The 214,028-nt window shown below is 34.6% G+C and overlaps 22 protein-coding genes, 2 long non-coding RNA genes and 2 pseudogenes across 36 annotated transcripts; 15 read left to right on the top strand and 11 right to left on the bottom strand.

The window, feature by feature from the left end:
* Positions 1–8,655: 8,655 nt before the first annotated feature.
* LOC110663482 (pentatricopeptide repeat-containing protein At2g26790, mitochondrial-like) lies at positions 8,656–13,942 on the top strand (annotated as a pseudogene).
* A 1,038-nt stretch (positions 13,943–14,980) lies between these two features.
* Positions 14,981–15,938, bottom strand: LOC131174682 (uncharacterized). The gene is made up of 3 exons (XM_058138448.1): positions 15,935–15,938; positions 15,353–15,499; positions 14,981–15,243 (listed from the first exon to the last, which is right to left on the bottom strand). The coding sequence occupies exons 1-3, from the start codon at positions 15,936–15,938 to the stop codon at positions 14,981–14,983; spliced, it is 414 nt and encodes a 137-aa protein (XP_057994431.1).
* A 6,790-nt stretch (positions 15,939–22,728) lies between these two features.
* Positions 22,729–28,134, top strand: LOC110663481 (uncharacterized). Its single transcript, XM_021822796.2, has 4 exons — positions 22,729–23,052; positions 24,302–26,177; positions 26,613–27,149; positions 27,259–28,134. Exons 2-4 carry the CDS (start codon positions 25,974–25,976, stop codon positions 27,358–27,360), a joined length of 843 nt encoding a protein of 280 aa, XP_021678488.2. The 5' UTR covers positions 22,729–23,052; positions 24,302–25,973; the 3' UTR covers positions 27,361–28,134.
* Positions 28,135–28,274: 140 nt separating this feature from the next.
* LOC110663480 (AT-hook motif nuclear-localized protein 16) lies at positions 28,275–29,078 on the top strand. The gene has a single exon (XM_021822795.2). The coding sequence runs from the start codon at positions 28,275–28,277 to the stop codon at positions 29,076–29,078; it is 804 nt and encodes a 267-aa protein (XP_021678487.2).
* A 78-nt stretch (positions 29,079–29,156) lies between these two features.
* Positions 29,157–30,952, bottom strand: LOC110663479 (pentatricopeptide repeat-containing protein At2g42920, chloroplastic). Its single transcript, XM_021822794.2, has one exon. It carries the CDS (start codon positions 30,901–30,903, stop codon positions 29,299–29,301), a length of 1,605 nt encoding a protein of 534 aa, XP_021678486.2. The 5' UTR covers positions 30,904–30,952; the 3' UTR covers positions 29,157–29,298.
* Positions 30,953–31,100: 148 nt separating this feature from the next.
* On the top strand, positions 31,101–35,391 carry LOC110663478 (conserved oligomeric Golgi complex subunit 5). Its single transcript, XM_021822793.2, has 3 exons — positions 31,101–32,297; positions 33,188–33,661; positions 34,172–35,391. The coding sequence occupies exons 1-3, from the start codon at positions 31,185–31,187 to the stop codon at positions 35,111–35,113; spliced, it is 2,529 nt and encodes an 842-aa protein (XP_021678485.2). The 5' UTR covers positions 31,101–31,184; the 3' UTR covers positions 35,114–35,391.
* Positions 35,392–36,210: 819 nt separating this feature from the next.
* Positions 36,211–39,081, top strand: LOC110663477 (GDSL esterase/lipase At4g10955-like). Its single transcript, XM_021822791.2, has 2 exons — positions 36,211–36,469; positions 37,886–39,081. The coding sequence occupies exons 1-2, from the start codon at positions 36,297–36,299 to the stop codon at positions 38,901–38,903; spliced, it is 1,191 nt and encodes a 396-aa protein (XP_021678483.2). The 5' UTR covers positions 36,211–36,296; the 3' UTR covers positions 38,904–39,081.
* A 1,076-nt stretch (positions 39,082–40,157) lies between these two features.
* LOC110663476 (protein VACUOLELESS1) lies at positions 40,158–52,944 on the bottom strand. Its single transcript, XM_021822790.2, has 15 exons — positions 52,051–52,944; positions 51,308–51,598; positions 50,906–51,041; positions 49,838–49,956; positions 49,653–49,745; positions 47,876–47,965; positions 47,230–47,343; positions 46,994–47,101; positions 46,250–46,323; positions 45,441–45,495; positions 44,521–44,702; positions 41,592–41,721; positions 41,365–41,467; positions 40,691–40,788; positions 40,158–40,603 (listed from the first exon to the last, which is right to left on the bottom strand). The coding sequence occupies exons 1-15, from the start codon at positions 52,837–52,839 to the stop codon at positions 40,439–40,441; spliced, it is 2,547 nt and encodes an 848-aa protein (XP_021678482.2). The 5' UTR covers positions 52,840–52,944; the 3' UTR covers positions 40,158–40,438.
* Positions 52,945–63,783: 10,839 nt separating this feature from the next.
* LOC110663475 (cytochrome b561 domain-containing protein At4g18260) lies at positions 63,784–66,356 on the top strand. The gene is made up of 4 exons (XM_021822789.2): positions 63,784–64,380; positions 64,602–64,763; positions 65,259–65,407; positions 65,787–66,356. Exons 1-4 carry the CDS (start codon positions 64,261–64,263, stop codon positions 66,094–66,096), a joined length of 741 nt encoding a protein of 246 aa, XP_021678481.1. The 5' UTR covers positions 63,784–64,260; the 3' UTR covers positions 66,097–66,356.
* Positions 66,357–67,364: 1,008 nt separating this feature from the next.
* LOC110663472 (shaggy-related protein kinase zeta) lies at positions 67,365–76,085 on the bottom strand. 4 transcript variants are annotated; one of them, XM_058138717.1, is made up of 12 exons: positions 75,789–76,085; positions 74,287–74,379; positions 74,036–74,095; positions 71,715–71,987; positions 71,560–71,634; positions 71,432–71,488; positions 70,270–70,404; positions 70,114–70,164; positions 69,932–70,027; positions 69,044–69,127; positions 68,678–68,779; positions 67,365–67,872 (listed from the first exon to the last, which is right to left on the bottom strand). In XM_058138717.1, exons 1-12 carry the CDS (start codon positions 75,801–75,803, stop codon positions 67,777–67,779), a joined length of 1,137 nt encoding a protein of 378 aa, XP_057994700.1. In that variant the 5' UTR covers positions 75,804–76,085; the 3' UTR covers positions 67,365–67,776. The 4 variants fall into 4 exon arrangements, with proteins under 4 accessions (XP_057994700.1, XP_021678477.2, XP_021678479.2 ...); XM_021822785.2 differs by having other exon boundaries at positions 70,270–70,410; positions 75,789–76,073; XM_021822787.2 differs by having other exon boundaries at positions 70,270–70,410; positions 71,736–71,987; positions 75,789–76,035.
* Positions 76,086–77,703: 1,618 nt separating this feature from the next.
* Positions 77,704–86,599, top strand: LOC110663473 (chaperone protein dnaJ C76, chloroplastic). The gene is made up of 9 exons (XM_021822788.2): positions 77,704–78,033; positions 78,130–78,258; positions 78,368–78,497; positions 83,937–84,057; positions 84,729–84,810; positions 85,073–85,126; positions 85,358–85,396; positions 85,899–85,998; positions 86,290–86,599. The coding sequence occupies exons 1-9, from the start codon at positions 77,821–77,823 to the stop codon at positions 86,418–86,420; spliced, it is 999 nt and encodes a 332-aa protein (XP_021678480.2). The 5' UTR covers positions 77,704–77,820; the 3' UTR covers positions 86,421–86,599.
* A 343-nt stretch (positions 86,600–86,942) lies between these two features.
* LOC110663470 (uncharacterized) lies at positions 86,943–90,074 on the bottom strand. Its single transcript, XM_058137806.1, has 5 exons — positions 89,703–90,074; positions 88,823–88,978; positions 88,578–88,710; positions 88,462–88,501; positions 86,943–87,195 (listed from the first exon to the last, which is right to left on the bottom strand). Exons 1-5 carry the CDS (start codon positions 90,009–90,011, stop codon positions 87,108–87,110), a joined length of 726 nt encoding a protein of 241 aa, XP_057993789.1. The 5' UTR covers positions 90,012–90,074; the 3' UTR covers positions 86,943–87,107.
* A 1,493-nt stretch (positions 90,075–91,567) lies between these two features.
* Positions 91,568–100,534, top strand: LOC110663469 (uncharacterized). 2 transcript variants are annotated; one of them, XM_058138710.1, is made up of 10 exons: positions 91,568–91,858; positions 92,481–92,622; positions 93,883–94,130; positions 94,255–94,343; positions 94,446–94,581; positions 96,788–96,862; positions 97,349–97,470; positions 97,552–97,627; positions 98,069–98,128; positions 100,159–100,534. In XM_058138710.1, the coding sequence occupies exons 3-10, from the start codon at positions 94,017–94,019 to the stop codon at positions 100,285–100,287; spliced, it is 801 nt and encodes a 266-aa protein (XP_057994693.1). In that variant the 5' UTR covers positions 91,568–91,858; positions 92,481–92,622; positions 93,883–94,016; the 3' UTR covers positions 100,288–100,534. The 2 variants fall into 2 exon arrangements, with proteins under 2 accessions (XP_057994693.1, XP_057994694.1); XM_058138711.1 differs by lacking the exon at positions 92,481–92,622 and having other exon boundaries at positions 91,582–91,858.
* A 1,298-nt stretch (positions 100,535–101,832) lies between these two features.
* LOC110663468 (4-hydroxyphenylpyruvate dioxygenase) lies at positions 101,833–104,330 on the bottom strand. Its single transcript, XM_021822776.2, has 2 exons — positions 103,096–104,330; positions 101,833–102,250 (listed from the first exon to the last, which is right to left on the bottom strand). The coding sequence occupies exons 1-2, from the start codon at positions 104,250–104,252 to the stop codon at positions 102,064–102,066; spliced, it is 1,344 nt and encodes a 447-aa protein (XP_021678468.2). The 5' UTR covers positions 104,253–104,330; the 3' UTR covers positions 101,833–102,063.
* A 9,364-nt stretch (positions 104,331–113,694) lies between these two features.
* On the top strand, positions 113,695–114,539 carry LOC131174551 (uncharacterized). The gene is made up of 2 exons (XR_009144922.1): positions 113,695–113,739; positions 114,318–114,539. It is a non-coding gene; the product is annotated as an uncharacterized LOC131174551 (long non-coding RNA).
* A 994-nt stretch (positions 114,540–115,533) lies between these two features.
* On the top strand, positions 115,534–124,157 carry LOC110663467 (uncharacterized; annotated as a pseudogene).
* Positions 124,158–125,831: 1,674 nt separating this feature from the next.
* Positions 125,832–142,067, bottom strand: LOC110663466 (transcription factor JUNGBRUNNEN 1). The gene is made up of 4 exons (XM_021822775.2): positions 141,780–142,067; positions 126,985–127,241; positions 126,516–126,814; positions 125,832–126,431 (listed from the first exon to the last, which is right to left on the bottom strand). The coding sequence occupies exons 2-4, from the start codon at positions 127,178–127,180 to the stop codon at positions 126,051–126,053; spliced, it is 876 nt and encodes a 291-aa protein (XP_021678467.2). The 5' UTR covers positions 127,181–127,241; positions 141,780–142,067; the 3' UTR covers positions 125,832–126,050.
* LOC131174547 (uncharacterized) lies at positions 130,971–132,498 on the top strand. The gene is made up of 3 exons (XR_009144921.1): positions 130,971–131,681; positions 131,784–131,941; positions 132,391–132,498. It is a non-coding gene; the product is annotated as an uncharacterized LOC131174547 (long non-coding RNA).
* A 1,025-nt stretch (positions 142,068–143,092) lies between the features above and the next one.
* LOC110663465 (protein JASON) lies at positions 143,093–146,477 on the bottom strand. The gene is made up of 7 exons (XM_021822774.2): positions 146,189–146,477; positions 145,866–145,914; positions 145,660–145,739; positions 145,242–145,489; positions 144,084–144,825; positions 143,921–144,003; positions 143,093–143,458 (listed from the first exon to the last, which is right to left on the bottom strand). Exons 1-7 carry the CDS (start codon positions 146,357–146,359, stop codon positions 143,350–143,352), a joined length of 1,482 nt encoding a protein of 493 aa, XP_021678466.2. The 5' UTR covers positions 146,360–146,477; the 3' UTR covers positions 143,093–143,349.
* A 1,379-nt stretch (positions 146,478–147,856) lies between these two features.
* Positions 147,857–153,250, top strand: LOC110663464 (persulfide dioxygenase ETHE1 homolog, mitochondrial). Of its 2 annotated transcripts, none has more exons than XM_021822771.2 (10): positions 147,857–148,260; positions 148,481–148,609; positions 148,729–148,836; positions 149,490–149,624; positions 149,739–149,780; positions 149,884–149,943; positions 150,020–150,073; positions 150,400–150,424; positions 150,516–150,632; positions 152,910–153,250. In XM_021822771.2, the coding sequence occupies exons 1-9, from the start codon at positions 148,033–148,035 to the stop codon at positions 150,620–150,622; spliced, it is 888 nt and encodes a 295-aa protein (XP_021678463.2). In that variant the 5' UTR covers positions 147,857–148,032; the 3' UTR covers positions 150,623–150,632; positions 152,910–153,250. The 2 variants fall into 2 exon arrangements, with proteins under 2 accessions (XP_021678463.2, XP_021678464.2); XM_021822772.2 differs by having other exon boundaries at positions 152,865–153,250.
* Positions 153,251–154,943: 1,693 nt separating this feature from the next.
* LOC110663463 (aspartyl protease family protein 2-like) lies at positions 154,944–157,509 on the top strand. The gene is made up of 2 exons (XM_021822770.2): positions 154,944–155,095; positions 155,526–157,509. Exons 1-2 carry the CDS (start codon positions 155,031–155,033, stop codon positions 157,264–157,266), a joined length of 1,806 nt encoding a protein of 601 aa, XP_021678462.2. The 5' UTR covers positions 154,944–155,030; the 3' UTR covers positions 157,267–157,509.
* Positions 157,510–161,572: 4,063 nt separating this feature from the next.
* LOC110663462 (ATP-dependent zinc metalloprotease FTSH 2, chloroplastic) lies at positions 161,573–167,281 on the bottom strand. Its single transcript, XM_021822769.2, has 5 exons — positions 166,255–167,281; positions 164,182–165,399; positions 163,792–164,105; positions 163,090–163,330; positions 161,573–162,090 (listed from the first exon to the last, which is right to left on the bottom strand). Exons 2-5 carry the CDS (start codon positions 165,397–165,399, stop codon positions 161,749–161,751), a joined length of 2,115 nt encoding a protein of 704 aa, XP_021678461.2. The 5' UTR covers positions 166,255–167,281; the 3' UTR covers positions 161,573–161,748.
* A 12,337-nt stretch (positions 167,282–179,618) lies between these two features.
* On the top strand, positions 179,619–187,611 carry LOC110663461 (WD repeat-containing protein 26 homolog). 3 transcript variants are annotated; one of them, XM_058137403.1, is made up of 6 exons: positions 179,619–179,811; positions 180,760–180,984; positions 181,588–182,483; positions 183,313–183,414; positions 184,720–185,346; positions 187,236–187,611. In XM_058137403.1, exons 3-6 carry the CDS (start codon positions 181,686–181,688, stop codon positions 187,455–187,457), a joined length of 1,749 nt encoding a protein of 582 aa, XP_057993386.1. In that variant the 5' UTR covers positions 179,619–179,811; positions 180,760–180,984; positions 181,588–181,685; the 3' UTR covers positions 187,458–187,611. The 3 variants fall into 3 exon arrangements, with proteins under 3 accessions (XP_057993386.1, XP_021678459.2, XP_021678458.2); XM_021822767.2 differs by lacking the exon at positions 180,760–180,984 and adding an exon at positions 179,952–180,071; XM_021822766.2 differs by lacking the exon at positions 180,760–180,984.
* Positions 187,612–189,681: 2,070 nt separating this feature from the next.
* Positions 189,682–191,629, bottom strand: LOC110663460 (oxygen-evolving enhancer protein 2, chloroplastic). The gene is made up of 4 exons (XM_021822765.2): positions 191,253–191,629; positions 190,939–191,171; positions 190,712–190,762; positions 189,682–190,118 (listed from the first exon to the last, which is right to left on the bottom strand). Exons 1-4 carry the CDS (start codon positions 191,506–191,508, stop codon positions 189,858–189,860), a joined length of 801 nt encoding a protein of 266 aa, XP_021678457.1. The 5' UTR covers positions 191,509–191,629; the 3' UTR covers positions 189,682–189,857.
* A 718-nt stretch (positions 191,630–192,347) lies between these two features.
* Positions 192,348–193,328, bottom strand: LOC131174428 (oxygen-evolving enhancer protein 2, chloroplastic-like). The gene is made up of 2 exons (XM_058137678.1): positions 192,725–193,328; positions 192,348–192,643 (listed from the first exon to the last, which is right to left on the bottom strand). Exons 1-2 carry the CDS (start codon positions 192,978–192,980, stop codon positions 192,363–192,365), a joined length of 537 nt encoding a protein of 178 aa, XP_057993661.1. The 5' UTR covers positions 192,981–193,328; the 3' UTR covers positions 192,348–192,362.
* Positions 193,329–195,220: 1,892 nt separating this feature from the next.
* LOC110663458 (reticulon-like protein B8) lies at positions 195,221–199,173 on the top strand. Of its 6 annotated transcripts, none has more exons than XM_058137859.1 (7): positions 195,221–195,421; positions 196,180–196,298; positions 196,487–196,705; positions 196,801–196,981; positions 197,078–197,219; positions 198,360–198,429; positions 198,845–199,173. In XM_058137859.1, exons 3-7 carry the CDS (start codon positions 196,531–196,533, stop codon positions 199,012–199,014), a joined length of 738 nt encoding a protein of 245 aa, XP_057993842.1. In that variant the 5' UTR covers positions 195,221–195,421; positions 196,180–196,298; positions 196,487–196,530; the 3' UTR covers positions 199,015–199,173. The 6 variants fall into 6 exon arrangements, with proteins under 6 accessions (XP_057993842.1, XP_057993837.1, XP_057993839.1 ...); XM_058137854.1 differs by having other exon boundaries at positions 196,180–196,327; XM_058137856.1 differs by lacking the exon at positions 196,180–196,298.
* The last annotated feature ends 14,855 nt before the right edge of the window (positions 199,174–214,028 follow it).

Below are 214,028 nucleotides of genomic sequence, written 5' to 3'. Positions count from 1 at the left end.
TCACATCCGGCTACAGTACATGAGAAGGATCGGGAATGTATTTCCTGAGCATGGAGATGTGAAACACGGGATGAACGTGAGAAAGGTTGGGTGGTAGCTCCAGCCGGTGAGCAAGCTGCTCCAACTCTATCAGTAACCTCAAAGGTCCAATATCCGAGGTGCCAACTTGCCCTTCTTTCAGAATCTCATGACTCCCTTCATTGGAGATACCTTGAGGAATACATAGTCGCCTTTGCAAACTCCACATCCCTCCGTGCAGGGTCTGCATAACTCTTACATCTCTTGAAAATTGTCCTCGATCGTTCCACGATTAAAGGAACTACCTGCGAAGTGTCTTGCACTAGGTCTACATCATGCACCCTTGCTTCCCCATTTCTGTCCAACACGGAGGAGACCTACACTTTCTTCCATATAATGCCTCATAGGGTGCCATCCTATCTTTGGAGTGATAAGCTGTTGTTATAGGCAAACTCCACCAAAGCTATTTGCTCATCCCATTGACCTCAAAATCCAAGACACTCATGCGAAGCATGTCTTCGATGTTTGGATTGTCCTTTCAATTTGTCAAATGCATGCGAGGGTGGAAAGGCATCTTGAAGTTCAATTGTGTGCCAAGTGCCTCCTGCAACTTTCTCCAAAGCCGAGAAGTGAGCGGGGCCCTCATCGGATATTATGGGCGGAACTCCATGCAATCGACTATTTCTCGAATGTAGAGCGGGCATCTTGTGCCACGAGTATGTAGTCTTCTGAGTAAGAAGTGGTGATTTGGTCAAGCGGTCTACAATTACCCATATCGAATCATATCCTCGCGTGAGTGCGAGGCAACTTGATCCACAAAATCCATAGTGATCATTTCCCACTTCCATTACGGGATAGGGAGCTCTTGCGGCTTCACGGCGGTCTCACAGTGTTCAAACTTCACCTTCGACAAGTCAAGCACTTGGACACAAAGTCTGCAATGTCTCTCTTCATGCCATTCCACCAATAGCTATCTTTCACATCATGGTACATCTTGGTGGAACACAGGTGGACAACATGCAGTGTATAGTGTGCCTCTCGCATGATTTCATTCACGAGGTTGTCCACATCGGGCACACATATCCTAGAACCTTGCACTAGAGCGCCATCATTGGCAAATCCAAACTCACCACCTTCACCTTCTTTGTACTCTTTCTATGATCTTCATCAATTGTTGGTCTCTGTCTTTGGGAAACTCTAACTCTGTCCCTCAGTGCGGCCTCCTTTGAAAAGTGAGCCAACAATACCCCTCATCTGAAAGATCTAGGATTAAACCTTGATCCATCAACTCATGTACCTCTGAATCAATGGTCTCTTCTCTCTTTGAAATGTGCGCCAAAGCGCGGAAGATTTTACGCTCAAGGCATCTGCTACAACATTGGCCTTCCCGGTGAGTGCTTGGATGGTGCAATCATAGTCTTTCAGAAGCTCCATCCATCTCCTCTGTCTCAAGTTTAAATCCCTCTGTTGAAAGATGTACTTTAAACTCTTGTGGTCGGAGTATATCTCGCACACTTCACCATACAGGTAGTGTCTCCAGATTTTCAGTGCAAAGATTACAGCCGCCATTTCCAAATCATGGGTGGGGTAGTTCTGCTCATGCCTCTTCAGCTGCCTTGAAGCATAAGCCACTACTTTTCCATTCCGCATCAAAACACACCCTAGGCCAACTCTGAAGGCGTCACAGTACACGGTGTATCCTTCACCGCTCACGGGTAGTGTCAACACAGGGCGGTGGTTAGACACTCCTTAAGCTTACGGAAACTCACCTCACGATCATCTGTCCAAATGAATGGAACATTCTTCTGGTCAACTTAGTTAAGGAGCGCTATCTGGAGAAATCTTGTACAAAGCGCCTATAGTAGCTTGCTAAACCCGAAAACTTCGCACCTCGGTGTTGTTGTAGGCCTAAGCCAATCGATTCTGACTTCAATTTTCTTGGGATCCACTTGAATCCGTCACTAGAAACCACGGGTCCCAAGAATGAGATACTTTCTAGCAAAAATTCACATTTTGAAAATTTGGCATATAGTTGGTGCTCCCTCAGCGTCTGCAACACCATCCTCAAGTGCTACACGTGTTCTTCCTCGGTCCGAGAGTATAATAGAATGTCATCTATGAATACGATGACAAAACGGTCCAAAAATGGCTTGAACACCTGTTCATCAAGTCCATGAAAATTTCTTTGGTGCATTAGTGAGTCCAAAAGACATCACCAAGAACTCATAATGACCATATCTTGTCTGAAAGCCGTTTTGGACACGTCCTCATTCACGATTCTCAATTGATGGTAGCTTTGATCGCGAGTCTATCTTGGAAAAGAATCTAGCTCCTTGGGTGATCAAACAAATCATCGATCAGGAAGTGGATACTTGTTCTTCACGGTGACCTTGTTCGGTATGCGTAGTCGATACACAACCTCAATGACCCATCCTTCTTTCTCACAAATAGAGCAGAGCACCCGGGGTGAAGTGCTCGGACGTATAAAACCCTTGTCCAAAAGCTCCTGTAGTTGCTCCTTGACTCTTTCAATTCTGGTGCCATCTGTAAGGTGGCATCGATATGGGGTTTGTACCGGAATAACATCAATGCGAACTCTATTCCCTTTACGGTGGCAACCTGGAAGCTCTTGAGGAAGACATCCATGAATTCTCGACAACAGGAACATTTTCCATCTTGACATCTTCTACGGATGTATCTCTCACCAATGCCAAATACCCTTGGCATCCACGCCTCAACATTTTTACGGCACTAATTGCGACACCAAATTATATGGAGCCACGCTCTGTCACCATCAAAGCTAAACTCTTCCACACGGTATGTGGAAGTATACCTTTGTTCCTGCGGTCTAAGGTGGCATAATGAGTTGCCAACCATCCATCCCGAGATTACATGAAATCCATTCTTGGTAGAGGAACCAAGTCTGTGGGAGGATCTTTCCATCCACTACCAGCTGGGCTACCGGAAATACCATGTCTACATCTATGTTGTCACTAAGTGGGGTAGCTCTTGACAAAGGGCACTCTAAAGTTGTAGGGTTTCTACCCAACCTCATGGCAAACACGGGGAGACAAATGAGTGCGTAGCACCGGATCTATCAAAACACGAGCCTCATAAGCAGACCAGGAAGAATACACGCCACAAGCGCATTTGAAGCTTGAGCATCTGGTGGGTCGGGGTGAAAACCGAGCTTGACCCCTACAGAGTGGCGGAACCACGATCTTGACTTCTACCTCTGATGCTGCCTCCAAATCCACGTCCCCCTTGTCCTCGGCCTGTTGGCCCATTGCACTGCCATGTTGGGCGCCGGATACAAGCTGTCGAGGAACATTGCCATGAGAACCACTGTGACCCCATACGTGGCTCATTGAACATGGGGCATTCTCTAGCAAAGTGACCGGTTGGCCACACAGAAGCATACTCTGATCCCATCAAACAAGGTCTGAATGTCCTCTTCCACACTTGTGCACAAGGTGCCAAGGAGGATCTGAGCAGGACCAGGCTGCTGTACCCGAGCTGTGACCCTTTCTTTGGATCAGTACCACAGTGCAGATCCTCGTGGTTTGTGTCTAAAACCACTTTTCTTGTTCCTACTCTTTCCTCTGTAATTACTCGGCCACCACTATCAGGAGTACCCATGGAAGGACACACGAGGAACCCTCTGCTCTGTTTTCTTTGCTCTTCATTTGTCATCTCTGACATAAGCGATCTCAATCTGTCTGGCTCGGTCAACCACCACATCAAAGGCGATCGGACATCATGGCGAGGTTGCATATCTCTGTCAAGCCCCTTTAGGAATCTTTTCACCTTCATAGTCTCTGTAGATCTGCTTTGGCAGGGCATATCTGCTCAATTCGAAGTGCAGTAGCATATTCATCTACGGACACGCCATTCTGTCTTAAGGCCTCAAAGGCCCACTTACGATCTCTGAAACTTTACGCACAAACCGGTTGATAAAAGTTCCTGGCCCAGGCCCATGTCAAACCCTCCATCAGGGGTAACACGTAGTCATTCATCCATTGCCTAGGCATGGGCCCCATGACGTGCTGCATACACTCTATCAATCTTCTATCGATCAAGCTGTAATTACATTCACATTTGCGAGAATCCAAAAACCGATATGCATCGTCTGACACATCATAGGTAACAGGCACCAATTTCTTGAAATTTATGATCTGTTTGTAAGATTCCTCTCTTGGTGCGGTGGGCTGCTCTTTGCTGTGGAGGGTGGACCATATCTTTGCGCCATCATGTCGATGGTTCTCTGCAGACCCGGCTAGAGTAGGCGCCATGGGGTCCATAGGACCTGTGCCATGAAAGCCTGTTCTGAGCGTGGGTAGCTGCTCTTCTACTTGGCGGCTCTAGGCCTCCTACCCGCCTCCTCGGGCGGCGCCTCATCTGTCTTGACACCTCGTCGGGCACATCGCTCTCAGTGCGATGGCGGCTCTCACCTTCTACGCATTTTCACGAAATTCATGACATTAGCCCACAAAATTCAAAACTGCACATTGCACAGCTCTATAGACTCATATTTATACATAACATATGGAGCAGAAACTAGAAGCAAAGATGACAATGCAAGACAAATGTGGACCATATATTTCCGCATGTGACTCCTAGTAGGCTCTTCCCAACACTTTAGACAACATTCCCTAAGAATGCGGAGCCTAAGCTCGATACCACATTTGTCACGACCCAACCTATGGGCGGACCGACACTAGGACACAGGCGACCTAAAGCCCCAAGGCCCGTAGTAAGCCTAACTGTTCATTTACCCAATCTCTGAGGCCCATTTGGGCCCAATTTCAAGAAAACAAGCGGACAGTCAGGCCATAAAATGGACTTACCAGCGGGAGTTTTGACTCACCCGAGCACTGTAAACACAATAAACAATCCATTGGGAGCTCGGCTCACCCTCCACATACTCATCAACATAATAATAAATGGGAGCTCGGCTCCTCATCCAATCCATCAAAGCAGACTTAAAATATTAAGTTTCTGGGTCCAACATGATAATAATATTACGGACCAAATTCAAATAATTCTTGCTAACACATGCGGAAATTCTAGGAGTAAATAAAATTACACAAATATCGATAAACAACTGCGAAGTATAAGCGAGTTAACCCGAATAAAATATCCTCCTGCGGCTGTAAAATTTTTTGAGCAGAGTGGCGTTCGACTCGAGAGTAAAATATCAATTTTAACCATAATCTCTATAACTATCTAAAACTAATGCACCTGTAGAGTGAAATGCAACATCAACATCATATTCACATCATAGCATCAAAAGGTAATTTGGAGCACTCACACACCTGTAGCATCAATCATAATATATTGGGAGTGATCCCTATCTGACTCTCTTAAATCCAACTTTGGTGCAGTGAAGAACTCAAGCGGACTTTCGCTTAATAAACCAAATCGAGGTCGTGAAGAACTCAAGCCGTGACTACCCCTCGAAGGAGCGGGTCCATGAAGAACTCAAGCGTGACTACCCGTCCTATCCATAGTCCACACCACATCACACGCACGCCAACGCACGCACGCTGCTGCTCCAAATTACCACAACAACACTCATGGCACATTATGATTATGAATGCAACATAATTCGTGCCTAGAGTTTAACTACATAAATATATGCATATAAGTGATGCATGGGCATCTTTGAACATATAATAATATCGAAATTACAATTAAAATTAATATTTTACTCACAAACTTGGCGACAAATTCTTGTGGCGGTGGCGGAGGAAGAAAGGCATCGGCTCACACGACAATTACATTACATCTATTTAATAAATTTGACTCAATACAAACAAAGAAAAATATCAAGTCGTCCTAAGTCGTGTAGAAAATCGTGAGTCTCCTATACCTAGGACCTACCCAACTGCAAAAGGGCTAAAATCGCACTTCTATATTAACAATCCATATATCAACAGTTCAATCATATCACACAGCCCCTCATGGGCCCATCAAATCAATCATCCCTCACAATACGCAAAATTTAAATTTAGTCATTATGATTGATCATTTTTGCAAAAAGCGCCCAAACAAGCTCTAAAAATTATAAAACTTTGCCCGCGGTCCTTAGCAATATTACTAAGCTATTGCAAAAAGAATCGTAATTTTCTAAGCTACCACGAATATTTTATGGATTTTTAATCCTATTTAAGCACTAGAAAATTACGTAAAAACAAGGTTGGGTTTACCTTTGCGATTCCGACTTGAGGGCGCTCGGGACGTCGACAATGGGGGCTAGCCAAAACCTCGGCCCAATTCGGAGACTTTTCGTGCAGTGCATTTGGCGGAATTTTGCGAACCGATCAAGCTGTCGAATTTCCGCGAATCGAGGATACCTACGAAGCCCATAACACGGGGTTAGTACATAAATTTTCAGAATTTTCTAAGCTCATTTAATGCTCGAAAATACAACTGCGAAGTTAGTGGGACCCAGAAAAAGCGGTGTCGGAAAAAATTGAAATTTATGTCGTTGCGAAGCTCTCGGCGAATGGAGCGTCTTTGGTGGCCTCGGTTTTCGTGGGATTCACGGTTTGAGAAATCTAGCCCAAAAGTCGAAATGGGCTAAAATCTTCCGAGCAAAAATCGGACAATCGCTCGATGGATTTGGCGTTCTTGGTGTCTATGGAAAGCTCTCGCCGAGTAGATGATTTTGGACACAAGACCGGTCCAATTGGTGGCGGATCGGCGGATTTGGCCGAGAAAGTCGCCAGCGGCCTTGTGAGGGCGTTCAGCGGCGTTCCGGCCGTTTAGGCGTGGCCGGGCATTTGGTAGCGGCGCTGGCATTTCTTGGCAGGTGAGGCTGGTGGCGGCTAGGGCGGAGAGAGAAAGCGAGAGAAGAGAGGAGAGGCGTTGCGCGGGAGGAAGAAAAGAGAAGAGACGGTCCAGGTCGGCCGTCCGATCGATCCGGATTCGATTCGGTTCGATTCGAAATACAAAATTTTGAATTTTTACTCTGCCTCGGGACCGAAAACGAGGTCCAAAAATTCCGAAAAAATTCCGTAAAACTCAAAAAAATACGTAGACTCCAAATATATTTTTAGTTTTGCCACGTGGTCTTTAAATTAATTTTTAAAAATCATCAAAGTTTATATTTTCGAAAAATCGAACCCGATTTTTAAAATCCGAAAAATCTCAAAAAAATTCCTAAAATTCAAATAAAATTAAAATACCAAAAATACTCATAAATAATAAAATTTTGGGGTGTTACATGGAATGTAAAGGTAGGGTGCAAACTAAGGGAGATGGCTACTAGGTATGAGGAAGTTGTGACCATGTATTTGAGGATGACTGTTGAAGGGAATTCCAATAAGATGAACAAAAGAGTTCCAACAGTGGTGTTGGCGAAGGAGCTTACTATTTATGGAAAGGAAAATAATGAGTATTCCATATTTGAATTGTTGATGGGTAATAAAGGAAATAACTTGAGTTTTTGTGCTTTTAATAGGCATGGATGGAGTAGGGAAGAAATTTCAACCCCAAATTGTGTGCAATGATGATATAGGGAAATTTGATAATAAAGCATGAATTTATGTTTTTATTGAATTTAACATTCTTGTTTGGGAAGAAGTTTTCAGTCAGTCTAGATGATGTTTGGACCGAGAATTAGGAGTATTATAGTATTGATATCCTTCAAGTTTTGAGATTGAGCTATTATCATCTTCCTTCACAGGTAACGGTGTTATGCTTATTGTGCAATTTTTCCTAAGGATATCGAATTAGACAAGAATGAGTTGGTTTTGTTATGGATGGCATAAGAAGTTTTAGAATATACATAGGCTCATGCTTTATAACTATTAACATTATATCATCATGAAGATAAAATGTGTGATATATGATCTGGTAAGTGATCTAGCTCAATTTGTTGGTGGAGAAATGTGTTTTAACTTGAATTATATCATCATGGAGATAATATGTGATTTGTGATCTGGTAAGCGATTAGCTATTTTTTAGTTCTTAGTTATATAAGTATATTTTAATTAAAGATTATATAATTAAGAAATATATAAAAGATGATATAATATTATTTTTAGAGAGTATATTTTTTATATTAATATTATTATTTTAATATTAGTATTATTATTTTTTTTATATTAAAAATTTAAGATTGTATTTTATATTTTAAAATGAATATAAAAACATTATAATTTTAAGTGTAATAGCTGAGATTTAAAATGAAATTAAAATTAAAATAGAACTAAAACTAGAAAATGTGTGTAAATTAAAGCACAATTTTTTTAAGAGAGAAAATTTGTGATTTTAATATAAATATATAAAGTGTTTGTTTGGTATTACTTTTGGAGGCTGAAATTATTTTGTTATTTTAATTTTTTTTTATAATTAATATTTATTAAATTTAATTTTAAATTATTTTTTAATATTTTTTAATTAATATATTTAAAAAAATAATTTTTAATATTAATTTTAATAACAATACCAAATAAATATTAAGCTTTACATCGTTAAATTAAGTCAAATTGAATAATTAAAACATAATTTAATATAAATGGGGAGAATTAATTTTGCGCCAATCGTAAATTTTGCTTAGATTTTAAAGTAATGGTTAAAAGAGCGGGGAAAAAAAAGTTGGATTTTAAATTCATAGTGTCCAAAACACATTGGTTAAACCCTAGAATGATTGAAAATTTGGCTGTGCCGTTAAAATCTCAAACGTCAAAACCCTAGCGGATCAAAATCTAAATAATATAATTTTTTTAATATTAAAAAAATAAAAAACTCAAAACCCTTGAAAAACCCTAGCTCGGCTATTTCTCTAACACGTTCTGTATTGAATTCGCAGTCCTTTGCTTGTCATCTTCATCTACTTCTATGAGAAGCTCTCAACTTCCATGTGGCTTTCGTCTTCCAGGTCAGTCTTTAATTTTAACGGAAAACTTCTGACCCCTAAACCTATCTCCATTCTACTTCTTCTTTTCAATTCCAAATCCTTCTCAACATCACTTGCCCCCTTGATCAACAATTCCTCCACCACCGCCGCTGGCGACAGCGACGTTGACCAGCGACAATATCTAGATTCATTCGAGGTTGTTGATATCTCATACAGCCTTAAGAAACAACCCAATCAGGCTTCTCCTTCTTTTGCAAATTGAAGGACTTGGGTTTCCAACATGATGTCTCCACCTGTGCTGCTATTATTAGAATCCTCTGTTATTGGGGTCTCCACGGGAACCTCCGTTCCATTTTCTTTGATCTTTTTATGGCTTCTCGCAATGATAATGGTGCTTCTTTTGATATTTCATGCTTGCTTGATACTCTCAGTGAAGGGGTTGTTGATGACACTAAACAACATTCTTCATTTCTGTTTAAAGAATATGATGCCTTGGTTAAGTCCTATCTTAGTGCTGGTATGTTTGATGAGACTATTGATGCTTTGTTTCAAATGGGGAGGCGTGGATTCGTGCCCCATATATTCACCTGTAACTTTCTCATGAATAGATTGATTCAGAATGGTAAAGTGGATATGGCGCTGGCCATTTACAAGCAGTTGAAGAGGATGGGTTTGAGCCTTAATGATTTTGCCTATGCCACTGTTATAAAGGCATTTTGCTTAAAGGGTAGTTTAGAAGAGGCTGCAGATGTCTTTAAAGACATAGAGGAAGATGGTGTTACCGGCATTTATTTTACTTACATAGCTTATATAGGACTTCGTGTGAATCAGAAGTCGGACTTGGGCTATCAGGTGCTTCAAGCATGGAAATCAGCTAACATCCCCTTCGACACATAAGTTTATGCAGTTGCAATTCGTGGCTTTTGCAATGAGATGAAATTGGACAAAGCAGAAGGAGTCTTGCTTGACTTGGAAAAAGAAGGGTGAGTTCCAGATATGCATTGCTACAACGCATAGATTTGTGGGTTAAGCAAGGGTGGGAAATTGCTAAAAGCATATGCTCTCCTCAATGATGCCAAGGGGTGTCAAAATTAGTTGTGTGGTTGTTGGTTCAATTCTTCAATGCTTTTGTGAAATGGGCATGCATTCTGAAATGGTGGATCAATTTAATGAATTTAAGAACTTAGGTATATTTCTAGATGAGGTTTGCTACAACATTGTAGTTGATGCTTTGTGCAAACTGAGGAAACTAGAAGAGGCTCTAGCATTGCTAGATGAGATGAAGGTCAAGCAAATGGATATGGATATTGTGCATTATGCGACTCTAATTAATGGATATTGTTGCCAAGGAAATCTGGTTGGTGCATACTAGGTATTTGAGGAAATGAGAGAAAAGGGTTTAAAGCCGGATATTATCACTTACGATGTACTTGCTAGTTGAATTTGTGGACAAGGCCTTGCAGCTGAGGCATTTAACCTTTTGGATCATATGAAGACACAGAATCTGAAACCTAATGATATTACACGTAATGTGATAATTCAAAGTTTATGTGAAGGAGGGAAAGTGACAGAAGCTGAAGCATTTTTTAATAGTATAAGGGATTATGCTGCCATGATTAATGGATACTGTAAAGCCAGCCATACTAGAGAGGCGTATAAGCTTTTCATTAAACTTTCAGGACAGGGGCACATGGTGAAGAAAAGTTGCTGCTACAATCTTCTCAAAAACCTGTGTGAGGAAGGTGATAATGATGGAATTCTCGTGCTGCTAAAGAAAATGTTGGCTTTGAATGTGGAACCTAGCAAGGTTATGTACGGTAGAATCATCGCTGCTTTGTGTCGGGCTGGAGATGTGAGAAATGCACAATCAGTTTTTGACATTATGTCTGTGAAAGGGGTGACTCCTGATATCTTTACCTACACAATAATGATAAGTAGTTACTGCAGGATGAATTGCTTGTAGGAAGCCCATGATCTTTTTTATGATATGAAACAAAGAGGAATTAAACATGATCTGGTTACTTATACCGTTTTGCTTGATGGTCATCAAAAAGCACATATAAGGAAGGTACGTTCCTTAGCCAGTTCTAAGGGAAGCAATAAAAACGTGTTTGATGCTTCATCTGTTTGGGGGAAATGAAGAATAAGGGAATCAGACCAGATGTCATTTGTTATACTGTTTTGATTGATGGACATTGTAAGGCAGATAACCTTCTGGATGCTGTATGCCTCTTTGATGAAATGATTGAGAGAGGACTAAAACCTGATACAGTAACTTACACAGTTCTTCTATCCGGCTTTTGTAACAGGGGAGATGTGGATAGAGCTGTAGACCTTCTTGATCAAATGTCACTACAGGGAATAATGCCTGATGATCGCACCATGTCTGTTTTACAGTGTTGTATTTTAAAAGACAGGAAGGTGCAGTTTAAGGAGTAACAACTTCTGTAGGTGTCGGTGGCTGGATGAATCTAAAATATGTGAACTAGTCCAAAAATTATTCACAGGTACAACATAATGAATTAATCCTGTTATTATTTTGCATTTCTCTCTTTGTGTGTGTTTTTTGTGGTGTCTGTGTCACTCTGTAAAATACTTTGATTGAGATTAAATTGTCAATTTCTCATCTTCTACAGATACTTGTAGGGTGGCTACTATATTGATTAATTCTAAGTGAGCAGGAAAAATCAATCTGAACTCCAAAATCTGTATTTTTTCTACCTCTTGCAAATCCTTCATCATTTATGTTTGCAAAGGTTTCATCTTTCAACTGAAAGCATCTGATAAGACATTTCAATTTGGGATGTTGTCTGAAACCCAAACTCTTAACCTATGTAGAAATTTATTAGGAGACTAGTCAATTTTCATCCTAATCCTTGTGTTTGTTGTTTGAAGTTTAAAGTTCAAGCAACTCCGTAATGTGTTGAGATATGTATCTATATTTTTTGTAATTCACTAGATCATATGAACAAACACTAGAAATACTAGCCAGGAACATGCTTTGGTGGACTTGCATTCGGTAAAGGCCTTTGTGGCGTATTGCTTCACATTACTAATTCTTGGAGTACATTTCTTGCATAACAACTGGGTGGTGTTGTGATTTGTGGAGTTGGTAACTTGAGCTAAGTAGAGTTAGTTGTTAGAGTCAAAGACTTGTTATACAGTTGTAACTAAATAAGCTGAGTTGGACTATGTAATTGGATAGCTGATTGTATTGCAACTGTATAAATACAAATACAGAACAATTGTTTAGTTGCCAAATTAATAAAATAAAGAATCTCATTTTCTCCCTCTAATTTCTGTTCTCTCTCTTTCTCTGCTTCTATCTTCCTCCTCCTTCTTCTTCTATTCTCTTCCTTTTCATCTATTCTCTCTTCTGTATTCAATTGTTGATAAGGAATGGTAGCTGAGTTGGGTTCATGCGCCAAGAATCTGACAATTTGGTATCAAAGCAGTTCGAGTTTGGGGACCAGACGATTACAGAGGATAAGGCAATGGTTAACCCTAAGAGGATCGCATGCAAGCCTGGGAGCTAAGGTTCCAAGAGATGAATCGAGAAATGCATGTTACTATGGATGGGAATTCAGCGAGATTGGAGGAACTGATACAAGTGAATCAAAGAAAGAATCAAGAGGATAAGGTGGAGTTGTGACAAGAGCCGAGTCTGCTGAATCAGAAGATTGACTAACTGCTGGAGTTGTTTAAGGTTTCTCAACCCTCCAAAGGTGCAGAAGCCGTTTTTCCTGCTCCTGCTCCTCAATTTGTTGTTGGGTCTAATTCTCAAGCGAATGAGAAAAGAGATATTCTGCCTTTCCCTAGTCTTGGGTTAGAGAGGTTGGTGAATCCAGTGATGGAACTACTGGAAGTAAGGGTAATAATACAATTGTTGCTCTTCAATCTACTGAAATTCTTGAGAATGATGGTGTAGAGTTTTGTCAAGTTAAAGAATCAATTAATATTGATTCTGGGATTAAGGATGTTGATGAACAAAATTTTGAAGAAAAAAATTGAGAGTCTCTTGAGCATTTCAATGTTGTGAAGAAGACCAAAGTCTCACAAACAATATCATTCCGCAAATTGTATCTACGGATAAAAATAAAAAATTGATGAAGGATTTTCTGAGTGAATATAGTAATTTCCAGTTTCTTGACCTTGAATTCTTTAAATTTCCTGATATTCATCATAAGATTAGTTTTGTTCAAAGGGTTTCTAAGCTTGAAATTGTGCAAGTTATTATCTTTCATGGTGAAGAAGATATGGGGAGTTACAAAAACTGTGGATCTTGTAAGAAAGTTCCAATATTATGAGTGGTATGATTGTTTAATGAAATCAAAAGGTAATGCTATTCTTAAGGAAAATGGATCGAGATGCGGAGAAGACAGAGAATGAAAAGGTTTGTTGCACAGAATATGTTTGTGAAAATGCCCTTGAAAGGAACTTTCTCATTTGAATGTTGGCTTTATTCCTGTAAGTTTACATTGTCCAGCATCAGTGGTTCATTTGAAGAAAATTGTCCAAGGTTCAAGCAAGGAGCTTTGCCAGAATTCCAACTCTTGTTTTGTTTAGTACTATTTTGTGCCAACTCATGTTTTGGGCCTTTCTTGGTGTTGAAAAAAGTTAGTGCAGCACTCTCTACCAGATTTCAGGAAGCATGATTCCTATGTGGTTTCTCCAATAGCAACACTGGATCATAGGACAATTCAAAGAGATGGTCACTCAAGTGGAGCAAATTCTTGTACAATGAGAATCATTTTCCTTCTCAAGATGCTACTTGGGAAGCTAAAGATTTTATGCAGCAGCAATTTCATAAGTTTGTTCTTGAGGACAAGAACACTCTTGAAGGGCAGGGTAATGTTGTGACTTGAGGAGCTGGTAACCTGAGCTAAGCAGAGTTAGTTGTGAGAGTCAAAAACTAGTTATACAGTTGTAACTAAATAAGCTGAGTTGGCCTAGTGTAATTGGATAGCTGATTGTATTGCAACTATATAAATACAAAAACAGAACAATTGTATAGTTACCAAATTAATGAAAATAAAGAATCTCATTTTCTCCCTCTAATTTCTATTCTCTCTCATTCTCTGCTTCTATCTTCCTTCTCCTTCTTCTTCAATTCTCTCTTCCGTATTCAATTGTTGGTATGGAATGGTAGCTGAGTTGGGTTCATGAGCCAAGAATCTAACAGGTGGCTGCACTTCTGCTATTGGACTAGAACCCTGTTAAGAATCCATTTTATTCTACTGAGTGGATTGTATATTCATATCCCTTATGGCATCATTATCAAATGCTAGGCCTTCACATAAGTTATTCAAATTGCTTGTGCTTGGGCTTTGACTCAAGTTTGTGATGGTGTGGGGTTGCGTTGTATCATGTTTCAAGCCCTACCATTCTCTTGGTGCAAGTTAGAAAAAATAAACTCCAAGTCCATGGTAAGCACAAAATTAATTGAATGTATTTGTGTCAATAGTTATGGGCAATGATGTGTGAAAATTGATGGTACTTTCTAGATTTGTGGGAAAAAAAAAAAACTGACTACAACTAAATAATTCTTTTTTGTTTTTGTCAAAAATGAAAAACGAGGTTTGAGGAATATTGAGTAATACTGAATTATCATTTTTAAATGCTATATTTTAAGTAGGTTACTAGGACTTCCCCTGCTGATTCTTCTTCTCCTCCAACCGTGGTTTTAAATCGCGGTTGCGGTCGCGAGTAATGGAAACAGGCCCGTAAAAGCCGTAACATAACGGTAACGGTCTGGCACTATGCAAATTTTTTTGAAAATTTTGTAAAGCTCATGAAGTTAGTAGATATTAATAGAAACAAGTAAAATTAAGATATACAATCACATAATAAGCATAAATACATTAAATAAAGACATTAAAACAATCATTCTTATACATCATTAGAATTAATAAATTGATAGCTAAAATAATTATGTAAAAAGGAATGTCTAGGAGGATCTTGACCTTGATTTTGAGAGCTTTGATCATCAGCTTGATGTTGATATTGATAATATTCTGATGGATTAAAACTGAATAAGGAATGAATTGGATCATTGAAGTTGGGCTGTGGAGGAGGAGGGTATAAGTGCTCTGCCTCTTATGATGAGAAATTTCCATACATGGGAGGGTAATGGTATGGATATGGATTTGGGTGCGCTTGTCCATGTCCATATCCATATCCATATCCATAATCACTAGTAGATGTAGATGATGAGTGTCCACCATGCATGATATTTTCACCATATCCGCATCCATATCCATATCCATATCCATAGTTAGCTTCAGAATCATAAGAACACTCCCCCTCATGTGTAGGACCTTTGCCTTTTGATGATGATGCATCCACTGGAACCACATGATCTGTGATATATTTGTTGCACTGTTGGAGATTGAGATGGAGATGGAGCCATGCCACTAGATTGCTCTCTACTACTGCTTTGTACATCTTCATGTGATTGTGAACTAGTACCTGCACTACCTCCACCTATCGATCCTCCCCCAACTTCACCACCATCACCATCATCATCATCATCATCACTTGATAATACAAAAGAAGCTGAAGCACCAGCACCAGCACCAGCACCAGCACCAGCACCATCACTTCTTTGTCCTTGAGCTTCAGGAATGGATTGTGAATGTGATGGAGTATTTTATGTGTACTTAATAAAGATTAAGAAGATAGCTAAAATTAGAAGGAAAAAACTCAACCTTGTATGAGTATGCTCTAGAGAATTGAAGGATTCAAGCCTTGGGTTGTGATATAATGCAGAAAATTTAAGGGAAAATTGATATTTTGAGAGCAAGGAGATGAGCTTGGGACGTTTAGAGACTTAGAGCAGAAACTATGAAAGACTAAAGAAAATAGGACTTGGGGGGAGAGGCTAAAATTGAAGAAAATGTTAAAAGGCTTAAAGTAAAAGTGAAATTATTTGAATTTAGTCAATAATTGTGGCCTACCATTCCATTTTCACGTGATTTTGCTGCAAGATGTGAAAAAAGGCTGAAAAGTATATATAAAAAAAAAATGCTCCTTGCGTGTAATGGCCGTTACCCATTACGTAATGGTCACCCGCAATTTTTTTTTGCCGTTAACGGTAGTTGAAAATTCCTGTAAATAACGGCCGTTACGTAACGTAATGGCCGTTATTTCATTCCATGCCTCCAACCTATTGTAACCTATTGTGGGGAGGGAGGAGGAGAAAGTATGATATAATCTATGGATAAAAATGTCACCTAGCATAGAGTAGATTGTCTTTTCGTGTGATCTAGATTGTCATAAGAAATAGTTCTGCCATTTATCAGGTGGCTCAATTTCATTGCTGGTTGCTGTCACACTCAAATTCAATTTGTGTCATAAATTTCAACAGTAGTAACAATAGAATTTAAGCAACCACACAAATTTTATGATAAGTCCAATAAACATTTTTGAAATTAAGTCCATTTAAGGTGGAAGTCTCGCTCAATAGCAGAGATCATACTGAAGATCTTGTCTTTGCTTCTTTTTCTTTTGCTGTCTGTCTCCGCTTCTTTGAAGTTCTCTAGTTTGTTTTGAGTCGTTGATTCTCTACACTCTTACGGTTTATATTTATGCTATTTATTTGTTTTTCTGTTTTTGGTGTTTCACAACTAATCCTTGATATTTGGACCATGTCACTGTGGTTATTATTATTATTATTATTATTATTATTATTATTATTATTATTATTATTATGTACTAAATTTGGTTGATTTATTGTATGCAGATGAAACACATTATCTGTTGTCTGTTCGAGGCTAGAAGCTTATCTCAAGCAACACTTAATTATCTACACATCTGGGATTTGACTATGCTACTTTGTGAGTACCATTATTCCCTTAAAGTTAAATTGGCTTTCTATAATAAGCAATTCTTTTCATTAGATTTGGCATTTGACTTCTTTGCATTAGATCTATCATTCAATACTATGATCTTGTTGAACACTTTTGAAGCTATTTGTCAAAAACAATTTTCTAGCCAGATGAAATACTTATCAATTTCATGGAAGCTTGTAAATATAACCTGCCCTGTTCTGTTGTGTTCGAGCAGGACTCTACCTCAGTGCTGTTACAGCATCCTAAATTCTGGTATGTGTGTGTATATATATATATATATAGAATAAAGATGTTATATTACTACAATAATTATTTGAAATTTTCAATAAATAATTTTAAATTTATATCCATAAAAATATTAAACCCTGGGCCGGGGCTCGAATTGGATAAGTCGAACCATCCACACCGTCAACTAAAAGTCTACAAGAATTTATCGTGGGAAGTACGCACACTAGGTATAGAAAGGAGTGGGCAGTAGGAAACTGAAAGTGACAGTGCCGTAACAATAGCAGGACTCGATGACTTGGCAAATACTGATCCTGAAGCTAATATATGTATACATTCATATATGTAAGTAGCGGGGAAAAGAGAAGGAAAGAGAGAAATGAAGAGAATAAGAAATGAAGAGAATAGGTTTTGGGTTTTGGTTGTATTGTAATCTGGTAATCGTAATCCAAAAGGAAGGAGAAGGAGAAGGAGAAAGCACAAAATCTTTACTCGTTTTGAGGCTACAAACGATGGGCAGCCAAAGAAAGAGTAATGCCAATGGATTGCAGATAACTCCTGGGATGAAGAATATTGTCCAGAGTTTGAGAGAAATTCTTAACAATAACTGTACGGATGCGTTCAGAGACTCCTTTTTGAGAGAAATTCTTAACAATAACTGTACGGACAATGAGATCTACTATGTCCTTCGTGAATGTAATATGGACTGTAGCTAAGCCGTTCAGAGACTCTTTCTCAGGGTTAAATTATCATACGAGTGTGTCATGAAAAGGAAAATATGAAAAAAAGATTTAAAATAAAAAAATTATGAAAATGAGGTGAGTTGAAAATATAAACGCTAATCAAAATAACGTCTTTAGTTGGTCTTTAGTTGGGACGATATAGAGGCAAAATAAATGAGACGTTATTAAAAATAACGTTCAAATAGGCGAGACGCTGTTCTTAATAGCGTCAAATGAATAATTTTAATAAATAAATTAAAAATATTATTTTAATAAATAAAATTATAATAATTAATTTTAAATAATTAATTTTTTTATTTTATTAAAAAATAAAAAAATTATAATAAAAATTTTATAATTATTTAAAATTAATTATTATAACTTTATTTTTTAAAATAATATTTTTAATTTATTTAAAATATAAAATAAAATAATTAAAAAAAAATTTGACGCTACTACTGTAACACCCCAAAATTTTATTATTTATGAGTATTTTTGGTATTTTTATTTTATTTAAATTTTAGGAATTTTTTTGAGATTTTTTGGATTTTAAAAATCGGGTTCGATTTTCCTAAAATATAAACTTTGATGATTTTTAAAAATTAATTTAAAGACCACGTGGCAAAACTAAAAATATATTTGGAGTCTACGTATTTTTCTGAGTTTTATGGAATTTTTTCAGAATTTTTGGACCTCGTTTTCGGTCCCGAGGCAGAGTAAAAATTCAAAATTTTGTATTTCGAATCGAACCGGCCGAATCGAACCGGTCGAATCGGACTGGTCTCTTCTCTTTTTCTTCCTCCAGCGCGCGACGCTCCCTCCCCTCTTCTCTCTCTCGTTTCTCTCTCCTCTCCACCCCGACCACGGCCACGCCTTGCCAGCCAGTAGTGCGTGCGCCAAAAAAGCGCCTGAAATGCCCCCTGCGCGCGCGCCCGCCGCTTCAGCTTCCCCGGCCAAATCCGGCCGATCCGGCCACCGATTGGACCGGGTCTTGTGTCCAAAATCATCTACTCGGCGAGAGCTTTCCATAGACACCAAGAACGCCAAAATTCATCGAGCGGATTGTCCGATTTTTGCTCGGGAAGATTTTAGCCCATTTCGACTTTTGGGCTAGATTTCTCGAAAACCGTGAATCCCACAAGGAAACCGAGGCCACCAGCACGCTCCATTCGTCGAGAGCTTCGCAACGACATAAATTTCGAATTTTTCCGACACCGTTTTTCGGTGGGTCCCACGGAACTTCGCAGTGTATTTTCGACCATTAAATGAGCTTAGAAAATTCTGAAAAATTTATGTACTAACCCCCGTGTTATGGGCTTCGTGTAGGTATCCTCGATTCGCGGAAATTCGACAGTTGACCGGGTCTGCAAATTTCGGGCCAGACAAACCCGTTACCGGAAAAGTCTCCGAATTGGACCGAGGTTTTGGCTAGCCCCCCATTGTCAGACGTCCCGAGCGCGTTCCCGAAGTCGGAATCGGCAAAGGTAAACCCGAACCTTGTTTTTTCATAATTTTCTAGTGCTTAAATAGGATTAAAAATCCATAAAATATTCGTGGTAGCTTAGAAAATTACGATTCTTTTTGCAATAGCTTAGTAATATTGCTAAGGACCGCGGGGCAAAGTTTTATAATTTTTAGAGCTTGTTTGGGCAGTTTTTGCAAAAATGATCAATAATAAGGACTAAATTGAAATTTTGCTTATTGTGATGGATGATTGATTTGATGGGCCCAGGAGGGGCTGTGTGATATGATTGAACTGTTGATATATGGATTGTGAATATAGAAGTGCGTTTTTTTGCCCTTTTGCAGGTTGGGTAGGTCCTAGGTATAGGTGAGACTCTGCGGATTTTCTACGACTTAGGACGACTTGATCTTTATCTTTGTTTGGATTGAGTCAAATTTATTAAATAGATGTAATGTAATTTTCATGTGAGCCGGGACAGACTTCTTCATCCTCCCAGACGGCACAGTAATTTGTCGTCAAGTTTGTGAGTAAAATATTAATTTTAATTGTAATTTCGATATTATTATATGTTCAGCATGCCCATGCATCACTTATATGCATATATTTATGTAGTTAAACTCTAGGCACGAATTATGTTGCATTCATAACTGTTAATGTGCCATGAGTGTTGTTGTGGTAATTTGGAGCAGTGTGCGTGCGTTGGCGTGCGTGTGATGTGGTGTGGACTATGGATAGGACGGGGTAGTCACGGCTTGAGTTCTTCGCTGGGACCCGTTCCTTCGAGGGGTAGTTACGGCTTGAGTTCTTCGCTAGGACCCTCGATTTGGTTTATTAAGCGAAAGTCCGGCTTGAGTTCTTCGCTGGCACCAAGTTGGATTTAAGAGAGCTGTATAGAGGATCAGCTCCCAATATATTATGATTGATGCTACAGGGTGTGTGAGTGCTCCAAATTACCTTTTTGATGCTATGATGTGAATATGATGTTGATGTTGCATTTCACTCTACAGGCTGCATTAGTTACAGATAGTTATAGAGATTATGGTTAAAATTGATATTTTACTCTCTGAGTCGAACGCTCACTCCTGTTCAAAAATTTTTACAGGCCACAGGAGGATATTTTGTTCTGAGTTAACCTACCTTTCTACTTCGCAGGTTGTTTATTAATATTTGTGTAATTTTAATTACTCCTAGAATTTCCGCATGTGTTAGTAGTAATTATTTGAATTTGGTCTGTAATATTATTATCATGTTGGACCTGTAAACTTAATATTTTAAGTCTGTTTTGATGGATTGGATGAGGGAGCTGAGCTCCCATTTATTATTATGTTGATGAGTATGTGGAGGGTGAGCTGAGCTCCCCAATGGATTGTTTATTGTGTTTATAGGTCGGGTGAGTCAAAAACTCCCCGTTGGTAAGTCCATTTTATGGCCGGATTCTGTCCGTTTGTTTTCTTGAAATTGGGCCCAAATGGGCCTCAGCATTGGGTAAATGAACAGTTAGGCTTACTACGGGCCTCGGGGGTTTTAGGCTGGCCCAGGTCCTAGTGCCGGTCCGGCCCATAGGTTGGGTCGTGACAACTACAACTTTTCTTAAATTTTTTTAATTATTTATTTTTTAATTTTAATATTTTATTTCATTAAATTTTAATTTAATTTTAAATTAAAAAATAATATTTATAATAAAAATATTATAATATATAATATTAAAAATTATGACTTTATTTATTAAAATAATATTTTTAATTTATTTGAATTATAAAATAAAATAATTAAATAAATTAAAAATATTATTTTAATAAATAAAATCAAAATATTTAATAGTATATATTATAATATTTTTATTATAAATATTATTTTTTAATTTAAAATTAAATTAAAATTTCTTTTTAATTATAAAATAAAATAAATAAATAATTAATTATTTTATTTTATATTTCAAATAAATTAAAAATATTATTTTAATAAATAAAGTCATAATATTTAATATTATATATTATAATATTTTTATTATAAATATTATTTTTTAATTTAAAATTAAATTAAAATTTAATAAAATAAAAAATTAAAATTAAAAAATAAATAATTAAAAAATTTTAAAAAAGTTGAACGCTAGTCCAACTTTTTTTTAATTTTAATTATTTTATTTTATATTTTAAATAAATTAAAAATATTATTTTAATAAATAAAATTATAATATTTAATATTATATATTATAATATTTTTATTATAAATATTATTTTTTAATTTAAAATTAAATTAAAATTTAATAAAATAAAAAATTAAAATTAAAAAATAAATAATTAAAAAATTAAAAAAAATTATACGCTACTTATAGTTGTGTCCAACCTTTTTTTTAATTATTTTATTTTATATTTTAAATAAATTAAAAATATTATTTTAATAAATAAAGTTATAATAATTAATATTATATATTATAATATTTTTATTATAATTTTTTTTATTTTTTAATAAAATAAAAAATTAATTATTTAAAATTAATTATTATAATTTTATTTATTAAAATAATATTTTTAATTTATTTATTAAAATTATCCATTTGGACGTTAAGAAGAATAGTGTTCCACCCATTCTACAACGTCTCGCTCATTTAACCCGCACGCTATTAAATATAATGTCCCAACTAAAGACGCTATTTTAACTCGTTCTATATTTTCAACACACCCTACTTTCATAATTTTTTAATTTTTAATTATTTTGTCATACTTTCCTTACACGACACACTCCTACAGTAATTAACCCCCTTTCTTAAGGTCCTTTCTTTTTCTGTTGTAATTTCTCTGGTATTTGGAATTTTGGTTTCTTTTTCCGTTTCTGAGATCTCAGTTTACCTTTCAGAATTATTTTCTGAGATTAAAAAAAATTGCTTCCTCCTTTGTTACATTATGTTTGTTTTCCAAGAAAACTGTGGAATAACGTAATACATTTTTCATAAGGATTTTGTTTCGCCAAAAGTTTTTTTTGTTTGGGCAGCGGTTCAATTTTATGGCTTTTTCCCCATTCTGTTTCTTAGAATGTAAGACGTTTTAGAAAATTTTGATCTTGTGATTCCTCTTGTTATGCATAATGCAGTTTTCTTTGATTGCCTAGAAAGATTGAAGAAGCAAATGAAGGAAAACTTTTATGATTTGTTATTCCACAATTGTGCACCAACTCTCCAAACTTAAGGATTGAAAAATTTAGCCCTTAAAGTTGCTATTATCTAATTAATATTTTTAGTCACTGCCAAAGGTATCTAGTTCGCTGCCAATTCAATTTCTTTTTAAATGTATTTTCTTTCGGAGTAGAAATATTTAGCCATTTTTTCTTTAGTTGGTTGGGTCAGTTTTGTCACTATGCCGCCCTTTGACAGTTTCGTCTTAAAAGTAGTATTTTTAAATCGTGTAGATATTTTTCATGAAGTGAAGAGCAAACGTGAAAGAAGAAAATAGGTACTCTTTGAAAACAGCTGCTTAGTTCTATTTTCCCCCTCTTTTTTTTTTCTTTTTTTTTTTTCTGATTTAGGTTTTAGTTTTTTCTTTTTTCCATTTTATTTGATTTCTATAGATGAAAGAGACACAAGAATCAAAGGCTTGGGATTGTAATAATGATTATCATGGAGTTAAAGTTAGCGCTGAATATATTGGTGGACATGCATCATCTAAAATCAGCTACAATGGTGTGTTTATCTTACTGTAAATTGTGAAACACTTGTCTGGTCGATGGAGTGGTGATGTTGAGTTGGATTTCAATGTTGTATATTCTTACTACCTGAACTTGTGTCCTCCTGGCAGACCTTGATAAAGTTGTATACATGAGAGAGAATCTGTCTGCTGCTTCTTCAATAACTTCTTCGTCACATTTGACTTATCGTGTGAAAACTTCAAATGAGCAGCCTTCATTTCATAGGTTAGTTCTAACAATAATCCATGTTGATTTTTGTCTGTACGCGTCTAACATAATCACTCTTTAAAATTATAGAATAAACCTAATGAAAACTCCAGATTTCTACTTGGTTAAAATGTATGCGTGCTTTAAAGTTTTCAATTTTAATTTCTTGTTTCGATGCTGTTAAAAGCACCAAAGGTCCTTCAAGAAGGCACATTTTTGAAAAACATATGTATAATAGTTGTATGAGAAAAGGCTAATTAAACCTTTAATATTATTAATCTATTTAGCCTCTTAGCTATTGCATGCACTCAGTGCAAATCCTGTATAGGTCACTTAAATTTCTTAAAAAAAAAAACTATCTGATAATAAAATAGCATGCAAAACAATAAAGTAAAATACTATGAAATCATCTGTAATCTAAACATGGCATTTTATAAGCGTATTTGCCAAATATTCTTGATCATTTAGTAGTATAAGGTGCAAGGTTTTGTACTCTACCATCATGTTTCATAAGCATTAGAACATATGGTATGCATCACTCCAACCAAAAGAAATTGAACAAGTATCAACGAGAGGCATCCTTTTTTTGTGCTTAATGCTCCTAGACAAGGCACATATTAGTGCATCTCACCTAAGGGCTGAAAATACTTCAACCTTGGCACCTAAAACATCGTGTACAAGGCATACTTTTAACATAACCTTCTTTGTGAAGTGAGTCTATTATGTGCACATGTGCATGGGTGCAAGTTTATGTTTTTTCCGAATTTACTTTTGGGGTTTGGTTGGGTTAACAGTTGTGGATGGGCAAAGAGTACGCTGTGGTGGTGGCGTAAATTTTTTTAGGATGCATTTTTTGTGGAATAAATTAGCTATTTTAGCCATTGTATTCAATCATTAGTGTCAATGAACAAGTTGCTTAGCTTTATGCACATATATATATGCCCTGATTTATTCTTATAATTTTGTTTAGTGCCTTAAAATGAATCTGTGAATTTGGAACATGGAAGCTCTATTAAGGCTGTAGATGCATAATCATGTGTTTTCGTGCTTAATTTCTTGCATAGTATTACATGCATGCATATGAACATGCAGATGGATGTGTTCAAGATATTTTCATCTGTTTTCTTGCTCATTACATTTTTCAAATATTTTATGAGCCCATTTGGGATTAAGGCTGAGACTTGATTTTGAATAGTTTAATGGTTTATTATTTTTTATTGAATCCATGTTATTCATTTTGATTGACCTGAAAATTCTACTGCAGCAGTTCTTTTAATGCTGATAATGTAAGGCAAACTTTTGGAAGTGGTGGTTCCATCTGTTCATCTGAAAAAACATCTGGAGGATCTCAAGCTGCTTTGGTTAGGGGTCCTTGTGGGCATGTTTCAATGGCTGACATTATTATGATGGGTAGGCCACACACCTGGGGTTCATACATGGCAGAGGAGACATCTAATACACCTGAAAATATGGCTGCACGAGACTCATTGTGTTGTTGTCTTAAACCTTCCCATGATTCTTCACCATCTCCAGGTCCACTAGAAATGCACCAAGATCTGCAATGTACACATCCTGCTAATGTATCAGACACTTTTCATCAATCTGGCACCACTTCTAGCCAGCACAATTATGATGATGAATGGCTTGTGATCGAGCAACAGGCAGCTGTGAGTAGGTCATCTATCTTAAATAGTTCAACTACCTCTGGCATGGGGATTGTCCCTAATCAATCTCACTTGTTTGATGATGGTTCAAATTGCCTAAAAACTGCCAATCAGAGGTCAAAGTATCAGAGAGGAATGTTGCTAGCAAAAATCTTGATTCAAATTGTGTCGAATTTGATTCTGCATCTATTGGACAGGAAAATACAAATAGAGTTGGAGGTGCATCTGACTCCAATGATTGTTCATTTAAGGATATAATTTCCTATGATTCTCGTAAGTCCCTGAATGAACTTCTTCATGAAGGCAACTTTCACCATATTTTATTGCTTCATGTCATTGTGGATTTGAACAAGAGAATTTGAGAAATGAAGTAATTCTAACAATCTTTTACATACCTCAAAAAATTGTTGGGTATTATGAGATCTCAGACCTCAGGCAACATGCATCTACCAATTTACTGATGCATTAAAATATATCTTAAAATATGCTGTTGTTATTTTCCAGGAAGAGATTTATGTTCTGTCAACAGCGTGTCCTTACCATTCATTCCTATTTTGTTGTCCCCCAATTTTAGGAAGAGAAAGCTGCGCTCATTTATCTTTTGCAAGTGGCTCTGTACCTTTGAATGACAAAGTATCATCCACTGTTGCAATCTTGCACCAGCTGAGTCCGGAGAAAGAGGCCAAATTAGTGCCACTATTAGAGGATGACTGTCCAGTGGTGTTTCCAAATGATATGCAAACCTTAGCTGCTGAATGCCCACATTTGACTTTTGGTACATATAATTCTGGTGTGCATGCTAATATTTCTGGGCCATTGGCCTCTAACCCCTCAAAAACTAACTTGAAGGAGGTGTCTGCAGTGATCGATGGGTCATCTTCTGTTGGCTTGGAGACTAGGCATGAATATTGCATATATTACACGTCTTTTTATCATGGCTCACAGTATTTTGATTTCTTCTGTGCAGAAATTCAGGGTACTTTGGTGAGTCCCTATGCAGTGAGCAGGTTGGACATATGTCTGATACACATCGATCAACTGCAAATATTAGGAATCATAACTTGTCTGAATCTTTACACCCAGAGCTGATGAAACAAAATATTCATGAATTTAATAGTGGGCATGATTTTGTGAATAGATTCTTTCATTGATTATTGGTATTGTCTGAATATGAAATTATCAGCATTTTTGGGGTTATTTGTCAACTGACATAATGCAGGTTCAGATGTAGAAAGTGGTGCACAATACTTGAATAGGGATATTGTATCACCTAATATGGTGCACATTCTATTGCAGCAAGCGAGTTCAATTCCTGTACCAGTTGATTTATTGGCATCAGCTGTTCAATCTGTGAGAGATTCTGATTGTGCACTTTCATCTATCCCTGGAACGCGGTCATTGACCCCAAAGTGCAGTGATATTGTATCATCTGCTGGCAATTCAACCACTGGTGGCAGTTCTACCATTCCCATGACTGAGGTATGTAATAAATGATCTATTGAACTTTGATGACTTATCATATGCATTTTAAAGCTGTTGCTCATTTACATGAGGGAGAGTTACAACAACAAAAAAAAAAGTTCATTACAATGATTTCTTTCTTTTGAACCTTTGAAATTGTTTTCATGCCTAAACCAAACTCAAGATGCTTATCATAATGTTATTTGATTTCTGTAAACTGGTGCTATTTGCTTTTAGGCCATTGAGATTCTGCTTTGCAGTATTACCTGGTAATAGAAATATTAGGTTTTTGTGATCAGGCATTGGCCCCAGTCTCTTGTCAGTAAATGTAATCCAAATGTTCATGTGTCATGTGACAATGTTTTACTGCCTAAATGATAGATTTCTGATCCTATTAATTTTGAGTAACCAAAAAATTTTTTTTTTTCTTTTTTTTTTTGGGTAATAATGCAGATTCTGAGTTCTGGTGCCTTTTCCTTACCAAAGTCACGCTCATCAACTCTGCCTGGTGCGGGCCTTATTGCAGGTCTTATGCTTCCTCAGCATCTGTTGCCACATTCTCACCTTCAGAGTACCTCTACCCTTTCCTTGGAAGAAATTATCAATTTGTATGGCTACTTTGCTGTTCCTCAAACATATCCCTGCACTCCATCTGCTTTGCAGCAAGCATATCAAGATAGCAGTGTATTCCATGATCCCCTGGCAGGCGCGAAGTACAACCTTCAGCAATTAAAAGGTGTTTTACCTGGAAGTAGCTTGCCTCTTTCTAGTGCAAATATTTCCAGTTATGGAGGGTACCCTACCAACTTGTCTGGGAGGTTTCTAAATGATTTGTCGAGTACCCCTAATGTAGTTTCCGGGAATCCAGCCAATTTTTCTGAGAGCTTTGTGAATGATTTACCCACTACCCCTAATGGTTGTGCAGTTGGCAATAATGATTTTTTACATGCTCGGTACAAGCAGGGAAATAATTTTGCTATACTTCAACAGGTAAAGGTAGTAGGGTTCACTCTGATTTTGTATTAACGTTCATTATATGCTGTTGCATGCCAGTCCTTGGGGAAACTCTCTCACTTAGTGCATTACCTGCTTTACTTAGGATTATGGCCCTGGTTCAAGAACCTTATCGACCGTTCCAGACAACAGATATTACAACTTTCAAGGACAAGGCCAGCTGCTCTCTACTTATCAAAAAGGTTAACAGCTCTTCCAGAATTATGGTGCTCTAGGTTGTATAAACGTTAATCATTCTCGACAAAGAATCTCACAAGATGAACAGCGGAAAAGCCTTGGTGATTTGGTTTTTAGAAGTTCTCAAGGTCCATCGAAGCAAACACACCCATTTTGGCAGCATATCTACTCATGGTTGTAGTTGAGCATTTCTTCAACTTCGGGTGCACAGCTGCTGAGTTTTCTTTTTTGTCCTTTTCAGTAGCTGAGTTTGAAAGAGGCAAATTAGGTCGGTTTACAGTTTAATTAGAAACGCATGATGGTTTCAAGGTTTGGCTCTGCCCGATTGTACATACCTAAAAGATTAGAGACTGGCGCTGTCCCATGCCTCAATATTGTATTTTACCTTATTTCATTTTGTTGCATGACTTAGATGAGTAGCTTGCTAAAGTGAATTCCCTCAATTCCGCAAAGCAATTTGATTGGGAAAAAAAAAAGTAACTACTTACACAATCTTCTTGGTTTTTAACTGCACTAACTCAAGTCAGCCGATTTCTGTGGCTGTGCCCTTATCTGAGCATTGTAGCCATGAATGGTCTCTAATTTCTTAGAAGACATCAAGTGTTTAGGTTGGCACTGATTATTTATTGTATTCTTGAGAGAAGTAGCTGGCATTTAATTTGAAGTACAATTTTGCATTAGCAGAATATATTTATATGAGAAATTGGTAAATGCCGGGAAGGCTATTAACATGAGGTAAATGTCAGTTGGAAAGTAGGCAGTGGGAATGATGCATTAATTACTGTAATTAACAAGGTTGGTACTACTTAACCTTCTCCTAATCCCGATCATTCTTTTGGTTTCTTGCAATAAAATTATAAGCAGAAAACCTAGTACTTAAGCTCTGATGCTGAACGCAATTCCTGTGAATTTAGTCATTAACGAATGGCTGGAGGTGCAGATTTAGCAGTCCCTTCTGTTGGATCCAAAAGTATCATGGATCCAAACCAGGAATCAGACAAGAGTAATTACCGCCAATCGAGCATTGAGGCAATTCTTGTGGCTTCCAAGTTGCCAAAAGCAGTGTCACTGGTTTCGTCAGCACCTGAAGGGGAGACCATCAGGCGGCCTCGCGGGAGGCCTGCTGGATCAAAAAATAAGCCAAAACCACCCATTATTGTCACTCGAGATAGTGCAAATGCACTAAGGGCTCATGCAATGGAGGTCAGCACAGGCTGTGATGTGAGTGAGAGTTTAGCTAACTTTGCAAGGAGGAAACAGCGTGGAATGTGCGTGCTTAGTGGAAGTGGCTGTGTAACCAATGTCACTCTAAGACAACCAGCTTCATCCGGGGCCATTGTGACCCTTCATGGCCGGTTTGAGATACTCTCATTGCTTGGATCAATATTGCCACCGCCTGCTCCACCAGGGATTACAGGGCTAACTATTTACTTAGCAGGGGCTCAGGGACAGGTTGTCGGAGGGGGAGTTGTTGGAGCACTCATTGCATCTGGCCCCGTTGTGATCATGGCGGCATCTTTCATGAATGCTACTTACGATCGTTTGCCATTGGATGAGGATGAATTTGCTGCTGCCATGCAGAATCAGCATTACCAAAATGGCCGTCACCACCACCACCACCTTGATATTTCAGATCTCTATGGAGCGCCACAAAACTTGCTCACCAATTGTATGGTGCCCCCTGAGATATACTCATGGGCACCGGGACGAACCATGACAAAATCCTAACCTGATTAACGGCAAATCTATGGTATAAGCATCTCATAACAGGTCTCAGTGATGTTCAGTAGCATTGTTAGACATCTCTGAAGAACATTATCTTTATAGCTTTTAGCATGGAAACCATACAAGCGCATTTTATTTTTACAATCATATTTTCATTGAGATAGTTGATCTGCAGAACAGAACTTGTACTATTGTTCTTCCACACAATTATCAGTTTCAGAATCTATTCTGTTTCTTTTATTATCAGTTTCAGAAAATCCAACAAATAGTAGATTTCTTTGGATTTTGGATGCAGCCTCCCACCTGCTACAAATTCATGAACTTCCCCATTTACTTCAATTAAACTACATCCAGGTTCTTTCTCTATCTGCTTTTCTTTTACTGAAAGCCTTTGCTCTATTGCTTCCTCAAAATGACCAGAGGCAGCAAAGAAATTAGCCATCAGTACAAAACTTGAACTTTCACTTGGATCTAACTCTATCAAATGCTTTGCTGCCCGATTTGCCATCTCTATATTTCCATATTTGCAACAAGACCAGAGTAAAGATCCCCATATGATGGTATCTGGATCCATAGGCATACTTCTTATGAGTTCTTCTGCCTCTTCTAGGAGTCCTACTCGGCCTAGCACATCAACCATACAACTATAATGTTTTATTGATGGTTTGATCTTATATCTTTCTTTCATTAACAAGAAATAATCCTTGGCTTTATCCACCAAGCCAGAATGATTACAAGCTGTCAAGACACCGATAAAACTGACATGATCTGGTTTCAAATTTGAAGACTCAAGCAATGAAAATAATTGGAATGCTTCATTGTCTTGACCATTCATTGCTAGACCTAAAATTGTAGAATTCCAACATGATAATCCTTTCTTGGGTGCACTCTTAAACATTTGAAGAGCTTTATTAATGCTTCCACACTTGGAGTACATGTCTATAATTGCTGTAACAACAATAGCATTTAGTTCGAACTTGTTCTTTACCATATAATCATGAATCCATTCTCCTTGCCTAATTGCTCCTAAGCAAGCACAAGCATTTAACAAGCTTACCATTGTAAACTCACTAGGCTTAATCCTATCTTCTTGCATTTTATGAAAAAGCTCCAATGCCTCAATGAATCTACCATTCCTCACATAACCACTAATCACTGAATTCCAAGAAACCGTATTCCTCAATAACATGTTGTCAAATAACCTTCTTGACTCATCAACTACTCCACATTTAGCAAGTGCCATAATCATTATATTCCAAGCAACAACATCAAAATCAAAAACTCCATCAAACACCTTTCGTGCTTCACTCATGAACCCACAATTCGCATACATATGCAAGATAGTATTTCGTATAAAGGGATCATTATCAAGTCCCATTTTGATCACCATACCATGAAGTTGAGCTCCTTCACAGGCAAGATTAAGTTGAGCATAAGCCTTAAAAACTGAAGGAAAGGTCAGTCTTTGAGGTTGAATTGGGGAAGTGAGCAACATGTCAATGAATAAAAAGATTGCAATTTGCGGAGTAGAGCTCTGAGAGAAGCCTCTAATGATATTATTCCATATGAAGAGATTTGGGTTTTGAATTTGCGTAAAGACTAAGTAAGCATAGTTGATGTCACCAGCCGGAGAGGTGCAAAAGGCTAACAACCGACTAGCGGCAATAGGATGCTTGGCTAGACCAGTTTTGATGAGTTGGGCATGGAGTTTTTGGAGGTCTTTCATGGTATTACAATTTTTGTCTAGCATGGAGACGTAAGTTTGGTCTGAGATGAGCATGGAAATGGCAGTTGGTGATGGAGTAAGGGAACAACAAAAGGATACCATTTTCTCTGGTTCTCGACTTCTGTCTCCAAAGAGCGTTATCCTTCTGCAATTATTATTTATTATCAAAAGGTTTCAATGTTTTTAATTATTTAATTATGTTAATATAAATATGTAATAAAAAGTTATTAAATTTATTATATATATATATATATAAATTGGGATTGTATATAAAACTGGTGAAAATAAAAGAAGATAAGTGCAATTTATGGGGCAAATTTAAAGATTATAATTTGTGGACTGCTACTTGTAAAATGAAGCAGGGCTAAAAAGGTTGTTAAAGGATGGCTTCACCAGCAGCACTGCAAAGATCTCCACTCCCCTCCTCCGCCACTACCTCGTCTTCTGCATCCCCTCTCCAACGCCTCTCTACCTTCAAAAATCCCTCCTCTTCCTCCCATCTTCCACCTACCACCGCCGCAGCTTCCCCCTTAGACTCATTTGCCAAAGACCCTATCCTCTCCCCTTTTCTCTCCCCATCCTTCTCCTCCACTTCCTTCTCTTCTGCGGCCCTCTCTTCTGGGTCCCCGGCTTCCACTGCCGAACACCTCCACCATGCCATCCGCCTCCTCGAATCCCAACTCCGCACTGAAGTCCTATCTCGCCACACTGAACTCCTCAACCAATTATCATCTCTCAAGCATGCTGAACACGCTCTCTCCACCATTCGATCCGCCGTATCCTCCCTCCAGTCATCTGTGCGCCGCGTACGATCAGAGCTTTCCGAACCCCATAAATCCATCCAATCCAAAACCCTCCAACTCTCCAATCTCCATTGCACCACGGAGATTTTGCAACACACGATCCGTGCTCTCCGACTTTCAAAGAAGCTCCGTGATCTGATCTCGGCCTCGGAGACAGAGCCTGAGAAGCTGGATCTGGCCAAGGCAGCGCAGCTCCATTGTGAGATCTTGAATATGTGCAGTGAATATGACTTGATGGGAATCGATTGCATTGACGAAGAGCTCAATTGGGTTAAAGAAATTGGCGAAAGATTGCGAGATGAGGCAATGAAAGTTCTGGAGAGGGGAATGGAGGGATTGAATCAGGCTGAAGTTGGTACAGGATTGCAAGTGTTCTATAATTTGGGAGAGTTAAAGGTTACTGTGGAGCAGCTGGTGAATAAGTACAAGGGGATTGGGGTGAAGAGTGTGAGTGTGGCGTTGGATATGAAGGCCATTTCCTCCGGAGGTGGTTATGGACCTGGAGGGGTAAGAGGGAGCGGAACACCGCAAATTGGAGGAGGGGCGAGGGCCAGAGAAGCGATCTGGCAGAGGATGGGAACATGTATGGATAAATTGCATTCCGTTGTGGTTGCTGTTTGGCATTTGCAGAGGGTCTTGTCCAAGAAAAGAGATCCTTTTACGCATGTCTTGTTGCTTGATGAGGTTATCAAGGTGAAAGGGGCTGCATAATTTTCTTTATTTTTTTTCTGGCTTTAAACTAAATTTGATGTTCTTTTGGCTGAGAAAATCTTGGAATCGAGAGAAACTGAATTTAAAATTTGAAGCTGGAGAAACTGAGACTGTATTCAACTAAGAATGAAAGAATGGTATAGGTTATTTTAAATAAATTAAATAAATTGGGATAGATCAGAGAGGAATAGTGCTGCATAACACTTTTCTATTAAATTGGGATAGATCAGAGTGTGAATTTGAAGAGTACTTTTAAGCAGAAGCAACTGAAATATTAGCTTGATTTGCAGGTTCTAGGAAACCATAACCTTGCCAACATTGCTATCAATTAGGCTGCTGTAGGATAGAATTGCTAATCGTTACATATGATTGGTTGACCATTTTATTTAGTTACTAAACCTATTAAATTAATACATTGCTGTAAAAGTGTTTAAACTTGCACTTTGGAGTGCAAAGGCAGATTGCAAAAACAGGTTGCAGCCTGAAAGCACTTAGATTTTATTTTAATTAGATTAAATTTTTCATTTTCTTTGAAGCTGATATATGGGAAGATGAAGTTTTAAATTCCTGGTTTTGCAGGAGTATCAGCTACAAGCTCTGCTCTTTCATTTCAATGTTCTCTTATTTCCTTTTGAATAGTCTTGATTTGAACTCAAACTAGGTTTCTCAGCATAAAATGATGATTATGCTTTATGCTTAGAAATTTTCAGACACAATTGAAAAATGAGAACGGCTTAGGATGCTTGAGCTGTCCTCCTTAAATGTCAGTTCTCCATGTGATTAAGCTGACGTTTTGGGTAATTTTAATTGCTATCTTGATTTTCTGCTATTTCACTTTCTCTTTCTGCTTACATCAGCTTTTATTCACTTAGGAAGGTGATTCCATGTTGACTGATCGAGTTTGGGAGGCACTTGTGAAGGCTTTTGCAAGCCAAATGAAGTCTGCTTTCACTGCATCAAGTTTTGTTAAGGAGATATTTACTGTGGGATATCCAAAGCTCTTCTCACTGATAGAGAATCTATTAGAAAGGATCTCACGAGATACAGATGTCAAGGGAGTTTTTCCAGCCATCAGCTTGGAAGGGAAAGAAGAGATGGTTCAAGCTATTGAGATTTTCCGGACAGCTTTCTTGGCTTTGTGTTTTGGTGGCCTTTCAGATCTTGTAAATACTGTTTTCCCAGTGTCCAGCCGTGGAAGTGTTCCCACGAAAGATCAAATCTCCAGAATTATATCACGCATTCAGGAAGAAATTGAAGCTGTTCAGTTGGATGGGCGTTTAACACTTCTTTTATTGCGTGAAATTGGCAAGGTTTTGCTTCTGCTTGCAGAACGAGCTGAATACCAGGTATTCTGGCAGAAAAATAAGATACTCCTTTTTATTTTCTTTTTTCCTTTTTCCCCCCTTCTCTTTATTGTTTGTTGTCATTTATAGGGATCTCTTGGGCTGTGTGTGTGCAGTTGTTCCTCATATGCACACAGATAATTCACTTGCATATGCTATTGAGAACATTACCATTTAGGACTATTCCATGCTTTGTTCTACCCTTTTCTTTTCTGGTGATATCACTGCATAACACCTTTCTATTAAAATTATTATCCTGTTATTCTTGCTGTTACATTTTCTATCATTTCATTACACACCTACCTTCATTTGTTACCATAATCCAAAGGATGGCCAGCTTCTGATGCAATATAGATGGGTGCTTGGAAGTTGGAAGTCCAGTGTCAAGAATCTCTGGTCCTATCTTTTTGTCACAATACTTGCACAATGCACTAATATGATGTCAAACTTCTGTTTTATCCTGTTATAGCATTCACTGTGCATTCATTTCTACAAATGGCATCTGAATGGCAGATTTCTGCTGGTCATGAGGCTCGACAAATTGCGGGTCTTGCAACTCCAGCACAAGTCAAGAACTTTGCGTTATGTCAGCATCTGCAAGAAGTTCATACACGCATATCATCTATGATTGTTGGACTGCCTGCTATTGCTGCAGACGTGTTATCTCCCTCACTGGGTGCAATTTATGGGGTCGCTCGTGAGTCAGTCACACCTTTGTTCAAAGCAATGGTTGACTGTCTGGAGTCTTGCATCTTGCAAATTCATGAACAGAACTTCGGTGTTCTTGGCATGGATGCTGCAATGGACAACAATGCTTCCCCTTACATGGAGGAGTTGCAGAAGTGCATTCTTCACTTTCGTACTGAGTTCTTGTGTCGGCTTTTACCTTCTTCTGCAAATCCTACAACTGCAGGAGCAGAAACTATATGCACCCAGCTTGTCAGAAGCATGGCATCACGGGTTTTGACATTCTTTATCAGGCATGCTTCTCTTGTACGACCCCTTTCAGAATCAGGTAAACTCAGAATGGCTAGAGACATGGCTGAGCTGGAGTTAGCTGTAGGCCAAAACTTGTTCCCAGTTGAACAACTTGGTCCACCCTACCGGGCCCTACGAGCATTTCGGCCTCTTATTTTCTTGGAGACATCTCAACTGGAAGCTTCCCCACTTCTTCAAGATCTGCCACCAAGTGTCATACTGCACCACCTTTACTCCCGAGGCCCTGATGAATTACAGTCTCCGCTGCAAAGAAACAAACTTACACCTTTGCAGTATTCATTGTGGTTAGATTCTCAAGGAGAGGATCAGATTTGGAAAGGTATTAAAGCCACACTTGATGATTATGCTGTGAAGGTTAGATCAAGGGGAGACAAGGAATTTAGCCCTGTATACCCCCTTATGCTTCGGTTAGGATCCTCTTTGACGGAGAATGCTCCTGTGTCCCAAAAGCCTTAAATTCCGGTACATCTCTTGGAAGCCCCAAAACTTTAAACCCTTGTCTGAGGATTTTCGCCTGTCATACGTGTACAGGAGTGTCATGCGGAAGCTACACAGAGAATTGAGCTAATTTTCCTTTTTAAGGAATGCGTTTTTTTGGGTTTCAGTTTTGTATTCATCTTTGTATTTTTTAAGTATTTCTTCAGCGTGTATCCCTCTAATTATAGAATTCTGATAATTTACAAAATTCTCTTACAAGGTTTGTCAAAATAACACAAGTTAGAACATTTTTTGAATTCTCAGTAAATAAAACTAATGAGAAGAATATGTTATCTTTCACACGTGGACCAAGGAATTGTTCTGAAGAGATGCAAAAGTTCCAGTAGTCACAATCGTAAGGAGAAGAACATCAAAACTTAATTAAGATATCCACCTTCTCAATGACAGAACTTCTGAAGAATCAGGAGCAAGAAATCCCAGCAAGTAGATTGGAATGCACTTCATGTATTCACAGGGAACGTAGTCTTCATCTAGAAGGATAACCGAGGGTTTGATCAAAATAATTGGGCAGTCTTGTAGAAAACCATTGAACTCATCATCCCAGAAAACTCGACTTTGCTGTTGAGCTCTTTAACAGAGAAACCTGGTATCAAGAATTGATGAATGAGTTTACCTTACAATTGAAGATGAATAGTTTACCTTATAATTGAAGTGTTCCATGTCGTTTTAGTTAGAATGGTGGATCATTGCATGAATAAACGACGGCAGAAGTTTTTCCCATTACTGTCTGCCTGCAGAAAGACGTGAAAGGAAGCATATTCCTTCCTGTCATTCACGAACCAAAGTAAATGCATGGAGTGCAAAATCTCAGTGATACTGAGAGAAATCCCATAATTGCCATTAAATAATCCAGCAGGAATTGGATTGCACCCAAATCATATGATGAAAGCAAGACTCGAGACCCTGGACAACCTGTCGTTTGTGGACATCAAACGTCTTGTCGTTTGATTATTGACTGAAATATCTGCTTAATGAGTCTTTCATTGTGAACAAAGCGACAACTTGCAACAACTTGCAAATATGACCGTTAGACTTGAAAGGCACTTTATACAGAACAAAGAATCAAAATGCCAAAAAGTCAAAAAAGTGTCCTAGTTTTTTTTCGGGGGAAAAAAAGCGTCTTTGTTGATAAGCTTAGCAAATGCAAATAAATCAAATACTATCAAACAAGAAAGGAAGACAAGATTGCAAGATGGAAAATCAAGGAGCAGAAGACGCTATGGCGGAAGAGGAAGCACACCCATATGCTTTTCACGTTTCTGGGCCTCGAAATATTGCTTCTCCCAATTGGAGAGACCTTATCAATTCCAGTTGGTTAGCATACACTTTCCCACATCGTTTTTGTTTCAAATTTCCCAATTACTTACCATTAGCTTCTAAGAATCTTGCACTAAAAAATAAGTGATTTTGAGTAGAAAAAAAAATCTGGTTTTTGGGCCACAAAATTCTTAGTATGTATATGAACAGTGGATTTGTTTAAATTTAGTATATGGGTTTCTGGGATTCGAATTCAGAACACTTTAAAAGATAAGCTGGGTTCTAGCTTAGGAAACTGGTATGTTGAATTCAATAAATTTTAACCGATCAGGGCTGGTACGTTGTAAGACCTGGGTGCTTTTATTTTATTTGATTTTTCCTGTTTATGAATTTCTTAGAACAAAAACAATGATATAAGCAAGTTAGTGAAATGCCAGCATTTAATATGTATTCTCTTTCTTATTTTTGTTTGTACTTTTAAATTTTGCACTAGTTTCAAGTTCCATTATAAATTATGCTGTGTTTTCTTTGTTTATTTTCAGAATTCATTACATACACAAACATTTGGAATTTCCTTTTGTGATTAAACAATGCAATCATCAGTATTATCTACTAGAATTATCTTTCTAATGGTCTGAAGTCAACAATGCCAGTTGATAGATAATGTCTTGCCATCGATCTCGGTTGAAATGTGTCTGAGTATACAATGGCAGACACCAGTTTCATCTCTTACATGAATATTCAACAGTTAATGAACTAGGGAGTAACATTCTGATTTCTGAAGTTTATATAATCATTCTTAGTTCGCCTTTACTATCACCCATAATCATATCTTTCAAAGATTTGCAGTAAATTGATTTTGTTCTCCTTGAGTCTTGTTTTGGTACTACTAGAATTTTTTGGTGACAGTCAGCCGGCGGAATTAGGAAATAGCAAAACCCCTTGCTAGTTCTGCTAATTTTGAATTAGGAGGATGAAAGGGTTACGTCTTTGTGAGTATGGGGTATTCATGATAGTTTAGATAGGACATCTCTCTAACATATTGGTATGCTTAATTAGCAGCTCTTGGTTCTTTTGGGCAGTAAATTTGGTTTCAATTGGTTTACTTCATGGTACCTTGTATATAAATCCACAAAAATACCCTAGTTATTGTTCTTGATATCATATAAGAAGAAGAGAAGTCATGGTTGAAATGATTTATTGATACTACAGGATTACTTTTCTTATGGAAAGTTTGATTACCTTTTTATGCCTCTTGTTTCATATTTTGTCAGTTTTGTTGGAAAGTAACGCTTGGTAATTTTCAATGAGAAGATTCTTTCATACCTACACAGATTTGCTTATATGGATGAGAAAATGCATCCGTACCCATGCAGATGTGTCCATGCATACCTATGCAGATGACAACTATACGTTGGTTGCAATATCTGATGTTTGGTCAATAACGTTAACACATATTATTCATCCATACAGGAAGAATGAGAACTACAAGAGAACTGTAATTGCCTGCTTTATTCAAGCAGTCTACTTGCTTGAGCTTGATAGACAGGAGAACAGAACAGAAGAGAATGCCCTTGCTCCAATGTGGTGGACACGCTTCAAGTACAAACTAACCCAAACATTAATTGATGAAAGAGATGGATCAATATTTGGTGCAGTGTTAGAATGGGACAGATTTGCAGCATTTGCTGATATGATACTTGTCAGACCTAGTGGAGCACCTAAAGCTGTTTTAGCACTCCGAGGAAAACTACTTAAAAGCCCAACAATCCGAAGGGATATTGAAGATGACCTTCGTTTTCTTGCTTGGGAAAGCTTGAAGGGTTCTGTTAGATTCAAATTGGCACTGGAAGCATTAAAATCAGTTGCTGAAAGCTATGGAAGCTGCAATGTATGCATTGCAGGCCATTCTTTGGGTGCTGGCTTTGCTTTCCAAGTGGGAAAAGCATTAGCTAAAGAAGGGATATATGTGGAAGCCCATTTATTCAATCCTCCCTCAATTTCTATAGCAATGAGCTTAAGGAATATTGGGGAAAAAGCTGGATCTGCTTGGAAGAAAATTAAATCTATGCTTCCTTCAAATGGTGAATCTCAGGCCACCGATGATATGGAGGACAAAGCTTCTATGGTGGGATTGAGGAATTGGGTACCCAATTTCATAGATAAAACTTCTGTGGGATTGAAAAAATGGGTACCACATTTATATGTGAACGACAGTGATTACATTTGTTGCTATTACACCAACCCTGATGGACCTGAAGATAAAAACGCTAATAAGGAGAATCTAGGTCGTGCAAATATTATAAATGGACAAGTTGCAGCAAAGTTGTTTGTCATGTCTAAGGGAAAACAAAAGTTTCTTGAGGCTCATGGCTTAGAACAATGGTGGTCTGATGATGTGCAACTTCAAATGGCTCTCCACAACAGCAAGCTGATAAGCAGGCAGCTGAAATCCTTGTATAACCTACCAGCTTCTCAACCAACACAATGACACACTAGTTGGTGGTGGTTCATTGTTTTTGCTAAATAACTCATTATACTGCCATTCTGGTGTTGGGAATTTGTATATGCTACAGATTTTGGAGAAATAGATTTCATATTCATTGTTTGTAAGATTTGCAAGAGAAGCTTTGCAGTTCATCTACTCAATAAATGTCTACTTACCTAAACTATGTTTCCTCCTCTAGCTAACCCTTATAGGCTTATGAAATTTTCTTTATTCAACTGAACATTAGATAATGTTTTTTCATTGTCTCCAGCAATTCCATTTAGGTTAAGTCATGATTGGAATGCGATTATAATTAGATGTATGGCTATGCAATGCCCAATTTATATAATTTTATCTTTATTTTAAATTTAAACAAAATTGTCATAAAAATGATATTTGAATAAATTATTAAATAATTAAATTTTAAATAATCAAACATGTAACATATATATAAAATAAATTTACTTAAAAATAATATAAATAATTTACAATATATATTGCCATGACAATTGAATAATATTTATTATTATATTTAAAAATGTTTAAAAATTTGATAAATTAATAGATAATATTTTAAATTTTAAACATATAAAATTACAGAATTCGTGATTTTAACAATTATGAAAAAATAATACCGTCTCTTCTCCTGTCATTTTGTTCATTTTATGGAATATTTTCTATATTATTAACTACTAATTCTAAATAATAAAAAGCTGCATTTGCAGCTCCAAATTCCTGGAAAAGAATACTGTAGATCAATGAGTTTCGAGTTTTCGAAGTTATAGTCCTACCTAAATTACAGGTGGCGTGGCCAATATGAGAATTCACCTTGTGCAGCGTCGAAAATGACAGAAAAGTAAATGCCTGCTCAAAGTAAATTGGCAAAATAATTTCTAAACTCTACGCGTCCCATGCATGTTGCTTGTAAAAGTAATACTCGGACTCGACTGAAATGCACAACTTTGGTATAACAAATCTTGTTATTTTTGAAGAGTCGGATTATATTATTTTTAAACGCAGTTTTTTGAGATGAAATATATATTATTTTTCTTATTTGATGCAAAAACGATTTTAAATTTCATATGGATGCACATAAAATACAATTCACCCTTTAAAACTTTGGTTAACCATTGGGGTATAAAAATTAAGTATCAACACTAATATACTTGGAATTATTAGCAAGTAAAAAAAAAAAAGGACGAGGAATTATTGGGTGCTCACAAAGCACAGACTCCCACTAAAAATACATGATCCCACTTTCCATAAACAAGGAAAAGTTAAATATTTATATCTAATGGTCCACTATTTTTTAGTGCTACCAATGTGCTGTATAATTTCCCCTAACATACATGACTCAAGAAATCAAGAGTGTTTCAGCAAACATAAGAGCATCAGAAAGCAAAATCTCAATTGAAACTATAGGTAAAGACTGCACAAACGAAAATGCCCACAAGGAAACCCATCTTCGAAATTAACCCAAGAATAAGCACATGATATGCACACATAAAACATCCAACATGAAGAAAAGATACATCTGACTAAGAAACGCCTTGGAAGGACAGCCGATCTCGGAGAGTATCAAAAATTGATGATGCTGCTGTGTTTTGTGCAAAACTCAATTTCAATCGTCCAAGCAATTCCCCATCTTTTGCTTGGGAAGCAGCATCAGCAGCTTCCTTTGCCATGCCAATCCGAGCATAAGCCTTAGAAAATTCAAAATCCTTTGAGTAAAGTTGCACAAGAATGGCTAAAATAAATATGAGACAGACAAGGGAAAATGATCTTATTACCTCAGCTCTTTCTCTAGGATCCCCAAGTTTTGGAATATATTTCAGAGCTTCCCCTTTTTCATCAGCATCAATGCATGCTTCCACAAATGGTCTATAACCTACTTGATGCCGATAATATCTCATTACAAAGAAGAAAATACAAGTTTCTGGACTGAAAGTTACTAGTCACACATTATTCCCATATTTGATACATGCTTATGTGATGAATGCAAGCAGGGTGATTGGATCACTGAACGTAGTAGATATCCAATATCTTCAATGAACTTTAACTTTGTATAGATGTAATCATCATAGACAAATTTGCCAAGAAGGCGGTGAATCCCACCACTTGAAAATCAACTCCAGTTAGTAATCTCACCTAAAATGGTGGAGTACACTCCCTAAGCATGGTTGCCATGTTGATTTTTCAGGTGAAGTTGTTCACTGGAGTCTTAGCAATTTTGGCAATTATTACAAAATTGTAGACGACATTGAAGCTCAACAACTAATAGAAAAAATCAAAATTTAATGATTGAGGTGAAATTATTTCCTAGGTTCAGTGACCTTGCTCAATCCAAGAATATTCAATATAAAAAATAAATATAAAGGCAGCAGATATCAATCGACACAATGATGTACTAGCTGTATTTGCTTCTCTGTAGTATCCCTTGTGAAAATTAAATGAGAGATTTTACCAATTGGTGGCCTCTTCTCCTTGGAAAACTTTTCCAGGGCATCCCAATCTCTAATTGTTGCCAAAGCGAAAACTTTAAGCCAATACCATCTCTTCTCAGAAACCTGAAGAAGTTTACAACAACAAAATGAAGATGAAAATTGCAACTTAAATGCATATAATAAAAAATGAATGGATCAATCTCTGTATTCATCTCCTGTTAAGGCAATGTAAAAGATCTTCACAGACCTTAAACTCTGTTTTCACTTTCATTGCAGCTCGATGATTTCCTAATACAATGCATGTCCTAATAGTATCACTGATACTTGAATCAACAAAAATAGCCTGCTTTGTAGACACTTCTAACTCATGTTGAATTCTGCAAGAGTTGCAAGTAATCAGCAATTCAAGTATAAAGTAGAATAACTGAAAAGATGTTATTTAATCATAGAAAAGTGTGGAAACTAGGGAGTAAATGGAGAAAGGACAGGAAAGAAGGGATCGAAGAAGAGAGAAAGGAAATATTCTGTAATGATATTAGTTCTGGAATGCCTCAATTACAGGTATTTCCCTCTTTATATACTAGCACCTATTTGTAACAAAATAACAGAATAACTACCCTGTTTCCCTCTGCTGGAATTGATGAGATTCAATTCAATGCTCCAACTTAAGGAGTGTTATGGAAAGATTATATATATCTTTTATATATTCCTATTTAGTATAGGATTTATATTTCTAAATAGGTAGACATTTGTATTCCTACATTGGTTAGCATAATTTTAAGGATTTTATTCTTTTTCCATTTAGGGATTTGAGTTGTATATATGTGTGTTATAAATGAATAAAATTAAGGATTTCTAGCACAAAATTAACATGGTATCAGGGCTCTCAATTAATTAGGGCTTTGGTACTATTCAGAAGTACTGTTCAGCGAGTACTATTCATGGGGTATTGTTCACTGGTTGCACAGTTCTTTGTTTTTAGCCACTCCAGGTGCTTCACTTTTGGTTGGCATTAGGTGTTACAGCTTCTATATTTTAGTGATATATTTGCCACTGTTCTTGAAATCACTCTCTTGCCAATTGTGAGCTATTTTTGGGTTTTGGGTATTTATTTTAAGAAACTTTTGGTGGGACTTTGAGAATTGGTACACTGTTCAGCTTGGGATTCAATTTTTGCTGTCGTACTTGCTTCGGTTGCTGTTTTATTTTGGTACTTCGGTGCTGGTGTGTTACTGTAAATTGTTGGCCTATTTGATACTCCCATGAAGTTGATTATGTTTGAACAGCCATCATGTCACAGCCCTGTGAGCTGTTGGATAAAGTTTCACCTACTATTTTGTCTTTTTCCTCGCCGGCATTGCCTTTGGGGAGGGAAATGCAACCCAGTGAGTTGCTTTGTGTTTATGTTTCCTCACCGGCGTCGCCTTTGGAAAGGTAAGTGTAACCCTGTGAGTTGCTTTGTGTTTTTGTGCTTTGTGTAGGTGTTTCTAAATCTAGTTCTGTTGTGAGAAAGTAATTGGCTTATTCGATTCCATGCTCCAACTTAAAGAGAAGTGTTATGGAAAGACAACATGTATATTTTATATATTCCTATTCAGTGTAGGGATTTATATTCCTAAATACGTAGAGATTTGCATTCCTATAGCATCATTTTAGGAATTTTATTATTTTCCTATTTAGGAATTTGAGTTGTATATATATGAGTGTATTATCAATGAATAAAATTAGGGATTTTAGTTCAAAATTAACACCCTCCAATTCTTATTCTCGCGTCCCTACCTATTGTACCCTGCTCCATATCTGCTCCATACCATATCTTATTCTGCCTATTACAGTCAGCTCATCTCATCCCATCCCATCTCCTTATTCATAACAAAAGAAATAGCAAACAAATACAAGAACAAAGGGCAAACAGAAAGAATGAAGGATAATGTGGGAAATACAGAATAAGGGGACGGAATGAGATGAGCTGACTAGCAATAAAATTTCCACAAAAGTTTATGAGAAACTCATTTATCTTGAAATTACTATCACCAAATAAAAATTCATAGAATCAGTCCAAAAACTTATAATTTAGAAGGAACAAAATCATTATGTAAGTATTAAAACAACACATTCTGCATTTAAGAATAGACAAAACCAACTAGCATAATGACAAGAAACTGCAATATATATATATACACACCTTAAGCTTGAGAAAGCAAACCACTAAATATTTCTTTAGAAATCAGTTTTGAATATTTAATAAATCTGCTAATTACTTCCCATAATTAAGTTTATTAAAAAGAAATATTCAATTGGTAAGGAAATGAATAGAAAAATTGTGATCCAACGGGAAAGTTATCAAACAATTTACTTCCTAGGACCAATAGGCAAGAGTTAAACAATAATTAATGAGACTATACATACTTTTTAGGGAAAAGTACAGAAACATACCCTATATTTCAGCACATTTGTATTTTAGGAGCAATAGAATTTTTTCATTTTTATCAGTTTAGCAACTTACGATTTTCATGTGTTATCACTTTAGTACCATATCTAGATAACATCATTGAAATATTACCCGTATAGCTCCATCATGGCATAAAATAACAATTAAGTTTGAGTATTATGCACATGGCACCTACTTCTTAGACAATCAAATGGTATCTCATTAATGTCGCTTTAACAAGTCCCCTTTTGTTTTAAAATATAAGTTTATTAGGCAAAAAGAGAAAAGGAAAGATTTTTTATTTTCAATCACAAGAAAATATTGATAATAGAATATTTTGTTTGCATTACGAGTTTTTTTACAACATATAGGTACCATATACAAATCATTTTAGAAATGTCAGCCAAAATAGTATTTAACAAATAAAAATTATAAGGTACTAAAATGATATACATGTATTTTTTAAAAAATAAAATAAAAAAGCCACGAACCCCAAAGTGAAAAAGTGCCCAAAGGGGAGGCTTTTGAACTTCTCTTTATTCTTTATTATTTTTCCTACTTTCTGAAGAGAACAGATTATGAATGCTTCACATTTCACTTTCACCTACCTGATGTATAAAAATGCACAAAATTATTGTAACATGAAGTTCATTTTAACTTTATAGAATAGAAAGCATCTAAATAAAATAATTGATTTAATCATATGATGTGGTGGTGACATCCAAAAATTGTTGGCATCTCCTACCTTAACAATTTTGCATGCTCTTCAGCAGCTTTTGACTCGAAGGTATGTTCCTTAGTCTCTGAGAAAAGGTTTTGGGCCTTTTCAATAAGCTTTATGCGCGGACCATGAAGAGGAGATCCTTTACTTGCCATTGGATTTTTTCCAAGTTCCCATGATTCTTTCCATAAAAGAAAAGCCACATCCTATAAAATCAAAATAATTTCCACATTATGACAAAATTTTCACAGAAACAGAGCAATTTACTGAAAATTCATAAGATATTCAATCAAACTGTAAAGTAACTGAATTAATTTGGTAATAAATGTAAAATTCAGACACAACAACAAAAATCATAGTTTTTAGGTGTCATGAGTTAAGGGGACACAAAACAACTCATTCTAGCCCAACAGCACTCTGGTTTTTTGCACACGTCATTTGCGTTAAGATTACTTTTAGCTGAGAATTATAGCAACTCCCTCCCCTTCTCTCCCACAAAAAAAAAAGGTCGCCAACACTGCATATGCTTGTAGAACCTGTCCAAAGCACATGCCAAACTATGGGACCATTTTACACTAGAAACTTAGGCAAATTAAGGTTTCATATTCCACCAACAATCCCCGGACTCTGATCCCCAAAACATAGGGCAATGTCATGAATACTTCCACAATTTCTCTATCAAATATGACATAGTGCAGATGTTGTTATATTGGTCAAAGGCTCAATCAAAGCATGAAGGATCTAAAACAAATTACCATGCTAAAATAAATTATATAATTTAATTATTCCCTTACTTGTATTATATGGGGAATACCTAACCATCACCAGAAATCCCTTTATCACATAAAGCAACATTTGAAAACCAAATTGTTAATCCTTGTTCTCTTACAGGATATCAATAACACAAACACATTATTAGCAATCAGTAAACAATATAAACCTACTTGAAGCTGCCCAGTTGATAGGAAGAAGTCCTTCAAGAATTCATGTTTATAACTCCTGAGACAAAATCACACCAAAGGAAAATATGCTTTTAAATAAGTATTTGAAGAATTCAGGCTATACATTTAAAAATAAAAAAAAATAAAAAAAAAAAAAGAGGAGGATCCTTGATAACAAAGCTTCCATCCTGACCATTGTTTTTAATTGAAAAGAAAAGTGTGCATCAAGAAAAGCTTCCTGAATTCCAGTAGGTTTTGATAAACTATGCCAAACCCCTCATGTTAAGCTCTTATATTCATCAGCAAGACACAAGGCTCTAAATCAAGGTCATAGTGTGACTGTTTCAGTATGCACTATGCAGCAGTCAAAAGTGTAATGGTTACAGATAATGCCATTGCAATTTTTCTCAAAAAGCAGTAAAAACTCATAGTTAACAATTTTTTTACTGAATATACATGTTAATATTCTCAACCATAGTAATTAAAAGCACAAGGTGAATCATGACTCAAATTCTACAGCTTTAAAATCTATTGTATGTGAAAAATTAAAGATCACCCTCCCACCCCTGTTCACATCTATCTTTCACCCTCCACTCCCAAAACAATACTTATTCAGTTAAAATATCCATTACCAGCTTGCTTTGCCTTTGCCTCACCTACACCTTTAATCAAATGCCTCAAGTGCACTAGAAGCGTTCAATTACTACATTTTGATATTCATTTTCCAGTTAAGAGTATTTAGCATCAAGGAGAAGCAAGAAATAACTTTGGAAAAAGAAAAGAAAAACTAAACTGCTTCAATGTACACCTACCGTGCATAGGTTATAAACAAATCACGTGCAAAAGATCTGGCTTGTATCGTTCCGAAAAACTCTAAGGCTGGCCTCTGCATCAATTGTGTGTGTGTATATATATATATATATATATATATATATATATATATATATATATATATATATAAAAGAAAAAGTAATTAATCAATAAGAACATTTTGCCTATGTGATGCAGGCAACAAGAAAATAAAAAGACACATAAGTACATTTAGAATTATGACACAGATATAATATAGGGTTATATGAGATATTATGGAATACTTTATAGTCTTTTGATAGTTTTATTTCTATGTCTATCCAAATAAATTAGCTGCTGTCTAGTATTTTAAGTTAAGGTATTTCAGTCATTTCCAGCTTTACAGAAGTAACAGGCTGGATGCATTTTTAAGAGTCTTTACTTTTATTTTAGTCTTAATTTGAGTGATTATTGGTTTAGGATAATATTACTTCATTTTAGTTTTCTCTGGGAGTTAAATCATTGAAGCTGTTTACCTTTATTTTCTGTTCATGGCTACTGTTCATAGTGCCTTAATCATAATGCAAACAGCCCCTATATTCTGTTTTCCTCATATTTTGCTGTGCAGCTACTCTTGGTTACAAATTGTGTAACCAAGCCTAAATAAACAGCCTTCAAAGCTGTCCTATATCATGATGCCCCAAATATTACCCTGATTAACAAGAAAAAGACAAAAACCTTAACTGTGAATATTTTGAAAGAAATACCTTTAGCCATATGTGAAATAGGACAAGGTAAACAAGGTCAGGATCACCGCTTTCAGTTGCCTTCGTCAAGGCTGTATCTTCTTCTCCAATGCTTAACAAGAGAGGAATCTGAAGTGAAAGAATCACAATCAATCAGTCAATGCGTGTCCATGCATGGAACTTTTCTGAAAATGTTGTAAATTTCACTTCAAAATGGTAATAACAACAAAAGTCACTATATAATATAAGAAATAAACCTGTTTGGAGGAGCGTGATTCATATTCAACAAGCATAGCAGCCAGCTTCCGCCGGCCACTCTTATCAGCATGGGCAGCAACTGCTGCATAAGATATGCCCTTGCATATTTTGAGCTGCAACTCAAATGACCATTGTATCAGACATTGCATTTATATGGAGAAAAAAAAAGTCATTGATATCTATCCATCTATTTTCTAGACTCTCTCTCTGTTGCATGCTTTCCATTCTCTTCCTTCCATTTTCCCTTTTGCAGTCTGATCTGTAAATCTTTTTCTCCTTACCTCCCTTTTCTCATTGTCAATCTCCTGTTTACGAGAGGCTCTGCTACCCAATTTCCAATCTAATCAATGTCTAATCTTTATTAACTTTTTGTGCTTATCTCTCAATTTTATCAAAAGGAATAATCAGTGGCAAAATTCTTTCTAAAAATTTAATGCCATCGCATTTTGTAGCTTGGCTTTGATGAAGATGGGTTTGAGTAATCTTTCAATGGTATAGCGTTGGGCAGTTTAATGGGCAAGATTAGTTCAATTTTATGAAATAAAAAAGGTAACAAACCCAAAGGTTTTTGTTATCGAACATTAACATTATCGAACAGGCCAAAGGTTTTTAGGTTTACAAACAACTGTCGAGGTAAGTACAAACCTTATCAAGCAAGATTTCAAGAAGAGTTGCATCAGGAATGGCTAACGAAGCCGTTATCTTTGAACAAGCCCAATGCATTATTACCACCTCCTATACAAAGTAACGAGGGAAAAGTGAATTCACATACTAATGATTTTATGCTCCCAATAGAAAACAGCAACTATATCAAGGTCATATAACAACTTCACAGTATGGTAACAAAGTGGGTTCCTAACAATGTCTTGAGTTGGAGCATTGGTACTTAGGTTAAATGTCCAAACAATAGGAAGCAACAAGTAGCCAACCATTATACAATCAAAATCAATTAATCATTTGATCTGCATATACAAAAGAAGCAAATTATCTTTTCAATGCACCTCCATTGAAAACAAGACAAGGTACTTATGAATAGTTATTTTCAGTCCTCAGTCCCATAAACATATCAGCTATTAAAATAAATAAATAAAGAACCTTACAATCTGAATACTAGCTGATATCCTACCATAGTAGCCATTATTCACAATCTCACCAGCCCCACTGGATAGTAAAAATGAGAGTGTAGGCCTTAAGAGCTTCTAAGAGATCATAAGCTGAAGATAAAACGGAGCCAATCAGGCATTTTCAATTATTTTTTATGTTACTCAAATGAGTACCTTGTACACAAGTGTATTTTATGCTACCATAAATTTAGTAGACACAAAACAACACCAGTTTCAGAATCACCACCCTTACCCAACCATCATGCGCTGCCTAGTACACTTTACCTCCAGAAGCTGTTTCGCTTCTTCTCCATTTTATTTATCAAAATATGCTTATAATTTATTACTTCCACAACATAATTAATTCCACTTACCACTCACACCAATTTACCAACACCATGCTAAGTCACCTATGTTGTATGCTAATTTCCACTCATACAGCTCGGGTAAGAATACCATGCCAATTCAACATGCATTTAGGCACACACTTTTGTGCATAACCTCCCATGTCATTATAGGCATTATTTCCATTATTTTTTAACAATTCCAGCAACAATACTCAGTGTTCAAAGCCCATTCCCTAATTCGAACTAAGTTTCAAAACTATAATGTATTGAGATTTTAATGATTCCTGTTTGTTAATCTGGTGCCATGGTTGACACCAATTCTTCTTCAAATTTACTGTAGTGTATATTAGCCAAGGGAAGCTTACAATTATGTGGGTACTTAATCCTGCTAGTTATATGTGGCAACTAACGTACATCTCCCAGGTTTTGAGCCTTCATATCAACCTTGTGCTTAACAATCACCATCACATTTCCATTTATCTATTCAAATGTCTATGATCACTTGATTATTATAATTAAGTTCACAATTTCACAAGATTCATGTTTGAAGATCAAATTACTAATGGCTTCTTGTTTTAATAATGCAAACCATTTTCTCCCCTTCTTTGAATTTAACATTAGATTAATTTGCTATAAGCAGTGAATGTGGATTAACATGTCTAAGTGAAAAGGCCAAACTGAAAAGTTCTGCATTAATATTTTGATATCACACGTGCTAGGAAAAAGTTCAAAGAAATTAATAACTACTCAAAAAGAGAGAGAGAGAGAGAGAGAGAGAGAGAAAGAGATGTGGTTGCTTTAAGAAAAAAAACAAGTTGGGTCAAATTAAGGGTACGGTCAAGTCTGGGCACTGATCAGGACATGGGTCAAGTTAGGCTGAAATTCTTAAAAATTGATAAATTAATAATAATTGGCCAAGGAGAAGAATACCTATGGCGCTGCAAAGAATAGTCATTGTGCATCAAAACTTACTTGATTCATCCCAAGGTACTCTGATAGCCGCAGTGCAAGAAGGTGTTGATGAGCATTAATCAAACGACCAATCAGAACAGGTGCTGTAAGTGACTGAAGGCAAGAGATTTATTCAGCATAAATCCAGGAAATACACACAAGATGAACATCGAAATTGGCAAAATGAGTCGGGAAATGTTTGAAACCTTATATTGCTGAATACTTAGAGGTACACCAATCACAAAGTCACGCACAGCATTTAAGACCCGCAAAGTTTTGCACATCTCCTGAATACAGTCACGTTGAAAATTGCTTCCAAAGCCAACTGGATATCAATAGCAAGAACAGAAATCAGAAGAGAAGAAAAAGGCACGCTCTTTTAAGGCCATAGACGATATATTGGTATGCACTAAAAAACAACAGAGGCAGCAGCATACATGGACACCTTACAGAGTAGGAATGCAAATTATCAACTCATGAAGTACATCTAATGATATCAAAGGAAAATAGTCAATGGGAATTTCCAGCACATTAATCTCAAGTAGCAACATCAGTAGTAACGAATGGAGAGTTCTCAAGAACATAACTGGAACATTCATACACAAGTTCCAATGGTAATGTAGCAAACAGCTCTGAACACATTTGAATTCTATATCAATTTGAGCCAGCCAGAAAAATCATTTTAGCACCTCACAAAGAATTTATAGTTTCAAACATGAAACAAGAAATGAATGACAAAAGTAATAGCCTGAAATACTTGAAAGTACACAAAAGATAAATGAATTACATATGTAAATAATAAATGCAAAAAAGTTTAATAACATATCTGCATGGAAGCACATGAAGTATGCAAATACTGCCCATCAAAACCTACATCAAATTCTCCCCCAACTTTCTTGGCACTTGGATATTGTCCAGCAAAAACTGAACCATAAAATCACTGTAGTGCACAAGCGTCTAATAAGCATACCAAGACGCAGACCACTGGTCAAATTACTTGGATCACTTCTTTTCTAAGCAATTATATAGCTTAATTCACTGATTTAAAATAAGCAAACACCTATTACATGAAACATAAATGCATGAAATCACTATCCAAAATTCCACTCCATTATATTCTGATCTTAACGAATAGCATAAAGAAGTTGAGCAACAATCAAATTTCACATCAAACAAAAGGCATCTTATCATTTAATAACCTTAAAATGTTTCCATATATGGTAACTGACAACTTCTGAAAGTGTCAACTGCAGAAACAAACCAAAATCACCTACAAAAGGCTTGGCCATAGCTTGCAGCTCTTAATAGTGTCCGTTGACGGGAAACATCAAATTCATGACCTGCAGCATCAACACATGCTTCAACAGCCTCTGGCAAGGACGTGCGAATCAATCTCAAATTTTCATCTGCCTGGTAGACAAAGGAGAATCAGAATTTCCTCATGAGAAATTACACTAACTCATATTCACATAGCTAGCCTGAACACACCATGAACTAATCAAGAGACCAGTAAACTGTTGTTAGTAAATTAACCACACATATTGGTAAATATTTAAGAACTTGAAATAAGAAAACGTTTAAGGGACTATGTAATTAATAGCTTTATATAGTTAAAATATGCAGAAAGAAAATAAGATGATATAAATTATCTTAGTTGCAAGACAATAGTAGCATACCTTAGCACTTCGCCTGTCAAAATGATCTAATGCATCAACTAGTAATGATGCAGGTGAGGTGCTGCCAATCTTAAAGATAGATTCAGTGGAATCAGGTACCCGTTGTAGAAACTCCAGAGTGGTGTTAGATAAAATCCTCACTCCATCACACTCAGGGATAAGAATCACAGGCTCATCATAAATGTAGGATATGCAATATTCAGAAGGACCCACCACCAAAAGCATATCATCTCGATAAAGCAACACACTATCCAATCCACACCAAGCCATCTGCTCTGGAGGCAGGCCTGACTGCATATACCAAAGGGATTACTTATCAAGATATAGACAAACAGATGGACCTGCAGACAGACAGATAACGTTTAAAACTGAATTTAAAATTGTAGGCCGCATGAATGTCCCGTGATTTTGAGTCTATTGAACCTTACAAGCATGCATGATAAAATAAACCTCATATATTTTTTATAGCATTTAACACAGTTTCAAGCTCTTTATAATAATTTATAACTAAGGAATCCCTTACTGTATTCACATGAACTTAAACTCAAAACTTGTTGCTTTCAGACACCATAGCAAATGGAAGCACCAACTTGGGTTTGACATACAATATTTATTCAGATAAAATTGAACTTTATTAGATAATAAAATACAAGTTGTCATCCTGAAAACCTAAATCGCGAGCATTCACCAGTCCAATTCCACATCACATGATGCACAATACAATACACAAATTGTATATTCACCTCACATTGATACTCAAAGATGGTATCAAACTGCATATTTGACATCACAAGATACCCATCATGCGTAAAACGCGCCAAAATCCTCCCATTATGTGAAACTGCAAGTTTCTGCACTGGCCCCCGCAAATCGTCGCTTTCCACCTGCCTCACATCATCATCGTCCACAGTCACAATCCCATCTCCTACTCCCAACAGCACCACAACGTTCCCCGACACTGTATACTGCGGTTCAATCACAGCCATGCAATGTGGTAGCTCCTCCTCCATCCTAATTATGGGATCCGCCAGCTTATACGGTTTTATATCCTTAAAATCTGCCACACAAAACAACTTTCCAGCCTCCGTCAAACACACCACACCGTTCCCCCAAAACACGCAGTCCACAACATTCTGCTCAAAGCACTCTTTCCCCATAGAATAATTGGGTTCTAGACACTCAGCATTAATATTGTACCGATAAATCGTACCGTCTTGGACTATGCAGATTAGGGTTTGATCGTCGGTCCATGACATACCGATTAGGCGGCCGCCGGGGTGCTTCCAGATGGTTTCGGAGATGAGGACGCCGGCGGAGTTGAAGATACGGAGTTTGCGCAGGGCAGATTCGGAGTATAGCTGGACGATCTTGGAGTCGTCGCGGATGATGGCAATCGGGCCGCCGAATGGGGCGCAGGCCACCTTGTTGCGGCTCAAGTCCACGTGTTTCCACCGCATTTGGTATATCTCAAGTTTCCGATAGAAACGATTGCTCAGCAGCTGCCACTCCGCCGCAACGGAGACGTTCGCCATTGTAGATACAGTACACAGAGAGAAGAATTTACTTGATCAAGCAAAAGCTCTACCTACGATTTTCAGAATTGTGAAAGTGTTATTTCACTCCCAAAAAAATAATAATAATATACGCATGTTGTTATTTGTCAGGAAAAAACGGTTTTTTGAAATTATTATATATATATATATATATATATATATATCTGTATAATAGAGGAAGGCATACCTTGATAATGCCATATGATATTTTATTGCCATGTTACACTAATATAATTATGTGATTTTTTTTATTTTTAATTAATTATTTATTTATTTTAAATTATAATTAAATTATTAATTTTTAATTTTATATATATATATTTATAAATTATTTAATAATGTTACAATATATTAAAATATATTAATTATATATATTTATATATATTTTTATGTATATTATATAAAATCTTTATTGAAAAGTTAGAGAAAAAAAATATACAATAATTATAAAAATTTAAAACATTATATTAATTTTATATATTAAAATTTTAAAAAATATATAAATTAAAATTATTAATAACCTATACATTAACATAAATAATTCTCTAATTTTATATTTATATTTATATATTGTAATTTTCATGATTTAATCAACCTGAAAAGGTTATTAAATATAAATATATAATTTATTTATGTATAATAATTATAAAAGTTAGCTGATTATCCATGACTGAATTAATTCATCAATTTCTGGTAAAAAAATAATTTACATATATATATATAATATTTTATTATAAAACTTCATCCCACTTCCATCCATTCTCCATTTCCTTTCTCCTCGTTAACATTCCATCAAGCTATTATTTTCGATCCAGAGACTGAGTTAGGGGAATGTGAACTAGACTCAGAGTAGGATTTTCTAATGAGAGAATTTGTGGGAAAATTTTACTTTTCTTTGCCAAAAAAAAAGGAAAAGGTTTTCTTGTCGTTCTTCAAAGATTTCTCAGTTTCCGTTGGATTTTTTCACAGCAAACTCACAAAAGAAAATAGAGGTTTTCTATATCACACAACACAAGATTAAAATTGTAAAATTCACTTACATATTTCGTACCTATTTGGCATTATTATTAGAATTGTTATTGAAAAAATTATTTTTTTAGATATATTAGTTAGAGAGTGTTAAAAAATAATTTAAAATTAAATTTAATAAGTTTTAGTTATAAGAACACTAAATTAATAAAATAACTTTTTTCAAACTGTTTTTTTCAACAGCATCTAAAATTGTATTTTTATTCAGAAAAATAGTTTTGAACCTCCAAATGAAATGTCAAACAAGCACTTCATTAGATTAGGCTGCTTATATAGCAGCAAAAGTAATACAAAAAGCATTGTTCATACCCATTACAATAAGTTTCAACTTATTTCTTTCTAATCATCTCTTTAAATCAAAGAAAGATATACACTTACATTTGACAAGTTTGACAACACAATTTAAGGATTACAAAATGCAAAAAATAATTTTCATATCTTTTAGAAAAATTTCAATACTATAACACTCCTCCTTGAGATTTTTCTTTAAGACTCTAAACTTTACTTTTAACTCTTTAAATTTGAATTTAGATCAACCAGCTTCATAAAATAATTCTTCTCCACCGCTTTATTTGGGTGAAACTTCACATCATCTTGATTGATTCTCCCATGCTTTTGTATGACTTTTTGCAACTAAAACAAAATATTTTTTGCTGCTGGAAGCATAAAAAATTTCAGCTTGGTTTGCTAAATTCTTCTTGAACCAAATAACTTGATTTGCTTGAGCCTGAAGTTTGCTAATTAATTATGCAATTGTGAGTCTCTTCAAGTCACATGACTCTTCAATTGCAGAAATTTTTGCTTCAAACTTGTCTCGCAAAGAAATCATAATCTTCTCTCCAACTTTTCCATATGAAAAATCTTTTCCAAAAAGTCTCATTTGATTCACAATCTCCATGAGTTTGGTAGAGTAGTTTTTTATTGATTCACCATTCGTCATTTTGAACACCTCAAATTCCCTTTTAAGAGTGAGCAATTTGACTGGTCTCACATTCTCACTCTGTTGGAACTCTTCTTTGAGCCTGTCCCAAGCTTCCTTGGCTATTTGGGTACTAATTATTCTTGGAAATATTGAATATGAGATAGCTTAATGAATGAAAGTTAAAGCCTTATATTTCTTGGCATATTCATTACTATGATATTTGATTTGTGCTAAGGTTGGATTTTGTGGCAAAGGTGTTGGATCTCTTTCAGTATCTACTACATCCCCCAAGTCATGAGCTCTAAAAAATACTGTCATTTTTACATCCTAAAAATCATAATTCTTACCTGCAAAAATAGGTGGAATAGGAAATGAACCACTGCTAGAAGACGTTATGTGGATAACCAATCTTTTTTTTTTTTTTTGTGAAACAACTCTCAAATCTCTCTTAAAACTCACAAAGATAGATATAGGCCCTTTATGATGGAAGCTTTGATGTCATTTGTTGGATTTTCTTACAACAAACTCGCAAAAAAAAACATAGATTCTCTACTTCACATAACACAAGATTAAAATTACAGAATTCACACACATATTTCATTGGATTAGGCTGCTTATATAGTAGCAAAAATAATACAATAGCATGGTTCATAGCCACTACTACAAGTTTCAACTTACTTCTTTCTAATCAATCTCCTTAAATCAAGAAAAGACATACACTTACACCTAACAAGTTTGACAGTAGAATTTAAAGGTTACAAAATACAAAAAATGATCTTCATATCTTTTAGAAAAATTTCAATACTGCAACAGTTTCAAATTATCTGAAGATTTAGCAGTCCTACAACAACATCATATGCTTGTTTGAAATTTTGAAAGAAGATTGCTTCTCATTTGTCCTATTAAATACCATTACCAATCTTCAAACTCTCAGTTCCTAGATCCATTACTATTTCTGACTTGAGATTTGGGATTTTTGATAAATATATCAGTCTAATTATGATAAATTATTAGTTCCAATTGTCACGACCCAACCTATGGGCCGGACCAGCACTAGGACCTGGGCCAGCCTAAAGCCTCCCGAGGCCCGTAGTAAGCCTAACTATTCACTTAACCCAACCCTAAGGCCCATTTGGGCCCAATTTCAAGAAATCAACCGGACAGAGTCCGGCCATAAAATGGACCTACCAACGGGGAGTTTTTGACTCACCTGACCTGTAAACACAGTAAATACTCAATTGGAGAGCTCAGCTCATCCTCCACATACTCATTAGCATAAAAATAAATGGGAGCTCAGCTCCCTCATCCAATCCATCAAACATGCATAGAATATTAAGTTTACAGGTCAAAAATAATAATTTAGTTTACAGACCCATATCAAATAAACATTCCTAACACATGGGGAAATTCTGAGATTTAACAAGTTTATACAAACATTAATAATCGACCTGCGAGGAAGAAAGCAGGTTAACCTCAAAAATATCCTCCTGTGGTCTGGAAAAATATTGAACAGGAGTGAGCTTCGACTCAGAGAGTAAAATATCAATTTTAACCATAATCTCTATAACTATCTAAAACTAATGCACTCTGTAGAGTGAAATGCAACATCAACAACATTTTCACATCATAATATCAAAAAGGTAATTTGGAGCACTCACACACCCTATAATATCAATCATAATATATAGGAGCTGATCCCCTATACAGCTCTCTTAAATCCAACCTGGTGCCAGCGAAGAACTCAAGCTGGACTTTCGCTTAATAAACCAAATCGGGGGTCCCAGCGAAGAACTCAAGCCGTGACTACCCCCCGAAGGATCGGGTCCCAGCGAAGATCTCAAGCCGTGACTACCCGTCCTATCCATAGTCCACACCACATCACACGCACGCCAACGCACGCACACTGCTCCAAATTACCACAGCAACATACATGGCACTTTCACAGTTATGAATGCAACATAAATCGTGCCTAAAGTTTATCTACATAGATATATGCATATAAGTGATTCATGGGCATGCTTGAACATATAATAATAGTGAAATTACAATTAAAATTAATATTTTACTCACAGACTTGACAACGGTCACTGTGGTGGCTGGGCGGAGGAAGAAGGCTGTCCCGGCTCACCTGACAATTACATTACAATTATTTAACACAATTGACTCAATACAAATCATGAAAAGACCAAATACGTCCTAAGTCGTGCCGAAAATCCGGCAGAGTCTCCCCTATACCTAGGACCTACCCAACCTGCAAAAGGGCTCAAAACACACTTCTATATTCGCAACTCATACATCCATAATTCAATCATATCACACAGCCCCTCCTGGGCCCATCAAATCAGTCATCCATCACAATATGTAAAATTTCAATTTAGTCCTTATAATTAATCATTTTTGCAAAAACTACCCAAATAAGCTCTAAAAATTCTAAAACTTTGCCCCGTGGTCCTTAGCAATATTACTAGGCTATTGCAAAAAGAATCGTAATTTTCTGAGCTATCACGAATATTTTATGGATTTTTAATCCTATTTAAGCACTAAAAAATTACGAAAAAGTAAGGTTCGGATTTACCTTTGCCGATTCCGACCTCGGGAACGAGCTCGGGACATCTGACAATGGGGGGGTAGCCAAAACCTCAGTCCAATTCGAAGACTTTTCCGATAATGGGTCTGTCTGGCCGGAAATTCACAAACTCGGTCAACTGTCGAATTTCCGCAAATTGAGGATACCTACACGAAGCCCACAACACGGGGGTTAGTACATAAATTTTTCAGAATTTTCTAAGCTCATTTAATGCTCGGAAAAACACTGCGAAGTTTCGTGGGACCCACCGAAAAACGGTGTCGGAAAATTTTGAAATTTATATCCCCGCGAAGCTCTCAACTAGTGGAGCGCTCTGGTACTCTCGGTTTTCTTGTGGGGTTCACGGTTTGCGAGAAATCTAGAATGGGCTAAAACTTCCCGGGCAAAAATTGGACAAACCGCTCGATGGATTTCGGTGTTCTTGGTGTCTATGGAAAGCTCTCGACGAGTAGATGAGTTTAGACACAAGACCCGGTCCAATTGGTGACCGGATCGGCCGGATTTTGGCCGGGAAGGTGAACGGTCGCGCGCGCGTTGCGCGTCTCTTCTGGAGCCGTTTTCCGGCGTTGCAGGAGGCGGCGGCCGTAGGGGAGGGCTGAGGCGGCGCGCCGGCGAGGTGGGGAGGCAGGGGAGGTGGCGGCGCGGCAAGGGGAGGAGGGAGGAGAGAGAAAAGAGAGAGAGAAGGGGAGGAGGTCGGATGCGCGCGGGGAAGGGAAGAAGAAAAAGAAAAGGCCGGTCCGATTCGATCGGTCTGATCGGTCCGGTTTGATTCGGCCGGTTCGATTCAGGATACAAAATTTTAAATTTTTACTCTGCCTCGGGACCGAAAACGAGGTCCAAAAATTTCGAAAAAAATTTCAGAAAACTCAGAAAAATTCTTAGACTCCAAATATATTTTTAGTTTTGCCACGTGGTCTTTAAATTAATTTTTAAAAATCATCAAAGTTTATATTTTTGGAAAATCGAACCCGATTTTTAAAATCCGAAAAATCTCAAAAAAATTCTTAAAATTTAAATAAAATTAAAATACCAAAAATGCTCATAAAATAATAAAATTTAAAATTTTGGGGTGTTACACCAATATGGAATTTTTTTTATAAATAGCAGAATTTCAATCTAATTAATTAAGAATTTCTTTAAGAACTTCAACTAGTTGAAGCTTTGTACTTTGTTCATTCAAAGAGCAGATTATCCATTAGCCCTTTGGAAGCAATAGTAATCTGAATTGATTTATCAAAATTATAAAGATTTTTTTTTTTAAATGTTGATGCAATTGAGCTTCAGAATTAAACCCAAATGCTAGCTCTTATAAACACCCTTCTTGTTCCTCAACCAAGAAACCTTAGCATACTTCATCCTCTTTCTAAAACCTGGAACCAAGAAAGAGAAATATTCCAAATCAGTATCTAACCAAGAATTTTGGTTACGTAGGCAAAAGATTAGTGATTTTTACTTGGAGAAATTGAGTTGGAAGAGCATTGATATAGGGAACTAGAAAGGGTGGATCATCTGTTGCTTTAATTTCCTCAATAATTTTGCTTTGCTGTGTACCATTGAGTGCCAAGACACCCCAATTCCTTTGTCTATTCATCCATTTGCTCCTGACCACATCTCTAAAATAAGTTGAATTCTCGCAACTTCTTATAACTCATAGTTGATCCTGAAACTAAGAGTATAATTATAACTATAAGAAATGTAACCAGATGATTCATTTACAATCCATGGCTTAATCAACAGTATTTTCCTTTTCTGAACAAAAAAAAAAAAACACACGCACAAAAATTTTTTAATTTAAATTATTGCTATTGCTAAACCATTACCAATCTGAATTTTTTAAATTTCGAGCAGGATTCTAACTTGGAAATTTCACCTTAATGTGCATCAAGTATGGACCCTGAAAGAAGAAACTCTATGAAGGCACAGTGTATGGGCTTTGATTAAAATAATGAAAGTGGGCCTAACTAGGGCGAAGAAGCCAAACCTAAACGGGGAAGTTCAACTTTAATTTAGGCCTTATTTAGTTCGAATAACTTTGTTAGGAACTTCAAATTGATAGGAAATATGAAAATGTTGCTTGTTTGATTACCATTATTTTTTTAACTTCCCAGAAAGTTGAGGAGCAAACTTCCTCTTCCTAGAGGAAGTAATTTCCTGAGCCTAACCCAAAGAAGTTGAAGTTACTAGATATTAAAATTATTTCTTCCAATTTTACCCTTCTTTTGTTTTTCTCTATTGTAAGGTGTTTAGATCCATGAAAAATAATTAAATAATATTATTTTTCTTTCTATATGCATTCATACAAAGAAAATATTAATTAAATTAAATTCAATAATTTTCATTATATTTTTTGATAAGAAAATTTAATATATTTTGTTTATTATTATGTGAGTGAAATTTGTGAGCAGTATGAAATATATCCTATTGAATTGAATATTTAATGGGAATTTAAAATGTAGAGTAAGGATATTTATGTCATTTTCATTATCACTTTCTATTAATATATTTTTAACTCTCAGAAATTTAACATACTAAGTAAACACGTATAACCTATACATTTTAAAAAACAATTTTCCTAGAAGTGTACTTTCCGAGAATTAAACTTTCCGGGAATGAGGTCATTTTAAACCAAAAGAGACGTTAACATAACCGCATCACACCAAAGCAAGAAATTTCCGAAAACACATGGATTGGTTTTCATTGATTATAAAATTCATCTAAGGAAGAAATTTCCTAAATAGATATCATGGTTTTGGTTCAATTAGATGATTGCCAGGTGGAGTCAACACCCCACATTGTCAAAAAATGGAATAATTAGTTCACGTGTTTGGTCTAAATTACATGGACCCACTTCATATGCAATTACATGGATTCTGCATTAAAATCACTAATCTATTTTAATTATTAAAAAAAATATATAGTTACGTGCACTCTTATTCTATTATTTCAATAATTTCATATCATATATATTAGTATGTCCTAATAACCACATGTATAAAATTTATCCAATATTTTTTTTAAATTGGCCTAAAATTATCTAAATTAACAAAAATTATAATCATCCAAAATTAGGGTTAAAATAATAGATATCATCTCCCTTCTAACAAAATGATTGGATCAATATGTGGATGTTGATCATGTATGAATTATTTACTTCTCAATCGCGAATTTAGTGATAGGTTTTTTTTTTATAGCATTGAACTAATTAAAGACTTTAATGGTTAATCTTGATCTTTAAATTTAAGAGAGCTATGATATACACTTGAAGAGTTCTGCTTTTTATAAGAGTGAATCATGCTTTGAATAGCGCTCGACTTCTCCAGCTCCACTTGAGAGTTTCTTCACGCGATCCACCATAAGAAATTGTCGATCTCCCTTACATTTCTTACTTCGTTTCACTTCTTAACATATGTATTAGATTAAGAAAGCTGCTTAATTTTGTAAAAAAATAATTAATAATAAATCGTATTAGTATCACCTTATTAATTATGTACATTTATAATTCAAAATTTCATATATTAAAATGAACAATCCAGAAAAAAAAAAGTATTTCGACATCATTAAACCAATTACTAAATATGGGAATATAGTGAATGTGATTGTGACACTTATAGTACATATTTTTTTTAATTATTTAAAATTATAACAAGTCACTTTCAAAAAAACAATTGTCATTAAGCCATTGTTATTAGATCATGTGCAGCTGTCATCATGCCATTGCTCAATCAAGGCAAATATAAAAAATTAATTATTTCAACTTTGATGAGTTTTTCGTTTTATTATTACCAAATGAGAATTTTGATGGTTTAAATCATCGTTAGAGAGCATTCAGTTAATTAAATTAAATTAATTAAATTTTTTATTAATTAAAATTTTAATTAATGTTAAAATATTTATCAAATTAAATTAAAATTAATTAAAAATTAAAGTTATTAATTAAAAATGAAATCAAATTAATTTTATTTTTACTAAAATAAATTTTGTTAATATGATTCGGTTACTCAGTCGTAATCAATAGTAATGAATTGAGAATATGGTACTGGAAGGTGGAATCACATGCACAATAGAGCTGAGGCTATTATGCCATGTAGCAGTCTTGTCCTTTAGAATCATTTATTAACCGGTAGGGGTTCAAAATCATCATCATGATTTTGAATAAGAATATAAGTGCAGTGTTTGACAAGGAAAGGACCATATGCCCACTGTTTTCCAATTATATATATATATATATATAACAGGACAAACCTTACCCTCTCTGAAGCTAGTTTCTTGATAGAATTATATTCTATTCTTGGACTAATTTTTAAATATGAAGTTAAGTTTTATTTATTTTTTTTATAAAATATTTAATAATAATAAAAATTAATAATATTTCTACAGATTTAGAGTGTATGCTTAATAATAAATTTATTTTATATATTTATATTTATAAAAATGTATTATTTAGAATGTATTTAATAATTTCTCTAAGGAAATACTTTAAAAAAAAATATCCGCCATTGTTATACTATCAAATCAGCCATCTAATTATAATAAAATGATGTAAGATGATGTCATAATTATTGTTTCGATCTGAACGAATATAAAATGTAGAGAGCAACTAAAAAATTAAAAAAAAAATAAAATAAAATTTATGTCTTATCAAAATCGGGTTTGTCTATATATATTTTCCCCTGGTTTTATTGGATTTGCGTTGTACCAATAAAGGAAAAACCATTGGGTCTAATTTATTAACCCTTTTTTTTTTTTAATTTAACTAATGCGTTATATTGCTTATTCACTAAATTAATTTATAAATTTTAAAAATAAATAAATAAATTTATTTATAATAAATTTTAAGCATATAAATTAAATTTAAAAATTAAAAAAATAAACTAAGAGAATGTAATTTTCAGTTTAGTAATTATATATTTTATATTTATAAATTAATTTGATTAAATATTTTATTACATTATCATCGATTATAAATTATATTTAATTTTTTTTAATTATTTTAATAATAAATATATTTATAATCTATTATTTACTGAATACATTAATTATATATCAATCATTTATAAACACTTTAATTAAACATCTAACTACTTAAAATTTTAAATACATATAAATTCAAATTAATTTATAAATATTTATAAACTAATTTTTATAAGCTAAGCTAGACATCTCTTAATCCTCTTTAATTTTATATTAGTGATTAGCTGTAAATATTTTATTTAAAATTTTTTTTTATGTAATTGAGTTCGATTGAGATTTAAATTCGAAATTTTACAAATCTGAGACCACTCTAATACCAGTGAGCTTTAGCTCAGCGGTAGTTAATTAAAAGTGAAATTTCATTAACTATGCAAACATTATTTTTTATAAAAATTAACATTTTTTCGTTAAATTGAATTTTTATTTTAAGTGTATCATTTTTTAAAATAATTAATATATATTAATATTATAATATACATTAAATAATATAATAAATTATTAATATAAAAATAATAATACAAATAACAAATCTCTCTTAATTAAAAAAAAAAAATTAGATCATGATGAAGATTTGAGCTGACCCTTAATTTGCATGAAGGAAATAGCTGAAAATGATTTGACATCAATACAACCAAAAGTTTTGGTGAAGTTTTCTTGGAGTTGTTGGTTTTCATGAAAACACATTTGTGTGATAGGTAAATGGTTAAGATTGAAGTTATTTTTTTGACAGTAAAGTGAAATATATGTACACACGGAAGTATAATAGTTATTGTATTAATATTCACACTCAAATAAAATTCACACACACATTCACAATCGATGTGGGAGTCTAAAGGCTCTGTCTTGAATACGCCTCACATGGGACCTTAATCAGATCACAGCAGTCCACCTACAAACGGCAACAAGGCCTTTTGATTTTTTTGACAGTAAAATAAAATATACGTACACACGACAATATAAAAATTAATGTAAAAAAAATTAAAAAGTAATTATTAAAGTTGTGTGGGCCCCTCAAGTAAGCCTAGATGAAAAGAAAAAGGGTTGTGGTCCTACCTCCCTCATTCCAACCCCCTTTTGAAGCTGGCTTGACCCCAAATTCATAATGCAAACTTTAGTAATAGATAGGCAGGCTTAGTGTGCAGAGATAATACTTTACCATGCCAAATTAATCTACTATAAACTAATTTAACAATCTAATGCAACAGTAGGTTTGGTTAAAATTTGACTTAAAAGAAAAAGCATGGATTTTGAGAATGATGCAATTTCTGTATAGAGTTGTTTTTTTATTTGGATTGGTGTAATGGAAGCATAGTACCAGAAGCATGTGATATGGCAGTGGGAAGCAAAGGATAAAGCTTTGGTAGTGCAATCTGCCAAAAACCCCGTTTCCAATTCAAACTTGTTTCCAACCCTACTGAAATCTGGCCTTGCTTTTTCTCTGAATTCCCACCTTGCAAATTCCACCTGTCAGAAAGTTTGTGAACCCCACTTGGTTGAAACGGCAATCCATACCCATTCCCTACGCTTTCTTACTCATTTCCTCTCAACTAAAGTCATCAACCTCCGTGCAACGCCCACTGTAATTTATTAAAATAAAAATATTACTTTATTTTCCTTTAGAAAAAAAAAAAGGAAACTAAGCTTTAGCTTTTGAGCATTACTGCTTTAAAAAAACCTTCTTGTTCTTGGACCAGAAATTATTGAAGTGTTGGTGTTTTTGTGTCTGGCGTACAAGTAGAGACCAAGGAAGCGCTATTGTGATATTCTCTGAGAGAGAGAGAAGCAGGAAATATTGAAGCACTTCAAGAATGCAAATGCAGATGCAACTCAGTAGTGTCAATATCGCATAAGAAACGAGAAGCACTTGCAGAAAGTCTTGAGCTGCACCTCTATGCAAAAAAGAATGCCAGTTCTGCAGAAACTGTTTTCTTTCACCATCTATGCAAGCTTCCTTCTTCCTGTCTCCTCTTCTCCAGAGAATGTTGAAACCACAGGCAACCACACAATAGTGGTATTTTTCTTTTCTTTTCTTTCTTTTTTTGGGTTGATTATGATCCAACTAGAATTCAAATTCATAACCTCATAGTCTTAGAGATGAGTAACACTCTGCATAAACTTTGGCTTATTCCATTTTTTTTCTGCTCTCTATCTATCAAATTTTCTTTAAGTTTTACAATTGTTAGAGATGTTTAATTGAAGCTGACTTGTATTTGGTGACAATTAACAAAACAGCCAAGTTCTAAGCTGGTGTTTGAGATTACAGTCCATGGAATTCTCCTCTGGATATCAATGGGTTTCCTGACGCCTGTTGGAATACTCATCATCAGAATGTCACACAGAGAGGAATGTGGGAAAAGGCTCAAGATTCTTTTCTATCTTCATTCTATTTCACAGGCAGGTTTTTCTTTTCTTCTTTCTTTTATTTCTTGACGTTGTCTAACATTCCATATCATTAGATCAGCTTGTAGCTAGTTAATTTCTCACTCTCATTCCACAGAGTTGCAGAAGGAAATCACTAAAAGCTTAGGAATTTGTTTATTAGAGGCTGATGCCCACTTGGTCTCATAATGATGATAACCCAATTTGCTGTTAATTTCGTGATATCTTCAGAAGCAAGCAAAGACGACGGATTATGACAGATTTATAGTTGATAGGCAGTCCATATTTAGCTTTACGGGCTTAAATTGTTTATAATTAAGCACAATTATGAAGTTAGGTATTTGCAGCACTAGCACTAGCACTGATCACAACTGCAATAAAGGCTTTATATCAAACACAAATGTGAAAAAGCATAGTTAATAGGAGCAATTAAATTCTTGATCAGCAGATGATTATTTTCTTTTTTATTACTACAATGATTTTTAACGTAATCAAATTCTTAATTAGCAGATGCTGTCCGTACTTCTGGCTACAGCAGGAGCAGCGATGTCTATAAAATACTTCAACAATGCCTTCAATAATCATCATCAAAGAATAGGGGTAGCACTCTATGGTATTGTGTGGTTGCAAGCCTTTATTGGGTTGCTACGCCCACATAGGTAAACACTAAGACCCATTTGGCATGCAATCATTGTCTATACAACAGATAGATTGAACCATTGATTATAATGAGATCCACATGTTACTATAAAAAAGGAAAGGTAATTCAATGGTTGTATTATTTGGCACGGGCTATGGTATGAGGTGCACAAACTCTCAGATACAAAAACACAGCTAATTAAACAATAAGCTCCGCCTAAATGTAACCTAGGGCTTATTGCCAAGTTCCATTTTAAGGTCTAAACATTTGTTCGGTCATTCATGCCTGCAACACCAAAGCAGCTCTAAATATTTATCTTTCTGGTTGATCTATGAGGCTCTGTTCCTCTGATCTACAGTGTGCTAAGATTTTGAGTTAAATGCATATTTTCTTTGCAGAGGATCAAAAGCAAGAAGTATATGGTTCTTTTTGCACTGGATACTTGGAACTACTGCATCTCTCCTTGGAATTATCAATGTGTACACAGGATTACAGGCTTACCATCAAAAGACATACAAAAGCATAAGACTTTGGACTACATTTTTCATTATTGAGGTATCTTTAATTGTCTTCTTTTACTTGTTACAAGACAAATGGGTTTATATGCAAAAGCAGGGAGTGATTTTGGGCAGTGAACCTGAAAGTCTCACTCATCAAGTGACCTCTACACAAGATAAGCAGAAGGAATCCACCACTGAGTCTTGTTGAGAAATTGAGAAAGCAAGTGATTTTACTTTTACTAACAGAGACTTTAATTTACACTCTTGTTTTGGGTTTACATGGACATTGCTCTATTAAATTTGGTAGAATGTAATGAAATGCAATCAATTTTTTATTAAAATTTAATATAAAATTTGATTGCATTATATTGCATGATACCCTACCAACGTTGTATAAGTGTTGGGTTTTGAATGAATTAAACATTCGACATTTATCTAGTTAATAGAATCTAAGATATGGATTGTGTACGTTTTGATGGATTTTTTCCCTACGTTCAATGTTCATTTCATTTTGTTTTTTCTCCTTAAAAAAATACAGATCTCTAAAGTAGCACAAGGACAGTCTCAAATATAAGGTGCCTCATATACGTTTCATTTCGTTCTCGATTTTGATGAAGTTTAGTGTAAGAATAAATAAGAAATGTGGCGGTGGTGGTGGCAGCACAGGCAACAGGTTAGTAGTGGAGGGGACGGTGGGAGTGTGGTGAAGGAAAGGTGATGACATGATGATGGTGGTATAATGGCCATCACAGTGGTGGGAGGAAATTGGTATAAAAGTAGCTATAACTATAAAATTTTAATGAATGTTTAATACATCAAACCAAATCTCATCTGTTTATTAATGGATTTAGTGATTTGTAATCCATTTAATACTCATTTAAAATATAAAATCCTTATTCATAACCTACACCATTTTTATAAAGGGTGGATGTAGACTGCCAAATGAGTTTGGATGAACTTTGCCACGTCTAGTCTAAACTCATCAATCTAATTTGGTGGGGGAAGATTTTCTATCAGCAACAGTTTAGGTAAAATTCATTTTAACCAATCTCATGAGCTACAAGAAGTCTGGCCGTGACAATTGCAGGGTGCTTCCACGTTAGTAATCCCTCAAGATTCAATAGGGAAATCACTTTCTCACAAAGAAATCCCACAAGCGACAAAAGAAGAAGAGTATCAGATTCAAGATGACAGTGTTAATAGTGGAGAACTTTTTATGATTCCTTGTCACGATATCTAAGCATACAGAGGCTTTATCATGATGGGAATGGAAATTAATTGGAGATGACTTGGTTATGCGTGTGGTTTATGTAAAGAAAGGAATTCTTTTGTTGAATCTTGGCATGGAAAGAGGATTCAATGAATTTTCTTTCCATTCCACTGTAGAGGTATGGTTTCTTTCAATCTGAAAGCTGTAATTAACCTAAGCCCAAAATCAATTATGAAGTACCTAAAAAGGTTGGAGGGAAAGAAGTATTAACCTTGAATTGTAATATGTAATTCGCATCAATCAGTTCCATAAAAACAACCTCATGCTTTCAATGAAACATGCCATACTACAATGAAACCTTGAATTCCTGCTGGACTTTTGTACCCCCTAAATAGCCAGACACAAAATGCATCGTCTTTTTATGCTCCTAGCTTTCTAGATATTTGTCATAGGAGCAAAGTACAGAAGCAAGACAATAGTGTGTTTAAGCTCAAACGAAAGTTGACAGAATCATCATATTCCAGGTTATGCCAAAAGGGCTGGTGAGCAGTCTCGGCAAGCAGAGGAAGTCCACAGTTGAGGCAGGCCCGGAGTACTTGTTATATTATCCAGAAAACAGTAATTTTCTTCATATGTCCACTAGCAGAAAAGGAGAGTCCTCGTTCAATTACTTTACATTTAAGAACCAGCTGGATGCGGCAAGCTGAGACCACTCTGCCTCCTCACATGTTCAGGTATGAGCCTGTTGATCAATTCAGGTGAAGCTCCTGACAGCTGGAACAAGAATGAGAGAAAATGGAAAGAATTATGGGTCAATTAACAATCAAAGACCATCATGACAAGAATTACTAAAAGGGAAGACACCATCATTCAATCACAAAGGTTTAATGATAAAATAAAATCTCAAATAGATGCGCATGGTCCTGTTGATTCTGTTGATTAAGACTAGGAAAAACATCAACCAATCTAGGAACTTGATCATTTGTGGGTATTTAGAAGGAATGAGAATATCATGGCAAAAAATTATTTAAAAAAAAAAAAAAGGCTTCTTCTATGCATATTAACAAGAAAGATAATACACTTTTTTTTCAAAAAAAAAAAGAAAGATAAAAAAACAATAATAAACAAGAAAAAGTCCAGCATTTGTAAACCCATACCATCCCAACTAACAGAACCAGGTAGCTTGCAAGCTGGGCTAGTGAGTATAGGGGCATAAATCCTCAGATGGTTAAAAAGGGATAAAAACCAGGCAATTGCGCAGTTCAACCATGAATGGTTTACAAATATCATAGAAATGTGCAGGTTTTTTTGATGGTTCACTTAAATAAATCATATCAGTGGCCAGAAGACTGTTACAAATATGATCAGCATAAACTCTGAAAAAAAAAATCATTTTGATCATCTTGGGTCAAACTAAAGGTGCAGTATATTGTGGAATTGCTTCCATTTATTTATAGAATCCCATAAGGAGATATCATACGCAGCATGGTCAGAAAAATGCATGATGGATGTTTTGCATATGCCAGGATAATTCTACTGTAGTGCATAGTTCAACAAATAAATTAAATTGGAAACATACTTCCTGTTTGAAGTTGAAAAGATGCGGCAATGGCCGACCATTTGGAAGGCGGGCATTAGGCTCACGTAGCTCATCAAAGAAAGAATGTGCACAAGCTTCAAGCTGAGGTATCAGAAACAGAAAGAGAGGTCAACCAAGTGACAGACTATCATCATATGCTTAAGAGAAACTGGGAAAATAGACTAATATGGGAATTCCAAATTGCAACAGTGGATGACAAGCTGCAGCTCTGATGACAGCATCAGGTGTGATGATGACCCAGCTCTTATCAAAGTCTTTATTGGCAAGTGATAAGTTCTGATTTCTTGTGAAAACAAACTCTATCTTGGGACCAATATAGAGCATTAAAAAAGAAGTTCGACTTACTGCAGTGCAACGAAGACTAGGTGAATATTGAAGAAGCCGAGAAGCAAGGTCAATTGCTTCAGGAGGCATCCGTTTGTGGAAAATCTGAACATAAAAATCCCAATAAATTAAACAAAAATATAAACTTGGACACAAGATCCCACAATCTACAATAATAGATTGGCTTATACACAGTAAGGAAAACCCTTACAATCACTATATTTTCCATGTATACAGCTTGGACCAATATTATATACAACAGTAACACATTCACCAAAGAAGGTTGACCCAAGTTTGAATTTATTCCCTTGCATATCGAATGTAAGAAGCATGTTTTGCATGTTTATTTTTAGCTACAGACTATACATTCCAAATGGATGCAAGAAGTACGGTCTATTTAAGTTTAGTCACCATTGAGTTACAACCATGCTATCACCATACCTGCTGAGAGAGAAGCACTGATAAGTCACTGCTGTATTTGAAGTTACATCAAAGACAGAATACTAGTATGCCTGCTAATATCATTCACTTATAATTTTCTCACTACAAGGTATAACATATGAGAAAATATTTTTTTTCTCTGCCTTTATGGGTTCAAGTCAACCTATTAAACTATTGAAGAGAAAAAACCCCTACTAAGCCATTTAGTAGCACATGGTCATTATTTCTCCTACATTGCATAAAAAAGACAATTTTATGCTGATACACGTTGAGCACTTGCAATTATACCAATTAGCACTAAATTTAAATTCATGTTGAGGACCAAATACTAGCATGTCTGCTAATAGCAAGCGCTTATATGTTGTGCCCCACTATAAGCATAATTTTTTTCTCTGCCCTTCCAGGCATCAAACTCTAAGAAACTATTTCACAAGATCCATATTAAAAAAGGCACAGTGAAGTATAAACCTTGTGCCAAGGATGAGCTTTAATCTGTGGGAATCTAAAATCCGTATAATTTGGATTCATGCATCGAATTTCTTCTCGTGTTGGAGTACCAAGAACCTACTAGAGAGCAGTTGAGAAATGATTAAACGACTTGAAAAATTGCATGTACATCAGTAAAATCAACATAGGCAATAAGACTTCACCTTGATGATCTCAACAAGTTGATCTACAGCATTTTCCCCATGAAACAATGGCTAAGAAAAGATTTAGAAATATTGAGTAAACAAAATGATCGAAGGAATAGATTACCATAACCGATTGATAACTGCAGCACATAAAATGCAATTAAAGTCAACAACCTGGCCCAGAAGAAGCTCAGCCAATACACAACCAGCTGACCAAATATCAATCGAAGTATTATATTCTGTTGCACCAAATATGAGTTCTGGAGCCCGATAATAACGAGAACATATATATGATATGTTTGCTTCACCCTGGACCTAATGGCAAAAATAAATAAATAACAGAAGTACTGTAAATAATAACTTAGGCACTCCTACAAAATTTAGAAGTTATGCAAACCCCATAAGGTTAGGCCTTTTTTAACTTTGTTACCCTGTGGTTTCCTGCATTACTTGTGGTTTCAGTGAAAATAACAGAAACTTTAAAATTAAGATTTAAGAAACAACTTCCGATTTTACTAGGAAAACATTAAATATCACTTCTGAAAGGTACAAATGAAATCTAAATTTCACTTAATTTTAATATATTTAACACAAAAAAGATGAATGATTGCAAGAAAATCAATTAATTTTAATTGAGAAAAAAAATAATGAAGCAAATCTCAAGCTAAAATTGTTGTATAAAAAATCAGGGTAGCAAAGTTCCTTATGGACTTTCAATACAGAGGGTTTGTCTAATTCTATCAAATTAGCATGAAGCAAGATAGCTAAAAATCTACTGCCATTGTCAATATTAATGAACAAAACAAAGATGATATCAAGACTCAAATAACATTTAAATTAGATTGTGTCCGATGAGGAGATTATAAATATATACTTAGTTGCATGCATACATGTATATACTTAGTTGCATGCATACATGACTATAATCATGTGTAAAACATAACAAAAAAATAGATATAACTACTAATGGATCCAGCTTGTAAATAAGTAGCACGACACATAGCATAAAAAGTTATACTAAACTAATTAATACTTTATTTAATTCTGCAGTATGACAAAATGTTAGAAAACCATGGCACATTATGCCATTATTTCCCTTCAAAGTCAGTGTGTCCTACAAATGACTCAAGATGCATTATCATTGGTCTTCACTTGTAATAAGTTGATGCCAACACATCAAATCTTGAATTGTCAATAGCTAGAAGCAAGCATTCAGGAGCTCCACTTAATTTATAGCTCTAATTCACATATTGTATGCCACTTTAAGGCACCAATTGCTCTCATAATGACACACTTAGAAGAAGCAAGAATAAACTGCAAGTAGGGGACGACATACCAAGACTTTAGCACTTCCAAAGTCACAAAGCTTAACCTGGTGAGTGAGGGGATCAACCTGCAAAACATGCATATAAGATACAGTAGACAACCTTCGAGTTACAAAAACATGACTAAAAAAGTACATACCAAAAGATTTTGAGGCTTTACATCTCTGTGGCAAACTCCAGGAACAGTATGGATATATGCCAAACCCCTAAACATCTGAGATGCATTTTCCAAAATACAATCAAGATTCAAGTAGAAATAAGGGAAATAAAGTCAAAGAAAACAATTGTTTATACTTGGTATGTATAGAGTTTCACATAGATGAGTGGCATCCGTTGGTTTATACTACTATAGTGCTTCAAAACCCTGTACATTGTTTCAGGAACATATTCCATGACCAAATTCAGGAAAAGCTCATCTTTACTTGTTGTGGAGAAAAAACAATGCTTCAGGGAAACCACATTTGGGTGATCCATCAACCGCATCAATTGCAGCTCACGATTTTTATACCGCCTGTCCTGTAACACTTTCTTTATAGCCACTGTCTCTCCAGTTTCCAAGCATTTCGCCTACAGAAGGATTATATCAGAGGATTGATGGATAAAATTTCTTTCATGAGAAAGTGAATGATTTTTCATTGTTCAGTTGTAATACAGAAAATCAATAGAAAGTTATTTTTTGATGTTTGGAGTATATTGGGGGGAAATTTTTTTTTTTTTCCAACTGTAAAAGACTTTGGAATCTTTCGACATTTAAAAAAAATCCATATTTTTCCATTTACAGTTCACTAGAAAAGAAAATTACACAACTGTGGTGGCCAACAACAGGTTGGCAACAGTTGGCTATGGTTGGTGGACTAGTGGTTATGTGCTTATTTCATTTCCATGCAGGTTCTTTCCATTTTCATAAGTTTATGAAAGTTTCACGAGTAAATTACTATTTGGTCTCTTTGTTTTGCCATTATTAACACTTTCATCCTTCTATTTTGAAAAACATAGTAAAGAGTCCCTCAGTTTTGCTTTTGTCAAACACTTTGGTCCGTTTCATTTTCTAAAGTATATTCTAGCATATTCCATTAGTCAAACAAGTCTCTGGCCCCCTCCCCCATTTCTCTCTCTCTAACACCCCTGCCCTCTCTCTCTCTCCCGCCTCCCCACCACACCACACCCCACCCCCCGCGGCTCCTTTCCCCTCTCCTTGCCCTATCTTCTGCTTTTCGTCTCTCTCCCTCAATTTCTTTCAATGCAGGCCACTTGGTTAGAGATCTCAGCAAACATAGTAGGGCAATTGTGATGCAAAGCAATGCCTGATCTGTATCCAATGAATGTATTAAAGGATCAAGATAATTCAAAAGTTTCCCATTATATGCAAGTTGCCTAGCCTAGCCCAAGATATCAAATTAACCCACTCAAATTCAGAAATTGGTGAGGCAGGTACTTGCAGACAGCAGAGATAATCGACAAGAAACCACAACAAGAAGTAGAACACCAAAGCTATAGACATCACACTTCTCTGATAATAAGCCACCACTGCAATACTTTGGAGCAATATAACAAACAGTTCCTCTCGTACTAGGCATGCTACTAACACCACCACCCTTCAGTATCTCTCCACTTGCCCAATCTTGGCTATTTCTCCACCCATTTCTCAATTCGCTACTCTATCCGCCCAACCACCAATCAATGTTGCCTCTGCTACTCTTGCTCTCGCTCTTGCTCTTGCTCTTCCTCTTCTCTCTCTCTTGTACTACCTCATCATCATCATTCTATCACCATCAGTCTCTGCCATTACTTGAATTAAGTCCTCTTTTCTTCTTCTTCTTCTTCTTCTTCTTCTTCTTCTTCTTTATAGGCTCCATTCTTCCCTCCACCACTCTCTGAGCTTTCTATTCTCCTTGTTTTGCGTTCTTTTCCTCATCTAAAGATGCAAACCATTCCAATCTTTTCTCATGCTTCTTCTTTGGCTCAATCGTCAAGCTTTTAGTTCTCAATGGATTGTTTTCAACAGAGCTAGGAGAGGCAATTCATTCCCTTTTGGGTCTCTCCTTCTTAATCTCACTCCCTATCCACTCCATCACATAATCCTTCACTCTCACTGAATCTGAATCACCACTGTTGTCCTATTTCCACCACCAATCCCTTCTCAACCCACCCTTCTTCCCTCCATTAACCAAATCCTTCCGACAATAAACACTAAGCTTATCAAACCCAGCCTCTGAAATACTTCCTTTAAAAAACTGTGGGCTTTGTTGTTGATGCAGATCTGAACCCGTGAGAATGGTTGCTCTTGTTAATGGTGGTGCAGTTGGATCACACATAAAGGCAGGGCATCACAAGGGTATTTTAGTCTTTTACACTATGATTAACGGTTAAAATGAACAAATGGGGCTTACAGGTGACGGAAGCAAAACTGAGACATTTTATTCTATTTTTCAAAATAGAGGGATGAACATGTTAATAATGGTAAAACATAATAACTAAATAGTCATTTATCCGAGTTTCATTAGTGCTTTGGTAGTTTCCCTATGTGTGTCAGACACTAGAAAATGTTTCTAGTAAAGTATGTTCGATAAAATATTTCCCATTAAACAAAGTCTTAGTTCTGATAATATCCAAACCTGAAAAACAATTCCGAATGATCCAGTGCCTACAACTCGCTCAGCCATGTAACTGATGGTCTGCAAGCAACCATGAAAGAGAAAGATAAACATAAGAAAAAACATTATGGAGGAACGAAGATGAAATCAATAATTGAGGTGCATTGTCATGCAGAAAATAGTGCTCCATCCAATGCTATAAAAATCAACTAGAAGAGCTGAAGTACAGTTTTTGTTAAATCAAAAGCCACAAGGGAGTAAGAAGGCCTCACTTGTTTGGGCTCCCCATTCTTGCCTCCAATGGTAGTGGAAATGATATGGCCTGTAACTGCATCATTCCCATCAACTTCTGCAGATGTCATTTCCTGCAGTTGATAGCAACAACATATCGAGTTAATAAAAGCACATAGTATGGTTCAATCAATGATTAGGACACTTGGTCCAACATGAGAAACATGATCCAAGAGACACCTGCAACAACCTGTAATAGACAATAATCAGGCAACTATAGAAGATTCCACCTCACTTGATTGCCAAGATAATGAGTATAATGTTTTTCTAGTATCATAGGTTGAAACATTCTTCATTAGGCAGTCTGCCCACCAGCACATCTAATGAAAAAACCAAGAAAATGCATGTCTCTACTCTTATGGCTTGCTAATTTTAGCAACCACTTAATAGAACTCTACATTAGTGGGGAAGATAAATATTTGTCAAGTACGATATTTAATAAGGGAAACAACATTTAGAACAGCTGATCAATACATGCAATAATGAATATTTCTGATAAAAGTTTATATTTTAAAGAAGAAAATACCAGAAGAATAAAGAAGTGTCTAGCATAAGACATTGAAGAAAGGCAAAGAACAAGGATTACTTGTCATGGAGAAAGCAAATTAAGTAAGCAGAAGTTACAAGAAAGCATAAAATTCCATAAAAAGCTTAGCATTGCAAATAAGAGACTTATAAATTGTTTGACATAGAACCATAGGACATTCACTGCCAGAAGCAAACTACAATTGGTTCAAGGACAATTCACTTAAAGTATAAGAAAAATATAAAAAGGTTCACCCACTCAACAGGCCACGCCCCCCGGCCCCCACCCTCTCTCTATATCTTGGAGAGAGAGAGGTAGAGAGACTTTAGAAAGGAACCAAAGATCAAACAATATAACAAGATTATAGAGATTCAACATACAAGAACGAGAGAGAGAGAGAGAGAGAGAGAGAGAGAGAGAACCAAAACTGAGCTATACCTATTGTAAGAGGTTCAAATAGGGATAAAAAGAACACACCTAAACTAGAACAGTTTGGCAAATAAAGGACACAAAGATATAATTCTTTGGATTCACTGAAAAAAACCCAGCAAAATAAAATCATCAGCTGAAGCTGAAGTGAACTGAATTTTTTAACTTTACACTCTGGGTTTATCCCAATTTTTAATTCCCTTAATTTATCTTTTTCCATTTATCTTATCCGAGACAGAAACTTTTTTCTTTGTACTCTTCTAAGAAGCAAACAACTTCAGAATTTTCTTAGTCTTAACCAGAAAAGCCAATCTGAAGATGAAGATCTCTGTCAACACAAAAACGAGTAAATGGAGGTAAAAAAGATCACTTGAATTAGAGTAGAAAATAAAGAAAGAAAAGCTAGATCAAACAAGATCCAGTCACCAACTAAGCATATGGAAACAGAAACTCATACCGAAGGTAACCCAAATTCAGAAAGAAAGCAAAATGAGAGAAGGTGGGGAAGTTGGAAAAGCTATAAATGACCTTATCGGAATCCATATAGAAGCTGAGAGGGTGAAGCCTCAGTGGGTCATCTTGCGATGGAGCTATGTGTGATTGCTGGGTTTGATGATGATGATGATGAAGAAGAAGAAGCTGAGGACCCAAAGCCTAAGGAACTGAGGGAGGGTAACTGCTCTGTACAAACTCTCTTTTCCTTTTCTTTCTCCCACTGACACACACACACACACACACTCTCACACAAACACAATTTTCTGTATTTTCATCTTCTAAAATCTTTTCCTTTTATTTTTCTTCCTGTCTCTTCCTTGTCTACTCAATTTTAGTGTGTAATTATCTTTTTAAGATTTTTCTTCTTTAAACTCTCACACGCACAACAAAATTCATTTATTTTACATATAAATTTTAAATATTTATGTTAATTTAATTTAATCATATGAATTTGAAATTGATTTTTATTTCTAAATATATTTTATTAAAAATGAAAGTAAAGATACATGAAAATTAGTAATATTAATATAGTATTTATTAAATAAAAATAAATATATGAATATATATTTTAATTTATTTAATCATAAAATTCAAAACAATTATAGGTAATAATTTTAAATATACACTCTAGAACTAGAAGTAATTAATAATTGTATATTATTAATATCTTTATTCGTTATATAATTTTATTTTTTACAATGATTTCCTTTGAGACTTCATGAATTCAATATTTTATAGATCTGAAAAAAATTGTACTTATGAATTTGGGAGACATTTACTTGTGAATTGTACAAAAAAATTGTACAAAAAACTAGGGAGACATTTACTTATGAATTTTTTTTTTTAAAATGTTGACTGATGATTTTTATAATTTTAAAAAGTGTAAATAATAATTTAGCCAATGATATTTAATAAAATTTATATATTAATTTGTATTTTTAAAGTTATATATATATATATTTAATTTTAACCTTTTAATAAATAAATAAATTAATTCTACTGCTAGAATTACTGTCAAGTCTTAAAAATATCAACAAATTATATATTAAATAATTTACTTCTTAAAATTTAGTAAAAATTAAATATTAATTATTGAAATTTAATAAAATTTATAGATTAATCCATATATTTTTAAAAGCTACTCATTTAATTATCAATATTTTAATAAACATATAAATTAATATTTAGTCCAATTTTCCCTCTAAATTAATATTAATTAAAACAAATATCAAAATACCTTTAATTTCAATATGAAATAAAATAATTCATAAAATTTTGATTTATTAATAAAATAATCCTTATTGACACAATTAAAAATTTTAATTATTTAATTGTTTAATTTTATAAATTAAAAGTTTATAAATTACATATTTTTGCAGTTAATAATTAATTTTAAAAAATAAATCATAATTTTTAATTGTATGTAATTATTATATTGTATTTATGTGTTATATTATATTATATTATATTATTAAAATATAAAGATAAATTTGTAATTAATAAGAATATATATAAAGATAAATTTGTAATTAATAAGAATATAAAGAAATTCATACTTTACTAATTATAACTATTTATAAATTAATTTCATATGTTTATTAATTATAAAAATATAAATATTTATATATAGATAATTATAACATTTAAAGATATTTTATAAAATATATAGATAATTTTATAATTAATTAAAATTATAATTTACCCTCTTAAAAAATAATGTTCATAAAAAAAACAAAAGTACAGACAGTAACAAAGGTTTCGGATCCGGATTTTTATCGGTTGCCCCGAACCGAGCAGTCCGAGCCCAGCCAGATTCATGTAGGTTCGTCTAGATTCTAGCAATTCACATATGGCTGTCAATTTGCCATGTCAGCATTTCTGCCTTCTACGCCAAAATTTCTCCACCCTCAAAATTAAAATATCCCACCAATTTTAATAAAATTAAAAAATAAAAATAAAAATCCAAGCTCTCCGCTCTCCAGTCTCTAGCTATCCGAAAAAGGAGGAATTGCATGCATCGATTTAGCAGCAGCAATAATTAAAATTAAATTAAATTAAAAGAAAAATGACTCAATTGCTGTCTTCTGTGTGCACGGATGTTCTTAAGATTCAAAACCCATTGATTAAAATTGGTTCAAGATTGCTTCCAAAGACCAACACCGCTACTCCTTGGAGTTGGAATTGGAAGCGAAGATCATCATCAGGCTTTGGCAGACACAGGGTTGCAACTAATGAATCGCCGCCGGTGGCCGATGACTATTATGCTGTTCTGGGTCTGGTAATTATATAAAAATTGATTTTTGGGTGCTCATTTGCGATTTCAGGATCTTTATGCATGGTGTTAATTTAAATTTTAATTTGTTTATTTTTATAGCTTCCAGATGCCACACCGAAGCAGATTAAGCAAGCCTATTATAATTGCATGAGAGAATGTCATCCAGACTTGAGTGGGAATGACCCTGAAACCACAAATTTCTGCATGTTCATTAATGAGGTCTATGCGGTGGGTTTCTCCTCTTTTTCTTGTTGTTACAATTGGCTACAGCAGCGACTCAATGTTATTGATTAGATTATTGTCATTTTAATATATATTTGATTATATTGCATTGTAGGTGCTCAGTGACCCATTGCAACGCATGGTTTATGATGAAATTCATGGCTATGCATTGACGGCAATTAATCCTTTCTTGGATGATTCTAGCCCCAAGGATCACGCATTTGTCGATGAGTTTAGTTGCATAGGTATGAATGAACTTGCACTTATAGTTGAATATGATAATATTTTTGGTTTACAAAATTGGGAAGTATGGTATTTATATCTGCCTGGTTTTACAAAATTGATCTTATAGAGGCATATGATGCTGCAATTCCAGCCTCAAAGGAGTCAAACTTTTAATCAGTTGATGTGCTATTGAAAAATTGTTCATTCTATTTGTTGAGATTATAGAGAATTGAAGAATTTCTTGATGTATTTCATAGTGTTACAATGATTCAAATTTATACACAAAAGGCAATAGTCTTAATAGGAAAGAAAATAAAAGCTAATAAATATAAATATCCGTAATATCACTTATTTACATTCTAATTTACAGTTAATGTACTAATTAAGAGATTTTAACACATTCTAATTTGTGTTAAATTTATAGCTAATGCATTAATTAAGGGATTCCAACATTCCCCCTCAAGTTGGTTCATGTATATTGCACATGTCCAACTTACAAATGAGGGTATGAAACACCTTACAACTTAACCCCTTAGTGAACACATCTCTAATTGATCTTTTGAACCTACGTAAGAGACACTTAAGGAATCATCCACAATTTTTTCTTTTATGAAGTGTCTATCAATCTCTATATGTTTGGTCCGATCATGCTGAATTGGATTATGAACTATACTGATTGCAGCTTTGTTATCACAAAACAAAAACAAACCATTAGCTTCAAACAATTTTAATTCTTCCATCAACTTCCGTAATCACAATAACTCACAGATACCTTTAGCCATTGCCCTGAATTCGACTTCTGCACTGGATCTAGCTGTCACATTTTGCTTCTTACTTCTCCAGGTGACTAGATTACCACCAACAAAGATGCAGTATCCTGATGTTGATCTCCTATTATTAAGAGACTCAGCCCATTCTACATCTGTAAATGATTTAATCTGAAGGTGACCATGCTTTGAGAAAAGAAGTCATTTCCCAGGTGTAGATTTTAGGTATTACAAGATGTGGAAAACAACCTCCAAATGTGATTTACGAGGATCATGCATATACTGACTCACTAGACCAACTGCATATGTTATGTCTGGTCTAGTGTGCGAAAGATAAATTAATTTGCCAACCAAGCTCTGATATCTCCCCAAATCCACTGATTTTCTAACTCCAGCTTGCAATTTATGATTGGCCTCAATAGGAGACTCTGTCGGTTTACAGCCCAACATTCCTGTTTCTTTCAACAGATCCAAGATATACTTTCTTTGAGAAATAAAGATTCCCTTATATGATCTGGCAACCTCTATTCCAAGAAAATACTTGAGCCTTCCCAAATCTTTGATTTCAAACTCCTGTGCTAAACGCTCCTTTAAAAGAGTCATTTCTTCCTTATCGTCACTAGTTACCACAATATAATCCACATAGACAATAAGTAGTGTGATTTTGCCTGTACAATGCCTCATAAACAAGGTATGATCAGCATTGCTTTGGCAGTATCCAAATGAGATCATCGCTTTACTGAACCTATCAAACCATGCTCTAGGTGACTGTTTTAGACTATACAAAGCCTTTTTCAATCTGCAAACTTTTCCTCTGGTCTTCTCATCCTCAAACCCTGGAGGAATTTCTATATATATTTCTTCTTCTAGGTCACCATGTAAAAAGACATTTTTAACGTCAAATTGCTATAAGCCCCACTCAAGATTCGTTGCACATGACAACAGAATTCTGATGGTATTCATTTTAGCAACAGGAGCAAAGGTCTCTTAATAATCTACTCTGTACGTCTGTGTGAAGCCTTTTGCTACCAGTCTGGCCTTATACCTCTCAATTGAACCATCTGCTCTATGCTTCACAGTGAACACCCACTTGCATCCAACTAGCTTCTTTTCCAATGGGAGAGTAACCAATTCCCATGTCTCATTCTTTTCCAAAGTTTTCATCTCCTCCACCATAACTGCCCTCCATTTTGGATGGAGGCAAGCTTTCTTCCAATCCTGTGGGAGAGAGACAGAGGAAACAGACAGTAGAAAGACTCTGTAGGATGGAGACAGAGAATTATAGGAGATGAAATTAGAAATGGGATATTTATTACAGGTCCTAACACCTTTCCGGAGAGCAATAGGAATATCAAGATCATTATCAGAAGAAAGAAGAACAAATTGAGAATCAAAATTAGACTCATCAGGAGCCAAAGGAGACTCATCACATACCTCAAGATGTCTAGGAATTGAATCCAGGGATTCCGGTTGATGGCTCTATTCCGATTGATGGCTCGATGGCTCTATCTGTCTTATTTCGTCGAGTATATGTTCTCAAATCTGGCCTTTTCAGTCTTTCTCGAGATTTAGGTTACTCTCCCTAAGTTTCATTGTTAGTTATAGGCTCTAAACCCATATTTTTCCCCTGAAATTGAAGGTTGGGAGAGGATGAGGATGAAGAAAAATACACCTCTTCCTTTTTATGCTCCCTTTGAAGAAGTGGATGGAAATAAGATTCAGATTCCCTGAAGGTAACGTCCATACTCACAAAATATTTTCGTGAAGGAGGATGATAACACCTATACCTATATCCCTTCTGAGTGCTAGAATAACCAACAAAAACACATTTCAGGGCTTGGGGTTCTAATTTTCCACTATTAAGCTTATGAACAAAGCAAACACAACCAAATACTTTTGGAGGAACGGTATATGAATTTTTACCCTGCAAAACCTCTAAAGGACTCTTAAACTCCAATGTCTGAAGAGGCATCCTGTTAATAAGATATGCAGCAAAAAGAATAGCATCCCCCAGTAAGGTTTAGGAACATTCATGGTAAATATAAGAGACCTAGCAACCTCAAGTAAGTGTCTATTTTTTCTCTCAGATACCCCATTTTATGAACTAGTATTAACACAACAAGTCTGATGTAAAATCCCATGTGCTTTCAAATACTCCTGAAAGACTCTATTCATATATTCTGTACCATTATCAGTTCTCAATATTTTAACATGAACATCAAACTGTGTACTAATCATTTTATGGAACTGCTGGAAACAAGAGAAAACTTCATTTTTTTCCTTTCATCAAATATACCCAAGTTAACCTACTGCAACAATCAATAAAAGTCACAAACCATTTGTAACCCGATAAAGACACAGTTTGAGTAGGCCCCCATACATCAGAATGGATAGTCATAAAAGGAACTGAAGCCTTATTATTTATTGCAGGATAATATTGTCTAGTATGTTTAGCTAACTCACAAGTATCATATACTAACAATTCAGTTTTGCATTATTTAAACAGAAAAGGATAAAGTTTTTCTAACATAGTAAATGAAGGATGTCCTAGTCTCCTATGCCACATGATAATTTGTTTCTCAACACCCATAGATTGCCCCAGCATGGCCTGGCTAACATAATCATTTAAGAGATATAGCCCATCTTTTAGTTTACCATTGCCAATCATTCTCCCTGTCGTCAATTCCTTAAATAAACAGTGAGTTGGGAAAAATTCAATTTTGCAGTTTAGAGCTTTTGTGATTGAACTGACAGACAAGAGGTTAATAGGAAAGCTAGGCATATGTAAAACAGAACTAAGACTTATATTAGGGGTGCATTTAAGAGAACCTGTTCCAGAAACACTAGATAAGGATCCATCCGCAGTGCAGACTTTTTTTTTTCCTGAACATGGAGAATAGAATATGAATTTATTTGAAGAATCTGTCATATGCTTGTTTGCTCCAGAATCTATAACCCAAAAAGAATTATTAAGATTGGCAAGAAAAGCATTACCTGAGTTGACGAAATTAGAAGAGGCAACTGTGGTGGATTGCGATTCAAGTTGTGATAGTGAACGCCTTAGAGTCTGTACTTCTTCATTGGAAAACATCTCAGTGGTGGTAGTATGTTCAGACAGATTCACAGCCTCAGATACATTAGCTTGTGGTCTAGTAAGGCCCATCCTTTTTCCTTCACGCCCTGTAATAGAGTGTCCATGCAATTTCCAACAGTGTTCCTTAGTATGCCGGTTTTTTCCATAATAGTCACAATGTTGTTGATCTTTATCTGATGAACCATGTGACTGTTCATGTGAGGAATTAGCAACTAGCCCTGCCTTATCAATAAACATAGAATGAATAATGGCACTCCTCCTGCTCTCTTCCTGCTGAACATAAGAATATGTCTGTGTTAAGGTAGGTAAAGGATCCTTCACAAGCACTTGGACTCTAATTTGATCATATTCCATATTCAACCCAGCAAGAAAATCATAGATCCGCTCTTTCTCAACCAACTTCTGAAATTTAACAGCATCTTTAGGACAAGAGGCCTGAAAGTCCTGGTAAAAGTCCAGTTCATACCATAGACCACTCAATTCTGCATAATATTGAGCAATAGTTAGCTCACCCTGTTTCATACCATGAACCTTGTTTCGAAGCTCATACACTTGTGTATCGTTCCCAACTTGAGAATAGGTCTGACAAACTACACTCCAAATGGCAGTTGCACTATTTAACAGTAAATACCCACGAGCTATATGTGGTTGCATGGAATTGATAAGCCATGACATGATAAGAGAATTTTCTGACTCCCATTGACTGTAGGTAGAAGCAGACTTTTCTAGTTTTTGCTTATCTCCAGTAAGATAACCTTGCAACCCTCTAGCTTGAATAAAAAGGAGACACGAACTAGACCATGCAAAGTAATTTATCCCATCAAGCTTTACGGGGCTAATAATTAATGAGGAATTTTCAGTTGTAGTAGTCATTTTCCCTTCAACTACAAGAGATAGGAATGGGCTGGGCAGAGGCGCGGTGCACTAAGGATGTCGTCAAAAAAAAAAAAAGTGTGGCCAGAAAAACTGACCAGGAACAGGCTCACTCCCCGGCGCATGTACACAAGGTGGAAACCTTCTGTCTGCGTGTGGGATCATGCAGCTCACCGGATGGAGTCGAGAATCCAGGCGAGGACTGGCGACGAGGTTCTCTTCCTTCCTAAAGGGCGGTGACAACTACCTCCCTCAATAGACCCGCTTTCAAGGCTTACCCACACAAACCTTAACTATTTCTCACTGTTTTCTCTCTGCAAAAAAATAAAAAAAAAAGGCAGATAAAATGGCTAAGGCTCTAATACCATGTTGAGATTAGAGAGAATTGAAGAATTTCTTGATGTATTTCACAGTGTTACAATGATTCAAATTTATATACAAAGGCTATAGCCTTAATAGGAAAGAAAATAAAAGCTAATAAATACAAATATCCCTAATATTACTAATTTACATTCTAATTTATAGCTAATGCATTAATTAAGGAATTTTAACACATTCTAATTTACAGCTAATGTACTAATTGAGGGATTCCAACACCATTGCTACCATTGGATTTCATTTTTTTGAAAAACTAAAAGCTGGAAGATGAGCATTTATGGAAGCTTGATTCGTAATAATACAGGGCCTTAAAGAGAGTTGAACCATAATATCCTGATATTTTGCAGGCTGCAAAAATTGTGTCAATTTGGCCCCTGATGTATTTGGAATTGAGGAAGACTTTGGAAGAGCCAGAGTATATAGCCAATGTGGAAACCCTGAATTAGTGCAACAAGCAATTAACAGTTGGTAATTTTCTTTCATTCTTCTTCATGGATGTAGTTCATACAGAAGATGTTGTGCTTGTAAACAATACAAACTCTTGTGCATGTTTTGATTATATTGTTATTGATTCATTTAATTCAAGCTCTGAAGCAAGAAAAACACAATTACCAATATCTGTGTTTAGTTTGATAAATAATGTGTTTTTAATTCCCTTGTAGCTATTTTGGTTCACTTCAGTATAGGGAGCAAATTTAGAACAAAAGCTATGTTTCATGCAAAACCTTAGGGGCTTTTGTAATTATTACTTTATTTTTCAAATTGGATTGCGATGTGGAGGGTTGCCACTAGTCAAGGTCTATCCCCTCTAGGCTAGGAAGATTAAGGGAAATGAGGGAATAGAGATTATCCCATATGGGTTATCTCATTAACCCTTAATGCAATCTCTTTTCCAAACATTGAAAATGGAATGAGCATTCCCATCTTCTCTTGATTTCCATCCCTTTTTCAGCTGAACCAATCGACCACATATTTGTTCGAAGCAATTCTATCACACCAATTTTCACTTTTCATGCTTGCTAGTACAGCTTTTAAAATCTTGCAAAGTAGTCCAGGTATACAGTGTACTGTTCGAAGTAATTTTGAGTTTTCATGCTTGAGGTTTTGAGTGATATAATCCATAATTTGCTGTCCTGCAGCCCAGTTGATTGTATCCATTGGACTTCTGCTGCACAACTGTCTTTGCTTGAGGATGAAATGCGCAGAGTAGAAAGAGTGAATGTAAGGCACACTTATGTTAAATATCCAGCTTTTTGATCTAATACAATTGTGTTTTTAAGTTTTTAAGCTACAAAGATAGAAAAATTCCAATTTTTTGGGATTGGCTAGTGGCATATAATGTGGATGAGATAATACATTTCTGATTTTTATTATAAGATAATGTTAATTCTATGAAAAATAGGAAATAGCTATGGCATGGACATGATAATCTATTTCCTGGGTTTTTAGAATTAAAACTCAGGCTGTTTTGAATGATGATCAGGTTGGACTAATGCTTTCAGGGATGGGGTCAGCATCAGTAGATGTTTTCAGAATGGTAAGATAGGTACCAATATAGACTATATTTTCACTTTTCGTTACTATTTTCTTTTGGCATTACTAAGAATCTCATTCTCATCACTTAACAAAGAGAAACAGCTTTATCAATGGAGTAAAAGGTCAACCATTAAGGATAAAATCATCTAACTGGTCCTGCTACTCTATTTCATTTTATTTAACATTATTCACATACCTGTCGTAACTAATTTTAAATTATTTGTGTGATCAGGCAAATTCCCGATGGGAAAAAAGGCAAGCAAAAGTCCTGGTAGGAACTCTTACTCCTTAGGATAAATTTTACAATTAGTTACTCAACAGAAGGCTCGACTTTAGACCGTTTTCTTAACTTCAAGTTTGTTCCAATTTCATCACCCAATTTTGATTTCACACACGACATTCTATCAATCTCATCACCAAATTGCAGCAATATTGACCAATTGTGGAGGTAACTAAAGTTGCATGATGAAATTGGAGATGGAAAAATTGCAATTGTGACTGACTGAACTCGAGCAACTCAAGCCCCAAATTGAACTATGCAATTCACTAAAATGTGGATAGTTCAGGGATTAAATTGAATCTAAAGGTCACAATACAATTTTGGATAATAACTTGGGGGCTTATTAAGACTTTAGGATCCAAGTTTACAGTGCATCATTTTCCAAATTAACATGTGATATTTCACACTTAGACATATGCATAATCAACATGTTAACTTGAAGTAAAATGACGTGATTGCAGCCGAAGGTTCTCAATACTAACTATTCTTGCAGGAGCAAGCTAAAATAAGGATCATGAAGCAGAAAGATTCCAATAAAACTGAATCATACTGGGCTAATATTTGGGGTGAGCCAAAAGACTACAAAAAATCAGGTAAAGGCATGATGGTTACTTGAGTTGAAAATTTTGTTCATATCAATTATCGAGTTTACATCCAAACGTATTTGAGTTGATTATAAGAGGAATTAATTGATTTCTATAAAATGGTAATACTTTGGTGTATTCAAGTTAACTGAGTTTGTCTCTTAGAAATTTGATGTCATGTTTGAAATTTGAATTGTGGGATTATGTCATGTCCAAAATTGCAGCCATTCTGGGATTGTGTGGACCCAAATGTGAGTGTATTCCTCAAACTAATTCAAGCTGATATGATATTTGCCGCAGAGGAGGAAGTGAAAGAGAGAGCTAGCAGAGCTGCTGCGGCAGCAAGAAAATGGAGGGAGTACTCACAGAGGGGTGTTGATAAGCCTCCTACTTTTAAACTTCCAGAGACAATCTCCAACAAAGATAAATGATCGGTTCAGTTGATATTGCTACTAATTCGCCTACACCTACAAGTAATTGAACAATTCAGGAAGATCTACTCCTCCAAGTAATGTAAAATTCCTATTGAAAATTCGACTGTGTATATATGATTAAACGAAATCCTAGTGATCAATAAAAAAGAAAAAAAAAAGATATTTTACAAAATAAATATTCTAGTTCACTATTTTCACTCTTGCAAGTTGCATCAGCGTAGATGTGGTTTTGATAGGTGTGACATCTGAGTCGCTCATTGCAAGTTTTAAAATTGTTATCCACAGATGTTGTAACGAGGATGGCAATTTTTTTTTTTCTTGGGGTCTTATCTTGGCAGATGCTGTATCCCCATCCCACACAAACCGCCATAATTAAAAATTATTGGTTTAGATTTTATGAATGCCATCAGCCAAAGTATTCCAGCCTATAAACCCAGTAGCTCACGAGTACAGCAATGTTTTCAACAAATGAAACTAATTATCAATATATGCAAATGGCAACTCATAGAATCACCAAAATAAATAAATAACTAAAGAGATTCATATATGATGGCAAGTGTAATGAATGGTATCTTTATGAAAGTTCACCAAAACTAATTAAGCTCAGAGCCAGTAGAATGAAATGGATATAAAAATACACTTCATGTTAAAAAGTAGACATTGCTAATACCAAAGCAGATGAATCTACTTGCTCATTGTTGATGATAAGCAGAAGTTCCAAAATATAGACCCCATGGACATGAAAGCTACACGAGCTTGAAGTGGGACCACCCTACAAAAATGCCAAACACAGGGCGTAAGCATGTACTCCATCTAGTCATGTAGTACCACTAATCATTAAGAATAAAGTGATGAAAGTTTATGCTAGAGAGCCATATCCTAAGTAATAGTTAGTCAAGTGAATCTGAATGTAATGCTATGACTTATCCTGTCAATTATCTTGATCAACCAAACTAAGAACAAAGACCTAGTAATGAAGTGGAATTTACATAATTGGTTGATGTTCTAAAGTTCAATTCTGAAATTGACAGAATTTGTCATCTTTTCATAACTGATGGATATTCTAAAGTTTTTCAAAACCAATATTGCACCATAATCCTTGACCATTTTATTGATAAGCTGAGGTTTATGAGCCTAGGGCATAATATTAAGCAACCAAACTACCCAAGTCCAAATTAATCGGCTTCAATAGCTTATCCTGAAAAAATTGTTTCAAAGGAATACTTTGGAATCACTTGAAAGCCGAAAATAGTTAGATCACAAAATTTATTGAGGGATGAGGGAAAGAAAAAAATAATGATAACTATGATGTTGCAATTCTAATTAAATAACATTCTTATTCATCATAGGAAACAAGAGCAATTACCCAGTAATCATCCTCATTGTCTAAGCTTACCACTGAATATAATGTCTTAACCACGTCCACTCAGACAAAGGTGACCATAAACCAGAGAATATTAACAACGAGATCTTCAAATTTGCCTAATGTGTCAAGATTCTTTCACATGCACAAGGTTTTAAGCCATGAAACAGAGACTTCATAACTATAATTTTAGTGAAAGCTTTGTCACTTGAATTGAAATAATTTATTGAAGCATTTTTCATGATGCAAAATCCATCATGCTAAGCATATATCATATCTATGTTTTCCTGCAGCTGGTGCAAGTAGGAAAATTAGCTGATGAAATATTCTGTGGTCATTCCAAACCTATGTCAATATTTTTGGGAACTTCAAACAAATTACAAGACATTATTTTTGTGGTCTTAAGTAACAGTTGTATATGGATGCATGGATTTAGATAATCTGGTACATGATATAAAACCACCTTCAAAGGTGTTATACCTGTTCTGTTTCATTTTGAGATTTAAATTAAATGATTATTCTCATCACTATTATGTTCTAAATTCAAGTGTTTTGAGATAGAGTAAGACTTCTTTTGCCATAGCCCCAAAAATTCAAGAAGGCAAAAAACATGATGTATGAGGGATTTATTGTATGTTTTAGAAAGGAAAAAGAGAGGTAGTTAGGCAGACGTACCAAAAATTCAATGCACTGACTGGGATCCAGAATCTAAATCCTGCATTGATGCCAGATGAACATTAAAATAAATAAAAACGCAAGCCAACAAAAGTTTGATTGGAGGAATTCTTTACCATAAAGCAGCGTGGGAAGAGCATCCTTTTGGTACTTCCCTGGAAGCTGCGAAATCTTCCCTTGCCATAAATTGTTCCATGCAAAGACAACAGCAATAACAGATGGACCAAGCACTATTTGATTCAACAAAACCTGAAAGGAAATGAAATGTATGATTTTCTCCCCCAAAGAAGCTAGTCCTTAATGTGTCAAATTACTGCAGGTATAATAAGTTGAATGTGAAAAAATCCAAAAGTGGAAGTACCTTTAACATCAGATTCTTCGCTGACTGCTTAGGCAAACAATAATCAAGATATTGATACCATGCATAAGAACCAGGTCCATAAAAAAGAAACCCATAAGAAGTCATCCGCAATGCACGAAGCCAATCATGGTTCAAAAGGATGTCCCATACAGGATGCTAAGGAAAAGAAGTTGGTCAAAATCCAGACGTAGAAGCTGTAAGCACTATGTCGGCAAAGCAACAACATAGAAAAATCAGAATTTTGCCATTTCCTGAATGCATCAAGAAGGTTTCAGGGGCATAGCCATCTAGTGTTGAGGTTAACTGACTATGAGTTCTGTGTATATATATATATATATATAGAGAGAGAGAGAGAGAGAGAGAGAGAGAGTGATTTGCAAGTAATTATTTGTCATTTACATTAGTAATACAGTTGTGAATCGACTTATTATATAAGTAAACCCACTCAACAAAATTGCGCATTTTGCTATGTTTGGTGAGCAATGGCGCAACATACACTGTGACAACTTTGTGTTGATTCAATTTAGGGGTTTTGGAATGAGATGTTAAGAATAAGAATCCTTGACATGGTGAGGAATTTCATAAATATTATTTTCCATCAAGTTTATTTTTTGTTTCTACCTTCACCTGTAGTGCTAAGCTAATGGTTGCTAATATGCACCACGACTGGAGAGCTCATTCTTCCTCGTCTCATCAAGAACAATTTTTTATCCTCTTTGTTCTTGTATCTTTCTTAGCTAATTACATGAACATATTTCACATGCATGCTCCAAATCTTGAACAAGATGAACTGTAAGCCACTAGATTTTTTTTTTAAGTATAAATTTAAATATTAAAATTTTACATAAAAATTAGAAAAAGGACTGAACTTAACGCTGACCTCGTCATCGTTATTTTCATGATGAGAAGGGAGGATAGTGCGTCGTTTTGAGCGTTCGTTGTTTCTCCAGCGCTCTCTCACTTGGGCGATTGTGTCTCCGGTGAGAGCGAGTGAACCCGCCGTGACGGCTTGCTTCAAAGGGAAGTGGTAGCCACCTCCGACCACCGCATCAGAGGATTTGGATCCGTTACTTCGACAATTATATGGCTTCCGATGTTTCAGTTCCCAGTTCCACGCCCAAAAGCCGCCATTGCCACCGCCCAAAGCTCCCATTAACGAGGTCTGTATACTAGTTTCAGCTATTCGCATTCAGGAAAGTTATATCGTGAACTGCCCCTCCGCCTAGGCGCCCACGCTATCCAAGTATAAGCCAAAATATTTTAATTAATATATATATTGAATTACGCTAATACTTGAGAAAAAAAAAAACTATATTAATAAAATGTTGAATACAAAAAAAATATATTTTTTTGTGCTTTTAATAAATTTTATTAGTAAAAAGGTTTTTGTTAATCTAAATCAATATTAGGATTTGGTATATTTAATATAAGTTTAATTTTTAAAATTAAAAAAGAAATAAATTTATTTTTATATAAAAATAAATTTAATAGTTATTAAATTAAATATTTATATTAAAATTTATATAAAATTAATTAAAGTATTTATAATAAATATATAATTTAAATATAAATATCTAATTTAATAATTATTAAGAGATGTTTGATTAATAATGAATAATTATTATCCTTAAAATTTTTAATTTTTTATTAATATTATTTTTGATACTTAGAAAAAAAAATATTAACTTTTGAATTTATTTTTACTTCTGAGTTAAATTAAATAATTTAACTTTATTTTTATAAAAATGTATTAATAATTAATTAAATTATTTTTTATTTTAATTAATTATTTTTTATATAAATATTAATTGTATTTAATGAATATAAAAGATAAAATTAAAAAAATAAAAAGCTAATATCCTTTAGTCTTCTGCGACAAATAAAAAGGACGAAATAATAATATTTATATCTTTTAAGAAATTAAATATTAATTTTAAAATTAAATTAATAATTATTTTCCTTAAATTTTAAAAATAATATTTAACCATTAATTTTTTAATTTTCTACTTAAATACATTCTTAAAATTCTCTTTATATAACATCAAATTTATAATAGTTAAAATGAAATGAAAATTTAATCGACTTTTTAAATGGGTAGTTGCTTGTAGATTTTGGCTCTTTGAATTTGATAGCTCAGCAATTAGAGCCTTTATTTTTTTTTTTTCAGATGAAGAAAAATAGGACAGCAATATTGAGATTGTATGTGTTGTGCTATTTTATTTTCTTATCATATTTTTATTAACAATATTTTATTAATTGGTGAATGGTCACTACATTACTCATGTAATTAATATTATATCAATGTCACACTATATATAATAATAAGATCGATTTGACATCAAAATGCTAAAAACCATACCTCATAATATCATATTATTAAATATTACTAATATATATATATAATTTTTTTTTTCAATATATGGAAATTGCCGTTTTCCTATTAGTTATTTTTTTATTTTATTTCCATTTTTTTCCTTAAAAAAGGAAAAACACAGCCATCACATAACACGTGTGGCAATCTAATGGTTGAACAATCAAAATCATAAAAGTGGTAGTCTCATTCATTAAAAATAAAAGAAAAAGAAAAAGAAAAGTATACAATTAATATAAATTTAATTTTAAATAACTTTTAAAATAAATATTTATGTTGAAATATATGATTAAAATAATAAATAAATAATTTGTAATATTAAATATTTAATTCAATAGTAATTATTAAACGCGTTAAAGACCAGAGAATCGTTTGGTTAATCAATAAAACTTTGCCTGAAGTCGCGCGAGGGAATCATGTGTTTCGTAAGGTGTCAAAGGAAGCATCGGGCATGGTCTATTCCTTGGCTAATCGGTTCTCCAAAACAAACGCATCCTTTGTCTCTCTTTATATAAATTCCTACATGCGATCGCACTTGGAACGGAGCACATTAAATTCCATAAAAAAAAGTTCTATTCATTTCGCAGCGTACATAAATACATACAAAATCGCCGTTTTGTTATTGTCAGATTTTCCCCATCTTCCGGCGACTTTTTCCGGTTCAGGTAAATTTTCCAAGCCTGAAAGTTTCGTTCTTCATCGTCTTTCTCCTCTCTCTGAATTTCTTGATTCTCTTCTCTCAATACATGAGAAGAGCATAATCATTAATCATTACTGTTTCTGTCTCGTTCGCTTTATTATTCAGCACATCTTCTTCTTCTTCTTCTTCTTCTTCTTCTTTTTCTTCCTCGCCTGTTGTTCTTGTTGCGTTTTTCTATACATTTATTTAATTTTGAGTTTTTTTTTATTTGTTTTGTTTTATTACTGTTGTTTCAGATAAGCGTATGCATGCACTGTTTGTTTTGTTTTCCGTTTTCCTTTGTTTAGAATTTGATTGTTTCTGTGTTATTTTTGTTTGAACTGGATGAATTTTCGTTCAACTTGTTTATTGAGCGCGAATGTTTATTTGAAAGGAAATCTGCCGATGGAAAGTTAAATAAAAAGAATAATTAATTTGTTATTTGGTTTTGTACTTCCACTATATAGGTTTTTCGTTATCAGAAATCAATTGGATGGAACCCTCTCAACTTTTTCTCTGCTCTAAATTTGGCACTAGTGCTATTTATGGGTTGGCAACTCTAAATCTATTTAATGCCAAATTATGTTTACCTTGTTCAATCTTTGCAGCTATGGCTTGATGTGGTTTTTCTTAGTTAACAAAGACTCCCACCAGCCTATGCGCATAGCTATATATGCCTTTTCTTTTGAGGTACTTATTTGTTGAAGTAGGAAGAGAGGGAGAAAAAAGTCTTTGCTGATTTTCCCACAGGTCAATGCAATAACTGTATCCCTTTAACTAATTTATTTGTATCATTTTTATTTCCTTTGAGACTTTTGTGTAATTAACCCTGGAAGTCTCAAAATAACTTGCACAAATTGGTGCAATCAATGTAAGGTTTTACCTTCATGGATGGGTAGGTTGGCAAAATGTCATTAATATGTAGGCCAGAGGAATTATCTTAACTGGTCCTGACTTTTGATATGAATGAGGGAGAGGGAAGTGAATTTAACAATACTAGAAGGAAGACTATGGGTTGAGTTTGACTTAAATGTTTGCTCAATAATGGCTTGCATTATATTTATATTGGGCCTACAGTACACATCCAAAAGTAGATTAAATTACAACAATCACTAGTGCACTTCCACAGCTACTTTATTTTGCCCTCCTTTTGAAAGTGGTGGCGAATGAAATTAGGACTGCAATAGTATTTTCATTGTTTACTGATTAAGAATGATATTCTTAATGAAACAAATTGCTGCAACAATAAGTGGGCATGGTACAAGATATCTCTTTCTCTTTTGGGGTGGGTGGGGTTATGACCCAATTCTTTTCTGAGCTCCATCCAATGTAGTTTGGGGATTGTGTAACCTTGAAGTATGGAAAGTCTGTCTTTGAGTAAAAATTGCATTAGCAGTTTTGCATGGATTGCCTTTAATGTAAGATGACAAGCATTTTATGTAAGACGTTGGGTACTAACCTTGGGTCTCTAACTTTACATGTTCTTTTTTTATAACATGATATTAAGAATATGTTGGTGTTTTAGCATAGATTCTAACTACCTACTGGTTTATTGAAACACAGAATTAATTAAAAGAATAAATAAGCCATCTTATTGTTTCGGTTCTTTCTCATTGCTCACTCGTGCTAATTGTGGATTTGGTTCTTTGCTAAAATGATATCAGGAACTATCATCTGACCTTTATTTATAGATTAGTTTATTTAGTGAATGTCCTATCAGGTATAAATTAATAAGAGAGCTCACATTTAAGTTTACAATTGATTGTGCTGCTTCCTCAGTCGATGGTGCTTTTTTTAAGAGGTTCTTTGACTTTAAGAGGCTGTCATATAAATTTCCAAATATGCTCTTCAATTTGGTCTCAGGGCTGTATCCTAGTATGTGGACAGGACTGTACTCTAGAAGTATAAAGTTTCTATAGGTTATTCTACAGTAAAATTTCCACCATAGCCTAAATTTGCATATTTACTGCTTTTCATAAAATATTTCTGATTGCTGTTATGTGGTTTAAGGAGCCCTATCCACGGAAGATAAAAAAGAGGGACGTCCAGGACAATAGATACAAAAAATCAGGTGGCAAAGAGAGCCTTTGGTTAGACCTATTCACAAAGGATTATGTTTTAGTTGTGGTTCTCAATAAACTACCATGGCAATAAAATCCTACCAAGATCAGGCAGAGCTGCTGCTGAAGGAATATTTGCTAGCTGGTTCTTCTATCCTATACACTTCTGTTATTGTTGGCATTTGTGCTTGCAAGATGGTAATGTTGTCATTTTTTTAATCCTTTTCTGCAGTAAAAGTAACTGTACTCTTGAATAGGTATGCATGTGCTTTCATCCTTCTTTAATTCCTTGTGCTTTCCCTTGTTGTTCTTCGTCTGTCAGGTTTATGATCTTACGCAATTGTCCAGTCTTGTTTACTTCAAGAGCTATTCCAACCTTACAAAAATGCAACGTATTGAGTGGAATAACCGGTAATAAATATTTTCAACTAGTCCAACATCCTGCTCCCTTTCTGCTGTGAATTCTCTTTCATATATATATTTTTTAATTATTGTTTTAATTATCAAATGCAGGGCAATATCCACATTTCATGCCATTTTCATCACGGTTATATCTTTGTACTTAGTATTCTGCTCAGATCTGTACTCTGACTATCGTCCTGGTCTTATAATATTTCGAAGTTCTTCACTGTCTGCATTTGCGTTAGGGGTAAGATGCTTTATATCTATTTGTTCATCCTCTTCTTTTTCTTTTTCTTTTTTACTTCTATTTGTTTCTTCGGTAAGGTCTGACTTAGGAGTTGGAATCTCTATTCTGACCATCATAATTGAGCTTCTGCAGAGATTACTAAGGATGAGTTTCCTATCATGGATCCTGGACTTTTGGTTTGGTATCTATATTCTACCATCTAGGTTGAACTTTTATTTCGCTTAGCCAAACAATAGACCACCAATCAAAGATTTTTTGTAATACTTATCCTTAGAGATATTAAAAATTAAGGAAATTATACTATATTACTACAATTAATTTTCTTATTAATTTTGGACTGTATTTTCCTATTCTTTAGTTAGCTTTGATGCTTATTAAAACAGGACCTTCTAGCTTTTGAGGCACAAATGTTGCATATGATAAGATATACAATTGACTGATTGCTTGTAAGCTTGATTGTTGTCTATTTCATCGTCACATCTAGTTGGTTCTGTACTAAACTCAACTCAACTCAACTCAACTCAACTAAGCCTTTATCCCAAAAATTTGGGGTCGGCTATATGGATTCGCTTTCTGCACTCTAAACGATTTTGGGTTAAATCCTTAGAAAGTAAAAAGATGGAAACTCGGGGTGCTGTTTTGGAGTGTCAATAAGTTTGCTGGTGGGATTACTGTGTGGATCTGCCCATGCTCTGTCAAGCCAAATTGTGTGCATTGGTGAAAGTGATATACATTAGGAGGAAGGTGGTTCAAAAGCTGAGGAAGGACCAACAAAAATGTTGCTTAATATTGTTGGACTGAAACATGGACCTCTTGTTAAACCAGAATTGTAGGACGCATTCAAAATTGTTTTAGGTTTACCCTACTGAGGTTTATTATTATTATCATTTTTGAAATAGGAAGGAAGGGACAGGCGGGGGGGAAGGATTTTAAACTTGAAAGTATCTTACTTAAATTAATGCTGTATTTAACAATGCATTTGACATAGAATAGATTTGAGATGTACCTTTGTATGCATTTGTGGAGATTTAGGGTTTGATAGAATTGAGGATTTAGTGTTGAGAATTAAAAAATAATAGGGATTCATATATTGTATTCTGAATAAGGATTGGATTGAAAGAGCGTTTAAAGAAAAATTTGACAGTTCTTAGTCTAGAATCATAGGATAAGGCTATAGGAATTTCTGGACAGTATTTTGGAAATTGACATATCAGAGTGCTTTTTTAGTGATCAGAGAATAGGAAAAGTAACTGGGAATTAGGGTTTATGTTTTTTTAACAGGAGAATAAGTTTGGGAGCTGATTAGAGTGAGAAAAAGGTAACAGAGAGGAAATTATGATTGTTGGGGGTGTGGAAAGAGTATCCAGTACACTGTAGCAGTAGTAATAGAAAAAAGAGTTGGAAAAGAAAAAGTCTGATCACACCAAACAACTCTCTTATCAAAATTTAAATTCTCATAATTTTGTTAGTCAAAAGTCTAAGAAAATAGCTAGGTTAAGTCCTGATAGACTGAATGATTCTTGTCCTATAGAATTAGTAACTCTAATTCATTCCTGATGGTTCCAAATTGGTAGATTGCACTACAATTATTAAAATTTTCAAGCACAAAAGACATCTCTACTAAGGGAACTTTTCCTTTGAGCAAAATACTCCGTTGATCCATTGATGTACGATTAACAGCTTGAAACCTAGGTTTCTGAATTGAATCTCCTTTCTAGCCATCTGATAGATGGTCATGAACTGTGAAGAAATTTTTTGTAAGGACCACATGCTATCTGAGTCCAGTGTTAATTGTGCATTGGACAATTTTATAAGATCTTATTCTAGTCAATTGAGTTTCTCTCTTTCTCCCCTTGTTTTACCTAATTAATATGATTTAGTGGAAGAATGAGATGGATGGGGACCTTTATAGCTCAAACATGTCAAAAGTCCTTTTCTTGCTCTCTTTCACTCTCTCTCTCAATAATTTTGATTTTGTAATTATGGATTTTTTTTTTTATTGGGTAAGATAATGTGAAGAGTTTGCCTTGTATTATTTCAAGTGAGAATGAGGACAGAAATGCTGAAACGCACATTAATAAAATATGTGCCCTTTCGTGTTACCGTTTTAAAACTAGAGTTTTCTACTGCATGAATTTTACACTAGGGTTCTTGTAATCTTTATTATTGAAGATTTATTCATCTTTCTTTGATTTAACTTTGATAGGTTTCTGTTGGTTACTTCATTGTTGACCTTGGAATGATCATCTGGTTTTATCCTTTTCTAGGTGGGATGGAATACGTAAGTTTTCTCTCAGTTGCCTTCCTTTTCCCCCTCTTTTTTGTTGAAGAATATTAAGCCTAGAAATTTATCTCCAAGCTCTTTTCAAAATTTATTTTGTGAAAGAACAAACTAGTGACATATCAGCTCTAAAATTTTCCAGTTTCCTTTACAGAAAATTGCAGCACGCCCAACCGCCTCCCTTTAAAAAAAAATAAAAAAAAAAACCTAAAATGCCTGAAGTGGCCTATGGAGTTCAGTGTATATTATTACACACTTTGGTCCTCATAATTTTATAAACTTGAATAGATTGTTGAGGAAATGGCAAAATTTGATAAAAATAAATTACCTTGAACAAACTAGAGGGTAAATTGTAATTATCACCCACTTTTAGGGATTTTCTCCCACATTTTTTTCCATTATCATTTTCTTTTTCCTTGTGGGATGACGGATGGTTGTTTGGCCTTAACTTGGCCCTGAGTCATGATTGTCTCATTAATATGTCAGGTGATTCATCATCTTATTTCCATGATTGCTGTGGCATATGCTATGTTGATTGGGGAGGGGCAGCTTTACATCTACATGGTTCTGATCTCAGAGACAACTACGCCTGCGATCAATCTGAGATGGTAGTATGTCAGTCTATTGAATGATTTATTTCTTTTAATTTTATTTCATTGATTTCTGATTGTCAGCTTGGTTTTGTGAAGGTATCTGGACACAGCTGGAATGAAGAGGTCTAGAGCATATCTCATAAATGGAGTAGTAATATTCTTGGCTTGGCTGGTAAGTGAAGGGTACTTTAATTCCAACTAAAAATTTGTCATGCACATTGCACTTAATATTTCATGATATTTTTCATATGAATTCCATAAATATGCTGTCTACTAGTTGACTTTTTCAACCTACATGTATGAATTTATGTGTATAATATTATTCAAATAATCTCCGATGCAAGAAATTATAACGATCTTATAATTACAATGCAACAATCAACCTTTAGTTCAGAAGTAATACATATCACAGTTATTTGTTGCTTACTACAAATTAGAGTTGTGATTACCTTATTTGTGTCTCATAGCATAAAAAATAACTTAGATGCATTAAATATGTTTTAAAGAACAGTTAGATTGTAGATTGAAATTTTGCCCTTTACAAATCCGTGGTTTGCATTTGATATTCACCAATAATAATATTCATCTTATGGTAGTTTAAAATTGTTTGCAGGTTGCCAGGATACTCCTTTTTATATACTTCTTTTACCATGTCTACTTGCACTATGATCAGGTAACACCTACACTAGTAAATCATTAGCATAGGATGAACTATGCAGTGTGATGTGAAATGGGAAATAGAAGTAATAACCATCTAAAAGTTTAAATCTAAAGTTCTTTAATTTAATTGCAAACGATTAATGAGCCTCCTGTTGTGAGTTCTGAAAGGAACATCTTTATGGGAATATTTTAGTTTATCTTTTATGCTATGGGATCAGAAATTGCTATGTGCTTCCATAAACCCAACAGAGAACTGATAAGATAAAGTAAAAAAAGAATACAGAAAAAACAAGAAGGCTTAAGTATTTTTGATATGAGCATTGATAATCTATTGCAAGTAGAAATGCTGCATTAACAATTATTCAACTCAACTTAACTAAGTCTTTATCCTAAAGATTTATTGGGGTCGGCTATATGAATTCTCTTTCTCCACTCTAAACGATTTTGAGTTAAATCCTCAGAAATGTGTAATGCTTCTAGGTCATATTGTACTATTCTCATTCAAGTCAGTTTAGGTCTACCCATTTTTTTCTTTCCATACTCTAATTCAATGTGTTCTACTTGTCTAACTAGAGCCTCCGTATGTCTACGCTTCACACGACCAAACCATCTCAATCTCCCTTCTCTCAACTTATCCTCAATTGGCACCACTCTTATCTTTTCTCTAATACTCTCATTGTGGATTTTATCTAGTCTAATATGGTCACTCATCCACCTTAACATTCTAATCTACGCAACTCTTATTTTAAACACATACGACTCCTTCATTGCCCAACACTCACTACTATTTAATATTGCCGGTCGTATGATTGTACGGTAAAATTTTACTTTCAACTTATTGGGAATTTTGCGATCACATAAAACTTCCGTGGGACGTTTCCACTTCAACCATCCGGCTTTAATCCTATGACTAACATCCTCTTCACATCCCCCATTTACTTGAAGGATTGAGCCGAGATATTTAAAGTGATTACTTTTGGGGCAATACCACTCCATCCAAACTGACTTATTCCCTATCGCCAGTTTGGCCTTCACTTAACTTGCAATGCATGTATTTTGTCTTCGTTCTACTTAACTTAAAGCCCTTTGACTCTAGAGTATTTCTCCAAAGCTCTAGTTTTCTATTGACTCATTTTTGCATCTCATCTATCAGAATTATATCATCCTCAAACATCATGCACCAAGGAATATTCTCTTATATATGTTTTGTCAATTCATCTAGAACTAACGTAAAAAGGTAAGGGCTTATAGCTGAACGTTGGTGTAATCCAACTGAGATAGGAAAATCTCTTGTGTCCCCTTTCACTGTGCGCACAATAGTAGTTGCTTATTCATACATATCTTTCAATACTTGTATGTACTTAATAAATGCCCGCTTTTGTTCTAACACTCTCTATAAGATATCTCTTGAAACACTATCATAAGTCTTCTCAAAATCGATAAAAACTATGTGTAGATCTTTCTTCACATCTCCATATTTCTCCATCAAGCTTCTAATGAGAAATCGCTTCCATAGTTGAACGACTGGGCATGAAGCCAAATTGATTGGGAGAGATAGAAGTGTCATGATATAGTCGATGTTCCACAACTCTCTCCCACAATTTTATAGTATGGCTCATTAGTTTAATTTCCCTATAGTTTGAGCAACTCTGTATGTCTCTCTTATTTTTAAAAATAGATGCTAAAATACTCCTCCATTCATCAGACATTTTCTTTGAGTTTAAAATCTTATTAAACAATTTAGTTAATCATGCTACTCCCATATCTCCCAAACACTTTCACACTTCGATTGGTATTCCATTGGGTCTACAGGCTTTATTCACTTTCATTCTCTTAAGTGCTTGCTTTACTTCTAAAGATCTAATCCTTCTAGTATAATTCACATCTCTCTGTAGTAACAACTATTACCCTTAAAAAATCAAATGATTCTACTAAATAGGGCTCTGATGGAATTTTTTTTCTTTTGAGAATAGCTTCTGATGGAATTTGAATTCTCTTTTTTGTTAACTAGTTTTGGCATGGTTCTATATTGTCATCCAACAGATCAAGCAAATACACAACTTTGGGAAACTTTTGGTTCTAACAGTGCCGGTAGTGCTGTCTGTGATGAATTTAATGTGGTTTTGGAAGATTATCAAGGGACTGAAAAAGACATTAACAAAGAGGCATTAGCAAAGCAGAAACTGAGGAATATCTCAACTGGTGTTTACTCTGGTACTCTCTCTCTAGTGCACATGCACGTTTGTAAATGGCCTTTCATAATCTTCTATTGCATGAAGATATTTTGCTTTGGATTGTAACATTGAATATAAATTTCATCATTCACTGTGATAGATGGTAATTTGTGCATGTTTAGAATGGAGAGAACGTGGCGTTTTTCGTGTACTTACATTAAAAAAAAATTCCTTAAATTACAACATATTACAATTTTCCAATGCAACATTATGGGAGGCTGATTTTGTAAGCACTTTTTCTTCTCTTTTTTTTTCAAAATTTCAAATTTATGCAAAATAGATAGGATTATGTGCTATAAAGGCATTCCATATGGGACATGAGAGCTTCAGCGTGTGCATGGCTTCAAGATGTTTCTTCTAAATGGTGTAAACTAAGCTTGTTTGGCAACCAATCTCAATTAAAATTACCAACGCAATGCTTTGGGCTGTTTTGGTTTCACGATATTAGACATCGAAAGCATGTGATGGGAAGTTATGTAGATTTTACCACTTGGCAGAAGTCCAAAGAATGTTTAGAACTTTAGTTTTTTGTTTTTTTTAAAGAAAAAAGAAAATTAGTTTTTATTTTTAATTTTAATAATGTCACATGTAAACTTTTAAATTTTTTTCTAATAGACATGGAAAATAAAAAAATAAAAAAATAAACCCTCCCATCTATTTTTTCACCCTCTCCCGTCTGTGTGTTTACCTATTCTTTTGTCTTACTGTCGCTGCATAGCTTAATTTTCTCTCTTTTCTAGATATCAATGGCAACAAAAGCATCGAAACCTGCTACTGTAGGTACCATTACCACCCATGATCCCAACACTGATTTTTGTGAAAAAATAAAAATCTTTAACAGCCTAAGACCATCCACCCCTCTGTCACCGCTGAATAAAAGCCTCTTTCCATTACCCAATTTGCTTTCTCCCTTCTTCAATCTTCCACGACCAATCCAGCCACCGATACTTGTCAATTCCAACAAATGCTATTCCCTTACCTCTGTTCAATCCCTTAGCCATGCCCACTCTCGCTCCCTCACTCTCTCTCAAAACTCACATTCTGTTTTTATGAAGGACGTCGCTTTTATCCTCTATCCGCCTTCCCTTCGCATCTCGGCTCTTGCCTAAAAAAATTTTTCGCTCTAAAAAATTTTACCTTAATATTTTATATTTAATTTTTTTTTTATCGCATTGGTCAAAGCAAAAATAGGTAAAAGGACCAATTCAACCTCCGATCAGATTTTAAAAACGCTGTTTTTTTGGAGCAAATTTTGAACACTGTTATTAATGAAGTTATATACAAATTACGAAGTAGCTCAGTAACCTACAAAAATGCAGCTCACACTCACAGCCTGGATGAGTTAGAACTTTACCTAGCTCAAGCTTCACATATTTTCTAAATGAGATTTAAAGAGGTTGGCTCCTTAATTATAATGAATGAACTCGAGCGAACTTTTACAATTCACAAGAGGCCAACGCTCAATCTTCAAGTGGATAAATAGTTCACTTGCACCTTCAACAATATATTATCATTAGCTAAATTATTTTCATCAATTAGTGAGTTTACACAGGCAACAAACAAGTAGCTTCTAATCTTATTAAGTTATACACAGCCAACAACCACAAAGTTTCCCATCATCTTATTCTATCTTTTCAGTTTCACTGTTATTTAAATAGCACGACTACACTATTTCAGTGACATGGTAATGGTTGATGGCATTCCAAGTTCATATTCATGCCGTAGCGGCTTCTGCATTTCGTTTGGCTTCAAGTGTCTTCTCGTATTCCTCAATAGACTTGAATAGCTCTGAAAAGTTTCCCTTCCCAAAACCTCCGCATCCGCCTTTCTGGTATTCTTTCCCCGTCTCATCCTTTATCATGCAGCCTACCCTTTGAATTATCTCTATAAAGATGGTTGGCCTGCCAAAATGATAAAAGAGTAAAACCACCAATTCATCCCAACAATGCTAAACATATATTATCCCAGCCAAAGATATCTTCCTGAGGAGACTAAGAAAAACGTCCATGTCAAGAAAAACATGTTGAACATTGTCAGCAAACTATGCAAAATTCTTATGTACGCCCGGTCACCGAAGACACATGTATGGTGTTGCTATTTTGCTACAAAACAACAAGTTCCCAAGTCGTTTTGATTATACAAATAGAATAAAGTCAGATTAAATTACACAAGTACATACTTTTCCCTTCACTCATTTGCAGAAAATACAAGAAATTTACACAGTTAAAGAGTTTTCTGAATGCATTTGCAGAAAACACAAGCATTTTCTACAGCTGTTTTGAATGCAGTATCTTAAAATGACTAGAGAAATTCAACAACCAAATTGATACATATACCACCCTTTTACTCTCTCGTTTCCACGAGTTTCAGAGTCACATTCAAACATATGGAAAACCAAACTCTATCATCATTCTAATTCTATTACGTAAAACAAAAATAAAAGCAGCAGCAAAAAATGCAGACACATTTAGATACAATTCTGGCAAGAATCCCATTCACATGTAGGTTAATTTGAGAAATGCAGGATGTACAAGTAGAAAGTATAACCAATGAAACTTTGACTTACTGACACTAGAGTTGTTTATAGGGGTTTGAGGTTACAAGTTCAATCCAGTTGGAGATGAATAAATTAGAGAGAGAGTGACAGAGAATCTAAGGGGAGAATTTGATGCATTCAATAATCTCATCATAGCAAGAAATATAAGTTTAATCAAACAAGGAACTGAAGAAATTAGCCCATGGTTACCTATCGCCAACAGGCTTAGTGAAAATCTGGAGCAAGGTCCCCTGATCATCCCTATCCACCAAAATTCCCAACTCCTCACACTCCTTGATCTGCTCATCAGTCAAAACATCCCCTACCCGTTTCTTCAAATTCCGATAATATGTTGGCGGCGGAGACGGCATAAAGTCAAATCCTCCAACGCCGCTTCTCCGCCGCATTTCCCTTAAGGTCTTCAATATATCTTCACTCACAAGCGCCAAATGCTGCAGACCAGCTCCTTCATTGTGCTCCAAGTATGTTTGTATTTGGCTTTTCCTCTTGGTGCCAAACACCGGCTCATTCAGCGGCAGCAAAACTGTCTCTTCATTATTCGCCAAAACCAACGAGTTCAATCCGCTCTCACTAGTCCCCACATCCTCCGCCGTGAACTCCGCAAACTCATGGAAACCGGTGAACTCCTTGACGTAAGAGACCGCTGGAGCTAATTCCGGCACGTTTCCAACCGCATGGTCCAATCGCCGAATCCCGTAATCCAAAGGAAACGATGAAGCCTCATCTACTGATTCAAATTTTGGCAGAAACCAACTATCGGGACTAGAATCATTAAGGTTAGGGTTTGAGTTCTTGTAACTAATATATCGCAAAACTACATCCCCATATAAATGAACTTCCGCAACAACAGCACGATTATCGAGCGTTATTGGTCCGCCCATGGGTAAGGCGCCGCGCGCGACGCTAGTGTTGAACGCGATTTCTGCGTCCTCAACTTCTATGGCGATGGCTCGAACACCAAGTCCGTGCTTAGCTGAGAAATTCCGGCACGCTTCATGCCTGAAGGTTGGGATAGATGCGGTGGCAGTGTGCGAAAAGTTCTCCATGGAAGCAATAGTAGGAGAGTAGGGAGCAGTAAAAAGGAAGTTGAGGTCGCCGGAGCGAAGTAGATAGGAAGCATGGGTGACGTTGCCAGTGGAAAGATCGGATTTAGCTACGAAAGGCATTCCAAGTCCCCAGGAGAAGCGACAAGCCGTATTGGTAGCATCAGTGCACCAGAACTCCACGTGGTGAAAGCGCTTGACCTTGAAAAGATCGGATCGAGGATTTGCTCTGACGAAGTTGGAAAATCCTACGAGCTTGAAGCCTTGCGCCGACGATGGAACGCTATCGTTTTCCTTGCCCATAGTTTTTCTCCTCTCTCTGTTTGGAAGTGAATGAATGAATGAGCGGTCTGAATCGATAAATTGATAATATTTATAAAATATCGTGGTCTTATCGTGAAGGCTTTCTTGTGGCAGAACGCCAAAAATAGAATCACGTCTGATCCTGGTGAGCTGTATCTGTCAATATCTATATGGCGGGAAGATAACTTTCCATATTGTTAATTTTGCTGACCTGTTGATTATTGTACTGATTTCATCTTTATCTTTGGTTATTAAAAATTTCAAATTCTTAATATTTATACATTTTTCATTTACAACTTTTAACAAACACCTCATCTGCAATTTTCGTAAATGCGATGATGAGTACAATACAATTACTGGCATACAATTTAAAGTAATTACTCATATTCAATAATCAAAATAATTACGTACGTAAAATTATAACCAAATTAGAATAAACAGGACAAAATCAATTTTACCATTTGCAGCTGAATACTTCAGCTTCCAACACAATTTTAACACTTGATTAACGAATATTATTATCACTTGGACTTCGTATAATTTAATTATTCAATTTTGCATAAAAAAAAGCTTATTTAAATTTATGAATTAAAAACTTATTTAAATTTAATTAAAAAATTATTAATTAATTAATCTATAGATGATGAACACATGTTATAGTTATCTAATTTAGTATGTTGTCTACATGATTATAATAAATTAAAATTATAATTAAATTGATTATATATATTTCATCCGCCCTTTTTCCATCTATTATAAATTATAGACCACTCTTTTTTTAAATAAAAATTTATATATTAATTTATTAATATGTCTTTATTTAATACGTATTTAAAAATTAAAATTTATTAGTTTAAAAAATAATTTAGTAATATAAATTATTTAATTTTTAATAAAATAATATAAATAAAAATAATATTAAAAGTATACAAATTAAATAAATCAAACCAAAATTAGGGAGAATTAAAACTAATCGAAACTTAAAATATTCTTTTGACTATCAGTTGTAATTGAACTAATATAAAAAATTATGATATATATTTTATATTATTAATTAATTAATAAAATATGAATAAAACGTCTTATAATTCTTTTTGATTCATAGAAAAAATATAATTTAATATTAATATATGAATAATTAAAAGTTAAATGTTATTCTAAAATTATAAATCAATAACTTTAAATAATATATTAGTAAAATTGTAATTAATATATTAACTAATAAAAATTTAGTTATTTAGGTTCATTTTTATATTAAATTAAAAATAACTAAATTAATAACACTGAAATTTGAAAAATTTTATAATTATTAATAAAAATTAAATCAAACTTATCCTTATCAAAATTATTAAATTTTATTAATTTAATCCAATTATTTAATTACAACCAATTTATGAATACCCTAACTTCAATGCCCTGTCACCTCCCCCAAACGATAGAAAATCAATTTTATATATATATATATATATATATATATGAAGGATTTTTTTCTTAAATTGTCAAGTGATACTTATTATATAAAGATTAATTATTTATAATTAGTAGTTATTATCTTTAATGTTAAATATTTAAATTTTTATTATTCTTTTAAGTATTTATATTATTACTATTTTTATTTTTAATTTTTATAATTTAAATAATTATTTTATTTTCTAATTATTACAAATGATGATTAATTTTTCAATCATATATATATAAATTATATATTATGTGACACTTATTAGTGGCGCTACCACATGGCTCTTATTACAAAGAAATTAATTTCTTTATAATTAGTAGCTATTATATTTATATTAAATATTTATTTTTTTAATTATTTTTCTAAGCATCTTTTTTATTATTATTATTACCTTAATTTTCATAATTTAAATTATTATTCTATTTTATAATTGATTACCAAATATGTGTAACACCCCTGATTTTTTATATATTATTATTGGGCTTCGTGTAGGTATCCTCAATTCGCGGTTGTAGGATCTGTGAATTTACCGCCGATGCACTACCACTACGGAAAAGTCTCCGAATTGGATCGAGGTTTTGGCTACCCCACCATTGTCAGGCATCCCGAGCGCGTTCCCGAAGTCGGAATCGGCAAAGGTAAACCCGAACCTTTCTTTTTCGTAATTTTCTAGTGCTTAAATAGGATTGAAAATCCATAAAATATTCGTGGTAGCTTAGAAAATTACGATTCTTTTTGCAATAGCTTAGTAATATTTCTAAGGACCGCGGGGCAGAGTTTTATAATTTTTAGAGCTTATTTGAGCAGTTTTTGCAAAAATGATCAATAATAAGGATTAAATTGAAATTTTGCGTATTGTGATGGGTGATTGATTTGATGGGCCCAGGAGGGGCTGTGTGATATGATTGAACTGTTGATATATGGATTGTGAATATAGAAGTGCGTTTTTAGCCCTTTTGCAGTTGGGTAGGTCCTAGGTACAGGGGAGACTCCGGATTTTCTGCACGACTTAGGACGACTTTGATCTTTTCTTTGTTTGTATTGAGTCAAATTTATTAAATAGATGTAATGTAATTGTCGTGAGCGGAATGACCTTCTTCCTCCACCCACCGCCACAAGAATTTGTCGTCAAGTTTGTGATTTAAATATTAATTTTAATTGTAATTTCTATATTATTATATGTTCATCATGCACATTCATTATTTTTATTCATTTATTTATGTAGTTAAACTCTAGGCACAAATTATGTTGCATTCATAATCATAATGTGCCATGAATGTTGTTGTGGTAATTTGGAGCGGTGTCGTGCGTTGGCGTGCGTGTGATGTGGTGTGGACTATGGATAGGGCCAGGCGATCACGCTTGAGTAATTGGGACCCGATCCTTCGAGGGGTAGTCACGGCTTGAGTAATTCTGGGACGCTCGATTTGGTTATTAAGTGGAAGTCCGAGCTTGAGTAATTCGCTGGCACCAGGTTGGATTTAAGAGAGCTGTATAGGGGATCAGCTCCCATATGTTATGATTGATACTACAGGGTGTGTGAGTGCTCCAAATTTCCTTTTTGATGTTATGATGTGAAAATGATGTGGATGTTGCATTTCACTCTACAGGGTGCATTAGTTTTAGATAGTTATAGAGATTATGGTTAAAATTGATATTTTACTCTCTGAGTCGAACGCTCACTCCTGTTCAAAAATTTTTACAGGCCGCATGAGGATATTTTATTCTGGGTTAACCTGCTTTTATACTTCGCAGGTTGTTTATCGATATTTGTGTAATTTTATTTACTCCTAGAATTTCCGCATGTGTTAGCAATAATTATTTGAATTTGGTCTGTAATATTATTATCATGTTGGACCTGTAAACTTAATATTTTAAGTCTGTTTTGATGGATTGGATGAGGGAGCTGAGCTCCCATTTATTATTATGTTGATGAGTATGTGGAGGGTGAGCTGAGCTCCCCAATGGATTGTTTATTGTGTTTACAGGTCGGGTGAGTCAAAAACTCCCCGTTGGTAAGTCCATTTTATGGCCGGACTCTGTCCGTTTGTTTTCTTGAAATTGGGCCCAAATGGGCCTCAGCATTGGGTAAATGAACAGTTAGGCTTACTACGGGCCTCGGGGGCTTTAGGCTGGCCCAGGTCCTAGTGCCGGTCCGGCCCATAGGTTGGGTCGTGACAAATGTGGTATCAGAGCTTAGGCTCCAGATTCATAGGGAAAAATTATCTAAGTGTTGGGAAGAGTCTACTAGAGTCACATGCGGAGTATAGGATTCATTTCGTCTTTTCCTGTAATTCTTTGTTTCTAGATTCTACGTTATACCTCGGGAAATATAAGATTACCTCAGTTAGTGTCTTGATTTTCGTGGAGTACACAGAAATGTGAAATAGAGTTAGTAGACATGTGAGATCTATCATGAGGATACGTACTCCAAGAAATGTTATATTTTTGTCAGTATGGGTTTAAATGGTGTGCCCATTTCCTGTAAGACACGAGTACATAAAAGTGAGTCTTAAAAGTACAGTTGCCCTAGATAAGGATGAGGATACCACTACTGGCAGTCATCAGTAGATGACCCAGTCAGAATAAGTTTGTGATAATAGAAGATTCAGGAGAGATAAGAAATTAGGAGACCTAGTATGTCAGGACGTATCGTAGTAACTATACAATATTCTCGATGTCTGCTCTGTAAGCTGCAGATTACAGTACCGACATGAGATTATTGTGTAGAGCTGCGTGCATCCCCGTGGTGCTCCATAATGAGGGTGTTTGAGATGGCTTGCTTTGGTACGATTATGCGTAACGAGTTCTATATTTGCAGAGGAGTTGGGAACTCCTGGCTAAGAGTTTAGAGTTAGAATATTGAAAGGTCACAGTTGGGTGATAACTAGAGTCAGTGACTCAGTTACCCCAGCATGAGCTAGAGTTACATCAAGAGTTGCCATCAGACCAGAGGTTTCGGACTAGTTGCAAAGTAAAGGTGACACTTATAGAGTGAGAATAGTATACCTTGTGTGTATCAGTATGGAATAAAGTACAACTCTACTACCTAGAGAAGGTCGAAACTATGAATTGATGATTTATAGAGCTATGATATGATAAAAGAGTCATTAACTTGACATGGTTCAGGCAAGGTGGTAGATGTAGTACCTTTGTTGCAAGTTAGGATATAGTCCTATCTTTTCAGAATGGATCGAAGGTTATTACTGATAATGATGACTTATGGAATAGTGTCCCAGATGGGACTGTAGAGTGTGGTAGAGAGTAGTTGGCTCGGGTATCCTGGAGAGGATACAAGTTCCATTATAGGAATCATATATAATCAGATCACGATGGATGTAAATCCTTTGAATTGGATGACGGGTTTGGGTGCCCGAAATCTTAAGTTTTGGAATTGAGTAAACATGGAAAATAATAATAATAATTATAATAAAAATAATAATAAATAAAATTACTGCAGAATCAGTTCTCGAGGTATTAAGGGTATTATGTAAGTTAAAGGATAAGAATAGAGATCATACAATAAAAGTATGACTGTAATTTGCTGAGTTCCTTTCTAATTTCAAATTATTCAAAACAATAGTATAATCTAATTATAATAGTGTTAAGAGTAATAAATTAGCGAAGATAAATCACATAAGGCCAATGGATAAAGAAATTGCATAATGAAAGTTTGGGCAATTGATTGCAGATGCAATATAATCTAAATGCTAGTGGAAGTACTAGCTAGAGTGGTCAAAGGACTAAACTGAGTAGCACGGACATATGATAACACGATAGAGACTCGAAAGATATAGTTAGCAAGTACAGCTATTATGTTAGGAAGAAGAATGGAACCAGGGATAGAATAGTCAAGTTCTATTTTGGGTAAGACAAAGGAAATAAATGAAAGGACAACCTAAAGAGCGCATAATAAAAGAAACAAAGTTAAGATATAGGATAGGCTAAGTGTTATTCTTGGCAAGGAGAATGACAAGGATGGAAAACCCAAAATGGGATCACATTAGTGAGAAAAGTGATGGAGGTATGGAATACAATAATAATGAGTAAATGTTAGAAGGTGTGCGATGGTATTGCGGACTACCTAAATAGGTAGAGAAAGAGAAGTTAGTAAGCATTATGTTGAATAATAGTCTGTCTAAGTGATCAAATTAATGACCCTAGATTAGGGTGGAATTAGTGTTGGAAGATTTTTTTAGTGAGTTAAATCTTTCAGAATCAACAAAAGTTAAGGGCACAATAAAAGCGATGATAGATATGAATCATAGGTCGAGTATAAGTAAAGTTAATAAATTATAAAATATTATGTCAAGAAGGAAAATTATGCAGTAAAGGGTTTATGCAGATGATAACTTATAGGTAGAGCATAATTGTGCTAGGAGATGATGAAATTTGGAGATAAAGACCAAGAAACTTAGGTGAAACGTTATAATATGACAATCGGGTGTAGTTGAATATAAGAGGATATTTTCTTTCTTTTCAAGTTTAACTTGTGCTTTTGGTTCTAGAAGGTTATATAAGGAACAAAAGCGAGTCAAGGAGACCTAGTTATTGAGAGTTTAGTAGGCACAAATTCATACATAATTTCTGATATGAGAATGACAGTAAGTGCATACCTAGTATTAAGTATGAAAGGACGACAGAGTAATGACAGAGTTAAATTGAGTTAGCTACTAAGGCTTGCAACTGTTTTAAACTATGAGCTGGAGGAAGTACTATTTATGGTTGAGATTCAATAGATGAAATTGTTGCTGATGGGTAATTTGAGGTTGAAGTTTAGAAAGCTATGGGCAGTATATATGATTATATTAAGGAGAATGAACACGTGAAGTATCTTGTTTGGAATTAAGGAATGACACATATTTCCTACAGTAGTGTTAGTTCGGATGGAACTTATAGTTTATGGGGCTCATATTCATCCAGATAAGCAATTTCCTACTAAGGTGATAGGGAATGATAATGTTACGATAGTTAAGTTGGAAAAAGGGGATACAATAAAAAATAATTTTTCTATGGGTAATTATTATTTTTACATAAGGTGAAGAATGTGCTTGTAGGAGTAAATCATAGTGTTAGAATTCTTGAAGTAATGAAACTAGTATTCAAGATAAGACTAAGAAATAAAAAGAAAGTTAAAGTTGATGATGGGATAGACATCTTTGAAGGAAAAGGTGTAAGGATGAGATAGGACTAAAATTAAGGAATAAGTACAGCAGGTTGAAATGATACCAACAATACCAAAAATAGGAAAAGGGAAGTGGATAAGATGCAAAGGACAGGAAGAGAGCTCGATAGATTCAGTTATAATGATGAGGATAAGGAGTGTCTAACCATTGCCCCTGTGTTAACACTACCTATGAGCGGTGAAGGATACACCGTGTACTGTGATGCCTCTAGAGTTGGCCTAGGGTGTGTTTTGATGCGGAATGGAAAAGTAGTGGCTTATGCTTCAAGGCGGTGAAGAGGCATGAGCGTAACTATCCCACCCATGATTTGGAAATGGCGGCTGTAGTCTTTGCACTTAAAATCTGGAGACACTACCTGTATGGTGAAGTGTGCGAGATATACACCGACCACAAGAGTTTAAAGTACATCTTCCAACAGAGGGATTTAAACTTGAGACAGAGGAGATGGATGGAGCTTCTGAAAGACTATGATTGCATCATCCAGTACCACCCTGGGAAGGCCAATGTAGTAGCAGATGCTTTAAGCAGAAAATTTTACAGCGATTTGGTGCACATTTCAGTGAGAGAAGAGGCTGATTCGGGAGGTACATGAGTTGATAGATCAAGGTTTAATCCTAGATCTTTCGGATGAGGATACGTTGGCTCACTTTTCGGTGAGGCTAGACTTGAGGGACAGAGTTAGAGTTTCCCGGCCACGAGACCAACAATTGATGAAGATTATAGAAAGAGTACAACAGGGTGAAGATGGTGAGTTTGGATTTGCCAATGATGGTGCCCTAGTGCAAGGTTCTAGGATATGTGTGCCCGATGTGGACAACCTCGGGAATGAAATCATGCGAGAGGCACACTACACATCGCATGCAGTGTCCACCTGAGTTCCACCAAGATGTACCATGATGTGAAAGATAGCTATTGGTGGAATGGCATGAAGAGAGACATAGCAGACTTTGTGTCCAAGTGCTTGACTTGTCAGAAGGTGAAGTTTGAACACTAGAGACCGTCAGGGAAGTTGCAAGAGCTCCCTATCCCAGAATGGAAGTGGAAAATGATCACTATGGATTTTGTGACTGGGTTGCCTCGTACCACGCGAGGATATGATTCGATATGGGTAATTGTAGACCGCTTGACTAAATCAGCTCACTTCTTACCTGTAAAGACTACATACTCTGTGGCACAGTATGTCCGGCTCTACATTCGAGAAATAGTCAGATTGCATGGAGTTCCGGCTTCCATAATATCTGACAGAGGGCCCTGATTCACTTCTGGTTTTGGAGAAAGTTGCAGAGGCACTTGGCACACAGTTGAACTTTAGTACGGCTTTCCACCCTCAGACAGACGGACAGTCCGAAAGGACAATATAAACACTGGAAGACATGCTTCGCATGAGTGTTTTGGATTTTGGAGGTCAATGGGATGATCACCTAGCTTTGGTGGAGTTTGCCTACAACAACAGTTATCACTTCAGCATAGGAATGGCGCCCTATGAGGCACTATATGGAAGAAAGTGTAGGTCTCCTCTGTGTTGGACAGAAATGGGGGAAGCGAAGGTGCATGATGTAAACCTAGTGCAGTACACTTCAGAGATAGTTTCTTTAATCGAGAGCAGTAACTGACTTTTCATGGCGAGAAAAGTTATGCAGACCCCAGACGGAGGGATGTGGAGTTTGCAGTGGGCGACTATGTATTCCTGAAGGTTTCTCCAATGAAGGGAGTCATGAGATTTGGAAAGAAGGGCAAGTTGGCACCTTGGTATATTGGACCTTTTGAGATTACTGATAGAGTTGGAGCAATTGCCTACCGGTTGGAGCTACCACCCAACCTCTCTCATGTTCATCCCGTGTTTCACATCTCCATGCTCAGGAAATACATTCCCGATCCTTCTCATGTCTTTACCAGGATGTGATAGAGCTAAAGAGAACTTGACATTTGAGGAGCGACTGTAGCCATAGTGGACTACCAAGTGAGACAGTGAGATCAAAGCAGATCCCTATGGTTAAGGTTTTGTGGAGGAGTCAGTCAGTGGAAGAGTGCACCTGGGAGTTAGAACGGGACATGTGTAGCAAGTACCCTTATCTGTTCAATGTATAATCATGTGCTTTATTCTGCCTTGTGTAAAATTCGAGGGCGAATTTTACGTAAGAGGAAGAATGTAACACCACGATTTTTATATATTATTATTGGGCTTCGTGTAGGTATCCTCAATTCGCGGAAATTCGGCGGTTGTCGGATCTGTGAATTTACGGCGAACAGATCGACTTAGGAAAAGTCTCCGAATTGGATCGAGGTTTTGGCTACCCCACCATTGTCGGGCATCCCGGCGCGTTCGAAGTCGGAATCGGCAAAGGTAAACCCGAACCTTTCTTTTCGTAATTTTCTAGTGCTTAAATAGGATTGAAAATCCATAAAATATTCGTGGTAGCTTAGAAAATTACGATTCTTTTTGCAATAGCTTAGTAATATTTCTAAGGACATCGGTGCAGAGTTTTATAATTTTTAGAGCCTATTTGAGCAGTTTTTGCAAAAATGATCAATAATAAGGACTAAATTGAAATATTGCGTATTGTGATGGGTGATTGATTTGATGGGCCAGGAGAGGCTGTGTGATATGATTGAACCGTTGATATATGGATTGTGAATATAGAAGTGCGTTTTTAGCCCTTTTGCGGGTTGGGTAGGTCCTAGGTACGGGGAGACTCTGGGATTTTCGCACGACTTAGGGCGTGCTTGATCTTTTCTTTGTTTGTATTGAGTCAAATTTATTAAATAGATGTAATGTAATTGTCGGTGAGCGGAATGACCTTCTTCCTCCGCCCAGCCGCCACAGTAATTTGTCGTCAAGTTTGTGAGTAAAATATTAATTTTAATTGTAATTTCGATATTATTATATGTTCAGCATGCCCATGCATCACTTATATGCATATATTTATGTAGTTAAACTCTAGGCACGAATTATGTTGCATTCATAACTGTTAATGTGCCATGAATGTTGTTGTGGTAATTTGGAGCAGTGTGCGTGCGTTGGCGTGCGTGTGATGTGGTGTGGACTATGGATAGGGGCCAGGCGATCCGCGGCAGGTAATTATTTGGGACCCGATCCTTCGAGGGGTAGTCACGGCTTGAGTAATTCTCTGGGACCCTCGATTTGGTTATTAAGTGGAAGTCCGAGCTTGAGTAATTCGCTGGCACCAGGTTGGATTTAAGAGAGCTGTATAGGGGATCAGCTCCCATATGTTATGATTGATACTACAGGGTGTGTGAGTGCTCCAAATTTCCTTTTTGATGTTATGATGTGAAAATGATGTGGATGTTGCATTTCACTCTACAGGGTGCATTAGTTTTAGATAGTTATAGAGATTATGGTTAAAATTGATATTTTACTCTCTGAGTCGAACGCTCACTCCTGTTCAAAAATTTTTACAGGCCGCAGGAGGATATTTTATTCTGGGTTAACCTGCTTTTATACTTCGCAGGTTGTTTATCGATATTTGTGTAATTTTATTTACTCCTAGAATTTCCGCATGTGTTAGCAGTAATTATTTGAATTTGGTCTGTAATATTATTATCATGTTGGACCTGTAAACTTAATATTTTAAGTCTGTTTTGATGGATTGGATGAGGGAGCTGAGCTCCCATTTATTATTATGTTGATGAGTATGTGGAGGGTCAGCTGAGCTCCCCAATGGATTGTTTATTGTGTTTACAGGTCGGGTGAGTCAAAAACTCCCCGTTGGTAAGTCCATTTTATGGCCGGACTCTGTCCGTTTGTTTTCTTGAAATTGGGCCCAAATGGGCCTCAGCATTGGGTAAATGAACAGTTAGGCTTACTACGGGCCTCGGGGGCTTTAGGCTGGCCCAGGTCCTAGTGCCGGTCCGGCCCATAGGTTGGGTCGTGACAATATGATTAATTTCTCAATTGCTTATTATATATGGATTAATTTATTTACAAATTAATAGTTATTGTCTTTTATATTAAATATTTAATTTTTTTAAAAATATTTTTATTATTATCATTATTATCTTATTTTATTTAATAACTATCAATTATTACTAAATATATGAATTACAAATTATTTAATAATTATCCTTTTAATGATATATAATATATAATTATTAATAGATAAGTTACAATATATTAACATATATTTATTACATATATCTATAATTTTATATAACATACACTTACAATTTTACTTTCTTTTTCCCTCTTTTAAACTACATATGTGCTTTTCAAATTGTTAAATAATATTAACATGACTAAATAAAAATAATATATAAATATATTATATTTATTAAGAGAATTTTTTAAAAATCAACTTCAAATTATTCCATTTATTTAATTAATATTTTTATTATTAAAATTTTTATTAAAAATTTGAGAAATAAAAAATTTAATATACATAAATAATGAAAATAAAAATATAAAGCAATTAAAAATAAATTTAGAACATGATTTATTTTCAATATATTAAAATTAAAAATATATAAAATAAAATTAGTTATATTATTATTCTTTTTATTATTATTATTATCAGACATTTGTTATGATCATTGTGTCTTCAAATTAACTATCGCCGAATAATATGACTTTGAAAATTTCTTTCCCTCATATTTCTCAGCAGAAAAGGTAAGGATATTCTCATATGCGCTTTGGAGCAATCAGAATAGCCCTCGGTCAAACCCAAAAGCTGAACCCCAATTTAACCAATGTGAAAAAATATCTCACCTGCTGGTCACTGAAGCTTGAAACAAACCTGACAGCCATAGTAGGAAAAAAAAAAAATTGGCTTCCATTTCTTAAACATCGCAAAAACCCATTTGAAAGACACTAACAGCTCGAGGATTCTGAATTTGCTTTGTTGATCTATCATCTAATGGCCTCTCATGGTGCATCTACGGTTAGTCTCTTTTTTTTTTTGTTTGATTAGTGATGATGATGATGCTGCTGCTTCTTAAATTAACTGTATTTGATGAGGATGGCAACAACAGCAAACACCAGTGGAAGCAGAGAACAGCTTGGAGAGGATCAAGGGGCAGTTAGCGTCCGGTTCTGGCAGGAACTTGTTGCAGGTTCCACTTCTCAAGCGATCTGAAACTGTACTTTCCTTTTCATTTACTCTTTTACTATTAGTTTGGATTTTTTTTTTTTTTTTTGCACTTGGGTTTTAATTTTTTTTTTCCTCTCTGAAATTTTGTGGATTGATGCATGGAAATTTATAAAAATTATGTTTGATATGCATCATTAATTTGAGAAATTTTGTAGCACGCAATGAAATCGAAATTGAGAAAACAAAAACCCTAGATTGAATTGAATTGTAAGTACAATCTATATAGTTGTTAAAATTTTGGTTTATGATTTCAAGATTGCTTGAGGCATTTCTACTTTCACCTGGAAGCACCATTTCTCTTTGCATTTTACTTGAAAATTTAGAAGTTTCTAGGTTATTGTTCTTTATCCTCCTAATCTACCTTTATTTTACATTAATAGCTGAGAAAATGGAATGATCGATGGGTGATCTTGGACTCAACAACTGGAAAAATGGAATACAAGTGAGCATATGTCACAGATTGTTCTTTTCCTGGATTCACTCTATTTTTAGGAGCATAGGAATCTCTCACTTCCATTTGCATTTGCCTGCTTCAGGACTAGGAGAAATGAGCCGACTGTGAAGGGAACTATCATCTTTGATGCAAATAGCACGATAACAGTTTCTTCTGTGAACTTCCAGTAAGATGGTGTGTTCCTTATATTAGGCTTCTAATTCCATTATTTGATTTTTCTTTTTCTGATGATACCTAGTTTGATTGATTGGTAACAACATTCTTTGTATTTGTGTGCTGTAGTGGACTTCCAAAGTATGATGGGTGCTGTTTCTGTATCCATATTAATCTATCTATTTCCTTCAGCAATATAGACACTTGAGTTTGCCCCTCTGCTCTGTTGAAAGATATCATATTGTAACTGCCACCTGGATTTTTCAACTGGTTAAGTAGGTAAAATAAAATAGCAAAAGAAAAAATAAACTCAATAGGAATTTAACATGGTTTGGATTTAAGGCCTATGTTTATGGATGAAGGTGTTTTTGAAAACATCTCTAAGAAAAATTGTAGGAATACCATTCTAATTTATGTTTAGCCTTTTGGCTGTCTACACCCAAATCTCACTCTCATCAATGGTCATAAGCTCACTATCAGTGTTTTTCCTGCTCAACTTCTTGTCGTGCAAGTAGCTAGGCGTATATATGCAGCTGAGAATTGTTCTCCAAGTTCAAGACTCAGTCTTCAAGAGTAGTCTATGTTCATGAATGTGGTCTCCAAGCAAGGATGAATAGCTGGCTAGTTTGTCTAAACTTAATCATTGAGTTGGCCAAAACTTGGTCATCAAGTTCTTTCTTGATGGATTTGTGCCAACTAAGTTAAAGGGCCAATCTAAGAAATCTTTAACACATTGTGTAGTTGAACTGGAATAGCTATAATTTCATCCTTAACTTTGGTAGATATTGGTACTCCACAAAAAAAGGACTACTTCCTTTGTGCAGAGACTCCTGGTGCAGCTAGAGCATGCATGGTTGGCAACTTTACAGTAAGTTTCCCTTTGCAATGTGCCCTCTCCAATGAGCTGAAGAATATTCTTCTATTATTACTTTTCTGTGATCATTGATGGCATTTTTGCTCCGTACATTTGTGTTTTCGTCTTTCTCTTAAAATGCATTCGCATAAAAGGTGCACCTAAAATAATATATAAAATATTAATAAATGTGATTCAGTTTTGATTTTCTTGTTTCTTAAAATTCAAAATTGAAAACCAAAATAAATTTTTGTATCAAAACTGAACTAAATCAAATTATTAAAAACATAAGTTAAATTTGGTGCAATTGAATTAGTAAATGCATTTATGATTGTATTAGCACTTAGCAGTTTTGTCATTGCCCTAAAATGTCACCTTGGATGATGTCATAAATGAGATGACTTAGAGGTGGATTTTGCTGGGATAGCAAGATGCCAAGATTCCCATGTCACCTTCTAATGTAGCCTGCCAAAGTGAAGTCAGAAGCTTTTTGCTACTAATGCCTAATTTTGATGTTTAAATTTTGGCTTAACCCCCTCTTTGGGATCTTTAGCCAATATATGGTTCCAGATTGAGCCCTTAATAGTCTAGAATTAAATTTTACTTCTAATTTGGCAATTTTTATATAGAACAGTGACCGAACTCAATTTCTGTAATTTTGGCTTATTTATGGTAATTTTGTAAATTGAGTCTAGAATTTAAGACTTTGGTTTATTTTCTTGTGAGTGCGAGTTAATTATTTGGTTGTGTGAAGAAATTTTTTCATTTGAAGTTATACTTGTCAAATCAAACAGGGAAAAAGGTCATAGAAAGAGTTCTATGATAACTTAAAAAATGCTAGTCTGATTTTTTTTTCTTACATTACTGCCAACAAATTCCAGAAATTCATTTTCAATAAACATAACTCAACTATGCCTTAATACAAAACTAGTTGGGATCGGTTGTATGGGTTTGTTTCCTCTATCCCACTTGGCTTCAGCTACATCTTTAGAAAGATTTGGGGCCACTATTTTTTTCATTTCTTCCCTTCATCTTAGTTTGTGTTCCATTCCTCTTTCACATCAAGTTTATTTTCAATTAAATGTCCATCCTTGCCCTCAAACTTCTCTAATTTTCAGTCACATAAAATCCATTAGTACCTTAGAATTCTTCTAGTATTCTGCTTTCCGAGATGGCTGTATTAGCAGTAACTTTAGCCCTTCAAGGACATTTAGATTATTCATATATGTCCTATGCCACTCAATAGATTTTGTGCATCATTTGAGGATTAGTTGTTTCTGCCTAGTGCTCCATTTTTTCTTGCCTTTGATTTTTGTTTCCTTCGGAAGATTGATCTCTTTTCCTCCATTTGCATTATTTCTTCAATAAATTCCTCCACGTTCAAAAACATTATACTCTATATGACGAAAAGTTATTTATCTGTTATCAATTGAGAGGAATGTCTAGTGCATATGAGATGGTCTTGCACGCGAGCAGGAACTAAGAAACAATGAAGTAGAGTTAAAATCAATTTGTTTATTATATTAAGGTCATAGTTAATTATTTTCTTTCAGTTAGCACCTAATTTTGATGGTGGGTAATTTATTTTAGCTTGCCAATGGTTGAGATGCCATCATATTCAAGGAAACTCTGTATCAAATTCATAGTAATGCAGTTATTACTCGAAGGTGGATCTTGTTCATTATGAAAAATCCGTTTGCCTATTGTTGGGTGGGTTGGTTTCTTTTCATTTTCTATTTTTTTATTTTTTGGCTTGTGATGATGTTATAATGTAATTTGTTTCCAATTGTTTTGGGCCTTCGAACGACCAGTGCAATTCAGTTGGTTCTAAAGGCACATAAAGAGGCTGTGAATTCCTTAAGTGGGAATGGTTCTGTGAAATTGGGGACAATCGCGACTGTTGTTGCTGCCTCCAATTCAACAGCCATTGAATGCTCTAAAGAAATTGAAGCTGCAATGCAGATTTCTTTAAGAAATGCTTTGGGAATGGTGAATAATAGGACAACTGATAGACCAATAGATGATCTGACAATCATGAAGGTATAATATCTGTAGTGTGCTCATTTTACGTTATATCTTTTATTCTTTATTGGATAAACACATTCAATTTGTATTTGGTGCCATTTTTGTAAAGCATGTTCAATATGTTTTACAAAGACTGAACTGTGATTACATTATGTTTTGGTTGACAATATGTGCTGCATTATTTTATGACTTTTTAACTCATATATATATATATATATATATATATATATATATATATATATATATATATATATAATTGCATGAATTTGGTTATGAGTTCAGTGTTTTAGTATGTAAGATACTAAACATGAGAGTTCATTTATGAGTGAATTATTCTTAAATTTATTTGCAAATAAAATGAATCTCATATTCATTTGGTAATATAAGTTTACAGCAGAGATGTTTAGGCAAAAATTGCAAATCATTCCTCTCCCGTTCTTAAATGTCAGGACGTAATACATTTGAGTGAAATGGAGTTCAATGATTATCCTCCATTCCCTTTACTCTTCTTTAGAAAAGAACTCTCAAATAGAGTTAAATTATTACCCTTCTTGTTATTTCCCTCTACTTAAGCATAGATTAAGGCTTCTTTCTTTGAAGGCAGAAGTAGTCTTGCAAACAGAAATTTAGTTATAGGAAATAGTTTTTAGTTTTTTTTTTATTTTATTTTTCTTTCCTATTTTATTTTTCATCCTCCCTTGGAAATAGATAACTCATTTATATTGTTCCCTGCTCTCTAGCATTTATTATTACTTAATTAAATTTGATTCATTGGGGATTTAAAGAGTGGATTGAAATGTTATGGCAGTGGGGGTATAGTGGTTGTGTTGTTGGTGGTAATGGTGGCAATCATAGCAGAAATCACAGTGGTGCTGATCTGAACAGAAATCTTATCCATATTTCTGGAAAAATTTTTCACAAGATGAACACAATTTTGCACAACTGAACCTCTGTTTCTTTTCTTGCTAGAAATATTTAGCTCTCCTTTCTTTTTCTCTCTCTATCCCCTTTTATTTTTTGGGATGTAAGGTCTAAGTATTGATTTCTTTTCCACTTTATTTTTGGTATCTTTTCTTTCTTCCTTCCACTTTTCTTTTATCTCTTGAAAGACAAGATATGACATTTGGTGTTTGGTTTGAAAGGTTGTGCTTCCCTCCATATTGTTGGATACCCTGCATAAGCTGCAATGGATGTTACTAGACTGAAACCCAGTTCTGACAAGGTCTGTAATTTGATGAATCATGTAATTCTTGGTTCATTATATCAAAACTTGAATCTGGTTCTGATTTTTTATCAGTTAAATTTCTGAAAATCAGTTTTAGTAACTTGTTGGGAATGTTGAATAGTAAATATAATAATAAACCCTTGAAGGGAAAATGGGCCATGGAACCAAGTGTCTGTTTTTTCATGGGCTTGCTCTATATAAATCATATGTTATACAATGCCAAGCCAGTCAAGGCGAGGCCATGCCCTTGCCTGGCCTTGTTTGGAATGTTGCCATCCTGTGGCTTTTAGGTGCCAATGGTTTCAGTGTCATTCTGCATGGCTTTGGTTTTCTGAGTAATTATACTTGCAGGAGACCCTAAAGGTTAAGGATGAGGAACTGCAGAATTTGGCTCGGGAGATTCATGCTCATGATTCAACAATAAGAGACATAGCAGATAAACTATCTGAGACTGCTGAGGCTGCAGCATCTGCAGCACTTACAATGGATGAACAGAGGAGAATTGCTTGTGTGGAGATTGAGAAGTTATCAAAAGCTTCACAGAAGCAGCTGGAGTCATCCATGTTGAAGGTTTAATAATTTATTATCCTTTTTTGATGATACCATGTACACAATTGCTATATGCCATCTAGTATGATACATTTATGTTCAAAATAATCCCTCATTTTAGGATCTTTTCCATCCTTTTTAGCTGGTGTAAATAGAGTTAATACAGTGTACTATTTCAAATTCAACTCGATTAGAAAAATGAATGCTCAAAATGAAATTGAATTTTATTTTTCATGCTCGAGCTCAATTTGATGGGATACTTGAAATACTCAAGCTTGACTTGGCTCGACTCAACTTGATTATTATTAGAAATTTAGGTAAATTTGCTTAGTAATCCTGAAATAAAACTCAACTGAATTCAAGTGAGCTTGAGTTGAAGCTCAAATGCATAAATTATTTTGTAAATATAAAATATATTTAAAATTGGTACAAAATATATTTAAAATAATATACAAAATTAAATACTGGATTGGGCTTGTGAGGCACTTCAGTCAAGTATTGTAATGCTCAAACTTGGCTTGACTTGCTGCTTGAGCCACTTGAGTTTGAAGTCGAATCTTAAATGCAAGTTGAATTCAAATATTTTGCATGTCGAGTCTAAGTAGCTTTACTCATTCACACACTTCATCCTTTTTCCACTGTAATTGTTTTCCTCTTAATTTTTTAGTCAATTTGTAAATAAATAATAAATAACTAAATAGATAAAATCTGATTTGGATTGTTTTGGAGTTAGAGAGCTTGTACAATTTCAGATGTAAATTCTGCCTGTTTTGATTATTTGTCATTTGTGTTTTCATTTATGCTTGCAGCTGAAAGAGTTTGAAGAAAAGTTTATGATTCTAAGCAAAGAAAGCAATGAACTGATCAAGCAGAGAGATTCTGCTCTTCAGGAGGCATATTTATGGTGTTCTGAACTTGCAAAAGCTAGAGAGCACGTTGTGATATTGGAAGGAGCAGTGGTGAGAACAGAAGAGAAGGTCAGGGTTGCAGAAGCAAACGCTGAAGCTAGAATAAAGGAAGCTTCACAAAAAGAGGCAGCTACTGTGAATGAGAATCAAGAGCTTCTAGCTTATGTGAACATGTTACAGGCGCAACTTCAAAGGTTTAACATATAAACTCTTTTAAACCTACATATATTTTATTTTAATCCCTTTTGCACTTTTGTGACTTGCCTTTCGTTGTAGATCTCATAATTGAAGAAGCATTCTGTTTTGGTAGAGTTTGTGGTTAAAGAATCATCATGTAAATCAACCATTTTGAGTATAGAGTGATGAGAAAAAAGGGATTTGGCTTTTATTAGCGTTACTATTCTAGTTTAATGAACATAAATTTATCTTTTATTCTTTTTCCTGATTTTAGAAATGGCTTTCCATTCAAATTAAAGGCTATTTTCTGTTCTTAGAACCAAAAAGCCTCTTTTCTAGTCTGAGAACTTGTCTTGGTGATTAGTTTTTGCAATAGTTCACTAAAATTAGTCTTACTTGTGATCTTAGCAACCATTCTCCAAAAATTTGTTTCCAAATCACTTGTTATTCTGGAAAATTGGGAAAATGTTGTCAGGGGTTCCAAAATCCTTTTCCTTTAATAAAAACAGACTGAAAAATTTGTCATGGTAAATTGGTAATGGCATTCTGAAAGGTGTTTCCTATTTTTATTGCTGACCACTTGTTTTTGGTACAAAGAATTAACTCTGCATGGGACATAGGAGAAACTAAAGAGGGATAGGTCATACATTGATACATAGTTATTTTTTAGGAGTGAATATGTATATAAAAGAGAATTTTGGAATTATCATATTCCTTGTGTAACAAAAGTGTAATTATACCTAAAAATTAAGTCACAAGATTCAAAAACTGTGTTATGAGCTTCTTTCAATGTGATTTGTACAGGGATATTGAAGACTTTTTTGGTTAATGTTTATTTTATTTCTTACTATGTTGTTTGCTCCAGCAGTCGAGTCCCATGCGTGTTTGTTTCCAATTTTTGGATTACCCTGGGCATTTTACTGGTTGCACAGAGATCTATATTTATATATATTTGGTACTCATACAGGCATTTTTAGGATTCATTTTATTTTGTTTTGTTTTATTTTTTGTTGGGGGTGTGGGTGGAATTAGAGTGTTACTTCTAACATGTGAGGGTGGACAAAGTTGATATATGTTGATTTTCTGTTAACAGACAGCATATTGATTCAAAGGAAGTGTTTCAGAAGACCGAGACTTCAAATGTTGTTGGCAGCACTTCTATGCTGACTAAACACGTGGGCTTGTCGGAGGAGAATGTGGATAAAGTTGTCTTAGTGTTTCTAGAGTTTTGCCATATTCTGGGGAGAATGTGGTGCACATGGGAGCAGACCAAACTAACCTCCGGCCAATTGGAGATGCTGAATGGAGTGATATTCAGCCAACAGAGTCGAGAATAGCTATGTAAGAGAGGTTGCTCCTAAGACAGAAGGAAGCAGCTTGGATATTCCTGTTGTTCGCCCACCTTTAAATAATCACCATGAGCAAGGAGGTAACAATTTTCATTAGCCCCTTGATGTTTTATTCTATACATTTTACAAAACAACATGCACATATAGGAACAGTACACTAATTAAAATCAGTTAACCAAAACAAAAATCAATTGTTACTGTTCTTTAATTGGCTGCCTCATCCGCTGTTATTGTTGTGATACTGTTGTACCTTCTAGCGGATACAGCAGGTTTTTCTGGAATCTACTTGGAGAACTCACAATCAATAATATCTTGGTGATATTTGTGTAGAGAGCATAGTTTGGATTGTTCAGGTATTTGACTGTGAATTTCGAAGAGGCTTCTTGATGTTGATCTCTGATATCTTTATACTTGACAATGATCTGTGAACATATTTGAATGAAATTTTTTTATGTGATCAAATTTAATTTGGAAGGACAAAAACACTATATGCAAGCCACATGTAAAATTCTTTGTAAATGCAACCGAGTGTTGAGTTGGTGGATAAAAGAAGGGGGAGGAGGGTGTTGATGCTTTACCCTTGTTTATTTTTTCAAGGCTTAGTGCCTGATTGACACTGCTTTTAGAGAGCTGAAACGGCTTTTCTGGCTAAAAGCATCAAGCAGTTTGAGAAAATCTATCTTATTATTTTAGTGTTCTCATGATTAAAATTTATCAAATTTAATTTTAAATTATTTTTTAATACTCTCTAACTAGTTTATTTTAAATAAGTGATTTTCTCAACAGTAATGCCAAACAAGATGTTAATTTGTGGCGAAAATTTAAGTTTTTCCTTTTTTCTTTTCCCTAAGTTTTGGTAAATTTATTTCAATTTTAAAGGTTTACTGTAATTATGTCCAATTAATCAAAATTAGCTAAAATTGATATTCTCTTTTATCTCTTTTCATTCCTCCTGCCAACCCTTCCCAAAAGAAAAAGAAAAAGAAAACTCTCAAGCCTCGTTCACTTCAAAGCCTGCCCTCTTCCTAACGGAGCTAGTAATAAAATGTCTAAAAGTTTGTAAATGTTTTTATGTATGTAAATATTCCTCGCTACAGGCCGAAATTTATTGGTAAAAAGTTTAAAAGAAACCTACACGATGGATTTATTATCATTCTCTTAGTCAAGCTTGGCTTGGTCACTCATACAATAAGTAAAAATATTAATTAAAATAAAAATATTTTTCGTTATTTGATTATAATATTAAATTAAAGTATAAATTTATATATATATATATATATATATATATATATATATATATATATATATATATATATTTACCTTTTAATAAGATTATCAAAATTTTAAAAATAATTTCTCTTAAACTAAGAAAATATTTTTTGTTAATTATTTTTTTAAGTATTTTAAATGTTAAAAAATATGTAAAATATTTTTAAAAATATATCTTTTTTTAAAATATTCCTTTTTAAAAAAATTATATATATATATATATTTTCATTAAACAAATAAAGATTTAAATTTTTATATTTTTGGTACATAAGAAAGCAGAAAACTAGCCCCGAGGAAGCTCACCCCAAACACAATCAGCAACTTGGAATGAGCTCACCTCAGTAGGATTATGCCAACGATGAACGCTAATTGGAATAGAATGCCCCAGATGGGCAAGGCAATCAGCAGCAAAGTATGTTTCTCGAATTGAGTGGATGACTGAGCAGGACCAAGACTTGCCTATCTGCAACCTAGAGTCTTGAATAACTGCAGCAAACAGCATAAAGAATCTGAATTGAGAATAACACTCCCCAGACAATGTTAAGATCCTCTCTAATTGCAACAAGTTCAGCTAACAAGATGGAAATGAAACAAAATCCCAAGTTTAAAGGTAAAGCCACCAAGCCAAGGCGCCTACCATCTGAAGAGCGAACCAAGTCTCCCATAACACTGCCATCAACCTTGACCCCAAACGGAGGAGGATTCCAAAGATAAAGCCAAGCTGGAAAATTTTTTCAACCAAATAAGTACCGATACTCACATGTTCAAAGTTTTTTTTTCTTTTCTTTTGGCACCGCCCTCTCAGAATCAAAGAATTAATTATGGGATGATAATATTAATAATACAAAGAAGATAAAACTCTGTATATATAATAAATATTCAGCGCCAATGATTCAAAAATTATTGGCACAAAATTGAAAAAGTTACATACATCATGGATTTAATTGTCCCTATCTGAAATTAGTATCCATGGCAAGGCACAGCCTACGTATAGTGATAATACAAAGAAGATATAGAACATATGAAATGTACTTCCTAAATCCTAAACAAGGCAAAGAAATATTAATTCTCTACATCCATCTATGATTAAGAGTCATAAGGTTTCGGATCAACGGCTTGCTCAACCACTGTTCTTAGCTCATCCCAGTTTCCATTTGCAAAGAAATCATCTGCATTTGGATTCCACGAGTTTGGGTGAGCTGCTAGGAAGGAAGCTTGATGCGTTATGGAGTTAAGCTGACCTAAGAACAAGTTTGTTCTTTGATCTGGTTGAACCAAGGGTAAACACTCTCCAAAACTCATCACTTGCTTCTGATCACTGCTGTTTTCAGATTCAAAGCCACTGAATGTTTTTGAAGTTGAAATATCAGATGAGTTTGGCTTCTTCTTTGTCTGCTTCCAATCTACAGGTGTGTACCTTTTGCACGATGGTATTCGCTTGAATATGCGACAAAGTGTCCAAACTTCCTGCATGAATCAACATGAAAATTGGTTATCTTTTACCAATGAAATTAAAAATGAGAAGAAATTAAAGCGGGGTGATCATCTCACAGCTTGTTGAGCAACAGTAGCCGCAGTTTTTGTGTTGGGAGGAAGGCGAAACTCATGCATCATCCAATCAGTTTTAGTTCCCTTTCCAGCACTTCCACGATAATATACAAGAGATTTCTTGAGGCCAATGCATTCTTGTGATTCTTTTATTGAGGAGTAAATTGGCTTGTCAATTCCAGTGGCTTTCCAGAATCCAGATCCTGTAACTCTATTTGGTCTTACGCTGTTCCTGTACTTTCTTCCTCTAATGCAGAAGAAGTACCACTCTTTATTATTGTCTCCCACTACAATACTAGCTTCTGATCCACCACAAGAATATATATATATATATACATGGAATATCAAACGATCGATATACTGATCTAGCAAGCTAGTTAAATGATACTGCATGGCTATGAAATTAGGAATTTAAATACCCCGTAATCTTATGAAAGATAGAGATAATTACATAAGATAAAAGAGATCTTACTTGGAAGCTCCCAGGGATCGTATTTGTAGATATCAATCTGTTTGATAAGCTGAAGAGCGATGGGTTTGTTTTCCACCTTCCGCCGCAAATAGAACCCGACAAGCTCTTCATCTGTAGGATGAAACCTGAACCCTGGAAGTGAATCCATCTCATCTTCCTCATCCTTATTATTTCTATCTAAACAAGTACTACCCATCTCTTCTCTCCCTCTTTCTCTCTGTGGAGTATCAGAATCGGACCATGTTTAAGCTGCTGCACTGTCAAAGTAGAAGCTTCTTATATTATTATTATTATTATTATTATTATTATTATTATTATAATGTGGTGGAATATGAACGTTCTGGTCAAGACAAGACTTTGATTAGTATAAATACCATCCTGGAAAAAGTCCTCCCCTCTTGACTTGGCTAATTTTGTTGTTATTATTATTATTTGACAAGTAGTTCGTGCGTTAACACGTCATTTTTTTCATACATATTTCTAGTTTCTCATATGATTTTTTTTTTCAGTAAACTTAATTTATTTTAAATTTAAAATAAATTGAGTTTACTGAAAAAAAAAATTATATGAGTAAATTTAAAATATAAATATATAATAAGATTTATTTATTAAATATATAATTTTATAATTTAAATTTATGGCAAAACTAAGTTTTGTTAATTAGTTTATGTTTAAATTTTTTTCAAGATATATGTATACAGTGGATGTCTATAAGAGTGGGATAGTCTATCCATTTTTTATTTTAATAATAAAAATATAAATTTCAATAATATTTATAATATGTCAATCATAATAGTCTAATCGATTTTTCTTTATCTTTTAAAGTGTGAAAAATGGAGTGATATCAACCTTTAAGTCTTTTATCTATTTATTTAAGATTTAAAATTATTTACTTCTATAATAATAATAAAAAAAAAGAGTCGCATTTTGTTATGTAACTCATAAGATATTAATACTTCTATTGAGGAAGTGTGTTTGGTATAAAAATTAATTTTTGATTTATCAATATGAGAAAAATATACAATAGCGTTTGACAAGGAAAGAGCGTTTATATAAGAAAAGAAAAATCAAACTCCTTAATTCGTTCAATAAATTTAAAAAAGAAATTAAATTTTGTGTGGTTTCAATTTTCTTTTTATTTTTAATTTACTTATAAAAAAAAATCACTTTCCTTAAAAGGAAATCATTATCATAATAACAAGGTTGGAAAGTAAAAGACACGTGAGATGGGGTTTTTGAAAATAGGGAGTGTGGATCCCACGCAGGGGCACACAAGTCTAAGAGAGTAACCACGCCCTTTGACTATGTACAGCCTATTCCCTAATTTCAAACCTAGCTAACAGTTATTTTCATATACCCCTTTTTTTTCCAAAATTTTTAATATATTATAGTTTATTATAAACATAATTTAAAATAAAAAAATATTATTTATCTAATAAATTTAAATTTGAATTTTCATTCTTAATTCACTTAAAAGATATTTATTATAAAATTTATATAAAATCAATATAATAATTAAATTATTAAAATTGATTTAATTATAGCCATACTTCGTAGATTAAATTTAATGTCAATTTCTTTTTTTTTTTAAATGTTCTTTTCTTGTTATTGTTGTAAAAGATATTTTTTGACATATCACATTCGAATAATAAAATCAAAGATGGATTGATTTTTTTTTTTTAACATTTTTAAATTAATATTTTTGGTGACTAAATGGCTTGGAAATGTGGAAGCTGTGTTTTACTTGGAAAACAACTTCATACGCTTAATAATTAAAATTGAATTACAAAGTCTAGGTCTATAATTAATTAATCTTATTTTTTAGATTAATATTACTTCTCCATCTGAAATTGAATTACGAAATTAAAAGCTTCCTCTACAAGATATGATTTTAGTTTCAAATTTACCTAAATCAGATTTTTCAAAACCCAAAATTTGAAACACAAACATCAACAAAAAATCAGAGTTAGAAAAGGAAGACAAGAAACGAGTGAAAAATAAATGAACAAATTAAGGAGAAAAAGAAAGTGTGTTGAGATTACATAAGCAGGATAGAGAGAGAGAGAGAGAGATTTATTTTTATTATTATTATTATTATTATTATTATTATTATTATTATTATTATTATTATTATTATTATTATACGCACATAAATTAGTGTCTAAAATCAAGATAAGCGTAAACGATGCTGTATTAATTTGCTTTAATTAGGTTTTGTATTTCGTTGATAAATGAAAGAGAAAAGTGGCGGCATAGAGGTGATTGCAGGGCGGAGTTAAGAAAATTTTATTGAGAAGTTCAAGCTAATCATAATATATATATATATATATATATATACACCTTGCTTCTTGCCTACTACTTCGGGAGATTTTTTCTTATACTTAGGAAGTTGATTTGGGAAAGAAGAAAGAGTGCTTGAAGAGAAAGCTACCCAAAGGAGAAGCAACATATGCAAGGTTTAAGCGTCCAAAATACATAGTAAATAAAAAAACACAAAATATAAAATTACAAGAATTGTTTATTTATTTAAAAAAATTATAACAAAATATTTATAATAAATATAAGTATTATTAAATTATAATTTTAATTATTATATAATTTTATAATAAAAATAATATTATTTTAAAAATTAAAAATCAGCTTGTATCAAAGTATTGTATTAAATTCTTATATAAAATTCATTGAATCAAAGCTATATATATATATATATACCCAAATGGTTAAATTATATGGCATAATAACATGAGATTAAAAAAATAATAACCATTAAAATTAAATAAAAATGAAAATTAAAGATTAATAAAACAACAAAGTTAATATATCATATAAAATAAATGTATATTTAAATTGATCAATCTAAAATTTACATGAGATTTGATATCAATAATTTTATCTACTTATGTATATTTAAATAAAATCTATTTTTAATTTAAATGAAATAAAAGAAAAAAAGTAAAATGAGAAAGAAAAAAAAAATATATATATATATATATATACCCATTAAAAAAAAGGAAGAGAAAAATAAACATAGAAAATAATTTTAATTTATAAATATAAAGTTTAAATAATTAATTTTTAATTAAATTTCACATTTATTTAATGATAATTAAATAATTTTAATATTTAAATTATAATATATAAATTATATATTATTAAAGGTAAATAGAAAACTTAAGAGAGTCAGTTTAAAAAAAAAATAAAATTTATTCTATGTATTTAAATTTTTTTTTTATAAATATTTAAAGAAATTAATAAAAAAATTAATAAAATATTAAATTTTATATTATTAAAATATTTACAAAAATAGTTGGAGGCTTAGCTATGCCTAAGGGTGATTGTCAAGGGTAAAAGCGGTGATGGGAGGAGAAAGCCGAGAGAGAGAGAGAGAGAGATCCTATGGGTCATTTTTGACTTTTTAACATTTTTTAGTATATGCGAAACACGTATATTTAGTTATCAATCAATTTATATTAAATTATTATGAAAATATTCAATTTATTAAAAAAAAATTAAGGTTATAACAAGTCAACTCCATTTAGTAGGCCATGGATATAAATTTAGCCATAAAATTTTCTGCCTACCGTAGCAAAGCGTAGGTGTTCATGGAAAAAAAAAATCAACTATTTGAATCCGAAAAAATATATATTATTAAAATAACAGTTTAAAATGTTTTTCATTCGTTGTGTAATGCCTAATCCATTAGTTTGTTTCTGAATTATTATTACTGTTTTTTTTTTGGTATAAAGCTCTTAAAGAAGTACTTTCTTCGATTAAATTTTAAATTTTATCTATTAAATTTAATGGGAAGGACAGAGTTAAACATGAGTCTTCCAAATTTAATATATATTCAGACTATGCCACTACTCTTTTATTGTAACACCCCAAAATTTTAAATTTTATGAGTATTTTTGGTATTTTAATTTTATTTAAATTTTAGAAATTTTTTTTTTATTTTTCGGATTTTAAAAAAATCGGATTCGATTTTTCGAAAATATAAACTTTGATGATTTTTAAAAATTAATTTAAAGACCACGTGGCAAAACTAAAAATATATTTGGAGTCTACGTATTTTTCTGAGTTTTCTGAAATTTTTTCGGAATTTTTGGACCTCGTTTTCGGTCCCGAGGCAGAGTAAAAATTCAAAATTTTGTATTTCGAATCGAACCGGCCGAATCGAACCGGACCGGATCGGACCGATCGAATCGGACCGGTCTTCTTCTCTTTTTCTCCTCCCTCCCGCGCGCGACGACCCTCTCCCCTTCTCTCTCTCTTTTCTCTCTCCTCCCTCCTCCCCTTGCCGCGCCGCCGCCTCCCCTGCGTCCCCACCTCGCCGGCGCCCCACCTCGGCCCTTCCCCACGGCCGGCCGCCGCCTGGAACGCCGGAAAACGGCCTTGGAAGGGACGCGCAGCGCGCGCGCCGTTTCGGCTTCTCCGGCCAAATCCGGCCACCAATTGGACCGAGTCTTGTGTCTAAAATCATCTACTCGGCGAGAGCTTTCCATAGACACCAAGAACGCCGAAATCCATCGAGCGGTTTGTCCGATTTTTGCTCGGGAAGATTTTAGCCCATTTCGACTTTTGGGCTAGATTTCTCGAAAATCGTGAATCCCACGAGAAAACCGAGGCTACCAGCACGCTCCATTCGTCGAGAGCTTCGCAACGACATAAATTTCGAATTTTTCCGACACCGTTTTTCGGTGGGTTCCACGGAACTTCGCAGTGTTTTTCCGAGCATTTAATGAGCTTAGAAAATTTTGAAAAATTTATGTACTAACCCCCGTGTTATGGGCTTCGTGTAGGTATCCTCGATTCGCGGAAATTCGACAGTTGACCGGGTCTGCAAATTTCGGGCCAGACAGACCCGTTACCGGAAAAGTCTCCGAATTGGACCGAGGTTTTGGCTAGTCCCCCATTGTCAGACGTCCCGAGCGCGTTCCCGAAGTCGGAATCGGCAAAGGTAAACCCGAACCTTGTTTTTACGTAATTTTCTAGTGCTTAAATAGGATTAAAAATCCGTAAGATATTCGTGGTAGCTTAGAAAATTACGATTCTTTTTGCAATAGCTTAGTAATATTGCTAAGGACCGCGGTGCAAAGTTTTAGAATTTTTAAAGCTGATTTGGGCAGTTTTTGCAAAAATGGTCAATTATAGGGACTAAATTGAAATTTTACATATTGTGATGGATGATTGATTTGATGGGCCCAGGAGAGGCTGTATGATGTGATTGAGTTGTGGATATATGGATTGTGAGTATAGAAGTGTGTTTTGAACCCTTTTACAGGTTGGGTAGGTCCTAGATATAGGGGAGACTCTGCCGGATTTTCGGCACGACTTAGGACGTAATTGGTCTTTTTCTTTTTTTGTATTGAGTTAAATTGTATTAAATAATTGTAATATAATTGTCAGGTGAGCCGGGACAACCTTCTTCCTCCGCCCAGCCGCCACAGTGATTGTCGTCAAGTCTGTGAGTAAAATATTAATTTTAATTGTAATTTTGATATTATTATATGTTCAATATGCCCATGCATCACTTATATGCATATATTTATGTAGTTAAACTCTATGCATGATTTATGATGCATTGATAAATGTTAAAGTGCCATGATGTTGTTGTGGTAATTTGGAGCAGTGTGCGTGCGTTGGCGTGCGTGTGATGTGGTGTGGACTATGGATAGGACGGGTAGTCACGGCTTGAGTTCTTCGCTAGGACCCGATCCTTCGAGGGGTAGTCACGGCTTGAGTTCTTCGCTGGGACCCTCGATTTGGCTTATTAAGCGAAAGTCCGGCTTGAGTTCTTCACGCACTGTGTTGGATTTAAGAGAGTCAGATAGGGGATCAGCTCCCATATGTTATGATTGATGCTACAGGGTGCGTGAGTGCTCTAAATTACCTTTTTGATGCTATGATGTGAATTTATTGCTGATGTTGCACTTCATTCCACAGGTTGCATTAGTTTTAGATAGTTATAGAGATTATGGTTAAAATTGATATTTTACTCTCTGAGTCGAACGCTCACTCCTGTTCAATATTTTTTCAGGCTACAGGAGGATTTTATTTTGGTTAACCTTCTTTTCTCCTTCGCAGGTTGTTTATCAATATTTGTGTAATTTTATTTACTCCTAGAATTTCCGCATGTGTTAGAAGTATTTATTTGATTATAGTCTGTAATATTATTATCATGTTGGACCTGTAAACGTATAATGATATGCATGTTTGATGGATTGGATGAGGGAGCTGAGCTCCCATTTATTATTATGTTGATGAGTATGTGGAGGGTGAGCTGAGCTCCCCAATTGACTATATATTGTGTTTACAGGTCGGGTGAGTCGAAAACTCCCCGTTGGTAAGTCCATTTTATGGCCTGACTGTCCGCTTGTTTTCTTGAAATTGGGCCCAAATGGGCCTTAGAGTTGGGTAAATGAATAGTTAAGGCTTACTACGGGCCTCGGGGCTTTAGGTGGCCTGTGTCCTAGTCTTGGCCGCCCATAAGTTGGGTCGTGACAAATGTGGTATCAGAGCTTAGGCTCCAGATTCTTAGGGAATGTTGTCTAAAGTGTTGGGAAGAGTCTATTAGGAGTCACATGCGGAAATATAGGGTCCACATTCGTCTTGCATTGTCATCTTTGCTTCTAGTTTCTGCTCCATATGTTATGTATAAATATGAGTCCATAGAGTCATGTAATGAGCGCTTTGAATTTTTGTGGGCTAATGTCTTGAATTTTAGGAAAATGCGTAGAAGGTGAGAGCCGCCATCGCACTGTAACAGATGTGCCCGACGAGGTGTCAAGACAGATGAGGCGCTTTGCCAGGAGGCGGGTAGGAGGCCTAGAGTCGCTCAAGAGGAGCAGCCACCCCAAGACAGATCGCCCTTATGGCACAGGTCCCATGGACCCCATGGCGCCTACTCTAGCCGGGTTCACAGAGAACCATCGACATGATGGCGCAGTATATGGTCCACCCTCCACAGCAGCAGCAGTCCACCGCACCAAGAGAGGAATCTTACAAACAGATCATAAATTTCAAGAAGTTGGTGCCTGGTACCTATGATGTGTCAGACGATGCATATCGATTTTTGGATTCCTGCAGACAGGCAGGAACAGAATTACAGTTGACTAATAGAAGATTGATAGAGTGTATGCAGCATGTCATGGGGCCTATGCCTAGACAATGGATGAATGACTACGTGTTACCCCGGATGGAGGGTTTGACATGGGCTCAGTTTGTGGAACTTTTTATCAATCGGTTTGTGCCAAAAAGCTTCAGAGATTAGAAGCAGTGGGCCTTTGAGACCTTAAGACAGAATGGCAGGTCTGTAGACGAATATGCTACAGAATTTCTGGAATTGAGCAGATATGCCCCTGCAGCAGTAGCTACAGAAACTATGAAGGTGAAGAGATTCCTAAGGGGGCTTGACAGGAGGTATGCGAACCTAGCCATGATGTCTGATCAGTCTTTTGACGTGGTAGTTGATTGAGCTAGACAGATAGAGATCAGCTATGCTGCGGATGACAGCGGGAGAGCCAAGAAAAACAGAGCAGAGGGTTCCTCAGGTGTCCCTTCCATGGGTACTCCGCATGCTGGTGGCGAATAATTACAGAGAGGAAGAAGTAGGAACAAGAAGAGTGGTTTTAGACACAAACCTCGAGGATTCGCACTGGTACGGATCCAGAAAGTGGTCACAGCTCAGTACATGCAGCCTGGTCCAGTTCAGATCCTCCTTGGCACCTTGTGCACAGTGTGGAAGAGGACATTCAGACCTTGTTTGATGGGATCAGAGTATGCTTGTGTGTGGCCAACCCGGTCACTTTGCTAGAGAATGCCCTGCTGAGCCACGATGGGGTCACAGTGGTTCATTGCAAATGTTCCTCGCCGATTGTATCCGGTACTTCCAACATGGCGATGGGCCTACAACAGGCCGAGGACAAGGGGGACGTGGATTTGGAGGCGGATCAGAGGTAGAAGTCGATGATCGTGGTTACGGGTAGGGTCAAACTCGGGTTTTCACCCTGACCCACTAGGATGCTCAGGCTTCCAATGCAGTTGTGGCAGGTATTCTTCTGGTCTGTTCTTATGAGGCTCGTGTTTTGATAGATTTGGATGCTACGCACTCATTTGTCTCCCCTGTGTTTGCCATGAGGTTGGGTAGAAACCCTACAACTTTAGAATGCCCTTTGTCGGTAGCTACCCCACTTAGTGACAACATAGATGTAGATATAGTTTTTCCGGGTAGCCCAGTAGTAGTGGATGGAAAGATCCTCCCAGCAGACTTGGTTCCTCTACCAGTAATGGACTTTGATGTAATTTTGGGGATGGATTGGTTGGCAACTCATTATGCCACTTTAGACTGCAGGAACAAAAATGTGTATTTCCACATACCTGGTGTGGAAGAGTTTAGCTTTGACGGTGACAGGAGCGTAGCTCCATATAACTTGGTGTCAGCAATTAGTGCCAGAAAAATGTTGAGGCGTGGATGCCAAGGGTATTTGGCATTGGTGAGAGATACATCTGTAGAAGGTGTCAGCATGGAAAATGTTCCTGTTGTCAGAGAATTTATGGATGTCTTCCCAGAGGAGCTTCCAGGGTTGCCACCAGGAAGGGAAATAGAGTTTTGCATTGATGTTGTGCCGGGTACAAACCCCATATCAATGCCACCTTACAGGATGGCACCAGCAGAATTGAAAGAGTTAAAGGAGCAACTACAGGAGCTTTTGGACAAGGGTTTCATACGTCCGAGTACTTCACCTTGGGCGCTCCTGTTTTATTTGTGAGAAAGAAGGATGGGTCATTGAGGTTGTGTATTGACTACAGACAGCTGAACAAGGTGACTGTGAAGAACAAGTATCCACTTCCTCGGATCGATGATTTGTTTGATCAGCTCCAAGGAGCTAGATTCTTTTTCAAGATAGACCTGCGATCAGGCTACCATCAGTTGAGAATCAGGAATGAGGACGTGTCCAAAACGGCTTTCAGGACAAGATATGGTCATTATGAGTTCTTGGTGATGTCTTTTGGACTCACTAATGCACCAGCAGCCTTCATGGACTTGATGAACAGGGTGTTCAAACCATTTTTGGACCGTTTTGTCATTGTATTCATAGATGACATTCTGGTATACTCTTGGACCGAGGAAGAACACGTGTGGCACTTGAGGATGGTGTTGCAGACGTTGAGGGAGCACCAGCTATATGCCAAATTTTCAAAATGTGAATTTTGGCTAGAAAGCATCTCATTCTTGGGACACGTGGTTTCTAGTGACGGCATTCAAGTGGATCCCAAGAAAATTGAAGCTGTAACTGATTGGCTTAGGCCTACAACAGTCACTGAGGTGCGAAGTTTTCTGGGTTTAGCTGGCTACTATAGGTATTTTGTACAAGATTTCTCCAGGATAGCGGCTCCCCTAACTAAGTTGACCAGGAAGAATGTTCCATTCATTTGGACAGATGACTGTGAAGTGAGTTTCCAGAAGCTTAAGGAGTGTCTAACCACTGCCCCTGTGTTGACACTACCTGTGAGTGGTGAAGGATACACCGTGTATTGTGACGCCTCCAGAGTTGGCCTAGGGTGTGTCTTGATGCAGAATGGAAAGGTAGTGGCTTATGCTTCAAGGCAGCTGAAGAGGCATGAGCAGAACTACCCCACCCATGATTTGGAAATGGCGGCTGTAATCTTTGCACTAAAGATTTGGAGACACTATCTGTATGGTGAAGTGTGCGAGATATACACCGACCACAAGAGCTTGAAGTACATCTTCCAACAGAGGGATTTAAACTTGAGACAGAGGAGATGGATGGAGCTTCTGAAAGACTATGATTGCACCATCCAGTACCACCCTGGAAAGGCCAATGTTGTGGCAGATGCCTTGAGCAGAAAATCTTCTGGCAGTTTGGCGCACATTTCAGTAGAGAAGAGACCATTGATTCAGGAGGTACATGAGTTGATGGATCAAGGTTTAATCCTAGATCTTTCAGATGAGGGGTTATTGTGGGCTCACTTTTCAGTGAGGCCAGACTTGAAGGACAGAGTTAGAGTTTCCCAGCACAGAGACCAACAACTGATGAAGATTATAGAAAGAGTACAGCAAGGTGAAGGTGGTGAGTTTGGATTTGCCAATGATGGCGCCCTAGTGCAAGGTTCTAGGATATGTGTGCCCGATGTGGACAACCTCAGGAATGAAATCATGCGAGAGGCACACTGCACACTGTACAGCGTCCACCCAGGTTCTACCAAAATGTACCATGATGTGAAAGATAGCTACTGGTGGAATGGCATGAAGAGAGACATAGCAGACTTTGTGTCCAAGTGCTTGACTTGTCAGAAGGTGAAGTTTGAACACCAGAGACCGGCAGGGAAGCGGCAAGAGCTCCCTATCCCAGAATGGAAGTGGGAAATTATCACTATGGATTTTGTGACTGGGATGCCTCGTACCACGCGAGGATATGACTCGATATGGGTAATTGTAGACCGTCTAACCAAATCAGCTCACTTCTTGCCTCAGAAGACTACATACTGTGGCACAAGATGCCCGCTCTACATTCGAGAAATAGTCGATTGCATGGAGTTTCGGCTTCCATAATATCCGGCAGGGCCCCGATTCACTTCTGCTTTTGGAGAAAGTTGCAGAGGCACTTGGCACACGCTTGAACTTCAAGACGGCTTTCCACCCTCGCATGCGGACAAATTGAAAGGACAATCCAAACATCGAAGACATGCTTCGCATGAGTGTCTTGGATTTTGGAGGTCAATGGGATGAGCTTAGCTTTGGTGGAGTTTGCCTACAACAACAAGCTACCACTCCAAAGATAGGGATGGCACCCTATGAGGCATTATATGGAAGAAAGTGTAGGTCTCCTCTGTGTTGGATGTAAATGGGGAAGCGAAGGTGCATGATGTAGACCTAGTGCAAGTACACTTGAGGTAGTTCCTTTAATCGAGGAACGATCGAGGACGGCTTTGATGAGATGTAAGAGTTATGCACCCAGACGGAGGGATGTGGAGTTTGCATGGCGACTATGTATTCTGAAGGTTTCTCCAATGAAGGGAGTCATGAGATTTGGAAAGAAGGGCAAGTTGGCACCTCGGTATATCGGACCTTTTGAGGTTACTGATAGAGTTGGAGCAGTTGCCTACCGGTTGGAGCTACCACCCAACCTCTCTCACGTTCATCCCGTGTTTCACATCTCCATGCTCAGGAAATACATTCCCGATCCTTCTCATGTACTGCAGCCGGATGTGATAGAGCTAAAATAGAGCTTGACATTTGAGGAGCAGCCTGTAGCCATAGTGGACTACCAAGTGAGACAGCTGAGATCAAAACAGATCCCTATGGTTAAGGTTTTGTAGAGGAGTCACTGGTGGAAGAGTGCACTGGAGTCGAACGGGACATGCGTAGCAAGTACCCTTATCTGTTCAATGTATAATCATGTGCTTTATTCTGCCTTGTGTAAAATTCGAGGACGAATTTTCTGTAAGGGGGGAAGAATGTAACACCCCAAAATTTTAAATTTTATGAGCATTTTTGGTATTTTAATTTTATTTAAATTTTAGGAATTTTTTTTTTATTTTTCGGATTTTAAAAAAATCGGGTTCGATTTTCCGAAAATATAAACTTTGATGATTTTTAAAAATTAATTTAAAGACCACGTGGCAAAACTAAAAATATATTTGGAGTCTACGTATTTTTCTCGAAGTTTTCCGAATTTTTCAGAATTTTTGGACCTCGTTTTCGGTCCCGAGGCAGAGTAAAAATTCAAAATTTTGTATTTCGAATCGAACAGGCCGAATCAAACCAGACCGGATCGGACCGGTCGAATCGGACCGGTCTTCTTCTCTTTTTCTCCTCCCTCCCGCGCGCGACGACCCTCTCCCCTTCTCTCTCTCTTTTCTCTCTCCTCCCTCCTGCCTGGCCGCCTCCCTGCGTCTCCACCTCGCGGCGCCCACCTCGGCCTTCTTCCCACGGCCGGCCACGCCGAACGGAAAACGGCCTTGAAGGGACGCGCAGCCCGCGCGCCGCTTCGGCTTCTCGGCCAAATCCGATCCGCCACCAATTGACCGGTCTTGTGTCTAAAATCATCTACTCGGCGAGAGCTTTCCATAGACACCAAGAACGCCGAAATCCATCGAGCGATTTGTCCGATTTTTGCTCGGGAAGATTTTAGCCCATTTCCACTTTTGGGCTAGATTTCTCGAAAACCGTGAATCCCACGAGAAAACTGAGGCTACCAGCACGCTCCACTCGTCGAGAGCTTCGCAACGACATAAATTTTGAATTTTTCTGACACCGTTTTTCGGTGGGTCCCACGAAACTTCGCAGTGTTTTTCTGAGCATTTAATGAGCTTAGAAAATTCTGAAAAATTTATGTATTAACCCCCGTGTTATGGGCTTCGTGTAGGTATCCTCGATTCGCGGAAATTCGACAGTTGACCGGGTTTGCAAATTTCGCCGAACGGACCGATTCTGGAAAAGTCTCCGAATTGGACTGAGGTTTTGGCTAGCCCCCCATTGTCAGACGTCCCGAGCGCGTTCCCGAAGTTGGAATCGGCAAAGGTAAACCCGAACCTTGTTTTTACGTAATTTTCTAGTGCTTAAATAGGATTAAAAATCCGTAAGATATTCGTGGTAGCTTAGAAAATTACGATTCTTTTTGCAATAGCTTAGTAATATTGCTAAGGACCACGGTGCAAAGTTTTAGAATTTTTAGAGCTGATTTGGGCAGTTTTTGCAAAAATGGTCAATTATAGGGACTAAATTGAAATTTTACATATTGTGATGGATGATTGATTTGATGGGCCCAGGAGGGGCTGTGTGATGTGATTGAGTTGTGGATATATGGATTGTGAGTATAGAAGTGTGTTTTGAACCCTTTTGCAGGTTGGGTAGGTCCTAGGTATAGGGGAGACTCTGCCGGATTTTCGGCACGACTTAGGACGTAATTGGTCTTTTTCTTTATTTGTATTGAATCAAATTGTATTCAATAATTGTAATATAATTGTTAGGTGAGCCGGGACAGCCTTCTTCCTCCGCCCAGCCGCCTCAATGATTGTCGTCAAGTCTGTGAGTAAAATATTAATTTTAATTGTAATTTCGATATTCTTATATGTTCAACATGCCCATGCATCACTTATATGCATATATTTATGTAGTTAAACTCTAGGCACGATTTATGATGCATTGATAAATGTTAAAGTGCCATGATGTTGTTGTGGTAATTTGGAGCAGTGTGCGTGCGTTGGCGTGCGTGTGATGTGGTGTGGACTATGGATAGGACGGGTAGTCACGGCTTGAGTTCTTCGCTGGGACCCGATCCTTCGAGGGGTAGTCACGGCTTGAGTTCTTCGCTGGGACCCTCGATTTGGCTTATTAAGCGAAAGTCCGGCTTGAGTTCTTCACGGCACCAGTTGGATTTAAGAGAGTCAGATAGGGATCAGCTCCCATATGTTATGATTGATGCTACAGGGTGCGTGAGTGCTCCAAATTACCTTTTTGATGCTATGATGTGAATTTATTGCTGATGTTGCACTTCATTCCACAGGTTGCATTAGTTTTAGATAGTTATAGAGATTATGGTTAAAATTGATATTTTACTCTCTGAGTCGAACGCTCACTCCTGTTCAATATTTTTTCAGGCTACAGGAGGATTTTATTTTGGTTAATCTGCTTTTCTCCTTCGCAGGTTGTTTATCAATATTTGTGTAATTTTATTTACTCCTAGAATTTCCGCATGTGTTAGAAGTATTTATTTGATTATGGTCTGTAATATTATTATCATGTTGGACCTGTAAACGTATAATGATATGCATGTTTGATGGATTGGATGAGGGAGCTGAGCTCCCATTTATTATTATGTTGCTGAGTATGTGGAGGGTGAGCTGAGCTCCCCAATTGACTATATATTGTGTTTACAGGTCGGGTGAGTCGAAAACTCTCCGTTGGTAAGTCCATTTTATGGCCAGACTCTGTCCGTTTGTTTTCTTGAAATTGGGCCCAAATGGGCCTTAGAGTTGGGTAAATGAATAGTTAAGGCTTACTACGGGCCTCGGGGGCTTTAGGCTGACCCAGGTTCTAGTGTCGGTCCGGCCCATAGGTTGGGTCGTGACATTTATATATTAAATAAACATAAAGCAAATAGTTCAAAAAAAAAAAAGCAAACTAATGACACTAATCCCTAAGTTATAAAATAATACCTTAAATTAATACATTAATATATTTTTATAACACTCTAATTAAGATTCGAATGTATAGTTCTTTTTTATATTTTGGACTTTAGAAATCTAAAATTTAATAATTAACGTAAATTCGATTTTGTATAAAAATAAATTTAATAATTATTTAATTAAATATTTATATATATATATTATGAAAAATAAATCTCACCTTATTGTAAGAAAAGAAATATTCATAAAGTACTTAATAAAACCTCACTAAATTTAATATAAAAATTAATATTTTATAATTTAACTCTATTATACTAACTTCGTTAAGATTATAAAAGAAAAAAAATTCATTAAAGAAATATTAGACATTTAAACGTGCAATATGCTATTGCTAAACTACATCTCCATCTTAAATTGATAGAGGATTATCGATGACTTTTTTTTCCAAGGATTATCAATGATTAATTACTATAGAAAGTGCAATCTCCATCTTGAATTACAGAAACTGCTCCGAACGGCTTGAATTGAGAAGAAACATTGAGAAAAAGAAAAATTGAGAAGAATTAAATGAAAATTCAGAGCGAAAAAACTCCAAAATGAATATAAATGTATATATAAACAACGAAACAAACAAAATCCCAAACCTGTAACTTGAGATATTTAGGGCTTCGATGCTCTCCTTTGATGAGATCCACAGAAACAGCTTCAGGTTCGATACCCTCGCTCGCTTCGGAGAAGCATAGACAGTGCCGTACACCTTCACCACCATTTTATCCGATCAGAGATTAAGCAACAAGAAGTAGGAGCCAGTGAGGAGTGAGGACTGTGTCAGTATTCTTATAAATTCTAGACCAAGGTTTGATTGTGATTCATGGAGAAAAAAGTTTGTGGTGGGAATTTTGTCATTATATGTAAATAATAAAATATTAATATTTGTTCTTTTTTCGCGTTAGGCATGAAGTTTAAAGTTTTGTGATTGAAAGTTATGCTGTGGTCGCCAAACCACTACATAATTTTTAATAAGTTTATTGAATTAAAAAAAAAAATCTTTTTATTATTCGATAATTATATTTACATATTTTAATTTTAAATCACATATCTAAATTTTAATAGTAGTCAAATTTTAAAATTAATTTAAAAATTTTTAAAAACATAATTATAATCAATGCATTTTATTATAAAAAAAAAAGAATGAATTCAATTAATTATTTAATACTCTACATGTTGCTGCAACACATTTTAAATTTTAGTTATAATTACTCTTATTTAAAAATTTAAATTTATGATTTAAAATTAAAATATTAATATAATTATCAATTAAAAAAAATCCTTTTCTAGTGGATTGGCCTTCTTAATGTTGATCATTCTAATTAATAAGATTGAAAGTTTCTCATTGTAATTAATTAAGGTTTGATTATAAAACATTTTAAAGTTATTTATTATGGCTAAACTGATTCAAAATGCATTATTAAAAATGAATTGAAAAGAAAACATAATTTTGATTAATAAAAAATTATTCTTGATGATAAATATAAAAAAAAATTAATGGAAATTTTTCTTAAATTAGATAATAGGGATAGACCCAACTCTGCATTCATCTCGTCCCCTCTATAATCAATCCCTTAACGAAATTCCATTGAATTGTTGAAATTTTAGAGTAAAAAATTTTCTTTTTCTGTCCTGCATCTCAAATGAATGCCTCGTTTTCATTTATGTGATATAATTAGAGAAATCTTATAATTTTAAAATAATTTAATTTAATATTATCAAATTAAAATTTATTTATTAGATATCTTTTTTATTGTATTGTAAACGTTATTTTTTATATAAGTTTGTGAATTTGGAATTTATGATGTGTTTTTACTGTTTGATAATACTATTAATAAATTTGGAAACTAATCAGAAGACTTGTTGGATTCTAATTCTATATATAAACATGAGCAATCTGAACAACCCATTCCCAAGTCAAGTCTTTGCATTACTGACTTAAATTTACAATAAAAGCAGCTGCTGATGCTGTTGAGTGTTTGACAAAACTATATTAACAGCTATATTTGCATAAGCAGCTTCAGAGTTCAAGAGCTCGAAAAAGGCAAAAACCATCATGTTTGATGCTTCAGTTCAGATTTAAAAGAACTTGAGCGCATTGGCGACATGTCAACTGTTAAATAAACTCACAATTCATTGGAACATCAACAGTTATACTGTTGCTCATCAGAATGAAACAACTGATTTAGAATGTGTTGAAGTCTGTAAATTAGAAAGAGCAGTATCACTTTCATCATGCTCATTAAAAACTAAAGGTCTCCCATTGATATCCTTCCTGTATGTATCAGACAAAGAAAAAGTTATAATTTACATAAATGGCATACATTTGTGATCCTCAATGAATAGCTAGTGCTCTAATTACATCCTTTCTTAATTAGGGCAGGCAAAGAACCAAAATTTGATCAAATTACTTGTGTTCTGTTATCGCTTTGCATAAAGCAGCGTCTGCTGCTCTGAAACGCGATTCCAAACTGGGACATAGAAGTATGTTTATGTGTAATGTCAATTAAAGTATATTGTAAGTGTAGTGCACACTGTCCCAATTTGGACCTAGCAGAATCATAGTTCCTACGGCAAGAAGAGATTTTTTGGAGGAATGGCAATATTTATTACCTCCACAAAAGAGGTAGATGTTTGAGAGGAAAGGCAATATTGCCTCCTGACTCGTGTCTCCTATTTTTTCCCCCAAAAACTTAGATTAGTACTGCAATGCAATAAGTAAAGGAAGGAAGCATACTTTTGTGAGATAAAACTCTCTTCAGACAGTGCCTTCTCTAACCTCTCCTCAAATGGTGTTGCATGCCAACTCACTTTCTGATCCTGAAAACAAAGGAAGCATCCGCTAAATCCAGCTGCTAATGTCACAAGAAGGATAAGAGAAATATAGTTATAGAACATACTTCCTTGTATTTATTAGTTGAATTTGGGATTCCATTTCCATCCCACCACTTCTGGGAGATATGAGAAGGCTCATTCTCATTCCAATGAGCAGCAACCATCCCAATGATAGGCCTGTCCATAGGAGTTTTACCAAAACGGAAATTTTTGCTAGATGCAGTTCTATCATTTGGATCATCATTATCATTAACAGATCGTCGCGGCTTAAACCAAGAAGACAAGCTTGCTTCAACCTTCAATTCTGGCACAGAGGAAGCGTCTTTATCTCCAGCTGATTTAGCTGTTGAGCTTTCCAGCTGCTCAGAAGATTCTTTCAGCTGACTCGACAGTTGAAGAGAACTAGAGTCATCTTCCTGCAGCGCCTTCCATTGGGAGGCATTCTCAACTGGATTCAAGACTGGATACACATACTGAGACCTAATCCTAGTCTTCCCATTTGCTAAAAATTCTACATTTGTAGGGAAAACTGTTCCAGGTGTTTGCATCTCATCAGAAAGTTTTAATGGAGTTGGTTTAGGAGAAGGCTTTGATACACTGAAGTCCCCTGTGGATTCAAATTTCCTTAAAATGTGGCACCCATTTTCAGATGAAGACCCTTTAGACGAAGGCGTATCAAGATTGCATTCAAAGCGAACAGACTTGTTCTTGGGTAGAACATCTGTTGCTGTTTTAAGACTTCCCACCTCACCACTTTCAACAGAGCTGATGCATATCCTTCCAGTGTTCTGTGCATCCGATATGCAGCTACATGAAAGAAATGGACTTCGGCATATATCAGCATCATAAATTTTTATGGATAAATTATAAGGGACAAAAAACAATATGACATGTTGATTTCTAAATTTTAATGGATGGAATCCTTCGCAAAAAAAAAAATTATGAAACATATTGAACGATTTGATGAGCGCTTCATAATCCCATCCCAAAAGCTCTTTTACTACAGACCCTTTTTCAGAGCCATGTGCTTTCTTCCTTGAAATCATTACAAAGAGTCTGTGAATAGGATTGCCACTATTACCAAGCTGATTGGGAACCAATCCTTAAGGTTGTAAAACTAGATTAAAAAAAAAAAAGTCGCTTCCATGTGAGATGTGCTTAATAAGGGGTTGTGTTTGTGTATCTACTGTTTGATGATAATTCATCAGGATTAGAAGTTCAACCTGATAGGTGTGTGCTCTGAAGAGACAGAAACATTTCCCCATTCTTCCCGAAGTTTAACGGGAGTAGGTAGCTGATCAATTTGTCTATTCAACTGAAGTTTCTTGATGGATGTGTTGGGAAGCCAAGAGTGGAAATCTGAAGACTCTAAATCTTTACCAAGAGGAGCTGAACCCTTTAACTTCTCAGACGCTTTCCGAATTTCAGAAGGCGTCTCAGGTAAAGTGCCACTGGCTTTTAGAAATTTGGCCTACAGGGAAAAGTAGACAACCAAAAACATATAAAATAAAGCAGCACCTGAATTCTTCCAGTCATCAGGATTAAAGTTACATATACTATTTAACAATCCTACCAAAAAAAAAAAAAACAAAAACCATATTATAATAGTAATAAGAATAATCAACTCAATTATAAAAGCACCTCATCCATCAGTTCCTTGTTGATTTGTGGAGATCCGGAATAATGGTTTTTCCTGTCATTGTATGCAGAATCTTCTCTCTCTTTTAGATGGGAGAAAAATAGTAAAAATTTAAAATACCATTCAAAAGGGGGGGAAGGGGGGCGATTGTCAGCATCCACTGAGAATGAAAAGTAATTATATAAGAAAGACATTGAACATTATTTACCTTCTGACAAAAATAGAGCAGATAAACGATTTTTAGATACCACAGCCTCCTGGATGGCATTCACAAAACAGATAAAGCAGTAAATACCATTTTTGAGTAATTTCTTATTCTATATGATTTTCCACTCAACCAAACAGATATTGATAATTGCTTTCATTTGAAATTCAAACCGGGGAAAATAAAATTGCAAATAAATAAAGCACTAAAGTTCAATTTTCATAAAATTCCGCCCCAGAAAATCGCTCCATTTTGATGAAATTTCCGGGCATCCAAGCAGGGAAGGAGACAAAAACAAAACAAACAAAATCAAGAAGCACAAGTACAGTTGATTTAGATCGAGAGGAATGGCAGACGAGGTGAGGTCCCCGGCGATCATCTCTGACTCGAAAACAACCAAAGAAACAGCCCATAGCTCTTGACACCGATCTGTAAATAAATCTCAGCACCGATTTGCAAATCAATCCAATTTCTCGCTTCAACAATGCGCATATCATATCATAAATCCGACGTTTTTTTTCTTCTTTAATTTTTTTTTTTTTTTTCTCTTTCTTGAGGGATTAATCAGAGAGGGAGAGAGAGTTGTTGGGTCGTTTTTGAAATTTGAACTAACTAGACGAGGGAAAGATTTTAAGCCTCCAAAATGAAAATTTTCGCGTTTGGGTACGGGACGGTGTAGGAACCGTGTGATACATGCCATGTGATTGCGACACGTAGCCGGATTCCAGATATTTGGATGATGAAAGATTACTTTTACTTTTTCCATAAAATCAATATTCTTTATGTTTTTATCGAAAAAGCTCAAATTCTTAGCTTTATAATATATATGTTATAACATTGCTTTCAAGAAAGCAAACTACGAGCTGAATTTAATTCTTACATTTTATCCTAATCCAAAGAGGTTTGATTAATTTTTTTTAATTATTTTTTAAGCCTATTGATTAATCTTTTCGAAATCAAAAAAGATTTGTCAAATACGCATTAAATATATTTTTTTTTTTGCAATAATAATTTTTTATATAGTAATAAAATAAAAATTCACTGCTTAATTTATCTATAATATATTTAAATATATGAAAGAAAATATTGAGTTTGATAAAAATAGGATGTGATTAAAGGCCCTTGTGTTTATGGCGATTCGTGTTGGTCTCTCTTTATTTAGATTGGAGAATGGATTCCGGTTTATTATTTTGGAATTGAATTCTCTTGACGTCATCGTCCGTGTCACAACTAGTGTAATGTTATCTCTTGCCCTGCTTTGAGGGCCGTGATTGTGGACTGTAGTGCTAATGTCGAGAGGAAGTGGACGCGTGTTATTCGTCATAAAATATGTGCGATTAACTTTATGATTGGTGCTCTGATCATAATCACACTATTGATAAGATTAGGTTATCTGCTATCTTCTCCTTTTTTAATGTTTCTCATTGCTTTGCCGCTTGTTTATAGTTTTTCCTTCTTGTTTTTTCACTTCTTGCAAGTATATAAAAAATATTATTATTATTATAAACTCAATTTTATATAAAAATAAATTTGATAATATTATATTAAATATTTATATTTAAATACATATATTTTTATTTTTTAAAAAAATTAAAAAAATATTTACATTCTGTTTAAATATAAAGGAAAGGAGAAAAAAGGATATATACAAGGAAAAATAAATTAAAATTAATATTTTCACTTATTTAAAAATAAAAAAAAAGGTAAGGAGAGGAAAGAAAATATTTTTTTATTATTTTCTTTTTAATTAAAAAAAATAAAAATATGAGATTATACATTAAAATTATAATATTATTTTTTTAAAAATTCTTTTAAAAAATATATATAGAATAAAATTATAAATTTATTATTATTATATTTATTTTTCTTTTTTTCTATTTAAATAAGAGAAAAATAATAATAAAAAAATTATTTTCTACTCGGTGTTTCTCTTTCCCCCTAAAAAATTTGTCAAATAGAGTGTTAATTTAACGATAATAAAATGATTTCTTTTTTTCTTATAAAACAAGACCAGCGACGAATCAATAAGAAATAAAAAGACTGCGTACGGCATATGGTTTTGTCATTCAGCGGAGCGCATGGGCGATGGATTCAACCACTGACACTAGTCCCTGTTACCTAATCGATTTCATCGCCAACTTGATCATTATAACCAACAAGAACACCAACAATGTTTCGACTCTCTCTTTCCACTCCCTGCTTCTTTAGCTCGATTCTCTGCCTTCCACAGAAGCCCTGCAACGCATTTTACGCTATGAGGAACCATACGGCGTCGTTCTCTTCTTCTTCTTCTTCTTGGTACTCAAACAAGCTCTTGTTTCGCCAGCTTTTCGAGAAGGAATCCTCTACCTATACCTATTTGCTCGCCGACGTCGCTCACCCTGATAAGCCTGCTCTGGTTAGTCTTCTGTTTGTTTCCTAGAAAAATGTCGTAAATCATTAATCCAATACAATCACATTAAATTCGTTTAGTTGTTACGCAAATCTTAAGCTGTGATGATTTTAGGGTGTTTTAAGAATTAAATTAGAGGCTAATTTGTCAAATTTTGATTAAAATTCGGAAAAATGGTGTATAAGATCAATTGCTTGCTAAGCAATTGATTACCTTTTCTCTGCAGTTGATTGACCCGGTTGACAGGACAGTAGACAGAGACCTCACCCTTGTGAAAGAACTAGGGCTGAAGCTAATTTATGCCATGAACACCCATGTACATGCTGATCATGTAACAGGAACTGGCTTGATAAAGGTTTGAACTACTTCCCTTTTGCTTTAACACACCTGTGCTGCTTCTTTTTTTTTTTTTTTAAATCAAATTATGTACAACACTGCAAATATTTCTTGCATTTTTTCTTTCTCATTTTGCAGACTAAGGTTCCTGGTGTCAAATCTATCATTTCAAAAGCAAGCAAATCAAAAGCTGATGTTCTTATTGAAGCTGGCGATAAGATACATTTTGGTGATTTATTTTTGGAGGTAGGACTGATGTCACTTAGGGGCATATATATTTTACCTTATTTGTGTAGTAAAATATGATAAAGGATCAAGCCTATGCTATGGTAATCAGTAATTACTCAGAACTTAGTCCCAAAAAGGAAGTTGTTCACAATTAATCAAGTATTTGATGAGCTCTTTCTTGTTAGTGTTGTGTGACTTGTGTATTCATTCTTCTCAGAAGACTCTACTGGTAAGGTAAAGGTGGAATTTTTGCCCCTTACTTTAATAACTGAGCCTGGAGCTTAAACAAAGAGATGCATTCAATTTACCAAGAAACTGGTAGTTTTGCTGTTTATTTTGTTATAACTAATAGTAATTAGAGTAAGGTTCTTTAAAAATTTGTGGCAAACTTTTGTATTTGTTCTGGATGTGTAGCCTTTAGCTTAGCCTCACTGGTTTTTGGCCATTTTTGTCCATAAAGGGTGCATACTAGCTGTATTGTAATTGTTGTAGGTAGATACTACTTGTTTCATTGCCATAGCTTTAACTCTAGTGATTTTCACAACTGCAGCTGCATCTATGCAGATTGTGCAGAATTAAGCACAACAGCTGTATTATCTTGTTCCTGTTTTTTGCAGATTGTCATTTCATCCATCAGTGAACAAATTATTTTGTATTTGTTATTTTGACAGGTTCGAGTTACTCCTGGCCATACTTTAGGTTGTGTTACTTATGTTACTGGAGATGCGCCTGATCAACCCCAGCCAAGAATGGCTTTCACTGGGGATGCTTTACTAATAAGGGGATGTGGAAGAACCGATTTTCAGGTTGCGTATCTTAAATTTTCTTCATTAATGCTAGTAAGAACTTATTTTTCATAAAAGCAGACATTTTAGAGAAGATATCAAGTAGTGTTTCTAACCTTGTTAATTTATGTGCAGGGTGGAAGTTCACAACAACTCTATCAGTCAGTGCATTCACAGGCAAGGACATGAAACAGAACAAATAGTTTGTCAGTCTAAACACAAAGAAAATATTAATATTAGACTTGATCCTAGCTTTATTTATTTATTTTTGTGGATTCAGATATTCACCTTGCCAAAGGAAACTTTGCTCTATCCTGCTCATGATTACAAGGGATTCACTGTACGAAATCATTTCTTATCTCTTATTAGATTATTTACTTTTTCATGATCATGCTAAACCTTTGTGTGAGTTGCAGGTTAGTACCGTTGGAGAGGAAATGCTATATAACCCCAGGCTTACCAAAGACGAGGTGATCCTTAAGGCCTCTTGTTTCATTTTATGTCTTTTTTATTTTCTTTTGTATAGGGAGATTTCACTTTATACCTTATTATTATCAATTGTATTATGAGTGTATCAGTGCAATTTATACTGTTTTTACCATGACAAACTTGCATGTACCTACAAAATTTGCGTGATTCACTAGCTTTGTTTGCCTCTTGATTGATTATTATTAATTTTGGCTGAATTAAGCACAATAGTGAAATTTGAAATTATCCATATTTCTGTCTGTTTTTCTTTATATGAATACTTCTCACCATTATCTCTAATTGGTGTGAAAATTGATATACTTTTCAGGAAGAGTTTAAGAGTATTATGGCAAGTAAGTGACATCTATACTTGGTATCTATTTAACACTGCTGCTCATTGTACAGCTATTCAAGGGTGAATTTTATGCTTTCTGTATTTTGCAGATCTAAACCTTCCATATCCAAAGATGATTGACATAGCTGTTCCTGCAAACATGGTCTGTGGGTTGCAAGATCCATCTGCAAAGCCTGATAAGGCGTTGTCAAAATAGAAATAGTCAGGTTTGTTCCTTTTATAGTTTTGGTGGAAGAAATGAGGCTAAGTTGTCTAGCTTGAAAACAAGTTTCTTTGTGCTGAATTTTTTGACCGATGTACCATATTGGTGCGAACATTTTAGAATTTGGGAAAAATGAAGAACTCCTTGGGATTTTTCTTAAGTTAAAATCTCCATTCTGCCTATCCAAATATGTTTTGTATCATGTAGTTTAGATATTAACTTGCATTCTAGAGCATCCATTAGTTATCTATTAATTGATTGTTATAGTGAATGTTGACTTTGCAATAAGATTTTGACATTACTCAAAGAGTCCAGATATGGCTGCAAAATTTTTATTAGTGCATAAATACCCATCATTTTTTTTTTTGGTCCCTTGGAGGCCTGAGGATACACATCGAGGGGAAGCCACCTCTCTCCCTAAGTCTTGACCCATCCAAAGCAACAAGACAACAATCCTTTGCACTCAAGCACTTGTCTTGAGGAACCTAAACTGTTGAGCTAATGAAGAGATCCTGCATGCATCAAAATTCCAAAGTACAAAAACATCTTCAATGTGAGAAACTTAAGCCTCGAATATCTTGAGGAATGTATAGCAGGCTAGAATCTTCAAAGTGGAGAAGTTCTTAATGATATGTTTTTAAAGGACAAACAGTTGCGATCTTACTTTTTTATGGCAAAGATAAAGAAAATTACTATAGTTACTGCAAAAGATGATTTTCTTTTTCTCAAAGAGAAGATAATTCTAATCTACTCGACTAAGACATGAATAGTCATTTAGATTTGAAATCTATGGACCTCTTTTATTCATTGACTTTGCTTCTAAAATATAAAATCTATGAATATAAAAAACACCTAAGTCACCTATTGTCCAATTGATTTAAGATTCAAGAAGTTAAGGTATTTGTTATGATCCAGCCCATAATCCTAACATTAAGAAGAAGAATAAAAATGCAATGCAAAACTTGAAGCTTCTTAGGAAGCTTACTTTGAGTTGGGACCAAGCATTCTACAGTAATACTTGGTGCCCACTCCACATTTGCTTGGGGATCAAGCTCCACACGGCTATAAATAGCCAAGTCTCATGGAAAGCAAAGATAGTGTGTGCAAGTGAAGTTCTCTCAGCTTGAATGTGTGAGAGGGCTAGAGAGAGCACTAGTTAGTAGTTTGAGAGGGTAAATATCATTGGGGGTATTGAGTTAAAGGGTTTGTGAGTGTGTAAGGTTGATTAGTGGTTGTATTATTTTTCCCATAATAATGAATTGATTTGTGGAGTAGCTAATTACCAAACCACCTAAACATTGTGTTCTGTTTGTCATATCGAGTTTATTTTTCACAACAATATTAGTATAAAAGAATCCTATAATTTTGAAAGATTGAAATAAGCACTTAAAGTGCCTCTCTCCTATTAGTTTGGGGTTCAAGGATGATCACAATAATCTTCCTAAATTTCTTACAAAAATAGCACAAACAAGGGGTATTTTAAGGTATTAGGTCGACAGCAAAAAATAGGAGCCAAACAGCATTTGAATGAAATGGTGAGGAAAAGAAGAGGGGTGGGAAATTTTGTTTTGGGATCATATCTTCAAGTCAATTATGTTTTTTCTTAGTAATAAAGTTAAATTCAAATGACCAAATTACCCTCATTTTTAAAATAAGCATGTTAAAATTCAATTCCTTGTTTGAAATTCTTTCTAAATTGTTTGTAGGAAAATTTTTGTTCATGTTTCCTCTTTTTTTTTTTTTTTTTTTAATTGATGAAAAATTGAAATATAATTTGTGTAGTAGATTTGTTAAAAATTTGAAATAGATCATTTTTCTAGCCATGTGGATGTAGGTTGTGGAGTAATTTGGTCAATTAATGATACGAGTACTTCATGGGACAATAAGGTCAAACTTAAGGACTTGATTTGCACATAGGGACTAAAAATATCATTATCCCATTACTATAACACTGCTTTTGTAGGGGATACAGCTGTTTTATTTCATATTTCTTGTCCCATGAGAGGAAGGATTTGAACACTTTATCTAGTTTTCCTTGATGCATGTTCAGTTTCATTGAGTTTGAAGTGTAGTTCAATAGAGTTTACTTTTTCCCTAATCTTAGTTCCTTGTTTCTCTCTCTGGATTTTGGACATTGATATCAATTTTTATTTTACCTTCTCTTTCTCTTTGTTCATCTTTCAACCCTTGCCGGTGGTAATGAATAACAATATATAATCATTTCTATTTTGTTAAGGTCCAAGTTTAAGCAATCTGCGTCTTCTACAATTTTTACTTGCAGATAGAAAGGGGCTTTGTCAAAGCCTGTGGCTTATCAAACAGTGAGTTAATATACAGGCACATTCCTGTCACAATAAACGTCACCTAAAGAAACTAAGTACTGCAACAATAAGTTCAAGATAAAGGCTTGTTCGTCAGCATCACAGGATAAATTGGTTGCCAAAATGCAGGTCTCTGTACAATACTTCCCTTGGTTAAGGATTTGCATTGTGTTGTGGCTGACTGACTTAGATGATATTTTGTCTTGCGTTGTTCCGTAGCATCTTTGTGTAATAAAAAGCTATTGGTGTGGCTGTCAGAAAATTATCATTAAAGTTGATTATAAATCGGTTCTTGTTATTATATTTGGTGTTTATTTATTTATCAAGAGCTTTGATGGAAGAGTGGAGGATAAACTCCATTGGATTCTACGTAGATGTAGATTTTATCATAATTAACTATCAAAGTATATTTTTAATATATGTAACAGTTATACTGAGTTAATCTCCATTTATGACCAAATGCCTCATTTATATTACTGAAAATAAATGGAAAATACTAATTTTGGAGTGCAGCGTTTAGGGGAAGATTTGAATGTACCCTTAAAAAGATTAAGGTCAATTGGGATGGTGTAACATGTAGACTGGAAGGGGAAGGATGAGAAGAATTGAAATTCATAGGAGGGTAAGAGTTCAATATAGGTAAGCAAAGGAATTCCAAAGTCTATGCATGGGGTTGTGGCTTTGAAATTCAAACACAGAAAGTTTGCCCTCTTCATTAATATCCAAATGCAAGAAGACAGATTTGTGATGGAAATTCTCAATTGTTGAAATCAAAATCTTTTGCTTTCTTAAAGGAACTAACACTTGAATTGAATATTGAATTGATAATCACTCTTGAGGCAAACCAACGGTGATTGCGTGTTGGAAATCCCACTTTTGATCGCCAAACAACAATTCTTCAAACAAAATTCCATCATTTTCATCCTCGTTAATCCAATATTATATTTCCCATTAATCTAATATTATACTATCAATTTCATAGTTAGTAGCATATAACCCTGCTTAATTTACTAAATCTCAACTTTACCAAATCTTTTTCTTTAATTGTGCTTTGTCATAGCTATTCCAAATATACTGTTTATTTCTTATTTTATTAATCATAATTTGAATATAAAGATTCATTAAAACAAAATAATAATTTAATTGTAAAATAATTTTAAATATTTTTCACAAATATTAAAGCATTATTTTTTAAATAATAATAATAATAATATTAATAATAATGACGGACTCCAAGTGATGTGAAAAAAGCCAAGCCAGCTTAGGGCATTGGACTGCTTTTCTTCGCACACCTCTCGCTTTCCCCGTTGCCGCATTTATTGCTCAAAACTACTCCCACAATTTTTATTTCCTTTATTAGATTTACACCTTCCTTTCCTTTTTAATTTATTTTTTAATATAAAAATATAAACCGAATAAAAATAATTCCCTTTTTTTTAGATAAAAATTTATTTTTTTAATTTAATTATGAGTATAATATTATCAAATATTTTATAAATGCATTGCAAAATTAATTGTTTAGAAGATTGGAAGGTGTGCAATTTTATTAAAATATTATCCTAATAATTATAGGAAAATCTTAAGGACTCAAATGCAATTTACCATCATCAAATATTAGACGATCAAAATTTATATATAATCTTTTTTATCATGTCATTAATTAAATTATTTTAATTTAAAATTAATTAAATACTAATTTTTAACAATTTAATTAATAAAAATTTTAATTAAATTATATAAATGTACTCATTAAATATAAAATCATATATATTTTTGTATATTTATATAAAAAAATAATTAATTAAATACAACTTAATTGATATATAAAAAATATTTTTTTCAAAAATACTTTTTTATTATTAGAAACATAAATTTATAATTCGGTACATTCATCTTTCTTATATACGTGTCACTGTCTTCTTCTAAGGTTAGTCAAAGAAAATGGGTTTCTTGGATTGGTTATGCGTTCAAAGCAAGGTCAAAACTCACACCTAAAGACCTATCACTGTATGAAATGAACTCTCTTTACGCGAAGAGACTTTTGCTTAAATTTTTATTTAATTCTTTTAAAATGCAAGCAAATGAAACAGGAAGCCAAGAGGAAGAACCCCAAGAAGGAGAAGTGGAAGAAGAAGAAGAAGACCAGGTAAATATTGTATCACCTACCAATTAAACCATCTTTTTTCCTTTCTTTTTTCCATCTTTTGAATCCCACCATTAATTGCAGACTACTCTTTTTCTCTTCTTTTCCTTAATTTTATTTTTCTTTTCCTCTCTTCCCTCATTTTTTGGTCATGGGAAACCGCGTTACCACAGTGCCATCTTTGAAACGATAGTATGCAATTCAAAGTCTAAGTTTGTTATTTTGATTATTAGCTTCTAACTTACGAACCCATAAAGCCTTCACCTTTCTCTTCTACTTTATGTTCCTTCATATTTTTTCTTAAATACCTTAAGCTTTTCCTGTCTTTTCATCTTTCTGGGAATTATTTTTTTCCTTTTCTTGGCTGAAAGCCCAGTTGTTTTTTGTCTGTTTTCTAGTTTTCTTCAAAGGGTACTTTCTTTTCTTGATGTAGGATTTTCTCGTTGACCAAACAAGAAGTTGTGGTTGCCATGTTGTCCAAGTTCCTTCTTGTTCTTCTTTTGCTCGTTTCTGGCGCTTTTGAAGCGATTGCAAGAGTACATGAGCACAAGACGAATGTAAATTCCAATATCTCAACTCTAGCCGGAATCGAATTGCCTGGCCATATGACCTTCAATGCAGTTTCTTCTTCACCAGTAAAATCAGATTGTAGCCTCCCCAGGTCAAAAAAAGACCAACCAACAGAATCACTAACTGCTCAAGAAGAAGAAGATGACGATGATGATGATCTTTTTGTTTATGTTGGTGGCGATGAAGGAAAAGATTCTAAGAAAACGGTGAGACTTGAGTTAAAGCGCAGGTACGGGTCGATGAATCAAGAAACTAAGGCAGAAGAATCTTTCATCGCTTCCACAACTCGGGATTTGACCAGAATTCAGACTCTACACAAGAGGATCATAGAAAAGAAGAATCAAAATGCCGTTTCAAGACTAAATAAAGGTTTGAAGCAGGAAAAGAAAGAGCTGAAGCAACCTGTGGTTGCCCCAGCAGCATCCCCGGAATCTTATGCAACTGGGATTTCCGGGCAACTCATGGCGACCTTGGAGTCAGGGGTGAGCCTTGGCTCTGGAGAATACTTTATGGATGTTTTTATTGGTACCCCTCCCAAACACTTCTCTTTGATTCTTGATACTGGTAGTGATCTTAATTGGATTCAATGCGTTCCTTGTCTTGATTGTTTTGTGCAAAATGGGCCTTATTATGATCCTAAGGAGTCAAGTTCTTTTAGAAATATAAGCTGCCAAGATCCTCGGTGCCATTTAGTTTCTTCCCCTGATCCTCCCCAGCCTTGCAAGGCTGAGAATCAGACATGTCCTTATTTCTATTGGTATGGTGATAGTTCAAATACAACAGGTGATTTTGCGCTAGAAACCTTTACTGTTAACCTTACATCACCTGCTGGGAAGTCAGAATTTAAGCGAGTAGAGAATGTGATGTTCGGTTGTGGTCATTGGAATAGAGGCTTGTTTCATGGGGCTGCAGGGTTGTTAGGACTTGGAAGAGGGCCTCTTTCCTTTGCCTCCCAGCTTCAGTCTCTATATGGCCATTCCTTTTCATATTGCCTTGTTGATAGAAACAGTGACACTAATGTTAGCAGCAAATTGATTTTTGGGGAGGATAAGGACCTCTTGCGTCACCCTGAGTTGAATTTCACTTCATTGGTTGCTGGTAAGGAAAACCCAGTTGATACATTTTATTATGTTCAAATAAAATCGATCATGGTTGGAGGAGAGGTACTAAATATACCTGAGAAGACTTGGAATTTGTCCTCTGATGGTGCTGGTGGTACGATTGTGGATTCTGGCACTACACTAAGTTATTTTGCAGAACCAGCTTATCAGATCATAAAGGATGCATTTGTGAAGAAGGTTAAAGCCTATCCAGTAATAAAAGATTTCCCAATACTGGATCCTTGTTATAATGTCTCTGGGGTTGAGAAGATGGAGCTGCCTGAATTTGGAATCCTATTTGCAGATGGAGCAGTGTGGAATTTCCCAGTTGAAAACTACTTTATTCGTCTCGAACCTGAGGAAGTTGTTTGCTTGGCAATTCTGGGGACTCCTCAATCTGCTCTTTCCATAATTGGAAACTATCAGCAGCAGAATTTCCACATCTTATATGATACAAAGAATTCTAGGCTGGGATATGCACCAATGAACTGTGCAGATGTATAACATTTTTCTACGAATGAAATGGTAGCTAGGGGGAGAAGCAGCACTCAGTCATTGGTGTTTCTTGGGGGGCAATTTTTGGTTTTCCTTTCAAAACAGGCCTAGCAATAGCATACAGAAAGTTAGATTCATTATTATTTTTTTCTTTCTTTTTTCACATAATTATACCATAGACATGACTGTAATCTGCCTCACTAAGTGTATCAATACAGTTTTATGCATTTTTAATTACTTTTTGTTTTCTCATGAAGCTTAGCAATGACAAGCTCCTTCTTATCATACAACCTTCCACTGAACAAGGCTTATACTTATCTGTATATATCAACCTTGTTGTCTTATCTGATTACGTGTCATTGATTGTTCCTTATTTTCTTGCATTTCCACTTTTGATTTGATATTCCGAGTTGAGAAGTAATATCTGAAAAGGAATTGATTCTACCGTTTGAATTTCAATTGAAATCAAATAAAAAAAGTAATGTTCATCCTCCATTAGCACCATAATTATGATTATGATTATAGTCAGAATTATAATAGAATGTGTTTCAGTTTCAGATGTGAAGATGATTAATATAATCTTGGGTTGTTTTCCTACCATTAATTTGTTATATCGCTGTAATTGAAGAGTGGGTCAACTGTTAGGTGCGCCACCCAAGTGCTGTATGCAGACAAGGAAATGGTCAACCTTTACAGGTATAAACTTTAATTTTTTTTTTATTTTTTTTTTATGTGCTTCAAGCGTTTCTAATTTGAATGTGACATCAAATTGGAGCACTAATTGTAATTGGTACTGTCTACCTTTTTATTTTAGGTAATTTATAATTTTTCTTTTTTTATTTGATAAAATTTATAATTTAATTTTATATTTTTAAAATTAAGTAATTTAATTATTTAAATTTAATAAAATCTATAATTTAATTCCTTCGTTTAATTTTTCATTCAATTTATTCTTAATTATAGTAAAAATGACTAAAATACCCTTTAACTCTATATATTTTCTAACTTAAATAACTTACTATTATAAACAAAATAATTTAAATAATCAATGGATTATTTTGTTTATAAAATTTAAATTAATAAACAAAAAATTAACGATCAAATATATAAAAAAAATTGGATGGATAGACTAAATTGTAAATTTTGTCAAATTTTAAAGACTAAATTACTTGATTTTGAAAATATAAAAACTAAATTATAGATTTTATCAAATTTCAATAGCTAAATTATAATTTACTTTTATTTTTTAGCTTTTTCAATAATTTTTTTTTTCTTTTTGCCAGAATTAGATATCCATCACACCAAATTGGCTTTCTTTGAATGAACCAATAAGATCCCTTTTTTCCACACAAATCATCAAAGTGGATGGTCACCCAACTTACCTCAAAAAGCTTGGTTCTAACTATTCATGGCTTAGTAATTTTATTTCAATTTAAAAAATAAAATTATAATTTTTTTTAAATTATGGAAAAAAATTACTAAAATTAAAAGAATAAAACAAAATTACAAACATGTGAGAAATTTTTCATTTTTTTACCCATTAAACCACTAAATTTCATTTTTCATTTTTCATTTTTCATTTTTCAATTAAACAAAATTACAAAATATTTTGCCATTAAAGCAAAACGAAAATACAATTTTAACCTTTTATAAATTGTACATTTACAATTTGTAGTTATCAGACATGGCCCAAATGGGCACCAAAAACATTTGCAGGAGCACCATAGCCCATGTGCAAACCTTACCCAAAACTACTTGACCCGTATTATAGTTAACCCAAAAAGAAAATTGTCATCACCAGAAAATAGCAGATCGATTCATTAGTTATTTTATTATTATTATTTTTTTTCAATTTGATTTAATATTTAATTAATTTTTAAATTAGTTAATTTAATTTATATTAAATTTAATATTATTTTCCTTGATGGGCTTTTGTCCAACTGTGCAAGCAAATCCTGAAGCATTTCAGAGAACGAAATTCATTGTGATTTGTGCTTTTAGTATTTACGCTGTTGCCTGCTTTTAGTATTGTGCTTTTAGTATTACGCTTTTTTTATTTAAATTAAAAATAAATAAATAAGTGATTTAAATTTTAAAAATATATTAAATAAATATTTTTATTATTTTAGAGATAAATAAGTCATTTAACTTTAAAAAATAATATATAAAAATAATTATAATTTATCTCTAATATAAATCTAATAAAACTCATGTATGAAAATTTTCTAGTGCATAGTATCCTCATCAAACACGCATATGTATTTGATTTACAACATATCGATAAGTGTCTATCGTATCATTGAGCAGAAGCATATTGATAAGTTATTCTTTGTTAAATAATTCAAGAATTTTCTCTATAAATTCATTATATCTTTGTTATAATTTTTATGAATAAATTTCTTCAATCATTCAGTAAATAACAACTTATCAATCTGCTAAAAAATATAAGTGTTGCAAATCAGTTAGGCAAGATTATTTATGAGGATTCGTTGCATGGCCTTAACTAGATTTATATTAGAGGTAAATTATAATTTAATATTTTTTATATATTTTAAATATTAAAGTACTTATTTAATATATTTATAAAAAATTTAAAAAAATTATTTAAAAATTAATTAAAATTCAAATCACTTTAAAAACTGATGTAACTATTTAACATAATTTAAAAACCCTAAATAAATCTTTTGCCAGTTAAAAAACAATGCAAATTTAATGAGCATATCATTAAAATGTTGAAAATAAAAGTATATTTGATAAATCTATTTCACTTTTATAAAATATTAATAATTTACTTTTATGAAATTTTAATAATTTACTCAATGCTTTGATTGGTTTAATTTAATAGTTAATAGTTAAAAATATATTACCCTCAACTTTCCGATTCCCTGCTAACAAAAGTTACTTTCACCGTACTTAACCATGTAGAATGGTACTCGCTAGTCATGTAAATGTCCTGACAGCCTGTCACAACTAGAGTTGCTTGAATAGAAACTGTTGGTGGCGTTAGTGGGTACAATTTATGTTTTTTTTTTTTTATTCAAAGATATGTACATAGATAAAAATAACAAGCACACCTCTTAATAAAATTATAATTATTTTATCAAACTATGGTAACCACTTGTGCATTCAAATTATCATTGCAACATATGGATTCGGATAAGGTAAGCCAGCCGAGTTTGCCTAGAGTGCCAGCCTGGCATCACGCGCTTTTAAGCGTTGTTATATCACGTCTTAACGTCACGTTTGGTATTTTTTGGGGCGTGACTTGCTCGTGCTGGTACTTCGGGTAGACAAAAAATGAAACAAAGTGCTGGTGATGATGTGTTGGCTTGCCAGATAGCATTTGGAGCGTGCTCAGCACAGATATTTAAAACAGTTGAGTAATTACGGCAAAACAATGTTTCTATATAAACAGTTTAGGTAAATTAATTAAATATAGATAAATATTTAAAATAGTTGGGTAATATTTTTTTTTAAATCATAGTTATTATTGAATGGATCTTTTACATACAATTATTTATATCTTTTACATAGAATATCTTACATTGAATTACTATTTTATTTTATAATTTTTGAAGATGAAGATCAAGTAGACTCTAATTGCTATGAACTCTATATTAAAAAAAATTACAGATAATTTTTAGAAAAATTTTTATTTAAATTGAATTAATTATAAATTTAAGATACAAACACATGAGATATTTAAATTAAAAAATAAATCTCACTATCTTAGATCTATGATAAATCAAATGTAAATAAGAAAAATCTTAACTTTTAATCTAATAATAAATTGAGCTGATTTTAAAATGGTAAGACTTTAAATTTAAATATTAATTAAAAATTAAAAAAAATTATAGAATAAAACGTTAATTCTATTTAGAGTTATATATGGAATAAAAGAATAAATTAATAATAAATACAAATATATTAATAGATTTTACAAACTTATAAATGGCAAACACAATAAATATATATATATATATATATATATATATATATATATATATATATATATATATCTTAGTAACTTAATTTTGTCAAGAAAGTAATATACATTCAACAATCAAATTAAATTAGACTAAATAATAATTTTTTTAATATATATTTAATTATCATAACTTATCATTTCATATAAAATATTTACATAGAAATACAATTTCACCATACACATTATTTACTTTTACAAAATTTTTAAATAATAAGCTTTTGTTTATCGTTCCCATTTATGAAAAATACCGGTAATATTTTTTATATTCCTTTTCAATATCATCTTTATCGTTAGTCCAAATTTTATTCTATATAATCAGAAACAAAATTTATGAGTTCAACAAAATATTTATTTTTAGATTTTAATAATTATGAATTTATACAAGGAGTATTAGAAAAGAGTATTAAAATGAAAAGCCAATTATACCCGTATGGTCACTCATGGAATAGCTTACTAATTTAACCTTGAAGATGTATAATCAAAATTTAAATTAAATATGTTAATTACACAGTCACCGGCGAAGGTACGGAAGGAGGCACCCGATTTTCAGCAGGAATCTCAACAAATTCCGAGAGGATTGCTCGGAACTCATCACCGGACATTGTTTCTTTCTCCAGTAGGACTTCCACAATCTTGTCGATAGCTTCGCGGTTATTCCTTATGTGGCCTAAGGCAATCTCGTATGCACTATCTGATAACCTCTTGACAGCAGCATCAATGTCTTCTGCGAGCTTTTCAGACATCGAATTCCTAGCCATCATTCTCATAATTACATCAGCACTTTGAGTTGAGGAGTCCATAAGTGACCATGGGCCAATTTCAGACATTCCAAATGTCGTCACCATCTGAGACAGATCAAATTTTCTCCAATTTCATTAAATCGTTTTGGCGAAAGAACAACAGAGGAAATTTAGAGACTAGGAAATCTTAAATGAGTGTTTGCTTAGCACTGCGGCTTGAGGGCCAAAATTATTTTTGGAAAAATATATCATTTTAGATACCGTTAAAAAAATAATTCGAAAAAATATATTTTGTTATTTTAGTAATCTATTAACGAAAACTGTAAATTTAATTTTAAATCATTTTTTAATACTCTCAAACTAATATATTTAAAAAAAAATGTTTTCCTTAACAATAGTCCTAGCAATAATGCCAAAAAGACTCTAAATCACCCAAATAAAGGATAAGGATAACCTAGGCTTATAACTTTAAACCAAGCGGAAATTCCAGGACTACTGAAATGTTGTCCTAGATTCAAGCCAAGTCAACTTTCTGAGCAACTTCAAAAGCAAAGGAAATCCTACATAAGAAAAATCAATGCAACCGCTTTCTCATATAATCTTTCAGTCTAGAACGACTCAAAAATAATCTGATAAAACCAAAAAAATGCAAAAATAAGTGGCAAATTATTAGTTCAAAAACAGTAGTGTATCAAATAACAGCATTGTTAATCTAATTATAATTGATGCGAGTTGTAAAATGAAGCTCTAGAAAAAAGTTCTGACCAAAGGCTAGAAAATGAGCAATGCATTTTGCTCTCTGGTTTTCAAAACCTTATCAACTACCTTCCTTGCCTAGCTTCCTTGTCAGACTTCTAGTTTAAGCTTCAGTGCAATTCAGATCATAATCATCATTAATCTATGAACACTTTCTTCTTCTTCATTTTTTTTTTCTTACTCTCCTATTTTGTGGCTTTCTCTGCACTTGTTGTTGTAGTAGGTTTGTATAGTGGCATTGAAGCTTTGAATTTTTTTTTATGACACTCAGAAATCAATAAAAGGAGGAAAGAAAGGTTCATGCAACAAAGACCTCATTGAAAGCGGGTAACAGAAATGCTCAATTACCTGCTTTGCCAAACCAGTGATCTGCTGCAAATCACCAGCTGCCCCAGTAGTCACCTCAGGCTCTCCAAAGATCACTTCCTCTGCAGCTCTGCCGCCGAGTCCACCAACTATTCTTGCAAAAAGTTGCTGCTTGGAGATCAGGGTAGGATCATCTGCAGGAATAAACCAGGTAAGACCCCGTGCCTGACCACGAGGAATTAGTGTCACTTTCTGAACTGGATCATGCCCTGGAGTCAAAGTTCTGAACAAAACGAAGATAGAAAGCACCATTAAGTTCCTTTTTAAATAAATAAATCATTGACAAAACCATAAATAACTAAAACTAACCAAACAAAAATTACTTATTCATTTCCTTGTCAATTTGCAAACCCAAGAAAATTTCAAATATCAATTTGCAAAGCCAAGAAAAATCAAAGACCGAAAATCCAAAAACCAAATAAGCATCAAGTATCCTTGTAAGGGTATTTTATTGTGCTCCAATTGCTTTTAAATCCAAGTCAGTTTACTATTGTTCATTCACTGTCTGTTTCTGTAAAACAAATAAAATAAGATTAAGAAAAATAATCATGACTTGTTCTCTGCCTTCAATGTCTTCAATTTCCACGTGCTGTTAGGTTTTTCTTTCCTTTGAACTTCGTTAATTCATATCAGCAGACCTTTCAAAAAAAATTGTGTACACATATTTATGGGCTATTCACTTACCCGCAAATAGCGTGGCCAACTTCATGATATGCAACAAGACTTTTACTCTTTCCATCTGTCATAACTGTACCTTCCATTCCAGCAACAATCCTATCAATTGAGTCATCAATCTCTTTGGATGATATTGCAGTCTTTCCACGTCGACCAGCCAATATGGCTGCCTCATTCAAAAGATTTGCAAGATCAGCCCCACTGAAACCAGGGGTTCTCATGGCTATCACATCAAGAGAGACATCTGCATCAAATTTCTTATTGCTAGCATGAACTTTTAATATCTCTGTTCTTCCCCGTATATCTGGAACATCAACAGTCACCTGCACTGAAGCTTTATGATGAATATTCCTTCACAAAAGAGAAATGAGAAAGATATATTGACTTTTAGATTCTTACCTGTCTGTCAAACCTTCCAGGCCTCAACAAGGCAGAATCTAGAATGTCTGCCCTATTAGTAGCTGCAATGACAATGATACCAGTGTTACCCTCAAAACCATCCATTTCTGTCAAAAGCTGGTTAAGGGTCTGTTCTCTTTCATCATTTCCTCCACCAATGCCGGTACCTCTTTGCCTTCCAACAGCATCAATTTCATCCACAAATACAATGCAAGGAGCATTTTCTTTGGCCTTCTTGAAGAGATCACGGACCCTAGAGGCACCAACACCAACAAACATCTCAACAAACTCAGAACCAGATATGGAGAAAAATGGAACACCAGCTTCACCAGCAATGGCCTTGGCTAGAAGAGTCTTTCCGGTTCCTGGAGGACCAACAAGAAGGACACCTTTTGGAATGCGAGCCCCAACTGCAGTGAATCTCTCCGGCTTCTTCAGAAACTCAACTACCTCCATGAAATCCTGCTTTGCTTCATCGACTCCAGCAACATCATCAAATGTCACACCAGTGTTTGGTTCCATTTGGAACTTAGCCTTTGATTGACCAAATGCCAGGGGGAAACCAGGCCCACCAGGACCACCCATGCCTCCAGATGAACGTCGAGAGAGAAGGAACAGACCGCCGATTAAGATTAACGGGAAAGCCAGATTTCCAATCAAATTGAATAACAGGGAACCTGAGTCTTCTTGAGCATTATGTGCTGCAAAGTCAATGTTCTTCTCTCTGAACTTCTGCAGAAGCTCTTGGCTGAGTCCTGGCAGTTGTACACGGACTCTCTGCACCCGGTTTCCTAATTCAGGAGAAACAGCCTCCACAATAGCAATGGTTCCATTCTCAAACAAATCAACCTTTCTCACTCTGTCTTTATCCAAGTACTCCAAAAATCTGGAATAGGACATCCTGGAGGAAGAAACTCCTTGGTCATCAGCGTATGCCTTCCCACTTCCCAGTAAAGTGGGTGCAATGAGTCCTGCATTCCCAAGCAACTGCTTTAGAAAGCCTCTTCTTCCTTCGTTCTTTAGAAAACCTCTTCCTCCCTGCTGATGCCTCTGGTCTAAAGATGCTTTTATGAGAATTGTTTTTGATGTCTTTCCTAATAACTGAAATCTTGAAGGAACGAAAAGATGCTTGCCATAGACTTCTTTGTTCAACTTTTTTTTGGTATTATGGGTTGATAAACCATTATTCCCTACAATGCAAGCTGACGATGCTGCCATCTGCAAGGAGGAGAAAGCACATAGCATACCAATGAGAATTTCAAAGGAAAAAAGTAGAGAACAACATTTTAAACATTCAATGCACAGAAAATGAACAGCTGAAGCCTTTAAGTTTTCTGTAGGGCCGCATCACGGTGCATGGTTGAGACTGAGAGGATAACACTTTCAAAGTAATTAGTTAGTACTGTGCAAATATTGCTCAGAGCATACACACCTCTCTCTCTCTCTCTCTCTCTCTCTCTCTCTCTCTCTCTTTATTTTTTGCCCATTTATTATTCCGTGGTCTTAAGTTTCTGTTACCCAAACAGTATAAAGATTGCTTATATAGAAGTATCATGAGTTTCTAAATCAAACATAACTATAATTCCTTTCAAAAGAAAAATCCTCGTTATGATTTCAATTATAAAGTTCCAATCATATGTTTAGTTGTCATTTCAAAGTGGCACAGTCAGTCTGGGGATACCAAAACAACATTTAAAATTATCAATGAAATACATAACCTAATGGTGTTTCCCCATCTAATTCTAGTTGTACCAAACCAATAGTTGGATGCAATTGTTATGCAAAGCAATCTTCAGGTCCATCAATTCTCATCTTCACATCCAATTTAAGTTTCTACAATTAGCTACTGAGAATTTTACCACACAATGACCGACACAACAGAGTTAAAAAAAAAAAAAAAAAAAAAAAGCTTCATTTTCCATTCCACCTTCCTACAAGTTGAGCTCAAAATCAATAACTACATAACTAGACATATAATTCAAGACTTCAAGAAACGAAAAAGCAGATAGAGCAACAATCTGAATAAAAGGAACAAGAGATTACAGACACGTAGTTCTCATCAGAGCTGCGTACCTAGAGACAGAGGACTAGTACAGTCGTAGAAGAAAAATTGAAGCTCCGAACCTTTCTCAGGCGCACAGAAATGCACTGATGGAGAGTAGCGAAGCGAAGTTATAGTGTTGTTGAAGAGAGCAGATGTGGATTGAGAATTCTATACGTGGCGCTTTTTTAGCGGCCGACTCTTCCCGGTTTACTTGCAGTTTTTCTCCTCTTCTCTGTGCTCCGCTCACTGCTCACCAGATTTTTTTTCTTTTTCTTTTTTTTTGTTTTTATTTATTCTTCCTACAGATATTTTGCCCTAAATTTTTTTTTTTCATATTATTGTGGGAAGCCCATGTTTAATTTTGACCCACTGATTTATGAGAGAATTAGAATAATACATAATAAATTTTCGAATAATTCAGATCATGTTTGATAAAATTGAAAATTAAATATCACAAATACAGGAATTGAATTTTAAATATATAATAAGATAAACATTGAAAATTTTAAATTATAAAATTATTTTTCATGTGTTAAAAATAGAGTTTTAACTAATAAATTAATTTAATATTTAATTCTTATTTTAAATTAAAAATTTTAATCTACACAAAATAACTATTTTGGCCTTAAACTATTGTTTAAATATCAAATAAGCCTTTCTAACTATTTTTTCCATCTAAAAAAACTCCAAATATTTAAAATGACACATATAAATACACAGCGTTAAATTGAAAAATTCATCCCATTCTACAATACTAGAGCACCATGACGACCCAAAAAACCAACAAGATGTATGTAGATCTTATCTTATGAATGGATTATAACAAAACTTACCGAAGATTTATACCTATTAGGGCTCAATTAGACTTTCCTTGCTGAAATTTTTTGATAGCTTCCAGGCAAGTGTGAGGGAGTTGTGTTGGTGTAGACGTGCTTTGCTGCCATTGATGGAGCTAGTGGAGTGGGCATATGATAGCCTCGTGGCGCTTTGGTTGAACCCTGAATGAAGCGGTGGGAAGGAGGGGGCGGCGGCTTATCGATTGAAGAGATGATGGTAGGTCCGTTGGGAAAAAAAGATCTGCTGTTGTTAACGCCATTTTAAATAGTCGAAGAGTTTTTTTGGACAATAATTTAAGAGTTAAAATTAATCTTTTGCCTTTAATTTATAATTTTAAGAGAATTTTAATTAAGTGGTATTTAATAAAATTAAATATTAAATATTTCATAATTAATTTAAGTGTTGAATAAAATACATGTTGAAAATTTAAAATTCCAAAGTTGTTTTTTATTTGCTAAATATAACGTGATAAATTTAATAAATTAGTAAAATAAAAAAAAAATCAAGTAATGTATAAAATTATTATTTAAACAAATTTTAAATAAAAATAAATAAATTTTAATTTTAAGTGTTTAATTATGTTATTAAACATCTTTTTAATTGAAACTTTTAAGAAATATGTAGATTAGAGTTATCAAATTAACATAAAATAAAATATACTTAAAATACCTCCAAACTTTAGAAGGTAAAAAAAAAAATTACTCAAAGCTATCAAAGCCCTTCTAAAGTAGTATAATATTAGGGTATCATATAATCATTGTTTCCTTATGTGGAACGTAAAATTTGTAAAAATTTAATTTAATTAATTTTTAATTAAATTTTATATTTAAAACAAAAAAATTTAAAATTTTTAAATTCAAAAATTTATATTTTAAAAAAATAAAATTCATACGTGAGAATTTTTGTAATTCTTTTCTTATAAATAATTTGTTACAAATCAACCCTATACATTTACCACTCCTGTATCTGGAAAATATTGATTACTTCAATTGAGTGCATGCTTAATAAGTTGCATATTTTTCTTCCAAAATAAATAAGTTGCTTGTTTTCTTAAAAAAAATAATTATATTACAAATTTTGAGATAATTATAAAAAAGAAAAATTTTAAATATTTATCACATACTATTCATATAATATATATGAAATTAATATTTATAAATAATAAAATATAAAAATTATTTTCATTTAAAATAATAAACTAAAAATATCATTTTATCGATAAAATTGTGATAAATATGTAAAAAAATATTGTACTTTTAAAAAAATAATAATTTATATTATCTATTTCAGCTGATGATAATTGTGATTGTCTTGCAAATTAAACAAGCGGATTAATGTGATTCATTAATTAACTGTGGCTAGTTCCAATATCATGGCCTAAAAAAATTAGTACTATTTCAGCTATGATTACAGAGAGTTTGAATTCATTTAAGAATGAATTTCTTAATCGTTTGATTAAATATTTATTTATAAATTTATATATTCTATATAAACACTTTAATTAATTATGTGAATATTTTGATATAAATATTTAATCTAATTATTATTAAATTCGTTTTTATATAAGTTTAAACTTATATTAGATGTACTATTCAGTAAATATTAGTTATAATACTCTAGCAAATATTGTTATTGATACTCTAGCAAATTAATTCATGCGGAATTAATGTGATTCACTAATTAATTGTGAAAATTTATTATGGCCTAATGTGATTTATATTAACTACGTTTTTTTTGGACTTAGTAAACGTTGGAGCGACTAATATAAATTTAATTCTACATGAAAAATAGTTTAAAGTTGCATTAAATATTTGCACTTAAATTTGTACCCTTATTATAGATATATTAATTAATTGTGTATGAATTTTGATATAAATATTTAATTTAATAACTATAAAAACATGTTTTCATATAATATTGAATGTCTTCTTAATTATTTTTAGGAAAAATTAGAAAAAAATTATTATGTGATTTCATCTATTTTTCACATCATGATTTATGGTTCACTTTATGATAAAGTGACACATGAGATTTGGCACCGTTAACAAACGATAACTTTGCGTCTTCTTTCCATCAAAAACTACTAACGTGGAAGATAAAGCTAATGATATGAATGAAAAAACCGCTGGCAAAATTATAAAAAGAGTATCATATAGTTTCACATATTTTTTATTTTAGGGTTTGATATTTACTTGTGACAGAGTGGTACCCTATAGTAATACTTTATTAACAAATCATAATATTTTTTTTTGATGCTGTCAATTTTTGATGTGAAATTAAAATAATATTTTTAATAATAATAAAAAAATCACATACCACCAAAATATTCCGTGAAAGAACGAGACTTTTTCACTATGGGCACAGTGATTCCGAAAGTGAAAATACATTGATATAGAGTTGCATGAAAATTATGACTTTTAAAATCACTTTTAACATATTTTTGAACTTGAATTTTGCGTCCTAACTTTTGGAATCACAATCAAGAAATGCTAATGTAATATAAACTTTCGTATAAATTACCGGATTGATACTATTGATAAGATAAACAATTTTGCAATTGGAGTGACTAGATTGAATCAATGCTTTGATTGGCTGGCCATCTTTTTTCTGCCTTCTATAAGATGGCTAATACTTTTCTTCACTTAACTTCCATCATTACTATCTTGAGAGGTTTGTGGGTGAAGTTGCCCTCAAACTGAATGAGCGGAAGTATGAAAATTGTTAGGTTAGAACATTGAATTCAAAAATTTTCTTATAGGATTTCATGCATCATGTAATATCCATTATATACCTAATTGATTTCAATGTTCAAATGCATATTAAAACACTTTAATATGTATTAGGATCTACATTTACCATTTAAGATTTTTGAATTAACAGATTAATTCATTAGAACCCTAGAATAATATAAGAACATGTGCACTAACATTTTGATACACTGTAGATGTTTTTGGTATCTTTGAGAAGCACCTAGGACCCCAAATGTTGTCCCTCTAGTTTGTCCACACCAAGATCACCAATGGCAACCCCTTAAACAGCTTCTCAAGCCTTGCCAACTAATTAGAAATTAGAGATTTGCCTTTAGGAAGGTTGTAGATATATATAGGACACTAGAAACAATCTCTAGCAATTTTAATTCAAAAGAATATGGGCAATTCTCTTTGAATTGATGAGAGAAGAATAAGAAGAGAGGAAGAAAGCTCTATGGGTGGTGGCACCTTTGAGAGAAAATCAGAATGTTATATTTTAGTTTTCATTATTTCCCTTTTATAATTAGGTTATCATTCAAAACCCTTGCTACATGTCATCTTCTGATTGCATCTTAGTTTAATTGACCTAATCACATTAAGCCAAGTGTCAAAGCTAGATTTAATATTGACTTTGATCGTTATGCATATCGTCATGCATGATTAGAAGACAAATAACAAGCTTATATGGTGCCATGTGTCACCATCTCACGGTGCCATATGCCACCCTGTAAAATGACTAAATTACCCTTTTGTTGTAATTTTGAGTTCTCAACCCAAAATAATTATTTCTCATCTTCTAATCAATTTAAATCAAATATAAATTAATTAATTAATATCTATTAATTAATTTTTCATAATTAAATTCATATTTAAACACTTTAAATATAAATTTAACTTATACTATACATTCAATAACCTATATTTGGTTTCAAGCCATGCTAGGGACTTTGCAATCTTATTACAAACCAAACCTATTTAATTAATCAATTAAACTCTTTAATTAATTAATTAAATCACATTTAACTTGGTGATTACTTGTGTATGTGTGTGACTCACTAGGCTCATCACTAATTGGTAATGAGATATGATATCAACTCTTAATATCATCAGAACCTTTTATTACCATAAATGATTTCTCTAAATCATTTTAGGCACTTCATAGACCATGGTTAACACCTAACATAGCATGCCATGGTCACCCAATCAGTAATAAGGAATACTTTAAATGAACCTATAATTATATATTACCATGCACTAGGATCTCTCTGTTACAAAATCTAAATTTGAGCCGGAGTCATAGTTTATATCAAACCCCATTTGCTATGAATATTATGTTCTCTTTTAATTCTAATTATTGATTAAAAAGATTTTTCTCATCAGAAACTTTTTTTTTATTAAATCTGTCTATCCTGACCAGGAACTTGAAGCATTAATAACAATTAAATGAACATAGGATTTTATCCCTATTTACTTAGATAACAGATTCCATCTTGATCAACAACTACCTCCATGTATAACTAGTAGGAGCTAACACATGCCCATATATCCATACACAGTACAAGTATGAAAGCAGTATCAAACTCAAATCACATATATACAAGATATTTATGTTATCTCAGGTCTAAAGATTATATACACTGATATGATTTATGACAATGCATTGACAAGAGTAAACTCCACGTGCTTGTTATAAGTTCACTGGTTCGGCCTACTTATCATGCATAAGTGCCTATCATGTTTGTTATATAGCATGAGACTCACTATTCCATATTATTTATATCTCATATAAATACCTTGGGAACAAACATGAATACAATCTTTCTGAATAAGTCATGTCATGTGTGAAGGATCCTCTTGTAAACCAATTTATGATACTTTGTGCTAGAAATACTGTCACTCATATTCTTAACAACTTAAGAATAGAATTTCTAACAAAATATCAATGGACCTTTTCTATTACACATAAATATATTATGTAAACAGAAAAGTGAAATTGCCTTTTTTATTAATAAAACATGTATAAGATATATACTAAATGATATGCTCTAAAGCATACTACTAACAATCTCTCACTAGCACTATAGCCATTCATTACAACACCTTAGACCCATATTCTCAAGATGTCGGTCTAACTGAGCTTGTGACATAGGCTTAGTGAATAGATCAGCTGGATTTTTAGCTGATGCTATTTTTTGCATGGCCACATCGCCTTGCCCAACTATCTCTCTGATAATGTGGTAGCGCCTTTCTATGTGTTTGGATTTCTGGTGAGACCGGAGTTTCTTAGCCTGTATGAATGCTCCATTGTTGTCACAGTAGAGTGGAACTGCTGACTCAATGGAAAGAACTACTGCAAGTTCTGTCATGAACTTTTTTATCCAAACAGCTTCCTTTGCAGTATCTAATGCAGCAATATACTCAGCCTCTGTAGTGGAATCTGCAGTGGTACATTGTTTGGAACTTTTCCAACTGACTACACCTCCATTACAAATGAACACATGCCCAGAGATAGTCTTTCTATCATCGATATCTGATTGGAAATCAGAATCAGTATAACCATCCAATTGCAAATCACTACCTCCATATATCAAGAATAAATCCTTAGTTATTCTCAAATACTTAAGGATATTCTTGACAGCTATCCAGTGTTCCAAACCTGGATTGGATTGAAACCTGCTAGTCAAACTAACAGCATATGCGATATCCGGCCTAGTACACAATATTGCATACATCAAACTTTCAATAGTTAAAGCATATGAAATCCTGGCCATTTTATCTCTTTTTTCAGATGTCTTTGGAGATATCTCTTTAGAAAGGTGGATACCATGTCTCACTAGTAACAATCCTCTCTTAGAATCAAGCATGTTAAACATCTTTAACACATTTTCCAAGTATAGACTTTGGGATAAACCAATTATTCTTTTTGCTTTATCTCTATAGATGCGAATCCCAATAATATAGGTTGCCTCCTCTAAGTCTTTCATAGAGAATGTATTTGAAAACCATACATTTACAGTTGTCAACATACCTGTGTCATTACCCATTAATAAAATGTCATCCACATATAAGACAAGGAAAGTGACAGCACTATCACTAACCTTCTTATATACACATGGCTCATCCTCATTTTTTATAAAACCAAATGACTTAATGGCTTTATCAAAATGGATATTCCAACTCCTCGAAGCTTGTTTAACCCATAAATGGATCGCTTTAGCTTGCATACTTTGGAACCATCTTGGGATTCAAAACCCTTAGGTTGTTTCGTGAAAATATTTTCTATAATGTATCAATTAAGAAAAGCTGTTTTGACATCCATCTGCCAAATCTCATAATCATAGTATGCAGCTATTGCTAATAGAATCCTAATTGATTTAAACATGGCAACAGATGAGAAAGTCTTCTCATAGTCGATTCCTTACCTTCGGTGAAACCCTTTTGCTACTAGCCTTGCTTTATAGGTCTCTACCTTTCTATTCTTGAAAACTCATTTATTCTCTATAGGTATAATACCTTCAGGTGGGTCAATAAGATCCCAAACTTGATTCTTATACATGAAATCAATTTCGGATTTCATAGTTTCAATCAATTTTGAAGAGTCTATATCTAATATAGCTTCTTCATAAGTAAGTGGATCATCTCTATGATCTACTTCTTTATGAGTAAACAACTCTTGTTCTTCTTTATGAAGAAAATCATATCTCACTGGTGGGTGAGATATCCTGGTTGATCTGCGAGGAATAGCTGTAAATGTTTCATCAATAGGTGTAGGTTGACTAGATGGATCTATATCCATCTGATCTGTTGGTTGGTCAGAATTCTCCAATTCTAACCCTATTTGCTTTCCTTTGCTTCCTTCTTGAACAAACAGTTATTCAAAAAATGTGGCATCTCTACTTATCACAACCTTTTGTGACGTAGACAAATAAAAATAATATCCAAAACTCTCTTTTGGATATCAAACAAATCGACATTTTTTTTATTTGGTTTCCAATTTATCAGTGTTCATCTTTTTGATATAAGCTAGACAACCCCAAATCTTAACATGCTTAAGACTTGGTTTTTTCTCTATGCCATCTCTCATAAGGTGTGGAAGATACTAATTTCGATGGAATCCTATTCAGAATATGCAAAGCTGATTCTAATGCAAATCCCCAAAAGGAGATTGGCATATCAGTATAGCTTATCATACTACGTACCATATCTAATAGGGTATGATTTATCCTTTCAAATACATCATTCAGTTGTAGTGTTCCTGGAGGAGTCAGTTGGGAAACAATGCCATGCTCTTTCAAGTATTCATCAAATTCAGTACTCAAGTATTCACCTCTACGATCTGATCGAAGAGCTTTAATACTTTTTTCTGTTTGATTTTCTACTTCAGACTTAAATTCTTTGAACTTTTCAAAGGATTTATGTTTGTATTTCATCAAATACAAATACCCAAACCTTGATTTATCATCAGTAAAGATAATAAAGTAATGAAAACCACCTCTAGCCATTTCTTTAAATGCACCACATACATCACTATGTATTAGCTCCAAAATATTTTTAGCTTTTAGCCCTTGTCCAATTTTGCCCTGAAGGCAGGATTTAAAAGTTGGAGTAGGTTCAGAATCTAATGAGGATAGAATTCCCATTTTCTCCAGTTTTGCAATCCTATCTTCTGCAACATGACCTAATCTTAAGTGCCAAATATGTTTTGAACTTGAGTTGATTTTCACCATAGCATTGCATTCTTTTATATTGCTTGCATTCATTTTCTGTTTATCATTATTATTCAAATAATAAAAACCATCATGTATATAACCCGAGCCAACATATTTATTTCCAAAATAAATATTACAAAACATCATCTATGAACTGAAATTCATAGCCATTTCTAGTCAAACTAGATATAGAAATGATGTTCTTAAAAGCATCAAGTACATATAAAATATTATTCAAATACAAAACATGTCCAGACATGTAAAAAGATTTAGATCCTATGGCTAAAGCTTCAACAGTTGAGCCATCGCCAATCCAGAGTCTAACATCTCGAGAACGCAAGCTGCTACTATTTGTTAGTTCCTGCATATCATAAGAAATGTGAGAACTGGCACCAGTATCTAAAACCCAAGCTGTAGATGAACTATGAGCATCATCACCATCTAAATAACAAGATATAGACATACATTCTGAAGGTGTATCTTTCTTGTTCTTCAGAGAAGCAAGATACTCTGGGCAATTCCTTTTCTAGTGCCCATCCTTCTGGCAGTGGGAATACTTTTCTTTGCCTCCATCAGCTTTGGTCTTCCCTTTCTGTTTAGCTATCTTCTTGGAAGGACCAGGAATTTGAGGTTTCTTTTTCTTAGTGCTCTTCTTCTTGTTGGACTTTCCAACAGAAGAAGATGCAATCAAAGTTACCTCTTTTTTTTTTATTACCCGGCATATTCTTTTGGGTAATAACCAGCATATTAAGTAGACCAGCCAAGGTATATTCTTGCTTAGTCATATGAAAATTTATCACCAAAATTCCCAAATGACTCAAGAAGGGACTGAAGGATCAAATTCGTCTGCAATTGGAAATCCATATTAAAGTCAAGATATTCCAACTGCTTAACAAACCGAATCATCTTGTGGACATGATCCCCAACATTTTGTCCCTCAGACATCCTCATGCAAAATAGCTGACTAGATATCTCATACCTGGTATTCCTGCTATGTTCACCATACAACTCTTGTAGGTGAAGGAGGATCTCACTTGCATATTGCATGTTCTCATTTTGTTTTTGTAACTCATTACTCATAAAAGTAAGCATGTAACACTTAGCTCTCATATCATGCTCATTCCACTTGTCCAAAGTTTCATGTTCCTCTTGAGTGGCCTCTGGAGGTAAAGAACCAGGAACTTTTGAGTCTAGAACATATCCTATATGTTCAAGGTTCAGGACTGATGCGTCCCTACCGCAAGTGCACGGGTCGTACAAGTAGTATAGAAAAGATATCGATCCCACGAGGAGTTGTGTTAATGATTGAATTTTTGATATAAAAAATTGAGTAAATTGAAATATTTTTGAAATTAAAGTAATGAATTGATGGGTAATGGAGTATGAAATCTAAATATGCAAAAATTAATATTCTATTCAACAATGTATTAATTAAACTAAAATTGCATCAAATTGAAATAAGCAAGTTCAAATATGGCAATATTCAAAATGGCAAGTAATTAAATTCGATTAGAAATTAACAATGGTAAAAAGGCGATTCCGGAGTTCGGGATTTCATATTCGAGCTATTTTGGGATTTTAAATTGGTTATCCAATCTTATGAAACTTATGGGTTTTAAGGAGATTAATTCTTAAATCCTTTGAATTCCCTTTCGAGTGAGACAAAGAGTGCCTTAATCAAACTAATCCTACTTTCGTGGAGTTAGAATTAATTAAGACCCATTAAGTTCTTTAATTAATCTGTGAATCCTCTTAATCCTTAGCCTATTTCTAGGTCTAAGTTAATTAAGTCCAATTTCTTGATTATCTATCACAAGGCCTTCTCCTTTCGGTGCTTCAACCATGGATTAAGAACATCACTTAATGGGATCCTACACTAAGCATGTCATTAAGCATACAAAAAATGAATAAAACTCATTAAGACCACAAAATATGGATTACCCAATCAAAATCCACAAAATATCTCAAATATTACAACCCTTACTCCAGAATCAAAAGTAAACTACTCACTATCCATAATGCTTACAAGATATATTGAGTTTAAATGGAAATAAAGCTTTAATCTAAGCTAAGGAATAAGAAATTAAACACTAGAAATGTAGAAAAATGTAAGGAAAGAAAGAAATCTGCAAATCTTGGTTGAAAATGGTGTGGAAGGTGAAAGTGACTCCTCAAATTCTGCCTCTACTCTCCTTTCCTTTTTTTGCTCCTTGTCCCTTCCTCTAAAATGGGAAAATGAGACTATTTATAGCATTTTTCTGACATGGAGCCCTAAAATGGTATGTTCTAGGAGGAATTATTTGAGGGAATCTCCTGCCAGCTCATTAATGAACTCTTTATGGGACTGCATAAGTGGATGCATAAGTTATGCAGTCCCTTATCTGATTACTGAGTCACTTATGCGAATCGCATGACTTGTTTCATATGTTATGCACATATTAGTGAATGTGCATAAGGAGGCGAGAATGTGCATAAGCTATCACGATCTCCTTATGCACATTTAATTTGGTTCGAAACGATGATCTTTCTCCTTATGCAGATCTGCATGGCTTATGCGGCAAGTTATGAACAGTTTGGTCAATGCATATTTCAGCTTGAAAACCTGTTTTTGACATCTTTGGCTGTAGAAGACACTCCTCAATGGCAAAATTCTCTTCAGTCCTTCAAAAACACCATTTTTCCTACAAAACAAAGTAAAAATTATAAATTAATGCAAAATTGACAACTATGAAAAACTAACTAATTAACTAATGAAATTAGCTAAAAATGACTAATAATCAAATAAAAATGGTTATAAAATTAGACCTAAATGACTATGCAAACTGTATGCATCAAGGAGAGTTTCAAATTTCTCAGCCAATCAAAAAGATTAGGTCCTGTCAACCTATTGTGATCAAGTATGCTCACAAAGATATTGGATGGTAGTGGTTGTGGTGTGCTCATTATTATCAGAAAATTAACTGTAGAAAATAACCAGAATAATTAGAAAATATATCATATAATTAACCAAAAAGATTATGGTCTTTTAATTAAATTAGTCCTCCCACTAACTTAGCGAATCCTACACTTCCAAAGTAAAAAATGGAAATCCTAGTTGGATGGATTTCTAGTGGGTGATTAAATTCTTATAGTCTTATTGATCATCCTCAAGCACATCCATTATTGGAATTATAATAAACTGTAAGTGAGCAACTCCTTGTCCATCACATCTCATGTGAGGTTCAATCATTTACCTAGCCTCTAATGCTCAAAATCTCAGGCACATCCATTATTGACTTATCTTGCATTAGTTAAGTTGATCCCATTGAGCCAGTAAATATGCAAATAATTTTAATGTCCTCAGGCATATCCATTATTGGCCAACAAACCATTTACATATTTACAACATCTCATACTTAACAATTATTCTTAAGAAAATCTTTTAAATTAATTGCATCATTGCAAGTATTTAAAATTTTTTAAATAATTGCCTCAATGGAGGGCCCATGATATAATTACCTTTAATTATACCATTTCCAATTTAATCATTTATTTGGAAGATTTTGTGGTCGGCCTAATTACTATTATGGTCTCACTTTGCACATTATTCAATCAACATGCATATATCATATACTTGCATACATTCCCATATATCTCATGCATTCATGGATAAATATATAAATATGGTATAATCATGTACTTTTTAAGGGATTCAATTCCAAGCCACCAAGAATTGAATCAGGGCATTCCTAAGTGTATTTCATTAATTCATATTACAAGAGTTGCTGAAAGAGTACATAATCAACACTTAATCTTCAATTCCTCCCACTGGTCCCACCAATGGTCTTAACCTCCTTGATCTTCTTGCACTCTATTACATTGTAATCCTTGGCATACCAAGGTGAATTTACAAGAACAATAAATGAAATTATAACCCAAAAATATTATAACATTTATAATACATGCCACTAAAATTAAATTAATTAATTTACAACCCAAAGAAAAATAAAAGAAATGAATCCAATTACATTAGTCTTTTATTGTCCATGATCATCTATCATGCATATCACCATTTAACAATAAAATAAAACTATATATTAAGATTAAATTGAATATCTCATATTCAACTAAAAAATCCATATTTGAATATCATTCAAACAAATTTAAAAATTCAGATTTGAATCACATTCAAACAAATTTAAAAATTCAGATTTGAATCACATTCAAACAAATTTAAAAATTCATATTTGAATCACATTCAAACAAATTTAATTGTGTGATTATAATTCCTAATTAAATAATTTAATTAGTCATAGGCATAATTATGGGCATCAAAGCATATAACAATTGCACAATTGAAGTCCAATACAATGTGCACCATGGTGGTGCTCAAACCATGCGCACCAAGATGCACAATCAAGCATGCCGCCACTTTTCTTTGCAATCAGCAATGAATCAATCATCTTATGATCAAAATACACAATTAAATCATATATTAAATAATCTAAATGACAAATATAGTGGCTCTGATACCAATTGAAGGAGTGGAAGCATGAAGAAAAAAATGGAAAATTATCGTTTGCGAATGGTACAAAACCTTGGCTAATTATTAGATATACGAGGAATACAAAAAAATAGTGCTCTATCCCTCACAGAAAAGTAGACTCTTCCTATAATATAGAGAGTGAGTCTCACATGATTGAGATGGTGCATGTACACCGAGTGTACCTAATAATTTTTCTAAAATCTTAAAATATGATTTTGTCACATAATGAAATATAGACCATGAAATGAAAATAAATATTATCACATAATACTCCTTTGTAATTTTTCTTATTTTTATTCTCATTTTTATATCAAATTACCATATATAACTAATTTAATATTATATATTTCATTATTATTATATTTTTAAGGCTAAAATTTATTAAATTTAATTTTAAATTAATTTTTAATACTATCTAATTAATATATTTAAAAATATAATTTTTTTCAATAATAATTTTAATAGCAATACTCTTAATTTTTAAGTTAAAAAAATAATTTAATTACATTTTACGGTGTAGTAAATATACACAAAATTAATAAAATTATTTAAAAAAGGAAATGTAGTTTGGCATTATCCAGGCAGAAGCAATTAGGCATCGTTCGGCTTACTGTACTTCTATCTTCAGCGTTCGAAGCATAAGCTTTTGGGAAACTCTCTGCGCCTCTTTCATTTTCTTCAATATACGGTTTCTTCCATCTCCCTGAAACGCTCTCTTTTTTCTCTCACAAATCAAGGCTTCCTCAAAATTTCTATCAAAATCTGGTAAATTTTCATATATATATTTTTTCCATCTCAAATCTATGATTTTTGCCTTGATTCGCTGTTTTGTGTGTGTTTTTTCCTTCTTGTTTGAAATTTCTACTTCTCTTTGGATGTTCTTCTTCAAAACTGTGATCGACCAGTTTGAGTTTTGGATCTCAAATTTGGGAACGTGCGATCTGGATTGCAGTTCCGTTTGGGGGTGGTTGAGTTTTGAACGATCATGGTTACACGGCTTTAATTGAGCTCGTATGCTGTGGATTGTGAGTATTTGATGTTAGTTTAAGCTTATGCATTTCTTCAGAGTTTCTGTAGCGTGATGATTGCTTAGTTTCTAAAAACAATTGACGTCTCAAGAATTTAAATCTAAATGGAACTCCTTTGGACTTCTGGATTATCCTGTAACTGAAGAGAGACAGAAGAACACGTATATTAGAGTTCAATTAGGCTTTAAATTTGATAGAAATGGGTATAACATGGTATAACAGGATCTATGACCATTTGTTGATACTTTGAAATCCATGAGAAATTAATTTTAATGACCGTAGGCAATTTTTATTGTCTATGCATGTCATTTTAAAATGGTTCTTGCTTATCAGAAGTTGGAAATAGCATATATATAGTCTTAATCTTGCATTGGGGAATACAGATTTTTTAGGATTATCCGTGTAAAGAAAATAATGTTTTTATGTGCTTAAAGCCAGAAACCTGTATATATTATTTAATAGAAGAAGGAAGAAAACTTTATTTTGCCTTGATCAGGTTTTTGACTAATAGTATAACCCTGATCATGTGCATTTTCAGTGTAAGGGTCATGCTTTTGGAATCTATCATTGATCTTGTTACTATGTTCAATCACACCGTTAGAATATAGATTAAGTCACTCCTTCTCATAGTTGTCTATGGAAATTAACTTGTAACTCATTGAACATGGCCTTGCTCTGATGCTAGGAAGCATGAACCTTAATGTTGAAACTTGGAATTGCAAGCCAGTGAGCTTAATAGGCTCAGTTTGAGGAATTTATGGATGTTGATTGGGAGATTCTTAAGTCCTTTACCATTAGCTTGATGCAGATTGTGTAAAAGGAAGCACCGATAATGGAGTTTGCCTGAGGTGTTATATCTTTTTCAAGAGTTGACAGTTGCACTTTTGCAGAGGTTTTGTTTGTCTTCAGGGTAGGCCTCGCTGAGACCTTGATTTTAGAATGGTTCTACACTAAATAGGCTTGTAACTGGCTGAACTTAGGTGTGCACACTAGCTTGAGTTCTATCAATGAATTCAAGATTGGGTCAGTTTCATTTTTCTATGCTCGCTTGGTTAGGCATATGAATGACATTACTGAAAATACCATTTATCTCCTTTGTAGAAAGTTGTGGACTTACAATGGTAATTGATCATTCATTTTTCTTGCAAACTGAATTATGATATGTTAGATTAGCTTTTAAGTTACTAAATTATTGCAATTCTTCTGGAGTCCTAATTTCAGAAGTTTTCATGTAAAAAACAGAAAACTGGAAGAGACGTACAATATTTGGGGAAGGGCATTGACAGATTGGTTGGGATGAAAGAACTCGTTTTCTAGAATTATACCTGATATGAACCTATGATCAACATTTATTATTTTTTTTCCTCTTATCATGCATTCATACTTATGTTTTAGACTATTATTGTTTGTAATCTCACATGATCAGAGGAATACATCTTGTTGTTCTTCGCTTTGCTTTATTTTTACTTTCAACTTTAGGATCTACAAACCTTCATTTGGCTATGTTATGCAGGAAGATATTTCTTGTGATCCATTGGAGGATTTCCAAACATATATTCCTTTATTGTTTATCTATCATTGCTATACTATATGGACTGAGGTGCACATTTCATGGGAGGTGTGGAGGATGATGAACCAGCCTCAAAACGCATGAAATTAGCTTCTGGAGAGTTGAGAGGTCTTTCCAACGGTTCTTCTTTAGCAGAGACAACTGTTGAGTCTTCAAGGGACTTGATGGCTCGGCCCCTACAATCTGAAGGGGACGAAGAGGTTGTGGGCTCAAAAGGAGTTATTAAAAGAGTTGAATTTGTCAGAATAATAGCCAAGGCATTATATTCTCTTGGATATAAGAAGAGCAGTGCTCATCTAGAGGAAGAGTCAGGCATCCCTTTACAGTCATCTGCAGTAAATTTATTTATGCAGCAAATTCTTGATGGCAGTTGGGATGAAAGTGTAGCTACTTTGCATGACATTGGTCTAAAAGATGAAGACATTGTTAAGTCAGCCTCTTTTCTGATATTGGAACAGAAATTTTTTGAGCTTTTGGATGGGGAGAGAATCATGGATGCTTTAAAGACATTGAGGACTGAGATTGCTCCTCTTTGTGTCAATAATGGTAGAATCCGTGAGCTTTCTTCCTGTATTGTTTCTCCTTCATTGTGTGCTTCAGTTGGGTCTTCTAATCAAGATAATGCAAAGATGAAGTCTCGGTCAAAGCTGCTGGAGGAATTGCAAAAATTGCTCCCACCAACAGTTATAATACCTGAAAGGAGGTTGGAATATTTAGTTGAACAGGCTCTTACCTTGCAAAGAGATGCTTGCATATTTCACAACTCCATGGACAAAGAAATGTCATTGTATACAGATCATCACTGTGGAAGAGATCAGATTCCATCTCGAACTTTGCAGGTTAGAACATTATCTTGTGTTTGGAAATCAATCTTCACTTAGAGATATTACTTGCTTCATTGATTTCCCTAAGGAGTTTGTTAGTTTCTAGTAAATTGAGGATGGAACTTTGCAATTCCTATTTAGACAAGTGCTTCCTAGTCAGATTTAATGGTTTATTTTGTGGGAAATTAAAAGAAATTATTTGCATGAACTTAAATGAGTCTCCAATTTCTGTCCATGTCCTTCTAAGAGTCCCACATGAAGTTTAAAAACTTTATGTTTTATAGGAATTTGTGTTATATTTGCTTCCCAAGTTAATCCTATTTGTTGTTGTGTGTCCGGCTTTACCCTTCAAGGAGCATCAACTGGAATGGGTTATGGGTGTCCCCACAATAGTCTATCCTGCCCTGTATGATTTCACCTCTTTGATTTTTCTTTGCTCATTGTCAATCACCCATTGAAATCTCCCCGCTACCCCTCTCAAAAGGAGACAGAGATAAAGAAATTATCCTTTTATCTAAGATTGAGGGATTTGTGGTTTATTAGGAATAACAAAACTTCTTTGGTTAACTTTGATTGCAGTAAACTATTAGGTTAATGGCTATTTCCTTAAGAAGAGATTGCATACTTTGAAGTCATAGATGTCCTTTGTAGGGGAGACTTATGACTATTATTATTATAATATTATTTGATATTTAAAAATTCTATTGTCCTCCAGATTTGTTTAGTTTTGAATTTTATTTCCCAAGTGGAACAGAATGTTTCATTTGCAATTTTGTGTTCTCCTTTTTCATGTATTGCTGATACCCCTATATTAATTTTTTTGTTTATACAAACACTGAAACAGATATTAGAGGCACATTCTGATGAAGTGTGGTTCTTACAATTTTCACACAATGGGAAATACTTAGCTTCATCGTCCAGTGATCAATCAGCAATCATATGGGAGGTATAGTTGATTACTTAGAGAACCTATAATTTTGTTTTTGCTGTCCGTTTTCTATTATATCTTGTTCAGTTTACTATATGCATTTTCCTCATGTTTTGAGTGCATAATTTGTTTTTGGCCCTTAGTGACATTTTTAGAAATGCTTCTTCTTATTCTTCTTTTGTAGCATTTATATTGTATCATGAAGCAAAGTTTTATACTTGATGATTTTCCCATGCCATATTTTGCATGCAATAATATATTTTTCCAGTATGGTGTTACAACAAAATAATCTATTTAAGCTGACATTTTAAAGCATCATTATTGATTTTATCTTTTCTTCTTTCTCTCTCTGAACTTGGTTCTTTATTCTCCATATAATTGAAGCTTATATAACAATTTTCATTATGTTGGAACAGAATATTAATTTAATGTTCAGAACATATGTCAGGAACTGCTAGTTTGACAACATTTTATGGTTCACACGGATAAATCATGCGCACAACTCTATCTGGACAAATTACCTAGATAAAAGACGTGTTGAAGTAATTAGATTGAATTTATTTTGCATATTATATTGGGCGCAACATATCATACTTCAGAAGAACGTAGCTTCAAGCTCAAACAGAACAAAATCCAATGTCCTCAATTTGACAAAAGGCAAAATCAAAGAATGTATAAAGATAAACTGTATTATTAGCATTCTCTCGAGGTTGGATTGTTTCAGGTATCTTCTTTATAAACTACATTGCTAGTCAACCCCAAGATCAACACATGGACCTTTGCCGATTGTCATCTGCACCCTCTGGTTCAGAGAATTTCACATATGACTCGTTATTACTGACTGCAAAGCTTTAACTTATATATATATATATATATATATATATATATATATATATATATATATATATATATATATATATGGATGAAAAATAGAAAATGAGAAATGTTATTAAGAAAAAAGAGTTGTTAATAGTTAATTGGTGCAAACAGCCAGCACTACAATGGTTTAGTGTAGGTAAATGCCAACTCGAAATCGTTGATAACCTAATACATTCTTGGATGCCACTCAACTAGGGACAGTGGATTCCACTATGCAATTATATACTTGGTTGATTTTTAGGAGGAATCACCCACTCCAAGTTGGAGCACTTGGTCCCTTTTTTCTTTCTTCTCTCTTGATGTTTTTATTTTTTAAAATTTTTTCTTGAATGTTAGATATGACGTCTTCTATCTAAAGATTAACATAGCAAATAATTTTCATTCCATATAGTATACTGATATTTCTTTTATTTTTAAAAAATTAAATTACTAAATACTTGTTAGGTTGATACAAATGGAGTTTCTTTAAAGCATCGATTATGTGGTCATCAAAAACATGTATCCTCTGTTTCCTGGAGTCCTGATGACCATCAGCTTCTCACTTGTGGGATGGAGGAGGCTATAAGGCGCTGGGATGTTTCTTCTGGTGAATGCCTCCATGTCTATGACAAAGCTGGTCTTGGCCTCATTTCCTGTGGATGGTTTCCAAATGGGAAATGGATATTATCTGGCATTAATGATAAGAGTATCTGCATGTGGGATTTGAATGGAAAAGAGCTAGAGTGTTGGAAAGGGCAACGGACTATGAAGATATCTGATTTAGAAATAACAAGTGATGGGAAGCAGATCTTAAGCATGTGCAGAGAAACTGCCATCCTATTACATGATAGGGAAGCAAAAATTGAGAGAGTGATTGAGGAGGATCAAACAATAACTTCATTCTCATTATCGAGAGATGATAGGTTCTTGCTGGTTAATCTTCTGAACCAGGAAATCCACCTTTGGAACATAGAAGGTGGCATCAAGCTTGTAGCCAAATATAAAGGTCACAAACGTGCCCGCTTTGTTATTAGGTCTTGTTTTGGGGGACTGGAACAGGCTTTTATTGCCAGTGGCAGTGAAGACTCACAGGTATGGATTTAATTTTCTCCTTATATTAGTTATTATATATATATATATATATTCTCTGTTAAAATATTATGAGAAATGATTTTGATCATGATGAAAAGCTCTTCACAATTTTTTTTTAACTGTTCTTTATGGAAAATCTTCTGTTAATGCTGATCCTTCCCTCTTACCCCGCCTTTATTTTTTTTTTTGGTTTTTTTTTTGGGGGAGGGGGATCGTTGGTGCTTGGTGGGGAGGTTTGTCTGGGCAGATCATTCAAGAGAAAGGCATTACATGTTGTGTTGTTGCTAAAAGAAATGCTATGCTTTTATGCTTAGACCTTTCCAAGAAATCAATTGGCTTCTGGCCATGTCACCCTTTGATATTTTCTCATAGAGATAAATCACTGTCATAGGGTTGCTCAATTTGCAATGGTTTCACAGTGAATAGTGCAACATTTAAAATTAAAAAAAGAAAAATTACTGTTCTCTTATCATGTCTCTAAATCAAAAGGAACATTGTTTAACACTCAACTCCACTTCATATGAGTTTAATAGAAGGCCTGATATTGTGTAGGAGTAACATTTTAGACCTAAACTTAAGCATGCAATAACTGTTTTGTGTATTTGGTTGTGTCTACAAATGAGGGGCTGTTAATTTGTTATTGTGATGGGTGATAAAAGTGGCAGTGGTAGCAATGGTGGTGTTGGTACCTAGGATACAGTATTACAGTTTGCCTATACGAGCAGGAATGAATCACATATAAAACTCTGAATTTATTGCCCCTGGAGGACAATTTCAGAACTCATTTTGGGTTCACAATGATTAAAAATTTGAGTTCATCTCAACCCATGAGCCAAAGTTTGCCCAACATCATGCTTGATAATGGAAAGAATGCTAGGTGGTTCTCTTATGTAAGGGGATCCTCTCATGGAGTCATACCAAAACAATGTGGGACAACTAACATGTATATGGTATGTGTGTGAATATTCACATACATACACACACAAATTCATGCGTGCATGCATACACACATACATAGACTATCTAGACTTCGTATTAATCTAAAGATCAATTTTCTCACATTCCCAAGCCAGCTTTTGCATTGTGCATTCTATGCTGGTATTTCAATAATATTTCATTTTCTTTTACCATAGTATGAATGCAGCTATATTTGGACCGCAGCTATATTTGGATCAATATTTAGGCAATAATAATGTGATATTTTATCTGTTATTTCTAGTGATGAAATAAAATTGGAAAAGTATCATGTTTAGCCAAAAAACTTTAGAAATAGTTCAGATGCGTTAGCAGATTTTTGTCAATGCATGCATGCATTTGTTGACTTTGTCTTGTATAACATGTTATTGTTTCTTAATCTTGTTTTGTATATGGTTTTTCCTGAACTTTTTCTATGGAAGATAGAACACCTAATTAGAACTCTAATTCTTTGCTTACATATGCTCTCTCTTATACATTACACATTAGAAATTTATTTGTAATGCATGAATTAGCATGAAGTCCCAGTAATGTCTAGTTCTGGAGTCTCTGTATCAGAGATCTTTTCCACCTTTGCATGACTTCATTGGCTGAAAGATAAAGGATATCTTAATTGATATATGTTTTGAAGTCACAGGGTGTCCTTTAATCTTAACTTGAAAGGCCTCTGTCATTCATATTGTCACTGATGAATTTTCTGATTTCATCAATTTATCTGGAGGTTTAAGTTGCAATGGATTTTTTTTTTCTTTTAATCAAGTCCAGTTTTATGTCGGCAATAAGAATGTTCAATTTCTAAGTAGATATTTTATCTGATTTAGGATTTGCTAATTTTGTTCTCCGGCTACATTATTGTGGTGAATGAATGCCATTATTATCTCTCTTTCAAGCACAAATAAGTTTTGCTTCTGTAGGTATATATATGGCACAGAGGGTCCAGAGAGCTCATAGAGGCATTGCCTGGTCATTCTGGGGCTGTTAATTGTGTGAGCTGGAATCCAAAAAATCCACATATCCTGGCATCAGCTAGCGACGATCATACAATTCGAATATGGGGCTTGAATAGTCTACAAATGAAACACAAGGGTGCTCACAGTCACGGCAATGGCATCCACTACTGCAATGGGAGAACTTGAAACGAAACTGAGAGCATAAAATCTGAAGATAAATTCTTCTTGACCATTGCTATTGTGTATACACTGTTTTCATTGCCGGAAGACAATTCATTCCAAACAAAAATATGAATCATGCAGCAACTTTCTTATAATAAATTTACTATCATTTTTAACATTTCGTTTATTCTTTCCATATTCATTGGTAATACTGCTCCTGCTAAGCATCTTGTTTATTACTTCCTGATAATGTTTTCAGATGTGGAAGGAACCCAACTAAAAAAGAGGGTGGCCAATAGCGGATAAAAAAATTTCAGTGAAGCATGTGCATATATTTTGATACACTGAAAAAATTATAATTATTTAATTTAAAGAGATATATTAAAATTTAGTGGGACAATTTCTTAGGAATAAAAATTCGTATATAAAAATTTTATGCGGATAGCGGAAGCAATCAGACTAAGAGCGAAGTAGTTCCTTAAATTAATAAAATGCTAGTCATTTTTTTGTGTAGGCATAGTTTACTATAGGTTCAAGTCATAAGCTGTATCTTGAGTTTACGGTGAATCAAATTTAGGTAAGAATTTCTCTTATTTTCCTTGTAAATGAACTTTAACAGTATTTGTTTTGTTGAGTAATTATCAACGCCAACTTAATTCAATTTAACTAAGCCTTTATCCAAAAAATTTGGAGTCAGCTATATGGATTCACTTTTTCCACTCTGAACGATTTTGGGTTAAATCCTCAGAAATGTGTAATGCTTCTAGGTCATGTTGTACTACTCTCCTCCAAGTCAATTTAGGTCTACCCCTTTTTTCTTTCTATTCTCTAACCTAATGTGCTCTACTTGTCTAACTGTATGTCTACGCTTTACATGACTAAACCACCTCAATCTCCTTTCTCTCAACTTATCTTCAATTGGCACCACTCCTACCCTTTCTCTAATACTCTCATTACGAACTTTATCTAGTCTAGTATGGCCACTCATCCACCTTAACATTCTCATCTCTGCAACTCTTATCTTAGATGCATACGACTCTTTCAGTGCCCAACACTCACTACCATATAACATAGCCTATCATGGTATCATGCAGTAAAATTTTCCTTTCAATTTATTGGGAATCTTGCGATCAAATAAAACTCCCGTGGCACGTCTCCACTTCAACCATCCGGCTTTAATCCTATGACTAACATCCTCCTCACATCCCCCATCTACTTGAAGGACTGAACCTAGATATTTAAAGTGATTACTTTGGGGCAGTATCACTCCATTCAAACTAACTCCTTCTCTATCACCAGTTTGGCCTTCACTAAACTTGCAATGCATGTATTCTGTCTTCGTTCTACTTAATTTAAAACCCTTTGCCTCTAGAGTATTTCTCCAAAGTTTTAGCTTTCTATTGACTCCTTCTCGTGTCTCATCTATCAAAACAATATCATCCGCAAACATCATGCACCAAGGAATACTCTCTTGTATATGTTTCGTCAGTTCATCTAAAACTAATGTAAAAAGGTAAGAGTTTATGGCTGATCCTTGGTGTAATCCAATTGAGATTGGAAAATCTCTTGTGTCCCCTCTCACTGTGCGCACAATAGTAGTTGCTCCTTCATGCATATCTTTCAATACTTGTATGTACCTAATAGATACCCTCTTTTGTTCTAACACATTCCATAAGACCTCTCTTGGAACACTATCATAAGTCTTCTCCAAATCAATAAAAATCGCTTCCATAAGTCTTTCTTCACATCTCTATATTTCTCCATCAAGCTTCTAATGAGAAAGATCGCTTCCATAGTTGAACGACCGGGCATGAAACCAAATTGATTGAGAGAGATAGAAGTATCATGACGTAGTCGATGCTCAACAACTCTCTCCCACAACTTCATAGTATGTCTCATGAGTTTAATTCCCCTATAGTTTGAGTAACGCCAATTAAAAAAAAAAAAAAGAAAGCATAGGAGCTTTACCTGAATATTAGGTATTTTAGCCATTAGACCTATGCTTTATATTGAGTTTTCTAGAACGTAAATGCATGGCAAGGAATGTAAACGTAGACGTAAATGCAAGGAATGTTCCCATTCCCAACTCCCCTTTTGCTAATATTGCTAAATATATCTGATATGTTAGCAGAAATCAAGAATCAAACTCTCCCTAGAACCATATCCCTGCAAATTTCAAATTATTTTAAAGAACTAATATGGGTATTTTTCTTGGAAACAGCAAGAAGATAAACTGAGAGAGAAGGAATATTTCAACTCATGACAAGTAATTCAAAGAAATATTATGGTATCCACAATCATCCTCCGTCCAACTCCCTCCTCCCTCTGAAACTTTGCCTAAAAAGAAGGGCTAGACAGACGACTAAAAACAAACATCATAGATTATTAAAAGTTGATTTACATACAAGTTCGTTGGTTATATCCTTAAGCAACACTAAAGGAACTAGCCGTGCTTTCTATAAACCTTCTTGCTCCTTTGAACCACCTCTTATCTCCTGCTTGTGCCTTGCAAATATAAAGCTTGCCATCTTTCACAGCTGCTGTGATCAGTTGATGCTTGCCACCTTCGTCTCCGTCAGCAGTCCTTGTTAACACAGACAAAAAGTAATATTGTTTCCCATTGATTGTTGGGGTTGAGGACTCCATTACGTTGGCTGTTGCCACGGTATTTGGATCAAAACCTCCCTGCAAATCATCAATTTCATGTTTATAAGCAAATGGGAATGCACATATAACTGATGCCTTAACCTAGTAGTAAATGTGAGGCTATCCAAGAGCAGGCGCAAGGATTGAAATCTAACCGAGTACAAGCCCTCTCCCCTAATACTCAAAGAAGAATGCACCTATAATTCCACTCAGACACAGGAAATTATTCTGATGGTGACTGATTTTTCCCTATCTGATCCTTATGAACTTCTAATTTGTTGCAATTTGAAGAGAAATCTTATGAGGTATCATTCAATTCCAACGAGAATCTGACCTAATAGCATCAAAATTAAAATTCAGAGACAAAATTATGACAAAATGAGGTTTTAGCAGTCACAATGAAAATTTGTGCAAATTTCAGTGACCATTAGAATAATTTGCCCATTCACAGTAATTTCCTCTCTTGTGATCATGCAGGGAAAAAATCTCTTTACATATACAAGTTGAAACTAATTTTTTGTTACCTCCAACATGTAACACTATGTTCAGAGTAGCAGTCCATGCACTTAGAGAAATCATTCAGAAGTCCTATATGAAACTGTTTCAGTTCAGTAATAATTAAGTTGAAGTACCTCAGCCTCAGTTTTGCCAAAGTAAGCCTGTTTTCCTAGTAAAAAATCCACCTGTAATGACCCAGAAAACCGATTAGTAAGCTAACAAAACAGTAATTTTTTTGCACAATCCAGATAGGAGTTTAATCTTAGGAAATATAATGGAAGAATAGCTGCCAGCAAAAATTCAATCTGGGTTTTTAGGCAAAATTGGAAGGTAAGAACAAGAAGAGAAGAGAAGGGTTTACCTTGGCAAGAAATTCTACAGGGGAACCATAGTCAGTGATGGATTTCTTATCAGTTGGGGTGACAATGACAGAAACATTGCTGTTGGGATCAAAGTTGTCCTCATATCTAAGAACCTGACCTGGGAACTCTCTCTCCCTGCTTGGGTTCCATTTTGATGGAATTGACAATTTGAATCCATCTCCATTGTATGGCAAGAAGTCTGTGTTTGTTTTAGGCTTGCCAAAGACATTGGCTGCATCAAACATTACCCAAGTTAGACATACCCAAGAAGACTAGTCAAATCAACAAAACTGAGGGATATGCTGATTATTACCAGCTTCACCATAGGCAGCATCTGCAGGAGCAACCTTGGAGCCAATGGCTGCAGCACCAATGAGTACTGTGAGAGCCAATCTTCTGGAGACAAGGGCAACATCCTCCTCCTGTGGAGGCTGCTTGTGGGTAGAACGACAGATGAACTGGTTGGTAGGCTTGGTGTTGCTAGACACTTGACGCTGCTGGGACAATGAAGACAATCTATTAGGAGTAGCGAGTGCATGGTGGTGCAAGAAGCAGGAAGTGGAGGCCATTTTTGTTCCCTTGAGTTGCAGATATGCCTGCAGGAGTAGGATGAAACTAACCCAAAGAACAATGGAAGAGGAAATTGAGCAGCAAATCGCTTAGGGTGAGTTGTCTTTGGGGTTTGTGATGGTAAATGGCTGATTTTTGGATATTGGATGATGAGATGGATCAGATTTTTGGATGTGGGATAAGGTTGTAGAGGCTCTGAGTGGTGCCACGTGGCACTAACATTCCATTTCTGCTTTTTGCAACATCCAGTTCAGTCCCTTTTGGTTTCAATAAAGGTCATCAAGAGAGAACCTATGATCACCCAAAATTAAAGCTAAATAAAAATTTATTTATTTTATTTTTATTTAAATTATTAATTTTCCAATAAGTTTTAAAATTTAATTAATTTGATAATATATATATATATATATATATATATTTTCACAGAACGAAAAGAGAAGAGTTCTCACTAATTTAATAAATACCAATCAATACAAGATTTTAGATATGTTAAGATTGCTAACTAAATTATTTAATAAGATTCTAAACTCAAAGAAACGCCTCGATAAATGGAAAAAGATTTTAGCATCTATTTTTAAAAATAAGATATACAATGCTTCAAACTATAATTAAACCTACGAGCCATACTACAGTCATGAGAGAGTTACAGATCGACCACGCTACGATACTTCTATCTCTCTGAATCAATTTGCTTTCATGCCCTGTCGCTCAATTCACAAGCAATCTTTTCCTATTAGTTTCAATATAAACATGTAAGCTAACAAAACAGTAATTTTTGCACAATCCAGATAGGAGTTTAATCTTAGGAAATATAATGGAAGAATAGCTGCCAGCAAAAATTCAATCTGGGTTTTTAGGCAAAATTGGAAGGTAAGAACAAGAAGAGAAGAGAAGGGTTTACCTTGGCAAGAAATTCTACAGGGGAACCATAGTCAGTGATGGATTTCTTATCAGTTGGGGTGACAATGACAGAAACGTTGCTGTTGGGATCAAAGTTGTCCTCATATCTAAGAACCTGACCTGGGAACTCTCTCTCCCTGCTTGGGTTCCATTTTGATGGAATTGACAATTTGAATCCATCTCCATTGTATGGCAAGAAGTCTGTGTTTGTTTTAGGCTTGCCAAAGACATTGGCTGCATCAAACATTACCCAAGTTAGACATACCCAAGAAGACTAGTCAAATCAACAAAACTGAGGGATATGCTGATTATTACCAGCTTCACCATAGGCAGCATCTGCAGGAGCAACCTTGGAGCCAATGGCTGCAGCACCAATGAGTACTGTGAGAGCCAATCTTCTGGAGACAAGGGCAACATCCTCCTCCTGTGGAGGCTGCTTGTGGGTAGAACGACAGATGAACTGGTTGGTAGGCTTGGTGTTGCTAGACACTTGACGCTGCTGGGACAATGAAGACAATCTATTAGGAGTAGCGAGTGCATGGTGGTGCAAGAAGCAGGAAGTGGATGCCATTTTTGTTCCCTTGAGTTGCAGATATGCCTGCAGGAGTAGGATGAAACTAACCCAAAGAACAATGGAAGAGGAAATTGAGCAGCAAATCGCTTAGGGTGATTTGTCTTTGGGGTATGTGAAGGGAAATGGCTGATTTTTGGATATTGGATGATGAGATGGATCAGATTTTTGGATGTGGGATAAGGTTGTAGAGGCTCTGAGTGGTGCCACGTGGCACTAACATTCCATTTCTGCTTTTTGCAACATCCAGTTCAGTCCCTTTTGGTTTCAATAAAGGTCATCAAGAGAGAACCTATGATCACCCAAAATTAAAGCTAAATAAAAATAAAAAATAAAAATTTTTATTTAAATTATTAATTTTCCAATAAGTTTTAAAATTTAATTAATTTGATAATATATATATATATATATATATATATATATATATATTTTGCATTTTATACAATTTAAACCCACGACCTCAAAAAATTCAATATAGAAAGTTGAAACAGGAGGCCAAGCAACTCCAAACACCCAACGATGCCGTTTATGGAAGCAACGACTATTGGTACAGTTGACGTGGTGTGGTAGGCAAAGCCACTAGGTAATGTTGCTGTTGGAGCACTTGTCACGTGAAGAGTTTCGATCCCAACTACTAATTCCCAATAAATGAACGTAATAAATTAACGTGGTGTCATTTGTAGGACGCGTAGCGTGTGGCCGAAAGAGTATTTGTAGGACGCGTAGCGTGTGGCCGTAAGAGTACGTACATGATTAATTTAACCGTTAAATATAATTTTGATAATAATTAATTTATATTAAATATTTAATAAAATTATATTTAATTATTATTATTTATATATAAAATAATTAATAAATATATATTATATAATTTATTTTATTATTAAAATAAATATAAAATTATAAATTTATTATATTATATTATATTATTATAAAATTAAATATATAATTATTAAATTAATATATTATATTGTTTATTTTATTATTAAAATAAAAAATAATTAAATTTTTTAATAAATAATTAAATAATTTAAAAAAAAATAATAAAATAATTATTATTAATGATAAAGAAAAATTTATAATTAATTTTAAAGTTTTAGATATAAATAAATATTTTATATTTTACGTTATTAATAAAAAATATTTTAATTAAATTAAAATGTTAAAATTATAAATAAAATATATAAAAATATTAATAATATTAATTTTTAAATTAAATAAAAATAAATAATATAATCAAAATAAAATATAAAATTAAATTAACTATTAACTGGTGAAATATAAACTGCAGTTAATGGATATTAATATTTTATATTTTTAAATTATGAGATTTATATTTTTAAATTTATCAAATATTCAAATTCACTTATTTTAAAGTCTATTATTTACAAGTCGCAATTAATAAGTGAACCAAATATTCTCTAGGTACTCAATGGCTACCTAGCGCTTTGTTTGGCTCATCTAAATGCAAGGGAAAGGAAAAATTGTATATATACAAATTTGACAAAGGGCAGGAAGAATTGTGATTTAATTTACTGTTTACCCCTTTATAAAATGCCTTTTTATTTATTGGTACTTGCTTGTATATTAATAAATTAAAATTTTTAGTTTAGAAATTTTAATAATGTTATTTTAATTTTTAATTATGACATTTTCTATAATTATTTAAATTATAGTTTATATATTTTACCATTAAATTAGATTTTAATACTTTGTTTAATGATATTTTTTATATATTTATTGTAATTATTATTTATAATTAAGATGTACGATAATTAATATTATACGTATAAGGGATGTGCTTTGTAATTTTAATAAGTCAGAGAAGTGGTTTCGTCCGGACAGCCTATAAAAATCAACCGGCGGCGGTTGAGGAGAGCCCCTCTCTTCCCTTCCGTCTCAAACAACCAAAAGAAATTGTAAAATAAAGAAACATTGCAAACAGACAAAAGATTAGTCATTCAGGAAGGCAAAATAAAACGCGTACGGTTTATTTTGCATTGTGTTTTACATACTGAAATTATTTTTTAAATAAAAATATTATTTTAAATATTATTAAAAAAATAATTTAAAAAAATTATTTTAATATTTTTATAATTAAAATTTATTAAATTTAATTTTTAATTATTTTTTAATATTATTTAATTAATATATTTAAAAAAATAAAATTTTCAATAATAATTTTAAAAACAATACCAAATGGACCTGTATAAATTGAAAAATTATGATTTTGGAGAAGCAAATGGGCAAGTGGTCTGGCCCCTCTGTACTTCCGTTTCGGAGTCGCACTAATTTTGCCAATTTTTATCCTTGTTCTTGTTTTTATTCTTTATTTACTGTTCATACTCTGTCCTTTTCGCTGCTATTTGTCTATTCGCTCATCTTCAGCCATTTACTATCATCATCTTCTGTATTTTTCTTTCGTTTCCTCTCCATTTTGGGTATTGCTCTTTACCTTTTCTTTTTCTTGTATTTTTGTTGGGTTTTTACTGGTATAATTCGTGCTTCTATCTCCATGAATTTTATGTTTCTTTCTCAAGAATGTTGTGTTATGATTGATATTACTTGCTTTGTTGCTATTGTTGATTTTTTTTTTAATTGGTTAAGTACACACGCACACGGGTACACACCTTTGACAAAACCAAGGCAATTCTGTTATCATTGATCTTAATTACTCTTCTTGTAAGGGGGTGAAAGTCTTTGGAAACCTTAGGGCTTTATTTTTTTTCCCCTTAATCTGGTCTCTTGATGAAAGCTTATTTGGTGGAAGTTCTGCTTCAGCTTATGGACTGAAATCAATGATTTTTAAGGTTCCAAAAAGTTTTTTTTTTTTTAAATTAAAATTGTAAGTAGAATATTAGCATGGGGATGCTCTTCCTTGGTTCTTAGATTGGAGCCAAAATAAGTGACTACTTAATACTCTGTATTCTGCTATTAATGAAGTTTTGATGTTGACTTTTGAGTTTGAAGGAGATATCAAAGTGAAAAATGAATAGAGTAGAGAACATATGTAAGGAAACACAATTCAATAATTAATTCTGATTTGAGAAGTAAAAACATCATTCCTGATGAAATTGATCCCTTTCAATGAAAATGCACAAGCAATGGATTATCCAATGCTAAGATTCTTATTGTTCATCTCCTGAATATTTGAATTCCTGTGTGGTTGTGTGTTCCATTGACCACGGTGATTTCACAGCCATACCACTTCTAAACTGATTGGTGACTAAGTAAAACAGTGACCGCATTCAAGCAGGAGCTTAGTGCTGAGTATGTAGAAAATTGAACTAACAGAAAGTAGCAAATGAAAAGCACAATGTAATGCCTGATATCCACGGCATAGAAAGGTCATTTTGTCTTAGATAATTTTTATTGACTTTTCACAGGAGTATAATAATAACTGCAATTTTTTTTCTTCTTGTTTCTTTCCTATTTTCCCTTCTCTCTCTCTCTCTCTCTCTCTCTCTCTCTCTCAAGAATCCCTCTTTTTTTTTTTTTTTTGACAGGCAGCAACGTGAGTTCAGTTTATGACCTTTTATAGATTGCAACTATGGCTGATAAAATAACAACAGAGAACGTTTTGAACCTGGTAGAAACCCTTGCTGACCGTGTTTCGCAGCAGAAATCTGTGTCCTTCGAGGAAGGGACAAGCTCAGTAACTTCTAAATTCAATCGGCTGTTTGGACGTGAGAAGCCGGTCCATCATCTTCTAGGAGGTGGAAAATGTAGGATCATCTCTTTCTCAAATGCTCTCTCAAAAATTCCCATAACTTTTAACACTTAATGCAGTCTTACTTCTCTATCTACCAAAATCTTGTAGCTGCTGACGTTCTCCTATGGAGGAATAAGAAAATATCAGCTAGTGTATTATCTGGTGCAACACTCATCTGGGTACTCTTTGAGTGGCTTAATTACCATCTTCTGACACTCATATGCCTTGCATTGGTTCTTGGTATGCTTGCTCAGTTTGTTTGGACAAATGCTTCAGGATTATTTAACAGGTAAGGAAAATTGAGTTTTCATTTGTGCTGTTCATTGTGTTTGGGTCTGTAAGTATTCTACAGTTTTGCCTAATTTTAAATTTTTCGTGGCAACAGATCCTCATCTAAGGTCCCCCGCCTTGTGCTACCTGATGAGGTATTTGTTAGTGTTGGGAGATCAATTGGAGTTGAGGTCAACTGTGCTTTGCAGTTTCTTCAGGATGTATCATGTGGAGGAAGTTTGAAACAATTTGTTGTGGTATGTTTGTAACTGTTGAAGTTCTCTGCTTTGTGTTTGAAATTTATTTGCCTTTCTTAATCCTACAACCATCTGAATTTTGGTAGCATATTTTGTATCATTGATAAGAGCTAGCCTTGGCACAACAGTCAAATTGCGCCTTTGTACTGTAATTATGGACTCAAGTTGTGAAACAGCCTTTTTTGCAAAAAGTTAGGCGCACATTTCAATTAGTAGTTGTAAAGATTCTGATGTGGAAACTTGTCCAAGATCTGCCCAATTGCCCTAATTGAATGAGAGTATACAGAGAAAGCAGCTTTAGCATTGAATGGCCCACTTTTGCAAATAGAGTAGGGCAAATCAGATTCTGGGCAAGTTTTAACTTCTCTTAACCTATGTAAATAGACTTCCAAATCGGATTTTGGAAAAGTTTACAATATGTAAATCTAGTATCCTTATTGATAATGCCATTGAATATTGATGATTTATCAGTAGCAAATTGCATAGTTACTATACATGATCTGCTATATTGAGTAAGCATTGTTAAAATCTTTACCTTCATGAGAAGGATGAGAAATCTATAGGATAAGTAGCTAGTTAAAATGGAAAGAATGTTTTGCTGAAACATTTTAGGTTTAATCATAACAGTGTAAAATCTTAATTTGAAGGATATAATCGGATACATTTGTGATGTCCTGTTGCTCCTTGAGGATCAGTTGTTGCATCTACACTTTTAAAACCTAGTTGCATATCTGCATATACCACAATAAAATTTCATCATAATAATATCTCTGTAATCCTAAACTTTCATTATTAATGGTAATTTGAATAAGTACTGTCTTTAGTTTTTTTTCTTTCCTGAACAGAAATCACAAATTGGCATGTATGCTTAGAAATGGAGAATACATGTAAAACATATTAATCGGTTTGAATTTGTTTTAAACCAATTTAGAACGTGAGAAAAAGAAAACTAAAATTATGGATAACATCTTGTGATTAGAACAAGTGGTAGAAACTTATTTACTCTTTGAATCTTTGCTATCCACTAGACAGGTCCAGCCTGGAGTTCACTTTTCTTGACTTTTTATATGTATAATGGATGCAGTTTACTTGTTAGACTCTTTATGATGAGAAATTGATTCTAGTGAGGAATTCTCTCAGATTGTCGCGAGCTTGTGGGCTGCTGCTGTCATTGGGAGCTGGTGCAATTTTCTAACTGTTCTATATATTGGTGAGTGTGCCTACTATTATTATGTTCAAGTATTGCAGATTTCATATACAGCATTTTGCTTTTATATTTGAATAATTATTTTATTTTATTGCCATTTAATATGGCAGATGATGGATGATCCATGTATAATCATGTTACAAGGTCACAAATGTGCTCCTAATCCCATGTGTTTAATTTGAATTAATAGGTCAGAATCACAGGTTCTAATTGCTCAATGAAGAATTAATTTTTAATTATTATTAGATCTTTTAACAAAAACTAAGTGGAAAACAAAACAACAAAAATAAATAAAGAAAGATAAAAAGGAATTTTAAATAAAGACTTGCATAAATGAATAACATCGATTCTGAATGTAAAGTCGATTAATGATCTTTTGGACTTTTCTGACTCTGAGAGTTCTCTTGTTCTCAATAAGGTTTTGTTGCTGCTCACACTTTGCCAGTCCTGTATGAGAGGTATGAAGATCAAGTGGATGACTTTGTTTACAAGGTACTTGAACAGCTTCAAGGTCACTACCGAAAGCTGGATGCTGGTCTCCTCAGTAAGATCCCTAAGGGAAAACTCAAGGGGAAGAAGCACGAATAGATTTATGTGGCTAGATACTACAGACTTTAATGGTTATGTAGGTTTTTCATTTTTTTTTTGGTTTGTGAGAAATTGATTATGCAGTTAATTACTTTGTTGTTGAATATTGAACAAATGCTATGGTATCTTTCATGTTCAGTAAACAATTTTCAATGTGCATGCTAATGGTATTATGAATACCGACTCACCTCATCAGGATCAAAAAGGATCGTCTTTGACAAACTTAGGTAATCCTCCGAGCCCCAATAAAAATTGAAGGACTCGAGCCAAATGAGCAAGAGATTTGGTACAATAGGTAATTTCAAGTAATGGTAAATTATAATTTAGTCTGATTAAATCAACAATATAGTTATAGTTTTAAAACTAAGTAATTTTAATCCTTCATATTTTAATAAACATATAATTTAGTCTCTGGTCTATTATTTCCTTGTTAAATTTAGTGAAAATAACTCCGCCTAAGTAGTTTGCGTTTAATCGGTCCCAAGCCCGGATAAAGGAGGAGGGTTGCGGTAGGTGACAACCAGCATAAAAATTTCGTCACACTCTATGATATGGATTCAAATGATATAAATGTTGGGACGTTCTCTACTAACGACGCGCTATATCGGAGCCCGAGTGTAGTGAGAAATATACAAGGGTGTAGGGCGTTCACCGAAAGCGATGCGCCATGCCGGTGTCCGGGTGTGGTGTTAAGTGAGCAAGGGTTCCCACATCATGGACGGGTGTGGGTAAAGAAGTTAATTCAAAGGACAGATAGTAGAATAAATAGTGGAACATAACACAAGATAGACATAGAAAACAATAGAAGATATCATAGAAAGAGACCAATTAGGAAGGAGCAGGATAGGAGGAGGATCAGGGTTGGTACTTGGAATGTTGGATCACTTACAGGAAAATTAATGGAACTTGTGGATACCTTGGAAAGGAGAATGGTAAATATTGCTTGCATTCTGGATACTAAATGGGTAGGAGAGAAAAGTAAGGAAGTGGGTAATTCATGATACAAACTGTGGTTTACAGGAAGGGAGAGAAATAAGAACGAAGTGGACATAATCATAGACAGGACATTGAAAGACACAGTAATAGCTGTGAAAAGAGTAGGAGATAGAATTATACTAGTAAAGCTAGTACTAGAAGGAGAAATAATAAATATAGTTAGTACTTATGCCCCACAAATAGGACTAGACAGTGAGAGTAAACAAAGGTTTTGGGAAGATATGGATGATTTAATGCAAAGCATACCAAATGAAGAGAATGTTTTCATTGGTGGAGATTTGAATGGGCATGTAGGAAGCGATAGACAAGGTTATGAGAATGTTCATGGAGGTTTTGGTTTTGGCAGTCGAAATGAGGAGGGAAAAAAGCATCTTGGATTTTGCTATGGCATACGACCTAATACTAGCAAATACCTACTTTATAAAAAGAGAGTCACATTTAGTGACTTTCAAAAGTGGGCAACATAGAAGCCAAATCGACTTCCTCGTAACTAGGAAGAGAAATAGAGCTCTATGCAAGGATTACAAGGTCATTCCAGGAGAAGCTTTAACAAGTCAACATCGGTTGGTGGTCTTGGATGTCAAGTTTAGGAACAATTCAAGTAAGGTCAGAAGAAATAGTGTAGCTCGAACAAAGTGGTGGGAGTTCAAAGAAATGAAGCAAGTGAATTTCAAAAATGAGCTTCTCGAGTCCGAAGTATGGAAGCTGGATATGGAGGCCAATGATATGTGGATACAGATGGCATCAAAGATTAAAGAAGTAGCTAGAAAAGTACTTGGAGAGTCTAAAGGACATGGACCACCCTCAAAAGAGAGATGGTGGTGGAATGAGGAAGTACAAAAGGCAGTGAAGAGAAAAAAGGAATGGTATAAGAAATTACCTAAATGTGATAATAATGAGGCATATGAACAGTACAAGATAGCAAAGAAAGAGGCAAAAAAAGCAGTTAGTCAAGCAAGAGCACAGGCCTTTGAAAAGTTATATGAGAAACTTGGAACTAAAAAAGGGGAGAAAGATATTTATAGATTAGCAAGGAGGAGAGAAAGGAAATGTCAAGATCTCAATCAAGTTAGGTGCATTAAGGATAAAGAAGGAAAAGTGTTGGTGAAAGATGAGAACATTAAAGAAAGATGGAGAAATTATTTTAATGATCTCTTTAATAATAGTCAAAATGGTAATAGCGTGAATATAGATTATAGAACAATAGAAAAGAATGTGAATTATACTAGAAGGATTAGATCTTTAGAAGTAAAGGAAGCACTTAAGAGAATGAAAGTGAGTAAAGCCTGTGGACCTGATGAAATACCAATTGAAGTGTGGAAGTATTTGGGAGATATGGGAGTGGCATGGTTAACTAAATTATTTAATAAGATTCTAAACTCAAAAAATGCCTAATGAATGGAGGAAGAGTATTTTAGTACCTATTTTTAAAAATAAGGGAGACATACAGAGTTGCTCAAATTATAGGAGAATTAAACTCATGAGCCATATTATGAAGTTGTGGGAGAGAGTTGTGGAGCATCAACTACGTCATGATACTTCTATCTCTCTCAATCAATTTGGTTTCATGCCCGGTCGTTCAACTATGGAAGCGATCTTTCTCGTTAGAAGCTTGATGGAGAAATATAGAGATGTGAAGAAAGATCTACACATGGTTTTTATTGATTTGGAGAAGGCTTATGATAGTGTTCCAAGAGAGGTCTTATGGAATGTGTTAGAACAAAAGAGGGTATCTATTAGGTACATACAAGTATTGAAAGATATGTATGAAGGAGCAACTACTATTGTGCGCACAGTGGGAGGGGACACAAGAGATTTTTCGATCTCAATTGGATTACATCAAGTATCAGCCATAAGCCCTTACCTTTTTACAATAGTTTTAGATGAACTGACGAAACATATACAAGAGAGTATTCCTTAGTGCATGATGTTTGCGGATGATATTGTTCTGATAGATGAGACATGAGAAGGAGTCTATTTTTAAGTTGAGTTGAGTTGAGTTGTAAATTTAGTGAAAATATCAAAGTGTATTTAAGTCTATTTTTAAGCTGAAAATAATTTAATTCATAAGTTGCTAAACGCCTACTCCTTCTTCAGAGACTATTCTACAAACACCTATCCCTTCGGATATAGTCAATCTATCTTCTCTTTCTTTCTCTTCACCCCTCCGCGGGACTCTTTCTTCCAGAATATATAATTTTGTTGAAATATCCACTCCTCCAGAGGATGCTCAAATAGGAGAATTTCTCCTTCCTCTCCTCAGCCCCTATAATATTTACAGAAGATCTAACTCCCTCACCAGAGGTATTAGGTCCATCCTGAACTCCAGAAGGTCTTTACCCAAAGAATATGTACAGGTATCTCGAATGGACCAGTGTAGTCTATATGCTACATCTTCAGAACAGTATGTAACTCTAGAGATCCCTTCTCCTCTTATGCCTAAATGGAAGAATGAAGGATTTTCTCACCTTCATTTTGGAGCAGTAAGGTTGATTCTAACATTACATGGAAAATGAGGACACCCAATCACAGCTTGAGTCTCTCTTTTAGATACTCGTTTCTTCCAGTATGAGCATGCTGTCATAGACACCTGCCTTACAACACTTCATGCTTAAAGTATAGTTCTCACTTTTTTCCCCAGTTATGATATATCCCTGAGAGTTCCAAATCTTTGTACTGCCTTGAAAATACAAGTACAAATCACTGATGTAGAACAAGTAACTTCCTCTATGATGGCCACCCTCCATCACCAGATCATCTACAGACTACAAGACCATGCAATTGATCTCGCTTAAGTCTCAGTCTCTTCAGACGCTTTGCTCATCCTCGCAGATACTGAGCAGATTCCCACAATAGTCAGATTCCACGGCAGATTCCCAGATCTGAGCTAGAGCAGCTTATTCCAAAAACCTGGCTTACAAACTATGAGAAGATCCATACTAATTCTCAACCCATTCAGCTTATAGAGTCATCTTTTCAAAGACAACCTGATGGAACTGTCTAGACCACATTTCAGCCAGCTAGACACTCTACAAGTTCTCTGCCTATCTTTCAATTAATGATGATCACTCCACTCCCTAAAGAAGAAACATGGTATCCTGTCACACCTTACCCCTCTGTAAGGCATAACATTATTCCGTAGAATACCTAATGAACTACCGAACTTCACCTACCGATAACTCATTAAGTACCCTAAAAGGGATTTTAAAACAATTTTCTTATTTTTGATAAGTGGTGAGCATTTTCTAATAGTAATTTAAAACATTTAATTAAATTTAAAACTAGTTAATATTTTTAATCCATTTTATTTTTTCGTAAATTTTATAAAAATTTTGCCAGAGTTCCGTTTGTATTTTGAGAAAACAGTTCTTTAAATACCTGTAAAAAGCACTTCCAATAATTTTTCTCAACCACTACTTTAGTTTCATAATCAATTTCAACCAATTTCTCAAGTCTTAAAATTCAACAGTCAACATTTCTCAATTTTCAAAATTCAATAATCATTAAAATAATATCTATCAATCTCATTCAAATTAAAATAAAACATTTCCATTCATTAAAGAAAAATAATCTATATATACATCATACTAAAATTTACATTCAGAAATTCCAAACTAAAATTTATTACAAATTTTATACAAACTTTGTACAAGCTGCTCAAGACCGAATTTATATGTCCATACATTTATGTGTAATACATACATCAAAAGAAATATTTACAGTCAGGGTATAAATTATACCCGATAAATTCAAGCCAATAGATCCTCACACCTCAGCAGCTCAGTCTGCTGCTCCTCTAGTCTCTAAATCTGCGACAGCAATAAAAGCTATCGCTGAGTATTAGGACTCAGTGGTGCATAACATACTAAAAAAATCTTTATGCAGAATTTAAATCATATTTATTCAAAAATTGAACTGAGCATGCGAGTTAAACACAAAACATGAATTATGAGATTTTATTCCAAACAATTTCATTTCGAAGTATCAAACACATTTCATAAAACCCACAGTTAGATCATGCCATTCGAAACAAATATAATCTCAATAGCCAGAGGCTAAGGAGAAGTCACATCACAAAGCTAGCTAGCTCAAATATATGGATATCCATTCAAATCCTCTTCTACTGGCACACCTCAACACTTCTCCAGAGAAGGAATCAAAATTCGAAACTAATTACCCTCACTAGTCATGCTAGTGAGGTGTTCAAATATAAGGTCATGACATTGTGGGTTCAAAACTTATCTTAATAATTTGCTAAACATTGCTATTTCAAATATACACAATAACTTTCACAATTTAAATCAAAACATTATAAATAATGCCACAAATAACTTTCAACAATTCAAAGCAAAAGTAAAATACATATTTCATTCACTTTATCAATGAATTTTAAAGCATAGTGATGTTGTGCACAAACCTCAAGCGAGTCGCCTCTTGGCCTTGACTCGGTTCCTCGGGTTCTTTCCTGGTATTCTTTTCAACTGAAACACACAATTTTACAGTGTTTCAGTACCATAACCTGGTATTCTTTTCAACTGAAACACACAATTTTACAGTGTTTCAGTACCATAACTTAGCATAAATCAAAAAATAAATTTAACTTCACTTTTACCTAGCTCTAACGTGCTAAACTCGACGTTCTTTGTAGAAAGAGATGATTCTCATTGATTTCAATTAATCTGTACATGGGTATATATATACAATTGATTCCTATAATTGTGTTCTACTAATTAGGAAGAAATCCTAAATAAGAAATCCTAAATAGGAATACAGAATACAGAATATACAGAGAAATAATATAGTGATTGGCTTTCCATAACATAGTGATTGACTTTCCATAACACTCCCCCTCAAGTTGGAGCATAGATGTTAATCATGCCCAACTTGTTACAAATGTAGTCAATCCTAGCTCCATTCAGATTTTTTGTAAAAATATCTCCTAACTGCTCTCCAGTTTTGATGTGTCCTGTTGAAATGATCTGTTGTTGAATCTTTTCACGGATAAAGTGACAATCAATCTCAATATGTTTGATCCGCTCATGAAATACTGGATTAGAAGCAATATGAAGAGCAGCTTGATTATCATACCACAATTTCGCAGGCAGGGAGGTCTTAAAACCTGTCTCATTTAGTAATTGAAGTATCCACATTACCTCACATACTGATTGTGCCATGGCTCTGTATTCGGATTTAGCACTAGATCGAGAAACTACACTCTGCTTCTTGCTTCTCCAAGACACTAAATTTCCTCCAATAAAAATGCAATATCCAGTAGTTGACCTCCTGTCAACCTTAGATCCAGCCCAGTCGGCATCTGAAAAACATTCAACATTCAAATGCCCATGATTACCATATAGCAAACCTCTTCCTGGAGCGCCCTTCAGATAACACAAGATTTGTTCCAAGGCTTCCCAATGAGCAACAGTTGGGGAAGACATAAACTGACTTACCACACTAACGGCATAAGCAATGTCAGGACTAGTGGCTGTAAGATAGTTTAATTTTCCTACTAATCTCCTGTATCTCTCCGGATCTTCAAACAACTCACTATCCCCTGCTAACAGTTGTAAAGTTGGAGTCATTGGTGCGCTACAAGGCTTAGCACCTAATTTTTCTGTCTCTGTCAATAGATCGAGGACATATTTTATTTGAGACAAGAAAATACCCTTCTTACTTCTCATAACTTTGATACCCAAGAAATACTTTAATAACCCCAAGTCTTTGGTCTGAAATTGAGTTTGGAGGAAGGTTTTAAGAGATGAAATACCTGCAGAGTCACTCCCAGTGATGACAATGTCATCCACATAGACTACCAAGAGAATTAGACCAGCCTCAGATTGTCTATAAAATACTGAGTGATCACACTTACTCTTTTGCATACCAAATTCCTGTACTGCTTCACTGAATCTCCCAAACCATGCCCTAGGACTTTGTTTCAAGCCATAAAGAGACTTCCGAAGCCTACAAACTTTACCCAACTCCCCCTGAGCAACAAACCCAGGTGGTTGCTCCATATACACCTCCTCCTGAAGATCACCATGAAGGAAAGCACTCTTGATATCCAATTGATGCAGGGGCCAATCATATGTAGCTACTAAAGAGATAAACAAACGAATAAAAGTAAGTTTAGCTACAGGAGAAAAAGTATCAGAGTAATCAACCCCATATATCTGAGCATATCCTTTTGCTACAAGGCGTGCTTTTAACCTAGCCACAGAACCATCAGGATTTGCCTTTACTGTAAATTCCCATTTGCAACCAATAGCTTTCTTACCAGTGGGCAAAGGCAATAGTTCCCATGTACCATTAGCATCTAAAGCCTCCATTTCCTCTTTCATAACATCACACCAGCCAGGATGAGACAATGCCTCATCAACAGTATTAGGGATAGGAACAGAGTCTAAAGAAGTAACAAAATATCGAGAATAAGAAGACAATTGATTATAAGAAACAAAAGAAGAGATAGGGTAAGTACATGAACGTTTACCTTTACGAAGAGCAATGGGTAAGTCTAGATCAGAATCATGATCAGTATGAGGTACAAGATCTCCCAACGCAGTAGCAGGTGGAGGAGCTGAGTCAGAAATCTCCAATCTCCTGGAATAAACATGAACAACGGGAGGTCGAGTAGGTCTAGAGATAGAAGGAATAGGCTGTGGAAGAGGACTAGACATTGGTTGGACAGTATATATTAAGAGATCATCCTCCTCCCCCTGACTCTCATACACAGATGATGGAGGAAAAAATAGAGTGGACTCAAAAAATGTGACATCTGCAGAAATAAGATAACGATTAAGAGTAGGAGATAAACAACGGTACCCTTTTTGGAGCCGAGAGTACCCAAGGAAGACACATTTGAGAGATTTTGGATCCAATTTAGTAACCTGTGGACGAACATCACGCACAAAACAGGTACAACCAAAAATACGGGGTTCAATAGGGAATAAAGATTTTGCAGGAAACAAAATAGTATAAGGAATATTCCCATTAAGGACAGAAGATGGCATACGATTGATCAAAAAACATGCCGTAGAAACTGTATCCGTCCAAAAGTGTTTAGGTACTTTCATCTGAAAAAGAAGAGTACGAGTTACCTCAAGAAGATGCCGATTTTTTCTTTCGGCCATGCCATTTTGTGATGGGGTATCCACACAGGAAGACTGATGAAGAATGCCATTTTGTGTCATATAAGGCTGAAATTGTGCTGAAAAGTATTCTTTGGCATTGTCACTTCTTAATATGCGCACAGAAATATTAAATTGAGTTTTGATTTCATTACAAAAGGCACAAAAGATAGAAAACAACTCAAAACGATTCTTCATTAAATATAACTAGGTAACACGAGAGTAATCATCAACAAAAGTAACAAAATAGCGAAATCCAGTTTTAGATGTAACAGAACAAGGACCCCAAACATCAGAATGAACTAACTCAAAAGTGGATGAAGCCCGTTTATTGACTCTAGACACAGAAGGCAAACGATGATGTTTTGCAAACTGACACGACTCACATTCTAGTACTAATAAAGACTGAAATTGAGGACACAGCTTCTTCATGGTGGACAAAGAAGGATGACCCAATCTACAATGAGCTTCAAGAGGTGTTAAGGTACTAGAGCAAACAAGCGACTGCGGTACATGATTTTCCAGAATGTAGAGACCACCTGACTCGCGTCCTCTACCAATAATCTGCTTCGTCGTAATATCCTGAAACAAACACTGGTCAGGAAAAAAGGAAACAGAACAATTTAAGGTACGAGTAAGTTTACTAACAGAAAGTAGATTAAAAGCGAATTTTGGTAGACACAAAACAGAAGACAAAGAAATTGACGAAGTCGGGTTCGCAGTTCCAGAACCCATGACACAAGAAGTAGAACCATCAGCTAAAGTAACAGTAGAGGAAGTGAGATTAGACTGAAAAACAGATAGAAGACTAGAATTACCTGTCATGTAATCTGTCGCACCAGAATCAATAACCCATTTGAATGAAGAAGACACAAGGCATGTAGTGGATTTACCTGACTCAGCGATCGCAGTGACAGGGGAACTGGTAGGCTTTAGAGATGCCTGATACTGGGAAAATTGTGAAAAATCCTCTGCAGATACCAAAATAGTTTTCTCAGAGGAAGATACTGTAGAATTCTCTGCTGCCATATTTGCCATCTGTGATCGCTGATTTTTCCTCTGAAGTTGCGGGCAATTATATTTTGTATGGCCAGGCTCATGGAAATAATAAGAAATGACTCCTCTTGAGTCCTGATTAGAACTAGCCTCTCCATTACGCTGATTACTTCTGTTGCCTGTAATTCCTCCTCTACTTCCTCTTCTATTACCCTGTTGTCCATTTGGATTACGGCTAATAAGAGCACTACTGACAGGCTGTGAAGATTGAGTACTCTTTTTATGAAGGACCGGTCGTGTGAACGTTTTATGTAAAGAGGAAATCTCAGAACTGGAGAGAATCTGAGATTTAGCAGTCTCATACTCTGAAAGAAGGCCTGCAAGAAAACTCATAACAGCCAGTTGCTCCCGTTGGGCCTGTTGAACTTTCACATCAGGACTAAAAGGCAACAATACATTAAGCTCTTCATATACCCGTTTAAAATCCATAAAATAAGCCGTGAGAGACTTATCCTCTTTCTCAGCACGGTAGAATGCCTTACAAACATCATAAATACGGGAGATATTCTCTTTACCAGAATACAGAAAATCTAAGTAATCCATCAATTCCTTAACAAATTCACAGTGATTAATTAAACTAATTACCTCACTATGAATCGAGTTTCGAAGCTGCAAAAACAATCGAGCATCCTCCCTTAGCCAAGTTTGTCGTGTATCATCAGTGGGTGGATCTTTAGTAAGGTGATCATCCTTATCAATGCTATGCAAATAGACCCTAACAGTCTTACTCCACTCCAGGTAATTCGAACCATTAAGTTTGTGTTCCGTGATTTTAGTCATCACCGGAATCACATCAGAAATAACATTCTTATTGTCTGCCATTTGTTGAGACAAAGAAAACTAACCGAAACGCTAATCCAAAGTGCTTATAGCAGCAAAATAACCCAAAATCACAAATCAAGCAAATACCAAAATAGGATATGAGAGCCAAACCTCAAAGTCCTTTAATGGTATACTGGATCAGGCAACAGCACACAGTGGTGGAATGAGGGGGTTGAGGCAACGCCGGCAATGTTGATCGGGGTCGAAACGGCTGGTCGGCGGCCAAGGTCTCTCCTGTGCTGGGTAGTGAGAACAAATAGTCACCCTAGATTGATGACCAGCTCTGATACCATGTAGAAAGAGATGATTCTCATTGATTTCAATTAATCTGTACATGGGTATATATATACAATTGATTCCTATAATTGTATTCTACTAATTAGGAAGAAATCCTAAATAAGAAATCCTAAATAGGAATACAGAAATAATATAGTGATTGGCTTTCCATAACATAGTGATTGACTTTCCATAACATTCTTGAAATTTTGTATTTCGGGGTTACTATTTATTACACTATTCAAGTCAAATTGTTGACTTTCTAAGGCTTAATAGGTATGGGAATTCTAACTTCACCCACATACCACATTTTGATCACTAAATTTGTTGGTTTTGGTTGTTTATTCAAATTCTAAGTCTTTTAGGCAAATTTGATAAATTTTCAGTTTTGGTGTCTAAGGTTGCACTGTTCCATTGGTTACTTTACTATTGAAATTTGGCAAAACTTTCTTCATAGAAAATGTTCCCTATTGTCTTAAGTTTATTCTCCTTTTTGAATCACTCCAATTGGAGTTTTGTAGCTCAAGTTATAGCCATTTGAACTATGGCTGCCGGATTGGACTCAACCCAGTTTTCTGGGTAAATTTTGGTTCTGGCAGTTTTAGGTCACCAAATTTGGGTGGCCAAATGACTTGGTTAATGGCATAATTTGGGTTTGTGTTCTTCATGAAAGTTTTAGGTCTATATCTCATCTGTCCATTGGTAAAATTTCAGGTCATTTAGACCTGCCTAGCTCAAGTTATGGCCAAATGAACAAACACTGTTCATTCGGTCAGTTTGTACAGGGCAGACTGAGATTTTCCAAGTTTGGTCAATTTGTTCACTAGGTTTTGGTCACTTTTTGGGCATGCTTCCTAAATGAAAATTGTGTCATTTAGTGTCTATTTTCATTCCTAATTGGTCTCATACCAATTGGACTTGTAAAATTTCATTTTTGGTCCCTTAAATGTAACTTGGTCATGCTACCAGCAGCATGACCACACTCAATCCGAATTGGCTTTTGATTCAAACACTCCTAACACACCTCATTAGGTCACAATTGACCATTTCTTTCCTTAAACTAGGTCCAAGACATCATTTACCAATTTTTCACTTTTTTGGTCTTTAAACCCTAAGTGTCCAACCTATTTCACAATTTCCTTGTATTTAGCTAATTCAATGCCTTTAATTATAATCATTCAACTAATTAAGGTTCATATATCCATTCAAACCAATCAAACCATGCAATAAAACCCCCATACACATGCTGGCCGAATTTCAGTCATGGTCCCTCAACAAATTTTTCTTTTCATTTTAAGTTTATTTACAAGTTAATCAAGCTAAAAATGTAGAAATCAAACTAAATTTATCAAGTTTGCTTACTAACCTTTATTAGAACTTCAATTCCTTCAAATCTCTATCTTTTGTATTTCTTTCCTCTTTCAATCTTCTTCTCAAGTAACTAAAACAAGCTCTAATGAGGTTTTTATGGAAGTTATTAAGGTTTAGTGAAGAATTTCAAGCTTGAGTGCAAGCTTTAATGGAGGTATAACAATGGAGAAATGAGGGAGAGTGAGGGCGGCAAGGATATGTGGAAGAAGACCAAATGATTTGATTTTTTTTTCTTTTCTTTTCTTTTATGTATTTTATCTTATGGAAGACCAAAAAAATCACTTTAATCAAATTTATTAATTATAGGATTTATGGCATCATGCATGATGTCATGCATGATGTCATCTCCCTACACCTTTTTCATTTTCTCTTTTTTTTTTTCTATTAGTTCTTTAATTTAATTCTCGATTCCGCAATTTTCTTTTCTCCGATTTTATTTGACAGTTAGGTCAGGAGTCAGCTCTCGGGGTTAATTGACCAAATTGCCCCTCGCCGGTTCAACCCGGTTTGCAATTAATTCAACATTTCTTCCGGCTCCCTGACCTAATTATTTGACTGGCTTAACAATTCTTTTTCGTGATTTTCTCTTTTCCACTGTGTTTATAATGGTCCTAAGGACCGCAGCGTCACATTTTACGATTCGAAATTTGAGTTTAAAATGACTTCGCAGTCTTTTCCGAGAAGGTCACCCATCGCTGTGACTCTCGGCTCGTTTAACTTCTCATGTTCTGTTTTTCTTGTTTATACTTAACTAATTGGACATTACTAATTATTTGTGTTTATGGCTTCTCTAGTTGTCTTAAGTATGGTTCTAATTCCCTTAATTGTCCAGACCGACTCTGGCCACTGGAACAATGAAATATACCAGGCCATGCAAATAGGGGTGTTACATATCCTATTAGAGCAGTTACTGTATATAGTTATTATGTCTATCTTATAAGGATCAATGGCCACTATCCCTGGGATCTCCCAGGATCAGGATTATGCGATGATGATTGTTACTGTGATGAAGATTATTGGGAGAATGAATATGGACACTCACTGTCTGATAAAAACTAGAGGAGTAAAGAAAACGTCCTGTCGATCTCCATCTTGCCATTCATCTCATCACAAGGATGACCCAGATAACAAACCCTGGGTAGGAATCCATGAGGAGATAATACAAAAGAAGAGATGACCCTCATGTTGAAGTTCAAATGATGATGTAGAAGAATTATCATTTGCACCACCTAACTCACAATAATCCTCCAGACCTGCTATAGGACCCTGGTTCACTTTGGATGATATACCACCTTCTCAATGGCGTACCCGGATTGCAGAGTTTAAAGCTTGAATTGACACCTAAATTCTTCGTACTGATGTTGATTCCCATGCTGTTCTCCGAGAATTTGTGTTAAGAACTGTTGAAATATTGCAAGATTGGTTCTCCTCTGTAGGAGAATATCACCTTTTGCAGTTCTACAATCTTACTCCTCTTGTTGCCGTAAATGCCATTTTTAATGAGTTTCTTGGAGATGCTTCTCTTTGCAATAAACAATTCAGACAAGAGTTCTTTGACATGCGTTGTTGCTCTCTTAAAAGAATAGATATAGAAAAACACTATCAGAGAATGGTGCAGCGCTATTATTTGCTCAATGGTTACAATGATGTCAGCCTACGTCACACCTACATTGCTTCTCTTCCAGAGCAATTACAACCAAAACTCCACCGCTCCATCACAGCTACCAGAAGGGATTTCAATACAATCTCTATTGGAGAAATCCACTAGCTCACGCTAGCTTGTCTAGAAAAAATGTGTGACCAGCAGAAGATGTTCAGAGACATTATTGATAATAGAAAGACACTTAAACATGTCTGCCAAAAATCTCACTTGTCAATCAAGTGTAAAGACAGGAATTGTGAATACAAGATGAAGAAGAAAAAGCATCATAAGAAGTTCTATAAGGAACAGCGGCACTCCTCCAAATCATCCTTTCCAACGAAACATAAACAGAAAGTTAAATATTTCAAAAGAAGAACTCGTGGGAGACCCGCCTCCAAATCTGATCGCTGTTACATATGTGGCAACAAAGGCCACTATGCAAAAAACTATCCAAAAAGCCCAAACATGGCTGTTAAGCTTGTCGACACCATATTTTGGCCGATCCCCAGAATCAATAAATTTTAAAGTCGATCCCCAACACAGTCTCCCTTTGCCAAATAACCACATTTTCGATCTCTCCTCAAAAGGAATCTAACCAAATACTAAGTCTCCATATCACCTAAAGCCTCACCGATCTCTCAAACTAATTGTCAAATCCCCTGACCAGTCAGTTACATTCTCGATCTCTCTTGTCAAACAAAATTGAACCAACACTAGATCTTTATGTCACCAGTCTTATTGCCGATCTCTCATTTAAAAGTTTGGGAATAATAAAGTTAAGGTTTCGATCCGGTTTAATGATGATTTCGATCTTAAGTGTTTAAGTCAAATTTTCAATTTTAATCAAGTCCCGTTTAGTGTTGGTTCCCAGCCGATCTCATGCTTATAGTGTTTTCCGACCTCTTACACTTAGATTAATAATCACTTTTAGTTGTTGTTCTAATATGTTCAGACAATCAGGTGCTCATGCAACTTAGATACTTTCCGATCTCATTCAGTCATTACATTAAAAGGGAGAATACATCATTTGGGCGATCTCTAGAGATCGGATTACATTAAAGGTCTAATTACATCATTTGGGCGATCTCTAGAGATCGGATTACATTAAAGATCTGATCACATCATAAGGGCGATCTTTAGAGATTGGTGGAACATCCTATCTAAAAGGCCGATGTCAAAGCCTAGTCTCGTGGCTGAGTCAAAAGATGTGTTTGACCAGGAGATCGGCTGGGGGGACTATGACTCTCATGAGAATGAGAGAGGTCGTCATCAAAGTTACCGCTCAAAACCGAGTCGCTGTCGGAACACCCAGTGTGGAGAGGAGCCAGATGAATGCCAAAGAGCGCCATCGTGTTGAGGAATATTAGCGATCTTCTCGCTGAATCGATTCGCCGATTATATCGGGCGAACGATTCGAGATCGGCACGATCGATGTCCTCGATCCAGATCGGCTAATTAGTCCAGTTCTCTCACTGTCATCAGATAAGGTCATCATGATTTTTCGATCAACGGGATCGTCAATTTTCAGGCAAGGAACAAAGAGGGCAACCAGAAAAAGATCAAAAGTGGCCACCATGGCCGGAACTGTTGCCGGGGCAGCTAGAACAGGAAAAATGAGGTTGAAGGTATATATAGGAAAGTTTGAGCATTTATTACAAGCAGAAAACGAAGCGGACGCCTCGAGAATTGAGGGAAATAAATGTTTTGACTAGACCGAACCCGATAAA

The sequence above is a fragment of the Hevea brasiliensis genome, chromosome 16 (genome assembly GCF_030052815.1).
Source record: "Hevea brasiliensis isolate MT/VB/25A 57/8 chromosome 16, ASM3005281v1, whole genome shotgun sequence".
NCBI lineage: Eukaryota > Viridiplantae > Streptophyta > Magnoliopsida > Malpighiales > Euphorbiaceae > Hevea > Hevea brasiliensis.
This window is presented reverse-complemented; position numbering and strand designations above follow the sequence as displayed.

Bases quoted from the DNA above. Each gene is read 5' to 3' on its own strand.
- LOC110663480 (XM_021822795.2), top strand. From the start codon at position 28,275: ATGGCTGGAGGTGCAGATTTAGCAGTCCCTTCTGTTGGATCCAAAAGT.
- LOC110663464 (XM_021822771.2), top strand. From the start codon at position 148,033: ATGTTTCGACTCTCTCTTTCCACTCCCTGCTTCTTTAGCTCGATTCTC. The intron at 148,610-148,728 runs GTTTGAACTACT...CTCATTTTGCAG, and splicing joins CAGGAACTGGCTTGATAAAG to ACTAAGGTTCCTGGTGTCAA. The intron at 149,944-150,019 runs GTACGAAATCAT...TGTGAGTTGCAG, and splicing joins ATGATTACAAGGGATTCACT to GTTAGTACCGTTGGAGAGGA.
- LOC110663473 (XM_021822788.2), top strand. From the start codon at position 77,821: ATGACTCAATTGCTGTCTTCTGTGTGCACGGATGTTCTTAAGATTCAA. The intron at 78,259-78,367 runs GTGGGTTTCTCC...ATTGCATTGTAG, and splicing joins TCATTAATGAGGTCTATGCG to GTGCTCAGTGACCCATTGCA. The intron at 85,999-86,289 runs GTAAAGGCATGA...TATTTGCCGCAG, and splicing joins AAAAGACTACAAAAAATCAG to AGGAGGAAGTGAAAGAGAGA.
- LOC110663478 (XM_021822793.2), top strand. From the start codon at position 31,185: ATGGCTTCACCAGCAGCACTGCAAAGATCTCCACTCCCCTCCTCCGCC. The intron at 32,298-33,187 runs GTGAAAGGGGCT...TTATTCACTTAG, and splicing joins TGCTTGATGAGGTTATCAAG to GAAGGTGATTCCATGTTGAC. The intron at 33,662-34,171 runs GTATTCTGGCAG...TCTGAATGGCAG, and splicing joins CAGAACGAGCTGAATACCAG to ATTTCTGCTGGTCATGAGGC.
- LOC110663475 (XM_021822789.2), top strand. From the start codon at position 64,261: ATGCAAAAAAGAATGCCAGTTCTGCAGAAACTGTTTTCTTTCACCATC. The intron at 64,381-64,601 runs GTATTTTTCTTT...TTAACAAAACAG, and splicing joins CAGGCAACCACACAATAGTG to CCAAGTTCTAAGCTGGTGTT. The intron at 65,408-65,786 runs GTAAACACTAAG...TTTTCTTTGCAG, and splicing joins GGGTTGCTACGCCCACATAG to AGGATCAAAAGCAAGAAGTA.
- LOC110663481 (XM_021822796.2), top strand. From the start codon at position 25,974: ATGGTGCACATTCTATTGCAGCAAGCGAGTTCAATTCCTGTACCAGTT. The intron at 26,178-26,612 runs GTATGTAATAAA...GTAATAATGCAG, and splicing joins CTACCATTCCCATGACTGAG to ATTCTGAGTTCTGGTGCCTT. The intron at 27,150-27,258 runs GTAAAGGTAGTA...TGCTTTACTTAG, and splicing joins ATTTTGCTATACTTCAACAG to GATTATGGCCCTGGTTCAAG.
- LOC110663469 (XM_058138710.1), top strand. From the start codon at position 94,017: ATGGCAATAAAATCCTACCAAGATCAGGCAGAGCTGCTGCTGAAGGAA. The intron at 94,582-96,787 runs GTAAGATGCTTT...TAACTTTGATAG, and splicing joins TGTCTGCATTTGCGTTAGGG to GTTTCTGTTGGTTACTTCAT. The intron at 98,129-100,158 runs GTAACACCTACA...GTCATCCAACAG, and splicing joins TCTACTTGCACTATGATCAG to ATCAAGCAAATACACAACTT.
- LOC110663461 (XM_021822766.2), top strand. From the start codon at position 181,686: ATGGGAGGTGTGGAGGATGATGAACCAGCCTCAAAACGCATGAAATTA. The intron at 183,415-184,719 runs GTATAGTTGATT...AATACTTGTTAG, and splicing joins AATCAGCAATCATATGGGAG to GTTGATACAAATGGAGTTTC. The intron at 185,347-187,235 runs GTATGGATTTAA...TTGCTTCTGTAG, and splicing joins GTGGCAGTGAAGACTCACAG to GTATATATATGGCACAGAGG.
- LOC110663477 (XM_021822791.2), top strand. From the start codon at position 36,297: ATGCAAATAAATCAAATACTATCAAACAAGAAAGGAAGACAAGATTGC. The intron at 36,470-37,885 runs GTTAGCATACAC...TCATCCATACAG, and splicing joins GACCTTATCAATTCCAGTTG to GAAGAATGAGAACTACAAGA.
- LOC131174428 (XM_058137678.1), bottom strand. From the start codon at position 192,980: ATGGCATCCACTTCCTGCTTCTTGCACCACCATGCACTCGCTACTCCT. The intron at 192,644-192,724 runs GTAATAATCAGC...TGTTTGATGCAG, and splicing joins TGCTGCCTATGGTGAAGCTG to CCAATGTCTTTGGCAAGCCT.
- LOC110663476 (XM_021822790.2), bottom strand. From the start codon at position 52,839: ATGGCGAACGTCTCCGTTGCGGCGGAGTGGCAGCTGCTGAGCAATCGT. The intron at 47,344-47,875 runs GTTTGTACTTAC...TTTGAGTTGCAG, and splicing joins TTGAAATCTTGCTTGATAAG to CTCAAAATATGCAAGGGCAT. The intron at 44,703-45,440 runs GTAGGTTTATAT...TTGATTTTATAG, and splicing joins TATCAACTGGGCAGCTTCAA to GATGTGGCTTTTCTTTTATG.
- LOC110663462 (XM_021822769.2), bottom strand. From the start codon at position 165,399: ATGGCAGCATCGTCAGCTTGCATTGTAGGGAATAATGGTTTATCAACC. The intron at 163,331-163,791 runs GTAAGTGAATAG...CGTTTTGTTCAG, and splicing joins GTTGGCCACGCTATTTGCGG to AACTTTGACTCCAGGGCATG. The intron at 162,091-163,089 runs GTAATTGAGCAT...GATCTGTCTCAG, and splicing joins TCACTGGTTTGGCAAAGCAG to ATGGTGACGACATTTGGAAT.
- LOC110663466 (XM_021822775.2), bottom strand. From the start codon at position 127,180: ATGGGTAGTACTTGTTTAGATAGAAATAATAAGGATGAGGAAGATGAG. The intron at 126,815-126,984 runs GTAAGATCTCTT...GTGGTGGATCAG, and splicing joins CGATCCCTGGGAGCTTCCAA to AAGCTAGTATTGTAGTGGGA. The intron at 126,432-126,515 runs GTGAGATGATCA...TGATTCATGCAG, and splicing joins CTACTGTTGCTCAACAAGCT to GAAGTTTGGACACTTTGTCG.
- LOC110663458 (XM_058137856.1), top strand. From the start codon at position 196,531: ATGGCTGATAAAATAACAACAGAGAACGTTTTGAACCTGGTAGAAACC. The intron at 196,706-196,800 runs GTAGGATCATCT...AAAATCTTGTAG, and splicing joins TCTTCTAGGAGGTGGAAAAT to CTGCTGACGTTCTCCTATGG. The intron at 198,430-198,844 runs GTGAGTGTGCCT...GTTCTCAATAAG, and splicing joins TCTAACTGTTCTATATATTG to GTTTTGTTGCTGCTCACACT.
- LOC110663470 (XM_058137806.1), bottom strand. From the start codon at position 90,011: ATGCGAATAGCTGAAACTAGTATACAGACCTCGTTAATGGGAGCTTTG. The intron at 88,979-89,702 runs GTCAGCGTTAAG...TCTTTTCCTTAG, and splicing joins ATGAAAATAACGATGACGAG to CATCCTGTATGGGACATCCT. The intron at 88,711-88,822 runs GTACTTCCACTT...ATTTCCTTTCAG, and splicing joins CGAAGAATCTGATGTTAAAG to GTTTTGTTGAATCAAATAGT.
- LOC110663468 (XM_021822776.2), bottom strand. From the start codon at position 104,252: ATGGGCAAGGAAAACGATAGCGTTCCATCGTCGGCGCAAGGCTTCAAG. The intron at 102,251-103,095 runs GTAACCATGGGC...TCATTTTGGCAG, and splicing joins ACTAAGCCTGTTGGCGATAG to GCCAACCATCTTTATAGAGA.
- LOC110663465 (XM_021822774.2), bottom strand. From the start codon at position 146,359: ATGATATGCGCATTGTTGAAGCGAGAAATTGGATTGATTTGCAAATCG. The intron at 145,490-145,659 runs GTGCTTTTATAA...TTTTCCCTGTAG, and splicing joins ACAAGGAACTGATGGATGAG to GCCAAATTTCTAAAAGCCAG. The intron at 144,004-144,083 runs GTATGTTCTATA...CTTTGTTTTCAG, and splicing joins CAACTAATAAATACAAGGAA to GATCAGAAAGTGAGTTGGCA.
- LOC131174682 (XM_058138448.1), bottom strand. The intron at 15,244-15,352 runs GTACTAGTTCAC...AATATATCACAG, and splicing joins GATAGGTGGAGGTAGTGCAG to ATCATGTGGTTCCAGTGGAT.
- LOC110663463 (XM_021822770.2), top strand. From the start codon at position 155,031: ATGAAACAGGAAGCCAAGAGGAAGAACCCCAAGAAGGAGAAGTGGAAG. The intron at 155,096-155,525 runs GTAAATATTGTA...TTCTTGATGTAG, and splicing joins AAGAAGAAGAAGAAGACCAG to GATTTTCTCGTTGACCAAAC.
- LOC110663479 (XM_021822794.2), bottom strand. From the start codon at position 30,903: ATGGTATCCTTTTGTTGTTCCCTTACTCCATCACCAACTGCCATTTCC.
- LOC110663460 (XM_021822765.2), bottom strand. From the start codon at position 191,508: ATGGCCTCCACTTCCTGCTTCTTGCACCACCATGCACTCGCTACTCCT. The intron at 190,763-190,938 runs GTAAACCCTTCT...GGGTCATTACAG, and splicing joins CTGTAGAATTTCTTGCCAAG to GTGGATTTTTTACTAGGAAA. The intron at 190,119-190,711 runs GTACTTCAACTT...GATGATTTGCAG, and splicing joins TTGGCAAAACTGAGGCTGAG to GGAGGTTTTGATCCAAATAC.
- LOC110663472 (XM_021822785.2), bottom strand. The intron at 74,096-74,286 runs GTGAGGCCTTCT...GGTTGCTTGCAG, and splicing joins AGAATGGGGAGCCCAAACAA to ACCATCAGTTACATGGCTGA. The intron at 70,411-71,431 runs GTATGTCGTCCC...TTTTGCCATTAG, and splicing joins TTGGAAGTGCTAAAGTCTTG to GTCCAGGGTGAAGCAAACAT.